This window comes from Misgurnus anguillicaudatus, chromosome 5 (assembly GCF_027580225.2).
Source record: "Misgurnus anguillicaudatus chromosome 5, ASM2758022v2, whole genome shotgun sequence".
Taxonomy (NCBI): domain Eukaryota; kingdom Metazoa; phylum Chordata; class Actinopteri; order Cypriniformes; family Cobitidae; genus Misgurnus; species Misgurnus anguillicaudatus.
The window spans coordinates 29,027,029-29,232,930 of NC_073341.2; the positions used below are offsets into that span (position 1 = coordinate 29,027,029).

General features: G+C 37.9%; 9 protein-coding genes across 17 annotated transcripts; 4 read left to right on the forward strand and 5 right to left on the reverse strand.

The window, feature by feature from the left end:
• Positions 1–4,907: 4,907 nt before the first annotated feature.
• Positions 4,908–16,753, reverse strand: rexo1 (REX1, RNA exonuclease 1 homolog). The gene is made up of 17 exons (XM_055168507.2): positions 16,613–16,753; positions 15,415–16,198; positions 13,365–15,082; positions 13,032–13,136; positions 12,646–12,862; positions 11,632–11,780; positions 11,406–11,543; positions 11,175–11,295; positions 10,893–11,018; positions 10,669–10,806; positions 10,127–10,240; positions 9,940–10,013; positions 9,276–9,386; positions 7,573–7,688; positions 7,333–7,471; positions 6,757–6,877; positions 4,908–5,570 (listed from the first exon to the last, which is right to left on the reverse strand). Exons 2-17 carry the CDS (start codon positions 15,599–15,601, stop codon positions 5,482–5,484), a joined length of 3,663 nt encoding a protein of 1,220 aa, XP_055024482.2. The 5' UTR covers positions 15,602–16,198; positions 16,613–16,753; the 3' UTR covers positions 4,908–5,481.
• A 1,634-nt stretch (positions 16,754–18,387) lies between these two features.
• mknk2b (MAPK interacting serine/threonine kinase 2b) lies at positions 18,388–30,415 on the reverse strand. Its single transcript, XM_055167229.2, has 14 exons — positions 30,258–30,415; positions 29,545–29,699; positions 29,078–29,168; positions 28,705–28,806; positions 28,503–28,600; positions 26,302–26,381; positions 26,028–26,101; positions 25,770–25,874; positions 25,367–25,422; positions 25,088–25,183; positions 21,998–22,192; positions 21,717–21,881; positions 21,587–21,627; positions 18,388–21,503 (listed from the first exon to the last, which is right to left on the reverse strand). Exons 2-14 carry the CDS (start codon positions 29,593–29,595, stop codon positions 21,230–21,232), a joined length of 1,428 nt encoding a protein of 475 aa, XP_055023204.1. The 5' UTR covers positions 29,596–29,699; positions 30,258–30,415; the 3' UTR covers positions 18,388–21,229.
• Positions 30,416–35,027: 4,612 nt separating this feature from the next.
• On the reverse strand, positions 35,028–42,193 carry mob3a (MOB kinase activator 3A). Of its 2 annotated transcripts, none has more exons than XM_073867937.1 (4): positions 41,969–42,193; positions 40,368–40,932; positions 36,730–36,932; positions 35,028–35,823 (listed from the first exon to the last, which is right to left on the reverse strand). In XM_073867937.1, the coding sequence occupies exons 2-4, from the start codon at positions 40,783–40,785 to the stop codon at positions 35,794–35,796; spliced, it is 651 nt and encodes a 216-aa protein (XP_073724038.1). In that variant the 5' UTR covers positions 40,786–40,932; positions 41,969–42,193; the 3' UTR covers positions 35,028–35,793. The 2 variants fall into 2 exon arrangements, with proteins under 2 accessions (XP_073724038.1, XP_055024698.1); XM_055168723.2 differs by lacking the exon at positions 41,969–42,193 and adding an exon at positions 41,741–41,920.
• A 460-nt stretch (positions 42,194–42,653) lies between these two features.
• zap70 (zeta chain of T cell receptor associated protein kinase 70) lies at positions 42,654–71,463 on the reverse strand. Of its 5 annotated transcripts, XM_055168275.2 has the most exons (16): positions 71,324–71,463; positions 67,484–67,604; positions 58,581–58,650; positions 58,242–58,260; positions 51,554–51,998; positions 49,081–49,241; positions 47,121–47,259; positions 46,582–46,666; positions 46,381–46,397; positions 46,241–46,283; positions 45,754–45,937; positions 45,415–45,621; positions 45,063–45,255; positions 44,720–44,860; positions 43,238–43,350; positions 42,654–43,116 (listed from the first exon to the last, which is right to left on the reverse strand). In XM_055168275.2, exons 5-16 carry the CDS (start codon positions 51,953–51,955, stop codon positions 42,996–42,998), a joined length of 1,806 nt encoding a protein of 601 aa, XP_055024250.1. In that variant the 5' UTR covers positions 51,956–51,998; positions 58,242–58,260; positions 58,581–58,650; positions 67,484–67,604; positions 71,324–71,463; the 3' UTR covers positions 42,654–42,995. The 5 variants fall into 5 exon arrangements, with proteins under 5 accessions (XP_055024250.1, XP_055024252.1, XP_055024251.1 ...); XM_055168277.2 differs by lacking the exon at positions 58,242–58,260; XM_055168276.2 differs by lacking the exons at positions 67,484–67,604; positions 71,324–71,463 and adding an exon at positions 59,100–59,251.
• On the forward strand, positions 59,940–124,644 carry adamts10 (ADAM metallopeptidase with thrombospondin type 1 motif, 10). Its single transcript, XM_073867938.1, has 25 exons — positions 59,940–60,142; positions 64,270–64,580; positions 71,343–71,686; positions 73,017–73,176; positions 74,213–74,415; positions 74,883–74,966; positions 76,813–76,958; positions 77,851–77,894; positions 78,994–79,094; positions 81,308–81,459; positions 82,028–82,169; positions 83,269–83,376; positions 84,938–85,083; positions 90,861–90,924; positions 91,445–91,547; positions 102,485–102,618; positions 104,052–104,175; positions 114,029–114,109; positions 114,540–114,703; positions 116,508–116,634; positions 116,983–117,112; positions 117,451–117,655; positions 117,732–117,908; positions 118,269–118,428; positions 119,355–124,644. The coding sequence occupies exons 2-25, from the start codon at positions 64,478–64,480 to the stop codon at positions 119,462–119,464; spliced, it is 3,312 nt and encodes a 1,103-aa protein (XP_073724039.1). The 5' UTR covers positions 59,940–60,142; positions 64,270–64,477; the 3' UTR covers positions 119,465–124,644.
• Positions 124,645–127,189: 2,545 nt separating this feature from the next.
• Positions 127,190–153,364, forward strand: myo1f (myosin IF). Its single transcript, XM_073867940.1, has 28 exons — positions 127,190–127,527; positions 131,872–132,003; positions 134,843–134,932; positions 135,024–135,118; positions 137,267–137,354; positions 137,460–137,549; positions 137,650–137,781; positions 137,879–138,013; positions 138,105–138,237; positions 138,359–138,555; positions 138,641–138,721; positions 140,758–140,844; positions 140,931–141,017; positions 141,110–141,277; positions 141,356–141,441; positions 143,942–144,023; positions 144,158–144,264; positions 144,506–144,604; positions 144,915–145,059; positions 146,367–146,481; positions 146,828–146,997; positions 147,090–147,235; positions 150,617–150,763; positions 150,844–150,992; positions 151,072–151,131; positions 151,260–151,470; positions 151,621–151,793; positions 152,184–153,364. The coding sequence occupies exons 1-28, from the start codon at positions 127,525–127,527 to the stop codon at positions 152,258–152,260; spliced, it is 3,285 nt and encodes a 1,094-aa protein (XP_073724041.1). The 5' UTR covers positions 127,190–127,524; the 3' UTR covers positions 152,261–153,364.
• A 1,897-nt stretch (positions 153,365–155,261) lies between these two features.
• On the forward strand, positions 155,262–160,936 carry acer1 (alkaline ceramidase 1). The gene is made up of 7 exons (XM_055169255.2): positions 155,262–155,457; positions 156,641–156,762; positions 157,156–157,270; positions 157,832–157,970; positions 158,467–158,604; positions 159,493–159,630; positions 159,742–160,936. The coding sequence occupies exons 1-7, from the start codon at positions 155,310–155,312 to the stop codon at positions 159,917–159,919; spliced, it is 978 nt and encodes a 325-aa protein (XP_055025230.2). The 5' UTR covers positions 155,262–155,309; the 3' UTR covers positions 159,920–160,936.
• A 1,113-nt stretch (positions 160,937–162,049) lies between these two features.
• Positions 162,050–180,876, forward strand: mllt1a (MLLT1 super elongation complex subunit a). 4 transcript variants are annotated; one of them, XM_055168455.2, is made up of 12 exons: positions 162,050–162,209; positions 165,975–166,155; positions 169,461–169,543; positions 170,212–170,355; positions 171,490–171,615; positions 172,535–173,155; positions 173,370–173,460; positions 174,478–174,589; positions 176,570–176,678; positions 177,123–177,200; positions 178,361–178,432; positions 178,706–180,876. In XM_055168455.2, the coding sequence occupies exons 1-12, from the start codon at positions 162,198–162,200 to the stop codon at positions 178,832–178,834; spliced, it is 1,758 nt and encodes a 585-aa protein (XP_055024430.2). In that variant the 5' UTR covers positions 162,050–162,197; the 3' UTR covers positions 178,835–180,876. The 4 variants fall into 4 exon arrangements, with proteins under 4 accessions (XP_055024430.2, XP_055024431.2, XP_073724042.1 ...); XM_055168456.2 differs by having other exon boundaries at positions 177,123–177,191; XM_073867941.1 differs by having other exon boundaries at positions 176,570–176,669; positions 177,120–177,200.
• A 3,088-nt stretch (positions 180,877–183,964) lies between these two features.
• On the reverse strand, positions 183,965–202,849 carry acsbg2 (acyl-CoA synthetase bubblegum family member 2). The gene is made up of 15 exons (XM_055168200.2): positions 202,678–202,849; positions 196,590–196,722; positions 196,258–196,340; positions 195,070–195,338; positions 192,156–192,244; positions 191,558–191,678; positions 191,362–191,442; positions 191,115–191,264; positions 190,666–190,842; positions 189,818–189,999; positions 188,524–188,766; positions 188,120–188,337; positions 187,879–188,018; positions 186,288–186,534; positions 183,965–185,890 (listed from the first exon to the last, which is right to left on the reverse strand). Exons 1-15 carry the CDS (start codon positions 202,682–202,684, stop codon positions 185,772–185,774), a joined length of 2,259 nt encoding a protein of 752 aa, XP_055024175.1. The 5' UTR covers positions 202,685–202,849; the 3' UTR covers positions 183,965–185,771.
• Positions 202,850–205,902: the final 3,053 nt, after the last annotated feature.

Consider the following 205,902-nt stretch of genomic DNA (forward strand, 5'->3'; position numbering starts at 1 on the left):
TATCAAAGTGATTTACCCCTACCAAAGGGGTAAGCAATTTTTTATTGAATTTTTCTTGAATTTAGTGTTTAAGAAAAATGTTCAAGATTTTTTGCTTACCCCACTGGCAGATTTTTTTGCTTGTTTTATGCACAAAATCACTTACATTTGGTAATTTCGGTCTAAAAAAGTCTAGACTTATTTTCTTAGGTCATTTTGCTCATCAAGAAAAAGCATCTTAATTTAAGAATTTTTAGATATTTTACTGAAAACAAGACAAAAATACAAATAACATTTTTTCCTGAAAATAATTTTTTGCAGTGTACGACTGGTTTTGTGGTCCAGGGTCACATATGTTGTGTTGTATGCTTATGGTGTGTTTTCTTTTACATATGTAATGAATTTCATTGTAATCATTGACTTAACATGCTGCAGATTTTTATAGTATGGTGCTTTGGCACTGTTCGGTTGAGCTGGTGTTACAGGGACTGTTACATGTGCAGTCGACATTGTTGAAGGTTTTTGTGTTGTTGATGGCCTACACTATGCCCATTTTTGATGTGCCGTTTTTCAATATTTTTACCGTCCTGCTGTAATGTTTTTTCATCTGACACCCCTGGATACAACAGACAAGCCATTGTAGCTGAAATTGCTAAAAAAGTGAATGCTAGTTCTTCTGATAGAAAGGTATAGTGCAGTCCATCCCTTGATGTGTCAGGGCTGTTTTCGTGGCAAAAGGGGGACCTACATAATATTAGGCAGGTGGTCATAATGACTGATAATCCTGGTACTGTATGGTGTACCAATAATAGCAATTATTGCAAAAAGCAAAGGCCTAGAGCTCCAAACTGAAAACAACTTGCACTGACATATCTTAAAATACATCAGTGTCCTTTGTTTTGCCTCAAAATGCACACAAGTAATGTTTTTAGTAAAGCATGTTTAGTAGTTATATTTAGTCCTTAGTCTATAGCCTAGTCCTTATGAACATTTGATGAGGATCAAAAAAGTTCATCAAAGTTGTCTTAAAACAAGAACAGGCATGTTCAAAATTTTAAGACAACTTTTATGAAAGGTTTTGATTCACTTTAAATGTTGATTAGTGTATATTATAATTGTGTGATTATAAAAAGTGTGATTTAGTTACCCCAATTATATTTAGGACAGCTTTAGGCTTTGCATTTTGCAGAGTTTTATTCAAAGAAGTGCATTCAAGGTCTAAGTTCCCTGGGAATCAAACCCACAACCTTTGCCTTGCTAACTCAATGTTCAACCGGTTAAGCTACCCCATGTGAAAAAGAAGTACACTTCCATAGTGTACTTAAAGGGACACTCCACTTTTTTTGAAAATATGCTCATTTTCCACCTCCCCTAGAGTTAAATATTTGATTTTTACTGTTTTGGAATCCATTCAGCTGATCTCTGGGGTCTGGCGTTAACACTTTTAGCATAGCTTAGCATAATCCACTGTATCCGACAAGACCACCAGCATCGCGCTAACAAACAACCAAAGAGTTATTTTAAAACTTGACTCTTCTGTAGTTACATCGTGTACCAAGACCGACGGAAAATTCAAAGTTGTGATTTTCTAGGCAGATATGGCTAGGGACTATACTCTCATACTGGCGTAATAATCAAGGACTTTGCTGCTATAACCTGGCTGCAGCAGGCGCAATAATATTACGGATTTTCGGGCAATGCGTAATGTCACTACGCCTGCTTCAGTCATGTTACAGCAGCAAAGTCCTTGATTATTACGCCAGAATGACAGTATAGTTTCTAGCGATATCTGCCTAAAAAATCTTTCACTTTTAGTTTTCCATCGGTCTTGGTTCACGATTTAACTACAGAAAAGTCAAGTTTTAAATAGGAAAAATATCGAAACTCTTTGGTTCTTTTTTAGCACGATGCTAATGGTCAAATCAGATTCAATGGATTACGCAAAGCTATCCTAAAAGTGGTACCGCCAGACCCGGAGATCAGCTGAATAGATTCCAAAACAGTAAAAATCTAATGTTTAACTCTAGGGGAGCTGGAAAATTAGCATATTAAAAAAAAAGTGGAGTGTCCCTTTAAAGTCCTCTATTTTTGTGCACTAATTTTAATATTTAATAATTTTGTACAAATTCTTCTTTAGTACTTCTTAAGATAAATTAAGTGTACTTAAGAACATCAACAGTAAGTGCACTTCTTTGTGCTATTTTAAGACACCATGAATATGAACTAAAATGTGCAAAAAATTTATTTAAAAAAAAAATTATTTAGGTACCACTTGTAGTAAACTTGAACCCACCTTTGAATGAAAGTTGGGTTCATGTTTAATACAAGTGTTAACTAAATACATCTTTTAATACAGAGATATAGTATGCTAAAAGTGCATTTAGTTCATATATTCATTGCGTCTCAAAATACTATAGCACAAAAAATCTTTTGAACATCATAAGAAATACTAAATTAGATTTTTTTAGTACATTACCCAATAATAGCGATTACAGAGGCTCACTAAAGAGGCCACGACTAACAGACCTGACAGATCTTCAGCAGTCAAAGGTGACGAGAGGGGAGAGACTGATCGAACTTGATAATGAAGAAAACTTTAAGCTGTTTCGCCGCACATGCTCAAAGCTTTAAATCACTCAATAAACACAGCAAGTCTCCCCACCTCCCAGACATTGTGCCAGATATTGATCCTGCCTTACTTTTTTAATACCTGGGGTCCCCTTAAAGACCAGGACGACAACATGAGATGGCTGGGGGCCAGGGTAAACACATGGGCCTGGGGGAAGAGGGATACAATAGACCTTCCCTCTGTCCTTCTACAGGCCTTTTGTGTGATTTTGTTGTCCGAGAAAACAGCTGCTGAAGAGAAGGCTCTTAGTCAGGCATCTGCTGAAAGAGTCTCATATATAGACGTACAAAATAACTGGAGTGAATGGGGTGAAGTGGAACAGACAGTTGGGATAGATGAAAGATTAGAGAATCCATGCTTAACATCCATGTACATTTGGAAATTCACTTGGGCACCTGTGCATCAAGTAATAAAACAGCACTCAAACCCTTTAACTTTAAACACTTCAAGACAAACTGTGCAGTGAATGTCCACAAAAAATAAAGTACAGACGAACACTACACAATTATTAAACTTTTTTTTAAATAAAAAAGGTATTTTTTATTTACAAGTTTTAGAAAATAAAACTAAACAGCTACACAGCCTATTTACAGCTTATTGTATTAATATCAGTCTAAAACACTGTACAATTTAAAAAATGATTTTTCTCCAGGAGCACTTTTCGGTGCAAAGCGTTCAATATTGTATTTTTTCTAATGCTAAAAAACTGGCGTGACATTTAACCTCAATTCACAAAGTATTGCATTGTATAGCTGAATCCATCTAAACAAAAAATTGAATTAATCCAATCAAATGAACTTTCGTTTATTTATTTATTTTTCAAATTGTCCTGTTGGTTCGTGAATGTTCTGAACAATCCATAGCAAACTGTAAACAAACAAACTGTCCAAAAAGTGAAGTACTAATTTTAGTACAAACAATAATACTAAGTCTGGTTTACAAGGCATTGGTTCATGAATGACAAGTTTTAAAGGGATAGTTCACCAAAAATGAAAATTCTGTCATTATTTACGTGTTGTTATAGACCTGTATGAATTTAAAAAATAAATTTGATAAATGATGATAAATGAGCACACAGCTGGTCGAAACCATTGACTTTTATAGTAGGATAAACAAAACCTATGGAAGTATTGTGATAAATGATGATGAAGATATTTTAATAAAATATGGTAAGCACAGTGTTCCCATTGAATTCCATAGGATTTGTTTTTCCTACTATGGGTTCCATCAGCTGTGTGGGGGTGAGTAAATTAAGACAGAATTTTTATTTTTGGGTGAAATATCCCTTAAAGGATTAGTCCATTTTCTTAAAAGGAAAATCCAGACAATTTACTCACCACCACGTCATCCAAAATGTTGATGTCTTTCTTTGTTCAGTCGAGAAGAAACCACGTTTCTAGAGGATTTTTCCCATTTTAATAGACCTTAATAGACACCAACAATCAACACTTAACTCAACACGTAACAGTTTTTTTCAACAGAGCCTCAAAGGACCACAAACAATCCCAAACGAGGCACAAGGGTCCCATCCAGCAAAACGACTGTCATTTTTGACAAGAAAAATAACAAATATACACTTTTTTTTATAAATATACACTTTTAAAGCACAACTTCTGGTCATGTAGATCAGGTCGTGATGCGCCAGCTGACCCCACGCAATACGTCATGACGTCAAGAGGTCACAGAGGACGAACGCGAAACTCCGCCCCAGTGTTTACAAGCATCTTGAAAGAGGACCGTTCCTACATTGTTGTATGTCAACTGATACTAATTCATGTCTTTGTGGCAGTTTATTGTTTACAATGGTCCGCAAATGTGCATTTTATATATGTAACACGTGACCTCCCTACGTCACTACGCATTTACGTTAGGTCGAGCTGGACCGGACCTAGACGAAAAGTTGTGGTTTAAAAGTACATATTTTTTATTTTTCTTGTCAAAAATGACAACCGCTTCGCTAGACAAGACACTTATGCCTTGTTTGGGATTGTTTATAGACCTTTGAAACTCCGCTGAAAAAAACCGCCACGTGTTAAGCCAAGTATCAAATGTTGGGCTCCATCAAAGTCCATTAAAATTAGAAAAATCGTGCAATGTTTTCCTCAAAAAACACAACCTCTTCTGGACCGAACAAAGAAAGACACCAACACCCCGGATGACATGGTGGTGAGCAAACCATCCGGACTTTTCTTTCAAGAAAATGGACTAATCCTTTAAAGTAATTTACTAGATAGGTAGCAGTTCAGTTAATTCCTATACATTGTTATAGAGGAAGTGATATTGCATCAGTGCTCAAAAATGATTTCAAGTATAGTGGATTTAATCCCAAATTTGATAACCACAGACATCCATAGAGTGCAACACATTCATTCACACGCCTGCAGCCACATCACAACAAAAATGATCAAATCGTTGATGATTTGGAGGAAGAGTCTTTGAAACATAAAATACTGATGATGTGACAGAGACGTTTATCAAAAAATATAGAATACTTCTTTTAACTTAACAAAAGGCCAATCAAAATCTACCAAACTAACGTCCATCTTTTCAACAAGTTCTCAATTTTAAACTGAAAATGGCAACGAGGGCCATAATGAGGGTTTCTTAAGAAAGATACGAGTTAGGGTTGCTTCTTTCACAGATTGTGTTGATAGGAAACAAGCTTTGGTTGCTGGTCTGGGTTTTGCCATCTATGACATCACCACAGATCACCTCCCCATGACGATCTTTCTCCGTGCCACAGCATTTACTATGGCGCAGAACGTGTGACACAAGCTCCGTTCAACCCTGTTGCAAAGAGCTTCACTAACTCTTTTCTCAATGTATGTCTGTTCGTCAAAAATCCTTTTGGGTCATGACTTTGGAAACGGAGGTCATCTCTTCACCTTTGCATCCTCTTTAAGCTTCCATACCATGAGCTCCATGCAGGCCCGGGCATCCTCACTAGAGTCGTGGCCACCAACTGTCAACATAAAATCACACACATACAGTGTCTGTTATTTAAAACCATCTTTATTATCGAAAACATTTTCCTTTTGGCATGTTATGATGATAAAACTTCATCTTGCTACATTAAAGCTTAAAACAAAGAAAAGCAGCAGCATTGTAACACAGTGGCGGCTGGTGACTGCTCATCCGAGGGGCGCAAATTCAAAATAAATGTTCGGAGTGTTATGTGTGTTGCTCGTGTTTTCAAAATATGTGTTTGTTGCGTCATGTAAACCATGTGCATCACGTGTTTTGTCAAAATAAGTGCCTGCTGCACACACCATTTATGATAAAACAGACGATTACGTTCACAAAATACACGCAAGACACTCCCTTAACAGTAAACTTTGATTATGCATGAGATTATGCGAGTAACTGCCAAACGCGAGCGTCTCTTTTATCATAAACCCTTTAGACATGTCTGCAGCAGGCACTGATTTTGACAAGATACGTGATGCACATAGGATCACTTGACGTGCAGAACACATATTTTTAAATTACGAAACACACATGATGGGCTACATACATGTTATTACAAACTTCGCATCGAGCGCCCTTGAAAAAGAAGTCAAAAGTCAAAGTCACTGTTGTAACATTACGTTGATGAATCTGGTTCTGTATAAAACCGTTAAAATTAAATATTACACAAAAAGTGATTTTTTTTACATTTATATGTAGCATAACAACCAGAAAAAAAGTAAATTATTCACAACTGAAATGAAAATCCAGGAAACAGGAGCGCCATTTTTATAGTAGGATATAAAAATACTATGGAAGTCAATGGAGGTCAAAAACAGTTTGCTTACAAAATTTCTTAAAATATCTTTCCTTTAAAATATATACAGGTTTGTAACAACTTGAGGGTGAGTAAATGATGACTATCCATTTAAATTTGGTGTTAATTGCAAAAAAAGATTGTAAACATTATAGACAATAATACAGGTATGAAAATGGTAGTTTTTGAATTAAAATAACAATTTAGTAGAAAATGTGCTTAATTGTCATGATCATAAAATCACAACGTAATGTCATTTTTCTGTTTTTTTTTTATAAAAAAATTAGACTTGGGTTTTGAAAAAATATATATGCTCTACATTTCTTGAACAGATTCTTCCAAGAAAGCGGGTACTACTGGAAAAAGCACAGGGTAAAATCCTTACCGCTATCCTGTATGATGCGTTTAAGATGGTCAGCCATAAGGTTACGCAGGGCACGCTTGTAGGGCAGACCCAGACGATGAGGAAACACGATGGCTGTGTCTACAACAGTGCTGTGAATCAGCTAAAAAACAGACAGCATATAGAGAGAAGACAGAAACAGAACATTAAAGAAACAGTATGTAGGATTGTGGCCAAAACTGGTACTGCAACTTGTGGCTAAAACTGGTACTGCAATCACACAACTGGTGGCCAATACACAACATGACAACATAAACATCAGTTGAGGGCTGCAACTACACTTTTTAAAAGACAATAGCCTTGCCAGACCACTGTTGCAAGTGATATAAGTATTTGAAATTTCTTAGTGTCTTGTGACAAATCTGGGCCATTTAATGATTCATTGATATAAATTTCTTACATACTGTTCCTTTAACAAAGTCATTAATTAAAAGACAAATTAAATTGTTCCTTTCTGCATTGTTTTGGATGAAAACTTGTTTTTATTAGCCTGACTTATATCTTACGAGTCAATATGATCTGGCTGCGTAATATTTGGTACAGTTTTCTGAGACTGACCTTAAGGGCAAAGAGATCACTCTCAAGGCTGTGTCCCATCAGAATGGACTCGGCACTAAACATGCTAAGTAGCACGGCCTGAACATCTCTCAGAGTAATGGTGGTGTTCTGCAGATCTTCCTGCGTCACTCCTGAGAACCTAAATGTGTACATAAATAACAGGAGCTGATTTAAAGGAACAGTTCACATAAATATAAAAATTCTGATCAAGTGAAATGATGCTGTGAATCCGGTTCATACCGCGTGTTGTAATCCACTACTTTGCTAGCTGGCTTGACAAACGTGTCATACACAACCTTGAGGTCAGCGTTAATGACAGTCACCCTGGTCAGCTCCAAACCTTGTTTTGTGTAGCACTGCAAGACAGGTATATGGATGAAAAAACATTAACTTCTTGTTCTTGTTTGAAACAAGATATTCATTAGAATAACAGATTAAGTTATTCATCCACAATTGCACTTTCTTTCTAGAATTTTTTTTTTTAAATATTAAAATTACCCCATGATTTACTCACCCTCAAGCAATTTGAGATACACATGTACAGAATTTTTCAGACGAGCACATTTGGAGTTATTTTAATAAATGTCTGTGATCTTCCAAGCTTATAATGGCAAAAACAGGGATCAGGAAAGAACTTCTGACAAAAAAAGTGCATTCATCCTTTACAGAGGTAATCCACAAACCTCCATTGGTTAATCTGCGGTTAATCTAGTGGTCTTCTGCGGGTAATCGATGCGATTTTGTAATAAAAATTGTATAAAACTTTTACAAGGACATTTACTAAAACAACTCCAAATGTGCTCGTCTGGAGGATAATGGACAATGTATCTTTGCTTTACTCATTCCCCGCCAGCCTTTTTTTTTTTAAAGTTGCCCTCCAGCATTTTTTGTGATTTTCACAAAAGTTTCCCAAAATGCCTTCCAGGAAAATGTTCTTCTAAAAATATATAAACATACAAATATAACAAATGAATAAACAGACCTCTGCTTACAAACAAACAATAAACAAAATGGAAAAAAAATGTTTAATCCGACCTTTATTTTTTTCTTTGTTTATAAACTCTTAAAGCTCCCGTTCTGTCTGTGATTTTGAAGCTTTGATTGTGTTTATAGTGTTCATGTTTCACGTGTAAAAAACACTGTATTTTTCACACAATTTACTTATCTGTATAGCGCTGTTTTCACTGTCCTAAAAACAGGCTGATGTCTTCCTTGTTATGTGAAGTCCCTCCTTCAGAAATACGTATTGAGTTCTGATTGTGTAGTTTGTTTAGTGTGTTGTGATTCGATAGCAGCTTAGCTTAGCAGAGCCGTTTGAGCCAAAGCTGGTGACTGACGTATTCCTGTGGGCGGAGTTTAGTCAACGAACTGTTTTACTGACGTCATTAAAGCAGGAAATAGAGGGCTGTAGTCCAAACCGGCCGTTCGCTGTAGGCTTTGAAAGAGAAATTCTATTAAATAAAAAAATATATATATCGCCTGGCAGTGAACTTTGAGCTTTATCATTTTACAGGTATTATTTATGCTATTTATAGCAACATTACAGACTAACTAGGGTTTAAAAAATGGTATCAGGAAGAACGTGACCTTTAAATATGGGTATTTTTCTTCAAAAATAAAAAAATTTGAGCAAAAAGATGAAATAAATGCATTTTGGTGAAATCATTTTTTTAGAGATCAGATACAGAACAATTAGCAAAACATAATCACAGTGTAAAATTTATAAATAATGTTTTGCTTCAGTTTTTTATAAATAGTTTTTTTTAATCTAGTGGATAATTGTGGTATTACAGATTACCATAAAAACTAATCAGAAACACGTTTTTCTCGTTTTTTTTTTAAACTCGTCAATGGCAAGGAATGAGTTAAGGGTGAGTAAATCATGGGGTAATTTTGATATTTGGCTGAAGTTTCCTTTATGTGCGTGTTAAAATGACTCTCACCATCTCGCAGTCCAAAGCGAAGACGCCTCCATTTCCATCAACAGATAATTGTTTGCTGAAGGTCTTCACAAAACCATCTAAAGACTCTTTACGTCCATCCTGTACATGTTGCTGAAGAAATACAAAATTAACAAAAATAAGTCTTCTAATCTTTTAGCAAAATACATAACCAAACATATTCTTTACTAACATACCGCCTGTAAAATGGATCAAGCTTGCAAAAGACTTCTGTACACCTTACTGTGGATTCACACCAGACGCGAGTTCAAAGATTTGTGCGAGTAGATTACATACAAAGTTCAGATCAGACGCATCATTGCGTGGGGCAATGCGAATAACACAATAGGGGCGGAGTGTTTGCTATTCGCCTCAAACACGTCTTTGCCCAAGTTAAAAATATTTAACTTGAGCGAAAAATTTGCATTTGGTGTGTACGTAGCACTAAAGTAAAGTCTGTGCTATTTTCAATACTATCTCAGTATAACATCTAAAGGAGAACATTCTTGATTTCTCTGAAAAGTATTAGCAGTGTGACCACAGTGTGCTTTTCTAGGTGCAGATTATTATTCATAAAATCTTTAAATAATAACCAGCCACAATAAAACATCAAAAACCATAACCTTGATGTGACTCGAAAAGATCTAGGGCTTAAAATGATACGTACTTTTGCAACTTCACATCCAGGAGAAGCAACTGCCCCAGAACAGCAGTTATAAAGTGTCTCCCAACCTCCTGGAACTGAATGAGACACACATGTGCGTACCACCGTTACGTATGATGCAAATGTAAAATTTAAAAGTTCAAGTTAAACAACTTTTGTCATTGCTGAATCTCCTTGCATGCACGCCTACCTCTGTTTCTTCGCAGTTTCCCCCAATGGTAAATGCACTCCTCTTTACGCACACAGCTACCATTGGCATTTATCTTGTACTCGGCGCCACATCGACAACACACTTTGGAAAAAGCTAAGAAACAAAGCCGAGTTATAAAAACATGTAAGATATACCTCTATGTTGTCAAAAATCATAATGGCTTTTGCAACTTAAGCTTGCAACATTGCATGACAACCAAAACTACAGTATTGTCCAAAAGTGTAATATCACAATGAAATAAAAGTTAAAAGGAATTTAAAATCAATTTTAGGATGTAAAAGGAATGTTTTGACCCAAATTAAATAAAAAGATGGTATACAATTTATTGCAAATTTGCACTGACTACGTGTTAACTATTTTGTACAAAGTAAAATTTTGGACACTATAGTGTACCTCTATTGAACAAGCTTCAGCTGACAGGGAAATTGTATTTTGAGTGTAGTGCCACCTAGTGGTTCATCTGTGTGTTACAGGAGTGCAGACTCCAGACATTGATCTGAAACCACTAAAAGAAAACTCACGGTCATTGTTCTTCTTTTCCGGGAGGTTATAAACCACAGCGTGACCTGAGTTCTCAGGATGTGGTCTGGGGTAGCCATGTTCCTGCAACTGTTCCTCTGTCATAATATACTTCCTCAATTTATTGTAAAGAATGGCACCTAAAACCCAGAATAATACACGATCACATATACACCTAAGAAGTTTTTGTAAAATCCCATCACATCGATAACGTTGTCCACCGTACCTTTAAGACTCAGATCCTGCTGTTTGCCAGAGCGGTTGATGGTGTAGCTCGTTGTGGCAGCGAGCCGTCCACCGAGCATTTCTTCGTGGGACTGAACTTTTCTTTTCACTGATGCTGGTGGGGTCTCTAAAGTAAAAAGGACAAAAATATTCTATAATAATTTTTTATAAAAATTTATTCTTTTTAGCTAAAGAAAATGGTTTCAGTGCAAACACAAATATGAAGTAATGTCTCAAAAAAAAAATCTTATTGTTGATCTTTGTAGTTGTGTGTCATACGCACTGAGGGCAGGAGAGACAGGTGTGCTCCTGCTGCGGAGTTTCTTCAGTGTATTCACAGCAACGTTCAGGTAAATGTTTTTACTGGTGCTCCTGTCATACACCACCTTCTCCTCCTCCAAAGCCTAAGAGCAAACAAGAAATACCCAACATGCAGATCAATCCAACCAGCATACCTCCAGTAATGACAAAACAACTGCCTAATGAGAACATGGAATAAGACAGGATGATGTACCATCTGAAACGCTTCCTGTTCACAGGGACTGAATTTTAGACACTCGTCTATGAAGATGTTGAGGTAACGCTGGCGGACGGTAGTGGGCACCTTGGCCCCAAATTCAGCCGGAATGACAGGTCGCTTCATGGTGGAGCTCTGCAGGAACGGAGTGTAAATTAAGGGCATGCAAATTGAGGTCAGGGTGCATAAAAATGTATATACTGAATACAGGACAGAGCTTTACATTCATGGTGGGGGTGTGAGCCACTCTTTTCTGCATTGTGGTGGATGTGGTTTTAGACAAGATGCCAACTGATGTATGAGCTTTAAGAGAAAGCCGTTCTGTCGCTGGTCTCGTGGGTGACAAAACCCGACTGCTGGCATCAGCTTGTCCTAAAAAATTAGATGTGTATGTGTCACATGGCAGCCTTACTGTAAATGAAATACACATTACTGTTTTCATGATATAGCATAAGTTTGATATTTAAAAGTGTAGGGTTTATAAAATGCACTTTTTTATTTTATATTGTAGTAATACTGGGCAAAGATTAATCGTGATTAATCGCATACAAAATAAAAGTAATTTTTTGCATAATATGCGTGTGTAGTTTGTGTAATTATTATGTATATTTAACCACACATGCATAGTCATACTTGAATTGTTTTTATTTATATAGACAGTTTCAGCAGTAACAACATAAACACGCGGCTTTCGTGGTCATCACGTAACTTCTGGTAAACTCTGCGAAGAATAAATAACAACAAAGTCCTTTTAAATTAGTTTATTTATTTAACAAGCAAAATAAACAACACGTAGATTACATAGAAACCCCAAACATTTGTTATTTTCGATGAGGTATTTGTTTAAGAGTTCAGTTTAGCAACTAGTCAGACCATTAAACAAACAGAAACTGGAAGTAAAGTTCGGACCAGACGCTTATCGCATCACTGCATCACCTATATTATATATGTTCTATATAATATAGAATATATAAAAATAAAATATAAATAAATATATATACACACACACACACGTAAATGTTTCTTAAATACATACATGAATGTGTGTGTATTTATATAACCATAATAATTACATACAGCACACACTCATATATTATGCAAAAAAAATCACTTTTATTTTGTATGGGATTATTCGCGGTTAATCTCTGCCCAGCACTAATTTTAAACATACCATAACATTATTTAAAACAACTGTGTTTATTGTGTAAATGCACGTGTAATATAGGAGCCCTCTTACCAGATTTTGGGGAGGCCAGGGAGGCATTTGGCCTGTGTGCCACCCGTCGTTTCTCTCCAGACAGCCCCAGAACTGGATTGGTGGTAGCTGACGCGCTCTTAACTGCGGCTGCCAGCTGTGCCGCCTGCTGCTGTGCCGCCTGCATGCGCTGGAAACAGATCTCCTGCGCTGTGAGCCTGCGCTGTGGCATTGGTGCAGCTTTCAGTGATGCCTCTGACTAAATGAAGACGAGCAATGATTTAACAATTAGTTAAATGCAAATCCAAGTATAAACTCTTACAGCAGCACATAAATATTGTGCGATCTAAAAAGAAATGACTCATTGCTAATTTCATACAGAATCTGTGCTTAGTTGTGCATAAATAAATTAGTTCATATGCACTTACTTTTCCTTGAGACTTAAAATGTGAAACCCTCTTTTTCTGGCCAGGAAAGAGAGTAGTTAAAGTGCTTTCCGTTTCGTTATCTTCTTCCAGCTGCTCCGTTGAATGCTGAAACACACATGAAAGTGAGACTGTCAGGTGCACCACCAAAAACAAGTTAAACCGAAACTGCCAGACGTGCCAAATTAAGATCACAACATTTCTACACTAGTGCAAGTTTTGCATAGTATCTACATCAGGCACTTTATTAAACTTTTGTACCACGTGGGCACAGTAAGGTGGCTGCTTTATTATTTTTGATATATATATAAGTCCATCACTCCCAGGCTTTTGTACCTGCTTGGCTTGCCTCCCTTTGTCTTCTGTCTTCACCTCTTTGGATTCGTTAAATATCCGCAGGCACTCCTCCATGGGGTCCGAGTCGTACTCCATCTCACCCTGTAGGCAGGAGTAGTCCACTGGATCGTAATCATCATTGCCACCATTATCATCATCAAAATCATCTTCCGATGATGATGCAACTTCAATTTTCCTTGTATGGTTCATGAAGCTTCCCAGTTTGAAAGCAGAAGCCGATTTCCTCACAATCCTCTCGTCGTCCTCATCATCCTCATCAGCGCTTTCAGCACCGAACAGGTCGACGTGACTTAAGTTCCTCTGTTTGGTCTCTTTTGCCCCTTTTTGATCCGAGCTGCTCGTTTTAATTTTCTCTTTATTGCTGCTGCTCTTCTTTTTGTCTTTGTCTCTGCTGATGCTCTCGTGTCTTCCGTTCTTCTGGTCTTTGAACTTGGTTGGTTCCTTGTCTGTTTTTGCAGGTTTGTCAATTTTGGCCTTCTTGGCTTCGCTACTCCCTTTGTCTTTATCCCTGTGAGACGGATCACCTTTCACCTTCCCCGGTGTCTTGCTGCTCTTTACCACCACACCTTCTTTCCGGACCTTCTCCGTAGAGCTGCCTTTAGATTTACCGCTCCCCTCCACATGCTTACTTTGGATCTTCTTAATCTTTACGCTCTCCTTACTTGAACTTTTCAATGTTTTGTCCCTGCTTGCACTTTCTTGTTTTTCTTTTTGATTGGCAGTCTTTTTAGGTGATTCTTTTTCATCCTTTTTCGTTTTTTCAGGTTTATTACTTTTCGACAGACTTTTCTTTTTTACATTTGTCTTAATCTCTGTCCTTTCTACTTCCTCGTCTGATTCGCTCTGGGAAAAACTTTCCTCTGTTTTAGGCACCTGCCTGCTTTGTTGTCCCTGTGCTCCTGATGCTTTTTCCGGTTTTAAGCCCGCATTTATCCCTTTGAGCTGCAAGCGGCTCAGGGATGTCGGACGATACTCCGTCCCCGAACTTTCCTCGTCTGATTCTGAGAAACTAGCAGTGTATTTTGGGATGGATGATGACTTTGGTTTCTTTGCCATTGGAACATATTCCTCATTCTTTTCTTGATTTTCTGTGGGGTAAAATCTCTTTCTTGTCTCTCCATCTGAACATGTCCTCTGTTCTTTAAGAGCCGGCTTAGCGCAGTAGTTCAAGAGAGGGTCGTACTCCATGTCCGATGAAGGTTTGGAATTATCCAGCGTGTATTTACGCTTGGAGGAGGCTGCTGGGGCTGGAAGGACGTAAGGGGATGGCGTAGGCAGTTTCTTCTTAACACTTGTTTTAGAGACAACAGTTGGCACATATTCCAAAGCACTAGCATTTTTACCGCTGTTCTCAGAGTCCAAAGTGTATTTACTGGAGCGTGGGGTTGGGTTGTATTCATTTGCTTGGCCCATTTGGTAACTTCCAGGATCGTAGCCCTGATGGGTTGATGCAGCAGTGGGCCTTTGTCTCTTAACAGTGCTAGTGGTGGGCTCATATTCCTGATCTCCAATCCGAGAAAGCTTCTTCTTGTCCCTCTCCATCTCAGTGCGAACAGCCTCAATGGCCCTATTGACCAATTCCAGCTCCATGGTGCCCAGATCCACATCCGGACCTGCCGACAGGCTTGATGGTGGCTCTCCATTATATTGCTCTCTTGGTCTTACAACCTCTGGACTGAATGGATCATAACCTTGATCTGTCAAAAAAATATATACAGTGAACACAGTGGACAATATCAACTCATCCTGGTATCATATCCATGGATAACCAATAAAGTTATTCATGCAATATTACACTGATTTCAGCAAATATATCACATTTTGATGCATTGTTTACAATAATTTTACATGCTGTGTATTTTTTTAATGGAAAACATGCTGTGTTAAAGTCTTACAATGTATTTATCGCTGTACACGTTATACTGGCTGACACCAGACCAGTAAAAAGCTTTTGTACAATGAAACGCACTTGACACACAAGAACACGTTCAGTCAAAACAAACATAACCACAAAGCAATGCCGATTTACCGGTAGGGTTCGCTGAAAGCGGTTTTGTCTTTCCGATGTCGTATATCCCTGAGGAGGCTCGTCTTTGTTTGCTGTGTCTGAAGTGACAGTAGGGTCTACTGCACCCATCTGCACCGGTTTTCCCTTTATTTGTCTCACAATAAAACGGGCAGTCGATCCCACGGAAGAAACCCGTAGACCTCAACATCGCTAGTCATAACCACTCTCACCCTATCTGTCCCAATTGCAGCTCTCACTACATAAGCGCTTCTTTTCATATCCGTGTGTTGCCACTTTCTTTCGGACAACAACAGACTTCCTACGACGCCATATTTTATGAGCGACAACGTGAACGCAAGGCCCCCGGCGCGTCGCGCGTTTTACGTAACACGGTTGACTGAATTATTTGCCTGTGCGGACAGACAAACTGCGTCTTTCTTTGATTTATAAAGATGTATTGGTTAGAATCACACAGTGGTGATTTATCCCCATGGATGTTTACTTAAGGACTGTGAACTTACTCTCAAACTTCTTTACGGCATTTTTAGTCCGTAAGTTAAGTATCATCACACTAAAGTTATGTTGAGTAAGTCTTATTTTCGAAGCATGCCTTGGTGCAAGTGCATGTATCGTAATGCAAGTTTATATGACTGATAGAATAGTTAATTTTTATAGTATGGTTAACGGTTAAATGGAGACCGTGTTCATAATCATCGAGACAACACAGACAGTTTTTTTATTTCAAACATGTAACGTTAAGAAGATGATGAATCCGGTCTTCGTGGAGCTTCGTACACGAAACAATCTGAAATGCAAAAAGAAAACAGTTAAGTTAAAAGGGCGACACGCACGTTTATTAGATTTAACCATTAAGTTAGGCTCTAAATAAACTCGGTGGTTCCAGATCACGAACAAAACGTCTATACTCAGAATAAACCAATTGCCATTAAATTCGACGTATCCGAAGACATTTGCCGAAACTGCTCAGAAAATAACCAACATTTAAAAAAAATCAGGAACTTTATATAAACAATCGCTAAAAATGTCCCTCAACGACTTGAGTTTGCATACGTTCCATGCTAACAATCGTGTCCACGAGTAACATTACGTTAGAATGTAAACTTCATACAAACCCAAAATAATACGCATTGGCATTTATGACACACACAAAAAACACTAGTAAGTTAACGATAAGGTTTTGCAAGTAAAGGATACTCACATCACAAATAAGTAAAGATAATTGACGCAATTGACCGTGTTATTTAGACCACACACCACATTTAGACGTCTAAATCCCGTTATACTATTTTGAGGGCGCTTATAAAGGGGCATACACCTGAAACCCATTAATTACACGGATATTAGGTGTGTTAAAATCAATGCGCGCTGCACATATCAATCATCCTATGACGTCAGAGTACCGCGAGGTTCTTAGGTCTCGCATTGCTTTGATGTCATACCCTGATCTGTCTGCGCAGCGACGAATGTAGAATACACCTAAAGAGAAGGCTATTTAACGCATTTAATATCCAATTTTTCATTAACAAGTTGAAATGAATATATTCTGAATATACACGTCATTAATGCTCAACAGTTTCATATACGCGACTGCCAAAACAAAGAACTCTTGTTTGTCATAATGGCAAACACACACAAGATGGAGACATTCAACAATTTAAAGAGTCTGCAAGGGATAGTTCACCTTAAAATGAAAATGCTGTCATCATTTACTCATCCTCATGTTGTTTTAAACCTGTGTAAGTTTCTTTTTTCTGATGAACACAAAATTAGATATTTTGAGAAATGATGGTAAACACACAGCAGATAATGACCATTGACTTCCATAGTAGGAATAAAAAAATATGATGGAATTTAATGGGTACCGTCAACTGTGTGCTTACCATAATTTCTCAAAATATTTTCTTAATCATTTATCACAATACTTCCAAAATATTATAATATACAGTTGACAGTACCCATTAAATTCCATCATATTTTTATTCCTACTATGGAAGTCAATGGTCACTATCTTTCGTGTTTTTACCATCATTTTTCAAAATATCTTCTTTTGTGTTCATCAGAAAAAATAAATTCATACAGGTTTAGTACAACATGAGCATATGATGACAGAATTTTCATTTTAAGGTGAACTATCCCTTTAACCCTTAAAAAAATAAATGTTTTAATTATAGTAAAATGATAGTTGTTGGTAAACTGATTACAATTTCTCCTACCACAGTTTTGCAATAGTTAAACCATGATTTTGTGGTGAGGCCATGGTAAAAGTGTGGTTTTACTACAAATACATAAAACTGTTTACTAGAAACATTAAACTCTATTATAAATAATAATAATAAATATAATATAGTACTGGCACACATTTAACAAACCTGTGGAAAGTACAAATATACTCTATACATACTGTATTTATATGTGTAATAAAATTGTACGTTATTTTCAGTGCTTTTAGAATCTGAAGCACTGCTTTTCTTATATTCATACCAACAACATTTGGATCTGCACATAAGCCCTCAATTTATTCCAACTCAGTGAATTTGAGAACACAGTAGTGTGATCCAAACAGTTTGTTGACTCACTATCCTCCACAAGTTCAACCCACACTTTTACAGTAGACTGCTATGCTGCTCTGTGGTCTCCAAAGCAACTGGCACTTACAGTGTTGTTGCATCAGTTGCTGTAAAAGCAGAAATCGGCCTTGGCAAGTTCAAGTGAAATATCAGCAGACTTGGCTCGGTGATGTAATGATGTAAACAAAGATGTTTACTTAGTAATACACCATGTGACTCATGCTCAGGTGATAGAAACAGGCAGCAGGTTTGTCACTTCAAGAGGAACTTGTCTAAGAGATTGAGCATTATGGGCTTGATCAATATTTGTATTATCAGCATGTGATATAAGCCAGATAGGATTGATACATTTTTAGGAAACTTTTGACGGTGATCCAATAATGAGAAAGGATAACAGAAGACAGGACATGTTTAAAGCATTTTATTGCGTTTTGTCGGTTTGTTTTGTACAAAACAATACAAAAATCTGCAACAACAGTCATAAATTTAGCTTCGAGTGAACTGCAGTCAGCCACATGGTACAGTAAAGTGCTTCTTTAAATCAATACCCATGTTGTCTCGGGTGATTTTGACCCCAATTCGTATTTTGGACAAACTTTGGAATTTAGAAACTGACAAACAGTGCTTCAAAAACAATAGCCTTCAGGCTAGAGGGTCACATATTGAGGATAAAACAAAATAAAATCTATATTATTGTGCACCTGAATATTTTTATCCCAAGAAACATTGAGTGGGAGGTTGAGTCTTCATATTACAATACTTTATATTTGCTTTGTAATGGCTAATGTTGGGTTGTGTAAAACAAGAACATTTAACTGCAAATGAGAACACGCACCCAAAATAAAAAAGATTTGTCAGATTTGTTAATACAAGGCAACCCATAACTACTGTATGGGTAAAACAGTGGTGAATCTTCTGTCAGAGGCACAGGGGCTTTTGAGGATCAACCAAGTGCCTCAGACACTTCAGAAATACAAACCCAAACATCTGGGATATCTGGAATACAAAGCAAAAAAGACAAAAAACACTGAAGAGAAGTGTCGGAAATGGTATTTTCCAGACCAAAGATTGCTTTAAATCTCAGCTTATGAACGCTTCGGTTTCCATTTGTACTGTACATATTCATTGTAGCAAAGCAGTTTCCTGAACAAAAACATGAGGAAACCGCTACACGTACAATTTAAGTCTTACTATAAGACATAAAACCCACAAAAGATGCATTTGTAAAAACATTAAAGAAAAAGAAAATCAATAAAGGTTACAATCAGTGTCATAATAATAATCAGCATAATGGGTCCTTCAAAACCAAGGACTGCCATTAGGTTTCATATATTTCAGAGCATCGCACAACAGAACTGGTGATGCGTCGAAAACATTCAACAGGATCATGTGCTTGAGCAATTTAAACTCCCAATGATGATACTAATGCTTGATTTCATAAACCTTAAATCTCCGAATGCTTTGTGCACTCTTACGTCTCGCGTAAGAGGGACGATAGGGATCCATGCTCATCTCAACGCAGTCTGAATTACGATGTAAATGGCTAAAGCTGATCCAAGATCAACACTTCCAGACACCCGCATAAGTCATAGCATTAGATTTTAGAGATTGGTGCACTTTGGCAAAATTTGTTGCATCGCACGCTAAAACCATCAAGCATTACAGAGAAAAACGGGGAGTTTAAACGACCCTAAAGTCACTTCGAAAAAACGAAAACATTAGATCAGATCTCCACTGAGTATCAGACTCCTTCTCTCATCTTTATCCTTCGGTTTCTCCGACTTTGTTCTCTACTCTCTCGCACACGCGCTCTCTCTCTCTCTCGCACACACTCTCTCGCCCTCTTTCTCTACAGCATATAAATCAATAAGTAACAAAAATTATAAAAAAGAAAAAATATAACGTTCCACCTGAACAGCACCTTTTTAAAAAATAAGATTGAATATAATATTCTTTCAATGAGAAGTTAAACAAAGCTTAACAAAATTTGAAACATCTGAACTGGAGTCAACCATTAACATATAAAAAACAAAGTAAACTTTCTTAAACCATTTCACTCATACAGCTACATTTTCTCGGAAGACTTTTTTTGTTGAATTTTAAATACTTTTTCCTGGAATGCTTTCCATTTTTTTTTTAAATATAGATTTTTTTGTTTTTAAGTGTTTTTAGAAAATAATCTCTCCCTCCCCTCCTAATATTTATAAATCGCTTTTCGGCGGCATCTGCAAGGTTTTTTTTAATTCTGCGTACCACCACTGTCCCCTCAAAGCCGTCACTCCCTGATTTCGGTCGTAAATCATCTGGTCATACTGGCAAACGTGTGCTTCTAAAACCACCTGGTTGCCTTTCAGCGTGTACTATAACCTTATTGTGCTCACAAAAGTTTTCACGCGCTTATCAGCTACTGATAAGATTTTTTGGTTACTGAAAACCACGGTGGTTTCCTGGACATTGATTGGGATGCATGTAACGTGCCAAGTCCAAGTTTTACAAAATGGAAGCTTACGTAAAAACGACGACGTGCAGCGATCTTTCCAGATTGCTCACCCAAAACCCATGTCTTGAAAGAAAACAATCTGGATTTGAAATAAATGATGCAACTACAAATTAAGAGTAAACACTCCCGATTAGTGACTGCTATTCCTAACGATCAGGGAATTTTCCTAGATAAAATTAATTAAAAAGGCTGTGGGTGGGTACATACTAGTGAGGTGAGGCACTATTAACAGAACTTCTGTCCACTTAGACGACATCTCCACTAAAATAATGCTACTCATAATAGCCTTCATCAGCAATGACCGAGCATCTTCAGTATCCGCAGAAGGGGAGGGGGAGTAAAACGCGCACACGCATACAGGAGGAACATTCCTGAAGCAAATGCACTCATCTCTCACAGAGAAAATTCACAGTGAATCCAGTTGTAACGTGGAAGCAGCACAGAAGGAGGTTTGGGTATGGGTATTAGACCTTTGGTTTGTTAGAGCTGGTGTTTCATGCTCTAAAAAAAATAAAAATGCCTCATGTCACCCAGTCTCTATCCTAAAAACTCAATTTGGGTTATTTTCCTCGAGCCATCAAGGAGATCAACGTTCCCAGTGCTGATGGAAGTGCTTTAGAAGCAAAATTTGTCACCAAATCTGTGTTTAGGAAAGAGTCTGGTATCATTTAATTGGACCAAGGAAGGGGAAGTTCGCACAAAGGTAGAATAGACTTGGTTTGTCCGTATGAAAGCCCAGTTCAAACGATCAAGCGCAGTCCCCTACGATGACCAGCGGTGCCAGGAGCTGCCTGAGTTCGGAGGCGGACACTGGTGCTCCCTTCAGCAGGCTGCTCCGCTGTCTCCGCTTGGCCAGTTTGGAGTTGGAGGGAGGGGAGAGACGCATAGATGAGGCACTGGCCGTGACGACCTGAGGAGAGTCCTGATGCTGTTGATCTTTCCAGTCGTCCTGTTCGGCCAGTTGACGGTTCATGGCAACTGCCTTGCCCGCAAAGTAGGTCAAGTCCTTAGTGCTGCTATTCCTGTGGGCATGGAGGACAAAGTTAGCTTGGAATTCATAAAGGCTTACACTATAAACGGGTACTTTTTTAAAACAAAAACTCACCTTTGAGGCAAGATGGACGAGGGGAGACAGTCAAAAGCGCACTGGAGAAACAAAGGAAGAATGTAAATAAGTGAATAATTCAAACACGCAAGTTCTTCAAAAGATTAAAATCGGAATATACGCTTCTTACCCCTTGTACCCATGGATGCTGGAGAACCTGAGCGGCACTGAGACGTTTCTTAGCGTCCCGTACGAGCAGTTTGGAAATGAGGTCTTTGGCGCTGTAGGAAATGTGAGCCCACTCTTTCTCTGGAAACTCATATTTGCCCTCCTGGATGCTCTCAAACAAGGTGTTCTGAAAGGAACACCACAAATTATTTCAATGCAAACACGTACCAACCACAGCAGATGTGCATTTGTTTATATAACCATGCACTTGGTCACGCAACTAGGCGAGGGGACGCATCATACCTGACACGCTTGGCAAGGTTCTCCGTTCTCCCAACCACAGTCGCTTCCACAGCGTCCCACGAAGGGAGGGTACCCGCTCAGCATGATGTACAGAATGACACCCAGGCTCCACAGGTCACAGCGCTTATCGTAGATGGTGGCTTCCTCGTTGAAAGCCTCCACCACTTCGGGAGCCATGTATTCAGCAGATCCGCACTAATGATAAAGAAAGAGGAAGTAGGGGTGAGAAATATGTAAACAACTGCCACCTGAGTCGATCACGAGGCTTAAACACACACAACAGTAGTTTTGGCAGTTGTGGTGGCATGCAAAAAAAACAAATGTGTCCAAGCGCTTTTCTGCATTCATCTTATGCATGTCATGTGTTCTGCGCCGAACCCCTAAGCATGCTAAGATGCTCAGTGTGAGAATCACATGATGAACAGCAGGTCGGGCCAAGCCTGGGTTGTTTGGGTGGGTGCTTGTCAGGATTAACTAGTTGAACGTTTAAAGATCGACCTCACTGCTTCCTGCCGCAGTCCAGATGGAAAATGCGGCGTCGCATATGCAACCTTAAAGCAGTAACCCTGGTAACTATTGTTATGTCACGAGCAGAGGCGGGGTAGTGAGTCATGGAGTGTTTTGAGGGCTCAGCTGCAAGCCCACACCGCTTTGTTGGGTCGGGCTCCGACCGCCTCTGCCTAAAACTAGGTCACGCTTTGGAACAGGAAAAAAGAGGATTGTGTCCCAGAAAACCCACATGCTGTTTATTACATAATAGCTATACAAATGTTTGCAACAACGATCTTTGATGTAAAAGCCACTACAGAGAGCACTACAACTTTAAGAGGACATCTTGAATCTTCCACAGACAATTTCCTTACTGGGTTGGGCCATTTTGCTACATTGAGCATCTATAATTATGCAACTGAGGTCAGTGTTACAAAATAGCAGTTCTGCTTACAAAATGTTTTACAGTTGTAAAGTACAAAAGTAGGCCAAATTGTTTTTTATACCTATACTTTATTTAACCAGCATGTGCATTCTCTATGAATCGAACCTATTAGACCTTTGTGCTGCTAAAGCGATACTCCACCAGTTGAGCTACAAAAACAATAAAATGGTACAAAGCAAAGGCAGGTTTGGCCAACCCCACATGTTGTAGATGTATTCACAGGTGTTCAAGTGCAGCATGGGACATGTTTTGGTGTTTATCTTTGAGGTTAAGGAAGCAGTCTGCACTGCCGATCTTTTGTTACCCAGAGAGCCCAGCTGCCGCTTTAGCTCCGCCTCCCAGCGCACTTATGTAATGCCATTTCGCAGTGCAGGAATGCGAAGGCAGACAAAAGCTTTCTCTGTTGCACCCAGCCCCCATCGACACGGCTGTTTTTGCTCACCATCTCGCGTTCAATCCTTCACAAAACCCCCACTCCTAAACAAAGACCCTCAACCAATCCTGAGTGGCCTATCTGATAACATAAACAATGCTTTGCAACAAACCCCAGTTGTGTTCACATAAAAACACTAATTTAGCAAACGAGGACTCGCGTTTGCCAGAGGTACGTGGTTGGATTAGTGCTCTATCTTCATGATACAGAGCCCCTCGGTGTCTTTCGGAGATAAGGGTGAAGGGGTGGTCTGATGGATTTTACTTTCAAAACAAACTTCAGAGGCAAGACTGGCATGATGTTGCATCATATACGCAAACAGCCGATGTGGAATTCTGCGGAAATTATAAGCGGGACTTTCCAAGTTCAGTGAAAGCAAGGATATGAACTCGCACGAGCGGTTGTGTTGCTGGTTCCGGGCTTTTTGTGGCTTACACCGATGCATGCATCAGCTGTGCGAGCTGGTTGACTGAACGCAGATGAATTTCCCTTGTGGTTATGGGCTAGCATAGAGCAGAAACAGAGCAAAGGCATAACCCAAGAGAGAAACTTTCTACCCAGATCTGGCAGGAAGAAATGCATGCATTTCTGAGAAAAATCAAGACTTCCTATCATGAAAAAATAAAGATACCACACTACAGTACAGAACTCAGAAACCTGATGAGCAACAAGATTGTGAACTAGGCTGGGAACGACTCGTATGAAATAAAAGCAATCTAGATAAGATCTATGGGACGGCGTCCAAGAAAAACATGTTGAGTGCATGACCAGAGATCACCAAGATGCTCCTCCCACTTTTAACCACCCTCTCACCAAACCAATCACGGACCAGTTGCTAGGTGTGGGGGTGACTCGAAATCGAAAGACTAATGCGCAGACAGGCTTGAGGAAATCCAGAGAGACAATAACAAAGAAATCGGAGCACAGAAGCCAGAAATGTTTGTTAGCGTTTTACTTTTGTTCCCTTCAGGCCAAACATTGCAAGAAAGGAATAAATGTCAATGGTAATATAAGACAAACACAGGCTCAAAGTTTAACAAAATCAAAAGGAAAACAACACTCCATACTTCCAAGAAGTCAGACACATGCATTTCTAGGAATGCAGTTACTTTGAATGGTTTTTGCTCTTGGCACATTTTGGTTTTCCAAAAAAGCCTCATCCAAAGACAAGAAAAAAAGTTTCTCAGCTCAGTTTAGCCCAAACGCTTGCACCCCTCCATGTTTCTGCATCACCTGTTCTTATACATCTCACCCACACAGTCAAACTCTTTGCTTAAACTCGGTGTGCTGTGAAAATAACATTGAGAGCTGCTTCGAGTCACGTTCTCCATGTCTTATATTTATAAAGAAACCGGTTATTCGGTTAAGACGAAGTTATAATGCTGATAAGCACAGTACAAGGATGCAGATAAGCATATTATAGCAGAGACAACCAAACAACGACTGAACTATTTTGACCTCTTTAAAGTGTGCTCATAAACCCTGTGGTTGACCTTAGCACTGCCTTTTAAGAATGATTAAAACTAGCCAATCAGAGCGAGATACAACACACCACCCAAAGCCGACCAATAGCGTTAAAGCGGCTTCTCTAGATAAGCGATGGCATTGAAAGAGCGCACATCTTATCCATGCACCTTGGATAAACAACAAGGGGTGGCTACAGTTCATAAACATCCAATCAGTTTAATAAATCTAACAAAAATAGAATAAAGGTCACACTTACTGGAGTGAGGAGCTCTGGAGTGGAGATGGGTGAACTATCGCTGTTGAGTTTAATACCACTGCCCAGATCGAAATCGCAGATCTTAACAGGTGAAATCTACAAAAAAAGAACACACACACATGGACGGGAAATCAGATTAAAAACAATTCGTCTCAGAAACAACGGACCGCAATTGGCATGCATGATTGAGTGTTTACATTGTGACTGGAAACAGCACAACCTCAGACCACAAAGACAATGTGCTTTAAATGTGCCAACAAGTGATTGTAAGACACTTACCCTGTCTTCATATTCACACAAGATGTTTTCAGGTTTCAAGTCTCTGTGGGCCATACCTGCAAGTGCACAAATGAGAGTCACGCGTTAGCTTTGTGGTATTCGTATTAAGTCAGGATTGTCGACAGGGCAAAGAGATCACTGTTGGGAAATGTTTCCAACACAGCCGGTTGCTAAGCACTGCTATATTTAGTAGAGCTACGCTAATAAAACACGTGAGACGCTTGCAACTTTACCTAGAAATACTTCTTTCAAGCTAGCAGAAATGTGATCAACTATATCTAAATTCCAACGACCCCCGTGGCCTTCCCCTCAGACTCGGCCAACAAACCCCCAGCGTGAAACACCATCTCCTTATCTCCACTTTCCAATCCTAAATAACCCCTCCCCGACGCTCTTCTCATACCTTTGTTGTGAAGGAAGTCCAGGGCACTCGCAATGTCCTGCACCACAATGCTGGCTTCCTGCTCGCTGAAGTATCTCCTCTTGTGAATGTGAGCCAACACGGAGCCTAAAACGCAAGGTTAGACATTAACGCCGGGCTATGTGATCCTTCATCCTTTTCTTCCAACTCGATTTAGTTACATACGGCCAACCTCTGGGCCTAAGGGAGTCTGGTTAATGTTTCTTAAAAGTAACAGAACACTACATACAATGCACGTACCTCCTCTCAGTTTCTCAAACACGAGGTAAAACTTGTCCTCCTCCTCAAAGAACTCCACTAGCTCCAAAATATTTCTGTTGGGGTGGACAAAAAGGGAGTGTTGAGTGACAACACCAGTGTTAAGTCAACAAAACCCTCGCTGAGAAACCACACGTACATTCGTTCCTCTAGGCTACGCTGCTGTCGTCATTGTATTGATTCATAATCAAGACTTATTTCGAGATAAGATAAAACGGTTTGTTTATGCAAATCACATCAGTAATGACTGGATTACCTGTGGCCCTGGCACTGGTACAGCATTTCCACCTCTCTAAAAACACGACTCCTGCTGTGTCCTGGCCTTTTCTCAATTATCTGAGGTGAAAAAAATCTCGGGTTAGTATCAAAGCCGAATGCTAGTGTGACCATTTGGCTACCCTCATAAAGTTAAAAGCAGTATAACCCACTTCAAGAAAGAAATTAAGCTCCTTTATAGCTTTAACATCAGCTGCACAAAGAGTTATGGGTTCAAACCCAGGAAACAATCATACAAAAAAGTATATTACATAAAGGTTTGGATAAAAGCGTCTATCAAATGCGTAAATGTACACGCTTTGCATGTGTGCATGTGCTTTGTTCAGCTCTCTGGATTAGTGTTGCTATTGAGAGCCGAGCAGGCGTGCGAGAATAAGGCATGTGGGCCGGCACATTCCCAAAAACCCCAGCGTTGCTGCGCCTGAGTCAGCAATCAATCTTCACCAATAAAATTATAGGGTGAAACATGTTTGAAGAAGCCCGAGGCATGTGGTGACAGATTTAGCCCAGTTGCTAAAATGCTTCATTTACATTTAAGGCAGACACTTTTATCCAAAATGATTTACAGTGCTCCCCAAAAATAGATTTTTTTTGTTTGCATCTTTCCTGGGAATCAAACCTCTAATCGTGTAGTTGGCACCATTCTCAAGCTACAGGAACCCATATGAACATGCTATTTGTGGTGCGTACATTATACATTATATGAGCATTCGAAACTAGTCCTGCATGGAAAATCAACAAATGGGAAGCAACCCAGACATTTTCATCCCCCATAAATCTGTTTGCTAGCTTAGAGACTGGTCTGTAAATCAAACCACATTTGTAAACATTACCCAAAAGGATGCTGGTCTAAAGGCTCAGCTGAGGAGGTTTGGTTGTGTTTTCACCCAGCCTTGCCTTTTGTTCAGACTGGGACACGCAGGGGGAGGGTGGGCAGGACATCTGGTGAGAGTTGTCTGAAACCCATCCCGGCATAAACTGACCTAACGCTTGTAATGACCTAACCACCCCGAGGGACCGAGACACATCCCTAAATAACACTGTCTTTTGTGTAGCGAACTCATATGAAGACCAACAAAATGAAGGGATTAGAAACAAACACTTCAGGTTACAAGAGTACGAGAAGCTCTCTTATAGAGTAATGCTGCATGCATTTAGTAGTATTGCAATGGCATTTTCTTAATAAATAAAAACATTATTATTATTATTATTATTATTATTATTATTATTATTATTATTATTATTATTATTATTATTATTATTATTATTATTATTATTATTATTATTATTATTATTATTATTATTATTATTAATAATAAAAATACAATAATAATAATAATTCCAAATTTCACAATATTTCAACTTCCACAAATGAAAATGCAAAACAAATGTGCCTGGAACGCAGTGTTTATTTCTCAACATGCACTTTGTTCTAAGTTCTGCAGTGCATGAAAAAAAGGAAAAGAAAAAAGAAACTAGGTAAACACTTCCAGGATGTAACTCCACCCTCGTTAGCCAACCACCCCCCTTTTTTGAGGTTTATGTTTTGGCAGACCCATTGAGCACAAAATGTTCCCACAACTGTACATTCTACCAACCAATGAGAGTCGTGAACTATAAGGATGTTACGTTCCAAGTCGGTGATTGGTCGACCTTCTATCCGGTCTAACAAAAACAAATGAATGCTTTGCTTTCCACTAAGACTCAACCATAACAAACAATAGAGTAGGCCTATCTAGTAGCCCTAACTAGAGTTTCTGAAAACTAAAACAATAACAGCCAAATTGTAGTAAAAAAAAAACTAAAAAGTTTGCATTTTATCTTCGATTGAATAACTGTTATAATACAAGTTTCCAACTGCAATCCTCATAACAATGTCAATCACATGCAGCCCATAATCACGAGCTCAGCATTCACAGCTTGCAAGAATCTATCAGCCCCTTACCAGTCACATGCAACAGTGCCAGTCAGCACAAATCAACTACGGTCACGTATACATGTCAAAAGGGTAAATATCATTCCCAAAGTACATCTTCAAAGGGAAAGTCCCTTTACAACAAAAGCACTTGAATGCCATACCCGAGCCAGATGAATGCCCACTTAGCTTATTTATATCTATGTATAAGCAGTTCCTGCATCACTTAACGCCAGTTAGTTGAATCACACGAAATAGCATCTCACCTTCACAGCATATTCTTTATGGGTGATTTGGCTGATGCAGGTCTCGACCCTGGCATAGGCTCCTTCCCCCAGCACCTCATCCTGCAGTTTATATACATCTTCGAATAAAACAAAAACTTTAGTTTTTATAACAAACATACGCATGTGAAAATATAATATAATCATAAAATTTTAGTTTTGATAGACATTCGTCTGAACTCACCTTCGAATCGCCCTGAGAAGCTGTCTGTTGCTCGGCATCTTTTCTTCTTCTTGTTTCTCTTTTTGGCATCGGGGATGTCGATGGGCCGACTGGATGGTATGTCTGATCGCAAGAACAGAAAGAAAATTCCAATGAAAAGTCTGAACTGCTATTGGTGGGTATAAATACTCACATTTGCTGGAAAGTGGCAGTGAGATTCTTGTTTTACAACTTGTCGACATTGTTTACGTTTTGATTAATATCATAATGTACGTGCAATATCTTTAAGACTCAGGTATGTAAACTCTCATAAGAGGTTAAAAAGTTTTTTAGTACACAACTTCAAGCTCTAATGCGATTAGTAAGAAACAAGAAGTTTAAAAACAAAGTCTACCGTGTCGGGGGGAACAATCAAAATTGAAGGCCGTGTCAAGAAGATTGGATCCGGTTTTGGAAAATTCCTCAGATTCAAAGGGATTTTGCCCCTGTATAGAAAAACATTAATGAGTTTTTCCCCCAAGTTATGGATACACATGCTGGTCATGTTTATGATCAATGGTTGTGTTTATTATAATACAAAACACATTAATTAAAATGTATGGACTTAAATGGCCTAGTCTAAAGTTCAGCAGATAATAAGGGCGAGACCATTCTGAAAATCTGTTTAATGTTTATGCAATGGTTTCTGATTTCTAATGTCTTTAATTCAGCCTCATCTCTCAAATCATTTAACTTAGTTCAAATAACGGAAATAGCTTCATGTGTGTTACTTAATAATTGTGACACCAATCTCAAAGCCAAAACAATGCAGATTAGGGAGTGTTCTTATTTTCGTTTACGCACTTAAAAACGCAAACTTACCTTAAAAGAGCGATGAAATCCGGTAACTTCGGTGATCTTGTTCTGCACCATTTTGACTGTTGGGCTGGCGGCAACAACGGTGGTCTTAGCTACAGTGGTCGACTTCACTCAGCTAATCCAATGTCTCGCGTACCGTGGCGCTTTAAACGGGAAACCTAAAATGAAAAAGTTAATATGCATTATAAATCATGTAAGTTAGTGTAATTTAAAACATTACACTCACAAACTAAATAAGTAGATTTATACCATACAAGCTACGGTTTAACATTAAATTAGTTTTAACGCGTGACGTCACGTCACAGGTAGGGACTGGCATGCAACGACTTGCCCAGGACACTCGTGCCAAGAAGAACTCAATCTCACCATTTCCGTCCGTTATTCAGTTTGCCTTACGTAACGTTACTTACGTTAATATATGTTCGTCCAAATACGCACGAGATCACGTTCAACTGATCCAACTCGGGATACAGCGATTTGGCTGCAATGCGTCCAATAAGTCCACCAGCATCAAAACCAGTTTAAAAGAAAGTAAACCAAATAATATATCGAGACGATCTGACACAAATGTGTCAATTTCTAACATGTCGCTCACGAACCAAATCCGACCGTTGCACTGCGTCCTTTCAAATGAAAACCGTCATGTTATTGTTTCGTCGCTCATCTAGCAAACCGAAAATCACCACGTATCAGCCGAATGTAAAGCTCGTCCTTACCCCGTTGTTGTCGTTAAAGCTCCAGGCTTGACGCCGTTGTATGAGCCTCTGCTTCGGGAGCAGCAGATGGTGACCGTGGGCTGTATGGTCTAAACGTGTGGAAGGTACAAAACAATAAACGGCGATACTGGTTTTTATATTCTCACGCCCCTTCTTACCCACCTCCTTTCAGTTAGGCCAGCCCCCTGTTCTCTGTAAACACGTAGCACACACAGAACACACATCAAGGAGAGAGAGAGAGAGAGAGAGAGAGAGAGAGCGCCCATGTATCCATGTACACATACAGTATTTTTTATTATTTTGTTGTTTATCATGTCATGTTAAGTTATCTTATATTTTTTTATTTTTATCATTTTTCTATCGCCTTATTTATACCACCATTTGTTTGGTGTTATTGTATATTTCTAGTAATGACTTGTTTTTATGTATAATGCTTTGGCAATATTGTAATTAAACATAATCATGCCAATAAAAAAACGACTTCATGTACACTTCTTTACTGTGACATCAAAGTACCGCGAGAGCGAGTCGAAAGCACAGCTCCAGTCACTCTCGCGGTACTTTAATGTCATATGACGATCAGTTTGCGCAACGCTGCATGCCATCGAACATCCGAGAAAGAGGTCACGTGAGCTGGTGACGAATTAGGATAATAAAGGCTACATTTGTCTATGTTTCTAAAAAGAAATACAACACTTTATAAACTAAGTACAGTGCCGAAAAACCCATAAATAATCCCGTGAAAGTATCCATTACATAAATTAACTTAAATGTAAATCATTACATCGTGTTTAGCCGAACTGCATTCATTCTGCCTGATGCAACATACTGCAACAGACAGATGAACTATCAAATTTCCCAAATGACTAATCATGAATTACAATTTCTTGACAGCTGGTTTGAACAGGTTTTATGTCATGAGAATGTCCATGTTAATAAATTATAATAAGTTAATAAGTAATACGTTTTGTGAATTAATATTACAGGATTAATGAATCAAGGAAATATTATTATTTTATTTGTCTCTCAAAACACAGCAAGGTATTTAACTAGTAATTCAAATCACACCTAGCAGTTATTCACACGTTTTTGTCACCAAGTAGCTTTTTTAGTTAAGGTTTAATACTTAAATGTAAAAGTAGCAGTGGTTAAAGTCAATGGGGGTTACATTTAACATTATTCTCTAATATAAATAACATTGTATTCTTTATGTTTTAATTTTATAAGTTAGGCCATTTGCAAACAATGCATTTTATGGACCAACAAAACAAAAAATACTGATAATTATACTAATTCCTTTTCTTTAACAGGATGGAATCCCAGTAGCGGGAATTTTGGAATCCATGGACTGACACACCCGACTGGGAGACCAGCACGTTTTACAGACGACTCAGAGATGGGATAGAGGTGGATATATGAGTAAATGATCCTCATGCAATTTGATCCTTTGAATGAGTAAAATGAAATAGCTGAGATTTGCGCCCTAGACATGAGTTAGAAATACATTTAGGCATTTAATAGATGCTTTTATCCGAAGCAGTCCGACCTACAAAAGTGAGGAAAACAATGATTCGTCTTATACCCGAGTCCAATACCAATACCCAAATAATTTCTGTGTAGTCTCTGTGTTTCTGGCAAAACATGATAATAGCTTTCTTATCCTGAACACACAAGGTTGTGTCAAATAGTGATATATTCTTCTGCCAGGTGGCCCAGGCTTCATTTTCTCAGCTTATCTTTATTATTGTTGTTTAAATGTTTCATTGCCAACAGTAATGCTGTTTGAGGGACATCTTGTGACTCTCTCCCTCCCTTTTTTTCTTTCTGTCTGCCTGTCCTCTCTCGGTGTGTGTTTCGGCCTATATTCATCCATGAAAACAGCACCGAAGATTGCGCAAAGTTCAGTACAGGGGAAAGAGAAGCACATGATGAAATGCCAAGTTATGTTCAAAACAAGCCACGTGATAGAGGAGGGGCAGGGGGTACGCTCGGCTAATGTAGTAAGGCCATCGAAAAACATTCCCAAAGGAATTCTAAACTCTCCATTGAATGCCTTTCATAGTCAATAACAGGCAACACATGTACACCCCAAAGAGGGTTTGGGTTGAATCTGACTGGTGATGTTCCAAAGGAGGTTATTTTTAGTATATTTTTGATATATTTTGAGAAAATATACAATACGATAGACAGAGAGAGATTTCACAGCTCTACAAGAAGTGTGACATTTTAATAAGTGAAGAAAAGTGAAAAGTGCTCTCATTGGTGGAGAAAGTGAGAAAGAGACGTGTTTGCAAGAGAGTGTTTGAGAAAGAGAAAGGAGTGTGAATCTGTTTGCAAAGAGTAAAAAGGTTAAGCGTGCATGTGTGTTTGGGACTTCTGTAGTCCTATTCTGTTACATCAGGGATGTGTGGGTTTTCCAAGGAGTCAACACACGAAGATTTATTCACACTTCTCCCTTAGCATCTAAATAGTTCCTGGAACTCCAGGGTGCTGGTAAACACAGACAGCTTATGCCCAAAGGTGATTGTAATCAAAAGCACAGACATTCAGCAGAATGTGCCCAGATCTGCAGTACCTGCTTAACCTGATAGTGAATGACAGTGTGGGTTATGTTTTGATTGTAGGGAGTGCGCAAAACAAAAGCATGCATAATTATCAGAAGCTTAACTAATTAAACAAAATAATGTTGAAAGTAACAAAATTAAAACATTTGTAGCAAGCGGTAACTGTGGAGGGAAACCTGACTTGCCTGTTTGTTCTTAAAGTCAAGGAATTTTGTTCATTCTAGAAAATATTTTTGTGATTAAGCAATCTCCCCATTGCGTAAGTGTGCTTTTCCCTCATGATATCCTTTCTCCTGGAAATCAAAATGTCAGAAAAGGGAATGTAGGCCAAACAATAGGCCTCCATTTGCATATAGTTGAACAAATGGAACATATACAAAATGAGCTTGTTTCCAGACTGCATGGCAGAGCTGAATTTTGCATACTGAAACATTTTGTTAAAAAGTTTGCATCGGTTTGAGAACCCGAGAAACTGGATTTGTACACTAAAATCAGTTTTTGTTTAAAAACAAGCTTTGTTTGTGTAACCTAATGTATTTGGATCAATATTATTATATCTAATTATATCAACACATCTAATGTGTTGTCCTTTACTTAACACATCGCTGTTATTTTTTGAACAACACACTTTGTGTTGTCCCATTAATTTATTTAAACACAGAATCAACCAAAACGACTCATAATGTGTTAAAAAAAACCACATGTGTTATATAGGATAACACAAAACAATATGTTAAAATGAACACATTCTTTCTTAGATTTCATCATCATGTTTATTTTTTCAAATATACTTGTTAATTTACCAGATTTTAGGTTATCTTACATCTGAGATGTCATAATCAACTTTTTTAATTTCAGTTTTGTTGTTATCGTTTATTCGTAGGCTATAGAAAGACATGCTCAACCTAATGCAACATTTGACCACATTGAATCAGACTGAGAGAGACTGGTGATTTTGTGTGCGTGTGTGCGCGTGTGTCCCTCTCGTCCTGCACGTATCAAAACGAGCATGTGGTCAGAGCTCCGCCCACTGACGTGACGTTTCATTTCCCCTTCACCCCCATTCTGGTACATTCCAAAAAAGCACAACAAAAGCGTTACTGCAGTTCTTGCAGTTTCAGATAATAACGTTTGTAAACACGACCAGACGTGTTTGTTTTGCACGTGACGCTGAAAGGGAAAGCGCGTGCAGAGCTGCGTATCTGTTTATCAGTGTGGAGGGAGTGTCATGTTCAGTTTATCTTAACATATAGACATTTACTGGTAAAAACAAACATTTTCGTTCTTTACTTAATAACAGATTTGAGCAGGTTTATTGCATGCGTGTGTGTATGTAATGAATTGTCAAACTAAATCATCTTTAACAAAGCGTCGTATTTGTTAACATTAGTAAATTCACTTGCTAACATTAACTATCATTAAACAAAACCTCAACAGCTTTTAGTTCATGTTAATTTCAGTATTTACTAATAATTGTTTTAAATTAAATTGTAATTAATTTAGTAATTAATAACTTGTATTAACAACAGTTAACATACAGTGAACTGTATTGGCATTAACCAACATTAATAATTGGTGATAAACTGTATTGCTCATTGTTAATGTTAGCTAATGTATTTAGTAATGTTAAAAAAATACAACCTTATTGTAAAGTGTTAGCAAGGAAAATGCATTACTGCAGCCTTAAACTTGAGTGTTGCTGAGACTAAGACACGCCCACTTATTACAATGCTGGACTTTCTGGAAATATCTGGTTTTTGCAACAAAAGCGTAATTGTGAAAGTAAAGGTGAGGCATGATTAAAAATTAACGACTTAATTTTAAAAACAAACGACCGGAACTGACGCAAAATGTTTAATCATTATGCCTTGCAAACTTCAAACCTCAGCAGTTTTTAGCAAGTGCTCTGAAAGAGAACAAAGGCTCCTCTTGACATTCATTCAGGATATCAAATGACAGTCGTAGTCAAAATGCTGAGAAAAGCACAGAGAGATTTCTTTAAAATGTTTTACTAATAAATAAACAAACGACAGGCCTAAATTTAGTGAACTTCGATTGACTAGCGATTACAGCATGCATCAGACCATGATAATGCAACATTTCATCAGCCATGTCTGGCTGTCTTGTATGACGCGTGAGTTTGTCGCCATCTAATGGACAACGACAAAATTGCTTCGTTGCAGATGGATAAAGCCACAGACTCAAGTCAGTTATCTTAATGTTTTATTTAATAGTGCAGGGTATGAAAAGGCTGACACGATACCACAAACACAACCAGTTAAAAGAAAAAAATTACATTAAGATTGTCTTTCACTTAAGGAATAGAAAACAACATAAAAATCAGTATACCACAGGGTGAGATGAATTAAAATGCACTGACACACGAGTTCAATCATTCTGTTTAATCAGAAGCTACCATTTTTTTTACATTTCTTAATTATGACTCAGTGTAACGCAAGAACTCTGAAATTAATCTTTTAAATTGAATAGTACCATGAGCTATATTTACCACATTTGAATAACTTCCAGAGAACTCTGAATATTTACCCCAAAATTAGCAAAAATCCAAATTTCATCTAAGACGAATAACAACCAAGAGCAAAACGTACGAGATACACAGACGAGACTGAGTGGGTTTAATATCTCAACCACATACATAAATAGTTACAAATATAATCTGTATGTTATAGATTATAGCAGTACAACAGAAAAAAGAAATGATTTAGAACAAATTTGGAAAACAAAAAGGACCGATAATACTGATTTCTAATAAAAATATTCTCCCTATGCCAGTATACACATCAGAATACAGAGATGTAGACGCCTCTCACTAAATAGAATATTACAGTACTTTAAAGTGTATAAAAATATAGTCTTTAAACGTTTGTTTTCTTTATAATCTGCTTTTAAATTGTTAATTTGTGTGGTTCTTCTGATCTGTGTGGAATGTAAGGGGACCGCTGCTCTCCATTTCAGTGGCACATCCGTGATGTCATCTCTTTCTGTTTAAAGAAACACAAACCGCATTAGTGTCCTAGTAATAATCATCACGCAATACCACAGACCGTGTCACATATGCTAAGCAATAGAAATATGCTATACTTATTGAGTCTCAGAAAACGTTTATTTATTTATTTATTTTTTTATTGAATGAAATATGGTGTGTAACCAATGTAACATGTATAAATGCTGCTTTTACAATTATAATACCTTTAAAACTCACTATGCCAACAGTCACCAATCTCCTGATGTCAGTAACAGGACCTGACTGTGACACCTGATATCAGGCATTCAGCCGTGACTACAGAGAGAATTAATGACTGGATTTTCTGCCTCATGAGCTCAGATGCTCATTAAGCGTGTGAGAAAATGATAAAGGCTGAAATATCAAACACGCTGACTCATCCTGTCCTTGTGTGGCCCTAACAATTAGCAAATACCATATAAAATCGGTTCGTTGGCTACTAATCATGCAGTAATGCATTATAATTTTCTCCTTTATCTTTTGTTTCTCCATTTATACCAAGTACAAGTTACGGGAATATCGTAAAACATTTGGCTTTGTCTGCACACCTTGACGTGGAAACAGACACATCTACTCTAAAAACAAACGGTGCTAAATAGCACTAAAAGTGGTTCTTGGCTCGTAATCATAGAGGAACCATTTCTAGCACTATATAGCACCTATGAAGAACCATACGGGCACCACATATGGTTCTACGTAGCACTATAAGGTGCTACACAGGTACTTCATCGGTGCTATATGGCACTTAAAATGGTTCTTTTAGTGCTATTTAGCACCGTTTGTTTTTAAAGTGTACAAATAAACACCTATGTTAAATATTTATCTCTCTTTATTATTTCGTGATCGTAAATAATTTGTCTGTAACATGCTATCTCATGCTTACCAGAGGCTCCAGTTCTTTCTGGTCTGTGAGGTTGAATTCAGTAACAAAGTAATAGAAATGTTTGTAACAGGTGTTCACGTGGGCTTCGGCTCCCATGTGGCTCACGCGGTCGAAGTGGTGGATGTACACATGGACGAAGACACGGAACAAACGAGATAAGATCTTCTTCGCTACCTGCATGAAGGTCTTGGGGAATGGCGTACCTAAAAAATAAAACGTCACATGATAACATAAAAATTAGAATACATTACACAAGTGCAACTGTATATGAGGTTTCTTTTTGTGACGTAATGCTTTTATCAAGTTCAACACATGAAATGACATCAAAAGGGGTATTATTAAATTAAAAGCAGAGCTGTGGAGTCTGCCGATAATAACTCTCCCGTCTCTTCTTTCATCTGCAAATGATCCAACATCATCTGCAAAAACCAAGAGTCTCATCTGGCGCATATGCTGCGATGGATTATAAATCATAATCATATTTTTGCAGTGGCATTTATTAATAGCATCCTGCGTTCTGTCTCATACGCAGAAAGCATCTCCTTATACATGTTAAACTCTGCGAAATGTCTTGTTGCATTCTAAGAACCAGTTCCTTATGTAGGCCTGGCTATTTTAAGCCCACTGTAAATTATATGACCTAATTTGAAAGGCAACACAGATGTCAGACGGCACGATGAGGATAATGAGACAATGATGGGGAGGCTGGGAAATTCCCAGTAATAAACACAGCACACTTCTTCACTTGACAATTTGGAGTTTTTTGGGTTATGTAAAGGTTTCACATTTGTTTGTTTGGTTTCTTTCTTTTCTTTTAAATACCCAGCTTATATTATAAGACTATATTAATGGCGAGAATAAAATCTTATTATATAAAGGAAGACTAGAAAAGACATTTAATCTAAAAATCTTTGAAAAATTTGGATTAACTTGATTAAAAACTTTTTCGAAAGTATCAAAAGAAAAAACATGTTTCTTGTTTGTTTGGTTTCTCCTGTCATTTATATGGCTCTGAATAGTCTACATTTTATGTGATGGTCAGTTCGAGACATCAGCCCTTTACTAGATGTGTAATCAGATGTCTAGTGGATAGTCTGTTCTACTGATACAGGTTAGCTTTGGAGAACTGAAAAAAAGATAGCTGAAATACACTTGTAGATAACAAATTTGCCGATGCAACCTGATTTGATATTTTGTTTTGTTTGTTATATTATGTAACTTTTTGGGGCTGTAAGGCAAGTGAGATTGTCTTTGTATTAAAGGATTAGTCCATTTTCCTAAAAAAATCCAGATAATTTACTCACCACCATGTCATCCAAAAATGCCGACGTCTTTCCCCGTTCAGTCGAGAAGAAACCATGTTTTTCGAGGAAAACATTTCAGGATTTTTCTCATCTCAATGGACTTTAATGGACCCCAACATGCAACAGACTCAATGCAGTTCAAAATTGCATTCCCAACGGAGCATCAAAGGACTCCAAACGATCCCAAATGAGGCACAAGGGTCCCATCCAGCGAAACGGTCATCATCTTTGACAAGAAATAAAAGCACTTCTAAACCACAACTTCCGGTCCATCTCCGGCCCTGCGACACGCCACCGCGACCCCACACAATACGCCATCACGGTCACGGATGACGAATGCGAACTATGTCCAAGTGTTTAAGTGTGGAGAAAGAGGACCGTTCTGACGTTGTTGTATGTGGAATGATACTAATTAATGTCTTTGTGTCAGTTTATTGTTTAAAATGGTCGGCAAATGTGCGTTTCATATATGTAATACGTAACCCTTCAACGACACTACGCAATTACGTGAGGTCGCGCCGGCGCGCCACAGGACCGGAGATAGACAAGAAGTTGTGGTTTAAAAGTGCATCTTTTTAATTTTTCTTGTCAAAAATGACAATCGCTTCACCAGATAAGACCCTTATGCCTCGTTTGGGATTGTTGAGAGTCCTTTGATACTCCGTTGAAAATGCAAGTTTAAACTGCATTAAATCTGCTACGTGTTGGGGTCCACCAAAGTCAACCAAAATGAGAAAAATCCTGGAATGCTTTCCCAAAAAAACACAACTTCCTCTGGACCGAACAAAGAAAGACATCAACATCCTGGACGACATGGTGGTGAGTAAATTATCTGGATTTTCTTTAAGAAAATTGACTAATCCTTTAATGTTTATAATTCATGGACACTGTTTTCAAGTCAGCAATGTAAGCTAACTTTAGGAGCCATTTACACAACAATGTTATCAACCAAAACAGGAAACTTTTTGGGTCCTATTTTAACGATCTAAGTGCATGGTCTGAAGTGCATGGCGGAGGTGCCCTTAGGGCGTGTCCGAATCCACTTTTACATTACGTTTACATTTATGCACTTGGCAGATGCTTTTATCCAGACGCTTTTAGCTGCTAACGCAATGCTCTACCACTGAGCTATACTGTAGCACTTTTGCTAGTTTAACGATGGGAAAAAATGATTGGCGCATGGTCCAAAAGGGCTGTAACTATTCTCTTAATGAGTCAGGGGTGTGTTTTGGGCGTAACGTGCATTAAATCAATCAGACCAAACCAATCTCATATCCCATTCCCTTAAATAGCGCTGCACTTGCACCATGGAAGATTCGTTATTTACTTGCCAGAATTTGCAAGAACAAAGTCTGAACGTTTCTTCAGAAAGACAGCAGATCTGCGTTGGTTATTACTGCAAATAGGTCATACTGATACATGCAATGACTATCCATTATGATATGTAGGTGTTTTTCTATCTGTATGTACACAATACTAATAATAATCTTTTACATTGTAATCCTTTTTATTTGTTATATTTGGTTGTAATTAGCAGTGTAAACACGTTGTGCACCCGCCTATAGGCGCATATTACTAACACGCCCTCTAAACAAATAAAAAATACAGTGCCATTGACTTTAAACCAGGTTTTAATTGGTCAATGATGGTGCATTGTTTTCAACTGCCTCAAAATAGCAACTCAGCTGAGCACACCTCATTTTCAGACCAGCACACCCACGGGCGTACAGATGGGCGCAAATGCATTTACTATTTATTTAAATAACAGGACATGAAAATGATAACTGCGTCGGGCTGAAACTAGCAAAAAAAAAAAAAAAACACTGGGTGTAAGACAAAGCCCTTCATGTGTTTTGTCTTTTTTTTGCATACCAAAGGTGTTTTCAGGTCTTAAAACACACCTTATGTAAACGGGTTTCAAAGTGCAAATTCTTGAAAACAACTGCGTGAAAGTTTCCGCTGTAAATGACATAAAGCAAATCTGTGACAACGGTGACATCATGTGCTTGTGTAATGCGTGTTCGGTCTATGGACAAGCACGAGTGCTTGACAATCATAACAAAATTGGCAGCCTACAGGACTGCATTTTGTGCTACACAAGATAGTACGTTTATTAACGCTTTTGCAACACTGTTTACAAAATTATGCTGTTTTATAGTCTAGGATCAATTGTAGTAATAAACACATAGATAATAAAAAGTCAACGATTTTTTTTGATGTTGTGTGTAGTTTTCGAAAACTTTGTTACGTTAGTGTGTAAACGTAGCTTTAGTTCAGACTTGTCAATAAATAATCTTTAAGCATAGAGTGCTGTTTGTTTTGTTGAGTCCTTACCAACATTAGTGGGGAAGATATGTTCATTGTTGATCTGGACCTCAATCCAGTCCATCAGCAGACTCATGTACTTTGGTGCAGGGAGAGCGGTGGGCTTTTTGTACTTGTGTTCGTCCTGCCAACGATACTCGTACTTAGGACCCCCAGACATAACCGGACAGGTCTGGTCCGTGCAGGAGTCGCTGATGGTGCCGTAGATGAGATTGATGCGATTAAAGAAGTCCACCACGTGAACGGCCACCCAATCATTGAGGTCCTCGCCATGGGGCAGCTGAACCGCTTGCTTCAGGTCCAGGCCGGCGTTAAGGGATGCCTGCGCTTTCTTGTGTAGCTCAAAGCGTTGCGTCCCAGGCTCAAACTTGCGCTTGGGCCGGAATGTCCTGTCCTTGTTGAAGACTTGCTTGAGGGCCATGGACATGCTTTGCGGGAGTTATATAATACGTTTAAAATTAACCTTTTGTTAGCAAAAGGTGATTTAGACTTTTGAAAAACTAAATAAACAGGGACGGTATTGTATGAAAAGGCTTTTTATAATCAAAAGATGCACTGATAGTGAGGATGAATGCTGAAAAAAGAAGGAAAAACATAAATATCAAACTTTGTAGCTCACATTTTGCAATCCATTAATTTACAGTCAAACGTTAATCTACATAAAACATGCCAAAAAAGTGCCTACATTTTTTTTCCGTCTGTGACAATGAAATAACTTTATATCTCTGGATTAACATTTTTGCACGAGAAGATTTTCAGCCTTAAATTCCCAAACTCAAGGATTAATTCCAATCCAGTGGCATTTGAGAAATAACATAAGTTTTTAGTAAGACATAAAATAAATCTTATCCAGCAGGACAAACACCTTATTTTCTTATAACTTTGTTTTAGTTTCTAGCAATTCTATTTTTCTGCATATTTTTATATTGTATAGAAGTGATATCAGTTGTATTCTTGTCTGTGAAAGAAGCATTAAAAAAAGTTTTTCTCTGTACTCTGTACACAGCGTTTGACCATAAATAACTTTACTGTCTCTGCATAAAATATATTTTTTTACTATGAATCATGTCAAAAACTATAACTGGGCTTCGTTTTTAAAATACATAACAGAAACAGCATCCTGCATTGCACAGGTTGCACACAGACATGTATATTTTTAATATTAGGGGAATTATTGAGTAATTTCCTGTTGGTTACTATGGGTGGCGTTTATTGCCCATAGCAGGGAGATTCCATTATTATCTACCATTTTCGCATTATATTCATTCACAAAATACCCATATATACACATATATTGCAAATGTAAGGTTAAAACATAATTAAATATTTACATATCCTAAAATTAAAGGATGCCAGTAGCGTGAATCAACAGTAAAACACACTTGTTGCGCGAGATGCTCCTCAGTTCAAACGCTAATTCCGCGTGACGATGTCGTTTTAATGGCGCGAGCACGACTGATAAACCCACAATTTTAACTTTCACTGAAACACATTCATGGCGTAAGAACATAAGCACTCTTAAAAGTCGACGTGAATTCAAATATTTACAGTATAACGAGGTTGTTAGCGAAATGTTGTCGCAGCGCACAGTGAAGTTGCAACAAACTTACCGAGCGCCTCGCGAGCCTTTCTTGTTCCGCTTTGATGTGGACCGCCTTTTCCCGCCACCCTCTGTGTGAAGATTATACAATAACGCTCTTTGTCATTGAAATTACATTGTATTTGCGTTTGTTGCAGAGTTAAAAGAAACGTGGCCTTCGTACTGTAACAATTATTTAGTCTACAGTACACTTTCTAAGGAAACCGCAAGCCCCGCCCTACTGAACAAAGTACACTACACTTCCTCTATAGAAGATCAGTGGAAGCTCTTCATGAAGGAAGTGAATGAAATAGACACACTATAGGCTACTTTTAAAAGCATGTCATGCCTTGGACATGTTAATGGTATACTTATATACAAAGCAAAGGTAACACTAAGGTTGTATTTGTTATATTAAGTAAATACATAAGCAATACAGTTTTTAACATTTATTAATCTTTGCTAATGTCAATACAATTGTTTATGTCAATACAAGTTTTGATTTTGTTCAATAAAATGAAATAAGATTAATAATAATGCTATAGAAGTATTGTTTATTGTTAGTTCATGTTAGCTAATGCTTTAACTAATTTAAACAAATACAGGTATTTACTAAAATAAACTAAGTATTTTATTTGTATATTTCTGTATTACAAATATGCATTGTTTGTTAGTTCAACAGATACAGTTCATATAAAACAATTTTATTACACAAGTTTATGAAATGGCTCAATTTTATTGCATTTGCAGTTTCAAAATGACAGAAACATAAAACAACGACTGAAAAATATGAAGTTTTCTTAATAAAAAAAATCGAAACTTCCAAACACACGTTAACAGAAAGCACGAGACTTTGAGTTTGAGTATTAATAATTGTGGCAATAATATATGGCATATTTAAATATTAAATGATGCAAAAATTATTATAAACAAAGCAATACAAAGTACTACTGATAGTAGCAATTAAAGTTCACTTGCATTCTTCTGATGGAGAGATTTACAAACATAATAAAAATATTCAAAATGCTTCTTCACATGTTTTCAAACTGTTTTCAGTTTTATTCTTTAGGGGGCTTTCCGTTCTCTGTTTTCATATAATCCGGGATCTTTTTGGCAATAGAGTAATAGAAAGTTCTCATCCTCTCCTCGACCTTTACAAAGCCTGGCCGATCTTCATGCCTGGAGAAATTAATCAGATGTTAACTTATTCATATTCCCACATCACCACTCTCCCTTACAAACAGTTCTTGAAATTGTACTGAAGAATCCATTTATTCAAAAAAGTTTAGATAATATTTACTTGTATGTCCAGCAATCTTTCATCAACTCATATATGGTATCGGGACATCCTGGTGGGCATTCCATACGACTTCCACTTTCTATAAAACTCATAACTTCCGGGCCTTTCATTTTCTGCACAATAAAAAAGTGTTCAATCACAATTCACATCATATAAGCAACTCATTTAAAGCCACACCATGTAATTTTTCAACCTTCATAATACATTTTCAAGACCCTTGTGATAGTACATCGACTTTATAGGTTGAATGACATGTCTACCATAGCCTGACGTGGTCTGTATCGCTTTTACTCGTACTTTAAAACATAGGGTTTCTGGTAGTAATCAGAGCACAAAAAAACTACAAAATTCGACTGCTTTACGGCATACGTCACTTCCCCCACACAATTTTTTTAAAGGTGAATTTTGCTGGAGGCTACTTAAGGAGTGTAGAGAGCAACTTCTATTATGTGACTCTGTGGCACCGTGTTAGTGTCACGGACCTATGACACAGGCAACCCGGGTTTGATACCCCTTTAAGGCAATTTTTTTATATAAACTCACGATCTTGATTCATACATAAATGGGATCTTCTTTATAAATGACGACGATTATCTTGCTTATTGTTTCACTGTATTTAGATGCTGCATTCACGTGTTCACATATTTACCTTTCTTTTACTGTCTATATTTACATTACAATCCAGGATGCTATAGCACTCAAACTTGATCAAACTCACACAGTGTAAAACCAAACCCTATTCATTCACCAATCAGATCCGAGCGTTTTTCTCTTCTCTCTTCCTCATTTGCTGCGTTCCGCTGTCACTCACGTGACGTATTACAAAGCGGCAGACCTAAACACATCGGTTTACTTGGATTTGGCGCGACAATTTTCACATAAAAGAGAGGAAATACGAGCACCATTGCGGAAAATCCTGGTGGCGAGGGAGAGAGAGACGATGCAACAATATTTGTTTGGAAAAAGGCAAGGAAATACTTCTGGTCGTTTCTCAATTGGAAGGCTGCAGCCTCCGGAGGTCACATATGCAGGCTGCATACGTCATCAAGCCTGGTTTATTAAGGTAAACTGAGCATTACATACGCAAGTCATAAGCATACTGCAACAATTTACGATTAACTAAGTATAACAGTCAACTTTATAACTGTTAATATTCTGAAATAAGACAGTCTTGAAATACGACATCCGGAGGCTGCAACCTTCAGATTGAGAAATGGCTTCTGCCACGAGTTCCTCATCAGAAAGTTGTAACATGACGCCTCAAAATGTTGATCGTTTAGCGTTTTAAAGGTTTAGTTTTTAGTTTAGTTTTAAGGTTGGCCAGTTCTTTTCCTTTGCGACAGTGCTGCGGCGCTTGTGGCCTCTAGGGGCGCTAGGCGTGAAAAATACATGTCTAGCGCCCCCTAGTGGCCAAAAAGTTCTGCGGTGTGCCTTTAAGTCAGAAATCAAAAGGTTGGTCATAGTGTCACAGCATATGTTTACCTTATAAGGTTTTCCTCCATAGGTAAAGGCCTCCCACATGGTAACACCGAAGCTCCAAACATCACTTTTGCTGGAGAACTTGTGAAATTGGATGCACTCTGGTGCATACCATTTTAAAGGCCATTTCCCCCCTGTGCGTGCCTGCACACATAAACAAACACACTCAAAATAAGTCTGCTTATAGTGCCATTATACTGATAGTCAAGTGACCAATCATGAAACAGAACAGGAAATGAGATTCATTGTTAGTACACTATATAGCCCATACAATATTGATAGTAATGGCTGCTGTATGTAATGTTGTGTGAAAGTTGTTGTGAAAGACTTGTGAAAGCAGTCCCACCTTGTAATAGTTGTCATCTGCACCCAGTGCCTTGGAGAGGCCAAAATCACTAATCTTGGCATATTGTTGGTTGACCAAAAGTACATTACGGGCAGCCAAGTCTCTGTGAACAAAGTTCCTGCCTTCCAAATACTTCATCCCTATAGAGACCTGATGCATTAACATCACCAAGTTATCCACAGTGACCAGGTCCCTGAGAAGTAAAAAAATAACTATATGATTCAATGCAAAACAACACCATACAAGTGCTTTTTTTGTTTGACATTTTTGTGTCAGTGTATGTGAACAGATGTAACTGCCTATTTGGTGAAGTCGTTTGGATGCACGAAACATAACTTAGTGATGAACTCACTTTTTGCCAGAGAGAAATTTGTTAAGCGGTCCACCAGGGGCCATCTCCATGACCAGCATCAGCGCTTCAGCTTCGCAGAGCCCAATCATGCGCACAATGAACGGATCACTCAGCTGATGCATAATTTGGGCTTCTCGCATCATTTCCTCTTTAACCGATTTATCATTCTCGTTCTTCAGTACTTTAATGGCCACATCAATCTGTTTGCTTTATTGGGAAACCATTTAGATTTGAATCAGTTATACATTCAATTTGAGTTTTATTGCATGAGTTCATATCAGCTTGCAAGTAATTTATTTCAGGTAATATGTCATAGCCTTTCATGCCCTCTGGACTCACCTTTCCATTTTGAAAACGCCTTTCTTGACACAACCAAAGTTGCCCGATCCAAGCTCCACTTCGTCGATCATAAGCTTGTCTCTCTTGATGAAGAGTGATTTCTTCTTGCATTCATTTGGATCATCATATGGACTGATGAATGCATCATGATCCATAGGCAAAGATGGTCGTGCACACTGGGGAACTGGGCCACATCATAGCTGATGTTACTTGCGTATGCTAATTAATAGTTATAATATAGCTGACTTTGCTGAAGTAAACAAGTTTAAACATGTTTGAATACTGAGATATAAAGGATCTCTGTAAGGCAATGTTGCTTTAAAAGAAGTAAAGGGGTCAATTTGGGTAGTATTTGAGAAGTGTAGTCTATGTTGCTTTTTGTGCAATCAATTAAATTCATTTGATTTCATTTTGCTGATTTACATGCTCATCTGTTCATCCACTCAAATTTCTGTGACTTTTATAAGTTGTACCACTATAAACTTACCCGTAGGGGGCGGTGTGTACCCATTATGTCCTCTACTCCTCCCCTGGCATAAACAAAAAGCCCAGTGATTAACAACATGCCCAATATTATTACATACATTTAATTAAGCATTATAGGTGATTGTTTTCAAGCATACTTACCCGTTCGTTCGGGACGGCTAAAATGAAATCAGAAAAAGGCAGAGAAGTATTTTACTCTAAAATCTCAATTATCTACTTAAGCGTATTAAAATACTTTTCAAAACCCTAAAGTTCATTCAACTTACGCAAAATGTTTTTAGTGTTATATTTTATATGAAAAGTTACTTTATAAACCAGTTAATATTTATTAAAAGTTCATACCTGGTGCTGCGTTGTTTTGGTTGACACATGGTTCTCTCAGTACAGTCACAAGACCATCTGGCTTCATTTTTAAGTATTCAACCAACTTCCCACCAAATATAAATATGTAAGTATTAGAATAAATAACAATAGTAAAATCATACAAATGTTTGTTTACAAATAAATCTTGTTATGCTAGATATTATGTTAGCAGTTTGGATGTGGCTATATATATTTAATGACTGATTACAAAAACATTTACAATTTTTTTTATCTATTTCCATCTGAAATTTGCTTTCATTGTATTTGCTTTCATTAAAAGCATGTGCATAATTCTATTTGCTTTGCATAATCAACTTTAATGCATCAATATTAAAGGTCCTTTCTGAACCAAAATTACTGAAAGGAAACAGTTTAAACATAAAACTCTCTTTTGCATTATACTTTAATGTGTCAAAATGAACATATAAGTCACATATAATATTGAGAAAGCAATACTTTAACTGTTTAATCAATGTTTTAAGAGAAGGTATAAAATAAGAGACACTTTCTAAGCATACCTGCCAGACAGTGTCAAATTTAGTTCCTTCTGGCATGGCATATTTCCCTGATTTGTCGTGTAAGATCTGATAATGGTATACTGTTTTCCCGTATGTCACAGATAGCGCGTAGGTGCCAAACTCATCTCTTTCTCGAACTCTGGAAAACAAACGGAGATCAAATTAGATATAAGAGGCCCGATTATTTGCATGCTTGTTGGTAAGTTTAATGCATGACAGAAGTAAATATGTAATTTTGGTTAAACTTTATTTTATGCAGTGGCGGATCGTGACTGCTCATCCGAGGGGCGCAAATTCAAAATAAGTGTGCGTAGTGTCATGTGTGTTGCTCGTGTTTTCAAAATATGTGTTTGTTGCATCATGTGAACCATGTGCATCACGTGTTTTGTCTAAATAAGTGCCTGCTGCACACACCGTTTATGATAAAACAGACGTTTACGTTCACAAAATACACGCAAGACACTCCATTAGCAGTAAACTCTGATTACACATGAGATTATGCAAATGTCTGGCAATCACGAGCGTCTCTTTTATCATAAACCCTTTAGACGCATCTGCAGCAAGCACTTATTTTAACAAAACATGTGATGCACACAGGTTCACTCGACGCGTAGAACACACATTTTGAAATTACGAACCACACACATGATGGGCTACATACATGTTGTGACAAACTTCGCATCGAGCGCCCCCAAATAAAGAAGTCACCGGCCGCCACTGATTTTATGGTGTCCATGTTACAGTGTTTTATACACTGTCAGAAAAAAGGTACAAAACTGTAACTTTTCTGTCGCTGTGGTGGTACTGTAAGGTTCTCTTTTGTACCTTTACAGGCATACTAAACATAATACAATGTTGTACCTTTTTGGATACATTAAGGATCTAATGTGTACCTTTAAAGGTACAGTTAACTGTTACTCCTAAAATGTAACTCGTACAAAATTGTTCCTTAAGGCAGTGTTTCTCAAACTGGGGTCTGGAAGATGGTGTTTGGGACATTTTATAAAATACATTTATTTATCATAAATTCGGTGCAAATAAACCTCCGAAAAATAAGGCTACTAACATACATTGTATAATTTAATGTTTTTTTATTTAAATTTTAAGTTTTAGAATGTTATATATACATTTTCTTTGGCGGGTTGCGAAGGGATGCGCCGTACACAAGGTGGGGCCACACGCCGAAAAAGATTGAAAACCACTGCCTTATGGTACACAATAGGTCCTTAAAGTATAATATTGTACCCCAGAAGGTACAACATTTCAATGTGTTGTATACCCTTAATGGTACAAAAAATTTACCTTTGAGGATACAACTCCAGGGACAGAAAAGGTACAGTTTTGTACCTTTGTTTCTGAGAGTGTACTAAGTAAGTAATAATGATTAACAACATGTACATACTATGTGTAAGGGTTTGGTTTGGGGTTAGTTGCATGTAATTATGCAAAATGCACTGCTTTTACTATAGTAAAAAAGTTTTACAGTCATTTTTATAGTCATCTCATCTGCTTTTCTTAATGTTGTTTGTTTATCTGCAGGTCATGATTCACAGGAAGCCTTTCAAAGCAATATACACTCTTCATATACACTCTGTCTGACTGTATGGTTCTTTACAGGAACTTTCAACATTCACAGAAGCTCTCTGTTGCACAAAAGGCTCTTTGTATTGGAAAAAGTTCTACAGACTATAAAGTTAAGAAAGATTCTTTAAAAGTTCTTTAGTTTAGAGAACCAAAAATGGTTCTTAGAACCCTTTTAGAACCTCTATTTTTTCCAATGTAGATTAATGGCTATTGCAACTTGCCAACGCAGCTGGTGTAATCATTTATTTTACCAAATGCACCACTCCAACAAGACCCCACTCTTTGCTACAGTCAATAATTGTCTGATTTGCCTCATAAATCGTAGTAGGAAATGTTTAGCTTGTCAATCTGATGAGAAATGACGGTTTTCACTCACAGGAACTTTCCATCCGGCTGAGATCCTGAGTATAGACGTCTCTCACTCTCCAGTCGGGGTATCTTGCCATGGAACCAGGGCATTTTTTCATGCGCTGTGGTGGCAATCAGTTTCTCTAGTTGTGGGGCCTGGCTAATGATGGCTTGCTCCATCGCTTCACCCTAGGAGGAAAAATAATGTAAAATCCTTCTGTACCCGTGGTGATTTGTAAATCTCTCATTTGAACATCTGTTGTGCGATTCTAGCTTGATGGGTTTCATCATATATGGAGCATGTCAAAAAAAGCATCTTTTTTAAACAAACCATTCAATGGATAACATATGGTCTGACAGAGAAAGAAACTGAAAGCGAAGACATTAAAGGTATAGCTCACCCAAAAATGAAACATCACCCTCATGTTGCTCTAAACATGTATAAGTTTCTTTATTATGTTAAACTTAAAAGAAGATATTTAATGATGGTAAGCACATATTTGGCGGTACCCATTGACTTTCACAGTGGGAAAAACAAATACTATGGAAGTTAACGGGTACCGGTATTTAAGTCCTTACTCAAAATATTACCATTTATCAAAATATCTTTTTTGTGTTTAAAAAAATAAAAAAACTTATACAGGTTTAGAACAACATGAGGATGAGTAAATTATGACAGAACTGTCATCTTTGGGTGAACTATCCTTTAAGTGTTAATTTTTTACTATTTTAAACACTTTTTTGCATTCACTAGTTATTTTAAATTGTCCTCCGCTATGACAAATGAATTTTTCATCGTACAAATATTGTTTGTAGCCTCTCAATTTAGATACGCTTATAAAAGCGTCATGCATAACAATTTATACAAGCATTAGAAAATGATTAAAAAATATATTTTTGATGGACTGCAGGACATGTCAACTTCCCAAAGGTATTTTACACCCTTCACTGTCAAAAATAAAGGTACAAAGCTGTCACTGGGGCAGTGCCCTTTAAAAAGGTCCTAATATGTACCATTTAGGTACAAATATGTATCTTTGAAGTACTAATATGCACTTTTGGGGTACAAAGGTGTACCTTCTTGAAACGGTACTGTCCCAGTGACAACTTTTGTTTCTTTTATTTCTGAGAGTGTTATAAAAATAGTGTGTGAAAGTGACATGCACCATAAAAAACATTCACCATAAAATTCAAAATTTTCTTCCAACAATAATAAATTGGGTTAAACAAAAATTCCTAGTAATTTTATAATTTTTTATATGCAGAATAAGAATCATCATCAACATGTTGCTAACAAATAGTTTAGTGGACATAGATAGTTAAAGGGATAGTTCAAAGGGAACCTAACACAAAGGAAGATATTTTGAACAATGTTTATTACAAAGGCCCCATTGACTTCCATAGTATTCTTTTATCCTACTATAGAAATGAATGCGGCCCATGAACGGTTTGGTTACAAACATTCCTTTATTTCTTTCTTCGTGTTCATCGAAACAAAGAAATTTAAAAAGGTTTGTAACAACATGACACTGCATATATGATGACAGAATTTTCATTTTTGGGTGAACTATCCCTTTAAGTGCTGGCCCAAACTATTTTCCATTAAATGTTTGAAAACGAGTTCGAAAGTTTCCAGCATGAATTGCTGCATGTAAAACTACATTGTTAATATTATTCAAAAGAGTTACTGTTTTAGTGTTCATTGGTTTAATTTATGCTATTGATGTTATCTCTGTTAGTTATCTTTTAGTTCTTAAAATGAAAGATATCTGCTGATTGTCACCATGATTGAGGTTTGTGTGTTAAGTGTTGAGGTGTAAGTGCACGACTATTCAGCACAAACAGTTGGAGCAACTATTAACAAAGATAAATATACATAATCTTTAAAAAATTAGCTGGGTGGACTTTCTCTGGGTTTCACAGACAATGCTTAAGGCTAGTCCTTGACTAAAACACATTTTTGAGCTGTCTGAAAAATAACTTTGACAGATCTTAAAATATGCCAGTGCTATTGATTTGTTACAAGATGCCCGCCAGTAACATCTTTTTCTAAGGCATGTTTATAAAAGATGCTTAAACATCTTAATTTAACTAAGGTTTATTCTTGGCTTAAGCTAAGCCTTGTCTGTAAAACCAGGCCTTTTTTCTCTTTAGTTGATTAAACTCAGAAATTTACATAATATAAGTTTTTTATTTAATATTTAAGTTTTTTATTTTTTGTAGTAAAAATTAAAGACATGGGGCATTACTCAGTAAATTGAGTTAGATGAACGTCTGGGTCCGAAGGTCGAGTAAATTAAAAACGTCCTAAGATGTTGCGTTAAACTTTTACGTTTTCTAAACCTCCGTTTCCTAAAATTAACTTTTGCATAATGTGCACATGCATTTATTTTTAACAGCAAGTTTCTATCATTAAAAGCCCCATATTAAGATTTCAACAATGTCGTAAATAAACCTTTTTTTATTCCTTTACAATTGGTTACCTCTGCAAAAGGTCTCACCTCCAAGCTCCATGTCTGCCGCACATATTCCCTGAGCATGTTGTCCCTCAGGCTATCAAACACACCCGGGTTGATCGGCGTGTCAGCCGATCGCAGGCAAGGCTTTCTGAGGGTGCACACCAGGCCGTCCGGGTCTTTGCTGTAATATTCACAGAGCTCTGCGGGTCCACAGTGAGACTTTCCACCCGAAATGCAGTACGTCCCGTTTAACTGTTTCTCTACAGAATAATGGTAAAACTCCAAGTTCCAAACCAAAGAGAGGACGTAGCCACCCAGGCTGCGAAGACACTGGCGCAGGAGAAAGAGGCCGTCTCCCATGCCGGCCAGCTTCAGGTGGTCCTCGGCCTCCGAGCGACTGATGCTGCCGTAGAAGAACGGGAGCTCCACAGCAGGGTCGGACATGGTGGAGGTGAGGTGGAGGCGAAGACGTTCCACAGATCAGGGACTGTCAAAAAAAATGAGGCCGTTTAAGGCAGAAAGAGAGAAAAAGAGAGGTTGAACAAGCTGATGAGGTCATCAAAATGGGGCAATCTATGAGGTGCTAGATGCTTCATGCTGATGTGGGATGTGGGAGGATGTTTTCGTCTCAAAGCTAATCTACGTTTTCCTATGTTTGTCTCACAAAGCTCTGCTTTAAGTGACCCATCATGCACTTAACAAAATCAAATGTTATGATCAAACGTTATGCCATGTAATTGTAACGCACAGCTGTGTAGATTATTTACACAACATGCAAATGTTGGTGTGCTTGGTTTTAGTGTTGCATTGCAACCGGCAAAGTCTCGCATTCGGTTCGAATCACCACAACAGGAAACTTAGACATATCCTTCCCCCGCCCCCGCCAGGGCTTAGATGACAACCTCTCCACCCAACACAGGTGCTGGGGCTTCAAGAACGTTCCTAACCTTTGTCAACAGACACATGCTCTGCTGAAACATGTTTCTGAGGGAAATGCGAATTAAAAATGCTGTACTTGTAGATGCCGAAAAGGCCCAATCTGGCACCATGGAAAAAGTGGCGATACACAGACAAATGACAAATGCAAATGCCGTGATGAATAATTTCCAGTGGCTGAATGGTAAAGCTGTGTAGGAGAGTACAAAGTATATGGATAGATGACACATGCAAACATATATATATATATATATATATATACAGTATATATTTATATGATGCCCTTAGACATTTCCAACGCCTCAAATGTAACTTTCATGTAAATGATCTGACGATGAGAGAAAAGCAAATGTCTTGAGGTTGCATCACATGGAGCACCAGCGAGTAGAAAGCAGATGTTGCTCCATTGCTACCTTTGATTTAAATCACAGTTTCCTGGACACAGATGCTGCCCACACCTAAAGGGATGACAGTTACTGTCTAAGTGAAAGACCGTACCACAGCCGCACATATACTCTCTTAGACCACCACAGGCCACAGCAAAGACACTGGGGGACAGTTAGATCTAAAAGGTGAGACGCATGAAATATCACATGGCAAAAAATTTTATCAGACAGGCGGTGGAAATGCCAGCAGGAGTCACCAAACTGACCACGAGCTGTGACTTGACCTCAGGTCATATAAAAAGCTATGCATAACATGTGAGTGCAACCCACACGTTTATCAAAGTTGTGATGTAAGCTGTTCCAGAATTAAGATTTAGATGCCAGACACCCCTCCTCTTCCTAAACTCCTTCTTTAACAGACAAGTGGGTGATTGTATAATTAGAATGAATACATTTGGTGTCCAAAGTCATCCATTTTACAGCTTTTCCAAATGGTTATCATTTTAATAATTTGGTACTCATGAGCTATACAGGTCATTACATATAGATGCGTTGGTATATTTTCTGAAAAAGTTTCTTATATAGATGAAAATCATGATTTCCTGTTGTCTGAATTAGTCAGTGTCGCACTTTTAACAGAAAATATAATATTGTTATGGCCTTAAACATGTTGTGATTCATGACGATACAGAATTTTTTAAATAATTAAAACTATACGCTCTAAAAAATGCTGGGTTATTTTCAACTGCAGCGTTGGGTCAAAAAGGGAAAGGCCCAGCTCGTCGGGTTGTAATTTAACCAGTTTTTTTACCCAAAATGCTGTGTTAATTTAACCAATGGCTGGGCTAGTCCATTTTTGACCCAACGCTGGCATTTTTTAGATTGTAACCATTTGAAAAAAAGCTAAAAAAAATAATGACTTCGGACACCAAATGTACGATCAATTATATAATCACTCATGTACGCACACAGTTAATTAGAGATATGGCATCATCTCGAAATCAGGGCAGTGGCGGCTCGTGACTGCTCATCCGAGGGGCGCAAATTCAAGATATGTGTTTGTTGTGTCGTGTGAACCATGTGCATCACGTGTTTTGTCAAAATAAGTGCCTGCTGCACACGCGTCAAAACCGTTTATGATAAAAGAGACTTTCACGTTCACAAAATACACGCAAGACACTCTCTTAAAGAAATAGTCCATTTTCTTGAAATAAAAATCTAGATAATTTACTCTCCACCATGTCATCCAAAATGTTGATGTCTTTCTTTGTTCAGTCGAGAAGAAATTATGTTTTTTGGGGAAAGCATTGCAGGATTTTTCTCGTTTTGGTGGACTTTAATGGACACCAACACTTGACACTTAACTCAACATGTAACAGTTTTTTTCAACGGAGTTTCAAAGGACTATAAACGATCCCAAATGAGGCATAAGGGTCTTATCTAGTAAAACGATTGTCATTTTTGACAAGAAAAATAACAAATATACACTTTTAAAGCACAACTTCTCGTCTAGATCCGGTTCAGCGCGACCTAACGTAAATGCGTAGTGACGTAGGGAGGTCACGTGTTACATATATAAAACGCACATTTGCGGACCATTTTAAACAATAAACTGACACAAAGACATTAATTAGTATCATTCCACATACAACAACGTAGGAACAGTCCTCTTTCAACACACTTGTAAACACTGGGGCGGAGTTTCGCGTTCATCTTCTGTGACCTCTTGACGTCATGATGTATTGCGTGGGGTCAGCTGGCGCATCAAGACCGGATCTAGACGAGAAGTTGTGCTTTAAAAGTGTATATTTGTTATTTTTCTTGTCAAAAATGACAATCGTTTTGCTAGAAAAGACACTTATGCCTCGTTTGGGATTGTTTATAGTCCTTTGAAACTCAGTTGAAAAAAACTGTTACGTGTTGAGTTAAGTGTTAATTGTTGGTGTCTATTAAAGTCCATCAAAATGAGAAAAATCCCGCAATGCTCTCCCCAAAAAACATACCTTCCCCTCAACTGAACAAAGAAAGACACCAACACCCTGGACGACATGGTGGTGAGCAAACCATCCGAATTCTTCCTTCAAGAAAATGGAATATTCCTTTAACAGTAAACTCTGATTACGCATGATATTATGCGAGTACACTTTTAGAAAGGATGTGTTAATTTTTTACAAATCTTTGTGCATTAAGATTTTAACACATTATGTGTCATTTTGTCTTGATCTTGTGTTAAAATAAATCACAAGTTGTGTTAAAAGTAACACAAAACGTGTTGTTTCAATAATAACACAGAGATGGGTAGATGTGTTGTTTTTAACACATTCGTTCTAAGAGTGTATCCAGCAAACGCGAGCGTCTCTTTTATCATAAACCCTTTAGACGCGTCTGCAGCAGGCACCTACCTTGACAAGACGCGTGATGCAGAATCACTTGACGCGCAAAACACATATTTTGAAATGACGAACCACACACATGACGGGCTACATACATGTTGTGACAAACTTCGCGTTGAGCGCCCTGGAAAAAAGAAGTCACGGAGCGCCACTGAATGAGAGGTGAGAAAAATAAAATCAACAGCAAATCCCAAAAGTTTTACATGGACCTTTTATAAGTACTATGGTGTTAGTTGTCAAAAAAGTGCGAAGTAGGATTACTTTGCGACATATTGATGCACTAGGCTTCCCTTTTCCACTGCAGGACACAAAATAATTGATAAGCATTCTGATCGGCAGATAACCTTTGCAGATTAAAGAGACAAATGTTTCTTTTACTAATAAATTCTGTAGAAATTACAGTATTACTGGCAGCTGTTTGCTAGTAATTTACTGTAGATTTAAATTGATGTTATTTACTGGCAACATTTTGTTCAAAGTTAAATGAACATTAAACATTAACAAGTCTTTATCTTTACAGAATAAAACTAAAATAAGAGCCTCATGCAAAGCATTCTGAAAAACAAAATCTGAAGGAAAAAAAACAGAAAAAGGTTGATAAGCATTTCTGGTTCTCAGAATGCTTTGCATGAGGCTGTTTTTTATAGTTATATTCTGTAAAGGCAAAGACTTGTTTATGTTTAATGTTCATTTAACTTTAAACAAACTGTTGGCAGTAAATAACATCAATTTAAATCTACAGTAAGTTACTGGCAATCCATAACTACAGCACATATTTTACAGTGTAGCACATCATGAAAATATTGTAGGATCTGTTTACAAACAACCAATTTTGTTTCAAATTTTGAGGTTAGGGCCCACGCTTACACATTGACTTTGCTATGGCAGACGTGGTCTGTGTCTGGCCTGGGTCCCCTCTCATTCCCTATGATTTGATTTCCTGTAATTAAACACCGGGAAAGCCCTAAAACAAAATACTTGTAATATCCCAGGAAACATAAAAGTTGCTTTGGATGAAAGTGTCTGCCAAATCCATAAATACAAATGTGTATAACACCAGCATAAGACAAATGTCATAATGGTCGTGCAGTTGAGTGAGTCAGCAGGCCACAAAATTAGGCCTACTTATTAAATATGTTTATATTTAATGTGTTTAATATGTTAATATTTGAGGGGTAAAAATGTACCTTCAATAGTGTATGTTTCATGGAAAATTGTAAAGGAACTTAATAATTTGTTTTTTTTCCGGTGTGAAAGACAGTGATGCATTGCGGTCGGGCCTTATCGACCTAATTTTACACTACACAAAACTTTCAGACAGTAAGCAACAGCATAAGATGTATAGTCGCTGCCTATTTCATCTGAGCTTTGAAATTGTGAGTCTTTGAAAATGCTAAAAATACCTAAATGATCATGCTGCCATAAAAGGGTTACACGCTATTTGCCAATATTATGAGTTGCTAAGACATACGGTACTCATAAGATGTTGGAAAAAACTATTTAAAAGTAATAATCTGTCACAATTGTATAATGGTGAACCAGTAATTATTTTACTAGTGCATAGATTTTCCCTGGTGGTTTCGTAACATAAGAAACCAAAATGGCTAAATATTTTGTGTTTATTTGATGAAAACAATTGTTTGTTCAATCAAAAAGACATAAAACTTATTTTTCCTTAAATGTAAAGAGTATTTGTCCTTTTGCAAGACTGCTCAGTTTGTAATTATTTTTTTTAATACTTTTTGTAATCATATTTAGATTTTAAAATATCATTTGGAAAGTATAAAGCTTGGATTGTTGCCATTAAATTTACACAAATGAAAACTTTGGGTTAAGAGCTTTGTCTGCTTTGTGGTAAAATAATTAATCCTGGTCATTGTTTCAAACATGCTACATTTTAGAAAGTGTTACCTGCTTGTAAAATAAAACCAGCATTAGCTAAATTCATTTAAATAATGTCACTATCAGTAGATTGTCAAAAAAACTGTGAATGGTAAATATATAATCTTTAAGAATCCTTTACTGTAAAGTTTTTTTTAAAATATGAATCATAGATTTTACTTTGAAACTACAATTTTATAAAGCAGTTATAAAGCAGTTTACAGCATCAGGGGTGAAGTCTTGCACATCATCAGCACATTTTAAGTGGCTTAATAAACATTTAATCTTCATCTCTAAAGCCACAAATAAATGATGTGTGCTGCTATGGGGTGAGAGATAATTTTTAATCTTTACTGAGACACATATTTATTATCTGATTTAATTTAATGTTATAAGAAAAAGCATTAAGAAATAAACACATGAAAAGATTTTAAACCAATTAATATCCAGAAAATCGACATTCACTGATTATTAAATGTGTAATTACGGTAATAATAATCATCATAATTGTACTTAAGTAGCAAGAATACAAAATAAATTAAATGCAAAAAAATACTTAAATGTTTTTGCCATGATGCTCAAATCAAACATTTGCACTGTAAATAATTAGCTGTAATTATGCAGGTGGTTGCCAGTAACTTACTGTAGAAGATAAAGACTGAAAATGTTTCAAGTTCATTTAACTTAACAAACTGTTGCCAGTAAATAACATAAATGTAAAATCTACAGTAATACTGTAATTTCTACAGAAATTTTTTACAGTGTAAGAAATAGTGCTATAAAAACTATTTTAGTCTGAAGAATAAGCCTTAAAATATGCCAGATCCATGTTGATAGCTCTTACAATCGTTTCTTTACATTCGTGTGTGCCAGCAGGATGTTACAAATTAGGCTGATATCTGCAGTCTTAATTTAATGTAACAGTTAACTGTCAGTATGGTATTTGACCTCTTCTGAACCTTTAGTTGTGAGTTGCCAGCAACTTTTCTCTAATAACTCATCTCATTTACACGTTACATGTCTGACATTTTGATCAGCTGTGAAACATTGTTAATTTGCCTTAGGAAAAGATAAGAACAGACGGTCCTTGGCAGAGAGAGCGAAAAAGCCAGAATAATCTTATTAAACACTCACCGTGGCCTGTAGCTGCAATCTAGCGAAAGAAAGAAAGAGAGAGAGAGAGTAAAGAAAGAAAAAGTCACAGATGAACTGAAGGCGGGTTTAACAAATGTATTTAGTCTGCTGAGGTGATGAAGCTCTCTGATCTGGCTTGTACACAAGACGGTTTCTACGCTTGCCAGATCTTACTGTCTGTGTGTGTGTGTGTGTGTGTGTGTGTGTGTGTGTGTGTGTGTGTGTGTGTGTGTGTGTCTGTGTGTGTGTGTGTGTGTGTGCACACAGGTGAAATGTGTGGGCTGTTAAAGTCACTCAAATTTGAATTCCCTTGCAGATTTCTCAGAAACTCTAACTTACTTTTTCGCCCAAGTCTGATGTGCTGGTTTGGGATGTGACTGTTTCAAAAAACACCGCTCCAGACTAATGCCTAAAACAGGTACAAAAATGAGGTCATATATTTTGCTGTAATTGGTTTAGGAATTTAAACAATGAGCAAAGCATAGTGGCCATCTCTCTCTTTAAGTAATATTATCACATGTTATGTTATGTAATATGTTATGTTATGTTAAATGTAAAAGTAACAAAGATCATCATATAGTTTTAAACATTTAAAAGCAATAAGGATAAAATAGGCTAAGTGCTTTTGAACTTTATCATAGTAAATAATAAACTATAGGCTACAGTATTTATTAGTTTATCAATTCACTGTAGTTAATAGGCTACTACAGAATACTATAGCACATGTTAACAATGTAGTCCAGTAATTAATAATATTGTACAGTATACTACAATTTACAGCAGTTTATAGTAAATAGTTAAGTACCTAATCTAGTTTTCATTTGGAAATTGGCCAGACAACATCAAAAGCAGACTCACAATTAGGTTCAAGAACTTGTGTCAGGGATAGACGTCCATTTCACGTTACTTTCACGGTTATTTTATTTGAAACCTACTCTTATTAATTTCTGTGTGAAAAAATAATAACTGTTGACGAAAGTGCATCTGGTATCCGGCTCTGTTTTTGGCGGGTGTTTGTGTGTGAAGGGTGGCGTTATCGGATATATCTAACAGGTGAGTGAGGCAGCCCCCTCCGAGGGCCCAACACGACTTCATCAAGTGAATGTAATGGTGTGACGCACAGAGTGCAATTGTTCCTTGTGGCTCCTCCCGGCGTTCAACGTCTGTTATTACAGTGACCGTTGTGCAGAAAGCGATTCGTTTTCCCCAACCGACACGTTCGGCGAAACGAATAAGTGAATCAAGTTTGGATAAGTGTGTGATATTATAATTGTTTAATATTTTTCCTCAATTTTTTAACATATTAAAATGTTGTTCACTGAATAAACATTTTAATTATGGTTATTGGTTATAATAGTGTACTAGCCTACTTCAGGAAACTCAAGAATAAAAATTTAAAAAGCACAAACAAATTAGCTTTTTTGACTGATTCGCCGCGAATCAGTAGCCTAGTCCTCTATAAAGTACACTATTAAAGGCAATACCGTATGCATATACAATATACGAACGTTACAGTGGTTAGGCCTATATAATATTTAAAAAAATACTTCGATTAAGTTACATTGCGTCAAATTTGCTACCTCAGAAGTTTATTTACAGCCGAGTGATTTACAAACGTTTTGCGAATCGGTTTGATCGAATCATTAAACAGAAACAGTTCAACAGAACGATGCATTCGGGAATCGAACATAGGGAGAGCGCAGGCTGAACTCAGTTTCTCTCCTCAGCGGTTAGACTAAAGGCAAGGCATTAGAGAAATCACTGAGCACCAGTCCAGAGCACAATTCACCGGCTCGACTCAGCATGTGACAGACAAATAACCGGCACTGAGCACGATAGAGCAAACGGAGGTTGGAACTTTTTGGGAGTCGCTAAATTGCTCATACCTGGACAATTAAACGGTGAGGAAAGTTACTCCTGTTCTTTCCTTTATACATTCACACTTGGCTTATTTTAAAACGTGCAATTGAATGCAACGCACGCGTGCACACTTATCCTTATTATATTTTACAATGCAAACTTGTTATAGTTGCATATGCACATGCATGCGTGTCTGTTTAGCTGTCAAGTTGTTACATTCAGCTCGCTAAAACTATAACAGTGGAGACAGCAGTGCTGTCAGAGTGCTGGTGATCGCTCTAGCAGAAAGCAGAAATATCTCTCTTTGTCTGTTGGGATCTGAGTCGAAGGGTTTGCCAGGAACCTCTGAGGAAAGCTTGCAGTTCCCTAAACTTTTTGCCGTTGTTGCCATAAATGCCTGATTACAGCTGCTATCAAATAGGTAATGGCTGTTAGACAAAAATCTGAATATAAAATCAAATATCTACATACAGGAATCATTTGGCATTGGATTGGACGTTTAGAAGTTGGATGAATGATTTTATTTGAATGCGTTAAATGGACATGAGCACGCGCAAGAGACTGTCAGGTAGCAACCTCTTCTCTTGGCGCGACTCCAGGTCTGTCCAAGCGCGACGTGTGATATAGAGAGCTTGGATGGCTCTTGAAAAAGTTACACATTAAACGTTTCCCTATATCTGCTAAGATAATTTAATAGTATGATGAAGTTATTTTATGCATGCTATATGTTTGTCACTACTAAAGGAGCATCTTGATATACCGAGAACTTTTTATCTAGACCAACGTATGGTTCATTAATTACCGGAACCATTCCAGGGTTCCCATAGTGATGGAAAAACCATGGATATTAATACAAATACACAGAAGTCATGGAAATTTCTATACGGTTTTGTAGTTATGCCTAAATATTTTCATTCCAAAAATATCTCTGTGGATGGCCATAAACGGATAATGGTGGTAGCAGAGCAAGAATGTTATTTTGGTTCCTCTCACTCATAATCATATGCCACCAGAACCAAACTTGCAATCTTTGTGACAGGAGCCCAAATGTTATCACCCTCTGCTGGTGAACATTATGACTGTCACTCATCATTGTTTATGATTTGTGTGATATTTTTCACATAGAAATGATGTGATCCTTAAGTGTTGATATAGGGGAACCTGTCTGGCTCTGAGGTGTGTGGTTTGAGAGCTGACTAAAACGGTCATGCTCTGCAGCCGGTCATGAATAGCTCTCACATTATGGTCTCCGTTGATGGATTCAGAGTTCATTACCGGTTGTTACATAAGTCACTTCTGTTCTGCTCGCTGCGATCAGTGATCATAATCTTAATTCCCTTGTTTCTGCATTGTTTATTTAAAACAGAGAGCGGAAAATAAACTGAGAAGCATGAGACTAATATACCAAGTTTTTAGCTTAAATCATTTGAGTTTTTTTCCAGTTTGGATCCTCTGTTTGTTTAAATCAAGCCTCGTGTTGGTGTGTAATACAGTGTTTGTGGAGGCCAGAGACCTGTGGCGTTTTCTTATTGCTACAGTACAGTGTCAAGCAAAATTGAGGTTGCTGTCTGCATATCATCCAAATGGAGATGGCCAGATCTACGAGAATTCCTAGTTTCCAGACAGAGTGCTTTCCAGTACTTCGGACAGAAAAGAAACGGAGGGGAGAGATTTTCTTCACTGCGGCGAACCCTTTACATTCAGTCCGTCATATGGGTTTAATTATCAAAGTCTTGCTCGTGCCTGATGGCTCCTTGACTTGCTGTTGTATTCTGACAGCACGCAATACTTCTTCTCGCTGTCTCGGATCACACACGTTCTTGTATATTGTGTCTGCACTACCAGATAATAATTCTTGAAATCTACTGTATGTTGAGTCTGTTGCTCACAGATACTTTTCGTTCTTGATTTGCCCCCAAGAAAAGCCAATTTCGAACTTGAACTCATCCAAGGCCACAGCTGAATCTTTTGGACGGCAACGTCTGCGGCTTGAGCCCTTTCTGCTGCTTGTCGTTCGGCATTTTATCTCCAAACAGACTGAAACATTCACAGGAAAAGCTGCAACATTTTTTCTTTCTTTATTTTCTTAATTTTTGTTTGCTTTATAACATAATCTTTGCCTTATGGGTCATCATAGCCTGAAAGCAATTCTTGATGCACAAATAAAGAACTTTGAAGACCAAATGTTGGTTTGTGCTTTGCCAAATGCTTTAATGAATCTTGTGCCCTCACTGATAACCTCACAATAAAACAAGTCCATAATGAGAGGTAATGTAAGTAAAAAGGGTTTCCCAGATCAGGAACAGGAAAAGGCCTGGGGAGGGGACAGGGAAATGGGTGGATTGAAAGGGTGTGGAGAGCATAGGGTCTTGTAGTCCATCACTATTTGAAGGGCACAAAGACCTCTTAGTGTTTTAACACTGTTTGCTGCATTTAAGCTCTTCCAACGTAGCTCATAGGAAATGACGGGAACCTAAAACCAACATCAACCTGTTTTCTTTCGAGGCCTCTTTTGGGTCCTGACCTATTTGTTGAATTTAGATAAAGAAGAAAGCGGGTATGTTGTAGTGGATTGTTAGACTGTTTAACAGGACATTTTTAGAAGCAACAGAATTCCTGGATGAGATCTGTGCAAATAACTTTCCATAACACTTGTAGAAATTAATGCTCACACACACAGACTAAAAACGTAACTTTTGCCATTGTCTTTGAAGAAGACAGGAATAGTTATCCCAGATGGACAAATGAGTGTAAACTTTTTGCTTTTCTTCCCTCTTCATCCCCTTGAGATTTTTCTCTCTCTCGAGTTCATCTTTCTTTCATCAGGAGGCAACTTGTATCCTCATGTTGCCAAATAATTCCCACATCTGTTCTGGATTACTTTGCCAGCACTTTGTTTCTCATCACCTATCTGGGCTGGTATGGTGTCTGTTTTTACCTCGTCTTTCCATAATGCACTGAGTGAGAGATGAGTGCATGAATAAAAGTAGATTGTGGTCCCAAAAGCCAAAAATGTGGCTATTATTATTATTTATTGTTTGGAATAGTATAGCTTAGCACAATCCATTGAATCTGATTAGACCATTAGCATTGCGCTAAAAAATAATGTAGTGATATTACGCACTGCCCGAAAATAGTCCCCTTGGTTACTTTCAATAGCGGGGACTATTTTCGGGCAGTGCGTAATATCACTACGCCTGCTGCAGCCATGTTACAGCACCAAAGTCCTTTATTATTACACCAGAATGAGAGTATAGTTTCTAGCCATATCGGCCTAGAAAATCGCAACTTTTAATTTTCTGTCAGTCTTAGTACACAATGTAACTACAGAAGAGTACAGAAAGTTTTAAATAGGAAAAATATTGAAACTCTTTGGTTATTTTTTAGCACGATGCTAATGGTCTAATCAGATTCAATGGATTGTGCTAAGCTATGCTAAAAGTGTTAGCGCCAGACCCGAAGTTCAGCTAAATAGATTCCAAAACGGTAAGATTCAAATGTTTAACTTTAGGGGAGCTGGAAAATGAGCATATTTTCAAAAAAAGTGGAATGTCCTTTTAAAGTAAACATTTGTGTGACAAACTGTTGGTAATATTAGCTTTTTTATGGTAATAATATGTTTTCCTGGAGTCTTTATTTTTAAGGCCAAAAGTGAAGACATTTTCACACTAAATTGGACACTTGTAAAATGCAAACTATTTTTAATTCTGAGAGGATGATTCACATAATGTTTTACATTCAACTACTAAAAAAATAAAAGGCAGTCTACAGTAAATACTTATTTTTGCATTAAACATTTAACTACCCCATTCAAAAGATATTATCTGCATCTCATTCATTAGAAACAACATGGCCCTCTTGTAGCTTTTTTTATAGCTACCTTCAATCACTCAGCCTACCCCAGATCTAAGACAGAACCCCAAACTCAATGCTTTCCATTCATATTGAGGCCTTCGGGTGAGGATTAGAGTAAAAAGAAATAGCAGCCCCAAGTTGAAAGAAGTGTTTGGTCCTTATAAGATGTGAAAAGAGGAGTGATTGATTACCCCAAGGGCAACAAGAGGCAAACAACAACCGCCCAAGCTGATGTTTGACTGATCCACAGGGAACCAGTTTTCCAAGGGACCACTAATTCTTTTCCCCTTTCTAACATATTTCTTCTCAATAGGGAGGCTGTACAAATTTATGATTCCTGGTTCTACAGATCGTAGAGCGGTCACCCTCCATCTCTGAGAGGCAAAAAGGATCCACGCAGAAATCAAGCTATCATGGCCCCAGAAATCTGTGCGTCACTCTGGTGAGTGTGGGCCGTAAGAGGGCAGAAGACATGTTGGGACAGAGGGCTGGGCATCGCACTGAAGCTTGCTGTAGTAACCATGGAAACGGTGTGGAGGAGTTTAGCCTGCGTTGGCATCATGGCCATGGTTGCCAGCGGAGTAGCAAAGAGTTTGACTCGTGAGGAGTTTGCTCAGTATCAAGGTAAGTTTCTTGTTTGCTTTGGAGTTTAGTTCATGTGAAATTAAAGGGGTAGTTCACCCATAAATGAAAATAATGTCATTAATGACTCACCCTCATGTCGTTCCAAACTGGTAAAACCTCCATTCATCTTCAGAACACAGTTAAAGATGTTTTATATTTAATCCGAGAGCTTGTTGACCCTTCATTGAAAATCTGCGGTATACTGTCCATGTCCAGAAAGGTAATAAAAACATCCTCAAAGTAGTTCATGTCACATCAGAGCGTCAATTAGCATGTATTGAAGAAAATAACAAAAGAACAAAACTTACGACTTTATTCAGCATTGTCTTCTTTTCCGTGTCTGCTGGGAAGTGCATGCGTGAGACTAAAGTCACGTGACTGCAGTGATGCAGATGATGTATGACGTGGCTGACGTGTTATCTGGTGCGCCCTAGCTGTGTTTTTTTGTACGCCCAGGCTTCGTTTACATTTTGAGGGAGACACACGCTGTAAGTTTAAAAAAAAAACATGTCTGAGGATAACACGTCATCCGCGTCACTGCAGAACAGAGAAGACAATGCAAAATAAAGTCGTTTTTTATTTTTGGACCAAAATTTATTTTCAATGCTTCAACACATTCTAACTGACCCACTGATGTCACATGGACTACTTTGATGATGTTTTTATTACCTTTCTGGACATGTACAGTATATCGTACGTAGATTTTCAATAAACATAATAAATAAACATAGGATACGAGCATGCTTTTGTCATTTGGATGCGACTGTTTGAAAGACATCAGGAAGCAAAGTGTTCTCTCAACACTGAAGCGCATTGTAATGCTAACTTTGTGGCTTCTATTTTGAGTCGTTTGGGATGCAATGACACACAGCCCTCTCACCATGCCTTGCATATTGCTTAGTCACTCCATCTCTTGTGCTGCTCAGACGTTCACTTAACCGTGTTGCGGCCATTACAAGGTTTTTATGTAACTGACTTCACGCAACTCGCATTTTGTACCACGCTCTGTTTTACTTTGCGCTCACACTGTGCGTTCTAACCCTAACCTGAGCCCAAATAAACCGAACCCACCTCTGCAACCAGGCCAGGGTGCGATTAACCAAACCACACCCATGGATGGTACAGAGCGATCACACTATTCAAACGAACCAGGCTTTGGGGTTGAACACGCTCGTGCGCAGTTTGGTTTGGATAATGGGAGTACGCTCTTAGAACAACTGTCTAGACAACCAGGAATAGATGCACCGCACTGTGACCTTTTCATTACAAGTACCAGACCCACTGATCCAATTAAAGATGTGACTGTCTGATGTATTTCCATAAATATATTGCTTTTTAGCAAAACTCACCAAAAAAACGTCTCTGGAGCATTTTCACTATTATGGCGATCAAAACCAAACAATAATCAGCTGTTCAATGAATATAAAATTTTTATGGGTTAACGTGCCCTTTCTGCTATAAAGAAAAATAATCACTGTCTCTTTTCATACAATTAGCGACCCAGTCATAAAACTTGCATTCATTTAGTCAGTCCAAATATAACACATTTATAAGATACAACCCTTATTCACATTACATAATAGAAACATGAACAAGCTTGTTGATTTGACTTCACTGTCATATATATATATATGAAGAGGTTGGTTCCAAAACGCAATAAATCAATTTTTACAAATTTCGGTAAAAACGTGTTTTCTACACCAAGAAAGTGACAAGATGAAAACCACTATTTTCTGTTACAAACTTTCACATAGGTTATAAAAACATAAAAAAATTCTAATCCATAACTTGATTTTCAAAGATTTATTATAAAAACTAATTCTTTTTTCCACAAAATGCAATAAATCCATGACAGTTTTTTATTTCAAAATGCTATAAATCTATTAAATCAATGTATAAATGTGCATTCATCTTTACCATTTTATATTTATTTAGTTTTCTAGTGGTATACAATGATTAAAAAATAAACATTAATGGCATTAACCAAAACACTTACTTTGTTATATTAAGAACACATTGCTGCGGTTATACTTGACGTCGTCTCTTTACATTTTCACAGCGATCAGCTGTAAAATGTTTTGGTCCCGCTTGATTTTCGTTGACTGAGTAAAATAATGTAAAGTTTTCATAAGATCCTCTGGGGTCAATGTTTTAGCATGAGAAGCTTGATGCTGTCTGGAGAACAAGCAACCGAGTGCCTCTCGCAGAAATTATTAGATGTTGATGGCTTACGTTTCTTTCCCGTCACAGAAAACCACCACAGGTTTAGCAATGCAATTAAAGTATTATTTTGTTTTGTTTGTTGATCACGAAGTACAAAGTAGATGAGAAAAACTAGGACTCCGTGTACTCAGCGCGCCGCCATTGTTTGTTTACATTGCGTGACTGGTGGTCTGTAATATCAGGAATGGATTTGTTGCGTTCTGTAAAAAAGGAGGAGTGGCGTTTGTCGCATTTTGGGAAAAAAGGGAGAAAAGATGACAGAATATCACGGCGGGTATTGGATTTTGCGTAAAATTAAGAATTTACTTTTAACTACTGACCTGATATAATACTGATTTTGGCAGTAACTCGTTCATCGCGTTTTGGAACCAAACTCTTCATATATAGATTAAAAGACAATATGCAGACATGCGATAGTTGCTTTTCTACTTTGATCTGTTTGGCTTGCCCTCTATAAATAACATAATGATGAGCTATAACCTTTCATGACAAGTGTTACATCACATAACCATGTGAATGGAAATTAGATCAGTGCACTATGTATAAAGCAGGCAGAGCATGCAGTCACTACAGGCATGTTTTAGTCTTTTAGTTCAAATATCAGCATCACAGAGCTACACAAACAGGATATGGATGGCTTTATGAATGGTCTTGTTCTCTGTTCAAGAAAGACTTCTTACCCTGGCATAAGAGAGAAGTCTGGAGTCACTGACTGACTTGATGCAGCTGTTGCACATCTGGGAAAGGTGGAGAAACATCTTTCTGTCATTCTCTCTCCTCATCCCCGTCTCCTCAGGAACACTACAGTAAAAGAGATATTGGATTCAGAACCCCCAAACCATTAAAGGGTGTTCTTCATAACTTTTTAAAATAAACCATGGGTGGCTCCGGATGTTGGTTTATATGAAACAAAAGTAGGGTTCATTCTTTTAATGGGGCTCTGTCTGTGGAGAGAAAGGGGGTTAATGAGAGAATATTCCAGGCGTCCTCCACCTCTCTTTTCCTTATTGAGATTAATTTGAGATCAAAAAGCTCTTTATGACCGGTGCTCCCTGTAGGTGTAAGAGCAGGGAGGACCCTTCCATCAATTGTAGGCCTTGTGTTTATTTAAGATAGGGCAGGTTGATGTTGGTCACAGCCCTGGGTGTGTTACTTTGCCCTAGCAGGGAGTTGGACATTTTCATGCTTTGACATAAGACCTAGCTGTGCCCCTGGCTCCTGTTACTGGATTTAAGTTATAGAAAACAGCTTCAACAGACTATGTTAAAGCTTACGTTGACTGAGTTATGTTCCTGTGGCTTAATGGGTAGATCATCGTGTTAGCAATGCATAGATCATGGGTTCGATTTGAAAGAAATGTACAACTGGTTGCACTGTAAGTCACTTTGGATAAAAGCATCTGCCAAATGCATAAATGTAAACTTGCATCTATTGGGCTGCATGATATTGGGGAAACTAAGATTGTGATATTTAGATTTTCTGCTGTACATTTTGCGATATAAGAACTACTGTATGACTTCACTAGATGACTTAAAGGGCACCTATTTCATTGCTAAAAACAATTTTATTTTGTGTATTTGCTATAATAAAATGTTTTCACATGGTTTCCATATACTGTGTTTTTGTAGCTCCAGATTTCCCTTTCTTCCTAATACGCACGGATTTGAAAAGTTTTGTGTCCCTGATTGGCCAGCTAATCTTAAGGTTGTGATTGGCATGAATTCCTCTGACATCCGCCGGAAATGTGATGCTCCTTTCCATGTTTGAAAGATTTGCGCACAATGCTATGCTAACAGAAGTTAACTTACAGGCTGTGAGTCCAAGCGGGAGGAATTATGATAATGTCAGTCTTCTCTACATCACCAATCGCAGGAAGTAAACTGTTGCTTACAATCCATGTGTTTGTTGTAGTCCAAGAAAAGAGATTTACGTTGGAGACGATAACTCGCGTCATTGTTTACTTTGGGGCCCATTTTGCATATCATTAACATGTACTAATACACACTTACACACCAAAGGAAATGTAAAATCGTGAATCGGACAATAGGTCTTTAAAAACTGTTTGAGAGAAATTAACTTTTGCCTTGCATTTCTTGTATAGCTCTGAGATGGCAAATTATGGAAAAAAAACTGTGTGATGGTTTTACATATTCTTCAAAAACTGTTTTAATTGTTACCATGTCTTTCATGATGTGAAACTGTTCTCAAATAGTGTAACAATGGCATAGGCATCTGAAATAGTTTTCCTTTAGGAAAAAATGCCCTGCAATTGTGACTATTGTGATGTCGATGCTGAAACAATATTGTGCAATTTTGTGCAGCCCTTTTTGCCTCCATTAAATTAAATGGGAATTTGGGGTTTTTAGTCTATATCTATAATCTATATCTATAACCTTTTGATTTGAGAATAAGCAGATAGATGCATTAATGAAAAATACAGTCTTTCTCATTCTGGAAAATGAAATTGAAAGGTTGATGACTTATTTTGCACTACAGATATCCAACTAAACAACAGAGAAAATGAGAAAGTCCCATCTTACAACCTCAACCAACTTGCAAGTAGCAAATTATGATTCAGATACACAGAAACCAATTTCAAAAACCAGAACCGATAAAACTCATTGTTACAATGTCATTTCTAGATGTAGCATGTTGTATAATCCCAGGAGTGAGCCTATTCCTATAATGATAAACCTCCATCTGTTGAGATCCTCTGCTGGTGGACTTGAGGTGGCATATGTTTGGAAAATCCAAAGAAAACATATGTGAGGCTCAAAGGCAGCTGCATTGTCATAAATTAATTACATTTATCAGACATTCTCGGTCTGAATAAATGCTGTGGGAAAAGACATTTACATGTAGTGGACACTTTTGTCCAAAGTTATTTACAAATTAGGTAAACAATAGAAGCAATTAGAGCAACATAAGAACAGCAATACATAAGTGCACTGGAACTCATCAAGTCTAACACGGTATACATATAGCCAAGGGTTAGTAATATTTTTTTTTTGACAGAAAATGTACAGATAAAGATGGAAAATAGAAAAAGATATTTAGCTCTGTATTAGTAACTGAGGTGTTCGCGGAAGAGGTGATATTAGACAGACAACATTAGGTATAGGGCCAAACTCCCCTTTTTGAAAGACTTTTTGACACGCACTGTATTTTATAATATTGTTGTTTTTTCCATTCGAATAAATGTCGCATTTAATTTATTTAAGTTAAGCAGAATTACTACAGTGAATTGTTCAGTCAAGTCACAAGCGGTTATAGAAAATAGTTAAGCAAGCTCAATCAAGGTCACACACAAGTCTGGACTCAAACAAAAGAGACATTTCTGTTTGTGAGCCACACTCACTGTTTGAACTGGCTGAATAAGGTAAACAACACAATGAAACAATCCTTGTTTCACATTAAGGACACGAATCCTGGCATGCGAGTATTCGAATGCATTAAAGAGTTTGGTCTGTTGAAAAATGTTTGTATATGGGGAATCTTGGGGATCTCTGCCTCTTGGGTGCAGTCTTTCCAACACTGAATTTGGACAATTAATCTCCAGGCCCACTGTCGGGGACAGGAAGTATACAATTTCAGGATTTCCATAGCAACAGGCAGACCTTGGCCTTTGGGCTACTTGCTAGCTTTTCTTCTCTTTGGTCTTTTCAATGGTCTCGCTGTGAACTACTTTGTTCCCCAATTGACACGGTCAGAGAGTACATAACTGCAACTGAATAAATCCTTTTTAGTAACTAGAGGATCTTTGCAAGCGGCCCATCTGACACAAGGGACAGTGAATTGCCTCAAATTGTGTTTGTTTACTGACGTTAATGTTTGTTATCAGTCATTTGAAAGTATTGGCGCTTAAAGAATAAGTTGACCCAAAAAGGACATTTCTGACGTCATTTATTCACATTCATTATTAAACAAATTTGAACATTAAATGCTGCTCTTTTATCCAAGTAATTGGTGACTAAGGCTGCCAGTCAATGACATTATGCCTAATATTGTTTTTTATTCTCTTTTCATAAGAAGTAAGAAAGCCATAAAAGCATATTGGAACAGTGTTTGTGCTTAACATAAAGGGCATACTTTTTTATTACGGTAATTATTTATACGATAATATAGTTGTTTTTGCGAAATAACGAAATAAAAATATCGAAACAAACAAAAAGAATTCGTTTAAAATAAAACTTTTTTAAAAAATGAGTTTATGAAGAGCGCATCTGAATTGTCGACGTGCACTTTTCACAGGGCACGTGAATAAATGAGCACGCGGACATTGCGCTAGTAAGTTACTGAGGTAAATTGTTATACTTCCATCTCTTTTAAATATTTTTTTATATATCCTTCACGCATTATTTCATGTTTATTGGTCGCGCTCAGTGTTAACAATATATCTAACTTAATACACACCGCGGTACGAGCGCTACAGAAAATCTCTCCCGGATGACAGGTCGTCACCGCTATATATTATCACACCACATGAGACGCCAAACCTTATTCACATCAATCTCACTGACAGTTTTGTTGTTTCCACAGCTGAGTTTCTGTCCAGTTTGGGCCAGTATGAGATCGCCATCCCATTGCGTGTGGGGCCGCGCGGGGAACCGCTTCCGGAAGTGGAGACCTCACGCGGACACGGCCGACACCGGCGCAGCACAGAAGATCCACAGCTGTATTATCAGCTGTCAACGCCGAGCGCCGACCTCCTCCTCAACCTTACGCAACAGGGAGGACTACTCTCGCGACAGTTTCGCGTGGAGTACTGGAAAAGGGGGCACGTGGCCTGGAGCCACCCGTACTTGCCCAATTGCCACTATGTGGGTCACCTGCAGCACCAACCTCACTCGAGTTCTGTGGCTCTTAGCAACTGTAATGGCCTGGTGAGTTCACTTGTACTTTTTAATGAAGGCACCTGCAAACACTTTTGGCTAAATTCCCAGAACTGACACACCTTTACACAGCACCTCATCCATTTCATCCTATGCCATGCACTGCGGGCAAATTGTGTATATATTGTGTATTGTATGTGCATTATGTGTAATTGTATTCTGCACTCGCCATTGCACATGTGCTATTAGTGGTGGGACAATAAAAGTGATTTGATGCTCCATACAGTACAGATGCAGAATACAATAGACATACTGTACAAACAATAAGACACATTATACACAACATACACAAAAATAGTATACACAAGGACCAGTCATCCACAATTTTAAATGTTTCCACTACACTCTTAGATGTTCTACTGGTGATATCCGTAATGCTGCACTAATAATGTATGAACATAATCTATTTCTTTCCACACTTGAGGAAGCTGTTACAGCACTCATAGAAATCTGAAATGGGCAGCTGTTTCTCCGTCTCTCTCAGCTGGTGTAAGGCTCGGTTCCAAAATCAGGTGTTTTGGAGCCTAATGAAGGATTTAGTTTCAAGCGGCATGCTGTGGCACGCTCATTTCTTGCCTGAGGTGGTAAGGCACCTGCATAAATAGATTACAGAGGCAAGACTAATGCTTATTTATCCTGACCCTTCAAATATTTTATTTAGTCCATCTGATAAATGCTTTTAGACATCATGCATCCTGTGGTATCAGGTAATCTAACTGGCTGGCATCAGATGCTCATACATTTCCTCGAGCCAATTATACAACCTCTTTGACTCATGACCGGTTTGGCAGCCCGGTTGCTGCTAACATGAGTAAACGCATTGAAAGATTAAGATTGGAAGATTGTTCATAAAGGCGGGAATAAGCCCAGGGTTAATTACTGGTGGTCAGAGTAGCATGACTTAATTCAGCAGGGAATGCCCAGTGTGTCCACAAGAGCATCACTAAACACATTAGAGGATTACACAGCCTTTGAAAAGTTTGTCTATGGGAGATTAAAAAAGGAAACGATGACACATGCTATGCTAAGATCCTTTGGCCATTAGCCACGATGAGGTCCGATTTCATCCAGGATTATTACACTTGGGGTCTGATTCAGTGCAGCTCATTATTGTAAAGTGGGCACTCTAATGATACAATGATTTGATTATCTTGTAACATGTCCATCATGCAAAATCAGATCCCTTTAGGGAGGCCAGAGATCAAGAGCCACCAACTGTTAAGTTCTTTCACATGCAAACAAAAGTGCTCATGGACGTCAATGTCGAACACTTCACGCTAATCTGGAGGCGAGGGGAAATGTTAATCTGTGGTTTTTACAGCAAGGGGTCATTGTAGCCGGTGGTGAGGAGTACCTTATCGAACCCCTGGTATATGCTGAAAACACCACCAATGAGGATGGCAGAGAAGGGCGCCCCCATGTGGTGTACAAACGGTCATCTCTGAGATACCAGAACATGGACCAGTCCTGTGGAGTCATTGGTGAGATTAAAAAACACAAAATGTAGCCTGTCTAAAATCAGCATTATGCAGATTAAACCAGCTGGTCTCAGTTGCAGGGTTCCCACTGGTCCTTGAAATCCTTAAAAGTTTGTGAATCTTGGGGGAAATTCCTGTGTCCCTGTAACGCCGTCTTTGGCAATATTTCAGATAGCGATATACTTCATGGCTCCCGCGTCACCCTGTCTTTGTCGTTAAGCCTCACCATTGGTTGAATTTGATATTGATATACACATTCAGACGCATTTACCCTTGGAGGTGCCCTAAAGTGTCACCGCAATGACGCAGCGCGAGTTCCCTCGAAACGGACCTGTAAAAATGTATCTTTAAAGGTAACACCTAACCTTGCTCTCACTTGAAATGTGTCCCCACATTTAGTCCTTTATTTTGAGGGTATTGGACCTGGAAAGTCCTTGAAAGCTCCTTGAATTTGAAGTTAATTAAGGTGTGGGAACCCTGCAGTTGGGATAAGCTGGTCTACCAGCCTGGCCCGAGTACGTTTTTATCTGGTTTACCCATGTAAACCAACAAACTAGACAAGTAGAAACCAACAAAAGCTTATTAAAGGTGGAGTCCACGATGTTTGAAAGCCAATGTTGATATTTGAAATCACCTAAACAAACACGCCCCTACCCCAATAGAATCTGGACCTTCTGTTGATAGACCCGCCCCACACATACGCAACCCGGCAAGGATGTCGGTTAGTAGACACGCTCCTTACTGCTGATTGACTATAAGTGTGTTTTGATAGTCGGCCCGTCTCCTTTTACAAAGCGTTTTTCAAACATCGTGGACTCCGCCTTTAAGATAATATTGTATGGTTTTGTCTAAAAAAGTACCAAGTAATTTTTTGCCAGGCTGTAATGTAACCTTTATCCTATTGGCTATTTAAAAAATATATAGATGGACCATACAAAGGTGTTACATATTTATTATTGCTAAATTACAGCTTTTAACTAATAACAGTGTAAAACCAATATTGTTCTTTTGCTTATTATTAATAACTTGTTTTTCTCAGATGAAAAGCCCAGTAAGAATTATGGATGGTGGCAAAGAACAATAAAGCCATCACCCAATCAGATGGGCCGGGGTCAGTTACCACTGAAGCGATCTGTCAGCCGAGAGCGCTACGTTGAAACGCTGGTGGTCGCAGACAAGATGATGGTTAGCTATCACGGCCGTCGTGATATTGAGCAGTACATTCTGGCCGTAATGAATATTGTAAGTTTCAAATCTCCTTGCACTTTTTTCCTAGGGTGATGACACCTTTATGGCAGCTTATCAGAATCGTTAGCAACGATAAAAATGCACAGTCTGCAACTATGCTATGAGAAGTAAGATGATCTTCAGAGTATGGTTGAACCCCTTCAGGTCATTTGTGTTGGCTCGCCAGATAATGATTAAATAAAAACCAGTTGTCTAAGCAAGTGTCTTCTGTATGAATCCAGATTTCTTTACGCAATTTATAATCCCCATGGGCATTCTGTGGCATTACTATGAATTGTTTTACACCTGTGGAATGTGTTTAATAAAGATCTTACCTCACCTTTCTGCCCCAAGGCAGCAGTTTGCGCTTGTTTTATAGTTGACAGTAAAATGTCCATCTTTCCAATAAACAGCAGGATTACAAAGACAGACAATTGGCCCGTTTTTTAAGACTGGTTTTTTCTTGTTTCCCTGGAGGTCAGGTTGCCAAACTGTTCCAGGATTCTAGCCTGGGGAACGCAGTGAACATCGTTGTGACCAGGCTTATTTTACTGATGGAGGACCAGGTACTTTTTATGTAGCACATTAGTCTCTTTTTTCACCTGTCAAAGAATTTCTTGTTTGTTCATTTACAGGCTAAAATGTCTGTCCTAGTCTAATCCAGCTAAGACACAAGTTTGAACTGTTTGCTACCCGGCTCTGCTGGGTGTGTCTCCCGCTAGTCTGCCATGACTGCTCTTATTGTTGATTGAGACCTCTCATATTGGCATAGCAATGAATGTAAAGGCCCAAAAATGTTATGCAAGTTAAACCTAAGGGGAAGGCAGGTGTTATACACTGTACCGCCAGTGTTCTCACCATCACCCCTACGTGCGATCAGTCTACCTCTGTCGTGCATTCAAGCCGTCCCTTCTGTCCTGCTCTGGGTGAGATGACAACACATAAGGAAGTTGGCTCGCAGGGTCACTGGAACTCACCGACAGTGTTGGGACCTCATACAGAGAGCATAGAGGGTAGGGAAGGTAATGGAGTGGTTTTGTGGTGCATTTAATGGACCATTAATGATCCCAAATTGCAGATTGCTAAAAATAAATACTCTTGTAATTTGTTCCGCATAAGGTCGTTTGACAAATGGTGGTGGACCGGTCATTAGGAGCAGCATTAGGCGTGTTGAGATAATCACAGTTTCCAAATGAGAATACCCCACCTCCCTCTGTAGGAGAGGAAACCTTGGGTTACAAGTTTAACCAAGGAACTGTCGTAGGCTATCTTTGGACACAAAACTGGGTAAACGGCCGTTTTTGAACCTCTCTCACGGTACGACATAGGACCACCGATAAAGAGCCACGATCACAGAAATTGCGACGATTGTTTCACAATCTTTCATCTGGGACAGCCAAAAATCGTGCAATGTATCACAGGCTTTATGAACAGTATTGTGCAAAAGTCTTATGTCACTACTAGCTTTGTTCTTTTAGTTGTAATGTTTTAATGTCCATCCATATTTATTTTCACTCTTTTATTAAGATTACAAAAAAAAAAAACAGTCCACAAAATGTTAAAGAAAATATGTACACAAAAAAACTTAGACAACCTCTTGTTTGGTTTCTTCTGGCAAAAGTCAGTTTTTATTGTGACCTCCCTTGGCACTAAGCACATCTTGAACTCTTTTAAGACTCTTTTAAAAATATATGTACATGGTTACTATAACCCAGGGTTCCCACGGGTCCTTGAAATCCTTGAAAGTTTGTGAATCTGGGAAAAATTCAAGGCCCGTATTATTCACAGTGTAGTATAGGATAATATCATAAAAATGACTTTTTAAGCACACGTGCTAAACTGTTTGCTTTAAATGCTTATTACTTCCAAAATGCTTTTTTGCATAGTTGTGTTGGACACATGAAAATGTCTCGGGTTACGTATGTAACTGTTGTTCCCTGAGAAGGGAACGAGACGCTGCGTCTTTCTTGCCATACTTCCTGCGTCCCTGTAACACCGTCTTTGGCAATATTTCAGATAGCGTTATACTTCCTGGCTCCTGCGTCATCCTGTCTTTAAGCCTCACCATTGGTTGAATTTGATATACACATTCAGACGCACTTACCCCTGGAGGTGCCCTAAAGTGTCACCGCAGTGACGCAGCCCGAGGTCCCTCGAAAGGGAACTGTAACAATGTATCTTTAAAGGTATCACGATGAAACCTTGCTCTGTTGAAATGTGTCCCCACACTTAGTCCTTGAATTTGAGGGTATTGGACCTGGAAAGTCCTTGAAAGGTCCTTGAATTTGAAGTTAACTAAGGCGTGGGAACCCTGAGAAAAACAACAAATCTAATGGTGTCATGCTGGCCTACGACTGCACAGTACTGTATATGTATAAAAATCTTAATGTTTCTCCTTTCTGTTTTTGCCAGCCCACGCTAGAGGTAAACCACCATGCAGGAAAGTCTTTAGACAGCTTCTGCAAGTGGCAGAAATCTATCCTGCACCGGAACGGCCATGGCAATGCCATTCCCGACAACGGTGTTGCTCACCATGATACAGCCGTCCTCATGACTAGGTCAGTTTGTAGAGTTTTATTAGACTTCTGTTAGCACTGTGAACACTCATTATTTGGGGTACATTGGGGCACACTGCTGTTACTACGAATGTGGCCGCTCTGGCAATGGAAGTATTGCCTTTCAGTTAAATGAACCAATCATCAAGATAGTGACGATTCTCTTGGGCAGAGAACAATTTAGCACAATTTAATCTTAAGAAACAAAAGTAATGGTACTGTTGATGTCAGGTTTAATTGTTGGTCAGAAATATGTTGCTCAATCTGGTTATTCGGGGGTCTGTGGTCTAATAAAGATTGAAGATTGGTGGTTTTGCTTTAAACACACAACAAATGGCTGTCTGAAGATTTTTAGCACTCCATTAGTCTAGAAACAGGTCACAGTTTAAAGTACTGTATTATATGTGACAGGAAAGGCCACCATGTTTGCAATATCTAACACGGTGTTTGAAAGAACAAGCTATTTATGTTACATAGAGCTATACCTTTAATCTGTACAGGTTTATTGAGCAGTTAGGTTTCATTTCTGTCTGCAAGTTAAATGTAAGACTACATTTACATTCATGGAGATGCCCAAAGTGACTTACAGTGCATTTAAGTTACACATTTGATAAGTTTTGTGTGTGCCCTGGAAATCAAACCCATGTGAAACCCATGATCCACATCAGTTTTCAAAAAGAAAGCGAAAGTGAGAATAAAGGAGAGAAAGATTAAAATGTTTGTATGTTGGGTCTTTCAAGGCAAACTTTTATCAAATGGTATGTCTGCATTTCCTTTCATTGTCTTCACTTCTTTTATCAGGACAGTGTCCAGTCTGTGAACTGTCTTTGCTCTCGATGTGTGCAGCCCAAGCAGTTCAATCACCCTAACAAACTTGTGTAAAATTTGTTTCCAGGTATGACATTTGCATCTATAAGAACAAACCCTGTGGAACACTTGGTAAGACATTCATCCATCCATCTCCCTACCTGTTAGCATATGAAGAGCTTAGATGCAAAAGCCGTTAAATGCCACCTCTGTCAAAAATGGGATAATAATATTGACCGAATGAAATGCCCGTTTGTTAATCTGTTAAAGGGCACCTATCGTCTGAGTTACGATTTTCCATTTCCTTTGGTGTATAAGTGTGTTTTAGGACAGATTAATTATACGCAAAATGTACGTACCCCAAAGTAAACAATGAGTTTCCAACGTAAATCTCTTTTCTTGGATTACAACAAACGCGCGGATTGTAAGCAACGTTATTATAATTCCTCCCGCTTCGGACTCACAGCCTGTAAGTTAACTCCTGTTAGCATAGCATTATGAGCGAATCTTTCTAACATGGTAAGGAGCGTCACATTTCCGGCTGACGTCAGATGCATTCAGGCCAATCACAGCATACAGATTGGCTGGACAATCAGGGACACAGTGCTTTCCAAATCGATGACTTTTGTACAAAAATGTACGGTATATGGAAAATAATGTGATTTTTGATGAACCATAAACCACACTAACACATTGTATTTTACCAAATACACAAAATAACGTTTTTTAGCAATGAAATAGGTGCTCTTTAAACTCCACGTTGATTTTTCAGCAAAGTTTTCTAAGTGCACAGAAGAATTGCATAAACAACGTCGCAAGTACGACGGTTTCAGTTGGCGAGCTGCAAGAGTTTTTTACCTATTAAAGGAGGTTTACAGATTATATTATGATATTAACCACATTTTTTAGCCTTTTACCTTAGAGACAGTGACAATAAGGCATTTCAGTTACTGACCTATAACCTTTTCATTGCATTCAAAATTACTAAACCTAAACATAAAAGCCTGATAAAAATGTCAGATGTGTTCATATATACACATATATTTGTTTATTTGTGCTTCAATTTTCTCCTATGCCATACTGACAGTAATACGTTTATTAGTGTTATATAAGTTTAAACTTTGAATGGCATTGATTAGTTTGTTGAGACAAATTTTTTAAGGCTTATGTAGTATTGTGTATAAGTGCATATACTGTATAACAGCAGCATATATGTATGTGTTCACGTAAGGTCTGGCACCTGTTGGTGGTATGTGTGAACCGGAGAGAAGTTGCAGCATCAATGAAGACATTGGTCTGGCCACTGCTTTCACTATTGCACATGAAATAGGACACACGTGAGTTTTTCTTCTGCTTCTATGTCCATGCCTGAAATTTGATGTTTGGGGCTATTTGCTTCAAGTTGAGATTATACTGTAAAGGTTAAATCAAGCAGATGTCTCACCCAGTATGCTTTAATGTATAAAAATGCTTTATTCTTGTCTATACACATCTAAAGAATTCTGAAATGTCGGTAGTACCTTCTTATGTCATCATGTAAATGCTTCTTTGACCTCTATATTGTTCATCTCATTAAAAAAGACAGCTTAAGGATATCAAGGATCAATTTAAACCCATTGGCTTAATTTAAATCCGATTGATGCTCAAAAACCACGTTAACATTTTCTCTCTGTCTTTCAAGATATTTATATCTTGTTAGTGGAGCAAATGATGACAGAGTGAAATGGCTCAGGCTGCTGTCTGTTGGGGCACTAGGCTTTTATTTTGTGGTTTCTTGCACTCCGAGACGTTGAAGTATTTTTTACTTGGTGGCCCAGCATTCCTCTCAGTTTGTGCAACTTGTTCATGCATATTTATGGTGTTATGGGCACGCCTGGCCGATAAAGCACATGTATAATTATGCAAACTTTCTGAAAATTCCCATGAAAGGCAATGCTGGTGTCGTTTTGTTAGGGGAAAGGTATTTTGCTATCATTTTAAGATTTCAGCTCTGTTTGTGCTGGGTCACTGATTTTTTTTCCTTGGCTACACTCACAGACCTCCAGGCTGTTTTCATAGGTGGTGAAGTCATTAGTGGTCTGGTTTTAATGATTTGTCCAGGTACCTTTGAACTGATGGCCATTTGAGGCTGTGCACTGGGGCTGTCTAGACAAGGGGTCATATGTATAACTGTATGTATGATCACTAAAGTGTGTGTGAGATGAGTTTGTGTTTGTGTGCCACACACACACTGCCTGTGAGTGGTGAATAAGTGGTGAACGGTTGTGCAATTTTCACACAAAGTATTTTTAAAACGGCACCTTATTCACGGTCACACATATACACATATATATGGGAGGGGCTTCTGCGACTCCGCTTGCTCCCTGTAATTACGTGACTAATAGAGCAAGCTCCTTATTGGTTACCGGGCCGCGATGTCTCTGAAACCAATTGAACGTTTCCTTTGCTTTATGCTTTGGATCATTGTCCTGCTGAAAGGTCCAACCACATCTCATCTTCACCATCCTGATGAATGGCAGCAGGTTCTTCTTAAGAATCTCCCTGTAAAGGGCTCCATTCATCGTTCTTTCAATCACATGAAGTCTTCCAGTACCATGCAATGAAAAACAGCCCCACACCATGATGCTTCCACTTTCAAACTTCATTGTTGCTGGTTGATGATAGATTGATGTTGTTTCCACTTTCGGATAATCGCCCCAGTGGTGCTTACATGAAGATTCAGAAGTTTTGAAATACATCTGTATTCAATTCCATCAATATGTTTTGCAACAACAAGGTTGCGAAGTTCTTGGGAGTGCTCTTTGTTTTTACCAATCATGAGATGTTTCTTGTGTGATACCTTGGTAATGAAAATACTTTTTTAGCTCATCAATTTACCAACCCAACTGATAATAATTTGCACAGATAGGAACTAGAATTACTTTCTAAATACTATGGATTTCAGCTGGTTCCTTGCCTTGGTGACTATTTTTTTTTAATGTCAGGGCTCCAGACTAACTTTTTTCACTAGGAGCACAGTGGCCCCCAACTGAAAATTTAGGGGCACAACCAGAAAATTTAGGGGCACATACCGTAAATCAACATGCTAACCATGCTAACAGATTTCTACTAAGTAATACACTGTATTACTAATAAATACTTTGATGATAGATGCAGAAAGTACAATGTGCTGTTTTAAATTCAGTGTCACAAAACAAAAAAAGGTCAAATTTACTGGTTGCACATGTGCGACTGGATGTAAAATTCAGTGGCACACTCTCAAATTTTGGTGGCAGTCTGGAGCCCTGAATGTGTTCAATACATTTTCCTGTGTCATTCAACTTTATTGCACATAGCTTTATTAATGGTCTTTAATGTATATACCAAAGGGCCAGCATTGTGGTGTCTTTGTGCCATTAGCTAATTTGAGTAATAAGCCATTTATTGTCCCATTTATTTATAGTGAATTCCTACACAGAAGTTTATCTTGAAGTAGGATTACATTTTGATGGTTCTTAACTGAGTAGTCCCATGAACACAATTCCCTAAAATTTTCATCTCTTTTTCACACATTCGGAATGAATCACGATGGCGTTGGCAATGCATGTGGGGTGCGCAGTCAGGAGACGGCTAAACTCATGGCTGCCCACATCACCATGAAAACCAACCCCTTCGTCTGGTCTGCCTGCAGCCGCGATTACATCACCAACTTCCTCGAGTGCGTCTGGTGCCCGGCTCTGAGATCAATATTTCCACTTAGGCGTACTGTTAAACCTGCCTTTAATGTGATTATATAAATCATAACTGAATTTCAGTATTGTAAATTTTTAGCAGGAAAATTTGGGTATTAATATTTGCCCAAATTGACAATTCAAAGAAGTGTTTATTTAGCCTAGTGTCACTTAACACAGGCACTTTTGTCACAGTTTAGGTGTTTTAAGGTTATTTTAAGTGTTAAATGTAGCATTTTTTTTAATAGAATTAAAATTGTACTGTATACAGTTTGTCAAAAAATTGTCCCCTTTTGCCTTCTAGATATGTCAATGTCAGTCAGCCACTAAAAAATATATTGTTCCATCACTAAGTATAATTCAAAGCAGCTGCATTCTCATGTGGTACTACATGTAAATACACTACAAAAGTGCCAGAACATGTTAGGACCTCTACTAAAGCTCCTGGGTCACCATCAACTGGGACAGAACCTTAAAACTTTGTGTTAGCAACTCAAATCCTTAACCGTTATTTTTACAGCATCCAACACACCTCTGTTCTCCTTTGTTTTTCAGCTCTGGAATGGGTTCCTGCCTGAACAATGTGCCACCCAAGCAGGAATTTGTGTACCCTACCACAGCCCCTGGCCAAGCCTATGACGCTGACGAGCAGTGCCGCTTTCAGTATGGAGTGAAGTCTCGTCAGTGTAAATACGGGGTACTTGCTTTTATTCAGTGCCAACATCGTTCATTCAAGAATGGAAATCATCCACTTAACCCCAAGTTGTCTTTTATCCAATACCAAAAACCCAAAAATGCTTAAAAGGTTTTTTTTAACATGGTGACGCAGAGTATTTTTCTGCTCGATCTATAAGACCACAATTGGGCTTTAGACGTTAGAACTTAGACATTAAAGATGTTTATGAGAGTCATGCTTTTTTGAGAGCAACAAGAAAATGCGTATTTCATATTGACATTTCAAAACACTAATTTAAGCTCAAGTCGTGTCTTTTTATTTATGTGAAATTATGTGGCTGAGGTCCTTTATGTGCTCTTACATTCCCATGCAGTAAATCATTAAGCATCTCTCTGTCTCTCTCTCTCTCTCAAAATATGGACCAGATGGTAGCTCTACCTTTCGCTGGTCATAACATTCCATTCTTTGCTCCCCCCACCAGACTTCAGACCACTGGCATTCTGCCATTTCTGTCAAAATCACAAGATGGTCAAAAATGTCACTTTTCTCTGCCAGCCACATTTGACCTTTCCACCTCTACAGACTCTCAGCTGAGCTGTACAGCAGACAGTAAAGTATGCCATACGGGCTCTTACAGAGTTCAGACTTCGGTATTGTCTGTTTTATGAGATGCCAGTGCAGGAAGCTGGACATCTGGAGTTAGATAATACACTTTATATCAGCTCTTATTGTTACTTTGTAGGCTAATAAAGCAGGCAATTATTGGCTAAGTCTGAAATGTGTTCCTTAAATTTGATTCAAAGATGAAAGCCTGAGGACATCATTGGATAAACAGAAGATAAGAGATAAAAGACATTTACAGTATTGCGTAAACGTACTGTGGTATCACCATGTTTGTCTTTTTACTATTGTAATGATTTTTAACTTATCATGGTAATAACATGGTAATAACAAATGCATAGTCATGTTAAAATAGTTTGTTGGTCCTATTTACATTAAATAAGCATCAGTGGATTGTTTCAATGCTTCAGCTTCAGTGTTTACGGTCTGTTTATGTTCCATTGCCTGAAGTGGATTTGTTTAATGTCTTTTGTGTGTGTGTGTCTATGTGTGTGCTCAGGAAGTGTGTAGTGAGCTGTGGTGCATGAGTAAAGGGAACCGCTGCATCACCAGTAGTATTCCAGCAGCCGAGGGCACCATCTGTCAGACCAGCACCATAGAGAAAGGGGTAGGTGCACAGAAATCTGGAATGAGGCCAGAAATACCAGAACACCGCTATATTAAGACTCAGGAAATAGCTGTCTAGCAGTTTAAATTATTATTATTTTTGCCAGATAAGCAGATAAACAATTTCTTTTTGATAATGAAAGGTTTTTGTAAATCTAGCTGCTCTATGTACCATATTATGTCTTTTGTATATGAAAAGTGCGCCTGACACATTTTTTTTATCAGACTCTTATGTTTACTGTAGGATTAGTAATTTCACTTTAATGGCAATGAAAAGAATATTAGTCGGTAAATGAAATTCTTATTTTACAACAGTTTCAAATCACTAAAGATGCAACTAGAAACATTGCAAATGATGAAAATCAAAATTTAAAAATTATGAAACTGAACCACACTTTAGTAGGCGCTGTGATCCTTGTCACTGCAACATTCAAGTTGTATTCAGGTCCAAGTACTTGCAAGGGACACTAGTTTGAATGTGATCCACGGTAGTTTCGCACAACACCATGCATCCATATCATCTTCCGTACACTTAGAGGACTTTGCTGAAAAATCGCTGTGGCGTTTAGCTGATTCTGCATCCAAACCAATATTTCTGATTGGATTAAGGAAATATGAAGCTTCAAGGGTATGTGATGAAGATATGTAAGGAATAATTGACGACGAGCAGTTGAATTATTTGAAAAATAATGCACACCCGAGATGGTGATGGTTACACCTTGGGTGTGCATTATTTTTCAATAATTCAACAGCCCGGGGTCAATTAATCTGCTTGTACTACGGTTACCACACCTCAAGACATCGGTCACATGATACTGTATATTTAAAGGGATTCGTCCATTTTTTGTACTTAAATCGCTATTGTAAGTAGGACTATTTCTTCTGCGTCTTATCCAACAACTCTTTTGCTTGTTCCAAAACGGCATTTTAAAGCTGGCAATAAAGGCTTGAGCCATTGATAGCATTCTAATGCAGTTATTAATGAAGTTATTTGAAAGAGAGCAACAGAGACATAGAGAGAGAATGGAAAAAAAGTGAGAGAGAGCGCGAGCGAGAGAGAGATTGTGAAAACAAGGCTACCTCTGTGCGTCTCTAAACAGCGCTGTTATTGCCTCGGAAAATCATCTGTCATGTTGTTTTTGTTAGTTCGTTATTACAGTTAATGATGCGAAGTGATATGAAACTGTAAAGTAAGCTGCCTGGAACTACGTTTGCAATGCGTTTCCCAGAAAATAATTGCAGACCTCATAACGTTTATCAGCCAATCAGATTTAAGCATTCAACGGACCCGTAGTATAAATAGTAATACATGCTGAGAGCATTCGGTTATCATTATTTCATTTCTGAGGAAGGTGGTGTTTAGCGGCTTTTGCATCTAAGCTCCTCATATATTGTACCTATTCTATATATTGTTGATATTGTACTGTATATTGTCCAATTTAATTTTGTATTTTGTATTCTTTTTTATGTTGGCTGTTTTTTTCTGAAAAGCTGCTACGTGGTCATTCTATTCTATTTTATTTTATTGTAACATTTTATGTTGATCTATATTTTCTCATTAGTGGTGTTACAAAAGAGTCTGTGTGCCCTATGGAACTCGTCCTGAGGGCGTGGATGGTGGGTGGGGTCACTGGTCCCCATGGGAGGAGTGTAGTCGTACCTGTGGAGGCGGAGTCTCATCCTCTGTTCGCCAGTGTGACAGCCCTAGGTGAGTCAAGGTCATGTGTTTTTTAAATGTTATATGAATAACATTATCTTGTAGGGCTGCACAAGTAATCGAAAAATGATTCGGGATTACAATTACGGGTGAATCAATTACATAATCAACAAAAGTCTCAATTACAGCTGTCCATTTGTGCTCATTTCTGTGGATTTTGGCAGTATAATGGGGGGTCAATGATATGACGTTAATTATTTTGTGTCCGTATGGTTCAATTAAATGTAAAAGGATTAAAATTTCAAAATAAATTTGCAGATTACTTGCATACATTCTTTTTTTTTGAGGACCAAATGTCTGGTTTTATTTCATTTTGAAAGAATATTTGGAGGATAATTGCAAAAATGTCAATGTGGTGTAACCGTTCTGTGTCAATTGTGTAACTAGTATTTTTTTAAATGAAAATATAAATATTTTTATAAAAAAATGTGAAATAAAATATAATCCTCTAGTTTAGTGTAATATGATCGTAACATCGATTATTTAGAAAACAGAGCTGGTTTCAGTATACACTCACCAGCCACTTTATTAGGTACACCTGTCCAACTGTGCGTTAATGCAAATTTCTAATCAGCCAATGACATGGCAGCAACTCAATGCATTTAGGCATGTAGACATGGTCAAGACGATCTGCTGAAGTTCAACCCGAGCATCAGAATGGGGAAGAAAGGTGTTTTAAGTGATTTTGAACGTGCCATGGTTGTTGGTGCCAAACGGGCGGGTCTGAGTATTTCAGAAACTGCTGATCTACTGGGATATTCATCCACAACCATCTCTAGGGTTTTCAGAAGATGGTCAGAAAAAGAGAAAATATCCAGTGAGCGGCAGTTCTGTGGGCGCAAATGTCTTGTTGATGCCAGAGGTCAGAGGAGAATGGCCAGACTGGTTACAACCGAGATATACAGAAGAGCATCTCTGAACGCACAACACGTCGAACCTTGAGGCGGATGGGCTACAGCACCAAAAGACCACACCAGGTGCCACTCTTGACAGCTAAGAACAGGAAACTGAGGCTACAGTTCGCACAGGCTCACCAAAATTGGACAGTAGAAGTTGAAAAACTGTTGCCTGGTCTAATGAGTCTTGATTTCTGCTGCGACATTTAGATGGTAGAGTCATTTGGCGTCAAGAACATGAAAGCATGGATCCATCCTGCCTTGTATCAACGGTTCAGACTAGTGGTGGTGTAATGGTGTGGGAGATGTTTTCTTGGCACACTTTGGGCCCATTAGTACCAATTGAGCATTTTGTATTGTTTCTGACCATGTCCATCCCTTTATGATTTCAGTGTACCCATCTTCTGATGGCTACTTTCAACAGAATAACACACCATGTCATAAAGTGCAAATCATCTCAGACTGGTTTCTTAAACATGACAATGAGTTCGCTGTACTTAAATGGCCTCCACAGTCACCAGATCTCAACCCAATGGAATATCTTTGGGATGTGGTGGAACGGGAGCTTCATGCCCTGGATGTGCAGCCGACAAATATGCAGCAACTGCGTGATATTATCATGTCAATATGGACCAAAATCTCTGAGGAATGTTTCCAGTACCTGGTTGAATCTGTGCCACGAAGGATTAAGGCAGTTCTGAAGGCAAAAGGGGATCCAACCCGGTACTAGTAAGGCAGTGGTCTCAAACTCCCGGCCCGCGGGCCATTTGCGGCCCGCCCTCCCCCTCTCTGCGGCCCGCGTCAACTTTCAAAAATATAAAATAATCTGGCCCGCAGAAAGATTTTTATTCACTTTTTTATATTTGTTTGATTTTTTATTTAAACGCTCAAGTGTTCGTTCACATGTCGCGTCTAACAACGCGTTAAAACGAGTCAAAGCATTACTTTCCAACGTGCTCGAGAGCGGAAGTTGCGCTCCGGGGCGTGGGTCGCGTCACCGGTTGCTACGCAGCCATGAACCGCACGCTTCGTGATGTCGAGGATCACTGAATGCGTGATCGGATTTTAATACCTCAACTGAACCTCGCGTCAATCATATCATTGTCACCACGCGATCAGTTAATCTGGTTGGGACATGGTAGTGTTTGTCTAGAGAAGACTTGTTACTTCCGGGTGGATATCAGCTGTTACTCAGAGAAGATCGAGCTGCGGTGGGCTTAGTTCACCTCACGTCACAGCATCTAATGGAAACACCGCATATGGAGGCAGAGCGGTAGATGTAATGCAACACGTTTTAAACTACAGGTAAGAAAAGAGCCATCAAAGTGCCCAGGTTAAGAAAAGAGAAAAGATGAAGAGAAATGTAAAGAAGATAAAAGTATGTATACTGCTATATATAATGAAGTATAATATATTATTATGTAGCTTACTATTCAATTATAGAGCAGTACTATTATTTTTTCTGTCCAATATATCTTATATAACATGGACTAATTCAAAAGTTATGGGATCACTTTCAATTATTAATATTTTCCCACATATAATAGAAAATGTACGAAAACTGAAATAATAAAGAACATAATGAAGTCAATACTATGACTGAAAACAATCCAAAATAAATCAAAACAGAAACACTTACTGATGTTAATTTTTATAATAGTTTATACATGTATACAGAAATTAAATTTGTTAGTTTAGTGCAAGGTTTTAATAGGTCTTAGTTAAAATAAGATTAAGAAAAGATTTATAGGCTACTTTTATAAAATAATGTATATTAAAAAGATAAAACCATTGCTTATATATTTTCAAGTATTATTATACATTAAATAATAGAAATTAAACATGACATTTACAGAAACATTGTACTTTTTTGAACGTCAAAATAGCTCTGCGGCCCCCCGATGAACTGTCTGTCTTAAAAATGGCCCCCCGCCAGTTTGAGTTTGAGACCCCTGTAGTAAGGTGTACCTAATACAGTGGCCGGTGAGTGTATGTCAGGACAAATATTACAAAAACACATTAAAATTTACATTTAGAAATAACTAATAAAATGATATTTTAAATGATTTGTTTTACGATTACATGCCATCAAGGTGGATAAAATATTTAATATTTATCATTCTTTGGCGCAATTGGCGGTTACACCATTTGACATTTTCAGGGCCATTCACTCTTAACCTCCCTAAAAATGGTGCAAATGTAATTTTTTATTGCATAAAATTAACATAAATACAATATGTGCATTGATGTAAACCTTATGTGTGCTTCTAAAACAAGTTTTTTTGAATTTCTCATCTTGCCAAACCGTTTTTTTGTCACTGACCCTGGGCCCAAAATACAGTGGTGAATCATAGATTTTAAAATTGTTACGTTTGCGTGTCCTTTAGCCATTCATTTTGGACTTTTTACTAACAACATAACTCCCAAAATTATTTGTTAATTACATTACATTTATTTATTTTTGATGTTTAGAATGTACCATGCAGCTGCTTCACAAAAAAGTTGATAAACTTCAATGTTAAATCTATTATTCGACAATAATATTTGCAATTACAATATCAAAGTGAATAATCGACAATTTTATGATTTTTGTCATAATCACGCAGCACTATTATCTAGGTAGATTATTGGTAGTGACGTTGTGTAAATGGCTGTGTTTAGAGTAAAAAAATAGCTTACTGATTATTTATACACTCATCTTGTGTAAAAACGTGTTGTCATTGTGATGAAATATAGTAATTTTGCATAATTTAAAAATGGATATGGACATTAGACAAGATTAATAATGGTTCCTTAAATTAATACAGTATGTTTGGCTTTGATTTCAACAGCTCTCAATAATGTATATTATAAGATGTGTTCGACTTCATGCAGTAACGCAAAAACCAAAAGGTGGATGACATCACAGTCTTGAAGAATGATTATAGATGGTTTCAGCAGTAACAACATAAACAAGCGGCTTTCGTGGTCAACACGCAACTTCCGATAAATTCCACTAAGAATAAATAACAACAGAGTACTTTAAACGTAGTTTATAACAAGCAAAATAAACAACATGTAGATTACCTAGGAAACGAAAACATTTGTTATTTTCAACGAGGTATTTGTTCAAGAGTTTAGCAACTAGTCAGACCATTAAAAAAACTAAAACCGGAAGTAAAGTTCGCGTCACCGCACATGCGTCTATAGAAATCGTATGCAATATTTTGATGTCATCCACCGTTTGTCACGGTTAATCCGTGTCATGTCTTGTCTCTGTTCCGATTGTTATCACCTGGACATTCATTGATTAATTACCTGCCTCATCACACCTGTTTGTCATTTAGTCTGTGTGTATATATACCTCTGTCTTCTGTTTGCTCACTGCTGGATCATTGTCATTGCTACCCCGTCTGTTCCCTGTCTTGGATGTTCCTGTGTTCATCGTATTCACCATCTTATCCCTCATGTTTTATTATTAAATGTTATTTATTTTTGAACTTTGCGTTTGCGTCCTGTCTCTCCTTCCGTGTCGTGACAGAATGATCCAGCCCAACTGGACGCAGCGGGTTCACGGAGGGCGGCTCCCCCGGGAGTTTCGTCGGGGGGGAGTAGTGACATCGGGGTTCATTCCCCATCAGCCCCGATGTCTCTTGGGGACCACCGTGAGCGATTCGCTCGCGCCTGCGGGAGGAGGATCGGCCCAGGCGGTCCCCCAACGGTTGAGTCGTCGTCGACGGTCCCTCGGAGGACCACCATCCTGCTCGCAGGGGGATCCGGAACGGACCATGCCCGATCATTTCCCCGGGGTGGCTACCGAGGGTCTCCGTTTCCGCAAGGGGATGGGAGATGATTTCCGGGGGCATCTGATCGTCGACGATTCCCAGGAGGGGGGTAATTCGTCTGCCTCGGTTCTCGGAGCGATCGCTCCGGTTCTCCTGGCGCAGTCCGGCTAACCGTCCTGTTGGTCTCATCCCGGCGGCTGCCGGCTTCGCCAGGGTCCCCAAGCCCTCCACCCCTCCGTTGGACTCTTGCTACCAGACTTTGTTTTTGTTGTGTTTTATGTGAGTGTCTGGTAGCCACTCGTAGAGGGGAGGGTAATGTCATGGTTAATCCGTGTCATGTCTTGTCTCTGTTCCGATTGTTATCACCTGGACATTCATTGATTAATTACCTGCCTCATCACACCTGTTTGTCATTTAGTCTGTGTGTATATATACCTCTGTCTTCTGTTTGCTCACTGCTGGATCATTGTCATTGCTACCCCGTCTGTTCCCTGTCTTGGATGTTCCTGTGTTCACCGTATTCACCATTTTATCCCTCGTGTTTTATTATTAAATGTTATTTATTTTTGAACTTTGCGTTTGCGTCCTGTCTCTCCTTCCGTGTCGTGACACCGTTCAGTTCTTGCTGCGCCGCATAAAGTCGAACACTCCTACTGTTAAAATGTATGGTCCCAGCCCATTTAAGGACTCACCCAATCATCATATAGAGAAGCCAAGCTTCTAGACAGGACAAAAACGGTACATTAAACAGTCCACATTTTTTCCCTTTTCAAATAAAGCATATTAGACTCTTATATACTACTGAGCTTATCTTATCCTAAAGTAATTACAACTTATTCCAAACACAGCCAGTATCATGAGTCAGACTTAATTTACCTCATCTCATCATGTCGTCATGTATTTTAGTGATTTGATTGCTTAAGATGTTCTTGTTCTCAGCCCATTGTACTTGATGAACCTAGCTATTGACATGCCTAAGGAAATCAACTAACAGATAGACAGGCAGAACGAAGATGTCTGGCTGAAATTAGTTTAAGCAGAAGTGATTGTGTAATTGCGAGTTACTTTGAATTGCACTCAGATGTTTTTGACGCCCGTGCTTGTGCAGGCCAACGGTTGGAGGGAAATATTGTCTGGGAGAGAGGAAGCGGTTCAAGTCCTGCAACATTGATGTGAGTTTTAAACCCACATATCACTTACTGTTTCTGTCTGTGTGTGTGAAGACAACATTTGAATAGCTCAGATATAAAAGCCACTAAACGCCACCTATTTCAAAAATGAGATAATTATATTTATGAATGCTTTCGGCACTTATTATAGGTTCATCAAATAATTTCACTTTAATTCCACTTAATCCCGGCCTCAGGCTTTTCAGAAATACCGCTTTGTTGGCAGAATCCATTAAGAGCCTGATTAAAAATGTTAATTTACAAGAAAACATATCAGATGCACTCTTTATTTGTTCAGAGACTTACAAATGAATATCGCATGTATCTTACTTGTAAAAAGCTTTAAAGTTTGTGGTTTCTGCTTCTGTAGTGTTTAACAGAATGAAGCTGCTTTTGAGATGCATTGGGTCAAATATGACGTTTTATTCTCTAAAATAAGAATATGGTTGAAGATTTGTTATGCTCCACTCCTTGACAGACTGATTTTTTTGTGTGTCTGATTTTTTTTGTGTTTCTGGAGCAGGAGTGCCCGCCCGGATCCCAGGACTTTCGGGAGATTCAGTGCTCCGACTTTGACAGTGTTCCTTTTCGGGGAAAATTCTACACCTGGAAACCATATAGAGGGGGTAAGTGAAGATTTTTAAGCCACCTGTTCTGCCATCATAATGGCAGACTCCTGTACAATAATAAATGGGTGTTTGTTTTCTTTTGAAGATATACCAAACAGGCAAAAGTACACTCTCAGAAAAAAGGTACAAAAGTTGTCACTGGGACGGTACGTTTTAAAAAGGTCCTAATATGTTCCATTTTGGTACAGATATAGACCTCTTAGGTACCAGTATTTACTTCTAAAGTACCAATGTGTACATTTTGAGGTACCAATATGCACCTTTTTGGTACAAAAGTGTAGTTTTTGAAAACATTTGTATTGTATCTTCTTGTACTTTTTTTTCTGACAGTGTAACGGAGTAGTTCTGTCTTTATTTTCTTTTGTTCTTAAGTCATTTTTACCCATATGCTGTAATGTTTTAACGTGATTTACTAAAGAGAATTTATATAAGAGTCTTTACAGCTTAATATGTGTCCCAGTGTGGGAAAACCCATCTAAAGTCATTTTTTGTGATTTACTGTTACTGTTTACATACACATCCATTCATCCTACGATAATGTAAACAACAGTCTGTGACTATACCCTTGATATCTTTAATAGTGACTAAGGCCATGTCAAAGATTGAAATCGATGTGAAATCAAACATTGATGATAATCTCATAATTAGATTATGAGACTGAAATTCACAAGCAGAGTCACATGTAACAACATCTTGTGTGACTGCATCTGCCAAACTGGCAATTCCAACATTATTAATGTGACATTTGCAGGCAAAACTTGTAATATAATTTCTAAGAGAACGCATTTTTTACCAATATTATTACCATCTGTTTATATTTTTTATAAACCCGTGATGATAGAGTCCAGACATCAGAAAAATATCAGTCTATACTCAAGTTTTCTATTTTAGATGAGGGAAACATGCATGGGTTATGGATGTGACAAAAAGACATACGTTTTCGAGAGACAACATACTTAGTTGGAATTCTGTGAATGCACAAACCGGAAGCAATAATAACCAACCAAGGATGGCTCTTTAAAAAAACATTTAAAGGTCACATTCTTCCTGATCCCATTTTTCAAACTTAAGTTAGTGTGTAATATTGCTGTTAGAGCATAAATAATACCTGCAAAATGATAAAGCTCAAAGGTCACTGCCAGTCGATATATTTTCTTTAACAGAATTCCCATTTCAAAGCCTACAGCGAACGGTCGGTTTGAACTACAGCCGTCTACTTCCTGATTGAATGACGTCAATAAAACAGTTTTTGACTAAACTCCGCCCACAGGAATACGTCAGTCGCCAGCTTTGCTAAGCTGCTGTCGAATCACAACACACTAAACAAACCACACAATCAGAACTCGTTATGTATTTCTGAAGGAGGGACTTCATAGAACAAGAAAGACATCAGCTGTTTTTAGGACGGTGAAAGCAGCGGTATACACACAAGTAAATTGCGTAAAAAATACAGTTTTTTACACGTGAAACATGAACACGTTAAATTGCGCACTGTAAACACAATCAAAGTTTAAAAAAAACAGAAAGAACGGGGCCTTTAATATATTTTATTTTAAGTTTTATGTTTATTTTTATGAGTAAGGAACAGCTTAATTGATGTAACATATCTCCGTTATGGACGTGACAATTCTGAAATTTGCACTAACTATGGAACACGATAAAAAAAATGCTTAAAAAACTTTAATAGAGACTTTGCATTTCAGGACTATAAGTAACACTTTTGTCATAGTTTGGCGTGTCCTGCGACTTATAGTCAAGTGCGACTTATATGTCAAAATTTATTCATATGAACCAAGAGAAACCATTACCGTCTACAGCCGTGAGAGTCCACTATATGGTGCTGCTATATTTGCAATTCAATGGATTCAATGTGGAATGACTTCGGTACCTTTTTGAACTTGAACTTGTCGTGTTAGGTATGTTCGATATGCTGTTGTGTTTGGTGAATAAATGGGAATGTTACGTTAACATGTACGGACACTGCAGACTGCTGTTCTGTGTGCCATTGTTTAGTTGAATAACTTGCCTTTTCAGATTAAATGTCTGTTCTTGGGCTTGGATTTTGTTAAATCAGTTTCTAATTAAATGCGACGTATGGTCCAGTGCGACTTATATATGTTTTTTCCTCTTTAAAGCATTTTTGACTGATGCGACTTATATTCCAGAGCGACTTATAGTCCGGAAAATACGGTAATATGCGGTAATATTGGGTAAAAACTTTACTTTTAATGATAAGGTTGACATTTGCGTGGAATTGCCCATCAAGACTAAACATATAAATAGTACATTTTGGTAGTCTATAATAACAGCTGTTAAATATGTGCCAGACCACTGTTTTAGTTTGCCAAAAGGTCAGGTAGCAGATACACCTTACTACGGTGCTGGTCTTCTGAATGTACTGAAATCTCTTGATCTCTTGAACTTTCAGTTTTAGTTACCCATATTGTGACTTCAAGGGACTTCAAAAAAGATTGTCTAAGGGGCCAGTCACACCAAAAGCCCTTTAAACGCTTGCAAACGCAAGGCGCGACGCACTGCCTTTTTTTAAAAAAAGAGCAGTGCGACGCGGCTTTTTATATTGCTAAGGAACCACCGAGTCAGCTGTCTTGTCAATCAAATATTGAAGCGTGAGCGCTCTTTTGCTGTTAACTGTCACATTAGCAGAAACTTTAAAAAGAGGGCGCTTGCTCTGACCTTGTTTGAGGGTGAGAGGTGCACAAACACACAGGAGAGAGTGAGCGAGTGGAGTCCGGTTCTTCAAAGCAACTGTAAACTTCCCTCACCACAACGTATGGCCCGCCTCTCCCCTCATTCGATTGGACAATGGAAAGACGCGAATGACGTCGGGTGCTTCTCCGCTCCTTCAAAAACCCGTGCGCGGCAGGCGGCAAAAAACCGCAAGGCGCTTGGCCGCATAAACAGCGCGCAAACGCGCCCTGCCCATAGAATATCATTCAAAAAAGGCGCCTGCAAATGCCATAAACGCTTTTGGTGTGACTGGCCCCTAAGACCATTTTTAGACTTTTGGAGTTGGTCGGCTGGACCACCATGCTACGTAAAACCCATCTATGCCCTGGCTCAGATCAGGGCAGATGTGAGGGAGAGAGAAAAAATACAGACGATGGTCTGGCATCCATATGCTGGGCTCTGCACTGCCAGCTCTTAGACTTCCCGGTTTGAAGTTCTTGCTCTTGATGAGTGTAAAACTGGCTGTCAAGGGCGTAACAACAGCCTTTAATGTGTCCCTTTATTAACATAATGACTTACAGAGATAAATCCACTGCATGCTTCCCGCAAGTGCTGCTTTCATCAAGTCAGCTAATAATAAAATGGAAATCCATTACAGCTGTTAAAAATGTGCCAGGCCATTTTCTTCGTTTGCCATCACAGTCAGACAGCAGATACACCATAGACCTGCATCTTCTGTTTACCTGTTCACCCCATCATCTTTGTCATGCATTTTTGCTTCTTGTGTTGTGTACTTCGCATTGTCTTTTTCTGTCTGAGCCTGCATTCCATCTTGCCATCAAATAAAGTGTATGCAAAACATCCCCTGCAAATGCAGTGCATTGTGGGATACACAATTCTGGTCAAAATTAAGGTTTTGTGCACTGGTTGTACAGTATAAAGCAGCTTTTGGCAGCTATCTTCTCTAACCTCGCTTCTTTCACTGTGAAAAAGACATTTCGCACAACAAAGCAGGCACTGTCTTCCACTATTAAAGCATGTTGTTAATTAAAAAACCCTCACACCCTGAACCCCATACACTCCAGTGAAGCTCTAGCCACCTTCTCAAAAATTTACTTTTGCTCTGCCAGAGCAAAGTCTCATGGGACCTGTAGTTTCCATAGTATGACTGATTCAGTAAGCTTTTATGTTTTTACAAGCACCTAGGACCTTATCAGATTAGTCCAACACTAACAGAAAATTGGCATCATACGAACCTGCAACCATTCATTAGCAGCTCAAAAACTGCCCTCCTTAGGTTAATAAAAAAGTAGTGGAATTGTTATATTTCAGCATGAAGACTGTAGTACATAAATGCGATACTACTGATGGGTCTTATATTTTAGTATCGTCATTCCCAGACAAAGGGGAACAGGTTCAGATCTACTGGCCTTTCAAGCATCATATTAAAGAGAGGCCCCACTGCGAAGCTTGGGGCAAAATAACTCACTTGTAACAATGTCTACAGTAAGTTGGATTAGATTTGATTAACTCTTTGACCTCCGACACAGGATCAAAAGCAGGCTGAGAATGGTGTGGTGGCAGACAGCATGTGTAATGGGAAAGTTCATGTTTCACTGTATGGACTATAAGACTGTATTGCTCCTGCAGCTTAAGCATGGCTTTAACAATGCCAAGGTCATGGGTTTGGTTCCCAGTAAACATACGAAGTAACAAAATGTCAAACTTAAATGCATTTTAAGTCATTTTGCAAAAAAGTATCTACCAACTAAATAAATGTGACCCGTGCTGGCAAAATGAGTCGGAATGTGCACTTTTGTGTCTTATTTTGAGCTACAGGTGATAAGTACAATAAGCACCCCAACCTTTTGAAAAGCACCCCCACTCTAGCCCAAACCATGAAAAGACCTTACTTTCACTAAAATGGTTGTTTTTACTAAACCATTTAGAGTATAAGCATAACTATGGTATCATTAGAGAGAAGACAGTTTGAGCTTCATTTTCCAGATTTCAAAATTATTAAGTTAAAAATTAAAAAAGTTAGAGACTGAAGTACATTGGAATAATTGTTTTTGCATAAAATATTTTTATTACTAAAAAACTTAAGGATAAATATGTGTGTCAAACCTAGAAATGCAATGATCCTAAAGCCACAAGTCTAAAGAAGTTATGTTTCACGTTTGAGGTCAAAAGGCCCAAAAATTTTGTAAGAGTGCCTTTTCTAAGTGCCAGTCAGCCCCAAAATAAAAGTCTTTGTTTACATTCATACACGTTCATTCTTATTATTTTTATCCTTATGTTAGCATATAAAATACAGTTTCAACATCAGGAAATAAAGCGTCATACAAAGATCGTTGGATTCGTTATCTAATTGGCTACACGTTCTATCTATCATTATTTTCCATGAAATCACTGGAGGAACGAGCGAGTCAGATGACGTCACGATATTTTACAGCGCTGTTTGAATATTATGTATTATACTCCTGCCTACTTTTAGAAACGTTTGACCGCGGGTTTATGTGTTTTTAGCGGAACCAAAGAAAAGTGTAATCTCATATACAGTGTTACGACGTAAATAGTCCTCAGATTGTATATTCTATTCTATTACAAGACGTTCATGCGAAATCTGATGTAAACAACAGACTATATATCTATATTTCATGGATTATACGCATTTGTGGACAAAAATGGTCATTGGATGTATTCTATTAAACCGTTTTCATGGGTTATTAATAGAGCTCCACCGATTTATCATTTTGCCGATTTTATCGGCCGATATGAGCCTGTCGGAGATATATCTGTATCGGCGTATAAGCTGCAGATATGCAGCCGATATGAAAGTTTCTTAGAGAACACATTAAATGCTTTTGAAAGATGAAAGTACTTGTTTGTCCAGCAGAGCGCTCCCTACTGGTTGCTAATGACGTCACTCAGTGTAGTGATAGCAGCCAACCCCCTTCACCCCACTTCACATTGTTTATCATTTTGCATAACTTTTAAGAAAACTACAATTAAAAAATGATATTCAACCTGCCAAAGTGGCTAAGTCTTACCCGCCACAGCCGAAATCTACCCGCATTTGGTGGGTTGGCGGGTGTTAATGTAAAGCCCTGGTCACAAATGTAAAATGACCGGTCAAGTTCAACCACTATTATTTGCTATCATTGCTGTGAATGATTACATGTTGTAAATAACATATTTTATTTAAATAACTTTAGCTAGCCTGTTCATTTACATATTATGCATTTATCAGATGCTTTTATCCAAGTTCACATACAGTGCACTTACTTTATATGTTTGCTAGAACCAAACCCATGACCTTTTGCTTTGCTAATGCAATGCTCTACAAATTGGGCTACATGATCAAAATGCTCAATAAATCACTGTGACAGTACAGTAGGTGACCTGAAAGTAAAAATTAGCATAAAAGACAACAATTTGTGCTAATGCCTGGTATAGTACCTGTTGTGGCATTGCCCCTAAGATTACAACACATACTTGCATTATGAATTGCATTGACTTTTGGAAAATTGAGCTTGCATGCATTCAAACACAAAAAAATTCACATTCATACAGAGTAGGTTTTTAGCCTAACCTGTGCTCTTTTGAACTGACAATTTTTTGCATATCTATATTTTTTTTTCCGATTCCCCCTTTTCCTCCCCCATCTCATACACATTTTCTTCTTTGTCTCCGAGGGAATGTGCTGTGGGAGACGATTTTCCCTTCAATGTGCTTCATTTTCTATTTCTCAAATTTGTATGGCCGTAGCAGAGGAGACAAGGGGGATAAAGCAGATATGTGTGTGTGTTTTTGTGTGGATTTTAATCAGATTCAGCTGCTTGATATCCATAAGCAAACCATTTAAATATCTACTTCCTCTGACTCCGTCACCCCCCATCTTGGGCCCCCCATTCTTCTGCTACCCAAGGATGTATCAGCAGTGGAAGAATAAACTAAGTTACATAAACCACACAAGCTCATTAAAATACCACATGCAGCCATAGGACTCTACAGAGTGTTGGCGGCTGTCCCGTAGAGTTAGTATAGTTATAAAGCTCAGTTTGGCTGCATATGGTATTCCTATTGTTAAAGGCCCATTAAACAAAGGAGCTAATTTGCCTGCATTTGTTAGCAAGTTGTGCATTGTGTAATGTTATAAAGTTAACCATTCATAACACATGAAGAGTCAGCTTTACACAAAACAAAGCATGAAGTGTATTAGAATAGCATATTGGCATACCACCAATGTGTGTGTTCACTTGAAAGATTGGGGTTTAAAACTTAACAGGAGTTTCATTCTGTGTATCCCATGTCATGTACTTGTAGTAACAAGATCTTGTCAATGTCTTTTTAAATAAAAACTTTGTAACATCTAAGCTTTAAACAAAATGTACATACAGACACTTACGAAGCTTATAACGATATTAAGGTTATCACAGACTCACTGTAAAAAGTAAAAGCTGTTCTACTTAAAAATCTTAATTGGTAACACCTAAAAACTTACATTTTCTTTTCTTTAAAGGCTGGGTGCATGATCTCTGAAACCCAATGTTGACATTTGAAATCACCTAAACAAACACGCCCCTACCCCAATAGAATCTGGACCTTCTTTTGATAGACCCGCCCCACATATACGCAACCCAGGCAATGATGTCGGTTAGTAGACACACCCCCCTTTACTGCTGAATGGCTACACGAGTGTTTTGGTAGTCGTCCCGACTCCCTTTTCCAAAGTGTTTTTCAAAAATCATGCACCCGTCTTTAAGAGGCGTTTAAACACAGCTAAAAACTGCAGGCGGGCGCCGACTGTGGGTGCTTGCCGGCGTTTTTTCAGCTTAGCGCTTTGGTTGCCATGATACTTCTGCTTTGTTCATTAGTCATTGAACGATGCGCTGTTTGGTTGTTCCTCCACTGTGATTGGATGGCCGAGTGAGAAGTGACATTGATGAGTGAGCGTTTCACCCAAAGTTGAACGGACGCTCAGCGTGAAAAAAAAGTCAGCAACTGTCGTTTTTGAAAATTGCGGCGCTTCCACTGGAAACAATTGAAAACGTACGTCGACCGCCACCGTAAACACCTTGTGGTTGCACGCCCCTAAGTGAAAAATTTAAGTTGAAAAAACTTGTAGAATTACTTTAGGGGGGCGGTTAACGGTATTTCAATCATTCTGACTTATTAAGACAGTTTAAGAGTTGGATTTCTCATGCTAAACATAGGCAAAGTGTCAAAAAAGCAGTTGGATGTGTGACAGAGTATTTTTGTGCCGAATGCACCAGGGTTCGTACAAGTTTTGGAAAGTTTTTTTGAACATGGGTACGTTACCTACCATGGGTAGGCATGTGTCATATTTCTTTTATGGGCACTTCACCCGGAAAAGCACACCTACACGTCAATCAGTGGGAGAACAAAACAATGAGGACGCTAGAAGTCACAGACATCAGTTGACGCGACAGCTTTGTTGTATATCAAGACTCAACAATTGCACGAAAGAAGAAGTTTGTTTTTGGATGTAAGAAGAAGAAAGCCTTGTTTAGCTTTTGAAGTAAGCCAGCCTTATGGAAATAATGGATATAGTTTGTTTATCCGGGGTAGCAGCGTTTTTTTGTTCAGAAGTCCCAACCAGGTCATGAGTTGTAGGCGTAAGTAAGACCTCTGTGTTATATTACAAATCTGCACGTAAGTGCATATAATGTCAACAACACAAATCATAAGTTATCCAGAGCTAATGTGTCTGCCCTTTTCTAACTATAGTTCAATTATAAATGGATACAAATGTCTAAATATGTGAGAAAAAGCAGCACAATTATAACAAAAGATTTTTTTATATGTGACCCAGTCTGTAATAACCATAATACAATTTCAAAAATCAAATTCTGAGATAATGAGCAACGAAGTTTGAGTTTATCCATTCATTTCATTATGATTTCAATCTTTGACGTGACTTTATTCAATCAATATTAAATATATGAACAAAAATAAATTTGACACACGATTTTTTATAAGACAGGCACATTTATTTTGTTGGCACCCAGCAATCATTCTTGTAGCCTATTTAAAACAATGGCAAGAATTACACTAACATTAGCTGTTTTCATATCGTACGTGCTGAGGGGTTAGTTGTAACACAGCATTACAATTAACCCAGCTGGGTCAAAATATTTTCAAGCCCACCAAATTAGTTGCTAAGAGCTGCAGACATATTTCAAAACGATGCTATGTTTTAGTCAACAAAACACTGATTAATATGACATAGCATTGGTTTTTGTATCTTACACACCCAACTTAGACACCGAAAAAAAAACATATGATGAAAAAATTTACTTACATGGCAAAAAAACATTATTCATTTTCAATAATTTTCAATAAAAATACCAGAAAAACAAAACGCCAACCTTGTGCAATAATGTAAACAGTTTGTGTTACAACTAACCCCGCGTTAGGTTTTTTAAACAGAAACAGTGTGTGTTATGGGAGCTTTATGGGAGTTTTTCTGTGACGCTCTGCTCCCATCGCGCTGGTAAAGTTGCTCGATCAGCTAAGCCAGCTGCGTTTTCTGGGTCAGATTATTGATGAAGTAGTAAAGTCGATATTATCTCCTGGCTTTCACTATTGCTTTGGGAGCTCATCTTTCAAAACATGGTAAGGAGCGTCCCATTTCCGATTACGTAATTAAAGTATTCGGGCAATCACAACGCACTGGATAGCTGGCCAATCGGGCACACTGCACTTTCTCAGAACGATTAGCTTTGTACAAATCTACCTGTTACAGAAGGGCAGGACTTAAAGATGCTACCAAAATTTACTTTATGGGGAAAATAATGCGTTTTTGAACCATAAACCACGCGAACACTAGCCTGGCTAACACCAGACCAGTCTCATAGAGAATGAAACGTGGTCTGGGACCACATGCTAATTTTCTCGTATTTGAGGCGTGGTTTACGAATGCCCAGAGCCATTTATTGGGCACTAAAATGTCTACCAAATGCATCTGTACGTAGCTCATAGCCAATTGTTTCAATTATACCAGATGACGTATGTAGAGCGACATAAATTCGAACGTAAACAACTTTTATTGGTACGTGGGCACACAGCTGAAAGCTATGCAACTAAACCGGTAGCTGTATATTAATATTGAAAAGCAACACAATTTAGTGGCACTGTGCCAACCACAGTACAGGCATAATGACAATATGATAGTAATATATACTACTTACCATTTATAAGTTAAATGGACTTCGTCAATGACAATGCCTAGCGGGTTGGTCCTATAAAACTCTGTGGCTATCATGTCTTGCCATATCCAAACATCCTTCTTGGATATGAAATTGTTTAATACCAAAAGTTGCTCTTTTTTTAAATAAACTTGGGTTCAAAACTACTTTGAACACTATTTAAGGCTGCATTGAAAAGTAATTTCGCATCTGGTGCCATTTTAGATAAACAAAACTGCTTTGGTGTGTTGCATAGACCTCATCGTCGTCTTGCTGCCTCCTCCCCATTCTGTGATTGTTTCCCTATTTCAGGGGCAAAATTGGTCCATAGTTTCCATGCTAGACTTGCAGCGTGAATACATTTGCACCCAAGGCAGCATGGGGAAACCCAGGCTACGTGAACACATTATATAACCCCAAATACACAAATTAATGTGCTTTTTACCCACAACATATGGGCTCTTTAAGATAAAATACTTCAAATTTGTACTTTTTACAGTGCAGATTACAGTATTTCATACAGAAGCTTAGGAAAGCTTGCATATCAAGTATTAATCTTCAGTCTCAGATGTTTTAAATAAAAAGACATGCATGTTAGACACAAGGTACAAAATTGATAATAATTGAAATTGAGTATAATAATAAAACAGAGCTATAAAAATCTCAGATATTGTGCACTTTAAAGTATCGTCTTATTTGTGTCTTGGCACATAAAAGTAGAAACGTTGAGTTCCCACTCTAAACCTCCAGATGAAAAGGCTCTGTTTTAAGACCTAGACCAAAGTCTCCATTTGCTTTCTATTTTATGTCAATTAAGACATTAAAAAAAACTTTCCATTGTGATTTTTTTCTTTTTTCATCAGATGTACTGCAGAATCAGCATGTTGCACTTTATTCAGTGACTTATTTACTTTCATCCCTATATCTTGTTAAGGAAAGTCTGCCAGGCCACCTCTTGTTCTTCGTATTTGCGGCATGTTTCTAACTAAACGATGATTGTTGTGGTGTGATGTTTTGCGCATTTGGCCGCAGGTGGGGTGAAGTCATGCTCGCTGAACTGCCTGGCAGAAGGCTATAACTTCTACACTGAACGCGCTCCAGCTGTGGTGGATGGCACGCCATGCAGAGGCGACTCTCTGGACGTGTGCGTTAATGGAGAGTGTAAGGTAAGACGCCAAGTTTTCACATGACATCGCTTGCAATCAAAGCTTTTTTCTACTTTTAGTGATTGACATGCACATCCCTCAGTCTCTGAACGGTTGTTTGGAGGTTTACAGTAACAATGTGATGCATCCTGGTTTTGATTAAATAAAAAATCTTTTCTGACCCTTCAGTCATTTACTGACAAACAGGTGAGTTTTTATGTAGATGTACGTTTCAATCAGTTCCAGTCAGCTCTGAAGGTCCTGTTCAGATTTTAGAAATGGCACAGAACAAAATTAAACAGGTCAGAATGAAACAGCCCATTTGACACATGTCAGATCGAATGAATGCGTTAACAGCGTCAAGCACATTTAATTAATTACATACGTTGGGAAGTTGAAATCTCTTGTTGTTCTGCGTTTGCTCCTTTGGGCCGAGTTGGGACGCTTTTATCCCTGTGCTCTCGTCCAGACCGACGGTTCTGTTTATCAATTCAGTTCAGCCCAGCCTCGTTCTGCTGTATTCTGAATGTTTGGAGAACTCGGTGACCCTCCAAATCCATCTGTCCGCAGTACAGGCAGCTGAACATGATCACTGTGGTTCTCCCTCTCTCCTTGCCTTTCGCTCTCAATCTTTCTCCTTTTTTTCTTTCTCTCCTCTTTTATCTTATTTTTGTGTGTGTATAAAACCAAAGGTCAACAGGGGCAGAAATTAATGTTTGCAGCCTAATTGCATTCAAACCAAGAGTATTAGTCTGTTGTTGTGAGAAAATTCGTCACAAATTTGCAGGTTACGGTATCTAGGCCAGGTCAACAAGTCTTTGGGGCTTTAGTGGGATTGTTTTGTGAATTTGCACAACCCTGGATTTGGAAGGACTCATGGGCTGATATTCACAAAGCATTTTTTGTCTTACTTATAAGATCCTCACCACAGAGCAGTGGTTTCTTGAACAAACTAAAAGGTTTGCCAACCAGAAAGTAAAGTTCAAGATGTTGGACAGCCGTAGTCACCCTTTGTTCTTTGCATTTTTTCCACATATAATGAAAGTGAATGGAAGCAGTGGCTAACATTCTTCCTAACATCTCCTTTTGTGTTCAAGCGAAGAAAGTCATACGGGTTTGCAGCAAGATGCGAGTAAGTAAATAATGACAGAATTTTGGATCGGCAATCCTTTAAAAATGTCTGGATTGTGCGCATGTTTGGCCCTTTTTATTCCTGTTATTTAGCTGACACTATTCATCAAAAATGAAGGCTGAAAAGTACTTTCGGTAATAGTTTGTCTGGAAAAAAACGGCTGTTCTTTGCACAGAGGTTTTGTGTCGGTTCGTTTCGCGTGAGGGTGTGCAAAGAAACATCTGCCAATTTTTTTTTTTTTTACATAACTTTCCCACTGGCAGTCAGCACTGACCTTTGCTTTGACCTCTGACCCCTCTACATATTTTGTACCTATTTGCAGCATGTGGGCTGTGACCGGATCCTAGGCTCAGATGTTCGGGAAGACCGCTGCCGTGTTTGTGGAGGAGACGGGAGCAGCTGTGAGGTCATCGAGGGGGTGTTCAATGACTCCTTGTCCGAAGGAGGTACTGAGCGTGTGCACTTTGTTGGAACAATTTGCTTCAATATGTCCAAAATAAACACACACAAGTTTCCACAGACAGTTCGGTTTTGGATAAACATGTTTTGTCTCATGAAATAATGTTTTAGGTGTTAAATACACCCTTAAAGGCAATTCAGTACAGCTTCTATAGCTGTGGATTTATAGTTGGTGTTAAAATACAATCCGCTTATGTTTCACTAAAGCTCATTTCATTACAAAGTTGGGTGCTAATATGTTGTTCCTGTTATTTTTACTATAACTTAAATACTTTATTACTGGGCCTGTGTGCAGGTTCATGCATTTTTTACTTGGGGACCTTAAAGTTTAACTTGAGCCATCACATTGGTTCTTATGGTGCTTTTCCATTGCCTAGACCCCACGGTTTGGTTTGGTTTGGGTCAGGTCGGGTCAGCTCACCCCACTTTGGCTTGGTTAGCTTTTCTATCGAGTTTAGTAACACTTCGGAGTGGGAGGGATTTTAGGCGTGTCGTTATATTTGCGCTGTCTACTGCTGTGACATCATATTAGTGAGGGCGTTGTTGTACATTCCCATACATTTATTTATTTTTCAGTCCGCCACAAATTTAAAATTGACCACCACAAATAGATGTTTGCACATTGCGTTTATCAATACCTCTGTCTCACATGACAGTTTCTGTACAAACACCCATGGCGTCAGTCAACGCGCTCCGCTGAGCCTCATTTAATTTGCATTTAAGCATATATGCGGATGTGCGCCTCGCGTATGTGCCGCCACAAACTGCAAGTCTGAAAAAAAATGGTATGGTGTTTACTGATTCTCAACATGTGGATGTTTTTCATCGCTAAAAGGGAGTTTGGGAACTTATAGGAGAGCACAGATGACAACATATGTTTGCTCGAGACAGCGCAAGCTAGCACTAAAGGTAAAGCTAATCTTTTACATTAAAGTGATGATGTTGGTAGTGACGATTCTCTCAAACCAATCAGTGATATACAGTGTCACGCATCACGTTTTGGTATTAGCTCTGCTCGCTTGAAACCCCAACCGAGGTGGTACTAAAAAAAAGTATTTGGTACTATGTACTGCACCCAGTGGAAACGCCCCCAAAAGTAAGCTGACCCGACCCAAACCCCGTGGGGGTACTATTCAATGGAAAGCGCCATTAGATAAACCACGTCAGCTCAAAGCTTTGCAACTTTTTTACATACCACCCACAATTGACCTATCTCTAAGCCCCGCCTTAGTTACACTTTTAATTCGGACAATCAAAAGGTTGCTAGTGGTTTTACAATAGGAGCTTTCAGTTTGAAAACCTTGTCACAGGATTTTTTGATATATTTTGGACACAGAGGGATCACCTTTCATCGAGGATCATTCAAGTGGGACTTAAATATGACACAAAGGGATATTATTATAAAGATTTTAATATAAATATGATGGGAAGAGAGATTAATTTGGAAGTGAGGGTTTACATACCCTACTGAAAAATCCAGCTAAGACCAGCATAAGCAGGTGAGCTGGTTTTAGCTGGTCCCCAGCTTGGTTTTAGCTAGTTTTGCTGGTGTAGCAAGCTGGTCTACCTGTGTTTTGGTCACATTTTAAGCTGGTCTAGCTGGACTTAGCTGGCCATGCTGGAATACCAGCTGGCCCACCAGCATGACCAGCTCTGTCAGGCTGGGAGGACCAGCGTAAACCACCTTAAACCAGCTAAAACCAGCTACCAGCTTATGCTGGTTTTCGCTGGATTTTTCAGTAGGGTAGCACAATGCAAGCGGGTGAAGCCTCATGTTACGGTCGTCATGATCGCAGATGACATCAGGATTAACACTGTTCCTTGCAGGTTAAACAGTTTAATATGGGAGGCACTGAACGTTAGCTAACATTAGCACAAGCTATTTACTTAACTATTTACCAGAGGCTGTTTTAGTACATAATGATTGCGAATAAATAAGGTTAGGTGATGTTAGACCAACGCATTTTTTATGTACATATAAAAAACACACAACACCTAACAATAATAATAAAATGCATGTGACGGGCATTATTTGAAAATGACATCCCATGGTGCAATGCAAAATTTACTGCCATCAGAGCCATTTATTTATCTCTAGAAAAATGAGCAGAAGATGATGCATGTGGTAGGGATTTTTTTAATGATGGTAAACATAGTCCATATTAAAGGGGACAAAGAATGAAAAACCATTTTTACCTTGCTTTGTTGAATAATGATAGTCTACCCGCATTCACGAACATCCAAAAAGTGCTAGACATGCTAAACATCTCAGTCTCATAGAAATTCCTCTTTTAGAAATGTCAGCCAAAAACGGCCCAATCTGAAAAACTGATGCTTATGACATCACAGGCATCTCACTGGCCCTCCACCTTAAAATAATTGGCTACATTTTTTGAGTGGCAGCAAAGTCAGCCAATCAGTAATGAGATTGCAAGTTAAACCAGTAGGGGGAGCCAAATAGATGCAAAACCACTTGTTTAAAATCACCCACTTTAATAGAGCTATCTGAGAGAGGTTTTTAGGAAGCTTCTAAGGCATTACAGACCCAAACAAAAATTTTTTTGTCTACATGTCACATCACAGAACAAGGATAAATACCCCGTTCAATCATTCTATGACACCTTTAAGACAGCTCCTCTAAACAATTCCCAATCTAGCTTAGTCTGTAGGCCTAACTGTTGATTATTAACTGGGGTGATATTAAGTCATGAATATGAAAACTGACATGTTTTTATGGTCTTGGTCTCGACTCGGTCTTGACTCCCAAACGACTCGGTATTGACTCAGACTTGGTTCCTCAAAGACTCGGTCTTGACTCGGACTCGACTGTATTTTAGAACCACCGGACTCGGTCTCGATTCGGTCTCGACTGTTCAAAGACTCGGTCTTGACTCGAACTCGGCATAGCCGGTCTCGTCCCCATCACTAGTTAGCACAGATAAAAGCATTGTTCCTTTGACTTATCTTATAGCAAATGTACATGCAAATGTATACATCCTTGTTGATCTGGACATTACGTGGCATTTTGCTCTGTCTGGTTTGGGTTTAGAAAATGGATTAAAATAAATTTTATTGCCCATCCTACCAAGATAACTGGTATTAGTGTAATAAGTACCCCAGGCACATTGTTTTACCATTTTGGCAGCATAAACACAATAAAATCGATGTAAGCTCATGATTTTACCTTGCTTTTATATGGAGCTAAAACCTGTAATTGTCCGAGTTCCGGTCCCAGCACAACTGATACTCAACTGCCATTGGCTCATCTGCGTTCGAGGAGTGGGGCTTAGCGATAGGTCCATCCTGGGTGCAGTGGTACCGCACTTTGCAAGGTGCATAACAGTTAACTTGTGGGAGCAAGCTTGTCTTCTATGCAGATATGGTTTGTTAGAGCAGTGGTTTTCAAACTGGGGGCCGCGAGATGGTGCCAGGGGTGCCCAGTTTTATGACATTTTATAAAATACATTAATTTATCATGAATTTTGTGTAATTAAACCAAAAAAATAAGGCCACTAACCAAAAGCACTACTTTTTGGTATTTATTTTTTTTTTTATTAAAATGTTGAGTATTAGAACAGTTTTTTGTCACAAATTTTCTTTGGGGGGGCTGCACCGTACACAAGGGGGGCCGCACGCTGAAAAAGTTTGGGAACCACTGTGTTAGAGAAGGTCCTAGATATTAGCAGGAATTTCAATTTGTATTAAGCCTACACCGACATTCATGTGATGATGGCATTTGTGTATAGTTTATAGTAATTATTTTGGAATATTTTGAACCTTGGCTTCCAAGGTTGAATACTTTGCTGCACATGTTTTTTCCGTTATGTCAGTTGCATTTTCATGCACGGTGCACAGATTTATTACTCCAGTGGCCATGTTTGCACCATGACCTGAATTTTTTAGTGATAGCAGGATAGAAAGCAAATGCAAATAAACATTGCTATTAGCAAGCACAACTTCCCTTGAAAGAGAATAATATAATGTAGTTACAGTAAGTAAAAAAGTATCTGTTCCTTTTGCTCTTGTTAGTAAGCCTCAATTGAGTAGTTCTCCCCAGATCTCAGAAATGTGTGCCTGTCACACACTTTGAGGTACTGGAAGGAGCCTTGGCCGGTTCCCATGGTGTCTGGGGGAGTATTTCAAGTCTTGGATGTAACCCATAAGGCTAAATGAATTGATGCTTCTTTGAGTGTCCAGAAGCGAGACTATTGCTCCTTACTTAAGTATGGTACACAGACCTTTAAACCCGCTGATAATCCAGCTTTCCTGTTCTCCAGTCAGAGCTTCTCAGCCTGCATCCAGAAAAGTATGTCATGATATGGAAAAGTTAAATGCATTGAGAGTATTGTAAATGCAACTTGCACCTTGACATGTGTGTAGATGGCACACTTCAGACTTCATGTTCTGAAAAGCAATTTAATTCAGAACAATGTGTGTACTTGTGTAACGTACATCATGCTTCAGGTCAGGTATGTGTTGGACAGCTGCCTCGCTGTTGAGGGGTGCGCAGGGACCCCAACCGTTCTCTAAAGGCGTTTCATAATTACCTGCTCACATGCAAGGACTTTGCCTGTTCTTCGTCCCTTGAAAGCTGTAATCCCTGGAATACAGGCCATGTCAAATTCTTTCCTCTAATTCACTTTAAAACATACACACTGTACTCAGGTTTGTTAGCTGATATGAAGATATATACTTTGTATATGAAGTTTTGGTTATAAAAAAACACATTGCAGGAAATATGAACCTGTCTGTGAAAACCCAGCTAACTTATTATTTGTGATTTACTGTTTTCTTCATAAAGTCGTCGTACATAATGTAAAGAACATTCTGTGAATATATGAAGAATTTGGTTCCAAAATGCGATAAATGCCTTTTTTAGTAACAACCAAAATCAGTATTGTATCAAGTCAGTTTTAAAAAGTTAATTCTTAATTTTATGCAAAATCCGATATCTGTCGTATTATTTTATTTGAATTCAATGAAAATCTAGGGGTGTCCTCGACGAAGGATTTACATATTCAAATTAGAATCTTTCTATAGTCCACCGATAGGAGAATCATCCATGTGTGTGTGCATGGGTTGGGAGGGGGCCAGACCAGGTACAAACGGGTAACTTTTATTTTCTTTCACAAGCAGCACACAGAAACAACTTTCTGATAAAGTGACCAAAGCTGTCTTTTAAGTGATGAACGAAGACAAAGCTGACGATGCATTCATATTTTTTAAGTTAAAATGAAAGGCAACATAAACATTTGTTAAATGATTCCTCATAACATTTTAAAGCCACGATCTACAGAACATCACACAAAGATATTACCAAAAAATGTTATAACTAAACCTAAAAAATAACAAATGTGATCCTGCCTTGGAAACCCCGGCTACAATTCAGTGTTTTTATTTAATTTTACGATTTAGCACGTCAAAGCAGTCATGACCAAAAAACCGATAAATGACATATGTTATGTGATTGTTACAGTAAATGATAAAAAGTTAGCTTTATATACAATTCATTAAACGTTAATTTATAACAAGAAAACACTGAAATTAATGATTTTGTAGACACTACGCTTTTTATTTAGCACAGAAATACTGCTTGCTTTCTTTAACTTTGATCATCTCTATTCACTTAAAAACACCTGATGATTCTTATACTATTTATTTCAGGAATCTCTTTTCTATCATTTGAAAGTGAACCATAATATAATATCACAAGAAAGACAGTCGTGTCAGGCATAAATATAGGTTCGGTGCAGATACTTTCTGTGTCATCACCGAAATTTAAAGAAACAGCTTACCTGTTTTGTAGTTTAACTTTATGTTTAATTTGATGAACTCCTAAATATGAGACGAAGAGCACCTAGCGCGTTCGGCTAAATTGCATGCGCCAGCATCATGGCCAGAACGCAAACAGCGCAATATCAATGCAACGAAAATCAATCCAAAATTCGACTTAAAATAGATACGAAATTAACGTTTATAATAATTTTTTTTTTTATAAAATAAGGTCAGAAGTAACAAGGTGCAGAACAAATATGTGCAAAATGCCTGAAGTGCACGGAAACAAATCACAAGCCAAATAGTTAAATCAGATAACCCAGAGTGATTTGATTTATAAATAAAATAAAATAAAGAAATTATTAAAATAACGAAAGTATAACCAGAATTGCCAGCTTTGTCGAAACAAAGAGGCAATGGTTTATTAACATAGAACCTATGGACGTGTAGCCCTGTCCTGGGGGTTGTTGGATTTATTAACGCATTTTAAAAATATTTATTGAAAAGCTACTTCTTCACATAGTATTTGCATAGCATTATCATAATAGGCTGTATGTTAATATATTGGGAGAAAGCTGTTATATGCGAAATCAGATAATGTGCACCCATATATGGCAAAAATGAAATGATGCTCTTTTCATAACACGTCTTTGATTGATAGTCGAATCAGGGTTCTCCTATTGGTGCATCGAATCTTCGACTATTCGGGGTCACCCCTACGAAAATCGTGCAGGATCGAAACATTTTACAGCTGATCGCTGTCAAAAAAGTTCAGCGACGACATCATGACAGCAGCAATAACAGTGTTCTTAATATGACAGTGTTTTGTTTAATGCCATTAATGTTTTTTTAGTGTATAGACGGTTTTAGCAGTAACAACATAAACAAGCCGCTGTCGCGGTCCGCACGTAACTTCCGGTAAACTCCGCTAATAATAAATAACAACAAAGTACTTTAAACGTAGTTTATTTATATAACAAGCAAAAAAACAACACATAGATTATTTAGGAAACCAAAACATTTGTTATTTTTGACGAGGAATTTGTTCAAGAGATCAGTTTAGCAACTAGTCAGACCATTAAAAAAACGAAACCGGAAGTGAAGTTCGGATCCAGACGTGTATCACGTGCGTCCGATGAAACCGTCTATACCACTAGTCAACTAAATGAATATAACATGGCAAAGATGAATGCACATTTATATATTGATTCAATAGATTTATAACATTTTGAAAAAAAACTTGGATTTATTGCATTATGCGGAAAAAATATAAAATTTGTATAATAAATCTTTGAAAATGAAATTATGGATTTGAATTTATAATGTTATTAAACTAAAAATGCTATGTGAAAGTTTGTAACAGAGAATAGTGGTTTTGGTCTTGTCAATTTCTTGGTATAGAAAACACATTTTTACCAAAATTAGTCGAAATAGATTTATTGCGTTTTGGAACCAAACTCTCCATATAACCTTGATATATTTAATATATCCGAGAAAGACAATATCAGGAGTGAAATCAATCGAAAACCAATGAGTAAAATCGAACTTTGATGCTCCAAATCTCATACTTCAACTATGAGACTTTATCCTGGATTTTACAGACAGGATCACATACTGTAAAATGTATTTGACTGTAATACACTTTGTTACAATTGTATATCATATATATATGATTTATTTGAGATTAAAAAGGATTGTTCATGGAATCACTGTTTTTATATTTATTAGGTTATGTGAATGAGCTTTCCAGTAAAGATTTGTGGCTAGGGGTAGGAATGGAAATTAAATTTAGCACTTTTAATGGTTAAATTTGTGTTAGCTTTGATTTATTAGGCTTGTGCGTCATCCTTTTATTGACCATAGCTATCACCCACACAGATAGCTAGTGAGTAGTTGCATACATGGCACTGAAGGGTTCTGATGCTGTTTTGGGAGATGGCAGGACTCGGATGTGGGCAGGTTTAGTGTGAGTTGTGGTGTTGAACAGGCTGCTGGATCGGTGCTGGGATTTTATATAACCCTAAGGGCTATAGGGTTGTTCTCAGCTGCAGGAAGCCCAAGTGGGCCACTCCCTGGGCGTGCAGCAGAGAAAATTAACCGCAACGGTTAGCCGAAATCAGGATGCTGGGCTATTGTTGGCTTCAGCCTTGTTTGTAAGTTTATGGTTCCTAAAGTCTTTCACTTAAGTAAGGTAACGAAGTATTTGAACTTTACTACACTCTTTAAAAACGGTTGTGTTAAAAACGACACAGCGCCAGAATGCCCACCACACACCAGCTTATTAGTGGAGAGGAGACAGAGTGATATAGCCAAATTAGTATATATGGGGATAATTAGTATGCCAATGGGCAAGTTTGGCCAGAATGCCGGGGCACACCCCTACTCTTTTTCGAATGACATCCTGGGATTTTTAATGAAGACAGAGAATCAGGACCTCGGTCTCTTCCGAAGAATTTAACACATCTTGTGTTATCCCTTTTATTTGTTTTATACTGTAAGGGTGGTTTCCCGGAGTTTAGATGGGCCAAGACTTAGTTATTAGAACATATAAGTAGTTTTTACAATCATATCTTACCAAAAAATTACTGGTTTGCATCTTGAGACACCAAACAATGACACTGATATATTTTATTAAGTCAGTGCATGGTGTTTTCAGTTAAGACAGCTCAAAAAGCATTTTAGTCTAGATTTGAACCCAGTACAGAAAAACCAAGTAATGTGTTAAAATGACACCTAATGTGTTAAATAGCATAACACACAAGTGTAAAAAATGTGTATGGGAGTGAGGCTCAATGTTTTATTAACTTGTTTCATAGTCTTCACCATAGATATGTATAAAGGCTAGATGTCTCGCCCGCGCTGCTGGCCAATTGAGTGGAACGTCCGCATTTGGCGGCCATCTTGCCGCGGGCAGTTCGCTCACTCGTAGCATTTAATTTTAATGGTACAGGTACTTTTAAATGACCATAACTTGCTTAATTTTTACTAGATTTTCAAACGGCTTGGTTTGTTATAAACGTCAAAGATGTACCTATGACACTGCATACTTACTTATACTAAAAAGCTTTGTTAAAGCATTCAGAATTATAGCCACCTCAATAACGCCTGTAAGAAACCAAACCGTCTGAAAATTGGCAAAAAATTGAGCAAGTTATGGTAACTTAAAAGTACCTGCACCATTAAACTCAATGCTACGAGTGAGCGAGCTGCCTGTAGTAAGATGGCCGCCAAGTGATGATGTTAGAGACTCCGCCGTAACACATCTAGCCTTTATACATATCTATGGTCTTCACCACATGGCCTCAGTTAACAACTGGGGCTGCGTCCGTACTTCCATACTATATAGTAGGCAAAAAGCAGTAGGCGAGGCGAGTAGTATGTGGAATTCATTGTATCATCAAAAAACAGTAGGCGAAAAGTACCCGGATGACCTACTACTGCCAGCAAGATCCCGAAGTGTTCATTTGATTGACACTTGCTATCCTGTGATCCCGGGAAAGGAGTTATCCAACGAAGACGACGACAGAGGCGCGTTGTTTTATTCAAAAATGCCCGAAAGTGGTAACATGGCTCTATTCAAATGCAAATCCAATTTTAAACAACTGTCCCTTGTGGTTAAATTGCGTTTATTTAATGTCATTCCACTTTACGACTAACGTGATGTATCAACATGGCGGATGAAGTACATCCGAAATTATTAATATTCATACTATAAAGTCCTACTGCTATAGCAGTAGATGAGTAAGTACTTCAGTACCTAATGTCACAGTATGCGATTTCGGACGCAGCCATAGTGTCTGTCAGTGACAGAACTGGGTTGAAATAAGTTTAGCTCTTCTTTTTTTACCTTCTGGTCAGACTCTGGAGTTGTTTTCAAGCCTGTGGTTGAATCTGGCCTTAAACACAATCTGTGTTGGGCAGCAGATTCGAGGGATGTTGCCCAGGAATTCAGTCAGAATTTTAAACCTCTGCATATCCAATCACAGTCAGTCATCCTCATTGAAACATCACTTCATGCATTGTTCCACTGCTGTGAATACATTTTGTGTATGTACCCTCTATTAGGTTATGAAGAGGTGGTCAGGATTCCGAAAGGATCTGTGTTTATACACATCCAGGAGCTCAACATTTCTCTCAATTATTTGGGTAAGGATTTTTCATAGTTTGGACTCAATAATGAGGCCCTTATGGGAAGCAGAACAAATACAGTTTTTGGGTTAGTTGGAGGATTCTTTAGAGGGCTCTCCTGCTGTAGTGCAAGCAGAGAGCTTTGATGATATTTAACTTGAATTAAGTATCTGGCAGAATATATGTTGAAATGTAAAAAATGCAATGTATACACTTTTATCCAAAACAACTTGCACTGCATTACAGTAAATTTGATCACTATCTGTGTTCCCTATGAAACCAATGACCTTTTGTGCTACTTATGCAATGCTTTACCGTTTGAGCTAATTTAAATAGATGGCTATTTAGTAATGGCTTACAGGTTTGTTAAAATTACTTGGGCTGTTCACATTTAAACCTGTTTAAAAAGTGTGGAAAGTTGCATTAACCATTTCTGTGACCACTGCAGTGTTGAAGAGCAAATGGGATCAGTATTTTATTAACGGCAAGCTGACCATCGATACACCACGACTCTTTGATATCGCAGGAACCACCTTTCACTACCGCCGACCCACCAATGAACCAGAGACTTTGGAAGCACTTGGCCCCACAAACATGACCTTGATTGTTATGGTAAGGATACTGTAGCTTCAAGATGCTGGGTGGTCTGTATATTTGTGCACTGCCTTATTTGTGGTACAGATCATTTAGAATTTGGATAGCTGCCGCGAATTTTGCTTTGGGGGAAACTGTTTAAGAACAGCCATTATTTTGCATTCCTTAGCTTTAAATGCCTTAAAATAGCAAATAGCTGGACTTTGAAATTCTGTGGGGCTGATATACACAGAAAGACTAAGAATTTGTATTGGTATAAGCTTAGTGCCCTATAAAAAAAATTTAAGTTTTATTTTTTCCTAAATTCAGTTTTATTTTTTTCTCAAATTCCGTTTTTTTTCTGAATTCTGTTTTTTTTTCAGATTTCATTTTGTTCTGTTCATTTTCTGGATTCTGTAAATTAATGAATTAAATTAACTCTTTCCCCACCAGTGATTTTTTTTTTAAAGTTGCCAGCCAACACCAGCATTTTTCATGATTTTACAAAAGTTTAGTGTCCTATAAAAAAATGTAAGTTTTATTTTTCCCTAAATTCCATTTTTATTTTTTCTCAAATTCCATTTCATTTTTTTCTCAAATTCTTTTTTTTTTTCGTTTTATTTTTCTGAATTCTGATTTATTTTTCATAATTTTTTTTTCAGATTTCATTTTGATCTGTTCATTTTTCTGGATTCTGTAAATTAATGAATTAAATTAACTCTTTCCCCGCCAGAGTTTTTTTAAAGTTGCCAGCCAGCGGTGGCATTTTTCATGATTTTCTCAAAAGTTTAATGCCTTCCAGAATATGTTGCTCTTAAAATATATAAACATACAATATATCAAATAAAAAAGAACAGACCCTCTGCTTTCATCCAAAAAAAAAAAAACGTTTTAACCTACCTTCATTAGTTCTCTTTTTATCACTTCTCAATATGGGTAGGTTTCTTCAAAACACCAAATTTAAGCCATTATTTTTGCATTCCTTAGCTTTAAATGCCTTAAATTAGCAAATAGCTGGACTTCTGTGGGGTTGATATACACAGAAAGATTTAGAATTGTTATAAGCGTAGTGTCCTAATAAAAAAAATTAAGTTTTATTTTCCCTAAATTCTGTTTTATTTTTTCTCAAATTCCTTTTCATTTTTTCTCAAATTCCCTTTTTTCTGAATTCTGTTTTTTTAATTTTACATTTTTTTATTTCATTTTGTTCTGTTAATTTTTCTGGATTCTGTAAATTAATGATTTAAATTAACTCTTTCCCCACCAGCGGGTATTTTTTTTTAGTTGCCAGCCAGCGCCAGCATTTATCATGATTTTCACATAAGTTTAATGCCTTCCAGAAAATGTTCTTCTTAAAATATATAAACATACAATATATCAAATGAAAGAACAGAAGCTCTGCTTAAAAACAAACATAGATAGTTGACGGTGCTGTGACCGTGTTGCGTCCCCAAAAGTAAAATGTTTCCACAAAAAAATTGTCAAATTACGTGAAATTCCGCACTATAGAGCAAATTCCGATTTCATGTTTTGATTCCGTGATTCCATGCGTGTTTTCTATGACGGTGCTGTGACCGTGTTGTGTCCCCAAAAGTAAAATGTTTCCACACAAAACTTGTCAAATTACGTGAAATTCCGCACTTTAGAGCAAATTCCGATTTCATGTTTTGATTCCGTGATTCCGTGCGTGTTTTCTGGGCCCTATACGCTCTATAAAACTGTTTTATACCACTTTTCATTGCATTGACTTGACATTTAAAAATGCTTAATTGAATGTTTTACATCATTTGATGGATAGTTTTTTCCTCCATGTACAGTTTATTCCTGCTTCTGTATGTTGCAGGTGTTGGTCCGTGAAGAAAATCCTGGCATCCATTACCGTTTTAACCCACCGGTCAATAGAGATCCACTGAGCGGTTACACCTGGCATTATACATCCTGGTCTCGTTGTTCTGCGCTGTGTGCAGGAGGTAAAAATGTACTGCTTTGTCTGATCACAGATTCACACACAGTTCACAAAAACTAAAACTAAAAAGCATTTTAAAAGCCTGGGAATTAAACGGTTGCATGCACTGTATATATACCAAGATCACCACTGATGATGTTGTTAGCTCTGATGTCACTTCCTGTCCTTTCATTTAGTTTCCCTTTATTCTTGCTTTAATGCCTTTTGATCTAATGACCCAAATCCATGTCGCTGATAAGAAACTATTAGCTGTGAAACAGAACTCATTTGTTTTGGAGAAGTAAGCTTTGCTTCCTACATAGACTGCTTGCATTCTAGGCACCAATCTAGTGACTGCTCTTCTCTGTCACAGGGGTTCAAGTCCAGCAGGTGGTGTGCAAGAAACAAGCTGATCTCTCTGTTGTTTACAACCACTTCTGTGATAAGAAAAATAAGCCCAAAGACAAGAAAAGGATGTGCAACTTGGAGCCCTGCCCTCCAGCGTGGGTGTTCTTGTATATATGCCTTTGTGTATGTATGTGTGGGGATACGATCACAAAAGTGCAGTGCAAAACTGTGAGGAGTTTAATTGAAAAATGTACTTATTATTCCCACTTTTAATGAAATCTCGCATTTCAGCTGGCATGGTCACCAAACGTTTATGTTTACCTTACTCCAGCAGCATTTCAGAAGCATCCAACTTTCCACTATTGCATACAATAGTGAAGTATCAGACTTTTGAACCCCGCTGTACATGCCCAAAGCGTTGTGTAGCATTTTCTGTATATCTGATAATAATACGGTGACATCACCAGTTCCTGACGATCTGTGTGTCTTTCAGGTGGAGAACGGGGGAGTGGTCAGAATGCAGCAGAAGCTGTAATGGAGGAGTGCGGACGCGGGAGGTCCTGTGTGAGAGGAAAATCTCGGCCATAGAAGCAAAAGTCCTGGATGACTCTGCTTGTGCCGTCCCACGTCCTTCCATCACAGAACCGTGCCATAACCACTCCTGCCCACCGGAGTGGCATGCGCTGAATTGGTCTGAGGTAGATGAACGCTACCTAAAAAGTCTCTGTCTATCTTTTTTTTTCTTTCTAAATTTGTCTTTCTCTCATTTTACAGTGTACCCCTAACTGTGGTCCAGGTTACCGTTATAGGGTGGTTTTGTGTAAGAGTGGAGATAACGGAGAAACACTGCCTGAGTCAGAGTGCCCAAAACAAAGCCGCCCTACCACAAGGGTGCGCTGTAACATACAACGCTGCCCCCCACCTCAGTGGGTTATGGGATCCTGGGGAGAGGTGAGATCATAGAGTCTGTGATGTACTTAATATTGACATTTGTGTTATAGTTCAAGAAATATTAGATTTGAGGTGTTGTGAATGATGAGAGTCATGTGACCCTGTCTGTGAAATCCAGGCTAAAGTGTCATCATCTGATTTCACTTTTATTTCAAACATTGACTTGGCCTTACTCAATATTCAGGTTATAAAGTTATATGTTCTTTACATTATGTAGGGTGATTTTATATATACATTTATTTTCACAGACGTCACAGGGTTCCACGATCACTTTTTAAACTTTTCCTGGTTTCTTTCAAATATGTTTGAGTAGAGCCCATGTTCTGCCATGCGTGTTTGATGCATGTCTTTGCATCGCAGTGCTCGGCTAAGTGCGGGATGGGTCAGGAAATGCGATCAGTGCAGTGTTTGACACACACCGGTCAGCCGTCCAATGAATGCCCGGAGTCGCATCGGCCAGCATACATGCAGCAGTGCAAGAGCAAGTGTGAATACAGTGGACCTACGGATAACCCTGAAGGTTAGAGGTTAAAGGTCAAATCCTGACATCTATGATGATTCATGTTTTATCTGTCCTATATGATGTTATCGATGTTTACATGTTTACATTTACAAATTAGCTAAATGCTCACAAGGATCAGGGTTCCCACGGGTCCTTGAAATCCTTGAAAGTTTGTGAATCTGGGGGGTGGACTTCAAGGCCCTGGGAAGTTTTTTAAAATATACATACATAGATACAAGTCATTGAAAGTACTTGAATCTATTTTATGCAATGAAGTGTTCTGGAAAAAAATCATATTATTCCCTGTGTGTAGTGTGGGATAATATCATAAAAATTCAACACGTGCTAAACTGTTCGCTTTAAATGCTTATATCTTCTGTATGCGAATGTTGATTCATACCAAAATGCTTTTTTGCATAGTTGTGGTTGACACATGAAAGCGTCTTGGGTTACGTATGTAACTGTTGTTCCCTCAGAAGGGAACGAGACGCTGCGTCTCCCTTGCCATACTTCCTGCGTCCCTGTAACGCCGTCTTTGGCAATATTTCAAGATTTCCTGGATCCCACGTCACCCTGTCTTTGTCGTTAAGCCTCACCATTGGTTGAATTTGATATACACATTCAGGCGCACTTACCCCTGGAGGCGTCCCCAAAGTGTCACTGCAGTGACACAGCATGAGTTCCCTCAAAAGGGAACTGTAACAACAATGTATCTTAAAAGGTAACATGATGTAACCTTGCTCTCACTTGAAATGTGTCCCCACATTTAGTCATTGAATTTAAGGGTATTGGACCTGAAAAGTCCTTGAAAGGTCCTTGAATTTAAAGTTAACTAAGGTGTGGGAACCCTGAACGATTTAACTAGGAACTGTTTAATTAGGATGCGTATTGCATCTCTTTGTACTACACGTAACTGATTCCCATATTTTTTCTGTGTTCTGAAGAGTGTAAAGATGTGAACACAGTGGCATACTGCCCCCTGGTGCTCAGGTTCAAGTTTTGCAGCCGCCCGTACTTCAGACAGATGTGCTGCAAAACCTGCCAGGGACACTGACCCAACTCTCTCCGTCTCTGTCTTTTTCTCTCTTGTGCTCACTTGGACCTCCCCATTCCTCCTTTCTTCTTGCATGGCCAAACCGCCCATGCTCAGCATTTCACTGGAGGAGTGCTGTTAACCACTGGCAGACTGACATCATTGTAGGAGAGTGGGGAAGAAATGAGAGAGAGAGAAAGAGAGAGTCTGTGCTGCTCTGTCTCTCCTCCCATTCCAGCTGCTTTGGCCCTGCTACTGTGAATACCAGTCTGCCTAAAGATTTGCCAGTATTTGCCAGTATGCTCTTAACATGGTGCTTTTACCCATCACCTGAAGGTTTTAGTTGACTTTGTCACACCTTTGCTGATAGTTCTCAAGAAGCAATAGTTCAGGATTGTAATGTGATACAAGAACTCATTCCATATCTTTTTTCTTAAGGGCCATTCACACTGACTGTGATTTGCAACATGGCAACCAATAGTTGTTTTTGATGGGAGAAGACGTAAAGTGACACAAACTATTTTTCCTGCACTGTTTTCGACAGGGTCCACAGTAAACAAAAATAGATTTTTATATATAAAGATCATAGAAAAACAAGGGGTGCCCTAAAATTATGCCAAAACAGTGTTTTTTTACATTGCGATAACTTTGCTGACCTGCAGCATGTGTAGTCCGATTACCGAATAAATTACTGTTGTGGCTAAAGAATTTAGCAAAGATTAGCAAAAAAATTCACAGAATTTATATATGGCACAGATTTAAATAAAGTCTTGTTTAGTGTTATACAGCTATATATTATAGTCAAGAACACCTGCTAGCAACTAACAGTATATGTTGCTAGTGTTTTCAAAATATGTGTTTGTTGCGTCATGTGAACCATGTGAATCACGTGTTTTGTCAAAATAAGTGCCTGCTGCACACGTGTCAAAACCGTTTATGATAAAAGAGACGCTCACGTTCACAAAATACAGGCAAGACACTCCCTTAACAGTAAACTCTGATCACACATGAGATTATGCCAGAATGCGCACATAGGTTTACTCGACGCGCCGAACACATATTTAGAAATTACGAACCACACACATGACGGGCTACATACAGTAAGGAAAATAAGTATTTGAACACCCTGTTATTTTGCAAGTTCTCCCACTTGGAAATCGTGGAGGGGTCTGGGGTTGTCGTCGTGGGTGCGTGTCCACTGTGAGAGACATAGTCTAGAAAAAAATCCAGAAATCACAATGTATGATTTTTTTACTATTTATTTGTATGATACAGCTGCAAATAAGTATTTGAACACCTGAGAAAGTCAATGTTAATATTTGGTACCCTTTGTTTGAGGTCAAATGTTTCCTGTAGTGTTTCACCAGGTTTGCACACAGTGCAGGAGGGATTTTGGCCCACTCCTCCACACAGATCTTCTCTAGATCAGTCAGGTTTCTGACCTGTCGCTGAGAAACACGGAGTTTGAGCTCCCTTCAAAGATTCTCTATTGGGTTTAGGTCTAGAGACTGGCTAGGCCACGCAGAACCTTGATATGCTTCTTACAGAGCCACTCCTTGGTTATCCTGGCTGTGTGCTTCTGGTCATTGTCATGTTGGAAGACCCAACCTTGACCCATCTTCAATGCTCTAACTGAGGGAAGGAGGTTGTTCATACTCTCTTTAATACAGTAAAGTCTACCTGTCCCATGTGCAGAGAAACACCCCAAAAGCATGATGGTGGTGTTCTTGGGATGGTACCCATCATTCTTCTTTCTCCAAACAGGTTTAGTGGAATTATGACCAAAAAGTTCTATTTTGGTCTTATCTGACCACATGACTTTCTCCCATGACTTCTCTGGATCATCCAAATGGTCATTGGTAAACTTAGGATGGGCCTGGACATGTGCTGGTTTAAGCAGGGGAACCTTCCGTGCCATGCATGATTTCAAACCATGACGTCTTAGTGTATTACCAACAGTAACCTTGGAAACGGTGGTCCCAGCTCTTTTCAGGTCATTGACCAGCTCCTTCTGTGTAGTTCTGGGCTGATTTCTCACCTTTCTTAGGATCATTGAGACCCCACAAGGTGAGATCTTGCATGGAGCCCCAGTCCGAGGGAGATTGACAGTCATGTTTAGCATTTTCTAATGATTGCTCCCACACTGGACCTTTTTTCACCAAGCTGCTTGGCAGTTTCCCCAAAGCCCTTTTCCAGCCTTGTGGAAGTGTACAATTTTGTCTCTAGTGTCTTTAGACAGCTCTTTGGTCTTGGCCATGTTAGTAGTTGGATTCTTACTGATTGTATTGGGTGGACAGGTGTCTTTATGCAGCTAACGACCTCAAACAGGTGCATGTAATGTAGGATAATAAATGGAGTGGAGGTGGACATTTAAAAGGCAGACTAACAGGTTTTTCAGGGTCAGAATTCTAGTTTTCATATACTTATTTGCAGCTGTATCATACAAATAAATAGTTTTAAAGGGTCATATATTGTGATTTTTTTTGGATTATGTCTATTACGGTGGACGTGCACCTGCGATGACGGTTTCGGGCCCCTCCATGATTTCTAGGTGGGAGAACTTGCAAAATATGACTATTTGAGGTGTCAGTAGCTACGTTTACATGCAACCAAACAATCTGTTTGTAATCGTATTGATGGCTCAAAAAGCCTTCATGTAAACACTCTAATCACCCTAATCAATATCGATCGGATACAAATTTTGAAAGGGGTGGTGTAGTGTAGTTTGATCTGTGATCAGATCATCAGGAGAAATGTACGCATGTAAACGCATGAATCGTAGTATTTGCTCAATCGGATGCAAAAATACCTGTGCTCAAGTTCACGTCTTATATTTACCTCACATTTACGTATCACATGATTCTCGTCACAGAGACATGCAATGGCAATATGGTAATAAGGTAATATGGTTACGCGCTGTACATTCTGCAACGTTCATGTGTAGCCTTACATTAGGCTACATAAAACAATAAAATAGCGTTTTACCTTTCGAAAATTGTGTTTTCATTGCCTATGACTAAAATTTCTTAAGAACAACTTTCCCAAACTCAGCTTTGACTTTTATCCAGAGATAAAGCGTTAACTTGATGATAGATGCTGTGCGTGGCGTTGCCAAGTCCTCTGCTTTTTTCCGAGTTTAGATTTGGGATACTGTTTAAACTTTTTTCACCTGTTTTTTTTTTTGCGGGTTAAAGATAAAAGGATTTTGTTGATTAGTTATTGGTATTTTGGCTGTGAATAGTCATTGGAATGCTTTTGGGCTAGTTTTAAATGTCCATTGGGATGGTTTTGATACGCAAATCTGGCAACCCTGGCTGTGCACTTGCGCAGACGTTCGGATTATATAGAATGCACATGTAAGATGTAAACGAACATTTTAATCAGATTGCAATGTTTAGGGTGCATGTAAACTGTATTGTCGTAACCTTTTATCGGATTAAATTCAGTCGGATTGACAACATTTTGTGCATGTAAACATAGCCACTGTGAACAGCCCTTTCGATCACTCAGATCTCATAAGCTCTCATTCGGCTGTGTGATTGGTGCTAAGATACTGTATCTTTATATCTAATGACCTCGGGGCTGTTTGAAGATGCGGTGCCATTATCTTGACTTCCGGACCTGTAATCTAATCAAACATAAGTGTTAAAAGTTAGAAAGTTAAAGGTGCATTGCGTAACTTTTAGGAGGATCTCTTGACAAATATGCAATATAATATACATAACAATATTATCAGTGGTGTATAAAGACCTTAAAAAATGAACTGTATTGTTTTTATTATCTTAGAATGAGTCGTTTTTTATCTACATACACCACTGGTCTCTATATTTTGCGCCGTCATGTTACTACAGTAGCCCTAAACGGTTATAAACGGTCTATGAACTGTTTTATAGAGCGCGTTTTGTCACTCATTACGTTGTCTCAGACGATGACATATTTGTCCTTTGGCGGCTATACTATGCGTTTCGAAAGGGGAGGAGTGAGCTGTGGACTGAGCCGTTGGTTGCAATTCACAGTCTCACCACTAGATGCCACTAAAATCTACACAGTGGACCTTTATGTTTGTCAGTCAAACCTGGAACAGTGAATGCAAAATTCAGCAGAGCAATTGCCGAATCATGTTCTTATTCATAATTTTTCACCATCTTTCTTCATTCGACTCTCTGTCAATGCAAAAACGTATAGTTCATAAACTCTGTCCGAAGGTCACTGACAGCATAGCAGATTGATGACCTTCCAGTTTATGTGTTGCTCCTGTTGTGTTAGCATCCCTTATCCTAAACTATAACCTAAAAAAAATCATGTGATTCAAGTGATGTGTAGTTGCTTTTTAACAAACTTAATTTTTAATTCTTGACTAAAAGTGGTCATATGGCTTCATAAAGGATTCATCATGACAGCATTTCCTTTTTGGGTGATACTGGTACATGAATGAATCTGTAATATTATGTTTGGTATGTTGTGTATATTTATAATAATAATAATAATTATTATACCTAACCTAAGTTTCAACCCACAATTTCCTGCTTTACAAATTCTTTCAGCCTACATTAATTTCTCTTTTAATTATTATATGCGCAAGTTCTCTATAGTTTAAAAAAAGCCAAATAGAAAAAATTTAAATCAAGAGAATAAATAGTTTATAGGTTGAATTTGTCACTAATCCTCTTTATCTAAATGTGCTAGCCATTGTTAGCAAAACCTTCTGACAGTCCTGGATCCTGGCTACATTTGTTCAGTATTTGATTAAAAGAGTGGATTTTAAAGAGAGATGGCCTTCATTTAAGACTCTTTGGTGGCCAATTTGTGGTGCTACAGTACGGTGCTATATTTTTATTTGTCATAATCTCGAAATGTATGTTTTTTTATTGTAGGAATCGTTTTGCTTAAAGTAATACATTTGCTAAGAAGAAAATATAAAAGCAAGATTAAGTTTGTCTGCAGAGGTGCTAAATACATAATCAAATCTTGGTACATTTATTTCAGTATGTGAAAGATGAAAATGTTTAGCTCTTTTCATTTTTTGTCTGTTCCTCCATTTGCAGAAACTGTAGATTTACTTTGGAAAATGCAGTCACGTTGTTTTATGTTAATTTTCACATGCTATTCAATAACATGCTGTACTGTCTGATATAGTTGATGTCTAGTAGACGAGTTGAAAGGAATTTGAAATGGTGAAGTAAAAGTTGCATTGTGTATAATTAGCATCCTGTGTCATTTTTTTCACACCTTATTTTTTATGCATTAAATTTCAAATGTGTAACATATTTGTAAGTTCCACCATTTTGTCACGAAAATGGTGATGGGTATAGAGACGGTTAACCCAAAATGAAACACTCTGTCAACACTTAGGCCTGTTTACCCTTATGTTGTTCCAAACCACGATGACTAAACTCAAGATGATTTTAATGTCAATTTTAGTCAATTTGAATTGTAATAATTAAGTAAACTATTCTTGTTGTGTATGATTTGACAGTAACAGTGCGTTTCCAATACTGTCCTCATTTTGGGTCATGTAAGTACATTTATTTTATCGTGGGCCTCCGAAAATAATGTTTTAAACCTAATTCCATTTCCTCTTTTAACAGCGGTCTGCAAACTTAACACTTTATTGGCACCATCTACCACCAAGTCTCAGCCTTTTATTGTTGTTATAAACTGAATGATTATTGCATACCTGTCTGTTATTGTGGTGACATCTCCACGCCCCTAAACAAGACATAGCACAAAGCGAAACGTGATTGGTTGCTTTACATGTCATATGGTCTCTTGGATGGTCCTTACAAAACAATTCAGCAAATGTTTATGACAGCCATAAATATAACTTGCCAATTTTTCAAAGCGATTGGCTGTCGCCCAATGTTTTTGACTTTGTGTTTGCATTAAAGGCGGGGTGCATGATTTTTGAAAAACACTTTGGAAAAGGGAGTCAGGCCGACTACCAAAACACACTTGTAGCCAATCAGTAGTAAGGGGCGTGTCTACTAACCAACATCGTTGCCTGGGTTGCGTATGTGCGGGGCGGGTCTATCAAAAGAAGGTCCAGATTATATTGGGGTAGGGGAGTGTTTGTTTAGGTGATATCAAATGTCATTGGCTTTCAGAGATCATGCACCCCGCCTTTAAAGGGACAGTTCACCTTAAAATGAAAATTCTGTCATCATTTACTCATCCTCATGTTGTTGTAAACCTGTATGAATTTCTTTTTTCTGATGAACACAAAAGAAGATATTGAGAAATGATGCTTAACACACAGCAGATTGTGACCATTGACCTCCATAGTAGGAATAAAAAAATTGAATTTAATGCGTACCATCAACTGTGTGCTTACCATCATTTGTCAAAATATTTTCTTCATCATTTATCACAATACTTCCAAAATATTTTTTCCCTACTATGAAAGTCAATGGTCACTATCTGCTGTGTGTTTACCATCATTTCTCAAAATATCTTCTTTTGTGTGCATAAAAAAAAAGAAATTCATACAGGTTTAGAACAACATGAGGATGAGTAAATGATTACAGAATTTTCATTTTAAGGTGAACTATCCCTTTAAAGGCGGGGTGCATGATCTCTGAAACCAATGTTGACATTTGAAATCACCTAAACAAACACGCCCCTACCTCAATATAATCTGGACCTTTTTTTGATAAACCCGCCCCACACATACGCAACCAAGGCAATGATGTCGGTTAGTAGACACGCCCCTTACTGCTGATTGGCTACAAGTGTGTTTTGGTAGTCGTATCGACTCCCTTTTCCAAAGTGTTTTTCAAAAATCATGCACCCTGGCTTTAACGCAAACACCAAGTCAAAAACACTCATCGAGAAGTGCCCAACGTTTTGGCCGCTCTTCGATGCTCCCAGAACCTTCTCTGCTTTCAGTCCCACAATGCACCACTCGACCGTAAAGCTCTATATCAAGGGGTCTCCAACCTTTTTGTGAGCAAGTGCTACCACAATGGATAAAACAATCTGGAGGGCTTAAAACTTTTTTGTTTTACTTGTTGATTTTAGTTTAGTTTACTTTTTTGTATGTTCTATCATTCTTTAAAATGTTTACATGCATAAAAGAAGCCAAGCTAATATAAAAGATATGCAAGTAAGGAATAATTGACGACGGGCCGTTGAATTATAAGAAAATAATGCACACCCAAGGTGGTAATGCGGCACGACGTGTTGCGGACCGGAGTCAATTATTCCGCTTATACCACGGTTATCACAAACATTGGTCTGGTGCCTATTTTTAAGACATTTTAAAGGTTAGGCGTGCAGTTATTGAAAAATAATCAACACCCATGGAACATTTCTCAGCCAATCAGAATGCAGCATTCAATAGGTCGGTGGTATAATAAATAAATATGACACATTCTATTAATAGAATGTGCTTTGGCGGGCACCACACAGACTCTGTGCGGGCAACCTGGTGCCCACTGGCACCATGTTGGAGACCACTGCTCTATATAAATAAATCGAAAATGCTCACTTCGCCCCACTCCAATGTAAGTGCACTATTACATTGCATTATCAGGGGCCCGAATGATAAGTCAGCCCTTGGGGCCCCTGTTCAAAATTTAGTTCTGTATCTGCCACCTCATGCACCTAAATGCAACAATTTTGCATTCAGGACCAAATAAAGAAGTTGAAACACTACTGTGGGTGTGTTTAATACATGTGTGTTGCAGGATGACTGTATCACTTCTGTATCACAAAGTTTACTGCCATCCAGTCACGGGAGGGTCTGCATTCGGTCTCACACCTTTTTCAGCTTCTAGCTGAAAAACATTCATCAGTGGGCGATTTATGCTTCAGTTATCTCTCGTTGTGGTGGTGTGTGTGTGTGTGTGTGGTTGCCGGTGGCTTTGAATGAAGAGAGCATGCAACTTCTAGTCTCACCTAAGGGCTTGTGGGAGTTTGAGGAAGTGATATCTGTTCACAGACCGTTTCCCTTCACAGCGCATTTTGCTCACATACTCTACAGTCTGATGGTCATGGCCGGGTGCTAAGAAACCTGCTGATTTTCCCACTTGATAGACTGATCGGCCTAAAGGAAGGACCACAGAGAGGAGAATAAACTCACAATGGTAAGAAAACCCTTTCGTAGTTTATCTGTCATTGCTGTTCGGTCTGCTCTCGTCTGATGATTGCTTGTGGCATATTTTAATCAAACAGTCTCAAATAAGCTTTGACTCAGTGACTCTAAAATATATTCTTATACTTTTTATAGAAGTTATAGCACAAATCATTTAAATTGATTTGTGGTACACCTGTAAATAAATCTATTCAGGTATACATTTTATTCAGTTTCTAGGTGTTACATTTTCTTTAAAAACTTGTTTAAAACTCACATAGGATGTGTAAATGCTGAAAAGGAAGCTATGGACACAACAGCCCCACATACAGAAGTCACACGGTTGGTTTGTAGTGAAATCAAACAACTCCTTAAATGGAAACCAACTGACCCCGTTTACTGGTTCTAGTTTAACGCTACGCGAACATCGGTCCTTTCAATCTGCACATTCATAGGTGGAGTACACATGTTTTTGACAGACAACAAACTAGCTGCCTCTTCACATTTCCTTTGCTACTGCCGGTTCTCCTGAGGTCACCTGGGTGTCTTAAAACTGCTGAAAGCTTGAAAGGTGTTCTAGAGGAAGTGAGGGTTTGACTCTCATATAGGGGTTCACAGCAGATTTTTCGCAACATAGAAGTGGGTGGGGAGGGAAGTGAAGATGTGTGTCAGAGGGGACTCGTTGTTCCTGTCTTGGTACTTCCTCACAGCATCTTCAGCTTTATCCACCAATCCTGGCCTCCACACTTAAAAATCAAGCCAATGATTCTTTAAAAAAAATCATTAAAAAATGTTCTTTAGATGTTCTTCATGAAACCATACATGAAAAAAGTTGTTCTTCTAGAGCATTTTCTAGCATCTTTATTTTTAAGCGTGTACAGCTTCTGAGGCCAGGGGATGAATGCAAAGATCACTGGGAGCCACTTTAAGTGTCCCAAAAGTTAGGTCTATCATCTGAGAACCTACAAGGAAGAAAGTCATCGTTGGAGGTTTCGCAAGGCATCATGAGGCCCAAAATTGTGATATTACATCTATGAGACACTAACTACGTCATTATATCAAACCTCACACAGCATAAACGTCAGTGAAGTGTGACTGAGCCCTGATTCGTCGGGTAGAGTATCCGGACACTTGCACGTTCCTCTTTCTATGTTTTTAAGGAGCTTATTAGTTATTTCTTTAATTGTTTTGACCGGGCTTTCGCAATTTACCAATTTTGGAGAGAATTTGGAGAGTCTGCTAAATATGGAATGCAACATTTTCCACAGTTCATGCGTTTTCCACTTGTTTGGTTAGTAAAATGTGGCAACCATGGCTTTATGCTAGACTGTATAGAGTTAAATGGAAAGTTCACTTTAAAATGAAAATTCTGTCATCATTTACTCATCCTCATGTTGTTGTATGAATTTCTTTTTTCTGATGAACACAAAAGAAGATATTTTGAGAAATGATGGTAAACACATAGCAGATTGTGACCATTGACTTCCATAGTATGAAAAAATATATTTTCGAAGTACTGTAATAAATGATGAAGAAAAGATTTTGATAAATGATGGTAAGCAACCCGTTGACGGTGCGCATTAAATTCCATATTTTTTTTATTCCTACTATGGAAGTCTATATGCTGTGTGTTTACCATAATTTCTCAAAATATAATCTTTTGTGCTCATCAGAAAAAATAAATTCACACAGCTATCTTGTATATCTTTGTTATTCCCTATAACATGGTTATGACCCCTAAAACCTAGAGGTACAGATACAATGGCAAGATGTTGGAGCTGTGGTTAAAATACAGGCATTCAGACCACAAACCCTGCTTAAGGTTGACAGCTTCCTAATGGTGAAACACATCAAAAGCAAAGAAGACTTAAGGAGAAAATTTGGTTTACCTCAAATTTAAATGCGAAAATTAAATGCGATTGAATGTGTGTTATTCAAACGTGGTCTTGAGATGCTGGAAATGTTGATGGTGTGCTGTTAACCTTTATGAAAAGTAAATTCTTTTATAAGGTCTGTGTTCATTCTTTTAAAAGTATATTAACTGATTTTTTATATTCACGCTATTAAAAATAAAAGCCTAGAAAGATATTTGATTTAATGTTAAATCAGCATTGAATCAATTACATCTATCTGGGGTGCTACTTTAGGGAACCAAAAATGCTTTTTCTTAGGCATCGCTGTAAATAACCTTTTGTAGCACATATATTGTATTTTAAGGGTGTACTGTGAGTAGGCAGCAGTCTTCATTTGTACGATGTTAAGAGTTTGTAAGAAGCCATAATTGTATAGAAATCTTTATTTTATACACTTGCTATATCTAGTGAAATGCTAAATGCATGTCATTGGCTCTGTACTACACTAGACTATATGGCAATGACGATAAAGTTGAATCTAGTATGCCAGATATGACGTGAGCAGGTCTATGGTGTCCGCTGCATGTTTCATGCAAACGATCTGTGGTTTCCTGCTTTAATTACCACTGGCAACCACCTGAAAGTCATTTAAATAAATTCACACACACCCACGTGCTTGTGTGTGCGTGTGTGTGTGAACTCATTATAATTCGAACTTATTTCTTGTGCAGATCTCTGTTAAAAAAGAACACCACCACACACGTCTCAGTTCAACTTTTAGCTTCTCTATGTGCAATCATCAATGGTTAAATGTGGCTGTGAACATTTCAGTAACTGGTACGGCTGAAAGAGGAACTGGATGCTGGCAGTCCCATCCTGACAATGCTGTTGCTTTCCAAAGTCTTTTCTGTCGTTTACCTGCCTGCATATGCAAATGCAGTATGCAAGACTCTGGTTAAGCAACTTACCTCCGCACCTCAGGTCTTTATTTAGGCTTTGTTCTTAAATTTATAAGCGTAATATACAGAAGTCAACAGAAACTTCCTGTTTTAAAGCAAGACATTGTTTCCTGGCCTGTTTCTCTTTGTATTCTTTATCTTTGTCATCTTTAAAATTCGAAACGCATATTTGGAGAACTAAAAAAAGGTTTTTTTATGGTATTGTAAAACCCTTTACCATTAAAGGGATACTACAGTCAAAAATCAAAATTACCCCATGATTTACTCACTCTCAAGCAATCCGAGATACTCATGTCCATCGTCTTTCAGACTAACACACTTGGGGTTATTTTAGTAAATGTCATTGCATTTCCAAGCTTATAATGGGAGAAAACAGGACTTCTGACTTTGAAGCCCAAAAAAGTGCATCCATCCATCTAATAAAGGTCTTTTGCGGGTAATCGATGCAATGTTGTGAGAAAAATATCATTATTTTAAACTTTATAAACTAAAATTTCTAGCTTCCGATAGCGACTGTATCTTGGAATGACGCGGAAGATTATTACAGTTAATAAAGTTTGAAATATGGATTTTTTTTCTAGACAATCGCATCGACTACCAAGAAAATATCTTTATTAACCCACTGGGTCCATGTGGATTACCTCTGGGAAGGATAATGCACTTTTTTGGGGTTTGTTTCCCGTTTTGTACTATTATAAAGCTTGGAAGAGCACGGACATTCTTAATTCTTAAAGATGATGGGCAGATCTACTCTACTGTTGTATATAATGTAGCCTTTTAAAATATTGCCAATAGTTAATGCTGTAATTACATACTGGTAAAAGTGCAATAATATTACACACTGCCCGAAAATAGTTCCCTTGTTTACTTTCAATAGCAAGGGACTATTTTCGGGCAGTGCGTAATATCATTGCGCCTCCTGCAGCCATGGTACGGCAAAGTCCTTGAACTTTTAATTTTACGTCTGTCTTAGTACACGATGTAACTACAGAAGAGTGTAGTTTCAAATAGGAAAAATATCGAAACTCTTTGGTTATTTTTTAGCGTGATGCTAATGGTCTAATCCGATTCAATGGATTGTGCTAAGCTATGCTAAAAGTGGTACCACCAGACGCGGAGATCAGCTGAATGGATTCCAAAATGGTATAAAATCAAATGTTTAACTCTAGGAGAGCTGGACAATTAGCTTTTTTCAAAAAGTGGAGTGTCCCTTTAATGTGATATGGGTTACAACAATATCAAACATCAGTGTAGATTTTAATGCAAGCCATTGGGATGAATTTGACTCTACGCTCAAACAAATCTAGTGAAAACGGAGTAACATTGGTGTTTCGTAAGACATTCGTTCTCTACAATCTACAGCGCACTCGTGTTGATATCTGTAAATTATGAAAGAATAATAGGCTGCAAACGCCACATCCTGTTGATTTGCTATATTTGTGTTGAGAGAGCAAAGCTATTATTGAAAACACTACTGGTTACCATTAAGCTACTGATCGTAAGTGCTCTTCTGAGTATAACTTTGTGCTCTTCTCTCTTATTCAGGCCAGTAAGTATCACTGGCAGAGCCAGAATGTCAAGCAGAGCGGTGTGGATGACATGGTGCTGCTCTCCAAGATCACTGAAGATGCCATCGTGGAAAATCTCAAAAAGAGATTTATGGATGACTACATCTTTGTATCCTTAAAAAGAGGTTTAATCACACACTGGATCTTTTCTGAGTTGAACCATTGGCTCCCTTTCGTTCGAATTCGAACTGAATTAAGCACGACCCACTGGATGTTCAATTGAAATTCAAATTATAATGACAGGAAGAAAATGTATTACATTGCAGTTGAATTCAAAGACATTTAGGTCATATGAAATGCATTAGTCCAGCACCAAAACAGAAAAAATGATTTAATTTTGAATCATTATTTATATGTTATTTTTGGAAACCAGCTGTTTTTCAAATTGAAACAAAGCTATTGAACCCTACTTTGATGTACAGCACCACAAAGCCTTCACATTGATGCCACCATTAGATGTGTTGTTTTTGCAGGGGTGTTGTGACTAGAGATACACCGATATTAACATTTTCCACACTGGTAGCCGATTATTCAGACCGTTATCTGCCGATACTAATTATTACCTTTTTATGTTATTCATTCATAATGACTATTAATATTGAACATTAAACTAGTGATGTTTCTTTACATTTTCTATAGACGGTTTCAGCAGTAACAACATAAACAAGCGGCTGTCGTGGTCCGCACGTAACTTCCGGTAAACCTCGCTAAGAATGAATAACAACAAAGTTCTTTAAACATAGTTTATTTATATAACAAGCAAAAAACAACACAGCATAGATTACCTAGGAAACCAAAACATTTGTTATTTTCGACGAGACATTTGTTCAAGAGATCAGTTTAGCAACTAGTCAGACCATTAAAAAAACAAACAAAACCGGAAGTAAAGTTCGGATCCAGACGTGTATCGCGTCAGCGCATGTGCATCCTATGAAACCGTCTATACACAGAGCTCAAATTTATTGCATTTTCCTGTTCTTTTTTGATTGACAGGATATATCGGGCATGACTATCGGCTGTTTTTAAACTATCAGCCGATAGTGTAAAAATTGCTTTTATTGACCGATACCGATTATTACATTTAAAAAATATATATTATTCATTCATAATGACTATTAATATTGAACATTAAACTAGTGATGTTTCTTTACATTTTCTATACACAGAGCTCAAATTTATTGCATTTTCTGTTCTTTTTTGATTGACAGGATATATCGGCATGACTTTCGACTGTTTTTTAACTATCAGCCGATAGTGTAAAAATTGCTTTTATCGACCGATACCGATTATATTTTTTTTTTAAATATTATTCATTCATAATGACTTTTAATATTGAACATTAAACTAGTGATGTTTCTTTACATTTTCTATACACAGAGCTCAAATTTATTGCATTTTCCTGTTCTTTTTTGATTGACAGGATATATCGGCATGACTTTCGACTGTTTTTAAACTATCAGCCAATAGTGTAAAAATTGCTTTTATCGACCGATACCGATTATTAATTTTTTTTATATTATTCATTCATAATGACTATTAATATTGAACATTAAACTAGTGATGTTTCTTTACATTTTCTATACACAGAGCTCAAATGTATTGCATTTTCTGTTCTTTTTTGATTGACAGCATATATTGGCATGGCTTTCGACTGTTTTTAAACTATAAGCCGATAGTGTAAAAATTGCTTTTATCGACCGATACCGATTATTATTATTTTTTTTTTATATTATTCATTCATAATGACTATTAATATTGAACATTAAACTAGTGATGTTTCTTTACATTTTCTATACACAGAGCTCAAATTTATTGCATTTTCCTGTTCTTTTTTGATTGACAGGATATATATCGGCATGACTTTCTACTGTTTTTTAACTATCAGCCGATAGTGTAAAAATTGCTTTTATCGACCGATACCGATTATTACATTTTTTTTAAATAGTATTCATTCATAATGACTACTAATATTGAACATTAAATTAGTGATGTTTCTTTACATTTTCTATACACAGAGCTTACATTTATTGCATTTTCCTGTTCTCTTTTGATTGACAGTATATATCGGGCATGACTATTGGCTGTTTTTAAACTATCAGCCGATTTTGCTTTAATCAACCGATACCGATTATTGGCCAAAATATTGGTGCATCTCTAATAGTGACCATATTTATTTCTCAATTTCTTTATAAAAATACAACAAAAATAAAGAAAATGTATATGCAGTATTTTAAAAAAAACTGAATTAAATTGTGTGACATCCCCTTACACTTAAGCAACAGCAGGGAACAGCATGTCACACTTAATACTTTTGCCAGAAGACGCCTTTTTTGTGTACATATTTCCTGATTTCTGTTTGTGTCTTAATAAAGAGAGGGAGGAATAAATACGGATGGTCATTAAAACTGCTAAACTAACAGCTGATGGTAGCTTTTGACTTTTGCACAATACTGTAAAATACCACACAAAACATTTAACAATTTAAATGTTGAACAGTATTTAAGTTAAATGCTCTTCTGCTTTTGTCTTTGTGTGACTCAACATCTCGGATACACTCAGTTCCTTATTTCACACATCGTTGGCCAGTGCCTGGGTTTGTTGTGTGACAAAATAACTTTCTTTAAAGGCCAACCTTATATTTGCAGAAAAATGCTTCATAACTGTCAATGACGTATACTAGAGGTGTAAATGTTACTTATTCCACATGGATAATAGAAATAATGACTACAATAATACAGAGAGTTTTGTGAAATCATGTCTTACACAAAATACTATTATTGAGTTTGTATACATCAAGATCTGATGTATTATGCCAAATATACATTTTTATTATTGTATCAAATATTTAAAACTTTACCATGAATCATAATTACATATGATATTTGCATCACATTAAATTGTATTGAATTCAACTGAATTGCTCATTTGTCCTTAACTCTAATCTTAAGACATACATAGGACCTGTACTGATCTCCGTGAATCCATTCAAACAGATGCCGTATTTCACCGACCGTGAGATTGAGCTCTATCAGGGAGCTGTAGGTCAAACACAATGCAAACATCATCAGCATATTTATCATGATCATATCGTGATGTCAAAATCTCCTCTGTTAATCTCTCCCTCCTCAGGCCCAGTATGAGAACCCACCACACATTTATGCTCTGACAGATAACATGTACAGAAACATGATGATAGACAGTGAAAATCAATGTGTCATTATCAGGTATGTTAACTTGAGTGGTGCCATTTTTATACTTGTCAGCCTGTTTCAACAGCTTGTTTTTCCTGTAACTTGCCACATTCAAACCCAAACCCACTTTTGATGTAAAAGCCACACCTCCAAACAGCCTGACAACTTATTTTGTAGTCGGGTGATTCGCCTCAGCTTTTGAGTCTGGTTGTAACTTCAGTTTGTGACATTTCACATACTTTACACATACAACAGCTTTGATTTTATACTACAGTCGATGATTTCCTTGTTGTGTAATGTGCTGAATTTTCATTTAGTTACAGCTACACTGCACAGTGGCACACAATAAGAGGAAAATCCCAGCTAAACAATTTTTTTGTCATTTACTACATAAAATCATTCTAGATAATGTAAAGAATATTTTATGATGGATATCTTGATATTGACTAAGTAAGGTCAGGTCAAAGGTTGAAATCAATGATTGATGCTCCTGATCTCATTTTCAGATTATGAGACTTTAACCTAGATTTCAAAGACAGATTCACATATGATAAATACATTTTCCACCTTCTTTTGTCTTCTTGAAGACAGTTTCTTTTCATCACACCCGCTATAGAGCTTTGCAGCAGTAGTGGTCACCATTCTTAGTATAGCTTCCTTCCTGATTTGCAGAACACAGACTGATGGCTAAACAAGAGCTTGTTTCTCACAATGGCTGTTTCTGAAACCAAAAGCAGCCTTAATACCCAAGAAAGATCAGTCTATAGTGTAACAAGTAACTCTAAACGGATACCCGTAATAGGTTATTGTACACTCTTAAGACAAAAAGGTACAAAAGATGTCACTGGGATGGTACCTTTTAAAATTGTATGTACCAGTATGTACTTACCAATATGCACCTTTCAGGTACAAAAGGTACCGCCCCAGTACTGCTTTTGTACCTTATACCTGTTTTCTGAGAGTGTATGACAGAATCTCATAAAGTTTAAACTTCGAAAAGTAAGTTGACCACATGAAGATGAGATGTGTCGCAAGGATTAGACTTCCTTCCTAATGTAACTACATTTTTTAGGCACAGCCAGTATAATGAAGGCAGTCGAAACTTGATATTGATGTGTTTCTTTGAAGAAGTGTTTAATGAAAATATGAGAAGATTGCCCACAGCTTCCTGTGAGAGTGATGACATCATTTAATAGCATGTTTGCATGTTTAAGGCTTGCGAAAATAAGTTCAAACAGCACTGAGGTAATGTGGCGCACAATATCTTAAAGTCCGATTAAAGTCATTTCAGAGAATTGTTTTTAAATACATTATAAATGTTAGAAATGAAGCACTTTACAAAGAACTGTTCAGAACTGAATTGTAAAGTTACAACGTTAAACAGTTTTGCCATATTTCTGTCGGTAACTCAATGATTCACCACCGAGCATACATTCACACAGGGGCGAAAGCGTTAAAGGGACATTCCACTTTTTTTAAATAGGCTCATTTTCCAGTTCCCCTAGAGTTAAACATTTGATTTTTATCGTTTTGGAATCCATTCAGTTGATCTCTGGGTCTGGCGCTAGCACTTTTAGCATAGCTTAGCACAATCCATTGAATCTGATTAGACCAATAGCATCGTGCTAAAAAATAACAAAAGAGTTCCGATATTTTTCCTATTTAAAACTTGATTTAGTACATCGTGTACTAAGACCGATGGAAAATTAAAAGTTGAGATTTTCTAGACAGACAGTTGTCGCAACTGACGCAACGTTGACAGATGAACAGCGCATTCACACGGGGCGTAAGCGTTAACGCTTAACGGAAGGCTTGTCTGAAGCGTGGCCAACAGCCAATCACAGTGGCCGCTACACATGCTCCGTTCTTCCATAAACATAATTGGCTGGCTCTGTCTAGGTCATTTGCATAAGGCGATCTGATTGGCTGACACACGCGTTGCCGCTTGAAAAGTTGAGAAATGTTCAACTTCTGCAACTTCTTCAACTTCAGATTTTACACAGACTTAAAAGCTGAAATAAAAAACTGCCTAGCAACACCAAAGGTCATAGGTTAGATTCCCAGGGAATGTGCATGCTTATATTTGTAGCACGGTGCGTTCATTGCTTTGAGTAAAAGCATCCTTAAAATGCATTTAATATGTGTTATGTATGTTTACCTGTTCTTTAAATGTGTGTCTAGTGGAGAAAGTGGTGCAGGAAAGACAGTTGCTGCTAAATACATAATGGGCTACATATCCAAAGTATCAGGAGGAGGAGCCAAAGTACAGGTAAGACCATGGTCTTGTGTCTTAGAAAGCCTTTTCTTGAAAGTCTATTTAATATCTATGAGATTTCAGGCCTGACACCTCTTCTGTGCCGTTTGTTATTTTTAGCATGTGAAAGACATCATCCTGCAGTCAAACCCTCTGCTGGAAGCATTTGGCAATGCAAAGACAGTCCGCAACAACAATTCAAGTCGCTTCGTATGTTTTACACTCTTCACATAACCAGTTTTCTGAATGTATATATTTTATTAACGCCAACCTGCGTATTATTACTTTGTAACTTTGGTTTAATTAACAGGGTAAATACTTTGAGATTCAGTTCAGCAGAGGAGGAGAACCAGATGGAGGAAAGATCTCCAACTTCCTCCTGGAAAAATCAAGAGTTGTAAGCCAGAATGAAAATGAAAGAAACTTTCACATCTTCTACCAGGTAGATATAAAGAAATAAGGCTAGGGTACTTCATGTCATGCACCCTTAAAAATAAAGGTGCTTCACAATGCTTTTTTCTTTTTTAATTTTTCTTTAGCTGATAGAGGGAGGCACATCTCAGCAGAAAGAACAATTGGGAATTATGACCCCTGATTATTACTATTATCTAAACCAGTCAGGCACCTACAAAGTGGATGGAACCAACGACAGCAAAGACTTCCAGGAAACTATGGTACTGTGGATCTGTAAAGTTTTTATCTTCTCTAAACTGAGGCATGGCCTAATGTTGATGATGAGCATTGTCTTGATGACTTCATCCGCAGGAAGCCATGCAGGTGATCGGCATACCACCATTGTTTCAGGGTCAGGCGCTGCAGATTGTAGCTGGCATCTTACACCTGGGCAACATCAGCTTCATTGAAGCAGGAAACTACGGTCAGGTGGAGAGCACAGACTGTACGTGATATTTTAACTTCTCCCATGCATACCAGCTAAGTCCTTATAGTGCTGCTGTGTTTTATTATTTCATTAATGGTTATGTTCTCTGTTGTTATTCATTACCTTGTTCTCATCCCAGTGTTGGCATTTCCTGCATACCTGCTGGGCATCGACCAGAGAGGTCTACAGGAAAAACTCACCAGCCGGAAAATGGACTCTAAATGGGGTGGCAAGTCTGAATCTATTGACGTGACTCTAAACAGGGAACAAGCGTGCTACACACGCGACGCCCTCGCCAAAGCTCTGTATGCGCGTCTGTTTGACTATCTGGTTGAGGTTAGAGAACAGCACACCACTGCAAACACATCGCAGTACTGTAACCTTCAGTGGTTTACAATGGATAATTTTTTTCTTGTTATAGGCAATTAACAAAGCCATGCAGAAACCTGTTGAAGAGCTCAGCGTTGGAGTTCTGGATATTTATGGATTTGAGATTTTTCAGGTAAATTTTCGGCTTGTTTAATTCATATGAATCCATTTAGGACATTCAGGTGATTCTCACGAAATCCAGACTTAGAAGGTGTCCAGCATCAGATTTTTTAAAAAGCCCTTAAAGCCAATTTTTTTGCACATATAAGATTAAGGTCTGAACTTACTATAACCATTATATTTAGAGGATTTAAAAAATATTTCCTATAGAATTTTTTATCTTTATCAAAAATTATCATTACCTCAACATGATATTACATTAAATATATGAATTTACAAACTCATTTTTCGGTAATGAGAAATAAAAAGTGGTCTAGGTACTACAACAAACAAAATTTAAACTTTTATCTGGAGAGATAAAATAAGAACTGCTTACCTGGTAGCCATATTAAGTGTCACAGTCAATTATGTCCCTTACAACATTTTTTGTTGTTGAAAATATTAGTTCCTGAGGGCTTAAAGGGAAATTCCGCCCTAAAACGGAATTTAGGGTGTTTTTTCGTTGTTAACGAGTCAAACTTTCATTTAAAAGCATATTTATGACTAAAGAGCAACATTTAAGATATTTAAGATGTTCGTTTTCTGGTAAACTGGCCTTTGAATGGGAGTGAATAGGGCACGTCGCATGAGCGCACAAAATCTCTATTTTTACAACACTAAGAAGGCTCGACACAACGTGATACTTTACTCGAAGTATCACGTGGGTCTCTACACATGAACGCGAGCATTGAGAACATTGTTTGTGTACACAGATTTTAGTAAAAGCGAAAAGTTTGGAACAACTTACCGTGCTGTTAAACTGCGTCCCGCCGCCACCCCGCCAGTCATGTGCAAACGATCCCAGAATGCGACATAAGGAGGAAGGAGAGTAAATATGGATAGCTCCTAAAGCAAAGTTCCATATAAAATCACGGATAATTTTTTGTTTTGTCTCAAGTGAAAAACAATATTTACCCTGTAGTTGAAAAAGTAGCGTCCTATGGAGTCCATTCAATCGCATTCTGAAATCGATTGCTCATGACTGGCAATATGGCGGCGGGACGCAGCCCAACAGCACGGCAAGCTGCTCCAAACTTTTCGCTTTTACTAAAATCTGTGTACACAAACAATGTTCTCAATGCTCGCGTTCATGTGTAGAGACCCACGTGATACTTCGAGTAAAGTATCACGTTGTGTCGAGCCTTCTTAGTGTTGTAAAAATAGAGATTTTGTGCACTCATGCGACATGCCCTATTCACTCCCATTCAAAGGCCAGTTTACCAGAAAACGAACATCTTAAATATCTTAAATGTTGCTCTTCAGTCATAAATATGCTTTTAAATGAAAGTTTGACTCGTTAACAACGAAAAAACACCCTAAATTCCGTTTTAGGGCGGAATTTCCCTTTAAACAATGATTGAAAATTGTTGCGTAGGATGAGAAAATTGGCTTTGGACACATTTATATTTCTTATTATTGTCTCTACATTTACCAGTGATCACCAAGTACCACATGTTTCTTTACTGTAAATGTTTATAGTATAACATGCACTGAAGCTTTTTATTTATTTATGTCAAAGAACCTAAATCTAGTAATGGACACGTTGCGTAATGAAAAATTTCCCATTAAATGTGGAAAAAACAACAAAATTGATTTGTATGATGTCATTTGAAATCATGTGCAAAATAGTACATGAAGAGATGTTTGTAACTGTATGCTTTTTATTTTGATACTCTTACTTTGTAATTGCTTTTCTTATTAAATGTTTCATGACACCTCATGAGTCTAATTTCGCGAGTATCACCCATGTCAAATATACATGTGAAATCCAGACTAAAGTCACAGATTAGGAGCATCAAAGTTTGATATCACTCATTGATTTCAATATTTGACATGGTCTTACTTAGTCTATATTAAAGATATAAGGTTATATGTTCTTTACATTTATGTAGGATTTTTTTATGTAGAAAACAAATCATGACTTGGTTTTCTGGGTTTTCACAGACTGGGTCATTATAATTACTTTATAAATGTTTGGTTTGTGCATTATGTCTCTCTGTCTTTTTCCAGAAAAATGGTTTCGAGCAGTTCTGTATTAACTTTGTGAATGAGAAGTTGCAGCAGATCTTTATTGAGTTAACACTGAAAGCTGAACAGGTATAAAAACATATCAGTGTTATCCTATATGCATATCTCCCAAACTGAGCTTGTGTTTCATGTGTATTCTTCTTTACGGTCCACAGGAAGAGTATGTACAAGAGGGCATCAATTGGAAACCTATAGAATATTTTAACAACAAAATTGTGTGTGACTTAATAGAAAATAAACTGGTAAGTCCACTTGGTAATGTTTTGCATATTACATACAGTATATGCCCCCCTTATATAAAAAGAAATCTACATAAAAAAACTTGCCATCCCAGAATCCTCCAGGCATCATGAGTGTGCTGGATGATGTGTGTGCAACCATGCACGCCAAAGGAGAAGGTGCTGATATGAATTTACTTCAGAAGCTACAGGCCGCCGTGGGGACGCACGATCACTTCAACAACTGGAATTCTGGTTTTGTCATACACCACTACGCTGGCAAGGTTTGGAGTTTAGGGCAAATTTAATCGGATGATGTTTGGATCAGGCCAGACTTTTATGTTCTTTCTTTTGTGATTTAGGTGTCATATGATATTAACGGTTTCTGTGAAAGAAACAGAGATGTGCTTTTCCCTGACCTTATTGAATTAATGCAAGGCAGCGAACAGTAAGTCTTATTTCTCTCTGTTTTTGTTTTATGCCTTAGCACTGGCCATTTGCATATCTTTGCATTTAGGTCTTCAAAGAAAAGCTGAATTTCAGGGCCCTTGGCACAAACCCTGTGAACTGACGGACCTCTGGCTGCCCAGTGCCCAGTGGATTTATTGAAATCTGACTATTTGAAATTAAGATTAGAGTCTATTTTCAGATGTCTGATGTTAGCCTGCCAAAACATATATTATATACACTGACCTAAAGGATTATTAGGAACACCATACTAATACTGTGTTTGACCCTCTTTCGCCTTCAGAACTGCCTTAATTCTACATGGCATTGATTCAACAAGGTGCTGAAAGCATTTTTTAGAAATGTTGGCCCATATTGATAGGATAGCATCTAGCTTGATGGAGATTTGTGGGATGCACATCCAGGTCACGACGCTCCCGTTCCACCACATCCCAAAGATTCTCTATTGGGTTGAGATCTGGTGACTGTGGGGGACATTTTAATACAGTGAACTCATTGTCATGTTCAAGAAACCAATTTGAAATGATTCGAGCTTTGTGAGATGGTGCATTATCCTGCTGGAAGTAGCCATCAGAGGATAGGTACATGGTGGTCAAAAAGAGATGGACATGGTCAGAAACAATGCTCAAGTAGGCCATGGCATTTAAACGATGCCCAATTGGCACTAAGGGGCCTAAAGTGTTGCAAGAAGACATCCCCCACACCATTATACTACCAGCCTGCACAGTGGTAAGAAGGCATGATGGATCCATGTTCTCATTGTGTTTACGCCAAATTCTGACTTTACCTTTTAAATGTCTCAACAGAAATCGAGAATCATTAGACCAGGCCACATTTTTTCAGTCTTTAACTGTCCAATTTTGGTGAGCTCGTGCAAATTGTAGCCTCTTTTTCCTATTTGTAGTGGGGATGAGTGGTACCCGGTGAGGTCTTATGCTGTTGTAGCCCATCTGCCTCAAGGTTGTGCGTGTTGTGGCTTCACAAATGCTTTGCTGCATACCTCGGTTGTAACAAGTGGTTATTTCAGACCAAGTTGCTCTTCTATCAGCTTAAATCAGTCGGCACATTCTCCTCTGACCTCTAGCATCAACAAGGCATTTTTGCATACAGAACTGCCGCATACTGGATGTTTTTCCCTTTTCACACCATTCTTTGTAAACCCTAGAAATGGTTGTGCGTGAAAATCCCAGTAACTGAGCAGATTGTGAAATACTCAGACCGGCCCGTCTGGCACCAACAACCATGGCACGCTCAAAATTGCTTAAATCACCTTTCTTTCCCATTCTGATATTCAGTTTGGAGTTCAGGAGATTGTCTTGACCAGGACCACACCCCTAAATGCATTGAAGCAACTGCCATGTAATTAGTTGATTAGATAATTGCATTAATGAGAAATTGAACAGGTGTTCCTAATAATCCTTTAGGTGAGTGTATTTTTATATTATATAAATCTTCTTTGCTTAGGAATACTCCAGTCAAATATCAAAATTACCCCATGATTTACTCACCCTCAAGCAATCTGAGATACACATGTCCATCATCGTTCAGACGAGCACATTTGGGGTTATTTTAGTAAATGTCCTTGCTTTTCCAAGCTTGTTAGTGGTAGAAAACAAGAAACAACTTCTGACTTTAAACCCCCCCAAAGTGCATTCATCCTTCACAGAAGTAATCCACACGACTCCAATTGGTTAATAATGGTCTTGTGCTGGTAATTGATGTGAATGTGTAAGAAAAATATCCATATTTCAAACTTTATAAACTATAAGTAGTGTCTGGTAATGACACCATCATAGACTCGATTCACAAGAGAGTTTTAGCGTAGTGAGCATTGGTTGCCAGTGTTCAGTACAGTGTTCAGTGACTCTTGTGAAGCATGAGTCAAAGATGGCGTCGTTGCAGAAGCTAGTTATTGTAGTTTGTTGGGTTTGGGATATGGATGTTTTTCTTATGAAACCGCATTTGTTGCCGGCGGAAGACCTTTGTTGACCCCTTGGAGCCCTGTGGATTACTTTTGTGAAGGATGAATGCACCGATCCTTGTTTCTACTATTATAAAGCTTGGAAAACTTTTATTTACTAAACTAAAATAGCTCCAAATGTGTTCGCTGGAAGATGATGGACGTGTGCGTCTCGGATTGCTTGGGGGTGAGTAAATCATGGGGTGGCTTTGATATTTGGCTGGAGTATCCCTTTAACACCATATAATGAGGTGCGGGCAACCACGGTGGTCTTTAGAAACTCCAAGTGTGTTCAAGAACCAGGGACCATGATCTGACCCTTAGGTTTGGTAAAGCATAGAAAAGTTACAGTAGTTATGTAACACTAAAGAACTACAAAACAAAGACAGATGAGCATAATTGTTTTTTTCTAAAATAACATCAGCCATTCTCTTCCTGGAAAAGAACAACACATTGACGTATCCACTGTTTCCATAACCTCAACTGACATCCAGACATATTTCTTTCCCTGGCACTGCAGTGACTTCATCCGAAGCCTCTTCCCAGAAAACCTCAACACGGATAAGAAAGGCAGACCAACCACAGCTAGCTCAAAGATCAATGTAAGTCCAAATGCCCGTAATAAAATCCCAATACCTTTGAAGATCAACACACAACACACATTTTCCTTATCTGCAGTGCAATTAAAGAAAACATAATAGTTTTTTTATGGAAACGCTGACTGTTTGGTTCACAGAGGCAGGCCAATGAGCTGGTTAGCACACTGATGAAATGCACACCCCATTATATCCGCTGTATTAAACCAAATGAGACCAAGAGACCCAGAGACTGGGAGGAGAGCAGGTGAGATCTCTGTCTGTACCATCGCTTATATATTGGGTGTCCATTTTAAGCAATAATAGTTGCATTATGAGACACCCTAACATTATGTTCAGTCAATAAGACTCCATACAATGGCAATGCACACGTATAAGTTCAGACATAATGTTAAATGCTTTCTTATTTGTTAGATAAAAGTGTCTGATAATTATGATGTAGTATGTTCTTCAATATTGACTTCCATTTTGATGGTCCTTTATCCTAGAGCGAGACATCAGGTTGAGTATCTCGGTTTACGGGAAAACATTAGGGTGCGACGTGCTGGATTTGCATATCGCAGAATCTTTCAGAAGTTTTTACAGAGGTATGTAAGGAGAAAAACATGTTTGTTCATTAAAGTTACATTTTAGAAATCTACATTTGCATCCAAATGTTTTGTATTGATGTTTTAACCTCCAGTGTGGCAGCTTTGACAAATGAATCCTGGTTTTTTTTTCAACACATATCTCACGTTTTTGTGCTCCTAATGCTCATAGAGCATTGCATTAGCAGCGCAAAAGGTCATGGGTCTGATTTCCAGACTGGATTCTTATAAAATATACAACTTGAATGCACTTTAAGCCGCTTTGGATAAAAGCATCTGCCAGATAACTGTAATATAAATGTTTTGTTAGGTATGCCATCCTAACCGCAGAGACGTGGCCATGTTGGCGAGGTGCAGAACAGCAAGGTGTTTTGCACCTATTGCGCTGCGTAAACATGGACACGGATCAATATCAGATGGGACGAAGCAAAGTCTTCATCAAGAATCCAGAGTCGGTGAGGACACTAAAAAAGAAAACATTTAGTAAATATGACTGTAGATACATCAACTGTGCAATAAATACTTAAAGGAAAACGCCACCGTTTTTCAATATTTTACTATGTTCTTACCTCAAATTAATACATACCTATCTTTTTTCAATGCGTGCACTTGGTCTTTGTGCAGCGCGTTGTGAATGTGTTAGCATTTAGTCTAGCCCCGTTCATTCCTTGGGATCCAAACAGGGATGAATTTAGAAGCCACCAAACACTTCCATGTTTTCCCTATTTAAAGACTGTTACATGAGTAGTTACACGAGTAAGTATGGTGGCACAAAATAAAACGTGGCGATTTTTTAAGCGGATAAAAAATGAGAACCATACCGCATGGCCGATGAGCACCTAGTTTGCCGCACTTCGACTAAGTGCTCTTCCCAGTGTTGGGGTAAGTTACTTTTAAAAGTAATGCATTACAATATTAAGTTACTCCAAAAAAAAGTAACTAATTGCGTTACTTAGTTACTTTTCATGGAAAGTAATGCTTGCGCTACTTTTTAGTTACTTTTGCATTACTTTTTCTTGGATGAAGCTTGATTTTTTTCAGGCCTTGCATTTGTTTTTATGATTGTAAAGTTCTGCATTCAGAAATTGCATATTTCATCACAACAAATGATGAGCTTTGGCCTGCCATCTCAGTTTCTGACTCAAACTGTTCCCATACAGGCGTGTACGCATAGAGTGCATAATGTGACTACGTTAAGTTTAATTCAGTACTTATTTTTTAATCAAATTAATAAAACTAAAAAGTAACTGAAATATGGATGTGTTCATTTAAAAAGTAATGTGTTACTTTACCCGTTACTTCAGAAAAGTAATATTATTACGTAATGCACGTTACTTGTAATGCGTTACCCCCAACACTGGCTCTTCCGCCATACAATATAGTTCTCATTTTTTATTAAAAAAACGCATGTTTTATTTTGTGCCACCATACTTACTCATCTAACTACTTGTAACATGTCTTTAAATAGGGAAAACATGGAAGTGTTTGGTGGTTTCTAAATTCATCCCTGTTTGGATCCTAAGGAATGAATGGCGCTAGGCTAATGCTAATACATTCACGACGCGCTGTGCAGCGATTAAGTGCACGCATTGAGAAAGGATGGATATGTATTGATTTGTCTAAGTTGAGGTAAGAACATAGCAAAATATTGAATAACAGTGGTGTTTTCCTTTAAAATATCTGAAAAATAAACTGTTCCTCAAATCTTGCCTTCACTTTGAACAACATTTCTTGTTTCAACAACCATTTCTTTTAAACATAGCTATTTTTACTGGAGGAGATGCGAGAGCGAAAGTTCGATACGTTTGCCAGAACCATCCAGAAAGCATGGAGAAAATACATAGCTAAGAAGAAATATGAACAGATGAGGGAAGAGGGTAAGTACATTTTTAGACAAAAAAAAAAGAGAAACGCAATGTGTGACACAGTATTTCTGATCAACTCTGGTTGATTTTCTTTGATAGTGTATATCTTAACACATTTAGTTCCTGTTTTGGAATAAAACCAAGTGTATGATTTGGGTTTGCCCATTTTTGTGGATGATACTCATAACATGTGCATATAAAGGAAGGCATGAGGCAGAAGTAGATTTGTGCAACCATGCCTCACGTCCTGTCTCAAAAGTTTCTTTATGACTGTCCACACATATTGTATAAGCTTGAATCTCTCTCTCTTTGCCTCTGTCTCTCTCTCTCTCTCTCTCTCTCTCTCTCTCATATTTAGCCTCTGATATACTGTATAACTTTAAAGAGCGCCGCAAAAATAGTATAAACAGAAACTTTGTTGGGGATTACCTGGGCATGGAGGAGAGGCCTGAACTTCGACAGTTCCTGGCCAAGAGGGAAAGGGTCGACTTTGCAGACTCTGTTAACAAGTTCGACCGCAGATTCAAGGTGAGAAATTGCTGTGATAAAAAACAGAAAACTTTAGAATGAATGAAAATACTCTTAAGTAGTTGGGTTTCTCTTTTTCCCTGATTTTTTAGTCAATAAAGAGGGATCTAATACTGACACCAAAGTCCATCTACCTAATTGGTCGGGAGAAGGTAAAGAAAGGACCGGAGAAGGGTCAGATAAAGGAAATACTGAAGAGAAAGCTGGACATCGGCAGTGTACGATCGGTTTCTTTGAGGTGCGTAAATGCTTTATACTACCTGCATGAAAAATACAAACATGTATGTTTGTTTTGGAAATACGGACGTTTGGTTATGACCACAGCTAAATGGGTGGATCCTCATTGCATCAAATATAGGCCTCAACACAGCAGTAGGCAACGAAAGCACTTTAATGAGGAACAGCTTTAAACATGCTTTATGTGACATGTAAATAAAAAAAATATTTTGGATATACACTGTAAAAAAATTCTGTAGAAATTACAATGTTATTGCAGCTGGGTTGCCGGTAATTTACCGTAGATTTTAATTTATGTTATTTACTGGAAAGAGTTTGTTCAAAGTTAAATACATTTTAAATATTAACAAGTCTTTGTCTTTACAGGATGAAACTATACAATAGCAGCCTCATGCAAAGCATTCTGGGAACCAGAAATCATTATCAACCTTTTTCTGTTTTTTGCTTCAGATTTTGTTTCCCAGAATGTTTGGCTTGATGCTGTTTTTTTGGTTTTGCTCTGTAAGGACAAAGACTTGTGGATGTTTGATGTTCATTTAACTTTGAACAAAATGTTGCCAGTGAAGAGCATGGATTTGAATCTGCGGTGGGTTACCGGCAACCCAGCTGCAATTTCTATGGAATTTTTTTACAGTGTATATATTTATACAATTATATATTTTTCGATAAATGCACACCTAACCGGTCAAATGTCTTAAAACAACCACCAGAGCAATGTCTGGTAACTGTGCTATTAACATTATAATTGACTATTTGAAAATAATGCACACTCCCCCTTGCATCGTGCTGCATTATCGAATCATTCAATGAGCCGTCGTCAATTATTCCTTACGTATTCAGCTGTTCAAAAATACTTTAAAAGCACCCTGGGTCTGACTGAACAGTCTGCGCAAGTGTATTCTAGACTGTTCATACTTTATTTAGGATGATGTTTATGTGTACAAACAAGCTTTCAGACCACCGCTGCTGCCACTGCAGATGATCTAATGCGGAAGTTCTGCCACTGTTTGCAAACTGCAGAAAGGAAATTAACAAACAGGAAATATGTTAATATTTATTGCTCAGTTCTTATTTTATGCCTTATATGTCTTAACCCTTTTGTGGTTGTGTGCTCTGCATACATGAGAAAGAGAGCGAGAGTGAGAGAGAGAGAGAGAGAGAGACGGAGTTGGTGTTTTGAGATGGTTGTCTAGATGCTGATGGTCTAGAATAGATAAATACAATATCAAAGAAACACAGATATAATGTATAAATCAATTACACAGACAGCTACTTTTTGCAGTCTGTAGTTATCCCATAAATCTTTGCTCTGCTATCTCTTACATTCTCTCCTTCCTTCTCATCTCTTTCCTTTCCTTTTTTCTACTCACTTTTCCTCTCCTTCTTTATTCATCCCCCCAAAAATTAAAAAGCACAAAATAAAATGTAAGATCTGCACATTGCACAGTGGTATATATTGTATTATCCCAAATGTTTTCAACAATGTTTGAATGGATAGTATTTGCAGTTTACCAGCACTCCTCCGCCCCTGTTCATTGGGTTGATTTGTCAATGCCGTCATTTCTGCATTATCCTTGGTTTATGCTTTTGCTGCCATAGAAACCATACGTGGGTGATTCTCACGAAATCCAGATTTAGAAGGTGTCCAGCATCAGAACTTTTAAAAAGCCCTTGAAGCAAATTTTTTTGCACATATAAGATTGAGGTCTGAACTTACTATAACCATTATTTTCTATAAAACTATTTAAATGTTTTAGATTATCATTATCAGAAATTATCTTTACCGCAACATGATATTACATTAAATATATGCATCTACAAACTCATGTTTCGGTAATGAGAACTAAAAAGTTGTCTAGGTACTATGACAAACAAAATTTTAACTTTTATCTGGAGAGAAAAAATAAGAACTGCTTACCTGGTAGCCATCTTGAGTGTCACAGTCTATTATGTTCCTTCCAACTAATTTTTTTTAAATGTTAGTTCATTGAGCGCTTAAAAAATGATTGAAAATTGATGCGGAGGATGAGAAAATTTATATTCCTTATTATTGTCTCTACATTTAAAATGATCACAAAAAACCAAACGTTTCTTTATTGTAAATGTTTATAGTATAACATGCACTGAAGCTTTTTATTTTTTTATTTTTTTATTATAAATATTCCATGTCAAAGAACCCAAATCCAGTCATGGACACGTTGCGGTAATGACAATTTTCCCCTTAAATGTGGAAAAACAACAAAATTGGGTTACTTGGCAACGGCAGACGCTCTGGAGCACCCAAGCACATTAAAAAGGAGGAAAGCGCCGAGGTCAGGTTTTCGCGTGGTTTTAGACGCAAATGTGAATTTATCAAACCATTGTAGATATTGTAACTCGTAAGATCTGACAATCAGAGAGGCTCACGAATTTCAGAAGCGTATTTTATTAAAATTAATTGAACATATGTGATTGGCCATTTCCGTGGTGCTTGAGCCGAGCGCCTATGTGCGTGTTTATTGTAGCACTTCCATCCGTGAAACAACACGTGTTCAATTGAGGAACTTTAGTGAGGTTATAATGTTTTTTTGTCGTGCCGAAAAACGCATTGGTGGTGTACAAGTAACGTAGATTAATACTTTTCACAACCTTGACCAAGAGAGAATATCTTGCCTCATTGTTCTGCCCCCAAGCCGCAGGTCATCACTGATATCAGTTGCAAATAGCGCACTAACTCTTAGTCTGCTGGCTGTTTGTGTTCACAGAAACTTGAAGACATTAAACTTTGTTTTTCATAGTTTATGACGTGCACACCACCACGGGTTTGCACGGTGGTTATGACAACCATCACAACCTTACACAACAAACCTCCAAAAGTATAAAAAAAAATTAATAAAAGACTTTCACATAGGGTGTGACATTTTGAGCACGCAGGCTCTTCATCAGACCACATCATTTTCTCATGTGTTTTTTTTTAGTCGAGCACTGACTTCAGGTCAATGTGCGTGCTTTTGTTTTGCTTTTGTCATTGTGCCATCCATGGACATGATTTGTGAGTCCTACTTGATCGATTTTTTTCAACAGTGAAGGTGAAGACTACAACTCCCATGATTCCTTGCTCTTTCAAAGTGTGATAAAGCTACACCCTTGTTGTTGTTGTTTAGCGACCTCTAGTGGTGAAAATAACATATTCTGCCTTTAATTAATGCACACCACACATTGCATTCAATTACCGATATAATGATACATCAAATTGTAGAGCTTAATAAATAAAGACGAGTGAAAAACAAACAGCTAGCTCCCAGCCACATCAAGGGAGTTAAACATCATATAGAAATGGAGTAGCACAACTCAAATTTTCTGAAATTACTTAAACTGAAACTCTTTCTGTATTACTTTTCAGTACAAGACAAGATGACTTCTTCATCCTTCATGACGCTGAGTATGACAGTCTTCTGGAGTCCACGTTTAAGACGGAGTTCCTCAGCCTGCTGTGCAAGCGCTATGAGGAACACACCAAAAACAAACTTTCACTGTCCTTCAGCGACAGGTCCTAATTTTTATGTAAATGCATTGGGACACTTACATTATGTAATTCCAGTGCTTTACTGATGGTTACGTTTGGTGCAGGCTGGAGTTTCGTGTGAAGAAGGAGGGCTGGGGAGGAGGTGGCACCCGTGTGGTGGCCTTTCAGAGAGGGCAGGGCGATGTAGCTGTGATCAAACCTGGAGGAAAAACACTTTCTATCACCGTAGGAGATGGTCTTCCAAAGACATCCAGTAAGTGATTGTGGGAATAAATGGATGGATGGAAATTGATTGTTTGATTTACTGTATTTTTAATGTTGTGTTTCTCCAGAGCCAACCAGGAAGGGCATGCCACAGAGTCAAGGAGGAAGAAGCCACCAACAGCATAGAGGCATAAAATCCTCTTCATTTATCTAATTATGTTATGTTAACGTGCACAGTACATATAATTCTTGTTGACTGAACTTAATCCATGTTGACTCACTAGTAAACCATCAATTAACCATCGATTTCTTATAGGTGGTCATCAGAATGGGGCTGCACAGTTTGCCCGTGGCGCTCCTCAGCAACAAAGGGATGCCACGTACTCCCTCCCCATGAGACCAAACCCTCCGCCCAGCAACGCTCTTCCCAAATTGGGATCACAAAATAGTCGGAAAAACTCCAGACAGGCACAGAATCAGTCCAAGAACCTTGACTTCCTCAATGTACCCGATCAGGGCATGTCAGGGTAAGAGAACTTCTGGTCATTGTAAATGTGTTGCATAGATGATATGCATTAGTTGATACGGTTTAGGAGCATGTGAGGCTTTAGTGTTTTGTGTGCCTCTTTAATATCCAGTTTTTGTGAATACTGAGTGTAAAATGTTTTGTTTGCCAGAATGCAGAGGAAAAGGAGTATCAGTCAGCGCCCACCCCCGGCCCCCTCGAGCCGACCCAGACCTCAGCCCCGACCTCAAGGCCCTCGTTGCAGAGCGCTTTATCAATACGTGGGCCAGGATGTGGATGAAATTTGCTTTGATGTTAATGACATCATAGATCTTATCAGTGAAGGTAAGACTAAAAATTAAAGAATACTGTACTATTATTTGACCAAGTAGGACTTGAATCCAGATGGCTATCCATTGATGGCCCCGGAACGAAGTTTAATTAAAAAAAAATCACATGCTAAAACCTGTCCTTAGCCTTATCCCGGAAACGGCAACACTGCAATCTGATAAAGGTTGCATCATGGTATCTTGGTTGTAGTTATTGTCGTTTCTCACAGTGAATAGTGAGCATAGTTGAGCCGAACCCATCTGTCACAGGCAGATAATAAACCAGAAGAACAGAATTTTTTAACAAAATGTAGAGTTACTACATTTTGTTGTACAAATTTAGTGAACGTGAAAATGTGATAATAGATGCAGAACTTTACTCTCTGTTCTTCTGGGTTTTCTGTAGATCCATCTGGCTGGTGGCGAGGGCGGATTCATGGGAAGGAAGGTCTCTTTCCTGGGAACTACGTTGAGAAAATCTGATTTCTCCATGCGAGCAAAGTAGACCGGAATGATAACCCTGCACTGTAACTTTCAACCTCAAACCTCCACTAAATCTCTGGGATTTTGGGAACGATCCAATCTTGGCCAGTGACGTGATCAACCATTTCAAATCCAGCATCAAGGACATTCTGAGTACTATTTTAGTATTTGTACACCGAAGATACACACTGTTTACAAAGACTCTGCACTGTCCAAAAGTGACCACTGGGTTGTGCTGTTATGCGGTTTTAAGGAACTGCCTTATAAACAGTTAAACATGAATTAACAACATTTCTGAATTGTTTGTGTCTAAAATTCAAAAACTGTATATGTAAAAACGTTACAAAACATTTTCTGTTTTGAATAATGTTTTATCCTCTTTTTTTGCAATGTTGTTTTAATGTTAAATCAGAAAAAAATCACAGATTGATTTCTGGTATACTAACAGTATTAAAGTGAGCCTTGTTTAAAATGATAATGCTGTACTATTACCTGTAAAAAGTGCAGTAGTATGAACTTTGAATAAGGTCCTGAATTCTTGCAAAAAGTTATTTTACCACAAAATGTAGTGTTTATATTTTCATAAATATGTAAATTACATTGCTGATTATAAATTATGTTTAAATTTGTGCTGCACATAAAGTGGTCCAGTTCACTCTGTTTAGGTTTTCTTAAAAACAAATGCAAATGTTTGTTTGAATCCAATTACATGTAAAGGAATAGTTCACCCAAAAATGAAATGATTCTGTCATAATTTACTTACCCGTATGTCGTTCTAAAGATTCTTTATTTTGAACACATAACAAAATATTTTAATAAGTTATGGTAAGCACACAGTTGACAGTATCTATTGATTTCCATATTTGTTTTTCCTACTATAGAATTCAATGGGGGTACCATTAGCTGTGTGGTTTAAATTGTTTATAAAAATATTGTCTTTTGTGTTTAACATAATAAAGAAACTCCTACAGGTTTAGAACAACATGAGGGTGAGTAAATGATGAACTTTCCTTTTAATTCATGCACTTTTACTTTATTAATGCAGCAAGTTTTCAACTTAATGAATTAGACCATTTTCTAAATAAAAAAATCCGGATAATTTACTCACCACAATGTCATCCAAAATGTTTATGTGTTTTTTTTGTTCAGTGGAGAAGAAATTATGTTTTTTGAAGAAAACATTCAAGGATTTTTCTCATTTTAATGGACTTTAATGGACCCCAACACTTAACCGTTTTAAAGCAGTTAAAAATTGCAGTTTCAAAGGACTCTAAACGATCCCAAACGAGGCATAAGGGTCTTATCTAGCGAAACGATTTTAATTTTTGACAAGAAAAATAAAAAATATGCACTTTAAAACCACAACTTCTCGTCTATTTTCGGTCCTGTGACGCGCCAGCGCGACCTCACGTAATTGCGTAATGACGTGGAAAGGTCACGTGTTACATATATATGAAACGTACATTTGCGGACTATTTTAAACAATAAACTGACACAAAGACATTAATTAGTATCATTCCACATACAACAAGGTCGGAACGGTCCTCTTTCTCCACACTTGTAAATGGGGCGTAGTGCATATTTTTTATTTTTCTTGTCAAAAATGACAATCGTTTCGCTAGATAAGACCCTTATGCCTCGTTTGAGATCGTTTAGAGTCCTTTGAAACTTAATTGAAACTGCATTTTAAACTGCATTAAAACTGTTACGTGTTGGGGTCCATTAAAGTCCATTAAAATGAGAAAAATCCTGAAATGTTTTCCTAAAAAACATAATTTCGTCTCGACTGAACAAAGAAAAACATCAACATTTTGGATGACATGGTGGTGAGTAAATTATCTGGATTTTTTTTAAGAAAATGGACCCGCAGTACACTGCTTTTCTGATACCGTTTGAAGACCAGTTTTACCTAAAAACATATTTTGTAGTCTTTCCTTGTAGTCTTGCCCCTCACCTTATTTCTATGAGATGATTTGCAGATGAATAGAAGGTATTTGCCCTGAAACAAAGAGGTGTTTTGACAGACAGGTGAAGATGGAGAAACGTTGTTTCTGTGGCAGCAAAGGTAGGTGGAACTCCCACTGTGGGAGGACTGGTTGAACAGGTGAGTTCAAGCTTAACAGGTACACAAAGATTTACTATAACAAGAAAAGGAAAGAGAGTCAGATCTTCATTAACTCCAGCAGGTTGACAAATTTGAAAACTAACAAAATTAGGAACTGCCTGCATGTGATTTTAATGGTTTTGAGGGCCCTTATTTCATCGTATTACGCCTCATTATGTCATTTAGATTTGGATCATCTTAGCTGTATGTTTTTTTAAGCTGATCTTTGTTACAGTTTTTATGGAGTTTTGTGGTTTAACAGGCATTTTGAAAGAATGTACAGCCCTTACCATGCTGACCAGCTTACCGTATCAAAACATTTACTGGTTATTGTTTTTATGGCATCTCAACAATTTAAGAAACATTCAGATACACTCTGTGCGTGTTTTTTGGCACGTTTACCTCTTCAATTTCATTGAATTAAATTGTGCAGGATTTTGCACAATAAATAACCTCCAAAGCAGTTTTACAAATAATGCTTCACCAGCACCAAAGTAGCTAATCCCAGAAACCAAAACGTAACCAGTACTATACTGCAGAGAGCATTATGGTTTCCATTAAAACGAATACAACTAGGTATACCATTAAACCCATTAGAATTTCTGTGATGGTTTATTGTTTTTTTCAGCAATGGAGACCACTTTTCCTTTTAACTGAATAGCTATAATTGAACAATGAATGAACAAACAAACGAATGGATGAATGGAGTGAAAAATAAAGGACGAACTGCATGAATGAACTGAAAGAAAAAAATACAATTGTAAATATTATCAAGTTAATGACTATTTTATACTCGACAGGTGAGGTTTAAATGTGCTTCACTCCGACTTGTCAAACTTGCGCTGCAGCTTGTACCAGAGGCGGCGCGCGTGCCAGCCGTTCTCATGTAAATCGGCGCGTTTCTGGTCTGTCAGCATTGCGCTTTGACAGCGTATACAATGAAGAATGCGACCGATCGCTCGGTTTCACCTCAACTCTTCAGGTGATGTCACAGACCGGGACCCGAGTAACAGGATCGGGGACATTTCTCTCCCCTACTTAAACTACCTGACACTTGACATGGAGCGCGCGGCGGTGGATGCATTTTTAACAGGTAAGCGATACTATTGCGTTTTATCTAAAAATGTAATCGTTTGACATTATCGATTTGAGGGAGTTTATAACAGATTCATGATAATCGGTTATTGTTGTGTTTCAATATTTCTTGAATGTTTTTGCTTCGTCTGCGCTCCTTATCAATTCATTTAGGCTATCCGTTGGATTTACTTTCCCTATAAGTTACTTTCAAGAGGCTAACCTGAGATCCTAAAGAACAGATCCAATAAAAATGTTGCTGTATGAGCTGGACTTATCCGTATTAGTTTAGCTATTATTACTTATGGGTGCGACTACTGGCTTTTTCACCTGTACAAGTGTTTTAGATTTATAAAACCACGTGACCGCAAGCAGATCTACGTTATAACATTGCCATAAAATGTGATTTTTATTTCATGCATTGCGTATAAACAATAAAGTAATTGCCTGGTGGCTAGTTTAATGTTTAAAAACCAATCCAGCGTCTCAACTCGCATACTTTCTTAAATAGTATTCAAAATGATGTCCCAAAATGTAGTGTGTTAAAATTAGTATTCTTAAAGTACCCGGATGTCCTTCAATTTCCAGTGAAAATTCGAACTTATTGTGAGAAGGAGGTGTTTGGTGACATCACAATGATTTGATGAATGAATCAAGTGATACTTTACTGAATTAAAATATTACAATATATAGTAAATATTACATAAGAAAAATGAATGAAGAAAAGTTTATTTTGTATTTGTATACGTGATAACGCTCACAATGTGCGTCTAGGCAACAATGATCACTTCAGTTTTGTGTTAGTATGTTGGTGCTTGCTTGCTTTCTTGCTGCGCACTAAAGTGTATATACTCTTCCATAAAAAAATACAGTAGTACATACTTTTAGGGCAAAGTAGGCGAGTTTGGATGAACTTGGAAAATGTTCCTGGTGTTTAATATGACAACATTCAAGCTGTACGGTTAACAATATGTTGCACTTACATGTAAAACCTGCTCAGGCAGGAGAAAGAGTGCAAAATGTCACCTGACAGTTAACTCAGGTTAATATAGACACCTTCTGTTAAAGCAGGTCTGCCTTTGTGTAATATCTCCACTGGTGTTTTGTCCTTTAAAAATGCAAAACAAAAAATTTAGTTAGTTAGTCATTAAAATTTAAAAATGTTATTGTGATGTATTAACAGTATTGTCTCTGTCTTTCAGGGATCCCCATATTCCCATCATTAGATAAAATGGCAAGCGTGTTTTCTTATGAGAGCTCTGAGGTGGACTGGTGTGAAGATAACTATAAACACTCAGAGATTGTTGTGGAGTATTTCAACACGGTACGCTTGTAACAGACCAGACACAAACCCTCTTATCAAACCTGTTTGTCTGTTTAATCTCTGTGAATGTCTATAACCGTTAACACTCCTTTATATCACGAGGAATCCGGCACATTGTTAGCTACACAAATTACCTTAGTCTCCATACAGTAATGCGTCAAGCTCCATGGTTTTATCCACTAACTGCACCCACACCATTGATACATTTCTGGGTGACTCAAGCACAATCGTGTGTCTATACTATGTGTATAAAAAGACAATCTGATTAGGCACATTCAGGTTATGGCCCTACCTCGATAGCACACACACAACTAAAGAGAAATTTAAAAAAGAAAAATGTTTGATTTAGTGTCTCACCTAATCGCTAACAGACCCTCTCCTCTTCTTCCTCAGATGAGCAGTTTTATTTTTTTTGTGATATCCCCCATAATGTTGTATCTGCTGCACCCTTATGCCAAAGAGAGGAACCTAGCAGTACATCTGGTCTGGATCATGATGGTATTTGTAGGCAAGTGTCACCATGTTATCACGACAGTTAAAGGCCAAAGGTGAGAATTCTGTCGTCGTCTACTTACTCTCATGTTGTTACAAACCTGTATAAATTTCATTGTTCTGATCAACGCAAATAAGGATATTTTGGGAAATGTTTGTAACCAAACCCCATTTACTTCCATAGTATTCTTTTTTCCTACTATGGAAGTGAATGGGGACCACGAATGGTTTGGTTGCAAACAATTCTCAAAATATCTTCCTTTGTGTTTATATTTATTTGTACAGGTTTGTAACAAGGTGGGGGTGAGTGGATGATGACAGAATTTTCATTTTTGGGTGAACTATCCCTTTAAATGTACAAGGTGTTATAATATTAGTGATCCACCAGGGGTCAGTATTGCTCAGTAGATCATTCATGCTGGTGAAACTGAAACGCAGAACTGTTTATGCAGAAATAAAGCAGTTGTGTGTGGTTATGCCAAAATGAGTCAGTTGGTGTGTTTATTTGTACAACAAAATTTGTACAATCAAAAATCATATATAATCATTAAATAAGCATTTTAATATCCCTTCTCAGGTATCTTCTCCATGTATTTTCACATGACTCTGAGTTTCATGGGCCAGATGCTTGATGAGCTGTCAATTGTCTGGGTTTTGGCTATCGGCTACTCCCTGTGGTTCCCACGCAGACACTTCCCTTATTTTGTTAAGGACAGGTAAGAACTCAACTCACATTCTGCCTTTTAATTTGACTGCACCATGTGGACTATTTCGGTATAATTGCATGAATTGGCTTTTTTAATTTATTGTCACACATCTGCAATTCTGTAAAAATAGAAAGAAGCAATTAAAGGATCCATTTACACTAGTAACCTAGTTTTATTGACCTCAATGTGGGAGATGTCTTCTCATTGGTTTCTAACCAGCTGTTGAGTAATATTTAAATAGGCGTGAGAAATTATGAGATGGTTTGCTGAGATCTTTCAAACTAAGTTATTGGTCTATCATCATGTGGGTTTAGATTAAGGATGTCTAAAATACATAAAGAAACTATCCATAAGTCAACTGTGCTATGCTTACCAACCAGACTGTGACCTGTAAGTTTTGCTTGTGGTTTGGAATACATTTCTATCTATAATTTATATGACTAAATGGTGAAAAGTGGGTTTGGTGGCGATCTGCATTTTGAATTTTCTTTGTCTTGTTCCTCAGGAGATGCTTCACTAAGATGGTTTCGGTCCTTACGGTTGTAACATCTCTGTCCTCTTTTGTCAAACCAACAGCCAATGCCTATGCTCTCAACTTTTTCGGAGTACATATTCTCTACTCACTGCTGATAGAGTTAAAGAGGTAAAATATATGCATCATATTATACACATTGCAGTAAAACACATAAATGCTCTTTTAAAGGGACATTCCACTTTTTGGGAAAATATGCTCATTTTCCAGCTCCCCTTGAGTTAAACACCCGATTTCCACCTTCCTGGAATCCACCCAGCCGATCTCCGGGTCCGGCGCCAGCACTTTTAGCATAGCCTAGCACAAATTCAATCCATTTAATCTGATTAGACCATTAGCATCACGCTCAAAAATGACCAAAGTTGAGTTTCAATATTTTTCCTATTTACTTTGCGATATTAGGCACTGCCCGAAACTAGTCCCCTGCTATTAAAAGTAACCAAGGGGACTATTTTCGGGCAGTGCGCAATATCACTACGCCTGCTGCAGCCATGCCACAGCAGCAAAGTCACTGATTATTACGCCAGTTTGAGAGTATAGTCCTAGTCATATCTGCCTAGAAAATCGCAGCTTTTAATTGTCTGTCTGTCTTAGTATACGATGTAACTACAGAAATTTTAAATAGGAAAAATATTGAAACTCATTTTTTTGCGCGATGCTAATGGTCTAATCAGATTCAATAGATTGTGCTAAGCTATGCTAAAAGTGCTAGCGAAGTGCCAGAACCGAAGATCAGCTGAATGGGTTCCAAAACGGTAAAAATCAAATGTTTAACTCTAGGGGAGCTGGAAAATTAGCATATTTAAAAAGTGGAATTTCCCTTTAAACTGTGAATTCATATATAAGCATTATAAAAAGTACCTACCATATTTTCTATATAGCAGAGTTCTGTAGTTAAATAAAGACTGAAAGGCTCATTATACTGGTTTTGATGTTTACCTCATTTGCCATTATGCTTGTCTTTCACTTAACTTCATTATTAATCTTTTTCTCAAAGAGTTGCACAGATCAAAGAGTGTTGCGATTGTCCTGGGCAACTATTGGCCTGTGGGTGCTGGCCATTTCCTGCTGGATTAGCGATCGCTTTGGCTGTAGCTTCTGGCAGAAACTGGACTTCTGTTATCTGCATGGGATCTGGTAAGTGCGGCTGATTGTGCCATAATGTCTCCATATGAAACTGGGTTACACATACAGTATATGCCACGGTGCACGGACTGTCATGCTAATCTTCTTCACTTTTCTGCTCAGGCACATTTTGATTGTGTTAGCCACTGCTTATGCTAGCACTTTAATCGCTTACTTGGATGCTACCCTGGAGATCCCCTACTCGCTACCCCACGTGCAGTATTGGCCACGGGATAACTGGCCCATCGGGCTGCCTTACGTTGTCCTCAAAGGCACCACAAAGCTCAAAAAAAGATGTTAGCAGACAGTACAAAATGGAAAGATGCATCATATTTATGAAGCTGATTGGTGTTATGCTGATCTAGGTCCAGCTTTTACCTTAGAATAAATTATGTAGGCAGAACAAAGGTGATCCTGGATCAGAGAGACACTACCCCTATGAATGTTGAAGTGAAACTGGAAGTAATTGTTATATGAGACAAATGTTTTTGTATCTTATATATTTTTGCCATTTCGGAAACTTCAACCAATTTCCTCACAGAACCTGACAGTTGTATGTGTGTGTGCTTGTGTATGCGTGTGTGTAACGTTTTTATGCTTTTTTAAACTGCCAGTGAGCTGTATTATCATTTTTACAAACATTTTTCTGTTGTTGTATTAAAAGGAATATTTGCACAGTTGTGACAAGATTGAATGTTTTTACATTTTATTTTTTATATGAATCAAGGGCTTTAACTTTGAAGATGATTACATTAAATAAAGTGTAATAACTAGGCTACTTGATTTATGTCTAAAACTTGACTCTTGTAGTGTAGAGGTGCTAATGTAAACTATGTTAGATTAAGACAGTGGTTCTCAATGCAACCCAAGCATGCAAAGTCTAGGGTGCATCCCTTTGCGCCCCAAAGGAAATTCATGACATAAAACAATCGCAAACTTAGACAATGTAGTGAGATTTAATTACGCAGAATGTATGATAAATTAATGTATTTCATAAAATAACATTAAACTGCCCCCCTGGCCCCCGGTTTGAGAACCACTGGATTAAGAGTATTTAAGAAGTCGTCACTATGTATGACGAATATTACACATAGATGTCAATTCTTTCAGAGCAATGGTGCAAATGTTTGCTTACAAATGAAATAATTGGGAATGTGTGTGTGTGGTATTGGAATTGTTAAGTCTTGTTTTTATACAGTGTGTACTATTTAAATACAACTTTATACTATATCTGTAACCTCCACCTCATTGTATGAAACTGTGTATATTTTATGATGTACTGATACACATTGTTTTATATAAATTATGATTCTTACAACGTGCAGTTGAAATGAGATTATTTAAAGGTTTTAAAGCTTGTCATCATTAAAGATTTTAAATAAGCACACTAAACTGCTCCACGAGATTCAACATAGCACCAAGGGACTAAACTCATTAATGATGCAGCTGGTCGCATGCTTTATTTAGTAAACAAAATGAGGTCAAGTGGAGGTTAAGGATTTTAGGCTGTTGGCTTTTATTTAGCGCCATCTTGTGTTCATCTTTGAATTGCAGCGTATGCAGCTGAGGTAGTTCATGGACAGTCTTACCATATCTTCTGCTCTTTTTTTATATATATATTTATAAGTTAAAGTTTTTTTCACAGATATTTAAACGTTTTTAAAGTGGTTGTCCCATAAGATGTCCTACACTCTTCTGCTAACAGTAATAGAGTTGTTTAAACCACAATTAAATTATAGTTTAGTACCACCACTGTGAACAATTAAATAAGTTACAGATTCACTACTTTTGTCAGTTTAAGTTCATTTGACTGAAATGTTCTCATGATTTTAAAAATAGTGTAATCTGAAAATAAACGTTTAGTTGTGCTAAACGGACATATAATTGTGCCAATAGATTTCTTTAGAAAACAATTTTTTAAACATGTTTTTGAAAAGCATGAGTTGGGCTGGATATTGAAATAAAAGCAACAAGAATAGATGGGAATTCCTTCAATACTGTTTAAAAGCATCTTTGACCCTAAGGTGGTTAATAAAACGCCAAAATAAAAAAAAATTAATTTCCAATTTGTAATTTTGTGTTTAATAATATTTAACCTTAAATGGCAAGTGTAATCCCTGCCCATTAATTATTTACTGTAATCTCCCTAATGTAACACAGAGGACAGAGGTATGTGATCCACAACCATCCAATCAAAACTCAGCTTATGCTTTGTTGTTTTGAAAAATATAACTGAAAGCATCCGTTAAAAAAATTAATAGCACACCATGTAACGCTTCAAGACTGCAACAACAAAAACATCCCATCGGTTCTTGCTAATCTCTAATTATTACCTACCAGTACAGGCAGCCGGTGGGAAGTCCCGCCCACCGGGCTTCGCGATTGGCTCAGAGGTGTAGAGCGTATCTTCAGCGGCGCCTGATTGGACGCGAGCGCTTTCTGTTTTGGGTGCATGCCAGAGGTCCGGAGAGGGGAGGGGAACCGTCTAGTTTCCGGTTTTGGGCTGGAATTGACACACAATGAGGAGTCGGGAACGGCCGCTCGAAATCCTGCTGTAAATAAACGGGACCCGGCGAACTATGGAGAATCAGGTAGAGTGTTTAACGCTTTTGTTGTCGCGTGGAGTGAAGTCAACTTTTGTACGCGCGCGCGTAGGGAAATCCACCATTGCAACTGAACGTAGACACTCGGGGCTCGTGAAAGCAGCGGATCGGACCCGTGTAACCCCCTCCCTCCTCACTCCACTCAGCTATTTGACTCGAGCAGGCCACGCATATTAAAGCTACATCGGTATGTGGGTACATCAGTGATTCGGACGCGTTAGGCAGCTTTTGCATTGCTCAAGTCCTGCATGCACGATCACAAACACAAAGAGAGTGTGGGCTTTTTGTCCCGTACTTCACTGGCCCGTGCATGCATTTTTATGCATTGCTGCTGTGACAGAGCAGCATGCACAGTAAAGGGTGAGGGCATTGCACAGGTCTCGTGCGATAGTGGGAGTTCCCGGTGTGCTTCTGGAAAGGGGAATCTGTCTTCATCCAGGCAAATGAATTGCCCTTTTATGCATTATGATTTATGAGATGCTCAAACGAGGAGTGCAGTAGCAGTGATCATATGCTGTGGATGAATAGGCTTGCATTAACACACTGGCTTTTACTGCAGGTTAGTGTCTGATTTGCAAGAGCTTCATTTGTTTTCCTGCTACTTACACATTCTAGCAGATTCACTTATTATTAATGTTATATGTTACACAGATTCCTTACAAAAACATGTGTAAATCACATTTCTTAGCTACAAACACCAAATATGAATAAATATTGCATTTTGACAGAAAGTATATTTTACATGGTCAATTTTTGTTTTTGCTTCCTGTTATGTGTAGTTGTGAAAGTTAACTCACCCTGTCTTTAAAATACAAGCTAAAGTCTCATAAGCTATTATTATATTAAGAGCATCAAAGTTTGATTTCACATCGATTTAAGTCTTATATCACGCTTACATTTTCAAAGAATGTTCTCTTTATATTATGTATATTATATTATATTATTAATATTAATGTGCTCAGCATTTGCATTATAACTCCAGTTTTATTGTTTACTCATTGCATGGGCCTGCTTCAGACCTGATAGTCAAATATTTAAGCATGACGACAAAATCATCATTTGTTTATTAATCTAATTCGTGACCTACATTATTAACCTGGTGATTTGAATGCAGGTCGTAAACTTGTGTTTTGTACACTCCACTTACCAAATAAAGTAATTTTACGCAATATCTTTCTGAAATATCACAGTTGCAGCCTACACCGACTTAATTAATTTCTTATTCCCGAGCCTGTTCGAGCACAACAACATTGCGGCTCCTCCGAGACTTCTTTTATTGCTCCCTCGGTGGCTTACACATGTGATGCTTGACTGATAATCTGTATCATAGCACTGATCCAGGCCACTACAAACTGTCTCTGTTTTGGTTTTATTCAAGCAATGCAGGTGAGTCTGTCTGCGGATTTGTGCACCCTGATGACGGTAGAGACCAAGTAGTCTTCTGTTTAATCTTCTTCTTTTCAAAAAGGTCTTTTTGGCCCCCATTCAGGTGGATTAGTGTAGTCATGTGTTGGCTCTTATTATGTGTGCCTTCTTTCTGTCCGGTATCATCTTTGTATTTGTGCGGTCATGTTCCACTCGGGCAGGAAGAGGTTTTCTGCGGTAGTGTTTGTAATTGTTACCTCGAGGCGAGCTGCTGTGACAAAATAACAAATAGCGAGGCCTGGAAATAGAACAGAGTAAAGCTGTATCGTCCTTGCCGTTGAAGGAAGCCAGCCTTTTGTCTGTATGTGACATGGCTGGGGCTTGTGGCTAAATGATGGCGCGAGATTGCCTGGCAGCATTTAGGGGCATAACACATTTTGGCTTTGGAGAAGTGCGAGTGTCGGCCATCAGAGAGTTAAATGGCATGGACAAACAGGCATCTCTTTATCTCACCTACACTTACCTTGCTTACTTATCTTGGTGTTTTTTTTCTGGTGGTTTTTAAATCTCGGCTAGCTCAGAGTAAAAAGGGGCATCTGAGTCAACAGCAGCTGAGCATCTCTGGGCACCTGGACCTACTCTGGCCCATCTCCACCCTGTGGGCAGTGTTCATTTTTCCTGGCTGCGTTTCAAGGAATTCCCCTGATGGCTTTTTCTGCCATTTGGCAGAACCGGCCAACGATACAGATGATTAGTTTAAGCATGTGTATTAAATAAATGTGTAATAAATAGGGTATGAAAGCTATTCTTCTGTCTTAAGTTACTTCCTTACATCAATAACAGTTTTTGGCCTGTAAATGATTCTTTCAATACTTTGAAATGTTTACAAAAAATTACAATACTTTGAAATGTCGTGGTTCCCTCCTTTACAATGCACAGTAGTCTATTTATGCATTTGACAAACACTTTTATCCAAAGTGACTTGCGGTGCATTTAAGGTAGACATTTGTATCACTATTTGTGTTCATTGCTGTTCGAACCAATGACCTTTGCGCTGCTAATTTTAATTGAGCTACAGGAACACTTCGATATACACTCACCAAAAGGATTATTAGGAACACCATACTAATACTGTGTTTGACCCCCTATCGCCTTCAGAACTGCCTTTATTCTACGTGGCATTGATTCAACAAGGTGCTGTAAGCATTCTTTAGAAATGTTGGCCCATATTGATAAGATAGCATCTTGCAGTTGATGGAGATTTATGGGATCCACAACCAGGGGACGAAGCTCCGTTTGGGGGCCATTTTAGTACAGTGAAGTTGAACTCATTGTCATGTTCAAGAAACCAATTTGAAATGATTCGAGCTTTGTGACATGGTGCATTATCCTGCTTGAAGTAGCCATCAGAGGATGGTGGTCATAAAGGGATGGACATGGTCAGAAACAATGCTCAGGTAGCCCGTGGCATTTAAACGATGCTCAATTGGCACTAAGGGGCCTAAAGTGTGGCAAGAAAACATCCCCCACAACATTACACCACAATCAACAGCCTGCACAATGGTAACAGGGCATGATGGATCCATGTTCTCATTCTGTTTACGCCAAATTCTGACTCTACCATCTGAATGTCACAACAGAAATCGAGACTCATCAGACCAGGCAACATTTTTACAGTCATCAACTGTCCAAATTTGCAAATTGTAGCCTCTTTTTCCTATTTGTAGTGGAGATGAGTGTTACCCGGTGGGATCTTCTGCTGTTGTAGTCCATCCGCCTCAAGGTTGTGCGTGTTGTGGCTTCACAAATGCTTTGCTGCATACCTCGGTTGTAACGAGTGGTTATTTCAGTCAAAGTTGCTCTTCTATCAGCTTAAATCAGTCGGCCCATTCTCCTCTGACCTCTACCATCAACAAGGCACTTTTTGCCCACAGGACTGCCACATACTGGATGTTTTTTCCTTTTCACACCATTCTTTGTAAACCCTAGAAATGGTTGAAAATCCGTGCGTGAAAATCCCAGTAACTGAGCAGACTGTGAAATACTCAGACCCGCCGTCTGGCACCAACAACCATGCCACGCTTATAATAGCTTAAATCACCTTTTTTTCCCATTCTGACATTCAGTTTGAAGTTCAGGAAATTGTCTTGACCAGGACCACACACCTAAATGCATTGAAGCAACTGCCATGTGATTGGTTGATTAGATAATTGCATTAATGAGAAATTGAGCAGGTGTTTCTAATAATCCTTTAGGTCAGTGTATACATGTCCTGTGACAAAAGAGATTTGTAGCGGTCTGTTTCTTAGCTTCAGTTTTTACTTTAACTGACGTTAACCTGGTTAAATAGTTTCATTAAGGCGTTTATGTCTGTTTCTATGTTTCCAGTGTACGGTTCAGGTAAAGCTCGAGTTGGGTCACAGGGCCCAGCTGAGGAAGAAGGTGACGTCCGAAGGCTTTACTCACGACTGGATGGTGTTTGTTCGAGGACCTGAGAACAGCGACATTCAGCACTTTGTGGATAAAGTTGTCTTCCGGCTGCACGAGAGCTTTCCTAAACCCAAGAGGGGTAAATGTTTACAACTTTGCATGCTTAATATCCAAAAACATCATGGGGTGGTTTTCCAAACAGGGATTAGTTTAAACCAGGACTAGGCCTAAATTTAATTAGGAAATAGAACTAGTTTTAACAAACATGCCTTACTAAAAACATTACGTGTGTGCATTTTGAGGCAAAACAAAGGATACTGATGTATGCCATTGCAAGTTGTTATCAGTTAGGACAGCTCTTAAATTTATTTTAGTCTAGGACTAGTTTAATCCCTATTCGGGAAACCGCCCCCATGTGAGGACATCACTTTGACATTACACATAATGAATATCAGCATGGTTCTTATTCTTAAATTTGGAGCGAACATAAACAGGTGTCACGTGTCCTAAGAGAGCTAGTCTAGTCTTGCATCAAAGTTGGCCTTATTATTTACTATTTACTTACATAATATTTATAAATAAGGGAGAACCGAGGCGAAAGTAACGCGGGACAAAAGTAACACAGCGATTTTCTCCGAGCCCTGGCCCCTGATAACATGTACATCCCAAACTATGACAGCATAGTTTAGCACGCAACCATTGACAGACCTGACAAATATTGTGTTATTCACTCACCGTTTTTTGCATGTAGATATTAAAGGAATAGTCTACTCATTTTCAATATTAAAATATGTTATTACCTTAACTAAGAATTGTTGATACATCCCTCTATCATCTGTGTGCGTGCACGTAAGCGCTGGAGCGCGCTGTGACGCTTCGATAGCATTTAGCTTAGCCCCATTCATTCAATGATACCATTTAGAGATAAAGTTAGAAGTGACCAAACACATCAACGTTTTTCCTATTTAAGACGAGTAGTTATACGAGCAAGTTTGGTGGTACAAAATAAAACGTAGCGCTTTCTAAGCGGATTTAAAAGAGGAACTATATTTTATGGCGTAATAGCACTTTTGGGAGTACTTCGTCTCGCCTGAAAAGTCCGCTCCCCTTCTCACTCTCATAATGGGAGAGGGAGGGTGTTACTGCGCCGAGTCGAAGTACTCCCAAAAGTGCTATTACGCCATAAAATATAGTTCCTCTTTTAAATCCGCTTAGAAAAGCGCTACGTTTTATTTTGTACCACCAAACTGGCTCGTATAACTACTCGTCTTAAATAGGAAAAACGTTGATGTGTTTGGTCACTTCTAACTTTATCTCTATATGGTACCATTGAATGAATGGGGCTAAGCTAAATGCTATCGAAGCGTCGCAGCGCGCTCCAGCACTTACGTTTAGGCACACAGATGATAGAGGGATGTATCAACAATTCTCAGTCAAGGTAATAACATATTTTAAAATTGAAAATGAGTAGACTATTCCTTAAAAGAAAGCTGTTTTCAACCATGATAAGTAAATTCCTAAAGCGGTCATTTTTTTCTTGTAACGCGATGTGTTTCTCATTTCATGTGTTACAATACTGATCAACCTACAGGTTATTTAGTGCTGTAACACATCCTGAAGTTTGACTTCTCAAGAGTTTTTCAAAATAAAAGTAAGTCGTGTTTAAATGTCATGAGTTTGTGTCGGGACGAAAGTAACACTTTTGTCTCGCTGCTAATACTATTGTATATGTTGAAGATTGATTTTATTCTAATTTTATTTCATTTCATTTGTATAGTGTTCAAACTGTTGAAAAAAATGTTTTATTCTCAACAATTCAAGTTTGTACTGTCGGTTGATTTTGAAACGTTTGATAAAAAATTATTTCATTATTTTTTGCAAAGATAAATGACAAATATGTTTGCAGTTACATATTAACAAGGTCATAGTCATGTATATTTAGTAAAAAACAAGTGTATCACAAAAATCTATCTTGTTCTGTTGTGTTACTTTTGACTCACATGTGTTTTACTTTTGTCCCTGCTTACAGGGTCAAAAGTAACAATCCGCTACTCATGTTCAAAGTGAAATTATACTGAAGTCGTTTTTCATTTGTTCAAAATTCCACCTGTTATATTATTAACCACACCACACTTGTAAGTTACCGACCATAGCAAAATATATCTATGTGTCAAACATTATCTTTTAAAATGAAGTTTTACAAAAAAGTTTTACTTTCATCCCTGCTCTCCCCTACTTGCAGGATAATTTATAGTCATCTGGTCAAAATAATGCCCGACAGGATGATAAGAACCTTATTACCGCACTTTACGGACTATAAGCCGCATCATTCAAAAATGCGTCATTAAGACGAAATAACATAATATATATGTCACAGTGGACTATACTTCGCGTTTATTATTTCACAAAATCCAAGTCGAAGAACAGACATTTAATCTGGAAAGGCAAGTTATTCAACTAAACAATAGCAGACAGAACAGCAGGCTGAATAGATATCTGTACGTTAAAGTAATATTATCAGTTATTTAAACGATAAACCATAGCGTACTAGAACTTACCTGGAAGGTTAAATAGGCTAAATTAACCGAACAAACCAACTAGCATAAAGTTCGCAGACTCGTCATTTCGCATCACTGAAACTATTGAATTATATAAATACAGGAGCAGCATATTGTGGACTCTCATGGCTGTAGACGGTAATGATGTCTCTTGCCTCATAAATGTAAAAATGAATTCATACTGACTTATAAGGCGCACCTGATTATAAGACGCAGCACCAGCCAAGTTATGAAAAAAACGTGGCATATAGGCCGAAAAATACGGTATGCTGTTGTTTACCAAGTAAATAAATAAATGTACATAAAATATTGATTTGAGTTCAAATTGTTTATGTAAGAAGAAACCATAGAAGGATATGAGAGAAAATTGGTTGTCACATACCAAAGAGAGATTTAATGCCGTTTTAACAGAATTTTGGATCTTTTGTTGAAAATAAATGTCTCTTTAAAGCCATTTTACAACAAATATCCAGCTACATGCTGTATTAAATATTATCACAAGGCTGAAATTATTAGATTAAATTCTTAGTTTCCCAACCATATTTCGTGCTGTTTTCTAACCTGTGTAGCAACTCTAGACATTTATTAAGCAGGAAGTTCAAAGGTTTTCCCATATATGGGCCAGGAACAAAAATGGTCATAACCGCAATAAAGACTAAAATCATTACTGCTCTTTTTTCCCTCTGTGTCTGTTTTATGACTATGATAAATATCTGATAATAATATTCTCCCCAGTTGTAAAGCTGCAAAGAGATTAAGTGCCAATTGATGAATGCAGGTTTTTGATGGCAGATGTTCAGTATGAAATGAGATGCATTTGTTTTATGAGCCATTTGTATTTATGTGCAGTAATTGTCAATGCAATAATTCATCTTTTGGATGTCAGTGTGTAAGGAGCCCCCATATAAGGTTGAGGAGTCAGGTTATGCCGGCTTTCTGATGCCCATAGAGGTCTACTTCAAAAACAAGGTGAGATTCTGAAATCTTTTCCTGTGATTGTCTTGTATTCTCTTGTTTGTTGTCTATTGTTCAGTGTGTGTTTCTGGTTTTCCACTTCATCGTCCGCTTGGAGCTCTCTCTCTCTGACTCATTCCAGTCTTTTTTTTGTCTCGTCTTTTGTGAAAATCGCCACACCGAGATTGTGTGGGCACCGTATTGTACCTAACTGGAATGAATTGCCCTTATGAACTCGATGCTGGTTGGTTTATTACGAAACAATTGCAGTCTCATTTTCTAGACCTCCCACGGCTACACAAGCTTGTGATATGTAACCGTATCAGTCATATCTTGTTTTTAAAACATCCCAAACCTTAAATTAATCCTGTTTTGCTGAGCTGCTTTCAACAAACCCATATTTCTTTTGCTGAGGGAAGTGATGAAAGGAGAGAGAGAGAGGTAGAGGAGGAGCGGGAATGTTCATTTGTTAGTGTAATCTTCCTAAATCTGCGCTCAGAAGCTTTGCCTTTGAATCTTGAATGAATCTCTGCATGCAGTTCTTTATCTAGTCTGGACTGTGTAATGTAATCCTGAGCCGGTCTCAGCTTTTGTTGGCTTTCTTTAATGGCTTGATTATTTGCCTCTGAGTTTGCTGATACGAGCAGGATAAATGTTAACACTGACTATTGTCATTTATACAGGAGGAGCCGAAGAAGGTGTGCTTTAATTACGACCTCTTCCTTAACCTGGAGGGCAACCCACCTGTCAATCACCTGCGCTGTGAAAAACTCACCTTTAATAATCCCACCCGTGATTTCCGTCGCAAGCTTGTAAAGGCGGGAGGGGTGAGTGATGCAGTTTATTTTCCTCCTGATATATGCATGACAGTTGTTGTCGCACTGTTGGGTAGTTGACATGAAATGCTTTATTGCCACGTCCTGTTGAGACATTCTGTTTTCTAATAAAGCTGCTTTTAAAAGCATTTTCCTAACTCGTTTATCATAATAATAATAAAAACAGCGTTTATAAGTCTATTTTTATTTAGAGACTACATGCGTAATTTGTCACACCGCAGGATTACATTAAATTAACTAGTGATGACAAAAACGTTATTTAAAAAACTGAAAACTGGATGGGACCTAATACACGCACTTGCGCATTCACAGTGAAATGTCCAATGACACACAGGGTTCACAGGTTGAAATCCTTTAAAGTTTCTGAATCTGGGGAAACAAATTCAAGTACCTGGGAAGTTTTTGAAAATATACATACATAGATACAGATCATTGAAAGTGTTTGAATCTATTTTATGCAAGAAGTTTTCTGGAAAAAAATCTATATTATTCCCTGGGTAGTGTAGGATAATATCATAAAAATTCTATACTTTTTAAGCACACGTGCTAAACTGTTCGCTTTAAATGCTTATATCTTCTATATTCAAATGTTTATTCATACCAAAATGCTTTTTTGCATAGTTGTGTTTGACACATGAAAACGTCTCGGGTTACGTATGTAACTGTTGTTACTCGAGAAGGGAACGAGACGCTGCGTCTCCCTTGCCATACTTCCTGCGTCCCTGTAATGCCGTCTTCGGCAATATTTCAGATAGCGATATACTTCCTGGATCCCACGTCACCCTGTCTTTGTCGTTAAGCCTCACCATTGGCTGAATTTGATATACACATTCAGACGCACTTACCACTGGAGGCATCCCCAAAGTGTCAGCGCAGTGACGCAGCGCGAGTTCCCTCGAAAGGGAACTGTGTAACAATTTATCTTAAAAGGTAACACAATGTAACCTTGCTCTCACTTGAAATGTGTCCCCACATTTAGTCCTTGCATTTGAGGGTATTGGACCTGGAAAGTCCTTGAAAGGTCCTTGAATTTGAAGTTAACTAAGGTGTGGGAACCCTATTATGTGTCTGCTGCTACATTGTTGCTATTTGTTATGCTCTAATCTCTTATTTTGTATATATCAGATCATGGTGGTCCCAGAGGGGGGAGAGGTGGTCCCAAGACCCAGTCCTGATTACCCCATTCTTCCAACTATCCCTCTATCTGCCTTCTCTGACCCAAAAAAGAGCAAAACTTCACAGGGATCAAAGGTGATGACTGTAATGTATTAGAAATGATTTTCTTCAATATTTGTGATTTCCAACATGTTTTATCTTGTGAAGCCATCATCAAAATGGTAGAATTTAAAAAACTCTTTAATGTGTTGTGAGGCTATTGTCTTCTCAAATACTTTATTATATATTAAGGCTACAAGATATACTTAATTTATTGAAATATCACAGATGTGCATTTTGCAATGGTTTGCAATAACTGAATTATTTTAATACTTCAAAAATGAATAGTGAAAGTTTTAAATTGATGTGAATATCACCGAGACTGGTAAGAATGAGAGAGCAATGCTTTTTTCTCAATAAGCATGTTAAGCATATACGTTTGATGGTTACATAATTTTCCGTTTTTAAACATTATATATTGCACTATTATATATTGTGCAGCTCTGTTACATATGAATAGCAGATAGCCATCAAGGTAATACGAGTTCACAGCCTTCGCTATTCTTTCTTTTGTTTACATGCAAGCATCAGATTACATCGTTTTAAGTGGGAATTATGAGTCGATTATGTAGTATGTGTCATATCGCTCCTGAACGACCTTCACTTTATTTATCCTATCTGAGTGCTGTTGGCTTTGTCTGGGTCGCTCTGTAGCATTTTTCATTAGCTTGGTAAAGAGAATTAGTCGCCCACTGCTAATTTGCTGTGATCATCCAAAGCTGGACGTCTTCCAACATCCCCATTATCATTAACACACTGATCTGAGAACTCAGACTCATTTACAAAGCAGATGACCTTTGTGTGAAGGTCGATGTTGGGTGAAATTAAACTTGTTTTAATGGCTTCTTGTGATTTATTTTATTAAAATAGGTGTTAAGTGCTGATTTATGCTGTGTTATTTGAGTTTTTTGGTCAACTATGATTGAAAATGTTGAATGCCGTGTCTTTCCTGTAGGAGCCTAGTAAAGAGGGTAGCAAAGTGTCAAAATCACACAAAATGGCAAAGGAGCATCGAGAACGGCCGAGAAAAGACTCTGAGAGCAAAGCAACGTCCAAGGGTGACGCTGAGCGGGAAGGCGGCAGCAAAAGTAGCCGTGACCCTTCCTCCTCCTCGTCCAAGAAGCCGGATATCAAAGTGAAAGATGAGAACAAAGTTGTGCCCAAAGCTGCTTTCAAGGAGCCCAAGCTCACGTTGAAGGAATCCAAAATGGAAGGCATGTCTCCAAAAGGAGGGGGGGCGGGGTCAGCGGGTGGCGGAGGGGGAGGCGGGCCGGCTGATGGAAAAATCCCAAGCAAACGACCTTCCAACGCAGAGTCACCCAAACCTAGCGTCAAGAAGCCAAAGAAGGGGGGCTCCGAGGGGTCAAAAGGCTCCGGGGGCGGAGGGTTCACAGGCACCTCCCCCCGGACAGCGTTGTCCTCCACGACGACTTCTGGCTACGGGGATAAGAAGGCTTCTAAAGAGAAGGGCCGCTGGGCCAAGAACAAGTCAGACACCCAAGAGGTCAAAGAGTCCAAGAAACCTCCAGAATCCGACGACACCAACTCTGAAGATGAGGCTTCATCCAAATCTGAGGTTAGACCTGAATTTGTTTGCTGGTTTTGTACCACAGCATTTTAATTTTGCTAAATACTTTGTTATTTTTACTTATAAGGAACCGTTATAAGTCTAAAGCAACACCAAAAATCTCAATGATTTGGTTCAGTATTTTGAAGAAATACTATAAGCAATAGTTGAAACATATGTTAATGACAACAAAATAATTTTTGTCTCTGTTTCTTTCCCACAGCACTCGGCACCTTCTAGTCCGTCTGACTCCAGCTCCAGCTCAGAGTCCAGCTCAGATTCAGACTTTGCTCCACAGCAGAAACAAGGCCAGGGTAAGATCTGATCTTTCACCACAAGGAGTGTCTTGATAAGGTCTCGGATCCATAAATAGATTTCCAAACTACACTTTTACACGTTCACAGTCTGCTTAAACCAGTTACCCTGGAAAGATGAAGACCAGGGAAACCCAAAAAACTTAATCTTTATCATTTTGCATGTCATTTATTTGATGTTAAGGTTCATCATGTGGATATAATTTTGCATGGACATAATTTTGTTTGATTATGGGGACACTCCTCTTTTTTTGAAAATATGCTAATTTTCCAGCTCCCCTTGAGTTAAACTTTTAATTTTTACCTTTTTGGAATCCATTCAGCTGATCTCCGGGTCTGGCGGTACCACTTTTAGCATAGCTTAGCATAATCCATTAGATCTGATTAGACCATTAGCATTGAGCAAAAAACAAAACAAAGTGTTTCCATATTTTTCCTATTTAAAACTTGACTCTTCTGTAGTTACATCGTGTACTAAGACGGAAAATTAAAAGTTGCGATTTTCTAAACAGATATGGCTAGGAACTATACTCTCATTCTGGCGTAATAATCAAGGGCTTTGCTGTAGTAACATGGCTGCAGGAGGCGCAATGATATTAGTCAGCAGCCGAAAATAGTCCCCTTAGTAACTTACAATGGCAGGGGACTATTTTCGGGCAGTGTGTAATATCATTGCGCCTCCTGCAGCCATGTTACTTTTTAGCGTGATGCTAATAGTCTAATCAGATTCAATGGATTATGCTAAGCTATGCTAAAAGTGGTACCGCCACACCCGGAGATCAGCTGAATGGATTCCAAAAGGTATAAATTAAGTGTTTAACTCAAGGGGAGCTGGAAAATGAGTATATTTTCAAAAAAAAGGGTAGTGTCCCTTTAAAGTGCAAAAACTTGACAGCTACAGGATGTCTTTTCTGTAACACCAATTTCTAAAAATGAAGACTTTAAAATAGGTTATTATGAAATGAGCTTATATGACAGTAGATAATTTGGGCGCTCACTATTGACTTTGGTCTGTAGGTCCCCTGCGCTCAATGGTGGCGGATCTCCAGTCAGAAGAGTCTGATGATGATGATAGCAGCTCAGACGAAGAGACGCCAGTCAAAAATAACCTGCCCAATCGGGACTCCAGGTCATTCAGATCTCTCTTTCTTGCCTGTGTTTGTTTAAGTGGGTCTTTAAGGTTCTTCAGGTCTCTATATAATCAATGTTAGAGGAGGCAGGGAATGGGTTTGTTTGCTCAGAGCAAACACTTGACTTTATACGCTGCTCTCTATTCTTTGTCTCATTCAAGAGTCGCTGAGCTGACATAAAATACTTGCTGTTTTTACAGTTGGAAATGTTAGATAAATAGTAGAACTTGACATTTCTTTTTATCTTTTATACAATGCATTTACTTGGATAAGGGGCTGCAAAACTGAATGCTACTTGTTTAATGTAGTGTAAAAAGCATTTCTAAAACTATCCAAATCACTCGGTTAAAAGGTTATACAAATAATGAACCGTTTTTGTATCCCATAAGAAATCAAAATCACAGATGAGAGATCTCTTTAATATCTCAGTCATTTTTTTCCTTGACATCAGTGGGATTAAATGAAGAGCAAGTTGAAACTTTCTGTGTCTCAGTTAGACTAAAAAAATCTTCCAAATGTGACCCTGGACCACAAAACCAGTCATAAGGGTCAAATTGAGACTTAAACATCATCTGAAAGCTGATATATCCTTAATATCCTAATGATTTTTGGTATAATTTGAAGAGTTTGGTTCCAAAACGCAATAAATCCATTTGGACTAATTTGGGTAAAAATGCGTTTTCTATACCAAGAAAGTGACAAGATGAAAACCACTGTTTTCCACTATAATCCATAATTTGATTTCCAAAGATTTATTATAAAAACTAATTATTTTTTCCGCATAATGCAATAAATCCCAAGTTTTTTTCAAAATGCTATAAATCTATTGAATCAATATATAAATGTGCATTCACCTTTGCCATGTTATATTCATTTAGTTGACTGGTGGTATCCACTGATTTAAAAATAAACATTAATGGCATTAATGAAAACACTTACTTTGTCATATTAAGAACACTGTCATGTCGTTGCTGAACTTTTTTGACAGCGATCAGCTATAAAATGTTTTGGTCCTGCTCGATTTTTGTTGACTTTGAGTAAAATAATGGAAAGTTTTTCATAAGATCCCCTGGGGACAATGTGTTAGCATGACAGAAGCTTGATGCTGTCGGGAGAACAAGCAACAGCCAGCTTTTTTCCGTCTCCCGAGTGCCTCTCGCGTAAATTATACGCTTTCTTCCCCACCACAGGTTTATCAATGCCAACAAAAGTATTATTTTGTTTTTGTTTGTTGATCACGAAGTACAAAGTTGAAGAGGAAAACTAGGATTTTGTGTGTATTCAACGTGCCACCAATGTTGTTTACAATGCGTGGAATGGGGCGCTTTGATTGGTTAAGCAGATTTATTGCATTTTGCAGAGAAGGAGGACTGGCGTTTATTGCGGTTTAGAAAAAGTAGAAAAGATGACAGAATAACAGATATCGGATTTTGCGTAAAAAAAAGAATTGACTTTTTAATACTGACCTGATACAATGCTGATTTTGGCGGTAACTCTTAAAAAAAGGCGTTTATTGCGTTTTGGAACCAAACTCTTCATTTATTTGGTATAATTTTGATCCATATAATGTATTTTTGGCTATTACAAATATACTCGTTCAATTTATGAATTTTTTCATTATCCAAATTCAGATTATTTGACCAATACAGTCTCCACAGCTCCATATTATACTTAATGCATTTAATGCATACTCTTAAAATTTTTTTGTCTAATTTCTGTCTATTTGTATTTCTCCTAAGCAGTATTAAGAGAAACACCTGAGACTAAATTAATACATAAATAAAACACAATTGAGAACTTCATAAAATCTCCTGAGCTCTGAATGAGCAACATCTGAGAAATAAAATGTTTCTCTGTGATAACATGAACTTTAGTTTTGATTGTCAACATAATATTTGTTTGTCAAAATAGTTAAATTAATAATAAATTAAATGTATACAGGAACTTTAGGCTTAAGATTTCCTCTCTCTTTTCCTCAGGCTGAGTCTAGACAGCGAGAGTGACTGCAGTGACGGGCCGCAGCGTCCCAGTCGAGATCCGCCTCCTCAGCCACAAAAACACACCTCCAACAACAACAACAACAACAAGGTTACTAACTACTCAAAACTAAATAGCAACGTTTCTTCTTTATCCTTGACAATCATCCAAGTGGTGTCTTTATTCATCACAAATTGTTTAGCTGGCAGCAAATGGTTGGATTTTCCTCTTCGAAACATGATTGTGGCATTACTGCCTGTTGAGAAATTATTCATGTTGAAGGATGATGGATCATTGGCATTAGTTTTTGGATTAATCTGCATCCACTGTAAAACAAGGCGGTGGCACACGGCCTTTGTTCGAATGCTTGTGGAATGCTGTATAACTGGGAGCTGCCAGTCAGATTGCCGCGATTAAAAGTGACGCTTGGATTTCACAATGCAACAGGCTCATGCAGTAAATCATTTTCTTGGTTACTCATTCTGTAAAACTGTCCCTTAGTCCATCTGTATGGTTTTTTTTTTGGTTTTTTTTCTCTATCTGTCAATCATAAAGGTGTCGGGAAGAAAGAGTCCGGACCACTGTTTGCGTCAGGAAAAGGTTCTGAAAAAGGGATACGACAAGGTAGGAAGGGTAAATGAAACTTTTATTTTACACCTCTCACTTCCATCTTCTTATTCACACAAAGACCCTATACTATATCATCATATATCATTATGAAGAGCTTTCGTGGTGCATTCTGGGATTGCTTATCCACCAAGAATGCATGCAATGCTGCTGTTTAAATTGGAAGGAGCTATCATATGGCGTTTTTCCATTGCATAGTACCCCACGGTTTGGTTTGGTTTGGTTTAGTTTGGGTCGGGTCAGTTTACTTTTGGGAGCTTTTCCATTGGGTGCAGTACGTAGTACCCGATACTTTTTTTCGTACCACCTCGGTTGGGGTTCCACGCGACCCGAGCTGATACCAAACGTGACGCCAAATTTTTTTGCACATATAAGATTAAGGTCTGAACTTACTATAACCATTTTTTTAGAGGATTTAAACAATATTTACTATAAAATTTTTTAGATTATCATTATCAAAAATTATCATTACCGCAACATGATATTACATTAAATATATGCATTCACAAACTCATGTTTCGTAATAAGAACTAAAAAGTTGTCTAGGTACTATGACAAACAAAATTGTAACTTTTATCTGGAGGGAAAAAATAAGAACTGCTCACCTTGAGTGTCACAGTTAATTATGTCCCTTCCAACATTTTTTTTTTTTGTTGTTGAAAATGTTAGTTCCTTGAGGGCTTAAACAATGATTGAAAATTGTTGTGGAGGATGAGAAAAATTTTCTTGGACAAATTTATATTCCTTATTATTTTCTCTACATTTACCAATGATCACCAAATACCACATATTTCTTTACTGTAAATGTTTATAGTATAACATGCACTGAAGCTTTTTTATTTTTTAGATTTTTTAATTATAAATATTTCCATGTCAAAGAACCTAAATCCAGTCATGGACACGTTGCGGTAATGAAAATATTCCCCTTAAAGGTGGAAAAAAAAAAAAAAACTTTGTTTGTATGATGTCATTTGAAATCATGTGCAAAATAGTACATGAAGATATGTTTGTAACTGTATGCTTCTTATTTTGATACTCTTACTTTGCATTTACTTTTTTATCAAAATGTTTCATGACACCTCATAAGTCTAATTTGCGAGAATCACCCATCTGTGTCTGTTAAGCTGTGATATAAACACATCTTTCTGTCTGATGTTTTGTTTCAGGCGTACACTGAAGAGCTTGTAGATCTTCACCGCAGACTGATGGCATTAAGGGAGCGTAATGTTTTGCAACAGGTATGTACATCTACTGATGGGCATTTTGAGTGCCTTTTGAATGTTCAATGTACATCTGAGTAAGGGTGTGTGTGACTTACCTGCACAATACATCGCAATACGTATTATGGGCTTGAACCCATGACCTTGCTCCATGCTCCACCATTTGAGATACCAGATTTCAATTGGTGCCTGACCTTCAGTGCATTCAGTGTTTGTGTGTGAGCATGTATGTTCAATGATTTTTCCCAAAACCGTGCAGCTTTAACAAATACCATTGTCCTGTCCCTTCAGATCGTGAACCTCATTGAGGAGACGGGACACTTTAATGTCACCAACACAACTTTTGACTTTGACCTTTTCTCATTGGACGAGTCGACTGTCCGTAAACTACAGAGCTACTTGGAGGCTACCGCCACATGACAGGAGGTCCATCACGGTTCGGGGTGGGGGGTGCTAAAAGAGAAAAGATATGAACAGGAAATGGGAAACAAAGCATGACATCACAGATTACTAAAGAAGAGGAACGCAGGAAGAGTGAAAGGTGCAGATGCACGGGAACGGCTATGTGACGTCTTCAGCTGCTAGCTGACACTACAGGCTTCCCAGGAGCAAGCATCTCATTGGTTTTTCTGTCTTTGGAACTCTCCACTCCTTTCCTCCGGTCTCTTCTTCATTATTTTCATCTCAATATCCTGAAAGTTGTCTGCTTGAACTGGGGAAACGTCTCTGTAGCCATACGCACTGAGGGCCACAACCTTTTATATTTTATTTTTCTACCAATGTTTTTCAAGGTATTTTTGAGTGTGGCCGGAAAAAGAAAGCCCCGCACGCCGTGAATGTATCGCTTTTGATCCTCTAGGGCTAGTCTTAGTGCCTTTATCATCTCATTCGTGCTCTTAGGAATTGCAGCAGTGTTATCTTTCACATCATTCTGTATGTGCGGGACGCCGGATATTTTTCCAGAATATTTTGATTTGAATGCCAATGTGTATCAATCTTCATTTACGTGTTTGCCAAACGGGCCTTAGAACTAAATGTTGTGCTTTGCTAGTGCAGCTTGTGAAAGTATTTGGAAATCTGTGTTGACTCATGTGTTTTCTGTTTATACATGGACCTAAAAGAGACAGAACGAAAGCAAAAGATGGGCGTGAGGAGCTCGCTCTGTGATGTCGGTAATAGGAAATGGCCCCTGAAACGGCAGTCTGTAAATTCACTGTGCTTCTGATACAAACTCTCACTTTCTCTCAGACTTTGACTATCATCTGGACTCCGCTCGATTTCGTCTCGATGCCCTCGTGCGTTCATTCTTATGCTAATAGCTTTAAAGGGCTCGGTGGCCTGAGCTATAGACCGTATGCCCTTAACTTCACCCTGTGTGAGTCTGGGAGTACTGCGTGAGTGTGTAGCGTTTGTTTCTGAAACCCAGCAAACAAACTTTTCGACCTTACACAAATCGGCTTTCGATTAAGAGCTGTGTGTTTTTGTGAAAGGGGATGAATTGTGTCTCGTGTGTGAACTTTTAACTCCCAACTCCTAGTTCATGAACTTTAACCTTTGACCGCATACTGGTTCGGGTGTCGGCATGTCATAAAGGGGCAGGGCAAGAGGCAAAAGGGGGGTGGAGTTAAGTGAACTTGAGTGGCAGCTCTGAAGAAATGCCCCACTGAGCACACCCTGTTCTTTTTTATTTGAGGGGTAAATTTATTTTTATTTATGTACCTCTGCACTTTTGGCTTTGTTGACTCAAGTACTTAAGTAATTGTCTAAACTGTATTTTTTAAGAATTTTATACAATATATACATGCAATATGATATTAATTTTTTCGTTTTTGTTCAATTTTGTGCCAGTTTTTTTAAGGAAATGTTAGTTTTAGTTTCTCTGTATCAGCACATCATCGTAGACTGTAAGAAATGACAGTATGAACTTGAAGCTGTTACTTCAGGGTGTGTTATGTGCAGTACACAAGACCTTATTACCATTCACTACAAGGGGAAAAATGCAGGTTGCAAAAGAACAAACATATGCCAGTTTTGGAGTCTTCGGGAATGAGCATTGTTTTTTTGTATTTAACACAGAACAGCAAACGAACACTAATGGGATGGAGATAACATTTCAACAATATAACAGAAATATATGTATAATACAAAGTGGGAGTCTCATCTACAAGAGCAAATACTGCATCATTTTCTGATCCTCAGCTTGCAGGTGCAGAGAACTGTTTTTTTTTTGTCAGTCAGTGGTGTTTTTATTTGTGTTTGCTGTATTTATCCGTGGGTTTGGGGAGCTCTGGGATTTTACATGTGATCTGAACAGAAGCGTGACCTTTAGTACGATGTGTTAAACTTGGCATACAGTGCCACCATGTGGTCATTCGATGCAAGTTGTAATAAGGGCAAAAGATGTTACTTTTTATGTTTTTATTGCAAAATCATATTATGAATAAAGTCATTTGAGTACTGTTCTGCTGGCTTTCAGTGTCTTTTGCTTGTTTTAACATGATATGCTCAATTGTTGGCATGCATTTCAGTGGATGTACCAACGTCTAAAATACGTTAGATACCACTTAGATACAATGGGGGGGTTTCCCGGACAGGGAAATTAACTAGTTTTAACAAACACGCCTTACTAAAAACATTACTTGTGTGCATTTTGAGGCAAAACAAAAGGCACTGACGTATTTTAAGATATGTCAGTGCAAGTTGTTTTCAGTTTGAACAGCTCTTACATTTATTTTAGGCTGGGACTAGTCTAATCCCTGTCCGGGAAACCTCCCCAAATGTGTTTAACTTTTTCTTATCGAACCTAACTGTGTCCTGTTTGTTTTATTTGGTGGTTGCCTTTGCTTAAAAAATTGGTAACACATAAGGTTGTATTAGTAACAATTAGTTAATGAATAGCTAACATGAATTGACAATGAACAATACTACTGCATTTATTAATCTTAGTTGATCTAATTTCAGCATTTACCTAAACATTTACAGTTATGTTCTAAATAATAGCAGAGTACTAATAAAAGGGAATAAAGTGCAAAACTTTTTAAAAACAGAGTTTATTTCCATTTTTCAAATTTATTGAAAATATTACACATTCAATTACAAATCAAAGCATTAACATAATTTACAAGTCAATAAATTGATTGCAACCACTTACCTTAAAAAATTGAGTAAATTGAATGAATCATTTTTTTCAGAAAAATGGCGACTTCCATGTATGTAGATAAAAAGGACTCATTCTAAGTTTATAGACACATAACGGTTCATTATGAAAGGTCTTTATACACAACAGATAATATAATTTTGTATATTATTTTGCATTTCTGTCAAAAGAGCCCTCTAAAAATGACACACTGCACCTTTAAAGGGAAGCAAATAAAATGAATGTTAAGCTGTTCAAAAAATAGCAGTGTCAACATTTTTCTCTGTAGACACTTAAAAGTGAAGAATTTTTTAAAGATTTAACTGCACTTTATACTATTGAATTATTGTTATTTAGTTGCATAACCATTGTTGTTGATAACTGCTGTACATCTGTGTCAAATCAAGTCAACCAACTTCTGGCACCCAGAAACAGGTATTTCAACCCAGGATCCATTTCCTGTCAATTTTTAGGTTTTGCTTCAGAAAAATGTCACCCCACAAGTTTTCAATGGGGTAGAGATCAGGGGATTGAGATGGCCACTCCATAACCTCAATCCTTTTTGTCTGGAAACAAGATTTTGCCCTCTTGCTTGTGTGTTGTCTTGTTGAAACACCCATTTTGGGCACTTCCTCTTCGGCAATAGGCAACATAATTTGTTCAAGTATTCTGATGTATTCAAACTGATCCATGTTCCCTTGTATAAGATAAATAGGCCTTACACGGTAGTATGTGGTAGTAAAACATCCCAGTATCATGATTTTTTGTAACTATGATTTTTGTACTGTAAAGACTGCACTGCAAAAAATGATTTTCAAGAAAAAAAATTCTTAGTATTTTTGTCTTGTTTTCAGTAAAAATATCTAAATATTCTTAAATTAAGATGCTTTTTCTTGATGAGCAAAATGATCCAAGAAAATAAGTCTAGTTTTTAGACCAAAAATATAAAATGTAAGTGATTTTGTGCATAAAACAAGCAAAAAAAATCTGCCAATGGGGTAAGCAAAAAAATCTTGAACATTTCTTGAAAAAATTGCTTACCCCATTGGCAGATTTTTTGCTTGTTTTATGCACAAAATCACTTAAATTTGATATTTTTGGTCTAAAAATTAAACTTATTTTCTTGTGTCATTATATTATTTTTTAATATGAATATTTTTTACTGAAAACAAGATAATAATACTAAGATAATTTTTTCTTGAAAATCAATTTGCAGTGTGTGCTTTGAATTCAGTACCCAGGAGTCGCCTGAGGTTATGTTGATAACCGCTTGACCCCGAAAAGAAAAATGTTTCTCTCATCAGGCCACAAAATGTTATGCCATTTTTCTTTGGGCCGGTTGATGTGTTGATGTGATGATTCTTCTCATGCCTTTTTTCAACAATGGTGCTTTACGGGGGCTTCTTGCAAACAGCTTAGCTTCAATCGGATGTCTTTTGACTATCACAGTTACAGATAATTTTAGATAATCTTTGATCTTTCTAGAGACGATGAAAGGCTGAATATTTGCATTCTTCAATCTGTATTTGCTGTATTTGTAGTTGCTTGTTTTTTCCATGTGCTTTTTGTTGCCATTTTAATGCATTTGAGATAATTTAAGCTGAGCATCTTAAACTTTGCTGCATTTCTTTATATGAATAACTTTTTAAACTAACAGACTTTAGAATTAGAAACATTAGAATTAAACATTAAAAATTAATACATGCGGCAAAACTATTGTTTATTGTTTGTTCATGTTAGTTAATGCATCATCTAATTGTAAAGTGTTACCACAAAATGTCATTTTAAGGAATTGTTTAACCAGGGGTTAAAAATAATTCGTCTCAAAGAAGCCCAATAGTTGTTTGTTTTTAATTTTTCCCTTGCTTTTCAAATGAATCCAAACATTGATTAGTCAAAAATACATTAATATAACTAAAAGAAAGTACTTTATTGCTAACAGCTTTTGGTTTCTAGAACGTTCTGTGAATGTTAGTTTTTGGTTACCAAAACATAAATACAACTTTTCTACAATGTTCTTACTTGATAAAAAAACTACGAGAAACTAGGGCAGTGGTTTTCAAACTGGGGGCTGCGAGATGGTGCCAGGGGGGTCCCAGTTTTATGACATTTTATAAAATACATTAATTTATCATGAATTCTGTGTAATTAAACTTAAAAAATAATAAGCCAACTAACCAACAGCACTACTAGGTATAATTTTATATGTTTTGTTAAATTAAAATATTACATTTTAAAACAGTTTTTGTCATAAATTTTCTTTCGGGGGGCCGAGAAAAAATGCACTGTACACAAGGGGGGCCGCACACTGAAAAAGTTTGGGAACCACTGCCTTAGGGGAATGTTTTGTGTTTGCTGGGTTACCGGTTTTATAATATGTATTATTTATCGTGCAAAGGATGAAAACATGCCAATTATATTTCACATCACATTTATTTTCAGATAAAGAGACACACATTCTCACACAGGTGAAACTCAGAACGCCAACATTAATTTCTTGTTGAAAGTGACACAACCTTACATGCCACACAACATACAACAAATTGTTACCCAGCTCAAACAGAGTCAGGTAAAACTAGGTATAACCTTTCATAGTCTGAGACCTTACGTCGTTTTAAAATAAACTGCTCCTAAAAACAGAAGTAAGCTTGTTAGCTCTAGATCAGACTTTTATTATACTGTCACAGTATTTCTGTCTAAAAAGAAGCTTTGACTTCGTGAAAGCAAGCAGGTGGACTGAAAAGAATGAGAAAAATTTGATTGAACCCGAAATCCCAGACAGAAGAAAGGAAATCACTCACTAGCTCAATTCTACCTTCATTCTCACGATGAGCTAAGTCCTGTACATATTTCATGCTTTCAAATTACTAAAGTCATATACAGTATTTACACAAAGGCCTCACTGTTGTCATGCTATGCAGTCTGAATATATATTTCGGAGTAATATCAGGTGTAATATTTGAAGACAAGAGGAAAAATCTAATATATTTACAGAAGGCAAATAAAATCATATAAATTTGCGTTGCAATTTGCATTTCTGTTCTTTGTGTTTTCAAGTATTTGACTTTAGTTGGCAGACAAAAATGTCGTTTTTAAATCTTTCCACAGATAAAGAAAATAAGGTTAAATTGTTACAATGCAAAAGAAGAGAAAAAAAGGTTAAACATATGAACAATTAAACTTTGCAGAATAAAATATAAATAAATAAAATAAAATGACATTTCTGCTAAATTTTCTAATTGCACATGCAAAGCAAAAAATAGTGCAACAAAATTTAGCAAATACAATGTTCGCCTCTGCACAAGATCTGTAAAACTCATTTTAAAAGTCAGTTCCTTCATGTCTTTACCCTTTTTCACAAGATAAATATTTGGTGTTATTCAAGATTATAATAGCATGAAGACAATGTTTTTATAAGGCTAATGCTAATACTGGAACTCAATGACGTCCCAAATTTGCAGGATTGACAGAGTTTCAGCCACGCACCAGTTAAGACAACAACAGAAGAGTTGATGGGTTATACATATTTACACTATAAAACAATGTCAAAGTAATTTAACAAAAATAAAAAAAAATCAAACACGCAAAAAGAAACAGATAAACATTTAGTTACAAAAATAAGCAAACAAAAACATTTATGGCTTATATGATATTCTCCTGCTAAACAAACATCATTTACATTAAATTCCTCAATATACATACAGCTTTCATTAACAGGTAAAATCAGATCACACCGTAAGACTGTCAAATGATTGATTTCTTTCATATCTTACTAAGATTAATCAGATGACTATCAGTAAACGCCCCAGTCAGAGACTCCGTATTTAATTCTCAAAGAATTCAGTCACGCCTGATGTCTTCACCATCACGCGTTCTCAAACTTTGGTGACACGTCACATCATAAATAAATGATTCATGAATATCAATGAATGCCACACTTGCATAAACAAATTAAATGGCTCAAAAGACACTTCATTAGGCATAACCGCACTTCATTATAATTAGACAAAATAAATAGTAAATCACCACAAAAAAAATCACAAATGGCTTTTGTTGTGTTATATACATCTGTTCCACAATACAAATAAGTGTAAACAATATGAAAAAACAAAACCCTGAACAAATATTAACTCAGACATAAGCAGACGTAAATGTAGGGTCTGAATTGGTGTTCCTCTGTATGTGTGTTAGATCATGTCTCAGATCTCTTTTGTCGAGCACTTATTTAGGAGGCAGGGGGTCATTTGGGGTGGAGGGGGTCGCAACTTCTTTGTAAAAGTTCTCAATCTGGTCTTTGAACATGTTCATAACCACTGGCCTTTTGAGCTTCATTGTGGGACCTGAAAGAAAGAGAAGAGAGACCGTTTAAAATGTGTGAACGACAAAACAAATACAGACATTGAATGAAGAACTCAGATAAGCTATACTGCCATTAAGGTCATTGTTAAAAAATTTTTAACACAACACACAACTCAGATCTGGTTTTACATCTGATCTTCAGTACTGACCATAATCTGATACATGGATTTACTATATGGTATATACATTGGTTGCAATTTGTTATATCATGGACAAAATTAAAAAAAAAAAAAATCACATTTTTTATATTTTACAAAAAACTGTTCAGATAGGCAGCAATAATGACATAATAGGCAACCTCAAAGTATAAAATGCATACAAGTGGATGGTAATAACTAAACAGGTGCTCTTATATGTGTTGGCTTAATGTCTACTCACCCAGTTCTCCTCCAGGGATAGAGAAATCTCGTTCCAACACTGTCCATTTCTGGATGCGCTGGGCATTAGATGTGGCTTTCTCATTGACACGGTTGATGCCCTCTTGTATGGCGGCGTATACGAGGCGGTCACGCCCACCGGCAATCTCACTGACCCGTGTCGAGTTACTGCCGAGTTTGCGACACAACTCCACCGCTTCAGGTGTAAGTTCATCTTCAGGAATCCCCGTCTCACCGTTTACCTGAGACTGAACAAAAGAAAAAAGGGAAAAACGTTTTTATTCAACTGCTTTTTATGACGATAAGATCATTTAAACTAAAGAAATAATTCACCCCAAAAAGACCTTAATCATCCTCATCCAGATGTATTGTACATGACTTACTTTCTTTGGTTAACAGTAAGACTAAAACTCTCATTCTTGTGTGCCTCGTGATGACTAGCTGTCATATGATTTTATCATGAGACATGGGAAATTTCTCAAAACACGTCACGTTTGTAGGTTGCATATTTCAGAATATTAAAAATTATAAAGTTTACTATTATACTTAGTTAATCGTAAAATGTCGTAATATGCTTATGACTTGCGAATGTAATGCTCAGTTAAGTGAAATAACCAGGCTTGATGATGTATGCAGCCTGCATATGCGACCTCCGGAGGATGCAGCCTTCCGTTTGAAAAACGGCCATGCAAAAACCAATCAGCTTGTTTGAATTCATGCGGCACAGCAAGACCGACAGACGAATAACTTCACAGTACCGCGAGAGCGATTCGAGAATTCATACGGAAAGTCTGATTTCCAATTCCTCTCGCGGTACTGTGATGTCATTTTCCTGTCTGTTCTTGCAGCTCCGCATTTGGTCGGCATTTTCGCCGATCTGCGTTTGCGTTTCATTTGCTATAAGATCAAAATATATCGTTGTTTTCTTGTTAAAGTGACAGCTTTTTGATATATATTTTTAGTTTGTGTTCAGCTGACGTACGCAAGTCATTTGGGATGGCTTGAGAAAGAGTAAATTATTAATTTTAACATTTTGTTGACTTATTGATTTCAACTTTTATTACACATGTAAGTAATGCTTGGGGATGCTGTATAGTGTTAAGTAAATAAACCTTTCAAATGAAATGTGTATAAAATGTATTTAAATGTATGCAAAATTAATAAATTTCATTTTATATATATATATATATATATATATATATATATATATATATATATATATATATATATATATATATATATATATATATATATATATATTTATAAAAAAACGACATTTTAACTCAAGTCTTTTCAGCACAGCTCACTGCCACTAGAGGGCGTACAGATCCCAAAAAATTTTTTTTTTGCACTTAAACTGTGTAGTTACATATACTGTCCATTAGGTGGCAGCGAGTTTAAGGAAAATGTGACTTGTGTATGCCTTGTTATCTCTCTTGACTATACACCCAAGATCGGAGCAATTAGATGAGATTAGATATCCAGGAATAAGTTATCTTTGAAATTACATAAGGCCATAAGTAGATAAGTAATAAGGTTCACACTGGGGTCATTTGTAAAAATCTTATTGCGCACACACACAATAGATTTACCTTAATGGTAAGCAGCATAGAGAGAAACTTTCTCTTGTCTCCGATGAGCATGGCATTGCTTATCAGAGGTACAGCTTCTTTAATCGCATCTTCTATTGGCACAGGAGGAATGTTTTCCCCGCCGGCTGTGATGATCAGCTCTGAAATATATACATACATTTTATTACCTTCTCTCAAATGAATGAGTTCCATTCAAATCCGTAACCACATTATATAGGGACAGCATCTGCCTTGTGATCACCTTTAATCCGTCCAGTGATGAACAGAAAGTCATTCTGGTCATGTTTGCCGAGGTCACCCGAGTGCAGCCAGCCCTCAGCATCTATAGCCTCTTCGGTTTTATCAGGCATGTTCAGATAGCCCATGAACACATGACGACCCCAGAAACAGATCTCCCCAATGCCTTCAGCATCAGGGCTGAAAATCTTTGTTTTGACGCCTGGAATCACCTTCCCACAGCTGTGTGACAGATGTTAGATATACACTGGTTAGAAAACAGCCATTGCTTAAAATATCTGTTTGATTGATAGCACAACACTCATCATTATTCATGGCTGACTTGTTGAAGTCATTTCTAGATTGATTTGGATTTGGTGGAAAAAAATGGATGGAAAAAATAACAAATGATGGTGTATGTGTGTGTACCTGGTTAGTCTGAAGGCATCGGGAAGTGAGATGGTGTGAGGTCCTGAACTCTCACTCATGCCATAGAGCTCAAACAGTGGGATGTCCAGACTGAGGAAAAACTCTAGCGTGTCTTTGGTAATAGGAGCTGCTCCAGTGTAGCACATCTTACAGCGATCCAGCCCCAGTGCTTTCCGAACCTTCCTGAACACCAGACGCTTTGCCAGACGATAGTTTAATGGATTTCTGGTCATGTTGCCATTACTGATAAAACAAGTCAATAAATTACTCTCTATTAGCACAGTCTATATGTATTTTTTATTGTTTAAAAACTCACTTAGTGACGCATAATCTGCATTTTATTCAATGCATATTATTATTATTATTAGTATAATTATATTTACATTATAATTACATTGGCTTGCACCATGTAAAGAATCATTAAATGTAAAGAGCTGTTATGTTCAGTAAAGTCTCCATACTTAAATAGTACAGAATGTTACTGAATAAGATGATGAATTACTTTTTAATGAATTATGTTTTTGCTGTATGCCTAAATGAGAAGTGAGCTTTGCATTGTAAAGGTAAATACATATTCAAAAAATGTTACCCTTTATGGGGCGGCACATCAGTAATGTTTGTAAAAACTACTTAAATGTCCTAAAATGTCTGAGAACTGCCCCTATATCTTTAACTCATTTGCCGCCAGCCTTTTTTTGAAAAGTTTACCGCCAGCATTTTTGTGATTTTCACAAAAGTTTCCAAAAAAAACCCTCAAATATATAAAATGAAAGAACAGACCCTCTGCTTTCAAACAAACAATAAACAAACAAATCGAGAAAAAAGGTTTCATGCTATCTATATTTTTTTCTCTGCTTATAAACTCTTAAATATGGGTGTTTTTCATCAAAAAAAATTTTTTTGTGCAAAAATACTGAAATAATTGCATTTTTGTACAGGAATTTTGTTAGTGATCAGATTCAGAATGATTATTAAAACATAAATGCTGTGTAAAATTAATAAATAATTCCTTCTGCGCACAAACTATTCCTTCTGCGCATGCCTTGGCTCCAAACTGACGTTTTTATGTAACATGGCGGCGACCATGGTCGGACATTTTTGGTTTCAATTCATTACAATGGAGGGAGGCAACTTCGCGTCGTCCATCTTTTTTTACAGTCTATGGTTTTTATGCAAATGTTTTCTCTTAAATGACGAGATATCTTGTCAATGGCGGGAAAAAAGAGTTAAATGGTGTCACTTTAAGAAGTAATGATTCACAAACATTGTGCATTCTGTGTATGTGTGTACTTACAGCTCCATTTTGTTGAGGTTGGTCTGCAGACCCACATCTTTGGCCCAGGATGCCACTTTCCGGCGCACGGTGGACGATTTGGCTCCGATAGACTTCATCTTTTCCTGCATCTTCTCCCACACGCGAGGGACACCCATGAAAGCAGTGGGCCGTATCTCACGTAAGGTGTTAGCCAAGGACCCCTGGGACACACAACGATTTCTATTAATGAAAGATTCATGTGTGCATGTGTAACGGATGGCAGCTAGTGAGTGAGAGAGCTGTGCAGTAAGTAAACATCACTTCAAGAGGTCTTTTTAGCGAAAAACGCTAAAGGGTCATTGCCTTTTGCCTGCTGACACACCTCATTGGTGCAGGCAGATCATGTCAGTTTCTAACTTTGGGATCCAAAATCAAAGACCTTATTATACACCACCAAAACTGCGGCTTGGTGCACAGCTACACAGTCACTACCACTATCACATGCTCAGCATCACCACATCACACGGACAATTAGATTGATTGATTGTTAGAGATTTAACACCATATATGGCTATTTTCATCGCCAAACACAAATTAAATATATTGAAATTGTTATTAACGGATTAGTTACATTTTCAATTAAATCAGAACATCAAAAAGGTCTTTCTGTGCGTGAGAAGAGAGCATAAACTGACTTTGACTTGGCATGATGGGTCACGATGGTCCCCAAGATTTTTATTCTTTTCTATGTTTTATCATTAATCTTCACCAACAGTACACAAAATGTATATAAACTAATTTCTAGTAATAATTATCAATACTAAGTAGTTTGCACCATCATTTACATGCACTGCACCATCACCATACGTGCAAAAGCGTACACTGACCTTTAGTGCATCAGGCTGTGCGAAGTACGTGGCTCCTCCTACATTCATGGGGATCCAGATGTCAAGCATCTGCGCAGCAATATGACTAAGCGGCAAGTAGCTCACCACCATTTCCTGTGACTTATCTGCAGTTGTCAGACCCACATCTATGCCGGTTGAAAGTGCTGTCCATGTCAGCTACAAGAGGAGAAAGAAAAGCATTCAATACAGGAATATTTGGATGCCGGCCTGTGCCGAGGTTGCCAGCATGGGGCTAAGGTGTTGCTTTATTGTGCCTGATGTGTTTGGTGTGGTTTTTAGCTAGGATGTTGTGTGTGGTTGATAGGTGATGGCAGAATGGCACAAGCTATATGCTTTTTGCTTACTACTAGTGTGCAATACTAACAAGTATGAGAATGGACTCTAAAGGAACTCATTCAGTACGGTGTATATTTAATTGATGAACTCACGTTGTCGTGACTGAGCATGACTCCCTTCGGCTGGCCCGTGGTACCGGACGTGTAGATCAGCGTGCAGCACTGATTGGGTTTCTGGGAGCTGATGATGTCATCAAGAGGAGCATCGGGCTCATCGCGGCCCAGCTCCATGAACTCCGCCCACGTGTCGAATGTAAGCATTGCAAATTAATTTATTTAGCTTACAATTAATAATACAGAGGATACATTAAAAGTGACAATATTAAATTGATCGATTTACCGTGTAAAGATTGGGCTTCTTCTCTTTCAGCTGATCTTTGTACTGGATAATGGCTTTGAGGTGCGGCAGTTTATCCTGGATCTGAAACAAACACATGCACAAAGCATAAGAGGTCAGGTTTTTGTAGACATTTATCATTCTAGATCTGAATATAATGCAATAATATAAGGGTCTGTTCAGAATAGCTTTCTCTTACCTGTAAGATTTTCTGTAGCTGTTTGTTGTTTTCCACCACCAGGATGTTGGCCTGACAGTTTTCGGCTACATACTGGCACGCCTCCGGTGAGTTGGTGGTGTAGATTCCCACAGCCAAACCCCTGTTGACAATACAAACATAATTCAGCAAAAAAATCCTAAAGTATGTTATTACTACAACCAAAATGTAACCAAGCAAGACAGCAACAGGAAACTACATTAAATGCAAACAACATTCCCATCTCTGCCTTTTCTGACTCCACCTATGTGATACTGGTTACAGGTGCCTGTATGATATTAGTCCTACATGAAGATGTTTTAAAGGCGACCAAGTAGTTTATGGCACAACAGCGGCATCATTTGATCCCGATGGGAGGATTACAGCCCGTGTGCTGATAATGCACTATGCAAAACTAACCAGCATGCCTCTGGAGTTCGTTTGACACCAGCGTGTATCTGTTAAGTATCATTTATGGCTGACTTGAAGGCTTGTGTATATATAAAATATAGCGCAGAGGACAAAGCTAAAACATCTTACCTGCAGGTACATGGCACAACACACAACACCACACAGTTTATAAAGCAGGTGTTACTCTTACCCAGCTAAAATAGCTCCGATGTCAGCAATAAACCACTCGGTGGAGTTGAAACCAAGTATACCGACTCCGTGATATCTTTCAAGACCGAGCTGTGAACACACACAAATGCAATTAATTTAAACACATTACCACGTAATAAAAGTCTCAGAATCTGTGCTCTGAATTTTTTTTAAATGTTATTTTTATATTTCTAGGTTTAGATTTTAAATAATTCAGTTGAAATAAATAGGATCGGTATGGAAATTGTGTACTGTCACTTTAAAAAAATAAATTATTAATAGTAGATACTAATTTAAAAGGAACTAGTTCAGCTTCAGATGTTCATTTAAAAATACTTTATCATTAACTTTAACATTTACTTTGGATGACCAAAAGTGTTAAAGTACATGGTATTTGAAATTCTGGCCTTCTTGGACTTTATGATGCATGTTATTATTTTTTTGGCATTTGGGACTCTGAAACATCTTTTGCGAAGTCTCTCCCTTGTGTACGCTGCCACAAATTGACCTGAATTGCTCCCTCTGGGTCTCAGTCTATCATGTTATATCCAGTTTCATAACTAACAATAAACAAAACCATGGAAATCTGTCCACATCGGCTGGCGGGAACATGTATGACGTCCTGTTCCCCACAGGGAAAGCGTAACCAGTCGGGAGTTGACGTTCACCCTGAGCGACACGTAACTTGACACGGAAAAACTAATGCTGATGAACAAAGGGCCCTGCACACAACTATTATTCAGTCCATCATGTCCAGTCATCTATTGTCTCATTTCACTCAGGGGGTCAGACCAGATGCTCATGAATATATGATTGTTTTTAAATAGCTTTTTACTTGTAGTTTAACTTCAAACGTGTCTCCACATACTTTTATTTTATTCCATTACGCCATGTTGAGTCTGGAATGGGTGTGAACGGACCCTTGCGACACATTGATCTCTAACACTTTGTCTTGCATTAACCTAAAGTTAAATGCTTTACTCAAGGACACAAATGTCATTGAGATGGACTGTCATCTCAATAACACTTCAGTTCCCTTACTTTATATGCATTTTTATGCTTTTAAGGCATCTTTTCTTACAAGATTGTTCCTCTTATCAGGGGTTGTTTCAGTTTACAGTGTACAAGAATGGTAAACTGTCGTTATCTCAACAACAACGATGAAGATAATGAGAATTACTAGAGTTACTGAATAGCTTCACTATCAATGAGCAAGAGTAAACTTTTTTGTGATATGTAGGTGCTTGAGTCAAAACAAAAGCAATCGCAGACTATTGGTGTTAAAGATTTTCGAATATGGGCCAGGTTTATTACATTATGTATTGCTGCGAATTGTCCTGATTTAAATAAGCCTTTAAAGGGGCCATGGCACAAGACTTTAAGATGTCAAATAAATCTTTGGGGTCCCCAGAGCACATATGTGAAGTTTTAGCTCAAAATACCATATAAATAATTTATTATAGCATGTTAAAATTGCCACTTTGTAGATGTGTGCAAAAATCATAACATCATAAGGAGAGCCACATTTCAACTACCTATTTTTTTCATGTCCTTGTAGAGAATGGTTTACCAAAACTAAGTTACTGGGTTGATCTTTTTCACATTTTCTAGGTTGATAGAAGCACTGGGGACCCAATCATAACACTTAAACATGGAAAAAGTCAGATTTTCATGCCATGGCTCCTTTAAAGTTAAGTAGCCGGTCAAAATTTACGCATTAATAGCGTGTTAGCGTAAATTCATTTAAACGACACACTAATTTTATTAATGTACGATTTACGCAACGCGCAATTTCTTACCCTAGGCGTAGAACGTTGAATTAAAAGAGTATTAAAACGTGTTTTAAACTAATTTGTTAGAAAAAATTGTCAAAATAACAAAATTAATGTTTTTATAAAATGTTAAAATATGAATTTTATATGTATATATGTATTTGTTAGTGATTTTGTTTTCGAGCCTGGGATAGAGGATTGTATATCCTGTACCAGAAATCTTTTCAATAAAAAAATTCAATAAATAAATCAATAATTTTATTAATGTATGATTTACGCAACACACATTTTCTGACCCTAGGCGTAGCACGTTGAATTAAAAGAGTATTAAAATCTTAAAGTGTTTTGCGATTAATCACGAGTTAACTCATGACAATCATTCGATTAATCTAGATTCAATATTTTAATCGATTGACAGCCCTAGTCTTACAATCATCAAACAAATCATGCTGTGCACCGTATGCCATTGTTTTCTAACAAAAGTTATAAATTAAATGCATAACATTATATATGTATCATTTCAAGCTTCTTTGGCAAATTAGAAATCAGATTGATTTGTTTTATTTTTTGTTAAAAAATAAATAAATACTATTATTGTTTGCGCTCAAGTAGGGATGTGCAATAATTTGGAGGTGATTGTCATTGCGCATCTCGTCATTGAAGCCAGTTCGGTGATTAGAAGTACACCACCTGCCCTCAGACGGAGCGGCACTTACCACACAAAGCCGTAGTTCACCGACAATGAGGGCAATTTCGCATTAATTACCTCGGAGGTATCGCCTGCAATATGTATGCGATATGGCCCAGCTCGTCAGTGAACTACGGCTCTGTGCAGCAAATGCTGCCCCATCCGAATAGATGGCGACCCACTTCCAATCAAGGATCCGGCTCCACCGACGAGATAAGCATGATATTGCATGTGAATTATTGCGCATCCCTACTCTCAAATTGTAAATGATCCTTCTTGGATAAAACATCTGCTTAATGAATACATGTAAATGTAAAGAAATGAACATTTTGATAATGCTGCTAAAAATAACATTTATATAAAAGTCAAATGTCAATGACATGGCAAGTAGCATATGGTTCCTGCAATGTCCACTCGACAATACTCGGTACTTAACTTGTTATCATAGCTCTTACCTTCAGGAAACTCTTGGCAGCAGTGCGACAGGATTTGTAGTATTCATTGTAGGTCATAGATTTCCACTGTTCTCCTTCCTTCCACCCCAGCGCTGTGTAGTTACCATAGCGTTTAACCACAGTGGTAAACATCTGGTTTACAGTTACGGGGGTCTCGGCAGCGGTGCCGGATTCACCCATCCTGAGTTTCACCTCTCCATCCCAGCGTGTGGTTGACAGCTCTGTCCTCTGGGGTGGAAGTAAGAGAGAGTCGGGACGAGGGGTGGCACCTAAAGGACGGATAGAATAGTGGTACTGTTATTTCAAATGATATATAATCAATTTAAAGGGGCGGTGTGTCTTTTATGTGTCACTAAATGTAATTATATTTTTTGCCTTAACAATGTAAGTTTGTGAGCGCCTTTGCAATCATCGCTTTCACAATTTAGTTAGGTGCTGCCAGTAGTGCAGATATTACACACTGTGCCTTTAAATAAATCAAATGATTGGTGCAATGCACTGTGGTTTGTTCATCTGAAACGCCTACAACCATCTGCTACACCTACAGTTAACCATATATTTTCCCAAAGCTTGACTTGTAAATCTAGGGTCATGTGATTTCATGACACGATGACCTCACAAAAAGCCCTCTTATCTTATGTAAACACGAAATTGCAACAGCTCAGCGATGTAACTTCTGAAAGTTCCCACACGGATCAATTTCAAATGGCTTTGTAACTGTTTAACTTTATGCGTAAAAACTCATATTATGTGCCTGTTAAACTACATTTACATTTGTTTACATGCTCAGTGTCTAAAGAAATAGGAAGTTGGCTTCCACAGGGATGGCAGCTTCCTTTTCAAACACTTCCTCTCACCGAATGTGCGAAGATCCTATTGTGTGCAAAAAGTTAGGCAAGAGTTTTCAAGTAGGGAAATACTGAGGCTCATTCATGCTTATGTTTCCAGTGGGTTTGTCCACATGCACATGTGGTGGTTTTGGAGCCAATAAGAGCGTACGTGGCTTGTGTGCTCAAAGTGTTGGTTAAGCTCGCTGCAGTAGCTAGTGTGGTTGTGTGCAAATGAACAAGTTTGCATGTTCGTGTGAGTGTTTCATCCTCAAGTATGTTGGTTTGTAAGAGAGTGAGAATGTGTTTCATGTGTCTCACCCCTTTGCCTAAAGTGAGTTGTGTGTATGTGTGATCTCACCTGATTCTGTGTGCACGGCCTGTTGAGCTTTGGCATTTATCTGCTCTTCTCCAGCGCATGCTGACTCCTCCTCCGATGACTCACTGTAATGGAAATTAGTCAGGATTTTCCAGATGAGCAGCATTCATACCCAAAATTCTCTATTATGGATACTCGTGTGTATTGCTATAAAATCATCTATCAGTGTCAACAACCCTTGTGTCCACCTTGGACAGAAGGACCCAGCAAAGTGCAAAATACAATAGGCTTATATTTAATTAAATAACACTTCTGAATATGTATGTATACATTTATCAATCACTGTGAAATAGAAATAATTCAGTAGAACTGACTTTGCTATCGACTCTGTATTGACATCTTCCAGGGAAGCAAGACTGTCTCCTTTTCCATAGGACCGGAGGTTCATGTCTTCTGGATTGTCCGTCACTACAGATGTAGACATGGTTGGTGCTTCACAAGTGGTCAAATGAGAAAAGATGCACAATGTTAGAAGTAGTAGTGGTCAAATATTTGTTTTGAATGCCAATATATAAAGACACCAAGATGGTGGAAAGCCTTATGCAGTGCAATGATAGCAAAGTCACTGAAATTAAATGCACAATTATTTTACAGTACATGACATCTACCCAAAATTTATAATATTCTAATAATAATTATAATTTATAAGAGAAAATTTGTGACTGTGGGGTATTAATACTGTCATAACATGTTGCGGTTACTTATTCAAGCGGACAGACAAAGATGACAAGGTGACACACGCATTTAGGTCAAGCTAAAGTTAAATACAACACATGCCTCTTTGATGGCGGTACTTTCCATTTTCTCAAATAGGGTTTTGCATTTTCTTTAGTGAATCTATGGCACCCTGTGTTATGAACCCATTTAGTTATATAATCAATCTCTTCTGTAAGTCCCCAAAATCTCATTTCAATCTCTTTCGTAATTTATACACATTATCTAATCTAATGAATAAAGAGCCTTATTGAAAACCATGAAATGGCCAACGTTCCTGCTGGCTTCTTATCTATCAGGAAGAAGACTATTTTCAACAATGTTCTAGAAAAATCCCACTGCCCAGCTCTGTACTTTTTTCATTTCAAACCATAACCTCTGCACTTCTGGTGTTATTATATGTCGCTGGCAAGAAAGCACCTAAACAAAAAGAGAAAGTCAGACTAAAATAAACACATGGTATTAAAAACAAGCCAGATGTTGTTTTGGTTGTAAGGGATTTCTATAGTTGATGAAGGAGGTGGGGTGTGGAGAGGCATGGTGCTCGTGATACATAGAATCAGATGGAAAAAAGGTTGTTCATCATTTATTTTTATTCTTATCATAAGAGGTGGATGATCTTGTATTTATGTGTCAGATGATAATTATTTGTTGAACTGATAGACTTAAGGGGGTTGCACACTGGATGTGTAGCTCAGCGCCGCGTCGCGTCTAGGACAACTCAGAGGTATCGTGCACATTAAATAGCGCGAGCTTAGTCAGATAGCGTCTACTTCAAAATGCAAAATATACGTTGGCAGCCAATGTTAATCGTTAATGATTTGGGACAAATATGATGTTATTTCATGTTGAACTATGTGAGTGGCGCAACAGAGATTGGAGCAACTTCCTGAGTCAAAGCTGGGCGCCGTGGACAGGCGCCACCTGTCGGCGCCGGTGTGCATATACTCATAGAAAACAATGTGTTCGATTTGCTTAGAACGGCGCGGCACTGCGCTGAGCTGCGCGTCCGGTGTGTGACCCCCTTTAGTCTAGGATCAGATTTACTAACAGTTTGCGCCAGCACAAACCATCATTTGGTAATTAAATAACGACTGTCAGGATTTATTTAAGACGCGCATTGGATTATTAGCGCTGAAAAGGTGTGGTCTAGTTATTTTTGCGACTGACCTTATTGCATATGCATTTCTGGGAGTTTCCCTTCCAGACGCAAAATTTATAGGAGGAGAGTATTTGAATAATTCACACAACGCGATTTACTAATGTTTGCACGTGTGATATTACTGGTATTTGCACCATTATTTAACGCAAAACAATTGTAGTAAGAGGATTTTTTCACATTTAACTGTTTTTTTTTGGAATACCAGAGGAACATATTATTCAAAAATATAATTTGTCAAGCCATGTTATTTTTTATTTGATTGAGGAAATAAAAGAAGAGTCACTAGAAGTCACACAAATCAAGGTGTTTCAAAATTCTTGTCTTTTTTCAGTGTACTATGACTTCATTAGCTGGGATTTCACACCACACATTTTTAGCTGCGATGTCTGTGGTGCTAATCTCAAGCGCATCAGGCATTAGTATATCACCCCGCACCTGAGGAGCATCGGCTCTGCTTATTTGCAACCCTGAACTAATTTGCCCTGCCCTTAGTAGATTGTGTTGGTAATGGAAATGAGCTGTTGCGCCTGTGTTATTTTTCTTCTTTAGTAAATAACCTGCAGATATTATCACTCCCAACGGCGCTTTTTTGGAATTGCACTCTCACGCTTATTTGCCCTGTTTAGTAAATCTGCACTATATGATTGCATCAGCTCTTTAAAGGCAAGTTTAATGCAATATTTGAATCAGAATTAAAAGTTTTAATATTAGGCCTACTATAAAAAAATCTATAATATTACATGGGGGAGACCAATTTCAATTACCCATTTTTTCACATGCTTGCAGAGAATGGTTACTGGGTTGGTTGTTATTTTTCATATTTTCTAGGTTGATAGAAGCACTGGGGACCCAATTATAGCAGTTAAACATGGAAAAAGTCAGATTTTCTTTGGGAAATCCCTAAATTGATTTTTTTATGTTTGTGCTTTAGCCTACTTCAGGAAGGGCTTGTAAGAAGTGGCCCATGGTAAGCGTGAACTATGCTCGGGACAGTTGACAGAACTGTCACTTGCACACACAGGCCAGAACATCGTCACAAAGGTTTATCATTCGTACGTGTTTTAGGCCTTGTTAATTTAAAAAGCCTATTTATGCAAAGCAGACCCAAAACTTAATGCGCTGCTCACATGCTGTTTGGGAAGACCTTCAGACAGTGGGCAAATACTGGGTTCACGTTTCCTTTCGCTTGAACATACATATATTTACACAAATTCATTAAAAAATTTCATAATTATCCTCGTAAACGTGGTCTGTTGTGTATATAAACAATTCAGAAATAAAACGCATGTGTAACAGTATATTGGATCTGTACACTACATATACAGTACTGTGCAAAAGTCTTAGGCCGCCACCACCAGGCTTGTTGTTTTAGAAGTTTTAATGTCCATCCATATTTATTTTGTATCTATTTTATTAAGATACAAACACAAAATACAGGAAATATGTACAAAAAATAAATAATTTAATTTTCAGGACTAAATGTCGTCTTTAGGCATTGTCGGTGTTTAGTGTGACTTCTCTTGGAACTAAACACATCTTAATTGTTTTTGAGCAGAATGAAGTAAAAAAAGATAAATAAAATTAAAATTAGTGTTTAAAGGATTAGTCCATTTTCTTATAAGAAAAATCCAGATAATTTACTCACCACCATGTCATCCAAAATGTTGATGTCTTTCTTTGTTCAGTCGAGAAGAAATTATGTTTTTTAAGGAAAACATTGCACGATTTTTCTAATTTTGATGGACTTTAATAGAGCCCAACATTTAATACTTAACTCAACACTTTTTGAACGTTTTTTTCAACGGAGTTTCAAAGGACTATAAACAATCCCAAACAAGGCATAAGGGTCTTATCTAGCGAAACGATGTGTACTTTTAAACCACAACTTTTCGTCTAGGTCCGGTCCAGCGCGACCTAACGTAAATGTGTAGTTACGTAGGGTGGTCACGTGTTACATATATAAAACGCACATTTGCGGACCATTTTAAACAATAAACTGACACAAAGACATTAATTAGTATCAGTTGACATACAACAACGTAGGAATGGTCCTCTTTCAAGACACTTGTAAATACTGGGGCAGAGTTTCGCATTCGTCCTCTGTGACCTCTTGACGTCATGACGTATTACGTGGGGTCAGCTGGCGCATCACGACCGGATCTAGACGAGAAGCTGTGCCTCAAAAGTGCATACCTCTTAATTTCATTGTCAAAAATGACAATCGTTTCGCTAGATAAGACCTTTATGCCTCATTTGGGATTGTTTATAGTCCTTTGAAACTCCGTTGAAAAAAACTGTTAAGTGTTGAGTTAAGTATTAAATGTTGGGCTCTATTAAAGTCCATTAAAATTAGAAAAATCCTGCAATGTTTTCCTTAAAAAAACATAATTTCTTCTCGACCGAGCAAAGAAAGACACCAACATTTTGGATAACATGGTGGTGAGTAAATTATCTGGATTTTTCTTTTAAGAAAATGGACTAATCCTTTAAGAGATCCTGCAGTTTCCTGCTATTGCTCAAGTGGAAGGGGAGTTTACCCTAAAAACTTGACATATCAGTTTACATTTTTTATACAGTTTTTAATACTATACACATTTCCTGTATTTTCTGGATGTATTCTATTAAAGAGACTGAGAAACAATTAATATGATCACTATAACAATACAAATTTAATTCTGGCATGGTGACCTAAGACTTTTGCACAGTACTGTAGATCTTAAAGTGACAGCACACCAAATAATTTCCATGTCTGCTAAACACGCAAACAAAAAAGATAGATTACAATGAAATTGCCAAATTGGTCGCAATAATACCCAGCCCTAACAAATATGATTTAACCTCTACCCTCCCTTCTCCAGCCCAAAATGGGTCTCAGCATGCAAATCCACTACAGTGGTTGAGGTCACTGCTGAAAAAGGTTTCTCTACGGACCCGACCCACATGACATTACATATCTCTAATATTGCCCTGTGTGCTTTGAAGCTGGTGGGTGGGGGAAACTTTTACACGTGTATCCACAATTTACACGTGTTACAGACAAAATTATGAGCGTTGTTTACCCTTTTATTTGATACTGGCATTCAAGTACTCTAAAATGCAACTGAAAACCTAAATGGCCTTGACAAGTAGTCTACTATCCATCATTCCATTATCTAGAATTGAACATTCCACACATTTTTCCTTTCCGGAAAGGTTTTCGGTCTTTATCTCACTTTAATCAGCCATCTGCTGTTCTGTAGTTCATCTAAAGATAAACATTTGCAGACACCAATCTGCCACGTCAAGTAGAGAAAGCTCCCGTATATATTCACAGATCTTTAGATACGATCACTTGGAAACAACACGTTGGTTTTCTTGATAAATAATATATATACATTCGATTAAAGTGTAACATTACATCAGCTGACTGTAATTTCATCCCTCACTTAATATTTACAAGTGTCCAGCAGAGATCTACTATGGTCCTTGTGGGATTCAGTAATGAGCGCACTTGTCTTGTTGTATTTTCCACTTTGGCGTTGCTGTGGGACTCCAGGAGCAAAGCCCAAGATGAATCTGTTCACTGAAGAGCGAGTTCAAACTGAGATTCAGCACCTTACAGTGTCTTACACAATACAATGATCACGCTGTTTAACTCACACAAGTATTGCGAAACCAGCTGTTTTTCCTGGTTTACATTACATCCTTAATAATATGACTTTCCATAAATAGTGAGTCATAAGCACACTAGGTTGAATACATTATGATGCAACATTATTTACATGGCTACCCTTATTTCATGGCTCATCATAAGGATTGCAAGGTTTGTATGTGTGAACTGAAAAATGTTGTTAAGCTAGATAGTGCTTCATTTAATTCACTTCATACCTTCCTTGACTAATAGGAATACACTTTATTTTCCCTTCATGTTTTCTTATTTACAGCCATCAATATGAAGAGCGTGTGATGGTCATCTGCCCCACAGCATGATGAGAGAATACAAACACGGCAATCAGGCGTGGTCCTAAAACCCCATGTGTACACAAACCCTAATGGCCACACCTTAAACAACATAAATCGTGTCATTATTGATGATCTCTCTGCTGTCCAAACCGTCAAACATACAGGACACAGCACGATGGGTGAGGGGTGGGTTTCATAGATCTGCCAAGATCAGCCCCCGCCCGAAAAAATGACCATCTGTAAGCCGGTACTGATAGCTGAGTCTCACTGTATTCAACTGTATTTTATATTTAAATTGAAACTGAGTCTCAATGCTTATGGATGCTGAAATAAAGTCACCCAGCACACACAGGACACGCCTCTAGATTTAGATCAAAATTTACATCCATGCAAATACTTCAAACCGGATCATACACAGGCAGAAACATATATACACACACAGACACACTATATAGTATACAATAAACTCCTAACAATGATCTCTTGCTTATAAGTCTCACTCTTCGCTATATAATTTATCATCATCAATTTCCAAGTGCTAAAACATCATCATTCAAAACCATATAAGAGAAATGTAAACTTACAATGCATCCCTACAGGTGGAAAAACTCTGTCTTTGGATTTCCTGGTTCAAAAGCTTATTAGCGGTTTCCTTTGGTGTAAGTTAACGTTTCGATCAGATACAGCCGGCAGGCTCAAAAATGGTGGTCGCTTCCTCACGCTCTACTACTGTGCATCTACATTCATTTTCAAACAGTGAGTTCCCCTCCTCCATAACCACACCCTCATGGCATCATCACCCCCCTCCCAAAAACACTCTTCATTCTCTGATTGGCTAAAATCTCTCACACCACGGCACTCAACCCTCCAAATATGGGCATGCCCTTTGATGGAGAAGGGGGAGGAGCTTCGAAACACATGCACCACTTTCACTAGCATAGCAGCTTACATTCAGACAAATGTAGGGATGTTGAGGTTAGTGTAGGGTACACATCCACATCATCTTTAGAAATGCAAGCACAGCTGCGCTGACATCAGCCTACAGATATCCCAAAAGCACAAACACACTTCTGTCCTACTTACACGCAGCCAGTGGCATGCTTTAAAGCAGAGTTTATTTTATGGCAGGGTTGGGGTATTCCTTAAATATATATTCATAAACATTTGATTCTGTGTTAGATAAATAGTAATTGTGATATTGGAAAGACAGTTAATTATTTACAAACTTAAATAATTGTCTAGACATAGACTTTTGCTTTGTCTTTTATCTTTTTAAAATTCTGGGGAACCCTTTGAACCTTAAAAAAACTTTAAAGGATAATGCTGATATTGTACTGCAGTGCACTGGATTTAATCTACATATGTGGATTTATAAAGGAACTGTTCGCCCCAAAAAATATAGTGTGTCAGTATAAAATCACCTTCGTGCATGACGACTGTTTACTCAGAATTTAAAAATATCTCTTGGCCGATCATTTTGATAACATCATTGAACGTGTGTCTCATATCATTTGTTTGTGTGTGCACTCAGTCTTAAAGCCATAGTTAATAATGTGTGCAGAAAACTAAACTGCTAGGAAGTTCTTCAGAAACTCACCTTTTGTCTTTCACAGGACTAAGTCACATGTTTGAAGTGACATGAGTAAACAAAGAGCGATTTGTTTTCATTTTTAAGCGAACTAACCCTTCAAGATTGCTTGAATTGAGATCATCTCAGATCTCAAACGTTGTAGCCTACTTCAATTTACCGCCTTGAATGCATGATCACTCACAAGTGAAGTTGACCTGTTTCATTTCATCTTTGAGTCTAACCATAAAACCAAAACCTTTAGATCAGGGGTGCCCAACCCTGCTCCTGGAGGGCTACCGTCCTGCAGACTTCAGTTCCAACCCAGCTCCAACACACCTGTCTATAATTATCAAGCAACCATGAACACCTTGATTAGCTGCTTCAGCTGTGTTTGATTGGGGTTGGAGCCAAAATCTGCAGGACAGCAGCCCTCCAGGAACAGGGTTGGGCACCCCTGCTTTAGATGGAGTGATGTATATAGACACGAGCATTGTTAAAACAGTGCTGCTTTCATAAAAATAAAATAAATGAATGCATAATTAATATTAAAAAAAAAATATATATATATGCATGATGCTCATTAAGGACAGCAGTGGTCATAAAAATATCAAATTTGAACTGAAACTAAACAGCTACACGTGGCTTAATTTTAGCTCTTTACATTTACATAGCTGTCTGTGTTGGGAACTCAATCCTGTATTTCTTGTTTGCTTATTTTTGTAACAAAGTCAATGGGGTTAGATGCCATTACTCGTAAGGAAGAAATGAATGCAAAGATTTTCTGCAAAACAGGAACTTACTTTAGTGGAAAAAAACTTTTATATATTTTCAGAACTGCTATGCTGTGTCCCTAAATTTGCATAGTCGGCTGTGGAAAGATTTTGAATGTATGTGAAGAGGGCGCTTTCGACCCCAAAGGTCAGTTGAAGATTTAGCACAATCACGTTGAAACTAAAATTGCAGATCAGTACTTCACCACAATATGAGAGGTCTGCCATTGTTTACTCTGATGCCATTGAAAACTATACCCTGCTATTTTCGAAACTAAGAAAAGGAAAAAATTTGAAGATTTTTCTAGCAGCTTTCAAAAGCATCACCATTAATGTATCAAATTTTTTTTATTATGTGATATTTTTCTAATCTTCTTAAACCATACAACTAGTTCTGATCTTAACATCCACTGAAGTACATGTCTAACCCAGTTGCTTCCAAAATCAAAGACCAATTACATTATTGTGGTCTTTTCTTTATCTGGGCTTTGGTGGAGGTGTAAATTATTAGTGAATAGTATATAGTTCCCAAAAATATAAATAAAATATGAAAAATATCTGAAAAAGTCAACTCAAAGAGTTCACTGTTATAATCTTTCTTCGATTTCACATAATCTAGAATATAAAAAAATGTAAGTTTGATATTAGTTTTTTTTACGCCTTTGAGCACACATTTTATGCGACGTCTATTATATTTTGCTTGAAAAAGTACCTTTCCCACAAATCAAACTGATTGCCTAAATATTGTGAATATGTTCCATAAGACATTTTCCCAGTTTCCTTTACAAGAACAGGAAATGACTCCATAAGAACACACGAACAGGAAAGACCAGTTTCCTCAGGAAAGCTCATGCTGACATCATTCTCCATCCTTTACTGTGTTTGTCTCTCCATGCAAACCGAGGTATTTTTACACAGCTTTCTTTTACAGTAAAATCTGATACAACTGTCACTGTTTGAATGTGTTATTTAAATGTTTACTATAGGACGGCTTTATCACTGATTACACTACTAACCATATGGTTTATTATCCAGTGTGTTTACATTATAGTAGGAAGCTTAAACATAGAACAGATGAAAACATTCCCGTTGATTCATTAGCAACCATTAATATTTTGAATATATGAACACTGAACCAAAATCAGACCCCCAGCGGAAACTACCTGATGTTTCATCAGTGTTTTTATGTGATCTGGTAGATGATTGTAAATGTCATTAGTAATTTGATTCTAATTGTAAATCATTGCTATAACAATATGCTATTATATTATATTATGTATTAATATTTTCATCAGCCTTGCTTCTTCAGGAAGCCCTTGTTTTTTGAAGTACGCAAATGCATCCAACGTTGAGGATCAAACGTTCCTGAAACAACTCAGCAATAATTTTAAATGTCAGTGCTGATGATGGTTTTCCTCCCCACCATTGCCTGACCCTTTGACAGCCAATGACAATGCCTTGCGATCACG

Coding starts and splice junctions, on each gene's coding strand:
- acer1 (XM_055169255.2), top strand. CDS start 155,310: ATGCGACCGATCGCTCGGTTTCACCTCAACTCTTCAGGTGATGTCACA. Junction 156,763..157,155: donor TTGTGGAGTATTTCAACACG/GTACGCTTGTAA, acceptor CTTCTTCCTCAG/ATGAGCAGTTTTATTTTTTT. Junction 157,971..158,466: donor CCTTATTTTGTTAAGGACAG/GTAAGAACTCAA, acceptor CTTGTTCCTCAG/GAGATGCTTCACTAAGATGG.
- myo1f (XM_073867940.1), top strand. Junction 137,782..137,878: donor ACTTTCACATCTTCTACCAG/GTAGATATAAAG, acceptor ATTTTTCTTTAG/CTGATAGAGGGAGGCACATC. Junction 150,993..151,071: donor TGGTCTTCCAAAGACATCCA/GTAAGTGATTGT, acceptor GTGTTTCTCCAG/AGCCAACCAGGAAGGGCATG.
- rexo1 (XM_055168507.2), bottom strand. CDS start 15,601: ATGTTGAGGTCTACGGGTTTCTTCCGTGGGATCGACTGCCCGTTTTAT. Junction 11,544..11,631: donor CTCACACCCCCACCATGAAT/GTAAAGCTCTGT, acceptor CCGTTCCTGCAG/AGCTCCACCATGAAGCGACC. Junction 7,689..9,275: donor TCGCTTTGGACTGCGAGATG/GTGAGAGTCATT, acceptor CCTGTCTTGCAG/TGCTACACAAAACAAGGTTT.
- zap70 (XM_055168277.2), bottom strand. CDS start 51,955: ATGTCCGACCCTGCTGTGGAGCTCCCGTTCTTCTACGGCAGCATCAGT. Junction 46,667..47,120: donor AATTTGACACTGTCTGGCAG/GTATGCTTAGAA, acceptor TTTGGTGGGAAG/TTGGTTGAATACTTAAAAAT. Junction 44,861..45,062: donor CAGATGACAACTATTACAAG/GTGGGACTGCTT, acceptor TTATGTGTGCAG/GCACGCACAGGGGGGAAATG.
- acsbg2 (XM_055168200.2), bottom strand. Junction 190,843..191,114: donor TCATGCTCAGTCACGACAAC/GTGAGTTCATCA, acceptor CTCCTCTTGTAG/CTGACATGGACAGCACTTTC. Junction 190,000..190,665: donor CACAGCCTGATGCACTAAAG/GTCAGTGTACGC, acceptor TGTGTGTCCCAG/GGGTCCTTGGCTAACACCTT.
- adamts10 (XM_073867938.1), top strand. CDS start 64,478: ATGGAAACGGTGTGGAGGAGTTTAGCCTGCGTTGGCATCATGGCCATG. Junction 102,619..104,051: donor GCGTTAATGGAGAGTGTAAG/GTAAGACGCCAA, acceptor ACCTATTTGCAG/CATGTGGGCTGTGACCGGAT. Junction 117,113..117,450: donor TTGGAGCCCTGCCCTCCAGC/GTGGGTGTTCTT, acceptor TGTGTCTTTCAG/GTGGAGAACGGGGGAGTGGT.
- mob3a (XM_073867937.1), bottom strand. CDS start 40,785: ATGTCCATGGCCCTCAAGCAAGTCTTCAACAAGGACAGGACATTCCGG. Junction 36,933..40,367: donor TATCTTCCCCACTAATGTTG/GTAAGGACTCAA, acceptor TTTATTTTTTAG/GTACGCCATTCCCCAAGACC. Junction 35,824..36,729: donor AGAAAGAACTGGAGCCTCTG/GTAAGCATGAGA, acceptor TTCTTTAAACAG/AAAGAGATGACATCACGGAT.
- mknk2b (XM_055167229.2), bottom strand. CDS start 29,595: ATGGTGCAGAACAAGATCACCGAAGTTACCGGATTTCATCGCTCTTTT. Junction 21,628..21,716: donor AGCATCCATGGGTACAAGGG/GTAAGAAGCGTA, acceptor TTGTTTCTCCAG/TGCGCTTTTGACTGTCTCCC. Junction 21,504..21,586: donor TCGTCCATCTTGCCTCAAAG/GTGAGTTTTTGT, acceptor CCATGCCCACAG/GAATAGCAGCACTAAGGACT.
- mllt1a (XM_055168455.2), top strand. Junction 176,679..177,122: donor ACAACAACAACAACAACAAG/GTTACTAACTAC, acceptor TCAATCATAAAG/GTGTCGGGAAGAAAGAGTCC. Junction 178,433..178,705: donor AGCGTAATGTTTTGCAACAG/GTATGTACATCT, acceptor CTGTCCCTTCAG/ATCGTGAACCTCATTGAGGA.